The sequence below is a fragment of the Apodemus sylvaticus genome, chromosome 2 (genome assembly GCF_947179515.1).
Source record: "Apodemus sylvaticus chromosome 2, mApoSyl1.1, whole genome shotgun sequence".
Classification (NCBI taxonomy): Eukaryota; Metazoa; Chordata; class Mammalia; order Rodentia; family Muridae; genus Apodemus; species Apodemus sylvaticus.
In genome coordinates, this window is record NC_067473.1 from 143,360,234 (window position 1) to 143,648,591 (window position 288,358).

Here is a 288,358-nt window from a genome sequence, read left to right on the forward strand (position 1 = left end):
TTAAGGCCATCCTAATACCGTGATAATCTGATAGGTTTGGAATTATTTCAATGTTCCTGTCTCTGTTGAGACCTGTTTTGTGACCAAATATGTGGTCTATTTTGGAGAAGGTACCATGAGGTGCTGAGAAGGAGGTATATTCTTTAGATTTAGGATGAAATGTTCTACAAATATCTGTTAGATCCCTTTGGTTCATAACTTCTGTTAGTTTAACTATGTCTCTGTTTAGCTTCTGTTTCCATGATTTGTCCATACCTAAGAGTGGGGTGTTGAAGTCTCCCACTATAATTATATGAAGGGAGGAATTTCTTTTCTGGTCCAGTCTGTTTGGGGTTCTTTAGGTTTCTTGTATCGTCATGGACATCTCTTTCATTAGTTTAGGGAAGTTTTCTTCTATAAATTTGCTGAAGATATGTATTGGCCCTTTAAGTTGTAAATCTTTGCTCTCTTCTACACCTATAATTCTTAGGTTTGGCCTTCTCATTGTGTCCTGGATTTCTTGGATGTTTTGGGTTACAAGCTTTTTACATTTTGCATTTTCTATGACTGATGAGTCCATGTTTTCTATGGTATCTTCAGCACCTGAGAGTCTTTCTTCTATCTCATGTATTCTGTTGTTTGTGCTTGCATTTATGTCTTCTGATTTCTTTCCAAAGTTTTCTAGCTCCAGAGTTGTCTCCCTTTGTGATTTCTTTATTGTTTCAATTCCATTTTTAGATCCTGGATGGTTTTCTTTAGTTCCTTCACTTGTTTGTTGGTGCTTTTCTATAATTCTTTGAGGTATTTTTGTGTTTCCCCTTTAAGGGCTTCTACCTGTTGATGTGTTTCTTCAAGGGATTTTTTGTGTTTCCTCTTTAAGGGATTCAACCTTTTGACCCATGTTCTCCTGTATTTCTTTAAGAGATTTTTGTGTTTCCTCTTTAAGGGCTTCTACCTGTTTACCAGTGTTCTCCTGTATTTCTTTTTGTTGTTGTTGTTTTGTTTTTGTTTGTTTTTGAAGACAGGGTTTCTATGCATAGCATTGGCTGTCCTGGAACTCACTCTGTAGACCAGGTTGGCCTCGAACTCAGAAATCCACCTGCCTCCCAAGTGCTGAGATTAAAGGTATGCATCACCACCACCTGGATCTCCTGTATTTCTTTAAGGGAGTTATTTATATCTTTGTTGAAGCCCTCTATCAGCATCATGAGAAGTGATTTTAAATCCAGCTCTTGTTTTTCCTACGTGTTGGGGTATCCAGGATTTGCTGTTGTAGGAGAACTGGTTGTGGATAGTGCCATGTTGCCTTGGTTTCTGTCTATAATGTTCTTGCATTTGCCTTTTGCCATCTTGTTATCTCTGGTGTTAGCTGGTCTTGCTACTTCTGACTGTGGCTTATCTGTCCTGCAATCCTGTATATCTGTACTCCTGGGATTCCAATTCTCTCTGTGCCTACAGGTATGTAGGCACTCCTGAGAGACCAGCTCTTCTGTGGTGGTGTTTGTGTTTGTAGCTCTGTGGCCCAGGATCAGCTCTGCACTCTTAGACCTCTTCACAGTCCTGGGAGGTTAGCTATCTCCCTGTGCCACCTGGATATTGCCCACTGTGGCAGAGGATGGTCCCCAGTCAGAGACAGAAACTGGAAGGCTCCAGCCTGAGGGTTCTGGATGGGTTCCACCTAGCAGCTGGGATGGTCTTACCTGTGCTCCCAGGCTTCTCCACACTCTTGCAGAGGGACCAACTGCCCTGAGTGCAGCAGGTTCTCCAGGATGTATCAGGAAATGGTGTCTTCATTGTGGCAGTCTAGGCAAGAGTTTGCCCAAGCAGAAAGGACAGGCAGTGGAAGGAATGGAAGGGGAGTGCAGGTGTTTTTGTGGTTGATGGATAGTGAGTCCCAACAGTAGGTCAGGGACTCGAGAGGTGGGAAGGAGTTCTTACCCACCGCCTTGAGTGCAGTGGGTTCTCTGGGATGTATCAGGAGATGGTGTTTTTACTGTGGCAGACCCTGCAAGAGTCTGTTCCAGCAAGGACAAGTGGTAGGAGTAAAGCTATTTTTTTATTTCACTTCGTCATCCTAATTGTCATAACAGATCTGTCACCTCTGTTTTTGGTCAGTTGAGATTCACTGAGGTTAAGCTTTAGACTAATGACTTTTTATTAATTATATATACATGGGAAGTACTTGCTAAATCATTTACCTTATGAAATACAGTATTTGTTTACTAAGCAATCTTGCAGTACAAAATTGAGTGGCTATGGGCATGTTCTAGATATAACAGCATGATTCTTAGAAATTAAGAAAAGAAAATAGGATTATAAGACTTTGTCCTGAAAGATTATGAGAATTATGCAAAAACAAAAGCCATCTACAAATGATTCACTACAGATTACAGTAACCAGTAAGAGACTCAAAAATGGGCTCTAACATGGGGGATGGATAATTAGGAACTGTAATCTAGAGGGCTTGTTGGTAAAGAGTGAGGACTGGACTCTGGCTCTGCAGAACCCACATAAAAATCTAGATAGTCATAGTGGCCACCTGTAATTTCAGCACTCAGGAGGCAGAGACAAAAGTTGACTATCTAGAATAGTCAACTCATAAAGCTCCTAAATAAAACTAAGAGGGACTGAGGAGGACATTTAACATCAGCTTCAGGCACACACAGGTATATATGCAAGTGAGATTCCTATCCCTGGCATGCATGTGTGCAAACATAAAGGAATAGGATACACACATACATGCACAAAAATAAGAAACTGCCCTGGGGCTGCCACAACAAATGATAAATGTCTCTCTGGTCATGGAGCTCTCAGAAAGCATTCTGAAAACATCAGGGTAGGGGCCGGGGGTGGGGGGTGGGATGGGGGGGTGCAGGCAGATGTCCTGAATGTGGACACTACTTTTCTACTCATTCCTCACAAAGGAATAATCTAACAAGCAAGCTGAGACATCATACTTTTTTAAGTTGTGCAATGCAGATTCCACACATATACACCATTATAGTTTGTTCTTAGTTACCTATGCGTGACCTCACCATCACTTTTCCCTACTCTCCTTGGTTCTTATCCTCTACTTCCATATCAAAGAGTTTCCTTTCTACTTTATGTCACATATATACATCATGTACGTTGAAACAGAATTACATATTTGAGATGAAAACTTGTCTTCTGAATTGTAAATGGGAGTTGATTTAATATAGCCACAAAGTATCTATAATCTCAAGAATATTCCCAATCCAAAAAAAAAAAAAAAATCAGGCTATGGTTTAAGGGACATGTTACTTAACCATTTCTTCTTCTTCTTCTTCTTCTTCTTCTTCTTCTTCTTCTTCTTCTTCTTCTTCTTCTTCTTCTTCTTCTTCTTCTTCTTCTTCTTCTTCTTCACCTCCCCTACCTCTCTCCCTCCTCCTCCTTCTTCTCTTCATTGTTCCTTCTTCCTCCTCCCCCTTTTCATTTATATACACACAGACACAGACACACACATGCACACACACACACACACAGAGGAGGGGGTTATAGCTTGGTGGTGAATATTTCTGAATTCTACTTGAAAGCAATGACATGTGACTTGTGTTTCCCAAACTTGAGGCCTGGGTAAATCTACCTTCATGCTACCTTTACTTTTTCCTTATTTCTTTTTCTATCAAATTGTCTTATTTAAAATCTTTCTTTCCAATAGTATCTCTATAGCTTCTGATAAAATATTATAAAGCCGCATCACTCCCCTAACTGGAAATAAATCCACTAGAATCAAAGCCACATTATTAAATCTACTAAAACTGAGAGAAGCCAATCGCCTCTGTGTAAAACAAAGATGAGAAAATACAGAAATAGAAAATGAGATATACAATCAAGATCATCTCCTTCAAAATTGCTAAAAGACATTGAAAAGAGTGTCTCTTCCAACCAACCAAGCCTCTGAACCCACCACAGAAATGATTAAGAACCACACATTTGGAGATATTTGCTGTGGCAGAACAAATAGGAAAGGATATAGGATCTTTATTCTAGCTTCCCTTGTCCAGTCCACAGCTCTATGATTCTTCTTTCATGACCTCTGTTTCCCCATGTGGAAAATAAAGTATGTTCCCTTATTGGGCTGCCTCCCATGAAGCACAGGTACAATCTCTTATTCACCATATTTCAGTTCTCCAAGGTAAATTAAATCTGTTGAAATACAGTCCAAGGGAAGTTTCAGTTCCCATTTGGCTGAACCAGAGCTTCATTGGGGCAAAGGTTCACTACGAGGTCTTATTTCAACTGCTCCTTTATCCCAGTCCTTCTTAGAGAAGTCAGGCAGCCAGTCTCCAGAGTAGATATAAGGTGACAGTGAGGACTCTGTCACTACATCAACTGTGCTCAGCTCTTTCAGGGAAATAGACCTATCTGGTAGACAGTGAGATAAATTGCAGGGAGAAAGATTCTCAAATTATACTTTATCAACAACTCAATTCAGATTTTAAATCCCAAATGGGACCTCTAAGAACTATATTCCTTTGACTTCAGATTCCATCTGTACAGAATAATAAACGGTGTTCATTGAGCCTGGTGTCATGAAGGCCCAGATTTTCATTAAAAAATGGTCTTTTCAATAGATTTAGCATACAATTTCTCCCTGACCACAAACATCAGTGCAAACCAGAGGTCCTGAATCAATCTGGCTGGATTCTCATTGGTGTAGATATTAAGGGGAATGTTTGCCAGAGAGGCAAGGTGATAAGAAAAAAAAAATTCTGTAACAACTGGCAATGTGAGTCCAAATCCTCTGGCCTTCTCAAGTTAGAGGTCAACTGGGAACAGTGGACCAGCTTTGCCATCTCCATGTACAAGCATGGCCAGTCTCTGCTTCTGTTTTGAGAGTACTGCTTATCTCTCAGTGCAGGTTTTAGGGAATGAAGGTAGCAGAATGGTTAGCTCTGTCTAAAACTAATAGGAAACAGCTGCTTTGATTTTCATGTAAATTAAAATAGGAAACCCTAGATAGTACGACTTCCTCAAACACCTATGAAAAATAAACTCTTGCCTCCTCAATGCAGGACAGACTGATACCAAACAGCCTTTACATTCCTGTAAATACTTTTCAATATGCTCTGTCCATAAACTGTCTGTGAATGGAACCAGAGGAGCTGGCCACACAGGGAAGTCAAGGATGCTTCTAGCATTTTTAAAGATGAGGAAAGGAAAAGCTTTAGTGGACAGAATGCTCTTCTTACCAACCTATGCTTCCCTTTCTCTCGGGTGGCATGTTACCCACACTGCCTTCAGCAGGATGCCCTTTTCTATACAGTCTACAGTCACAGTCTGACCTCATTGGTCAGCAGAATGGACTTGGGGTCTAAGCTGGATGACTTTTCCTCTGCCCACTTCTAATGACAGGACTTGTTCAAACTCTGCACAGCAAAGCCAAGAGAATTCTTTCACTATTTAAAAGCTTAGATGCTTGAAGAAGTCAGTAGTGAGCAGCTTATGCTCAGTAACTCTGTAACACACACCCAAGCCTCCCTTTGTCTGCTCCAATGATGGTTTATATCTTGTTGCATCTTGGGTATTAATGAAATGATAAGGCCAAAGGTTAGTGATTCAGCTGGTAGTTGATATTTTGAAGAGGTATATGTACTTGATTAAAGTTTCTTCTAAGGATTGCATGCAATAACAAAATTAACAGAGAATGGTGAGGAGCCATTACATTATCCATGGGGAGAAACACTATATACAAAATATAGTTTTAATGAAAAAGCCATTCACAAAAGACTGTACCACTGCATTCCAGAAAATATATAATCCACAGCATGTTGACCAGAGTGGGCTTATTCTTTGTTTACTGTAATTAAACCAACCATTTAGCTCTAGATCAGTTAACCAGTACTCTCCTGAGATTGAAACACATATAAACAAGTTCCCATTTCCACAGGGCTCCTAAATGTTTTTAAAGAATGCTGTGTTTGTTTACTAGGAAGCCAAATAAGATAAATCAATAAAGACTGACGACAGTAGAGATACAAGAGCCATGGGGGCAAGTGGAGGTATCCAAGTCATTAGTCAAATTCCAAATCAATCTTCAAAGCTTATTTTGTAAGCATCCTCAGATTTCGAGAGACATCTTAATAATCACACAGCTTAAGCATTTTTGTGATTGTGGTTTGCTTTTTGTGAAGTTGAAAGAGCTGGGAACATCCTAAATAAAATCTAGCTTGGAAGAGGCTAAATACTTGTCAGAATGTGAACCCTATCCTGCAACACAAGATTGTCCATGAGCTCAACACTTGGGAATCTGGCCTGTTCTATACCTCTCTTTCATGAAGCTCCTGGTCATTCCCCAAACACCTTCCAAACACCTTCTGTGGCTTCACAGAATCACCTCACCCCATGAACTGCTCTATTTTGCAACCCCTTGAGTCAATCACTTCCTCTCTCTTGGAGGATAGTATTGACAACAGCAGTAACACAAGAGCCCATCTCTGTTTAAATTCTGTTCAACTGTGACACCCAGGTTTCAATTTAGTAACAAATTCCAGCAGATTCTGGGACATTCATTGTACCTGGCACTTGTACACACTCCCTGCTCATTTCCATGCCAGCAGACTTGGCAAGGTTTTGACATGGATGCAATTATTTGTGTGTGGACATCACCACACTATGTTCATTGTACATGTCTAATATGGCTTCCTGGCAGAAACTCACAAGTAGTTGTTGAATGAATAGATGACCAATGCCTCACTAAAAACTGACATATTTGGAACAAACTAGAAGTGAATTCCTTTTCAAAATCCAACAGCACTGTTTGTTTGTGATTGTTTATTTCTTTTACTCTTTTTTTTTTGGAGCCTTTTTTTTTTGTGTGGCAAACAGATACCATTGTGAAGATTCCAAAGACATTAGAACTGGCAAGGAAACAAAGAAAAGGCCAAATGTGCATTTTACAATATCACATGTTCAGAACATTCTGGACTTTATTTTGGCTTCCCTCTTGGCCACATGTTCTTGGTGACACAAATCTCAATTTTGTTTCTGGTACTACTGCAAATTCTATATTCATGCTAATTTTCTGTGATAGTGTCCTCTTCTGTCAGAAGTAGAGGTTACTGGGGCTGAAAAGATAGCTCAGTGGTTAAGAGTACTCATTCTTCAAGAGGAACCAGGTTTGAATCCAAGCACACACACACTAATTCTGAAGAGATTTTATCCCCAATCCTAGGGGATTCAATGCCCTCTCTATCCATTGTAGGCACTATATATGCACACATTACACATATACATATGCAGGCAAAATACTAATAAACATTTTAATACAATAAAAATACAAATAAGTACAAGCTACTATTTGTAAGATCTGAACATTCCTAAACACTTTCAAGACACAGACTTTACCTCACTACCTAGAGTTTATCTGTCACTCATCACAATCTGCCTTCAAATGTATGATGGTAAAACTCAGGGTTTGGAGAGCTGTGGTAACCCACAACCATCTAATCCAAGCCAATAAGTACTGGGCTAATGAGATGCTATGCTCTATGTTTTCAAACAAGTACTTAAGAAACATATTCATAAACAATGGATAAGCAAGGTAAAAGGGGGGCTGTAGACAGGTAGATAATAGATGAATATATAGGTATAGAGTATGTAGGCATAGATATAGATTAGGCATACAGATGACTAACACTCATCTAGAATTTAGATCATATAATTTTAAGCAACTAGGATAGTTTAAGTGACTAGGATATATTTGGAATGTTCATTAGCCAAGAACTGAGAACAAACCAAGACATTCTTACTCATATGTGGGAACTATAAATTTTATTTTTGGAGAAATAGAGGATAGACTAGAGGTTGCTAGAGGCTGGAAGGAAAGGGGGGAAGAAGAAGATGGAGAGGTGAAGAGGTAGGCTACTCTTTACAAAACATAGTTGAACAAGAGGAGTAGCATTCCTAGCACAGTGTGGTGATGGTAGTTAGGAAGTTATTGTATACTTATTATGGCTGTGGATAGACTGGGTATCCAGAAACCACTGGTAAAGCACCTACCTGACATCCAGGAGACTCAGTTCATTTCTCAACAACCCCTCTTAATGAGTTATATATTTAGTAATAGTTAAAAGAGTTTTGAATATTCCTGTACAAAGAGATGATAACTAATTGAGTGTCTGGATACTCTCTACTTTCTTTGGTCAGCATATCACATAGCAAAATTTACGCCAAAATGCGCAAATAATTTCATCAATTGGAAAGAGAAACATACATACATCAAAAAGTCTACCACCACCTACAGAAGAATCAAGCAAACAAGGGTGTTTTGTTTTGTTTGTTTGTTTTGTTTTGTTTTGTTTTTCAAGACAGGGTTTCTCTCTGTAGCCCTGTTGTCCTGGAACTCACTCTGTAGACCAGGCTGGCCTTGAACTCAGAAATCTGCCTGCCTCTGCCTCCCAAGTTCTGGGATTAAAGGTATGTACCACCACTGCCCAGCTTACAAGCAAGTTTTTCAAAAGTAAAATATGAGAAACTGAGGGATGAAGGAAGAAGGGAAGGCTGCAGGGAGGGTAGACAGTGAGGAGACTGATGCAATTAAACCATATGATGTTCTAGAACATACTTCTCATAGGAAGGGGTTTTCAGTCCTCAAAATTATTTACAGACCATGATTCCTGGTATATTTACCTTTGAAGACATGAATTCAAAGTGGACATTAGTGGGGCAGTAAACAGATGGAGAGAGGAATCCTGAAGGGAGCAAGGTGGATGGATGAAAGCTGTCAGTGCTGTGGTTGGGAGTTAGACCGTATTCATCTCACTTCCCAGGAACCAAGCAAATGCATATTTATGTGTTCCCTGAGCATTCTCCATTATTCAAATTTGCCTAATTTGGGGCTTCCTTTTACCTCTGAACAAATGCTATTTATCTCTAGACCTTGAAAGCAGCTCTTTGTTTAAGAATTAAGGTCTAAATAGCAATCTCTACATTGGTTCATGTAAAAAACAGGCAGTTAGCTACTTAGTTTAGGTTTACACTTCAGTGACTTTCAAATTCCTCTCTCTTGCACCTGATGACTTTATTTCAGAGGGTCTTTTCTTTTGCTTTCATATCTTTATATATACTTAATTATTCCCATGCTAGACACTAGCTTACTATTCACTTGAGAAACTTAGATATACTTGGGGGTGGGGGAATCTTGTCAAGGAAGTGACAGATACTTAGTTCTTAGGAAGCCAGTGTTGAAACTTCAGGAACGCACCACCTCTGTAGGTTGTATGACATGTCTTTGGTACTTATGAGAGGATTTGCATATAAAGTGAGCCCACTCCTATTCCTTTCATTTACTTGACAGTATTACATGAAGAATTAGAGATAACACATGCTGGAAACCATATAGTCTAGGTTGTTAGGATTGCTCAGTGAAAGTGGGCATTTGCCACCAAGACTGAGAAGCTAACTTAGAATCCAAGGACAATGTGGAAGAAGAAAATTGATTCTGGCAAATCATCCTGTCCAAACATGTGCCATGTCTCATATATTACATCACACACACACACACACACACACACACACACACACACACACACACATTAAACTAAAACTAAAAATTTTAGAAAAAAAGCCGGCAGTGGTGGCACATGCCTTCAATCCCAGCACTTGGGAGGCAGAGGCAGGCAGATTTCTTAGTCTTAGACCAGCCTGGTCTACAGAGTGAGTTCCAGGACAACCAGGGCTATGCAGAGAAACCCTGTCTTGAAAACAAAACAACAACAACAACAACAACAACAACAACAAAAACCCACCAAAATTTAGAAAAGAAATGATCTGGAGTGACATGAACCTTTTCTGTTCACAGTGTTCCCTTAAATGTGGGAGAAGGGGAAAGAAACCACTTCATTATAGTGACAGCCTGCACAGGTGGCATTTTCCTACCTCTCTGTGTGAATACATCCAAGAGCCAGCACTTGTCTTCCCCACTGCTCCATCTCTGCTGAGTCACTCCACAGGCCTATACAAGAGAATGAGGCACCTGAAGACCTTACTCTGCTTTGCTCTCTGTGATGGTTAATCTTGATTGGCAACTTGAAGGGATTTAGAATCACAGTGGGAAGAAAACCCTGGGCATGTCTCAGGGAATTATCTAGATTAGCTTAATGGAGGAGAGAAGACACATTCTCAATATGGGTAGCACCATTCCATTGACTGGGGTCCCGTACTGAGTTAAAAGGACAAACAAGCCAAAGGCCAATAATTCATTGCTTCTGGCTTCCTGACTGTGATTGCAATATGATCAACTGTAGCAAGAACAGTGGGGCAATGTCTATGTAAACACAGGGGTATGGGGAGAGGCCCACAGCTGTAAAAGGATTACAGGAGGACATAATTGAAGACTACCTGAGAGACCAAGGATTGCTGATGCAGACATTGCCAGCAAAATGGGAACTGCCTTTTAGAAAAGATGCTTTCTTGAGTCACAGGTGGAGGGTATTAGCATTTTGTCTAAGCTCCACCCCAAAGTTACCTGGTAACAGCCAGGTATGTCCAATTCACTATAAAAGGGGTGCAGCTTGCCTTCTAATCTTCCTTGTTCTGGACTTCCTGCTCCCACTCCTCTGTCCCCTTGCCCCTTCCCCCCTTTCCCTATTCCCTTCCCCCCCTCTCTCCATGTGCTCATGGTCAACCTCTACTTCTATACTTCTCTTCCTCTTCCTCTGTCTCTCTACCTCCTCCTCCTCCTCCTCCTCCTCCTCCTCCTCCTCCTCCTCCTCCTCCTCTTCCTCTCTCTCTCTCTCTCTCTCTCTCTCTGTCTTTCTCTACTTCTATTACTCTCTCAACTCCTCTCCCCATGTCCTGAATAAACTCTATTTTATACTATACCATCTGTGGTTGGGCCCTCAGGAGGAAGGGATGCCTCAGCATGGGCTTGCGGAGGCACCCTCTTTCCCCAAACCTGACTACACCTCCACCAAAACATATTCCTCCTCTCTTTATATTTTTATAAAACACAACAGAGGGTATTAAAGGAACTTGAAGCATTGCTCACATGAGCTTGCTGCAACAATTCTCACCTCCTCCCATAGTCTGTATTGTTGACTCTGCACCACCTCACCTCCAATACTCAAGGACAGGTAGGATTGGGCAGCAAGAAGCTCAGGGCACAGGCAACAGCCAGCTGCCTCCTTCTCCATCCACCATGCCTACTCTACCACAACACCCTAGAACTATAAGGCAAAATAAACACTTCCTTCCTTAAGGTGCTCTTACAGGTATTCTGTCAACAAGAACATATCCCTTGGTAAATCAAAGAAACCAGAATTAAATGAATGATAATATACACATTTCAATAAAACTAAAAGCTATATAAATATGTGAAGGCACTCTTCAAAGGAGCACAGGAGGCCATTCAAGTTAGGATGTATGAGGTAGAGGATTGATGACAAATAAGGTTATAGAGGTGAATTAGTTAACTGCTTTGGCTCCTGGTGGGTCACGTATGTGCCGCACCTGCCCAAGAGCTCTCTGGATTTGAGAATGAAAGGCACACATACTAATTTTGTTATGTCTTGACTAGCTCAATGGATGGTCACTTCTAAATCTCCCTGCAACCAGCACATTCTCCCCTTCAGCATTCTCAACTTAACACTTCTTAAATCAATATTTTATTTTGTTGTCCTAGCTCCTTCTGGGCGCCCCCTTAGCTTTGCTGGCCAATATACTTCTGAGCAGCCCTTCTGAGAACCACTTTCCTTTTTATACCTACATTTCAGCTGTTATCCTGTTCCTTCCCAGCCTGGTCTGCCCTACCTGCTTCTTTTCCTGGAGCTCCATTCTCTCTTTTCTCCCCTGTGTTTTTGTTCCTGGGAACCTAGAAGTTCTCTCTCTCTCTCTCTCTCTCTCTCTCTCTCTCTCTCTCTCTCTGCTCAGTCATTTGTCAGTGACTCTTTATTGATCAATCAAAAACCAATTTGGAACAGGGACCTTCAGTGTTTGGACATGTAGATTCCTGATTTGGGGGCAGAATCAATATAAAGCAGTACAACCAATTCCCAACATAAGATCTACCAGTAAACATTTTCTGATTGGTTTGGTTTAGAGAAAGTGGGATACATTAAGGTAATGGTCACCTGAGTAAGTAAACATAAGCTGAGGTGCTAGCTTTGCTTATGATGTTAGGTTGATAATACAATTAAAATCAGAGATGATATGCATAGTCCTGTGGTGACTTGAGATGCCAGGGTAGGTTGGTACCTAGGGAGGACCTTCTTCTCAGAGGAGAAGGAAAAGGAGGAGGGGGAAGGGCTCTGTGAAGGGGGATTGGAAGGAAGAGGGCTATAATCAGGATGTAAAGTGAGTAAATAAATACATTAGTGTGTGTGTGTGGGGGGGGGGGAATCCCAGACACTTCAACATGGTAGGTTGTGCCCAAAGACTCAACAGCCTGAGGCAAAAGTATAACATGATCAACACAGTGAAACTCTCATAACATCCACCAAACAACAACCACCAACACCTACTCTAAGCATCTGTGATTGGCCAAAAAATGATATCCCAGACTCAAATAGTACATAAAAGCAAGGAACATTAATTCTGTAGAAATCCATCTTCAATGGTCTACCATTCATCAAAATGGAGATGCAGTAGTGAGCTGACGGGCTTAATTTAAAGCCAAGTAGGGAAAGTCGAGGGAGGGGTAGGTGAACTTTACCTTGATTGGCTGGCACAGTTTCTAAGTATGAGTGGTCACTGGGATTGGCTAGGGCTCTGGGGACTTTCCAGGGGGAGCATAAAAAGTGTTGCTGACTCATCCTGACTATTTTTGCCTCAGGCCAGATGGCAAGGCAGCTCAAACTGACTGCCCTGCAGGCTGTGGTTTTTCCAGGAACTGACTTCCCCAGACTTGCCCAGTTCTGGGAAAGCAAAAACATAGGCCTAGTCTCCTGATCTGCCAGTTTGGAGCCTGTCAATGGAGTCAGCCTGTCTCAATCCTCTCACCACCATATCAAACACAGCAAACAAACACAAGAAAAACATACACATTGTGCATGTAAGCCAACTGTTAACTATTAAAATTCCACACAGCTAATGAATAACTTTAAGGCAGACGAGTTCTCTTTTAAAGATCTTTCATTTCACAAAATGAAAAAGAGATTTGTTCTACAAAAGAGGAACCCCTCATCTTAGCACCAACCCTTAACCTACACCATTATCTGGAAAGGACCATCGACTTCCAAATCAAATAAATGAAAAGATAAAATGCAGTGGAAACCTCTGCTGTGAAAAGTCAAAGAATGGTCCACAGTAAGTGTAAAACCGTTGTACAGGGCTTCTTCAACTGCTCTACTCATGTGTCCTTTCTAAGAATGTATATGTGATATCAACTATATAAATATATACAGTGATGTCTCACTATTCAATGGGCTGATTCTCTTACAAAGGACCTGAGTTTGATATTTAGAATCCACATTGACTAGACAATCATCTGTAATTCCCACTCCAGGACACCTGATCTCTTCTTCTGGCCTCTAACTGCACCTTCACACACATGTGTACACACACACACACACACACACACCATGAGAAAGAAAACATAGCAGAGGGTAGAGGACCAGGGCACCAAGAGTTCTAATTGTTAAAGAAAAAAAAAACTAAGAAGAAACAGAAAATATATAAGCATATTAACATTAAAACTGGAATAAAAGTCAAGGAAACTTTTAAATTTTCATAGGTGAGATAGAGGGAAGTACAGAAAGAAGGTGAGTACCCAGGCTATCATTTTGAGCAGTAAGGATACCTTGTAGCTAGATATCTGATAGTTATTCTTTGGTGAAAAGAAGGAGCATCTCATAGAGAAATGATTGATTTTAGGACTGACAAGGAAACTGACACAAGGAAAGAACAAAATGTTCTACAGTGTTACAGTGATGGAGGAAAGTATCGATTGAAACAGCTATCATCAGAAGGTGTGGGGTTAACCAAACAGTGGTGCTCAGGAACCAAATCTGCAGCAGACTGAGTATCAACATAAATGATGTTGATGTTCATCTAAACATAACCTAGCAATCCATAAGACAAAAGCAAACAATCAAGCAAGCAAAAAAACAAACAAAAACCCCAAACACTTTTAAATAGAATGTGGACAAGTGAAAAAATGATTGCTACCAATGGGAGAAATGATACTAGCCTAATGGAAAAGCTAATGAAAAACAGGGTGTTTACAGACTCAATGTATTCAAACACAAAAGCATCATCAAACACTCAAGACAAAAATCACCTTACAGTAAAGAAACTTTGCAAGTCTAACCTTATGGAGTCACAGAGAATAATGGCAGACGTGGTCTCAGTAAAGCTATGTACCACTGGCAAATATGCACACATAAAAATAAAGTAGAATCCTGTTGTCTGTGAGATATCCCTGCCAAACATATATAGTCTGAATGAAATAAAAAAAAATTAAACAGGTAAACTCCCAAATCTCCTAGGCCCATTAAATGTATTAAAATTTTGTGTGTGTGCATACATATATACATGCATGTGCACATGCATGTACTCATGTACAGATAAGTACAGGAGCCCACAATAGCCAGGGGAGGGAGGCAGATCCTTTGGTTCTGAATGATAGTTGGTTTTGAGCAGCTTGATGCAGGTTCTCGTGGCTCCAGTCCTTCCTGTGCAAGAGCAGTGCATGCTCCGAACCACTAAGATATCTCTCCAGCACCTCGCAGGTTCTTAAAACCATCAGAAAAAGCTGTATAGCCTGTAGATTGAAGGAGACTTACAGGATTTGACAACTTTGGTAACACATGACTGATGGTACATTGGGTCCCTTGGCTGTACAGGAAATTGATGGCATTTGTACAGTAATGAAATGGGATCTATGGACTTTATGCTAGTCAGATAGCCTCCTTGACTTCCTGCTGTGGCTGGTTATCTATTACTAGTCTATAAACAGGAAGAAATGCCCAAGGACATTGGGAGTTGTCAGCAATCTTCAATAATACAGGATGCACATAGCTTATTCTCAGATGGTTCTAAAGAGGAATATTAGCAATCAGCTTTCAATGTTTTTATACAATGGAATTATTTAAAAAAAAATAAAGACGATATTCAAAGACCATCATGCTCACAAAATTAAACCACACAGAACTTGGGAAAAAAAGACAATAGTGCCAATGCAACATTAGCACAGATGGCAATTTAAGACTAAGGTGCTTATCATGTTGATGCATGAAGAAGGGAGGCAAATGAACAAGAATCAGGCTACCACAGAACTCACCTCTCAGAATAATTACATACCCAGAACTTGAATTAAATCAAGAACTTAGATTCTATCCACAGCCTTAATTTTAATGAAGGGGCAGATGTTCAGTGGACATAACAGTTCCTACTTTGTTTAAATGTGATTAGAAGAATTCTTCAATTGCTTTACATTTGTTTATACAAGAAGAGGAAAGTATCCATGGCAACCCAAGGAAAAGCCGCATGAACTTTGGTTATATGAGATCTGTTGACGTGTCTAGTCATCACAAATATCTCAGAAAAATGCTGAGATGCCATGGTAATTTATAGCTGTGATAATTCCTTCCTGGGGAAGAGCTGAGTGATGTCTACTTCCTCTTCATCCAGTCCCCTCAGTGAAATAATGTACATTTCCACTACCATTCACTCTGGGAAGCCAATAGGTTTGTTGAGCTTACTTATAGAATACAGGTAAACAGTGACTAGGAGGAATGTAATTGACCCAGAAGAAGCCACATGAAAAGTCTTCACTCAGCATGAATTATGGCTTTTTCTGACCTCCTGTCCCTGAGACCCTAAGGTCACATGCCATTAGGGCAGAATTTTATGCAAATGACTTATCTTAGTTGGGAGAGCCATCAATCCTTCCCACACCTTCCTTTGAGAAGGGGATGGTTACAGTTAATGGCATGATGTTGACATCTTCTCTCATAGACACAGCTGCTCTTCTTATGAAGAGGACAATGGTTTGGCTTCGAGAAGAGCAGCACATTATAAGGTCAGTTAATTGGCAATACATCAGGAAACTTGGAAACAATGACAGTCACATGCCAATTGGCATTGTAGCTGCTCACTCAAGGGTTGTCCCTTCCAAGATTATGTCTAGACAGTATCCGATAATAACAGAAATTTCATTTCAATTCATCCACAACTTCCTAAAGAAGGTATTTTCTTTCACATCCAGGAAATATCAATAGGGGAATATAAGTCACTGGACCTCTCATGAACAACCAGAAAAATGGTTTTTCCTAATAAATAATGCTGAAGGAGAAACATGCTTCAAGAGTATGAAATGCTTTTTCTGGCTAGACACATTTGGTAAATAATATTGTCTAGTACTTTCAATAACAAGCAATGAGAGTAAAGACTTGGGTAATGACTTCAGATCAGTTGTGCCTCCCTGTGAACCAATACACTGGTTATTGCCAGCCCTATATGACAAATCATGGTTTAGGTAAGTGGTCCTCATATAAGAACTATTTTGAGTCAGCAGAACCTTTAACAGCTGGGACATAGTGGGAATTCTCAGACCACATGGGGTGTGTTCTTGAATAGGGTAACGTGAATGTAGGTCCTTTATACCTCTGCTCTCCCCCTAGGGCCATGAGCTGAGCTTTTTATTGGATCACATGCTGCTGTCATGAAGTTCTGGCTGACCACAGGAACAGAAGCCATGGAACCAACTGTCTATAAACTGAAATCTTCAAATCTCTGAGACAAAGGAAGCCTTTATTCTTTCTTTTTTAAAAAACTTTATTAGATATATTCTTTATTTACATTTCAAATTTTGTACCCTTTCCTGCTTCCCCCCCCAAAAAAATTCCATAACACATCTCCATTCCCCCTGCTCCCCAATCAACCCACTCCTGCTTCCCTGTCCTGGTATTCCCCTACATTGCTGTATCAAGCCTTCCCAGAACCAAGGGCCTCTCCTCCCTTTAATGGCCAACAAGGCCATCCTTTGCTGCCTATGCATCTGGAGCCATGGGTAGCTCCATGTGTAATCTTTGGTTGATGGTTTAGTCCCTGGGAGCTCTTGGGGTACTAAGTGTCTTATATTGTTGATCCTCCTATGGTGCTGAAAACCCCTTCAACTCCTTGGGTCCTTTCTCTAGCTCTTCCATTGGGGACCCTGTGCTCACTTCAATGGCTTGCTAAGAGTGTTCCCCTCTGTATTTGTCATGTACAAGCAGAGCCTCCCAGGTGACAGCTATATAAAGCTTGGGTCAGCAAATGCTTGCAGGCATCCACAATAGCATTTGGGTTTTGTAACTGTATATGAGATAGATCACTAGGTTGGACAGTCTTTGGGTGATCTTTCCCACAGACTCTGCTCCACACTTTTTATCTCCTTCTGTGGGTATTTTATTCCCCCTTCTAAGAAGGACCAGAGTATCTATACTTTGTTCTTCATTTTTCTTGAGCTTCATTTGATCTATGAATTGTGTCTTGGATATTCCAAGTTTCTGGGCTAATAGCCACTTACCAGTGAGTGCATATCATGTGTGTTCTATTGTGATTGGGTTACCTCACTCAGAATGACATTCTCCAGTTCTACCCACTTGTCTAAGAATTTCATGAATTCATTGTTTTTAATAGCTGTGTAGTATTCCACTGTGTAAATATACCACATTTTCTTTATCCATTCCTCCACTGAGGGCCATCTGGGTTATTTTCAGCTGCTGGCTATTATAAATAAGGCTGCTATGAATACAGTGGAGCATGTGTCCTTATTATATGCTGGAGAATCCTCTAGGTATATGGCCAGGAGTGGTATAGCAAGGTCCTCCAGTAGTATTATGTCCAGTTTTCTGAGGAACTGCCAGACTGATTTTCAGAGTGTTTGTACCAGCTTGCAATCCCACCAGCAGTGGAGGAGTGTTCTTCTTTCTCCACATCCTTGCCAGCACCTGCTATCTCCTGAGTTTTTGATCTTAGCCATTCTGACTGGTGTGAGATGAAATCTCAGGGTTGTTTTGATTTGCATTTCCCTGATAATTAAGGATAATGAACATTTCTGTAGGTGCTTCTCAGCTATTCGATATTCCTCAGGTGAAAATTCTTTGTTTAGCTCTGTACCCTATTTTTTTTTAATTTTTTTATTCGATATATTTTTTATTTACATTTCAAATGATTTCCCCTTTTCTAGCCCCCGACTCCGCGAAAGTCCCATAAGCCCCCTTCTCTCCCCCTGTCCTCTCACCCACCCCTTCCCACTTCCCCGTTCTGGTTTTGCCCTTCACTGAGTCTTTCCAGAACAAGGGGCCACTCCTCCTTTCTTCTTGTACCTCATTTGATGTATGGATTATGTTTGGGGTATTCCAGTTTTCTAGGTTAATATCCACTTATTAGTGAGTGCATATCATGAGTCACCTTTTGAGTCTGGGTTACCTCACTTAGTATGATGTTTTCTAGCTCCATCCATTTGCCTAAGAATTTCATGAATTCATTGTTTCTAATGGCTGAATAGTACTCCATTGTGTAGATATACCACATTTTTTGCATCCACTCTTCTGTTGAGGGATGCCTGGGTTCTTTCCAGCATCTGGCGATTATAAATAGGGCTGCTATGAACATTGTAGAGCATGTATCCTTATTACATGGTGGGGAATCCTCTGGGTATATGCCCAGGAGTGGTATAGCAGGATCTTCTGGAAGTGAGGTGCCCAGTTTTCGGAGGAACCGACAGACTGATTTCCAGAGTGGTTGTACCCTATTTTTTTAAATAAGGTTATTTGGTTCTCTGGAGTCTAACTTCTTGAGTTCTTTATATATATTGGATATTAGCCTTCTGTTGGATATAGGGTTAGTAAAGATCTTTTCCCAATTTGTTGGTTGCTTTTTTCTCCTATTGCGAATGTCCTTTGCCTTACAGAAACTTTGAATTTTATGAGGTCCCATTTGTCAATTCTTGATCTTAGGGCATAAGCTATTGGTATTCTGTTCAGGACATTGTCCCCTGTGCTCAACTCTTACCCAGTTTCTTTTCTGTTAGTTTCAGTGCGTCTGGTTTTATGTGGAGGTCTTTGATCCATTGCACTTGAGTTTTGTACAAGAAGAATGCATTGATTTGCATTCTTCTGTATGCTAGCCACCAGGTGAACCAGCACCATTTGTTGAAAAGGCTATCTTTTTTCCAGTGGTTTGTTTTAGCTCCTTTGTCAAGGTTTAAGTGACCATAGGTGTATGGGTTCATTTCTGGGTTTTCAATTCTATTCCATTGAACTACCTACCTGTCACTATACCAATGCGATGCAGTTTTTAACACTATTGCTCTGTAGTACTGCTTGCGGTCGAGGATATTCATTCTCCAAGAAGTTCTTTTACTGTTGGGAATAGTTTTAGCTATCCTGGGTTTTTTTTGTTACTCCAGATGAATTTGAGAATTGCTCTTTCCTCTTTCAAAGTTAATAATCTGTGGAATTTTGCTACAGTAACATAGGTTAATGAAACCTAAATCTGTATACTACTCAGAACCCTGTGTTCCTTTCAGATATACCATACAATATTTCTAAATAGCATCTGCCTGATTAATCATAACTATAGTAGGAACACATGAAAACTAATGTGATTCTTACAAATAGGTTTATGCATACTTAATTTCAACCTTTAAAATATCCAAAGAGAACTCCTCCCTCCACCTCTCAATTATATATGTGAACTCTAAAGTTAAAAGAAAAGATTAGTTACAATAATCAGCCCTAGAGTCTGATTCAGAGTAGTCAATGTTACTAAAATGAAAAAAAAAGATTTAATTTACTATTAAAGCAAGATTTCTAGCAAAAGTCTATCAGCTTTATGGGCAAGAGGAAAAAATAACTGCCTAGCCCTGAACAAACAGACAGTCATAGCCAATAATAAGGGATTTTTAGATGTCAGTACTTCATCAGACCTCAGGTAGAAGAGAAAATATGTGTCATGGATGCAGGGAAAAATCAGGTGTTAATGAACACCTAGCAGTCTCTGATAGATTGTGAAATCTCCAAAGGGTGTGTATTTCTCAGGTTCTGCTCATCCCTAAGTCTCTGTCTATGTCTCTGTCTGTCTCTGTCTGTCTCTGTCTCTGTCTCTCTCTCTCTCTCTCTCTCTCTCTCTCTCTCTCTCTCTCTCACTCACTCACTCGTTGTGCCAGTCAGTCAGGCTACTTACAGAAAACTCTAAATGAAAGAAAACCACTTCTGCATCTCCTCATGTCAGTATCTCCTCCCTCCCCATCCTCTGTTGGAGAGCCAGGGAAAGCACTCTGTAGCCAAAGCCTGCTGCTTGGACAAGAGCAAAGCCACCTGCGGACACACAGGCACATTCTCCATGACTGGCACATACCATGCAGCACAGGACCATCTGTTAAGATGGCTTCCAGCCTGTTGGGAAAATGAGCCACTTGCCTTCAAGCAAAGAAGCCAGAAAGATGAGCTTGCAGAGGCTTTGTTAAGCTAAAGCTAGTAACTTGCCTCCACATCTTCCTGCATGATGGGTACTAAATTGTACTCTGCTATGATGATGTTCTGAGTTTTAGAATGCTCTGGACTTCAGTGATAGAGGTTTAAGGATAAAGTCCAATAAGCCTGTTTGATGCCTGCTTATTAGTAAGTTGACATCATGGAATATTGGACACTATCTTTCCTTTCCACCTGGTGCCTAGAGAAATATATAAAACACATAAGCCACTTTGTAAACACATAATAAATATAATGTGACCATAAATGACAGAAGATTTTGCTTTTGTGAAAGGCCAGTTGAAAGCAAATACCCTAACCTGGTGCTAGCAAAGGCCAGACAAAAGCACTGGATCCAGTGGACCTGGAATTAAGAAAGGACATGAGCCAATGTTTAGGTTCTGGTAATGGAACCCAGGTCCTCTGCAAAAGCAACAGATGCTTTTAACCACTGAGCTATCTTTATAACTTCTTTCTATATATGGGCATATACCCAAAGGATTCCCCGGCATGCAATAAAGACACATGCTCCATTATGTTCATAGCAGCCTTATTTATAATAGCCAGAAGCTGGAAAGAACCCAGATGCCCCTCAAAGGAGGAATGGATACAGAAAATGTGGTATATTTACACAATGGAATACTACTCAGCAATTAGAAACAATGAATTCACAAAATTTTTAGGCAAATGGTTTGATCTGGAAAATATCATCCTAAGTGAGGTAACCCAATCACAAAAGAATACACATGGAATGCAATCTCTGATAAGTGGATATTAATTAGCCCAGAAGCCCTGAATACCCAAGGCACAAATTGCATAACAAATGACTCCCATGAAGAAGTATGGAGAGGGTCCTGATCCTGGAAAGGATTGATCTAGCATGGGAAGGGGATATAAGGACAGAGAAAAAGGAGGGAGGTGATTGGAGAAGGGATGGAGAGAAGGTTTATGGGACATATGGGGAGGGGGGATCCGGGAAAGGGGAAATCATTTGGAATGTAAACAAAGAATATAGAAAATAAAAATATTAAAAAAAATAAAAATTAAAAATTAAAAAATTAAAAAAAAGATGAAAATCAGTTTTAAAAATGATGTCAATGTATGTCTGCCTAGGTAGGACAGATGATAGCATTAGAATCCTTAGAACTGGAGTTGCAGGTGGTTATGGGTCATGCAATGTGAGTGCAAGAGAAAGAGATCCTCTTAACAACTGAATCACATCTCCAGCCTTATTTTCCCAAATTGGGAGAATCCCAAAACAGGAGGAAACAAGATATAGAGGGACAGCCTTGGACAAGGTGGGTAGAAGACTTAGAGTAGGGTGTCATGGGACAATGTTTGCTTTGAAAGATAGTGCCAAGCATCTATAACCCTCAGTGCATGGAAAAGCCCCAGACAGCAGCCTAGCAGTGTAAGAGGTTGCCAGCCACGATTGAATGGCAACCTCTCCCCTTACATGTGAATCCTAGATATTACCCAGATACACTACTCATTTTTTTCTTTAAACACTTTGTAGCTGAGCACTATGCTAGTAGTGACTCCTCTGTTGCTATGACAAAATGCCATGAGCAAAAGTAACTTAAGGAAAAGGGATGTATTTGGTTTATGGTTCTAAAAGCATAGAGTCTTTAATGTCAGGAAAGGCATGCATGGCAGCATGAGCCTGGCGCTGACTTATTCATCCACATATTGGAATGAGAAAGAGAAGTGGGAGAATATGAAGTCCACCCCAGCGAATACATCCTCCACCAATGCTGTACCTCCTAAAGTTTCATACCTTCCTCAAATAGCATCACTAACTGTGGACCAAGTGTTATGGTACATAAATCTATCAGGGACATTTCTCATTCAAGAAACCCATACCTATTATGGCCAATTCTGCAAACAAAGGTATGCTATGAAAGTTCTTCTGAAATGAAGTTCCAGAATTTCTAGGCTTAAAATGCTAGTCTTGAAATCCAGCTACCTGGACTTGAATACTGAAATTACAAGTCTGAGCTGTGGGCAACTGATTTGACCTCTCTGAGCCTGTTTCATTTGTCCAGTGCTATCCATCTTGCCATTCCAGGGCATAAGTATTAAATTTGAAATAATACAGGAAATTAGGACCTACTATATCAGAAACCAGCATACTGCTGAATGAACATCTCATTAGATGATTTTTAAAGGCAAAATAGCTATGTAGAGTATATAATAAAAAGCCAAAAACATTGATTGGCAAAGGGAATTTCAAACAATCATAGTAGCCTATGCCTGTAATCTCATTATGTGGCAAGCTGAGGCAAAAGAGCATGTCCAAGAGCAGATTGTAACACTGACATTTTGAGATCAGCTTAAGGTACAAACTGAAAACCTATCCAAAGGAATACAAAAAAAAATGGCGAAAATTTTTTAAATAAGATTTAAGAGAAATATCTTCAATAATTCTACCAAAGCTGGAACCCAGTAAACGGCCTCCTTCTGAGCCCAAATCCACACGGGATGACTCTCTTTAGTGCTATTTCAATGCTACTCATATATTTCTGTGAATTGAGAACCAAGTTGAATCTGATACCAAGCAGTAACTTAAAAGGCTGAGGTTCAAAGTGCTGATTTGCACTTGAGTAGATTTTGCAGCCTTTGGTGTTTTCTCTCTGGATAGAGACTCCTGTTTCTGTGTCTTATACTCCTAACCATCCTGAGTGCATCTCAAAGGCAACAGCTTGCTCTGTTTTCATCCCTTAAAGGGATTCCCACTCTAGATGTAGGTGGCTGGCACCTTGCATACCTCTACCATACTGATCTACAGAAGAGATAGTCTTCTACAGCAGCCTTTGAGTGTACACACCACACATGTGGAGAGAAAGACAGAGCCAAGTTCTTCTGCCTACTTGACATCTAGCAAATGTCCTATTCCCACCAGACAGCCTCAATCACACAAACACCAGCCTTACCTCTCCTACCCCACTATCCCCACACCAACATGAACTCAGACTAGCTGACCACTCCATCTTTTACATGGAAATAAACTACATTGTGCCAATGAGTTGCAGGAAAATAGTGAGAAGCCACAGTTTATAAGGGAGGCCAGATGTGGCACACACCTGCTTGCCATCTTGGTAGTGTTCCCCAGGGAAGAAAAGGCAACACTGACAGATACCACTTGCTGTTTTACGAAAAGACAAACAGCCAAATATTTATAAAATATCTTTAAAATTTACAGGATAGAAGTATTTGGATCTTAGTAATCATATTCTGAGAGGAACTCCTCCAAAAAACCCTTATTTTGTCAGTGTGTGTTTTGTTTGCCAGAGATTTAAGGAGAGCTATTTCACTTGGTCTTTGTTTCTATTGAATTGTATTATTTCCCTTTTTTTTCAAGCAAGGAAACAGACCCAGAATACTTCAAAAATTTAGCATGTTTGTGACCTTAGCATATATGAGAACCCAGGTTTGAACTAAGTCCTAGTTGATATACAGTGTGAAGATTTTTCCACCTAGCCATTTAGCTTCATAAAATTGTTGCATTTTCTTTAAAACTAAATTCCAAGTGAAGCTTTCCTTTCCTTTTTATATTATTATATAAAAGAAACTTGGGAAATACTATACAACATTATCATTACTCTAAGTCATAAAACAGTTAAGCAAGGGCCAGAGAAACAGCTCAGTTGCAAACATTGTTGTTCTTGCAAAGGACCCAGGTCCAGTTCCCAGAACCCACATATCTATACTTCTAGTTCCAAAGGATGTAATCTCATCTCCTGGCCTCTGCTGGCACTGCACACACAGCATATCTAGACATACACATAAGCAATGCAACCATTCACATAAAATGAAGATAACTTTTTTAAATAGTTAAGCAACTTCTTCAGGAAACATTTGCAAAATGCAGCATATCACCCACATTTCAGAAATTCTAACTTAGAATTGAACCTGCTCCCTGGTTACAATATTTATAAACTTTCTATTATATAAAGTTATTACACATGACTACAAGTATTTAAATGTCACTTACCTGCTGTAAGTCAGTACTTCCAATAACATCCCCTATCTCTGTCCAGTTTCCCTCTTAGTGATATCTTCCTTCAGGAACCACACCATGTTCTTAGAATCCCTAAAGATGAAGAGGAAACTGACAACCCATTAACAAATAAGAGCAAGCACTTTCCCCTCTCATTTTAACATTATTCCAAATTCTTGATAATTTGAGAAACTAAAACAGTAACATTACAACAAATCATTTTTAAATGGCAGATCAGAGGAAACTTGACTGACTTTAAAGTTCATGATCATAAGAAGTAAGATCAATTCCATACACATCGAAGATTCTATAACACTGAGATAAATGCTGTACTTGTCCAGATACTATCTATATAGCTAACCTTGTATGTTTTTGAAGCAGCTAAAAAAATTGAAACAAAAGCATGTGAGCCACAAAGAGTTAAAAAAAAGATGATAAGCACCCAATGACTAACTAGACACAACAAACACAGCTGCAGAGTCAAGGATGCTGAAAGACAAGGGGATATGGTAACCAAGGATGGGCCTTCCAAAGTTGGCAGTCACTGCTCCACTCTGGTGAGTCTTGCTGTTTACCAACATGACCAAAGTTATAAGTGCTATCAAGTTCAATCAGATATTACAGATATTTCAGGCTAATTTCCCTCAGATTAGGAGATGGTGGATACCTCCTTACAGCTTCGGGAAGCAGAAGCTTTAAAGATAGCATTGGGGGATATGGAGCCAGAAGTGTCCATCATGTTTAGCCAGGCAGGACTCCCAAGTGGAGGGAAAAGGACAACAATCCACCCACAAAACCTTCGACCCAGAATGTGTCCTGCTTACAAGATGTGCAGAGACAAATAAGGAGCAGAGACAGAGGGAATGGCCAACCAATGACTGGCACAAATTGAGACCCATCCCATTGGCAAGAACTAATCTCTGACACTATTAATGATACTTCACTATGCTTGCATAATTGTCCTCTGAGAGGCTCCACCCAGCAGCAATGAAAACAAATGCAGAAACTCATAGTCAAACATTAAATGGAGCCTGGGGAAAGAGTTTGGGAAAGGGACCTGAAGAGGATAGAGACTCCACAAGGCCAACAGAGTAAACTCACCTGGAATCTTGAGGAGTTCCACAGACTGAACTACTGACCAAAGAGTAAGCATGAGCTAGACCTAGGCCCCCTCTACATATGTGGAAGATATACAGCTTGATCTTCATGCAGGTCCCTCAACAACTGGACCAGGAGCTATCTCTGAATCTGTCGCTTGCTTGTAGATCCTGTTTCCCTAACTGGGTTGCATTGTCTGGCCTCAGTGGAAGAGGATGTGCCTAGTTCTGTAGTGACTTGATGTGCCAGGGTGGGGAGATACCCAGTAGGTGCTCCCCCTTCTCAAAGGAGGAGGGGATATAAGGGAGGAATTGTGTGAGGAGGATTAAGAATAAAAGGTGCTAATATTGGATGTAAAGTGAATAATTAATTAATGAAAGAAAGGGGAAACATGGTGCTGGGAGGGGGAAGGCCCCATCTGTGGCATCAAGATTTAGCATACCTCTTGATGTTCTCATCTTGGGGATATCATAATATAACACTATCATTGGAAACAACCAAACTGAGCTTCAGAATGTTTAAGACAGTTGACCAAGTTCATTTATCTTTTGACAAATGACAGCCAGCAAGCAAATTCTGAGATGGATGTGAGCAAGTTCAGTGTTCTTTGAGAGGAGAAGAGCAAATACTCTAAAATTCAACCATAAGAGAAAAACAAACAACCAGAACTAATTTTAAGCCTATGGATCTTGAAGTCCTTTTCCAAGGACTATAAAGATGGAAATTTGCATTTATACCACCTCAGTGTCTCTACAACATGATCTTCATCTATATTTAGAAACAAGCAGGGAAAATAAATATGCTGGTGTTAAGTTTCTTGGGATTAGGAATTATGACTAGGAAATGGAAAGCCCATTCCCCTCACACTCCACATTTGCAGATTTATAAACCACAACCTCCATCAAAATCAAAACAGTAGCCAAATGACTTAAGCATTGGACCCTAAATTACAGAGTAGAAATGTCAGACATCATCCCAATATGTATCCAGTCTGACAAGATGGAGGAGAAATCAGAAGTTCAGGAAAGTGATTGCTCCAGATCTAATATGAATAATGGGGTTGTAAGGACTCAGTCCCACTTTGGTTATTAGTTCATGTTTTCTTCTTCTATTTTCAGACTGTACAGTATAGCTTTTGTGGATAATTTTGGTCAACAGGCTCCAATAAATCAGAGTTCAAGTTATGATGCTAATTTGTGATCTTGAAGAGTCATTCTGTTACCTTGTACTTGCCTATATTTATTTACAAACAGGAATCATGAGGGTGCCTATCTAACAGCATGCTTAGAAATGTTGAGCATAGAATCTGACCCAAAAGGCTCAGTAAGTGTTAATAGTTTATCTTCTATTCTTACAAAAGTATATCATAAACTACAAGCAATCATTTGGGTGTTATTTTTTACTCAACCTGATATTCCTTACGTGGCAATGTACCATCCAATGTGAATAATAGGACATATAAATCTATTCTTCTTCATATATCCTAAAAGCTTACAGACAGTTGCAAAATTATCTATAAACCAATCTATGCTCATCCTTTTATGCACAAAAATGCAAACTGCTCACATAATCACTCCTAATATTTCTACATATGGCAGTCCAGCGCCAGATAGTAAATGTCTCCTTGCAGAAAGCAGCAGATTAGTCAAGAAGACAAATGGCCTTTCATGACAACAACATTTATTCAAGACAAAAGTGAAAGATGTGGTGTAATAAAACATAGGTATTCAAGCATTGTCCTCCCATACCCGACAGAGAGCTTAGGAGACTCTCAGAACTTTCTGAGCAGTAAAAGTGTTGTTTGTGACTCTATAGAGCCTTTTAGATTCTACTTGAACAAGATACCGCACTACAAGAAGCCTAAATAGAGGCTGGAGAGATGCCTCAGCGGTTAGAGCACTGACTGCTCTTCCAGAGGTCCTGAGTTCAATTCCTAGCAACCACATGGTGGCTCACAACCATCTGTAATGGGATCTGAAGCCCTCTTCTAGTGTATCTGAAGACAGCTACAGTGTACTCATACATCAAATAAATAAATAAATAAATAAATAATAAATAAATAAATAAATCTTTATTTAAAAAAAGAAGCCTAAATAACTTCCAGTGCCACAGGTGTGAACTAGTCACCAAAGAGTCCAAACCATTTCAGAAATCACAGCTTTCAAACCTGCCACAGAGACAAGAGTGAGACTTGAATTTAATCATACAAACATGATTTATGACATTACCCCATCTATCACCAAGCCTCATTCAACATTTGAACCAAAGAATTTTGGAGGTGTTTCTGAGTGTGGAACATATGAGTGTTCTGGGAGAGTAGAGTGTCAAGAGTGTATGGAAGACTTCTGATCCTTCCCCCGCCCTTATCTTGCTTTTTACATCTCTGGTGTTTAGCTTTTGATGAATTAAATCCTTTAAAATAAAACCATGACTACAAGTGTAGCTCTTCCTGGCTGGTAGGAATCATTCTAGCAAACTGTCAGACATGAACAAAATTTCTGCACTGAGCAGTGAGTGCAGTGTGAGTGGCTGGATCTGCATGGGCTGGCATTCGAACCTGTGATGTTTGTCCTATCCCAGGGAGTGTCAGAACAGGACTGGCTTGTAGAACATTATCTGGCATCAGATTGTCTGAATAACAACAGAGGAGCCCTATTGGCTTGAGGTCTCTCTTCATATGCTGAAGAACTGATTGCTGTATTGGGAGTGGTCTTTAGAGTTCTACCTCATCTTGTGCTTGATCAGCCACTTCTATGAGATCCTGTAGACTTCAGACAGTTATTAGATCTGTTAAATTTAATGAGAACATTCAAAATTACCGCAGTGACTTACGAGGCAATTCATTTGTTTGTCTCATTGCTGGTTTTGGCAAATTCTTCTGAAGAGCAGGCTATGAAAGTAGAGATTGCCCCCTGTATTGCAGAGCCTTGTCCCAGTGTTTTTCAAGGGACCTTGTCTATGTATGGGAAGTTTTCCTAACTCTGTAACAAGGAGAAAAGAGAACAGCAAACCAGCCCAATTTCAAAGCATCCTGTCCTTAAAACTAGCTAAAAGTCAAACTATTTCCAACCAATGTTACTTTTGTCTATCCCATAATATTAAATAAAATGCTTACAGTGTGAACAGAAGCTGGGGGTTCATCCAGGAAGGGGTAGCTCATTTGAGAAATGTAGCTGACTACTTCTGCCTCCACAGCTGCTTTCTAGTTTATATTTTTAAACAGTTGACTTGAAGAGGATACATTTCACCTGCTATTTATTATTTTACTTGAAAGCCTCATCAGAGGCCTCACAACTCTACCTAGAAACCTATCATAAATTCCAATTAATTGCTGTTATGGGGTATTCCGACTCAAATACTATGTGATTGTATGTATGTGATTTACATTTGGAAATCTTTTCAAACTGGCAAGGTAAGAAGGCATGGCATTATTTAAATAATTCCTTTCCTACCTCACGTATTTTAAATGGCTGCTGCTTTGAGGCTCTAAATGATCTGCTTGTCATGCTTAGGATGATTTAAGGCAACTGCAACCTGGCTAGAGCAAAACCCACTAGGCTCACCAATATCAGTTCCCTGAGCTAAACAAGTCCTCCTTACCTTACTGTAGTAGCAAAAAAGGTACTCAAAGGGGACCATCTGTAGTGACTGATCTGGTATGTGTGGGACAGGGATGTCATCTATGGGGACCATGAGTTTATCAGAGAAGACTTCACTATTTCCCACTCACACAATTTTTAAGGAAAACTGACCTGATGGTGAGTCTGGCATCCTATGTACAAAGACAGGCTGCATGGAAGAAACACACTACAGAGCCCAGTGCAAGAGCATCTTCACGGACTTTCTAAAACAAGGCCTGGAAGCTTGACAGCCTCTTCACTCAAAGTAGTGTTCTCTATGGATGGGCTATCTGGGGTGAGGGGTCATTGTAGTAACCGCTAGCAGCCTAGGACCTACTATTCTAGAAGAAGACCAGAAGACTTATTTTCTACCTAAAGAGCCTCCGCAGATCAGTGAAAATACAACTCTCCATAAAACCTGCACAAGATCAAACCAGTGCAAACCCCACTCCTCACTAAGGGGCCACTGGCAGTGGGTACATGCTAGGGGAAGAACCACTCTTTATAAGGATGTAGTCATTTGTAGGTTTCCTATGCGCCACTGGATGGCTCTATATCTATTCACATATGAGCAACACTAGCTGAATTTCAAGTTATTATTTAAAAACTAAATGAACAAGGTTAAGCAACAGGCTCAAAGTGGGATCCAGCTCAAGGGAAGGCCCCAAAGCCTAACAATATAACTAAGGCTATGGAGTGCTCACAAAAAAGGGACCTATCATGACTGCCTTCTGAAAGACCCAACAAGCAGCTGAAAGAGTCAGATGCAGATATTTGCACCCAACCAATGGACACTAGCTGCTGACCTCTGTGGTTGAATTGGGGAAAAACTGAAAGAAGCTGAGGAGGGCAACCCTATAGAAGGACCAGCAGTCTCAATTAACCTGAACCCCCCCAGGATCATGCAGACACTGGGCCACCAACCGGGCAGCATAAACCAGCTGATATGAGGCCCCCAACACATATACAGCAGAGGACTGCCGGGTCTGGGTTCAATCAGAGAAGATGCACCTAACCCTCAAGAGGGTAGCCCCAGGGAGTGGGGAGGTCTGGTGGGGTGGGAGGTGGGGTGACGACATCCTTATGGAAACAGGGGGCAGGGAGGAGGTATGGAATGTGGAACAGTAGAGGGGTAGACTAGGAGGGGGACTAAAATCTAGAGTGTAAAAATAAATGAATAAATAAATGATTAAATTAAAAAAGAAGTACACACTGAAGACTGAGTGCTTATGAAAAAACAGCTAATAAAACAATACTTCAAAATACTATTGTAATAGCATATTTAGGTACTGTCTTAGTCAAGGTTTCTATTCCTGCACAAACATCATGACCAAGAAGCAAGTTGGGAAGGAAAGGGTTTATTCAGCTTACACTTCCACACTGTTGTTCATCACCAAAGAAAGTCGGGACTGGAACTTCTGCAGGTCAGGAAGCAGCAACTGATGCAGAGGCTATGGATGGATGTTACTTACTGGCTTGCTTCCCTTGGTTTGCTCAGCTTGCTTTCTTATAGAACTCAAGACTACCAGCCCAGGGATGGCATCACCCACAAGGGACCCTCCCCATCTTGATTACTAATTGAGAAAATGCCTTAGAGCTGGATCTCATAGAGGCATTTCCTCAACTGAAGCTCCTTTGTCTGTGATAACTGCAGCCTGTGTCAAGTTGACACACAAAACCAGCCAGAAGAAGTACCTTACTGTTTCTGCATTCTGTTTTCATTTCATTCTATTTTCCAGTTAGGTGGTAGCAAAATAACAATTACTGGATATAAATCAGTGACACTGTGTGCTGGTGACTGGGTTGAGTGAGCATTTAAGGCAGCATTTGTGGTGTCTAAATAGGAACCAATTGAAGATGCCTAGAAATCTGTGGCCACTGCGGGAACATATTACACACTAGGCTAAAGCACCGAAGGATATCCAGTTTCTGTTAGGCACTGGAACCTCAAAATATTACATTTCTAGTACATTCTCCAATTATTCTTGAGAATATCATGTAAGAATGGAAGGGAGACTCTGTTGGTTCAAGATAACTGATGAATTGTCCTGCACTGGGCCAATAGTTTTTGCAGATACACCTACAGCTGAAGCATTTCCAAAAACTTTTGCAAGTGTGTAATTCCACAAGCCACATTATAGTGAATTCTCCCCAGGATAAATGAATGATATGCACGTTTGCTTTTGATTTTATTAACAGTAAAACAAAGTTAGGCCTTACATTGATCTGCCTGGTCATAAACCTGGGCTTCCCGCTCTTTTCCCCAAACATTTGTTTACCACCCTTTTATTGCATGCATACACACTTGTACGTGCACATGAAATGTGTCTGTAGGGTATCTGTGTGCCACAGCATACATTTGGATGTCAGAGGAGTGAGCTTGCTCCTTCTAGATTAACACTTGTTCTAAGGATCACCCTCAGATTATGGAGTCTGTACAGCAAGTGCCTCTACCCATAAAACCATCTTGCTGGGCGTGGTAGTTATTTAGCCACCTTATTTAAATTATATGATTTATCTTAATTCTCCAGCTGATATTCCTTCTCTTTGTAACATCTTATGTACATATTCTAGCTACAATGTTTTCTGAATATTTATGAGGGATCCTTTATTTTGTCTTTAGTTTATTTTCTTTAGCAGTTCAGCCCTCCCTCATAGATCATAGGGAAGACCCTAGGAAGCCAGATTCTGAGGATGCCACAGAGGCAGAAATCCCTAAGGAGCACTGACAATATCTACTGTGATTTTTTAATCAAAGGTCCATTCAGAGCTTAAGCTGATTCATCATTTAACGTTGGTTTCACGTTGTAAGGAATATGTTGCTAAGCCATTAAGTCACTGTGTGTGTGCACAATGAGACAACAACAATGTCACTACCCAGCATTATTTTGGTGGATCACTGTTCTGTATATGGTTCACTCTTGGCTGAAACATTATGAAGCACAAGACGGCATTGAAATCTCTAGAAGCACAGACTAGTCTAAGATATATAGCTGTTTGCTATTTGACTGGACCCAGGCACTGGAAAATTACAAGTTAACATGGAGATTTACATTCAGAATAAAATATATTCTAGATATTAAGGTGCTAATATTTTATTGCCCTGTGGAACATTAAACAGCTTGGTAACTAACCTAGCAAGCTTAAGGTAATAAGCTTCAACTTGTGTAAATTCCAGATCTCTCAAATGCTCTGGCAATCAATCCATCCACTTTACCATCTCATTTACCCCCATATTAATCATACAAACTAAAACCTGTTTTTATTAAATATGTACTAAGAGTATGATTTTAACTAGTTAAACATTTGCATTTGACTGGTTTAAAGAGGGACTACTTTCTGATGCAATCACTAGCATTGGCCTTTTAGGTATGTGTCCAGTGTATGCATGTGTGCAAATGTATGTACAGAGGAGATCTCCAATGCAGGGGTGTGGGGAAGACAGAGGTTAATGCATGAGTATGATTCTCAATTGCTTCTCTATCTTAATGTTTGCTAAGATTTGACAAAATAGTGTGGAGCTGATTCTTTCCTCCACTTTTATGTGGACTCCGGGATCCAATTCAGATCGCCATGCTGGAGTGGCCATCGTCACAGCCTTCCACCTTAGGTTTTCTGAAATAGAGTCTCTTGTTGACATGTAGCTTACAATTTTAGCTGGACTGGTTGATCAGTGAACCCAACAGCAAGCATTTTGGGGTGTTACTAGGGATTTGAACTCAGATCGTCATGCTTGTGTAGCAGGCCTGTCAAGGATTAAGGTCTCCTCAACTCCTGCCATTTGTTTTTGTGTTACTCTTCAATCTTTCTTTTTATTTTTTTCAGCTGCTAAGCTATGTCTTTCAGAAAAACAATGCTGAGCCTGGCTCAAAACAGAGAGGGTGGTGCTTGCATTCTCAGTCCTGAGCAGTAGCTTGGCTTGAATGGCAGTGGAATTGCAAGATGTGCACTGACCTGGACTTAGGAGCTTGAACTTCCATTTCCTTCTTTACCTAAATGTAAAGTTGCAAACTGATTTGGAATTTCATTTATTTATTTCTTTGTCCTTCTCACCATGAATGGTGTGGTTTCCATGTGTTTCACTCAAGTCTATTCCAAGTTTTTCAAGTTTTACTTTATTATAAACACACACACACACACACACACATTCATCCTTCTTTTTTTTATTCAATATAATTTTTACTTACATTTCAAATGATTTTCCCTTTCCTGGCTCTCCACTCCCTGATATTCATCTTTCTTAAGTAAAACCTCTTTAATGTCCCTCGGTTGCTGTAGTAAGGAAAGAAAAAAGTCACCACCACAGGCTGAGCTGAATTGCTACATAAGACAATCAGCATACTTGGCACCATGATCATACCAGGGAAAACATTAACCCAACTGCAGTAAGGCCCATAGAGAAAACCATGATAAATACACAGAAAAGGAAGTTGTCCAAGGCTCCCCTGAACTCATCTGTGTGAATGTTGGCAAGTAATCTCATATTCCTATTTGAGAGAGCAAATAAGAGCATTATGCTGCCATTTCTGATAGATTGGACTTAGGTGCCAATATCAGCAGAAGTCTACATGGATATGGACTCAGTTTCTAGCTATTTGAAGTGTTCGTATCTGTTGAATATGTGTTATGCACTTAATGCTGATTGGAGCTGGGAGGCAATTTTGAATGAAATGCATTTCTTTGTGCCGTAGGGAAAGCCATATGTAGGAAATAAATTATCTGGCAAATTGAACCTGCAGCATCTCAAAAATCCATTTCTGTAAAGATTTGGCTTCCTGACGATGTACTTTGTTTCCTTCCCCAAGCCTAATGTTGTCTTCCTAGGAGGAAAACTAGCATGAAGATTGGGAAGAAACACGAAGGATATGTCAAGCCCTGCTCCCTGTTTGCCCACTTTGTCCAAGGTACTCATTCCTCTTGGTCTTCCTATAAATAAATAAATCTTGTATCAAGAGATGCATGTACCAGTCTTTGTGGATTACATTTGAGCTTGTGAGAAGCACATTCAACTAAGAAGGAAGATGGATTCAAATCAAATTTGTGGTGGTAGATGTGACTCTATTAAGGGATATCAAAGTTTAGTTCCCACACCTCTTTATAGGAGGGACACAGTAAATTTTAATTCCTGGCATAAGTCCTTAAAAGCTCTTAAAGATTTTAAGAAAAGGTCCTCTCAATGTTCTTAATCATTTTTACTCTGTATCTTCTCATAGAAAAGTCTACCAGGTACACAATGTTCCAAACAGTGCTGTTCTCTGGCTCCACCACTTCCAAGTCCCTTGAGGATCTTGGACATTACCAAGAATGGCAACAATAAAACAGGTAATAAGGTTAGAGAGTTTTTGTAAGACCTGCAGTCAAGCAGATGAATCTCTGCCCTGTACTAATACTACTAAAATGGGATCTCCTGTGCAGATATTTTCACCTTAATGCCTTGGGTTGGTGCTCTCTAAGCCCTGGCTAACTGTAAAGAATGAATCTGTAGCAAATGCATCTTGGAAGTCTGAGATTAAACATTGTTCAAATGTGATTTAGAAACTTCTCTGTCTGGAAAGTCTTGGCTTTATCTAAAGACTAGGGAAGCCATTAACCATGGTCTCCTAGCCTCTCTTGCAATTATCAGTTGGCACTCCAAGAAAAAAGTATTTCTCTCCCTGCAGAGAGGGGATGGGCTACTCTTCCCTGCCACATCACATGAACTCCAAATGTAACAATGTTATTATTTGTCCTGGTCTTTCACTATGTTGATGGGTTTCACACATGCTCTGTGGCTAACAAATGGCTAATTCTCTAATCTGGAAACCTGTGTTTGTGTCACATATATGCATACAAGTGAAGTAGATTCGTGTATGAATTCTCATAAAGATGATTTGTGTGAAACATGAAATGCAAAAGTAAAGACATAAAACAGAGAACATGAAACTTCAGTATTACATTCAATCAAACCTCTCTCTGTGACACTAGGGGTTTCTATTCCCTTGGTTTCCGTATTCACTGTGTCACATATCCTTTGGTGCTCAGCTTGTGGACCTGATCGGCATGTGGCAGTCCCTTGAGTAAGTAGTCCTCACCTACCCCCAGATAGTTCTAGTTAAAACTTCAGCTGCCATCTGTGTTCAGTTCCTAAATGGAAGATAATACAAGTGGAATTTGGACTAATGCCAGGCATGCAACTAAGGGTTTAGTGATTGCTAACTATTACTGCAGACCAGTTCCACCCTCTCCTTCATCTGCGCTTCATAATGAAGTCTCAAGTCTCATTAAGCTTATCATTTACTTTATCATCTGTGCTTTTTCCTCCCTCTCTATTTCCACAGTCATGGCCACTCAACTAAGCTATTCTAACAGAATTCCAAAGAGCAAAGAAAGATCACTGAGCCAGAGCTGAAATGGTGCGATGGACAGTCAGTTATTTCCTATACAGAAACAGGTAAAGTTGGAGGTCCTGCTGGGAAATAAAATGTTGGTTTGTCTAGAGGGGAGACATTGATTTAGCCACGGAGCACATGTGCTTCTAGTGAATCCCATCAACATTATAGCCCTACATGGCTCAAAGCCATGTTTTGACTGAACCACCTATGCCTCATATAGTCATGAACACAAAGTTTAGGCTATCATTTGTCCCATTTCTGGAAAAAATTGTTTTCTTTATTTGTAAGGGAACACCCAGGAATGGAAGAAGTCAAATGACATTTGATGAGAAAATGTCACCTTTACTCAGGCTGGAAACAGTGAAAGAAAGTGAAGTAGTTAAATATAGACAATATATTCCTCTAAGACTGGCTATTATGCCTGGAAGCCTCCACACTGTAATCAGTTCAGTGCACCTGCCCTAAGTGGATACTTCTTTCTAAACCACTTTGGACAGTCCAGCAATTATTTCTAGTAGCATCACCACAGCTCTGTCTGAAAAATGGTTATTGTAGAAAGATCCAGTTCATAGAACTTCTCCACCAGCATCCTAGAATTTAAGTTTCATTAAGTACAAATGGGGACTTGCAGACCACAGCCATGAGATAGCTGCTTAGTTGGTTTCATATACTGACAGGGGCACCAGGCAGAGAGGCCATAAGGACCCCAGCAGAACTCTCTCATTGGTGCCTGGTCTATTATATAGTCATGATGTGGATGTAGAAGGAGCCAGCATGGCACAAACAGAAATATCTTATCATGAGACCATCAGATTAAAGCAGAAAGCACAGTTGAATTGTATCGTAATGGGATTAGGGGATTTAGATGTGAAAGCAGAGATAAAGATAAAAACTGTAAAACCTGGCAAAGTGTAACAAGAGAAAGCATAAGAAAAGCATGGAGAGATCACAGTGTAAGAAGGAAGGGATGCTTATGATGGTGCCCTTAAAGAGATAAAAACAATGAGGATTAAGGGGGTAGAAAGCTATAGAATTTAATTACTGGGAAAGCATCGGGAACATTTTGATAAGGCAGGAAGTGTAAACTAAGAAGGGCCAGAAATAAGTGGAGGGTGAAACAGGCATTTTAAATATGAAATGGGACAAGTTCAAGACCAGAGTGAGAAGGTAAACAAACAAAATCATTGCCTCTTGCAAATTTACATTGTGAATGATGCAACTCTTGCTACTGTAATCTCAGGTATTCAACACTGCTATAAGTCACACCTTTCCACTGAAGGAGCTGAAAGTATTTGCAACTCCATAGCAAAAACAATATCAACCAACTAGACTCCCTGCTCCAATCCCCCACCCAGAGCTCCCAAGGACTAAGCCACCGACCAAGGAGTACACACAGCTCCAGCTGCATATATAGCAGAGGATGGCCTTGTCAAGCATCGATGAGAGGAGAGAGGTTCTTGTTCCTATGAAGGCTCAATAGATGCCCCACTGTAGTGGAATGGAGGGTGGGGAGGTACAAGGGAGTGGGTGGAGAAACACCCTCATAGAAGCATGGGGAGGGGTGATTGGATAGAGGGTTTCCAGGAGGGGGAAACTGGAAAGTAGATAAGATTTAGAATGTAAATAAAGAAAATATCCAAATTTAAAAAGTCACATTTTCTTTCTTTCTTTTTTTTTGTTTTTTTTTATTCGATATATTTTTTATTTACATTTCAAATGATTTCCCCTTTTCTAGCCCCCCACTCCCGGAAAGTCCCATAAGCCCCCTTCTCTCCCCCTGTCCTCCCACCCACCCCTTCCCACTTCCCCGTTCTGGTTTTGCCGAATACTGCTTCACTGAGTCTTTCCAGAACAAGGGGCCACTCCTCCTTTCTTCTTGTACCTCATTTGATGTGTGGATTATGTTTTGGGTATTCCAGTTTTCTAGTTTAATATCCACTTATTAGTGAATGCATACCATGATTCACCTTTTGAGTCTGGGTTACCTCACTTAGTATTATTCTATTATATGGGACTTAGTCACATTTTCTATTACTATAACAAAAAAAAAAAACAAAAAAACAAACAAACAAAAAAATCTTGACTATAGCCACCACCAACACAACAACAATCAGAAAGCAAATAGGCATGAAACTCAATATGTACCTGTACTGGCTGGTTTTGTGTGTTAACTTGACACAGGCTGGAGGAGCTTCTGTTGGGGAAGTGCCTCCATGAGATTCAGCTATGAGCATTTTTTTCAATTAGTGATCAGGGGGGAGGGCCCATTGTGGGTGGTGCCATCCCTGGGCTGGTAGTCTTGGGTTTGATAAGAGAGCAGGCTGAGCAAGCCAGGGGAAGCAAGCCAGTAAGGAACATCCCTCCATGGCCTCTGCATCAGCTCCTGCTTCCTGACCTGCTTGAGTTCCAGTCCTGACTTCCTTTTGTGATGAACAGCAATGTGAAAGGTGTAAACTGAATAAACCCTTTCCTCCCCAACTTGCTTCGTGGTCATGATGTTTGTGCAGAAATAGAAACCCTGACTAAGATAGTGCCTGTGGTTTAAATGAAATGCAATTACAAGGAAAACATTTAGTGCCTTGAATTTTCTACAATATCTCTTTCTAGCAGGAAGGGAGGGGGTTCAGTCCTTTAACAAGGTATCCAAATTTGTAGAAGAGAAAAAGCTCAGAATATCCTGTAGCAGGCTGAAAATATTAGTAGGGGTTGAAAATCTAAAGGTAGAAAGAGGCTAGAAACCAAAGCTGCCAGTCTGAGGCCTCCACCATGCAGCATGCTTAGGTTAGCCCACAAGCATTGCCTCCCAACCATCAAGTTCAAAGTCAAATCAGCCAAGTCAGCCCTTGCTGATACCTTAACCCTCAGGACCATCATTGAGCAATGTCTAGGAGAGCTTAGAACCAAACATATTTTTAAAAAGCAACCATTGGTAGAAGATGAGTATTGTTATATTTTCCAGCAATTCCCATTCATACAGCAACAATGACTGAACCCTGTTTTGGTTTGTTTTTTCACTATTGTATATTTTAAATAATGCTGGTAAGGAGAAGACATGATTGACTGGGAGGAGTCGGAGGAGGAAGTGGAATACAGATGTGGATAAGGGGGGACAAGAAGCGGACAGATGTTATATTTGTTACAAACAATGATTTGAAACTTCATGTGCTTGTTATCTTACAATTCTGTTGGACTGAAGACTCAGACAGGCTTTGAAGTGGCCTCAGATAGCACAGTAGCACAGCTGGCCTAGAACACGGCCCCTTTTACATTGCCTTGCATTTCATGGCTCCTGGAATAAAATCATACATTTTATTTCCTGTTTCTTTCTCAAAATTTGGGCATTCCTTCTTTCCTTTTCTAAGGATCCTCTGCATCAGCTTTGTATAGGTAGATAACCAAAACTGTTCTCTTTATTTCAAGATCCTTATTACGTCTAAGAGCCATTTTCCATGTAGCTATTTACAGATACAAAAAAATATATATAATGTGAACATCTTTAAGGAGCCATTATTCTCTTGACCACCAAGAGGTAGGAGAAAAGAGAGAAGGAAAAGGAAAGTTATTCTTACTGTCTCAATCTTCAGGCTATAGGGTAAACCCACTTCAAGAAACAGTTTGCTGGACCCACTCTGTTTCAACGGGTTTCAGTCCCTCTCAGTCTCACAAAAATTGTTGTGAGTTTAAACTAAAATTGACAGAATGGTAGAATAAGTATATTTTCTTTATTGAAAACCACATCAATCTTTTTAGAGGCTCAAAAGCACTGTTCTCTTTGGTTGTTGTCTGACATTGACTGACTCAATGTTAAAAATGAGGCATTACCATCAATTGTAAACCAAGACAAAGGTCATAATGTTAGGAACTAGCCAAGTAGGGGTTGTTATAAAAAATATGTCCTTCATAAGCTTTTGTATTTGAAGATTTGGTCTGAAATTGATAGTGCTGTTTGGGGCAGGGTGTTATGGGACCAATAGGAGGTACAGCCTTCCATGAGGAAATATGTCACTAAAGACCGGCTTTAAGACTTTATAGCCTGGCTCCCACTTCTGTTTCTTTCTCTTTATTTCCTATGCATGGATAGAATGTGATCAGCAGCTTCCTGCTCCTGGCACCATGCTTTCGATAACTCCTTCTGAGAGGTCCCCACCATGATGAGTTCCATCTCTCAGAATAAATCCTTTCTTAAGTTGTTTTTTTCCAGTCACTTAATAAGAGCATCAGAAAAGTAAGTACTATAAAGCCCAATGACAGTAAGAGTTAAGTGTTCCAAGTCAGGTGATACCTATTGACTCATCTAGCTACAGTTCTGAGACTGACATTCAAAAGTGACTGAGTAATTGTTTAATCAGATTTAAATAAATAACTCAGAAATGGTTTAGCAGGTCATTGCCAGTCTAATCCCAAATAATTCTTATTGCTTCCTCTTTCAGTACTATGAACTTTTCTGTTACTGTAATAAACAAAATAATCATTTGAAGCAAAATATTTACCAAATCCATAAATGTAACAGATTAAAAACGACCGAAAACTTCTCAGAAAAACAACAAAGATTCTCATAATTTCCAGCATAAATACTTAAGAAATGGTACCTCTTAGTACAGTCATTCCCGCAAGTCGCTTGCTGGAGTTCGTGATTTAAATCAGACTAACAGGTAATTCAGCTAAACAGAAAGTAAAACTTTTCTTTATGGTAAAATGATCTCAGTATTTTTATCTGAGCTCAATGTCTTTTTCACACCCCATCCCAGCTTACCAGATAGTAACTGTTCCGCATTTAGACAGCTGGACAAGAGTCTCTCCTGCTTCACCAGACTCCAGACTCCGGAGCTGATGGAGTATTTCATTATGTCATCTGCAGTTCTTGACAAGCAGTGAGAGAGAAAGAAGGAGGATGGCACTTTAGGAAATAATTGAAATGAGAAATGTCACCTTGAGTTTACTGTCATTGAGCTTCTATTCAACCTTGACTGGAAAGCAGACAGTAGAAGTAAAATATCATTTACAAAGAAACACTGATCCTATGCATGGACAAATCCATCTTTCATTAATATTTGATATTTTTTTGGTCCTATATTGATTGCTATGACATGGCTGTCACCTGACTTAGTCCACTGCTACTATCCCAGGCAATTTCCTTGCGTAATTGCTTTCCTGAAAGGGCCAGATGTCAGAGCAGCCTTGCCACAATGCCCACACATATCAACAGCATCTGGTAGTGACTGCTCAGTAATGAATTAACTAAAGTAGACTGTCAGTAACATGTAAGAACCTCCTGTTTTCCCCTCTTGTTCTTGGGGGAACAACAACCCAGGTAGAACTGTCATGTTTGGATCATTTATTGCACAGACACCAGCTTATATGAGGCAATGCAGTCAATGCCAATTCTGATCTGGGAATGAGGTTTGGAGACACAGAGCAGGGTTGAGAGGAAACATTATCTATTGATCATCTGACCAAATAACCCACCTCTCACATAGCACTTATATTTTACATAATGTGTTGCGTTAGCATTTGTAACACATAATGAGAATTTTTTTTTTATCTGTGAGACTGAAAGAACGCTTCCAAAAAGTGTTCAGTACTGCTAAGCTATGAACCAGAAGTAAAAGGTCAACTGTGCTCCCCTTATGGCAAGACACCAAAGACTAAGACCAAGAATGTGTTACATAGGGTCATTCATTCATTCAGTGCTCATCCCTTATTCAGTGCTCAGGGGATATGTACATCAGCCCCCTTCCTCTAAGGCTCAGGAAACATGGGACAGAAGGGATACACGAGCTCGAAGAAGACAGGAGTGCTAAGAAATACTGTCTGCTGGAGGTGTCATGGCCACTGGACTCAGGAACTCACTGCAGCTACAATCACCTACACAACGCCAAATCAACAAGCTCAGTCAACATTCTAGCACATAGCACTAACTCGACTCTAAAGTATTAACAAAAAAGGAGTGGACATGAAGGATATGGTGTTAGGCATTTCTGGAGAGGATGTGAGGGAAGAAGATTCAGGAAAGAGTGGAAGGATAGAGTGTGGGCTACCTCTGATCGAGATGTATTGTTTACACCTATGAAATTGTCAAAGAGTGAATAACAGATATTTTATTAGTTTAAAAAATGGTTTCTTACAGGGTAAAATTTTAGACTGTACACTATTTATCCTTTCACAGCAGGTTTGAAAGATGATTTTGAAACCTTGACTCTCCCCTTCCTTTAAGAGCTCCTCTTCTCGAATCTAGGCACATGCAGGATGACAACAGCTAATGAAGAGCAGCTGAAGTGGTCACATCTATCTTCCAAAGCTGGGTCTTGTGGTTTATGCATTCATCGCTGAAATTTTCTCTTCAAGCCTGAAGCTACCAGGTATAAAGTCCAGTTACCTTATGTGTGACTATATTACTACAAGTCTCAAGTCTGGGAAAACCAGAGGTTTGCACTAAACTTAATAACCCAGCTGAGCTCAGCCAGAGACTCATCCAAACTCTTATGTGTGAATGACAAATATCCTGCCTGATTCTAGTTCTAAGCCATTGAGTCTTTGGGGCTTCCAACATTGGAGAGCAGAGAACAGTCTTCCTTTCTGCACTCTCCTGGATCTAAGGACATAGTTACATTATGAGGAAAATTAAATGGTTGCTTTATACAGCAAGGTATCAGTAGTATTTTCTATGCAACTAAGAACAACTGGAATATTTTCTTCACCATTAATTAAAATATTCAGGTGAAAGAGCTGATAGGGTTTCTGTCCCAAAATATCTCTTGATATAACATGCTTGTTTTCCATCTTAAGAGGAAAACTGGGCATTGACTGTGGAGCAAGACATGAAAAGAAATGAAAAAAAAAAAACAATTTCACTTGGAAAGAGAATTAGTTATGGTTATTCAGAAGCAGCAGCAAAAATGGAGGTACCTTAAGCCTAAGGAAGAAGGTTCAGTATATGACAGTTTATAACTTTCAAATGAACTGAAAAAAGTACCTGTGAAAGTATCTATGATATCATTGATAAGATCATGCAAGTGACAACCCCTGAGGGAGTCATAGAGTGCTGACATAATTATGAGGTAGTAAAAGATAGGAGGCAGAGCCTGGCTGCAGGAAGTACGTCATTACTGAACTATCCCTGGAGGCTCAGTTCTGCCCTGGCCCCCTCCTCTATTTTCTCCCTGTCTTTGAATCTCACAATGTGACTATTCTTTTCTGCATGGTCCTCCCATGTCAATGGAATAAAATTTCTGAATTCTGAATCCAGAATAATCCCTTGTGCTTTGAGCTGTTTATGACAAGATTCTTTTTTACAACAATGGAAAAACTAACAAACCAAGCTGTTTAGTGAAGATCTAAAACAGCCTTTACTCTAGGGTTAACATATCCTAAGTATTAAAGTGGTACCGTAAGAGGTCAAGAAGATGTCCAACCAGTTGTGATAATAAGAACTACTGGTACCAATGGTGCTCTAAAAGGTCTTTACTAGGCAGCTTTCCAGCATCCACCTCCATGGCTACAAATAGCTTCTTCTCACACATGCAAAGACTAGTGAAAAGATCCCTGTTCCATGTTTCCTCTTATTTTGTCTGTCCTGTCCAGTGACCTGCCATCCACATTCTAAAATGGTATTTCTTTTGTTGTAGCTTGTAAACTGCCTACAAGTAGTTAAAGCACCCATAGACATTGCCCCTTTCTCCAGGGATAGAATTCCTGAACTTCCTATTTTCAAATGATTGTAAACATTCATTATATTAGGTTTTTGTATGTTTCTACTTTGTTTAATGCAGAAGGGAAAATCGGATGCTCCTACTCCATCATGGCTAGGAGTAGAGATATTCAGAATTACTTTAAATTTCCATTTCCTGGTTGCTCATTCCTTCTGCATGTCATGACTTTAGAATGTGTTCAACCATTGTCATAGCTGTTCCTTTTTATGCACACATCCAGGTCTAGTAAAAACCCAAAAGACAAACCAAAAATACTATTATTTACAATCAATAACCTAATGCCACTCCTTCAGATAACATTTTAAATTAACCAGTGATTTTTCCTTTTGTATGAAGAGTTTTATAAGATGATCATAGATTAAACAAGTGACCACAGGTCCATCCATGAAAGGAACATTTGTGATGGTGACACTGAACTGTCAACCTGCCTTGCTTGAGAAATGCCAGGGAAGACAGTAGAGCACATTTTGGAGGGAAAAGGATGAAGGGGATAGACTGGTCATGTCCATCAGAATACAAAGTGACAACAATAACCATGGGCATGTACAGTACAATCTAATGGGATGAAGACCTCCATCGACCAAGAGCAGCAGAGGCAGCGGATCAGCCACGGATGCTCACCTCTTCCCCCTGGTGGTCAGGATGTGAGCAGCATCTGCCGCATTTCTCTAGCAGCAATAATATTCTGCATTCCCTTGGACCCAGAGCCATGAATCCAGCAGTCTTGGACTGAAATTTTTGAAATGATGGCTTAAAATGAACCTTCCCTCCATTAAATTGTTTCTCTGAAGTGTTCATCAAAGCCACAGTAAAGGTAACAGAATTCAATGTAAAAACCCTACTGAGTATAAGTACCTTACTGATTTTAAAAACAGCGCTGATTTTAAAGAGAGAAGGAAAGATGTGAAATACTAGAAAATATGCAGTATCCATGGCATTATAATGAGGAGAGGAGAGAATCATTTACTTCAGGCAAAAAAGGCCAACAGAAACCTTGCCAGGAAGTTCTTTGTAGACTAACATAATTAAGAGTCAATAATTATGGGGTTTTAAGCATGAAAGGGATAAGATGGGAATTTCTTTCTTAAAACTATCCATCTGGGTCTGGGTGGATGTTTCAGGGCCATGTTAACATAGGTAATAATATATATGTTAGCATATAACAGAGTATATATTAAAGGCATATACTCCTATTACAGAGGACCTGAGTAGAGCGCTCAGCTGACTGGAGGCACAGGCAGCTGTCCCACAGTCCCATGGAAATATAAGAGTCCTGGCCTCCACATCTGCATATCCCTACACAGAAACAGACAGACATCATTTTAAAATAAAATTAATATTTTTAAAAAGCCATCTCTTGAGAGAGAGAGAGAGAGAGAGAGAGAGAGAGAGAGAGAGAATAACCAATGAGACAAAAGAAAACAATACACCGAGGCTAATATGTCTCAGTGGGTAATTGTACCTGCTGTCAAAGCTGACGACCTCTGCTTGTTTGCCAGAACCACTATAGTGGAGAAAGCCAGCTCCCCTAAGATGGCTTCTGCCCTCCACATGTACGCCATGGTACATATGTGCCTAACCACACAAACGTTCACTCATGTGATGTGCACACAACGTTAATAACATATAATACAATATTTTAACTGTAATTAAAAATAAGTGACTGTATGAAGAAGACCATAGGTTACAGTAAAAGCCCTCTAAGGAATCATGATAATGCAGCCTTCGGTAGGTGATCAAAGATGAGACAGGAAAGGGGGATTCAGATGTCATCTGTGCGTCAGACAGGGCTCCCTAATGAGGTCTGTGTGGCTAGCGAAGGACAGACAGGAGCAATGATGTGTTCTGGGTATTCTGGCCTCACATGAGAAAGCAGGTTGGTAGGAGAGTGGATAATTCAGAATTGGAAGAGCCTGGTAAGCTTTCAAGCATATCTGTCATGAGAAGGGGGGAATAGTGGCTTAGGGTCAGACAAGGGAGAGCAGAAAGCACGATGAGAGGTAATTGGCAAGGGACTATGTAAAATGTGCTAGGCAAAAAATGTGAGTTTAGGGACTATGAGGAGCAAGTGCCACACATCTTAAGGCTGCCAGGGACAACAAATGCAAGGAAAATAAGAACCACAAAAATAAGTTCAGTTAGATAAGTGGGGAGCGGGGGGGGGGGGGGGTGGGAGAAAGAGTATGTTATATCTTCAAGTTGAGTCAGGTGTGTGCCCAGCAGGAGAAAATGTTACTAGTTTCTAACTCCAAAAGAAGTCTCTGAGAGAAGAAGGCTGAAAAGTGGAGAGACAGACAAGAATAGTCAGTTCAGAAAATCAGATAGAAAAGCTTGCTGAGTCCTTCGCTGCTCCTGGGAATGCGAGGGCTCGTCACTATACTGTAATGAAAGAGTCTCTCTAGAAGCAGTTCCCAAGCTTCCTGATGTGCCGTCCTTTAAAACAGTTCATGTTGTGGTGCCCCCCTCCACCATAAAAATATGTTGCTTCATAACTGTAATGTTGCTGCGGTTATGCAACATAATATAAATATCTGATATGCAAAAATATCTGAATCTGACCCACAAGTTGAGAACAGCTACTATACATTTTCTTCCACCAGAGTGGAAGGAGAAAGCCAGCTCTCCTAAGAGCTCTTCATTTCTTCTCTTATAATTTCATTTCAGAAGGGTTCCGATAACATGAAGCAGTAAGTATTATGTGAAAGAAAGGATCTAGAAACCGTGTTGTGGGCATGGGTGTTCTGTCTGCATGTACGTGAGTCCTCTATTTGGGTGTAGTGCCCTCAGAAGACAGGGGGTGATGTCAGATGCCCTGGAACTGGAGTTACAAGAGGGCATGAGCTGCCATGTGGGTGCTGAGAATGGATACCAGGTCTTCAGGGAGAGCACCCAGTACTCTTACCATCTGAGCTTCTCTCTATCCTTGAGAAAGTGTTTTATTATAATCCCAATTGATAACCCCAGACATGGATTAGTTTTTAAAGATATGTGATATTCTTTATCACATATCAAGTTGCTTAACATTATAGAAATATCACACAGTTTTGACTTTATTTAAGGATGTAAAGGTTCAGCAAGGTTAACTGCTCCTTAGATCTAAAACTAATTTCTGGCCATCAAGTCTAAAACCAAAGCAATGGATTTGAAAATCCATCTTCACTCATGACCATGATTGCCATTCACAAATGAAGACATCATTTTAACACACACAAGGTTGTTTATTTCCCCTTAGCAGATCCCATTTCACGTGGGCAATGGTGTCACAGGTGGATGGTACCCCGGCTTTGTTTACTATCACCAACATGGGAGAATGGCACTACCCAAAGTCTATGATAGTCCCACAACATGTTATAGGAAACTCTTAGCTGCATTTTTTTCTGAAGAGAGTGCATATCAAGCTGTAGGTGGCATCACAAATGCACCCACCACCCACCTACTCCCCACCCACCTACTCCCCACCCACCTACTCCCCACCCACCTACTCCCCACCCACCTACTCCCCACCCACCTACTCCCCACCCACCTACTCCCCACCCACAGAAAATGTCCTTTAAACAATAGAACAAAGTCATGAAAAAACTGTTAAGATTAGGAACAGAGTCTTGCTGAACAAAAAGAGAACAAAAATCTTAGCAAAGGAGAGTCTGAGAAATTAATAATTTTACCTTAGGGCAAAAAATTTACTTTTCTATATATTTAACAGATATTATACTGAAGAAAAATTAGTTTCTTTCTTTAAATAGTGTTGACACAGCATTAAAATTGAGCTGAATGAGTGTTCAGAGTCTGGGAACACCATGTCTCTTATCTAATAGGTAGGATACTACTAAGCCCCAGAGAATTTACTAACCCAAGCCCAAATGGTTGATTATTAGACCAAGGGAAAAGGAAAATGGCTGTCAGTCATCCTGTAACAGTTCTTCCCACACCTTTACGATGTGTTAGTGATTCTGTGCAGGTATCATAGGAACATTCACTCCTAGCTTAGCTATGACAAAAACAGAGTTGAGTAACTTGAAAATTGGCTCTCCAAGTTATTGAATAGGATACAATTCTATTTGCAATGTGCTTTATTTTTACAGTCATGATGCTTTAAAAAAAATCAAACTCACCATGTTCAAAAACATTTCTGAAAGTGTTTCTAAATGAATTCCAGGTATTTGTCTTCAATTCTAGCATTTGGGAGGGAGAGACAAGCAGATCTCTGAGTTCAAGGTCAGCCTGGTCTACATAATGAGATCCTTCCACATCAAAGTAAAATAGGAAAAAAATTCAAAGGAGAAATTTTAGGGAGGGATTCCCCATACAGAGGAAGGAGATACCAGAAGTTGCATCCAGAAAAAACAATATTAAAGAAGTCAAAGGCCAAATATTCATCAATATACACTCTTTCCTCCTCTGTCTAACAGAGCACCTGGGGTTTGAACTGCTTAGATTGGTATTACAGAGGTTTTGGAGTTGTCTAGATCTTTGGAACTATCAAAAAGATCTGCTTGGTGCTAAAGACTATATATTGTGAGTTGAACAACTCAATGAAGCTGGAAAGTCAAAGGCTTCCAATTAACTCAGAACAATGGTTCCCTGGTACTATTGACCTTGATTTGAAACACCACTTCAGAAAGCAAAATCAACAGCAGGATATGTGATAAACCTCCTGTACATCCTTTACAGATGGCTGTAAATGTTGAAACAGGGTCAGTCTCCAATGGAACAGCCACTAAGTTGAGTGTACTGTACCAACGTCTACTTCATCTACACAGTTACTAGCTCTCATCTTGACTAACTCATTTACTCCTTGTTTCAAATTTTAGCCATCAAATTAAAAAGATTATGTCAGACAGCTAGCCATACCTTACATACACATGTCATCCCAACCAATGGGTGTCAGCAATATCCTTTCTACAGTAAACTGGATATAAATACACACATAGGTTAAAAGAATAACAGGATATAGCCGAGGGGATGGTTCAGCCATTAAAGGCTAGGCTCCCAACCAAAAATATAAGAATAACAGGACAGAACATAATATACTATTCAAACACTGAGCTGGTCAGGATGTTTTGTCAATCTGACATAAGCCAGAGTCATCTGGAAGAGGGAATCTCAAGGAATTTCATCCATTAGCCAATTAGGCATTTTGAACAGACTTGGACTAAATGTCAAGTATAGAACCTCATATGATGTGTAGAATTCATACATAACAGACCAAGAAATTTTCACCATTTAGAAAGCATGAACATTCAGATTTGAGAAACGTAAGGAGTTCTAGGAGAAAATATATGAAAAGAGCATAGCCTGATAGATATAGTAGAAACATGGAATGTTAATAAAATTATCTCAAAAGCAGCTAGAGATGAAAAGGTAGTATGATAATTAGATAGCCAGAGTACTTCATTTTAGCAAAGAAAAAAATGTGAAGTTAGAGTACAATAAAATACATCCAAAAATCTGAAAGGAAACATTGTCAAATTGTCAATTAGAAAAGAAATGTGACTCCTGAGAAAATCACTTTTAAGAACAAAGCAATTATATTACCCGATAGCTTCAGAAGAAACAAAACTCAGAGCTAACCACAAACAACCTCCCTTTTGAGGAAACAGTAAAAATAAATGCTTTGCAAAGACAATTGATACAGACAAGTAATGAATGATCAACCAACAAATGGGTGACTCTATATGCATGAGTATAGCTGAAGGAACATTAATTAACAACCAAAGTTAAAAAGAAAACACAAAACTCTCAAGCTCTGAGAAATGATAGTCATGCAAACTACTCAGAAGGGAGCAAGATTTAAACAGCTTAAGGCTTCCATATTATTTAGGAGAGTGAAGATGTGATCATCCTTAGACAATAAGATTTATAAGGTAGGGACAATTCCATCTTAAAAAATAAAATACATATTTTCCAAAGTAAAAACATCAGTAAAAAAAATTACTATATCACAGAGATAAAAAGTTGAAAACCAAACACCTCCATCTAAAGTAAATTAGAAGCATCTAAAAAATATTTTAAGATGAAAAAACTATAACAAATATATTATAAATGCAATGTTAGAATAATCGTAGATCAATTCGCATTCTTCTGCATGCTGACCTCCAGTTGAACCAGCACCATTTGTTGAAAAGGCTATCTTTTTTCCATTGGATGTTTTCAGCCTCTTTGTCGAGGATCAAGTGGCCATAGGTGTGTGGGTTCATTTCTGGATCTTCAATCCTGTTCCATTGATCCTCCTGCCTGTCACTGTACCAATACCATGCAGTTTTTAACACTATTGCTCTGTAGTATTGCTTGAGGTCAGGGATACTGATTCCCCCAGATTTTCTTTTGTTGCTGAGAATAGTTTTAGCTATCCTGGGTTTTTTGTTGTTCCAGATGAATTTGATAATTGCTCTTTCTAACTCTGTGAAGAATTGAGTTGGGATTTTGATGGGTATTGCATTGAATCTGTATATTGCTTTTGGCAAAATGGCCATTTTAACTATATTGATTCTACCGATCCATGAGCATGGGAGGTTTTCCCATTTTTTGAGGTCTTCTTCCATTTCCTTCTTCAGAGTCTTGAAGTTCTTGTCATACAGATCTTTCACATGTTTGATAAGAGTCACCCCAAGATACTTTATACTGTTTGTGGCTATTGTGAAGGGGGTCATTTCCCTAATTTCTTTCTCAGCCTGCTTATCCTTTGAGTATAGGAAGGCCACTGATTTGCTTGAGTTGATTTTATAACCTGCCACTTTGCTGAAGTTGTTTATCAGCGGTAGGAGCTCTCTAGTGGAGTTTTTTGGGTCACTTAGGTAGACTATCATGTCGTCTGCAAATAATGATAGTTTGACTTCTTCCTTTCCAATTTGTATCCCTTTGACCTTCTTATGTTGTCGAATTGCCCGAGCTAGTACCTCAAGTACAATATTGAAAACATAAGGAGAAAGGGGGCAGCCTTGTCTGGTCCCTGATTTCAGTGGGATTGCTTCAAGTTTCTCTCCATTTAGTTTGATGTTGGCTACCGGTTTGCTGTATATTGCTTTTACTATGTTTAGGTATGGGCCTTGAATTCCTGTTCTCTCCAAGACTTTAAGCATGAAAGGATGCTGAATTTTGTCAAATGCTTTTTCAGCATCCAATGAAATGACCATGTGGTTTTGTTCTTTGAGTTTGTTTATGTAGTGGATTGTATTGATGGATTTCCGTATATTGAACCAACCCTGCATTCCCGGGATAAAGCCTACTTGATCATGGTGGATGATCGTTTTGATGTGTTCTTGGATTCGGTTGACAAGAATTTTATTGAGTGTTTTTGCATTGATGTTCATAAGGGAAATTGGTCTGAAGTTCTCTTTCTTTGTGAATTGATCCATCCTTGTCTCCTTGTACTAAGCTCAAATCCAAATGGATCAAGGACCTCCACATAAAGCCAGACACTCTGAAGCTAATAGAAAAGAAACTGGGGAAGACCCTTGAGGACATCGGTACAGGGAGAAAGTTTCTGAACAGAACACCAATAGCATATGCTCTAAGAGCAAGAATTGACAAATGGGACCTCATAAGGTTACAGAGTTTCTGTAAGGCAAAGGACACCATCAAGAGGTATGGGCAACCAACAAATTGGGAAAAGATCTTCACCAATCCTACATCAGATAGAGGGCTAATATCCAATATATATAAAGAACTCAAGAAGTTAGACTCCAGAAAACCAAACAACCCTATTAAAAAATGGGGTACAGAGTTAAACAAAGAATTCTCACCTGAAGAACTTCGGATGGCGGAGAAGCATCTTAAAAAATGCTCAACTTCATTAGTCATTAGGGAAATGCAAATCAAAACAACCCTAAGATTTCATCTTATACCAGTCAGAATGGCTAAGATTAAAAATTCAGGAGACAGCAGATGTTGGAGAGGGTGTGGAGAAAGAGGAACACTCCTCCACTGCTGGTGGGGTTGCAAATTGGTACAACCACTCTGGAAAGCAGTCTGGCGGTTCCTCCGAAAACTGGGCACCTCACTTCCAGAAGATCCTGCTATACCACTCCTGGGCATATATCCAGAGGATTCCCCACCATGTAATAAGGATACATGCTCTACTATGTTCATAGCAGCCCTATTTATAATTGCCAGATGCTGGAAAGAACCCAGCTATCCCTCAACAGAAGAGTGGATGCAAAAAATGTGGTATATCTACACAAAGAAGTACTATTCAGCCATTAGAAACAATGAATTCATGAAATTCTTAGGCAAATGGATGGAGCTAGAGAACATCATACTAAGTGAGGTAACCCAGACTCAAAAGGTGAATCATGGTATGCACTCCCTAATAAGTGGTTATTAACCTAGAAAACTGGAATACCCAAAACATAATCCACACATCAAATGAGATACAAGAAGAAAGGAGGAGTGGCCCCTGGTTCTGGAAAGACTCAGTGAAACAGTATTCGGCAAAACCAGAACGGGGAAGTGGGAAGGGGTGAGAGGGAGGACAGGGGAAGAGAAGGGGGCTTACGGGACTTTCGGGGAGTGGGGGGGCTAGAAAATGGGAAATCATTTGAAATGTAAATAAATTATATCGAATAAAAAAATTTAAAAAAAGAAAAAAAAAGAAAAAATATTTCAATAGAGAAAGTAGAATAAAATAGTATTAAAAAAAAGAATAATCGTAGAATTCCATTTGGAATTTCCATTTTAAAGACTTGGTGATAGCTTAAAATTTTGATCTGTGCTGTGAGGAAATACATATGAGCAACAACGATAAAAGGTTGACATGGAAAACAACGTCAAGGATATGAGCAGAAAATAATAAAGTATAGGAAGGGTACAAAATTGAAATTTTCAGGGAAACTAGGAATTGGGTCAGAGAGTTATTAGGAATAACTTAACATATAATAATAAAGATATCCATTCCCCAAAAGACTGAAGCATCTAAATTTGACTAAAACTAGTAAATAGGCAATTTGACAATATTACTTTAGTCCAGGCTTGTCCAACATATGGTTCATTGGCTGTGTGCATCTCAAGACAGCTATCAACACTACCCAACACACTAACAGACTAACCAGCATTGTGTTGCAATCTGAAAAAGTTGGACTCTCCTTTTTGAGTCTTTGGCATAGTTCTCCTGGTCAATGAGAAACAATGCTAATAAAAACAGAAGTAGTAAAGATACAGCAAATTTGAACAAATCAAGTAAATTTTATTAAAAGATTTCTTCTATTTTAAATTGCATTTATACATCTGCGTCTGCATGTGTGCATATGCATATGATACAGACATATTTAAGTTATTCAGGATGTTTACATGAGCAATATATGCTCTTAAGTTCTAGGCCACCTTTCTATCCTCATTTATGTTTCTCATGCACTGAAAAACTCACATTCTCCAATGCCCATCAATAGAAAATTTGCTGGGTTTGAGGCAATTGTGTATAGGAAACATTAATAACCTGGAACTCCACTTGTTTGGAGTAGACACAATTCTCTCTACTATAATGCAACTTGAAGCCTACCTCCTTTAGCTGTATCCACTATACATATGCTGTTCTACAAACACTGTAGTTAGGAACCAGTTGACAATGCTAAGACCCCCACCTCCATCAGTCTATACCTATACCTACTTTAGACTATGAAAATAAGTAAGTCCCCTTAGCAACTTATTATCATTACTATTCAATCACATCCTGAAAAACAACCTAAGAACTATGTAAAATTTTATGGAGACTTTCCTACTTAATATCTTAAACAAATTAGTCATAGAGATAATTAATAATAAGTACAGTATAAGAGGGACTCAAGCAACAGATAAACTGCCAAATCTATCAGTCAATAGAGAACTACCAAAAGTACTCCTTCTCTTAAATCCCATGAAATGGAGTCCCAAACACTAATAGAGCCTTGGGTATCTGCATTCACGTGACCAGCTGTTCAATTTCAGTGTGTTCTGACCCTCTCTACTGCTTTCCTTGCCACCTTTTCAAATGTCTGAGTCTTTTATTTCAATTTCTTGAATGAGAAACCAGGAGCATGATAACACCTGACCTGGATCAACCAAGTAAGCATGTCCATGCAAACACTGAAGGAAAATCATTCAGTAAACTTTATTTTGACATAATTCAGCTTATGATCAATAGAAAGTAAAGAGACAACTAAATTGCATTTATCTAGGGACACTGAAGAACACATAGGAAATAAACTGTGCCAGTAAAAATTGCTCTTGGTGTATTTTTTTCTCTACAGTTGAGATTGTATTGGACAGTTGTTCTATACAGGCAGAAAGGAGATAGCTAACTCTGGAAAGAAAACTGACCACCATCCAAAATCTTATACTTGGGTTAAAGACAAAAGAAGTTCGGAGGGTAGATGGAACATGGGAGTATTCTTGTGTAGGAAGAAGCCAAACCATTCATTGCAGTGAAGAACTGAATTGAGAATATGGACAGTTGTAACAATGTGGAACTTCACAAGAAGCTGAAAAAGTAATGATACATAAACATAGCGGCACAGTGATGTCCTAGCCAGTTAACTTTCCTTGTAAGTACTGAGCTTTAGGAGATGGCAAAGAGTAAACTTCAGTCTGATTGGTGAACTCTTGGGAGGGCGTGTTTATTCAAATATGGAGTGATAAGACAAAGCAAGAGGTATTGACACTTGCTGCTTTGTGCCCTGGACCTCCTCCTACCCCCCAACCATACTCGCCCTTGGGGTTGGGGATGAGGTAGCTCGGAATCAATGGCTCAGACCCCAGGAGCAGATGAGAACACAGCAGCACAGCTTCTTTACTAATTCTCTTGGAGCAGCCTTTATACTCTCCACGTGGGTCCTATTGGTCTCCAGTAAGCGTTTTTTTTCTTCCAAGTAGCAGTTCCTGATTGACTGTCATTATCTGTATCACCAATCTCTGGGAGCTCAGGCAGGCTTCAGTTTGGCTCTCCTGTGGATGTTGTTTCCACAGCCACCTCCCCGCCCCCCCCCAAACCCCATGCTTTTGTTGAAAGCAATCACAACCTTGTCAGTAGGGCCTGCTTGCTGTTCCTTCTACAGACACATCTCTCTTATCCTCAGAATGGTGTCTAGTAGGATCATTTTTTAAATCTCCTTCTTAAACTTCATTACCATTAGCTCAGTAGAGCCAAGCCTTAAGCATGAAAAACAAATTTTATTTAGAGTATTAATAAAGCAGAAGTGATTGTGCCCTCCTCACCAAATCCCCAGGCATCTTAACACATCCACTCAGAATCCAGTACAGAATCACCCAGAGAACAATTAGAAAACATTTGAAACAATTCTCATTAGAGATAATATACCAAAGACTTAGTGACGGGGATTATCTTTTTTAAGTTGATTAAAGTTATTCATTTAAAACCACTTTAAAAGTGTATAAGCAATGAAAATAGCTACCACAGTAGGACCTTTGCCCTTGCACTGTCCCTCAAAGCATGTTTTTAAAATCTCAATAACTCTGAACAGCCACTGGAAACAACACTACCAAGATAGGAAAAAAAAAATAAATGCAAATATTAGGATTTCCATTTCATTCCAGCTATTTTCAAATATTCAGACTCCAGCAAAAATGCTTCAGAGAGCGAAACCCATAATAAAATGTTCTCAAGAATATGTTGACTGACAAGCTAAATATTTTAATATCTAGAAGACATAGGTATATTAAAGCATTTTCTATTTTCACTCAGGGTCCATCAGATGCCCCTGATGTTTTCTGAAAAAAAAAAAAACACTCCATCAGCAGAGACAAAGGTCAGAGCATCTCTGACTATTCCTTGCTGTATGCTATCTAGTGGATTGCCTTGGCAATCCTCGCTACATAATATAACTCTGCTGGCAAAGAAAGACATGCACCCTATAGGCACAATGAGAATAACTGAGCAGATTCACTGCAGAAGCTCTCATAACAACTACTCACTCCCCCTTCAACTCTGCAACTGTTTTTATATTTCCTAGAATCCATAGAGTGATAACAATTTCCTAAGGATCCTTATGCTAGGAGTCAGTAGGCTATGCTGTATGGTCTATATTCATTTTTTTTATAAAATTACTTGTTTTTTATAAGTTTGACAGGAGCGTCGCCACTCACATTACTCTCATATTGCCCATAGCTTCTTTCTCTAAGTAGTTCCTACATAGATTACGTGATTGTAAAATCCAAAATATTTACAAATGGAAAGGATTTGTTGAACCCTGCTTGTATTATTGAGCATATAGAAGCATGCAAAAGTTACCAACCAGCGACTCTCCCAATGCAAAGTAAGTACGTTTATCACAGTTGCCATTCTTGTATTTATTGCTGATTGTCTATTTAAGGCCTCACTCTATCCCAGGCTGACCTGAAACTACAGATCCCTAACCAGCATCTAATTGGAGGACAACCTTCCTGCTTTAGTTTATCCAGTGTTGGGATTATAGGTTTAAGCTACTACATTCAGAACAGTATTTCCTAATGCTCTACAAGCTGCTATATTTGGAATGAGTCAGAAAGAATCTAACCTAGCATGTACATCCCAGTTTATCCCTCAGAATCCAGGAATGAGTGACATTAAGTAGTCAAAATACACTCCTGCAAGTTCGTTCAAGTGTCAGCTCAGGATCCTCCCCTATCTGGTGCTCCAGGCAGGCAAGAATGCACTGGGGTTCCCATAAAAGATGAACTATTTCTCCTTCTTTGGTCTAGTTAATCCTATGGTTAGTATTTTAAACTATTCTTTTTAAACTGTCTGCAGAAATCTGTCTTCCCCTGACTTTTATCTACTAGATCTATTCAAGACTTTAAAACTGCCCTTAATATATATGCCTAGCCTAACTCTTTTCTGAAACAACTGTCTTAACAACATTAGAAATGTGTGTGTAAATTAAGGGAAAGGGGTGTAAAATTACACCATCTGCATATAATGACTATTCTGGATGGATAACCAGTTTGCAGCTTATCCTGGGAATTCTGAAAGTTTAAACATTTTGTCTTACTGGTCTTCTACTCATATATTATGGTTTCAAATTTTGGTTTATGCCGATTTTTTTCTTGTGAGTATGCACATGTTGTTCTTTCTCCCCCTCTGCTTTGTTTGCCTTTGGTTTGTTTGAGTAGGGGTGGGGCAAGGAGTTGGATGGATAGGGATATGGGGAGGAGTTGTGAGAAGAGAAACCATGCTCAGAACATAGTGTGTGGAAAAAAGATATTCAATAAAAATAATAAGAACAAAAAGTGAAAATGAAAACATACATGCAAAAGACAATGCCAGGAGCCATAAAGGAGAGGCTAAAAGCTAGTAAGTGACCTTTCTGAGATGGTTTCACCATGGACTGAAGAACATGATAAAATGAGCCATTTTCAGACATGGTAAAAAAGGACTACATTTTAAGAAAGATTTCTGCTCTTAATATGCCTTTCCTGTTATTATTGAATATACATAACAATTACTAGGAATTAGCCCTCTCTTTTGGGCAGATTTCTGCAGATCAACAAAGATGTACTCTCTGGTAGTGATGGTATATAGACAAATAGGTGTTTTCTTAATACTTAATGATGATCCTCTAAGAATTCCTAAAATTATAGTAGTAATTATTAAAACCGCTATAATAGGGCTGCTATTAAAGCCCTCCCTCTGATATGAAAACTGCAATTAGAACTCTGCCAGTCTTCATGTGTCATCAGTTAATTGCTTCTGGGATATAAAGCAGGCATTTACAACTTAGAACCCATATCAACAGGTTGTAAAACAATTAACCAAAAGTAATAAAAGGGAACTAATGATTTATTGTAGATACAAGGACAGAAGATAAAATATTATCTGGAAGTTACCCATGACTCCAGACACATAGGCAGCAGAGGACAGCCTTGTTAGGCACCAAAAGGAGGAGAGGATCTTGGTCCTGGAAAGGCTCAATGCTGCGTGTAGAGGAGTACCAGGACAGGGAAGCGGGAGAGGGTTGATTGGGGAACAGTGGGAGATGAGATGGCTTATGGAATGTTCAGGGGTGGAGGGCAGAATCAGGAAAGGGGACAACATTTGAAATGTAAAGAAAAATATATCTAATAAAATATAAAAAAAATCATCTGGGTTTATCTATATAAAACTACAATGCTAACTTAATCACAAAAATTATGGTTTTAGACTATCTATGAACCTGTGAAGCTAGTAACAATTCTCAATGTCCATCTAGATAACTAGTCTTAAGAGAACACATGTGAACATCGCAGTTTTTAATTTCTAATTCAATTTATGGTTTGGATTTATGTTTAAATGTTTAGTAAGCTTTTATTTTAAAAAGAATGTTTGAGAAAACCACGTGATCACTTCCGGCGGCGGCAGCGGCGGCGGCAGTGCAGCAGTGGCTGGTCCAGCTGAAGGGCCATCAGCAGTGGAACCAAGGCGACACAGGGTCCAGTTAGGCCCTGCGCCCACGACCACTGACCTTCGCTGACCAGCCGGGCGGCAAGCAGCTGCAGTCGTGTGGCGCCTTTCCTGCACGGAAGCCACTTCAGAACTCGGCCTCCCACCAGTCAGGAGAGGTGCATCCATCTTGGGTTCGGACTCCAGGGATCGGACAGACTGAGGTACACAAACATAATCCGAGGCCAACACTGCGGTGGTCTGAGCCCGATGGGCGTTGGGCCTGCACCCAGGCCCTGGGCTGGTCGGGGGGCCATCGGGGGACCAACCCAGCCAGGAGGTTTTTTGCCCAGGCCTGCGCGTGCGCCGCCATTTTGCCTGCAGGACGACAGAGAGCTCTGGCGGGCAGACCTGTAACAGGCATAGCCTGAGGCTAACAAAGCGGGGGTCTAGGCCCCAAAAGGCACAGGACTGACCCCAAGAACTGGGCGGCTTGGTGGGCCATCTGTGAGTCAACCCGCCCAGGAGGTTGTTAGCACAGCAGACTCTCCCGGCGCTTTCAGGGAGCGCGGGCGCGCACGCCCACCATCCTAGTCACCTGGCAAACCCAATTAACAGTCAAGGCCCTAGGGGAACTTTGCTCGGACCTTGGCCTCCCAGGTTTTTGCCTGTACTCAGGGACTGGGCAGACAGGCTAACCTTGTGTGCGCCAGCCAGGTTGGCGGATCGGCTGCCCAGCGGAGTGAGCGAAACACAGGGGAGGTCACAGCAGCATACACCGTCGGCACTCCCTGGGGGTGCACAGGGGCTCCATCTGGTCCACAGACACAATCTGGGGCAAGGCCTCAGGCAGAAGCCCTCAGCTCTACTCTCTCCGCTTCCGGATCCAGATCAGCCTGGGCGGCAGCACCATATCTCCAAGTCCTGCAAGAGGCTAGCTGGGCTTCCGGGCGGCCAGCTGGGAGAAATCAGTGTGCTCCAGTGAATCCAGCGGGCCCCAGCGGGAGCCTTCGGGTGCAAGCTTTGGGATCTGAACAGCCTGGGCAGCAGCACCCTGTCTACAAGCAGTGCAGGAGGTAAGCTGTGCACCAGAGGCCAACAGGGAAGGGGCAGCTTGCACTGGTGAGTCCAGCACTGACAAGACAAACTAACACCAGTGAGAACTAGATGGCAAAAGGCAAACGCAGGAACGTCACTAACAGAAATCAAGGCAATATGGCAACATCTGAACCCAATTCTCCTCTACCAACATGTCCTGGATACCCCATCACACCAGTAAAACAAGATTTGGATTTAAAATCACTGGTCATGATGCTGGTACAGGAACACATGAAGGACATACTTAAAGAAATTCAGGAGAAAATGGATCAAAAGTTAGAAGCCCTTGCAAGGGAAACACAAAAATCATTGAAAGAAATCCAGGAGAATACAAAAGCCAACAAGGAGGAAATGCAAAAAACACTTAAAGAAATACAGGAGAACTTTGGTCAACAGGCTGAGGTCATGAAAGACGAAACACAAAAATCTCTTAAAGAAATACAGGAGAACTTTGGTCAACAGGCTGAGGTCATGAAAGAGGAAACACAAAAATCTCTTAAAGAATTACAGGAAAGCACAAACAAGCAAGTGAAGGAGCTAAGCAAAACCATCCAGGATCTAAAATCAGAAGTAGAAACAACTAAGAAAACTCAAAGGGAGACAACTTTGGAGATAGAAAGCCTTGGGAAGAAATCAGGGGACAGAGATGCAAATATCAACAACAGAATACAAGAGATAGAAGAAAGAATCTCAGATGCTGAAGATTCCATAGAAACCATGGACTCAACAGTTAAAGAACATGCAAAATGCAAAAAGCTTGTAACCCAAAATATCCAGGAAATCCAGGACACAATGAGAAGACCAAACCTAAGGATTATAGGCATAGATGAGAGTGAAGATTTACAACTTAAAGGGCCAGCAAATATCTTCAATAAAATTATGGAAGAAAACTTCCCTAACCTAAAGAGAGAGATGCCCATGAATATACAAGAAGCCTACAGAACTCCAAACAGACTGGACCAGAACAGAAATACTTCCTGTCACATAATAATCAAAACACAAATGTTCTAAACAAAGAAAGAATACTAAAGGCAGTAAGAGAAAAAGGCCAAGTAACATATAAAGGAAGACCTATCAGAATCACAGCAGACTTTTCACCTGAGACTATGAAGGCTAGAAGGTCCTGGGCAGATCTCATGCAGACTCTAAGAGAACACAAATGCCAACCAAAACTACTATATCCAGCAAAACTCTCAATCACCATAGATGGAGAAACTAAGATATTTCATGACAAACCCAAGTTTACCCAATATCTATCCACAAACCCAGCCCTAAAAAGGATAATAGGAGGACAACACCAATACAAGGAGGGAAACTTCACCCTGGAAAAAGCAAGATAGTAACCTTTCATCAAACCCAAAAGAAGTTAAGCATTCAAATTTTAAAAATAAAGTCAAAAATGATAGGAAGTAACAATCACTATTCCTTAATATCTCTTAACATCAATGGACTTAATGCCCCAATAAAAAGACACAGACTAACTGAATGGATACGTAAACAGGACCCTACATTTTGCTGCTTACAGGAAACACACCTTAGGGTCAAAGACAAACACTACCTTAGAGTAAAAGGCTGGAAGACAATTTTACAAGCAAATGGTCTCAGGAAACAAGCTGGAGTAGCCATTTTAATATCAGATAAAATTGACTTTCAACCCAAAGTCATCAAAAGAGACCCTGAGGGACACTTCTTGCTGGTCAAAGGAAAAATACAAAAAGAAGAACTGTCAATCCTGAACATCTATGCCCCAAATGCAAGGGCACCCTCTTTCGTAAAAGAAACTTTATTAAAACTAAAAGCACACATTGCACCTAACACAATAATTGTGGGTGACTTCAACACTGCACTTTCCTCAATGGACCGATCAGGAAAACAGAAACTAAACAGGGACACAGTGAAACTAATTGAAGCTTTGGACCAATTAGATTTAACAGATATATATAGAACATTCTATCCTAAAACAAAAGAATATACCTTTTTCTCAGCACCACATGGTACCTTCTCCAAAATCGACCATATAATTGGTCACAAGACAGACCTCAACAAATATAAGAAGATAGAACTAATCCCATGACTCCTATCTGATCACTATGGAGTAAAAGTGGTCTTCAATAGCAACAGAAACAACAGAAAACCCACATACACGTGGAAACAGAACAATACTCTACTCAATGATACCTTGGTCAAGGAAGAAATAAAGAAAGAAATTAAAGACTTTTTAGAACACAATGAAAATGAAAACACAACATACCCAAATCTATGGGACACAATGAAAGCAGTGCTAAGAGGAAAACTCATAGCCCTGAGTGCCTCCAAAAAGAAAATGGAGAGAGCATACATTACCAGCTTAATGACACACCTGAAAGCCCTAGAACAAAAAGAAGCTATTTTGCCCAGGAGGAATAGAAGGCAGGAAATCATCAAACTCAGGGCCGAAATCAATCAAGTAGAAACAAAGAGAACCATACAAAAAATCAACAAAACCAGGAGCTGGTTCTTTGAGAAAATCAACAAGATAGATAAACCCTTAGCCAGACTGACCAAAGGGCACAGAGAAAGTATCCAAATTAACAAACTTAGAAATGCAAAGGGAGATATAACAACGGAAACTGAGGAAATCCAAAAAATCATCAGATCCTACTACAAGAGCCTGTACTCAACACAACTGGAGAATCTGGAGGAAATGGACAATTTCCTTGACAGATACCAAATACCAAAATTAAATCAGGACCAACTAGACCATCTAAACAGTCCCATAATGCCTAAAGAAATAGAAGAAGTCATAGAAAGTCTTCCAACCAAAAAAAGCACAGGACCAGATGGCTTCAGTGCAGAATTCTACCAGACCTTCAAAGAAGAGTTAACACCAATACTCTTCAAACTATTCCACAAAATAGAAACAGAAGGAACACTACCCAATTCCTTCTACGAAGCCACAATTACGCTGATACCAAAGCCACGAAAAGATCCAACAAAGAAAGAGAACTTCAGACCAATTTCCCTTATGAACATCAATGCAAAAATACTCAATAAAATTCTTGCCAGCCGAATCCAAGAACACATCAAAACGATCATCCACCATGATCAAGTAGGCTTTATCCCGGGAATGCAGGGTTGGTTCAATATACGGAAATCCATCAATACAATCCACTACATAAACAAACTCAAAGAACAAAACCACATGGTCATTTCATTGGATGCTGAAAAAGCATTTGACAAAATTCAGCATCCCTTCATGCTTAAAGTCTTGGAGAGAACAGGAATTCAAGGCCCATACCTAAACATAGTAAAAGCAATATACAGCAAACCGGTAGCCAGCATCAAACTAAATGGAGAGAAACTTGAAGCAATCCCACTGAAATCAGGGACCAGACAAGGCTGCCCCCTTTCTCCTTATCTTTTCAATATTGTACTTGAGGTACTAGCTCGGGCAATTCGACAACATAAGGAGGTCAAAGGGATACAAATTGGAAAGGAAGAAGTCAAACTATCATTATTTGCAGACGACATGATCGTCTACCTAAGTGACCCAAAGAACTCCACTAGAGAGCTCCTACAGCTGATAAACAACTTCAGCAAAGTGGCAGGTTATAAAATCAACTCAAGCAAATCAGTGGCCTTCCTATACTCAAAGGATAAGCAGGCTGAGAAAGAAATTAGGGAAATGACCCCCTTCACAATAGCCACAAACAGTATAAAGTATCTTGGGGTGACTCTTACCAAACATGTGAAAGATCTGTATGACAAGAACTTCAAGACTCTGAAGAAGGAAATGGAAGAAGACCTCAAAAAATGGGAAAACCTCCCATGCTCATGGATTGGTAGAATCAATATAGTTAAAATGGCCATTTTGCCTAAAGCACTATACAGATTCAATGCAATACCCATCAAAATCCCAACTCAATTCTTCACAGAGTTAGAAAGAGCAATTATCAAATTCATCTGGAACAACAAAAAACCCAGGATAGCTAAAACTATTCTCAGCAACAAAAGAAAATCTGGGGGAATCAGTATCCCTGACCTCAAGCAATACTACAGAGCAATGGTGTTAAAAACTGCATGATATTGGTACAGTGACAGGCAGGAGGATCAATGGAACAGGATTGAAGATCCAGAAATGAACCCACACACCTATGGCCACTTGATCCTCGACAAAGAGGCTGAAAACATCCAATGGAAAAAAGATAGCCTTTTCAACAAATGGTGCTGGTTCAACTGGAGGTCAGCATGCAGAAGAATGCGAATTGATCCATCCTTGTCTCCTTGTACTAAGCTCAAATCCAAATGGATCAAGGACCTCCACATAAAGCCAGACACTCTGAAGCTAATAGAAAAGAAACTGGGGAAGACCCTTGAGGACATCGGTACAGGGAGAAAGTTTCTTAACAGAACACCAATAGCGTATGCTCTAAGAGCAAGAATTGACAAATGGGACCTCATAAAATTACAAAGTTTCTGTAAGGCAAAGGACACCATCAAGAGGACAAATCGGCAACCAACAAATTGGGAAAAGATCTTCACCAATCCTACATCAGATAGAGGGCTAATATCCAATATATATAAAGAACTCAAGAAGTTAGACTCCAGAAAACCAAACAACCCTATTTAAAAAAATGGGGTACAGAGTTAAACAAAGAATTCTCACCTGAAGAACTTCGGATGGCGGAGAAGCATCTTAAAAAATGCTCAACTTCATTAGTCATTAGGGAAATGCAAATCAAAACAACCCTAAGATTTCATCTTACACCAGTCAGAATGGCTAAGATTAAAAATTCAGGAGACAGCAGGTGTTGGAGAGGGTGTGGAGAAAGAGGAACACTCCTCCACTGCTGGTGGGGTTGCAAATTGGTACAACCACTCTGGAAAGCAGTCTGGCGGTTCCTCTGAAAACTGGGCACCTCACTTCCAGAAGATCCTGCTATACCACTCCTGGGCATATACCCAGAAGACTCCCCACCATGTAATAAGGATACATGTTCTACTATGTTCATAGCAGCCCTATTTATAATTGCCAGATGCTGGAAAGAACCCAGGTATCCCTCAACAGAAGAGTGGATGCAAAAAATGTCGTATATCTACACAATGGAGTACTATTCAGCCATTAGAAACAATGAATTCATGAAATTCTTAGGCAAATGGATGGAGCTAGAGAATATCATACTAAGTGAGGTAACCCAGACTCAAAAGGTGAATCATGGTATGCACTCACTAATAAGTGGATATTAACCTAGAAAACTGGAATACCCAAAACATAATCCAGACATCAAATGAGGTACAAGAAGAAAGGAGGAGTGGCCCCTGGTTCTGGAAAGACTCAGTGAAACAGTATTCGGCAAAACCAGACCGGGGAAGCGGGAAGGGGTGGGCGGGAGGACAGGGGAAGAGAAGGGGGCTTACGGGACTTTCGGGGGTGGGGGGGCTAGAAAAGGGAAATCATTTGAAATATAAATAAATTATATCGAATAAAAAAAAAAGAAAACCACGTGATCGATCCGCCTATAAAAAGTACAAAAAAACTAGGAACGGACACTACATTACAGCAGAAGGAGAGAACAAGGTTATGAGGAGAAAGAAGGCCTGCAGAATATCATAACTTGGAAATTAAGAGAGTCCATAGTCTGATAGATTTCTCCCCTTTAATTTCCCTTAAAAATAAAAAGGGCATTAGGCAGGAGCAGAAGAAGAGAGCCATTCACAGAATACAGAAAGACTGACAAAGAAACTGCAGAGAGAACAGAAAGAATAGGCAGGTTCCCTTTAGCGCAGGACTGAACAGGTCTTTTCTTGATAGCAGATCAGGCTTAGTCTTACTAAAGATAACAAAGCCTTTGGTCTTACAGACAGGTTTAATTCATTTAGTGATAAAAGGACAGAAGTCTTTTCTTTCTCTATGAATGAGTGCTTTCTACACTGGCACTTGAGCTTTTGCTCCATATGCATATATATAGATGGATGTGTGTGTACGTACATAATCATGAGACAAGTAAGCAGTGAGCTCAACTGGAGTATATAATGGTATAGGAGTGTTTGTGCATAAATATGTACATGAATGTATATGTGTTTATGCATATTTGCTCATATAAAAGTTTTTCCTTTTCTAGCATGGCTCGATTCTCCTGGTTCAATAAAAGTTGATTGCTCTAAACCTCTCTATCCCACACAAGCCTATTTGGCAAGAGAGAAAGGAGCTGGGGTCTGGAGAGATGGCTCAGTGGTTAAGAGCACTGACTGTTCTTCCAGAGGTCCTGAGTTCAATTCCCAGCAACCACATGGTGGCTCACAACCATCTCTAATGGGTTCTGACACCCTCTTCTGGTGTGTGTATGTATATTCATATAAATAAAGACAAATAAATCTTTAAAAACAAAAAGAATTTCATGAATTCGTTGTTTCTAATGGCTGAATAGTACTTCATTGTGTAAATATACCACATTTTTTGTATCCATTCCTCCTTTGAGGGACACCTGGTTTCTTTCCAGGTTTTGGCTATTACAAATAGGACTGCTATGAACATAGTGGAACATGTGTCCTTATTGCATGCCAGGAAATCCTCTGGGTATATGCCCAGGAGTGGTATAGCAGGGTCCTTCGGAAGTGTCATGCCTAGATTTCTAAGGAACCGCCAGACTGATTTCCAAAGTGGTTGTAACATCTTGCAATCCCACCAACAATGGAGGAGTGTTCCTCTTTCTCCACATCCTCGCCAACACCCATACTAAGTGAGGCAACCCAGTCTCAAAAGATCAATCATGGTATGTACTCACTGATAAGTGGATATTAGCCTAGAAACTTGGAATACACAAGACATAATCTACATATTAAATGATGTCCAAAAAGAATGGAGGAGTGGCGCCTGGTTCTGGAAAGACTCAGTGCAGCAGTACAGGGGAATACCAGAACAGGGAAGTGGGAAGTGGTGGATGGGGAAATAGGGGGAGGGAAGAGGGCTTATGGGACTTTAGGGGAGTGGGGAGCCAGAAAAGGGGAAATCATTTGAAATGTAAATAAAAAATATATAGAATAAAAAGAAAGAAAGAAAGAAAGAAAGAAAGAAAGAAAGAAAGAAAGAAAGAAAGAAAGAAAGAAAGAAAGAAAGAAAGAAAAGAAAGAAAGAAAGGAAGGAAGGAAGGAAGGAAGAAAGGAGCCCTAATAATTAAGACAAGTGTTTTAAGACAAGTGTTAAAGAAGCCCAGAGGCCTGCAACATCTGGCTTCAAGTAACTTAGTATCAAGACAGGTATACATTATTAAAGAAGGGTACCTTCCTGTCTTTCACGAGACCAACTCTTGCTCCTGCCTATGCTCTTTCCCCTTAGCTGCTTCAGAGAGCCTGGGGCTAAGCTCCTAGCAATAAGACAAAAAGGTTAAAACAAAACAAAATAGAACAAAAATTACACACACATACACACACACACATATACACACACACACACACACAAAATTAAGCTTTTTTGGGGGGATTGATCAATTACTCCTGGGTAAGGGGCATGCCCTGGGGTGTGGTTGATATAACTTAGTGACATTGCATTGGATAAAAGTGATTATCTCCTTCCAAGTAGGCAATAGGGGAAGGATTCCATATTCTCTACATTCTCTTTGGTGCTGGGACTCCATCTGGGTTGAATCTGTTTCATGTGTGTAGGTCCTGTGTGTGCTGCCACACTCTCTGTGAGTTCATAGATATATTAATCCTGTTGTATCTGGAAGAAACTGTTCCCTTGGAATCATCTTTCTACTTCCTCTACTATATAAATCTTCAAGCCTTGCAGGGAGAGCTTTGATGAAGAAATCCCATTTAAGACTGAATGCTCTGAAGTCTCTTATCCTTTGCACATTATTCAGTTATGAACCTCTATGTTACCTCTCATCTACTACAAGAAAAGGAGTCTCTGGTTATGCTGAGTGAGGCATTAATTTGTGGGTAAAGTGGGATGTCATTAGCAGTCATTTTATTGCTGTGTTCTTTTAGCAGAACAATAGGTTAAGAATTCCCCTTGGGCCAAGGCCCTATCTAGTCGCAGGTTCTTTGCCCTTTTAACAATGTCAGATATGAGTTATCTCTCTCTCTTTTTTTTTTAATTTTATTCGATATATTTTTTATTTACATTTCAAATGATTTCCCCTTTTCTCGTTCCCCACTCCCCGAAAGTCACATAAACCCCCTTCCCTCCCTCTGTTCTCCCACCCATCCCTTCCCACTTCCCTGTTCTGGTTTTGTCTTATACTGCTACACTGGGTCTTTCCAGAATTAGGGGCCACTATATCTCATGGAGTAGACCTAAATTCCAATTTTTTAAAACATGGTTGGTTACTCCCATAACATTTATGCCATTATTATACCCATATAGTAAGCCCCCATTGTAGTTTGCAAAGTTTTCTAGCTATGTGATAAGTACTATAACCTTTCTCCTCTGGTAGTGTAAAGAGTATTTTATAGCACCATGAATGGGTCTTGGTAAGGATAAAACTTCTACTCAAGCAGCAGCACTTGTCCATGTTTGATAACTTGAGTAAATGCTGTCTTCAGCAATGGGGGCCTTACTATCCAGTTATTGGGAACAACAAATTCCATTGACAATAACCTTTAACACTAAACCCAGAAAGACCTGAGATATCCCAAATTAACCATTATAAAAGTTTTGACTTAATAACAGAAATAAATCACACAATGAGGATGTTAAACACAATTCAAATCTTTTATCTCCCTCTTAATCCTCACCTCCAGAGGAAAACTCTATGACCAAAAATCAAGTTGAGAAGGAAACGATTTAGTTAGCTTAAAATTCCAAATCACCAAAGGAAGCCATTGACAGGAACTCAAACCAGACAGAAAACTTAGAGCAGAAGCTTATGCAAAAATGATGGATGATCCCTGCTTACGGACTTGCTCCCTAAGTCTTGCTCAGTCTCCTTTCTTATGCACCCCAAGACCTCAGCCCAGTGATACCAACACCCACAGTGGGCTGGAGCCTCCTAGCAACCAATCACTAATTAAGAAAATGCTCTACAGGCTTGCCTACAATCTTATGGAGACATTTCCTTAAGTAAGGTTCCTCCCTCCCGGATGACTCTAGATTGTGTCAGATTGATATCAAACCCATCCAGCAAAATAGGATGAAGGCTGGAGATATGGCTCAGCAGCTAAGAATATATAACTTGTGATTGTCAGGTGGCTCCAAAAAGACCACACCAGGCAAAACAGTTCCACATGAGATTATTGAGAGAGGAAAGAGCAAGGTGATGGTGGAAAAAGAAAGGAGGGAAGAGAGAGAAGAGAGAGGGAGGGAGAGAGAGAGAGAGAGAGAGAGAGAGAGAGAGAGAGAGAGAGAGAGAGATCAGAGAGGCCTTACTATATATGGATGGTGATGAAGTCCCAGGTAAAGGTAGGAGGTAAGCCAAGTGGATAATATGGTGGCTGTTGCCTTGGCAACAGGTGTGTGAGTTGTGCCTATGGGATGTCATGGGTTTCAGAGGTCCTGATCCCAACATAATTGATCTTATGCAGTTCCTAGTGCTCACCTGAGGAACTTGAACTAGCTATAATTCCAGCTCCAAGGGATCTGTAACCTCTGGACACAGCTGCACTCAGATACACACATCCACACATAAACACATGCACAAGCACATAGTAGAAAGTAAACTTGACCTTTCACAAAAAATAATGAAGATGTTTCCTAGACACTCACAAGCCTAACAAATGCACAGATCATGAGTGTTACGCACCTAGGATTATTGCTCTAATTTGTTGAACTGGTTGGGAAAGGCAGGTCCTCACTAGCATCACAGCACAATACCTACAAACTCCCTCCAGCCAACAAAAGGTATTTGTTTGGATTTTATTGTCTTAAGAAGGAAAAGGCAGAGGTTAAAAATATGAGTTTAAAATTAGGATAAGTTACAACTGCCTTGTGTGCCTCTATGGACAGGCTGACAAGACAGAAATCTGCCTTGGTGAACTAGCTAATTGAATATGAGTTAATTAATGCACAGGTGGGCCAGGCTAAATTAGCATAAAAGAAAAACACCTTTTTTTCTGTTTATATCATTTGCATACCTTTGTAATCAGTGTAATGACATATCAGTTAAGAGGCCTACCTGCTGTGCTGCAATCTTTAATCCTTGTTATATATTAATCATCTCTCAGTGATACAATAAAGCTGCTTCTGCAAGGATGATGTTGGATTGGCAATTACTGGTAATTTTTAAGGTTGTTTCATGAAGACCAGCTCGGTCTGATCTATGAACACTTGAAGTCACTCAGTTTTCTATATCTTCTTGTATTTTATTTTTGTTTTAAAATTATATGTAGATGTGTGTGTGTGTCTGTGTGAGTTTATTACTGTGAAATCAGGTGCTTGTAGAGACCAAAAAAGGGTCTTAGATTACATGGAACTGTAGTTATAATTATGCGCTTCTTAGTGGGGATGCTGGGAACCAAACTTGAGGACTCTTTAAGAGCAATGGGTGTCCTTAACTGCTGAACCAACATCTCTCTAGTCCCTGGTCTTTTATTCTTTTTCCTTTCCTTTTCTTTTTTCTTTTTTTTTCTTTTTAATTCCCCTGAAAGCATTGTGAAGAAATCTCAGGCCCTGTGCTTTTTGTTCTTGGGATGTTCCTAAAAGCTGAAGCGGCATAGAAGCAGACCCTGGGGAGCAGAACATCCTCCTGTTAGTGTCTAAGTTCCAGGATGATGTTAATTGGCTGAAAGTGAGTGGGAAAAAATGATGCTGCTAATTTCCTGCAGGCACTTTTCAAGTTTTCACCCTCTACAGTGTGAGATGTTTCAATAAAAAGGCTCTGTTTAAAACAGAACTGTTGATCTGTGGCACATGAGAGAAGAACTTAAATATTTCCTGCCGTGAACATGAGATTGGTGATGGGAAGGCCACAGTTGCCTGGCATCATCATGCACAATCTCCCACAGGATCTTGCTCCCCACCCCCATCCCCTGCCCAACTCTACCTGCATTCAAACCTAAGTGTCTGAAAATCCATGGCCAGGACTGTTCCCACTGCAGCTGTGTGCATGGGCCAAGAAGCCCTGCAAGTCAGACAGTTCGTCCACCCTGTGTCCCTTGCAGGGTGAACAGGGGTCTTAGGTTTGCATTCATTTCAGGAGGTGCTTTAAGTGCTAAGTTGGCTTTATCAATGAAATACTCAGCTGAGTATGCTGACTTGGGTATTGTGTGAATTTAGGTTGATTTTTCTTACCCTTTTCTTTTTGTCTGCCTCTAGTTTCTTGAGGAATATTGGCAGGACAGAGTCCAAGTTACTCATCATAATACCATAATCTTCTTCCTTCAGGATAATACCAAAATTAGATAATATAAACATGTTTAATAAGAAAATGAAACTAAATACAAATGCTTCCAACTATAAACAGTTTAATTCTGTATTTGCTGGAACTGTTGGGATCTGTGTAACCAAAATAATACATATAAGACAATTAGCAATAAGCTTTGCAAAATTTCCACCTTTAATACTGGCAGCAAATGTGAGATCCCCTGCTTTAGAGTTCTAGGAGTGGATAGATTGTGTCTCCTAGAAGTGTCAGAAAGGCCCTATTCATGGAATAGCTACCTAAAGAAAATTTGAGCACAATGACACAAATAAACATGCTAATATGAAAGAGGGAAAACTCTTGATTATGTCTCAATATTAATTATATCTTAATAATAAGGAAGAAAGGAAAGAAGGAAAAAATGAAGGAAGGAAGGAAAAAAGAAAGGAAGAAAGAAAGGAAAGAAAATGGAAGGAAGGGAAGGAAAATGTTAGTAATTCAATCAGGTATTCCCTGTTCTTCTTGACCTTCTGAAACTCTTCATGTCTCCCTATATGTCGAAGTGGTTGAGATGTAGTTATATGAACACCCCCAAGTCTCTGTAGCTATTTAGGAAGAAGTTATTGAAAAAGTATGCCATTTTATACTTAAATTTCGTGGGGGAGGTATTTCGTTGCTGTTATTTGGCCTTCCTAGGAATCGAACTCAGAGTTTAATGCATGGGAAGCAAGAGCTCTACCACTGAGCTTTGTCTCCAGCCATTAGCTTGTTATAAATGACTGCCTTAGAAGAGGAAGATGAGAAGGGTATGTGGAGCTTACTGTATAAAATCATTATGCTTGATTTGTAATATCTGCCACTGGTGAGAGCATACAACACACTGTTACTATGACAATCCCATAAAATATTACCCTTTAAATTTTGAATAGGAGACACTGAGCTGCAGGAGGGAGACTTCTTCTGTGACTCGGTCACAAACCAAGAAGATATGCCTCTGGGCACATCAGTGTTTCCATAGAGATGTGACTGAGAAAGCAAGGCCACCATCACAAAAGCTGGACTGGAAAGTCAATACCAGAATTCATCTCTCTTTGCTTCCTAATTCACATGAACGTGGGAAAGACTTTGCTACCACACTGAGTGGCTTTGTTCACCATGTTTTCTCCATTAGGATGGATTCTATTCCCTGAATTGGGAGCCAAAGTAGACCTTACAGTACCTTTTTTTGGTCAGGTATTTGCTCACAGTAATGAGAAAGTCATACAGAAACCAATGATTCTTGAGCCTTTGTTTTCACCTCATTTTGATGAGAGTTTCACTTCAAAACAGAACATAGCCAAGAAGCAACCTGAGCTAGATAGTATCTTATGGGACATATGGGTTGGGGGGGGGGGGGAACTGGGAAAGGGGAAAATGTTTGGAATGTAAACAAAGAATATAGAAAAAAAAAAAAAGAAGAAGCAACCTGAATGGATGCCAGGAGCTTAGGCTATAGGAGTCAGAGGACAGTGAAAGCCAATGGAATGAACTCTGGAAGATTCTCACACACCTAGGGAAAAAATACACTATTCTGCAGAAGAGCGGTCTTTTCCAACCAAGAGCTCTACAAGTCTTGGTAAAATGATAAAATGGGGAAAAATACTAATGGATACAATACAGAAACAAAGCTTAATTTTTCTTGTGTATGACAAAGGCTCTCCTTCTGGCCTGCAGGAGGCAAACTTCTTTTAGTGTCCTATGTAAAGGAGAAAGTGCTCTGATGTTTTTCTGTTCCTGATAGGACATGGATCTCATTACACAAGGCTCTATGTTCACAACTGAATATAAACCTCATTATTTCTTAAAGCATCTACATTCTCATATTATCATACTAGGTTACAATTTGCACACATGCACGGTGAGGATCACACATAAATTCTACCCAAAACAATAATTTGAGTTTAGAGAAGGTGGTTTAAAGGCAGATTTAACAGGACTTATCTAACCGACTGGAACAGGAAGTGAAGGAAAGGTATTAGGAATGAGGCCTAACTACACAGCTTGAATCAGAGGTCAATATTACTATTTAAAAGAAAGAATGGAGATATGAAACAAAATTCAAAATAACACAACTTATTCATTTAAATGAATATTGGGTTGATTTGATGTTATACATAAAAAACACATTTTAAGTGTGTGCATATGTGTATAGTATATACATGTGTGTACACGTTTGTATAGGTCCACATGCCCATACATGAAAGCCAGAAATTGAGATCAGTTGTCTTTTCTATTGCTTTCCTCTTTGTGTTTTGAGACAAAGTATATCAGTAAACTTTGGCACTTACCAGTTGGCTAAATGGTTGGATAGAGAGTCTCAGGATCCTTGGTCTTTGTCTCCTAATGTTGGGATTACAGGTGTACACTGCCAGATATGGCCTTTCACATTGTGTACTGGAAATTTTAGTTTAGGTCCTCATATTTGCACAGCAAACATTTTATTGACTCAACAATTTCCTAAGCCCCAATAGATATATTTTTAAAACACTATAATGTTTCCTATTCTGCCCCAGTATGTTAACAGCTATGAACTGTTTCTGCTCCCAAATATTTTCCATCACAAAGGAATCTATATATGTGAGAATGTAATATTATATTTGAGTCTAAAGATATGTATTTGGGCTAGCAATATTAACAGTTAATTTATCAATTGGTTGCCAAATAAAGCTCTCATCTCCACTCTATTTCATTTTTAAATTCATAGACAACTCAATGACATGGATGTTATTAGCCTTATGTTACAGATGACTTAACAGAAGAACAGAACAATTATTTTTGGTTGACAATATTAATGTCCTCCAATATCTAGCTCTCTTCTAAATAAATACAAGGAGAAGTATCGCCTGGTCTCTTTAAGTACACAGTGTCATTTACATGGGACAATAGAATGTAAGTGTAAATGTGACTTATGAGTAGATTTTAAGAGCTTATGCTTGACTGTCAGAATTTTCTTTCTCTAACAACCTGACTAAGGTGGCCAGGTGCTCAAGATGTATAGTTTTACGATGATATATTTTACAGGGACTTTCCATGGGGCAATGATGATCTGACTCTACCAATATTGGCTCACATTAGACATGGAACAATCAGCCAGAAATGGCATTATAGACTGGCAAGATGGCCACCATGTAAAGGCTCTTACTATAAAATCTTGGTGACCTGAGTCTGATGCCCACTATGAACATAAAGGTGGAAGAAAATACATCCCTCTACATTTTCTTATTGCCTCTACATATAACCCATGGCAAATACGCTTCCACACACATCATGCACACAGACACATATACACAATAGTATTTGACTTAATGAAATAACTTGTGATAGTACATTGAGACATGAGACATTGCTTACTGTAGAAAAGCATAGCTTACACCAACTTATGCAAGATAGTACATGGATGAATCAGTACTAAAAGTTAGATGTTTTTAAACCATTACAGTGTTTATGAAAGACACTGTTGACAGATATGTAGCAGATTAGTATTTGTCCCAGAGTATTGTGTGTGGAGATGCAGTAGAGACAACCTGTTGAACAGGTGTATGCTGTGCCCTGTGATCTCTCCATGTGGATAATGTCCTATTTCCCTTAGATATTCTGCTGCAAACACTATACAAATTCCTCAGTTTTTACAAAGAGAACCAGACACTGCTGGAAATTCAAGTGGATCCAAGGAGATTGGGAAGAAGGGAGTCATTACTGTCAACTATTGAGGTTCAGGCAAACTAGGAAGCCGTGTCACCACAGGATCATTGAGCCAAACACAACAAATCTACTCATTGCAATTTTGTAGTAAAAGACAAAAATATAACTAGTCAATAGCTTTAGATATTAAACATGATACTCAGGATAATGCACTTTATCATTTGGAACTAAATATTCTGCATGGAGGGAATAATTTCCCTTCAATGGTCCTATATTATAAGATGTATTTTATATCATATGCTTTGAATTTAAATTAAAACTTACAATGGCTATTTTTGCCAAATTGACTTTCAGAGAATTAAAGTGGGCAAAATGGTACTTGCAGAGTTAATTTTTAGAAAGTTGTCTATATTTTTGCCCATCCCAAATGAAGCCCTTTCCTTAGAAAACAAAACAAAGTAAATAGAGCCAATCCTGACATGTGCTGAGGCAGCAGAAAGGCACCTTTCATTTTCATTTGACCATTGGATTTCCTCTTCTTTTTCTCACAGTTGACTCTTCAGAGCTATAGGGGAAATAAATTTTTCCTTAGCTTGTCACAAGGGTCAGCATGAACCTGCTTGCCAACCAATCAATACACTTGCACTTTAATGCCCAAATCATGATACATTATGAATAATAATTTCTCAACTCAAAATAGCTTAATTAAGAGGACACATGCTCACTCACAACATGGGCATCATGAGGAGCTTCCCGTTCAGATTGGGAGCTCAGCTGATGTCTTTGTCTTCTTTGGCTTCCCTGTGAACTGTGTACCATGACCGCACACTTGTCAGTAGCCTCGATCCTGCAGTTCCCATGGGCACTCTTTCCCATAGCCTCTTTCAAATCTGCCTGAAATTGATGCTGAGAAGCCTGGTAAAGGAGTTTTGAGGAAAGTCATCTGAGTGAGTATTCTGGAATACTCAGTTCTTTTAAAAGTGGAAGGAAAAGAAAACAACAAATATTTAAATAGGAGACAGCAGACTCTTACAAAATGAATCATAAGCAATTATAACCTTACTTATTAAAGAAAGGGACAGTGCTCATAGAAATAGTTTCTATGCTTGTCTTCCACTTGATCTTCACCTTGTTCTGGATATTGAAGTCACATTTGTCTTTACCCAAGTGTCTATCAATTTCTGATACACTGTTTTTCATTTCCTAAGGTCTGAGTTTGATCTGTGAGTGCCCCCCCCCCTTCTCTCTCCTCAGTTCCTAGCTATGGATAAAGTAAGACCAGCTACCTCATGTCCTGTCATAATTGGCAGTACCCTCAAACTACAGACTGAAAACAAAATATATTTTTCCTTACCTTATTCCTTGTCTGACACTTTGTCACAACAATTAGGAAAGTCACTAATACTCTAGCAAAGGCAACTTACAGAAAATAATGTTTATTTGGACTTCATATCTGAGGTTTCAGTTCCTCATGGTGGGGGAAGTCCTGGTAGCAACAGTAAATATTTTTCACAATGTATTAGTCATCAGGAAGCAGGAAATGAACACTCTCCTCCTTTTATTGAGTCCTTCAGTCCATTGGATACTGTCACATCACCCATATTCAGGATGTGTCTCAAACCTTTCTGAAAACAGCCTCACAGATATGCCAGAGTGGGATTCCCAGACACTCAAGTTGACACTAAAGATTAATGATCTTTGTGAATTTTGGAGATTGATACTGTCACTTTATGAGACAATGGGTCAGAGGATGACAAGACTGAGAGAAATCATTTACCCAGTTGTGCAGGCTGGCCAGACTGTGGAATGCTGAATGCATGCATCTTCACCAAACCATGTCTGAAGAATTGATTCAGATAATGTCTGCAAACCCCAAAGTTTGCACTGTGGCATGTGATACATCCAAGCTTGCTTCAATATGTATTTATGAGATGTATCTTAAGCTTTTTGCCATTTTCTTCTTTTAAACATGTGTCCTTAACTTTGTTCAAAAAATGACAAAACTGAGAAGCCAGAATTATAACTGACCAAAGTCAATGTAGCCTATTTATTTAGTTTCTCATGGCAATGGTCCCCCCACCTAGGAAGGAAGGATGTTCTAGTTTTAACAAGTGATGGAGAAGTGGTGTAGTTAGTGAGAGGAGAGAATTGTTCTGTTGGCCTGTGTAGGAGGATGGAGGTAGGCTGCAATATTATCCTAGTTAGCAATAACTGTCCACTTGATGCACCTAAGATAGGACTCTCATTTGAGAGATTGCTGGGATCAGATTGGCCTCCAAACAATTGTGGGGGTTTGTCCTCAACTAACAACCGATATAGAAGGTTCTAGCCCTCTCTGGGTGGCACAATTCCATGTACAGGTGATCCTAAGCTATGTAAAAAAAAAAACACAAAACAAAACAAAACAACAACAACAAAAAACACTAGACAATCATTGAGTTTGAAAATGATGCAGAAACGGTATTCTTCAATGGTTCCTGCTTTAAGTTCCTGCCATGACTTCCATCATTAAAGTAACCTGCTGATTCCTTTTCTATCTTAAGTTGATTTTGGTGAAGTTACTTTAACCAAGTAACATAAAGGAAATTATCCTTTATTCTATCCAACTGCTTGTTCTAGTCCTCCCAGCTTAAACACATCTCCACTTTATAGAAGGACAGATAATGTTTTCTAACACCAAGGAAAGAAATAATTTTATAAGACAAAAGCTGGTAAAATGTGCATAGTTTAAGGTGCAAAGAATGCAAAGATGCAAAGAAAATACTAAGTCTGAACCTCTATAACTACCATTGCCTCATGTTGTCGTCCACATTCCACAAGCAAATGAAATCCCTACTTGTTTGAGCCACTTTGTTCTTGTAGCCAGAAGCACTCTTAGTTCACACATTAATCCTCAAGCAAGGCAAATGATATCCACTCAAATTGACCTTACTCTACCATTATTTTACATATACTACCAGGCGCGGCAGCTAGGATTCCAAGGTTCAAACACATTTGGGAAACAGAGGCCCAGTAGTGGACAAACACTACTGTCTTCAGATGACTTCACCCCGAGATTCTAGTCTATGATACTCTTTCTTTGATGACCTTCGACAAAATAGCAGTTTAAACACAAAATGCTGATAGGGACAAGAGGGAGTCCTTTTATCCCGATCGAATGTGCTGGTTCACCTTGGCAAGGAATTCTCTCATCTTTTTGGATTACAGGAGAAAGGCACACCACGCCAAGGACAATCTACTTCTGTGGAGAGCTTGTCCATTTTTTTTTTCTTCAATGCTAACACACTTTCTCATTTCAAAAGTCCCCGACTCTCCTGATGCTTTGCTTTCAGTGCTCAGAGAATATAAAGGAAGTAAGGCTTCCTTGAAGTGGGATTCTCTACACAAAGCAAACAATGAAATAGCACAGTATCTCTTCGTAGATAGGAAGAATGACAGAAGAGTGGACTGGTCTCTTCACATTTTGAACATTCTATCCCTTCCTGACAGAACCACATGTATAGATCAGGAGGACTACAGTTCTGCACCCTTTTAATGTTTGACAGTTTTTATATGTTTGTGTAATGAATTTCAGTCATGTTCATCCCCAGTGCTCTCCTTCATCCCCCATCTCTACTCTCTATCTGGTGTTTGTGTATGGATCCCTGAGATTACTAAGACGTACCTGCCTGCATGTGGGGGAATTGGTATTTAGTAGAAAAAGAGTGACTTACCCATAGATATACCACTGAAGACAATGATGTCACCATTCTAGTTTGCTTCTTTGTTCCTCTGATACAGTGGTGACCAAAAGTACCTTGGGGGAGGGAAAGGACTATATGGCTTAAGGTTTATACTTCATGATGGAGGGAAATGAAAGTGGGAACTTGGAGCAGGGTGGGGTGTGGCGGGTGTTAAGCAGAAGCCAGAGCAAACGTCTGCTTACTGACTTGCTTCCTCTAGCTTGCTCAGCTTCCTTTCTTGTTTTTGTTTTGTTTTGTTTGTTTGTTTGTTTGTTTGTTTGTTTTTAAATAATGCCTGGGCCATCTCTTCAGGAATGGCCCTGCCTCCAGTGAGCGTGCCCTTCAACATCACATAAGAATAAGCATATGCCACAGACATGCCCATAGGACTATCTAATAGAGGCACTTCCTTAGTTGAGCTTCACTGTTCCTAGTTATCTTTTTGCTGCATGTCTCAGCTTAAGAAACACCCTTTCATCCCTTCTTCTGAACTCTTCCTAAGCCTTGGATGGGGGAATAATGAGATCCCACTTAGGGACAAGCACTCTGTTATCACTTATTCTTGCCACTTTGGCCACTTAGGGGTTTCAGCATTAGCTGTGTAAATAGCTGTTTACATAGACTGATTTTTTCTAACATGTCCACATTGAATCTATTTCTCTGGAATTTAAAGACAGGGGCACAGCCATTAGGAAGAAAAGAACTGTGTGTGATAAATGCATCAATTGCTCTGGCTTTGTGTGATTTATTGCAGATGAGTGTGAGAAGGAAGATGAAAACTATTCCATTAATTTCATTTTCATTTTAGTGGTTATGTGGGCTTAGCTGCTTTGAAAATTAGCTTCACATTCTCTCAGGAGAGAGATCTGCAGAACGACTGAATGGACGCATGTGTTCTCGAGTACACCATGGACTCATCTTCAGGAAGTTCATCTTCACCTTCCCCAGGCCCAATTGCCTGTAATAATTTTGCTTCAATGGAAAAAAAAAAGTATCTGGAGTCTTCTCCAATTCCACACACAGCCAGTCTAATAACAATATCATTGTGCCTTCTCTGTAATGATGCTTTGGTTATCACTCCATTCATTTCTATTTAAGTGCATCTGTTCCTCGGAGGGGCTCATTCACCGCTGTGCTTAGGAGCTCTGGGATCCTCTTTAGGTTTTCATATCAGGAAAGCACTTTCCAGTGCCTTCACTGCCTCTTCCCACTCTGATTTATGTACTGAAGAGCTAGGAGGCATCATTTTAAATTCATGGCCGCTCACCTAATCCTAAATATGTCTTCCAGACAGAACTCTCCTATCACATCACAGGTTCAAGTGCTATTTTTTTCATAACTCAGAGGGTGTATTCTGTGCTGAGCAAACATGTAATAACACAGCTTAGCTTTATTAGATTCTTATCTTGAGCCCAGTGTGATTCTGTGATTTCAATGACTATGACCTTAGATGAGAATGTGTATGATTCTCTGTGGATTTTAGTATCTCTGTTATTCTTATAATAACAACAAAGACTCAGGCTTTTAATGATAATACCAAGCCATCTCAGGTGACTATTTTTAAATGAAGCCATACTTTGAAATTTATTAATCATAATTTTTCCTGTGGCTGTTTTGAAGAAGAGATGTAATCAGTAGAAGGGAGTAGTTTTCAGAGGCTGACTCAACTGTATTTCCCTTCTTGTTCTTTCTTTTAAAGCAATTACTTTGGTGTAGATCTAGTCTGTCTTCATAACTAATATGATAAGTATATTCAGAAGTGTCCATGATTTGTTTTGAGTTCATAATGGTCCTACTTCCATCTCTAATAGTGAAAGGAATTAAAAACAGAGAAATTCTCTTATGGATAATCACTGGCCAGGGATAGGCTCAATATCTATGTTTTGAGTAAAAGTCTAATAAAAGTAGCCTGTGATCCAGAAAGTAGACTACCTCTCTTCTTCTAGTACAGAGACTCTCAACTTTCCCAATTCTGTGACCCTTTAATACACTTCTTCATGTTGTGGTGAGCCCTAACCATAATTTTTGTTCCTACTTCATAACTGTAATTTTTGCTCTGGTTATGAATTGTTATGTAAATGTCAGTGTTCTCTAATGGTCTTGGCCAACCCCTATGACAGGGTCATTTGATCACCAAGGGGATGGAAAACTGCTGTTTTAGAACAAAGCAACATATATAGCTATAGCTATTGTTGGTGCCAGTTCCAGGATCATGAGTAGACAGAAGTTAACTAAAAGGAGAGGGCAAGGAAGGCATCAGGAAAGACACATCAGAATCCTGATGGATAGAAGCCTGATCACACATGTCCTTACGGGAGACAAACATCTCATTTAGGTCATAGATTTTTTTTTTAAATCCAAAAGCATCCCACTCACTTTGACAGACATGAGAGGAAACAAAAGGCTAGCTGCATTCACATATTTCACCCTGGACTTGGTACCTCACTTATAGTTTCTGGAATTATAGTCATTTTGGGGGAACTCCTGATAATTCTGGTAAATGAATCCTAATACCACCTGCTTTTAGGGGACTATTTAAATAAAGCTGGTCCCCAGGGTCACAGAAAGCTATACCTGGCATCCCACCTTCCTTAATTCACAGCTTCAGCTTCCCCTACCTCTGCCATGCTGGCTCTCCCCAGGTCTCCCAGCTTAACACATTATCACAGCCTCACACCCTCACACCCTTAGCTTCCTTTATATGTCAGAATGCTGAGTTCAGTTCTTGCAGTAGTTACTTCTCCCATTATTGTGACAAAATTCTGTGGCAAAAGAAGCCACTTATGCAAGGTAAGGAATATGTCAGCTCTAAATTCAAAGACCCTGTCCACTATGGTAGAAGCAAATACTATCATTTAATTCAGTATGTCTCACAAGTGGAGTAAGCATTACCTGGAAACTACCCCACAGACTAGAGCACAGCTGTGTCTCCTATGTGAGCCTCCAGCCTGCTATGCTAATCAATATCAACCATTCCAGCTGAGACTAGATGTGCTTGCCTTCTTCGGAAGCAATGCACTAGAATTCTAGGTATTTATTGCAGTCAACACTGGCCAAGAGGAAGATTCCTCTTTCCTCCTTTGCTAAATGAGTGACTCTAATTCAAATAGTGTAGTTGCGTCACCATGATTACTTTGAGCACATTGTTTATTTGTGAAGGGTTTAGCAAATGGTGCTTGGCTAGAAAAGGTGTGTAGGTGTCATCAAGGTGAGCTCACCCCCACTTCTGGTCCCAGATTTTCAACTTACTGGCATGTTGAGTTATGAGGACTATATAGCACATTCCTGCCATCACCATGTTGCCACCATCACCAAAACAAATCCCTTTAAACCATGATCTGTACCCTTCCCCCCCTGTAACTAGTTGGCTAGCGGGCACCCAACTCTTCCGATGGCTACCTCTGGCCTTTGTTCTGCAAACAAAGGGACTCCACACCTCGGCTATCGACACCGCCCCCAGGCCGGCATTCACCTGAGCTCCCAGGCAGTAGACAGACGACCCGCTGAGACTTGGAGCCAGAGAATTCACAGCACCGCCTTTGAAGCTACCGACTTCTGGGGGGTTGGCCGATCCCCCAAATGTCTATAAAACCTGTCTTCAATTTATTAAAAGCAGTCTTGACCAGAATCCTAGGCTTGACTCAAATCCCTTGTCTGTGTCCCTGTACCCCAAGATTCTCTCAACAGGTAACCTGGTTCACATGTAGCCGCTGGCGGCTACATACTGGCGCCCAACGTGGGGCACCTGGCACGAGAGAATTCCTGAGGTGGCCCTATCCAGCGAAGCTTCACAAAAAAAGGTGAAAATTAATGGTATCTACACGATAAACAACATAGAAGTCAAAACTAGCGCTAGTAAATTCGTGTCTATCGTTGAGTACAAAGAAGAGATACAGTTTTTCAAACATACTGTGTACACCCGACACAAGAGTTGCTTGGGTTAAAAAAATAAGAAAAAATGAGACAAGAAAGTTCGCGCGAGATCTGCGCACACAACATTCAAGAGTTGCTTCAAACAAAAGAGATTGGGTTTGAAGAAGAAAGATTAGAAGATTTCTTAGACCAGATATATTCCTGTTGTCCTTGGTTCCGAGAAAAACGAACGTTAAATGAGAGAACTTGGCTGAAAATTGATAATTCGCTAAAGACAGCCAAGGCAAACAATATCACCCTCTGCCTTTAGACTCTGATTAAAGACATCATAGATAAAGAGAGTTTGAAAGAATTAGGTGTTATTCATGAAAGTGAAGATTTTCAAGTAAAAGACCATGTAGAGAAGATCCCTGTTATAGAAAATTCTCCACAACCTAAGTCTCGTAAACAAAGAGACAGTTCTGATGAGTCTGTGGTTAAGAAAAAAATAGCTCATCCCGAGAAAAGAACAATTAAAGTTCATAGAAAAACTTAGCCCCCTGTAGCGCCATCCGCGCCGCCTGTGACCTTGATGACAGAGGCCGAAATCCAAAAAGATATACAATTACAAAAGTTAGAGTTTAAAATTAAATTACAAAAATTAACTAATGAGTTACAAGAGCTAAAAAGGGTCTCTAATACTAGAGAAAACAATAACTCAGAGACCCGCCAGTCACCATTAGAAAGAGTTATAAACCAGGCCCGCGGAGAGAGACAAGATACGTCAAAAATCTTAGCTTTTCCAGTCCTTGAAGTAAAAGACCAAGACAATGTGGTCAGACAATATCAAACCTTAAAATTTAAGGTGATAAAAGAGTTAAAGCTAGCCGTAGCCCAGTACGGCCCGACAGCTCCCTTTACACAGGCGTTGTTAGATACTGTGATTGAGTCGAATCTAACTCCACAAGATTAAAAAACGCTGTGTAAAGCTACGTTGTCGGGGAGAGATTTCTTGCTCTAGAGTTCTAAATGGCGTGAGGCTTACAAAAAAACCGCCGCCACTAACACTCAAACAGGCCATCCAAAATAAAATACAGAGATGTTGTTGAGAGAAGGCCTATTTAAAGAAAATAATAACCAGATTGGGTTTCCCATCACAGTGTATACACAGATTGCGGTGGCCGCCCGCCGTGCTTAGACTCTGTTACCAGCTAAGAGAGATATTAGTAAAAATCTAACAGCTGTAAAACAGGCTCCCGACGAACTCTTTCAAGATTTCGTAGACAGATTGCTAAAAACGGCTAATAGAATTTTTAGAAACTCTCAGACAGAGAATCCGCTGGTTACACAACTAGCCTATGAGAATGCTAATGCGGCCTGCCGAGAGGCCATTAGACCCCAGAGAAAAAAGACAGACCTAGCCGGTTACATTCGCCTTTGTTCTGAGATCGGTCCGTCCTATAATCAGGGTTTAGCTATAGCTACAGCGCTACAGAGAACAACTATTCAAGAGATTCTGTCACAAAGACGAAGAAATAAGAGATGTTTTAAATGTAGTAGTCTGAGTCATTTTAAAAGTGATTGTCCTGATAATAAGCCCAATATAAACGGACAATCAGGTGGTCCACCAAAAACGTACCATAAATGTAAAAAAAGAAATCAATAGGTTAAGAGAGACAAGTCAAAAAATAACTTCCAAGGTAGACCCGTGTCGGAAAACGGAGAGAGGGGCCAACCCCAGGCCCCGATACATCAGACTGTCTGCGAGACACAGCTACTGCCGAGCCAAGGAAATCCATCCTTGACCTCGCCAGAGCTACACCAAAAAGTACAGGGTTAGACCTCTGTTACATCGGCCATGCCGTACTAGCTCCAGAGATGAGAGTCCAGGTTTTGCCCACGAGAGTTTTTGGGCCATTACCTGAAGGTACTTAGAGATTGTTGTTAAGACGAAACAGTTCTACTGTAAAGAGACTACAGATTTATCCAAGAGTCATAAACAGTGATTATGAGAGAGAAATTAAAATTATGGCTACTTCCTCTCGTGGTGTCATAAGTATTCCAGCTAATCAAAGAATTGCCCAGTTAGTCTTGGTGCCCTTACATCCACTGCCTTCCAAATTCATTAAAGATAAGAGAGGGGAGGAGGGCTTTGGCTCCTCCGGAGTGTTCTGGGTTCAGTCTATTACTAATAAAAGACCTAACCTTAAATTGACTATTGAAGGAAAGAGTTTTGAAGGATTAATAGATACGGGAGCTGATGTTACAATTATTAAGGGACAGGACTGGCCGTCTAATTGGCCATTGACAGAGACCCTAACGCATCTGCGAGGGATCGGTTATGCAAATAATCCGAAACAGAGCGCTAGACTTCTAACTTGGAAAGATACAGATGGAAATTCAGGACAAATTCGGCCTTTCGTGATACAGAAGTTGCCTACCACGCTCTGGGGCAGAGACCTGTTATCTCAGATGAATTTGATTCTGTGTAATCCTAATGAAATTGCCTCTAAGCAAAAGACAGTGTCGGAGGAATCCGAACCTACTCGGGGGCTTGGATATGAAGGACAAGGCACTAGTAGGTTTAAAAACCCCCAGGCAAACCCTAACTCTAGAAGTCTGGGGCATTTTCAGTAATGGCCACTATCTCGCCTGCACCCCACGCCGATAAAATTCAATGGCTTAGCGACATTCCAGTGTGGGTTGATCAGTGGCCTTTAACTAAAGAGAAATTGGAGGCTGCCTCTCTTTTGGTGCAGGAACAGTTAGAGGCAAGACATCTTATAGAGTCATTATCTCCATGGAACACGCCGATATTCGTAATTAAAAAGAAGTCCGGCAAATAGAGATTGTTACAAGATTTAAGAAAGGTAAATGAAACAATGTTGCCCATGGGAACCTTACAAACGGGTCTTCCATCTCCCGTGGCTATTCCAAAAGGGTTTCATAAAATAGTCATAGATTTAAAAGATTGTTTCTTTACCATTCCTTTGCACCCTGAAGACTGCAAAAGGTTTGCGTTCAGTGTTCCTTCTATTAACTTTACAGAGCCTATGAAAAGGTTTAAATGGACCGTGCTTCCCCAGGGCATGGCAAACAGCCCCGCCTTGTGCCAGAAATTCGTAGCACAGGCCATTCAACCTGTGAGACAGAAATAGCCAGATATTTACTTTATCCATTTCACAGATGATTTTCTAATTACAAGAAAAAATCCTCAGACCTTGCTTTTATGTTTTAGAGATTTACAGCAAGCCCTAGTCGCTAAAGGGCTACAGATAGCTCCAGAGAAGATTCAGATTCAAGAGCCATATAACTATCTAGGTTTTAAACTTACGGACCAGTCAATTTTTTCCCAGAAGATAATTATCCGCAGAGACAATTTGAAAACTTTAAATGATTTTCAGAAATTATTGGGTGACATTAATTGGCTTCGGCCGTATTTAAAACTTACCACAGGGGAATTACAACCTTTATTTGATATTCTTAAAAGAAATGCTGATCCGACTTCCCCTAGGGTATTAACTTCAGAAGGACTTTTTGCCTTACAGACAGTAGAGAAAGCTATTGAGAACCAATTTATTACCTATATAGATTATTCCTTACCTCTACATCTGCTAATTTTTAATACTACTCATTCGCCTACAAGATTATTATGACAAAAGGCTCCTCTGATGTAGATTCATTTGAGGGTGTCTTCTAGGCGTAATATCTTGCCATATTTTGAAACAGTGGCCCAAGTAATTATGCTTGGTAGAAAGCAGACATTGACTTATTTTGGTAAGGAACCGGACTTTATTATACAACCTTACAGTGTAAATCAAGATGAATGGCTAAAACAACATAACACAGATTGGCTGCTGGCTCAGATTAGTTTTAAAGGGTGTATAGACAATCATTATCCTCAAGACAAGTTAATAAAGTTTTTAAATATACATGAGGTCGTATTTCCAAAAATGACATCTCTACAGCCGCTACAGAATACACTCCTAGTGTTCACAGATGGTTCATCAAAAGGAAAAGCCAGATATCGTGTTAACAATCAACAGGTGGTCGTAAAAACGCCTGGGTTATCTGCTCAGTTATCAGAGCTTACAACAGTGCTGTGTGTTTTTCAAACTGTAAATAGTACGTTTAATCTCTTTACTGACAGTGCTTATGTTACATTTTCGATACCGCAACTAGAAACCTGTGACATGTTTAATTTTAATACGCCAGCTGGATCCTTGTTTTCACAATTACAAGGTATCATTCTTGCTAAAAAAAATCCTTTTTATATAAGACATATTAGATCTCACTCGAGTCTCCCTGGACCTCTGGCTCAGGGCAATGAGTACATTGACAAAACACTAATTGGTCAAGTCTTGACACTCACACCCATAGAATTGACAAAACGTGATCATGATAAATTTCATCTTTCTAGTCATACGTTGAGGCTCCGTCATAAAATCACAAAAGAACAAGCTAAAATGATCGTAAAGCAATGCCCTAATTGTCTCACTTTAGCACCAGTGCCCCATTTAGGGGTTAATCCACGTGGCCTGGTGCCCAATCAAATTTGACAAATAGATGTAACTCACTATACAGAGTTTGAGAAATTAAAATTTATACATGTTTACATTGATACGTGCTCAGGACTTATTTTTGCTTCCCTACATACCAGAAAAGCCTCTAGAAATGTAATTGATCATTGTTTACAAGCCTTTAATACCATGAGAGTACCCAAGGTCATTAAGACAGACAATAGACCAGCCTACACTGGTAAGAACTTTATCTCATTTTGTAAAGAATTTAATATAAAACTTAAAACTGGAATTCCTTATAATCCAATGGGGCAAGGAATAGTGGAGCGCGCCCATCGCACGCTTAAAAATTGGCTTATTAAAACTAAGAAGGGAAATTTATATCCCCCTCGGTCCCCAAAGTCACATCTTGCCTTTGTTCTATTCGTTTTAAATTTTCTCCAAACGGATGCAGAAGGCCAGTCTGCCGCTGACAAGCATTGGCATCCGGCTACTTCCAATTCCTACGCCATGGTTAAGTGGCGGGATCCTTTAAATAATTCTTGGAAAGGCCCAGACCCCGTTTTGATATGGGGAAGTGGCGCGGTATGCGTTTTTTCACAAGAACAGGACGAAGCGCGTTGGTTGCCAGAGAGATTGGTAAGACAAGTAGATTCGACCCCAAAAACGGTTGGTAAGTATATTTAGGTCAGAAGGCTGTTTTCCAAGCCGTCCCCCCCCATTCATTTGGGGAGATATAGTTCCTTTGTCTTCTTGCAAATTAAGTTACAAGCCAGGCCTTTTGCCTGAGTGGATTCCACCCCCAAACTGTAGGTAAGTATAATTAATTCAAAGGCTGTTTTTCAAGCCACCTCCCAGTTGCTTGGGGAGGCATAGTTCCTTTGTGTTCATACAAACTAAGTTGCCGGCCAGGGCTCTTCCCTGAGGCCACTGAATTTCAATTAAACCAAAAACCGGTTTGACCTCCCAAGACTAACCAGACAGGTTCTCTTAATCTCCTTTTATATTTGAAACAGATAACACTCAAAAGACGAAATTCCTTCAGCAATGGCCCTAGGTAGAGGATGGGTTGCCTTTTCAGCTAGCCAACGCTTAGCCGCAGAGAATTTACTCTGCCAGTGGAAATCCTCGGAGATGAGGCTGCTTGATACTCGGAATCATGCGTGTTTGTTGTCACAACAAACATGGGCATCAGTTGAGGTGCGAGGCGAGACACTGCAAGGGAAAGGGAAAAAATTCCTGGCTCCGAGTTTCCCTGAAAAGCACGCCCAGCTACATGGGGGTTTGACATCGTAAGACCGTCCTGAAAAAGGCGGTCTAGCCCCCCCCCTAAAAAAAGATGTCGGTAACACTTAAGGGGGCTGCGGCCAATGCTTTCACTCACTGATGAATGCCCGTCATCCATTAGATGAACTTAATCATTTCCACTGAGTGGTTTTAAATTTAATAATTAAGGGGGAATTGTACCCTTCCCCCCCTGCAACTAGTTGGCTAGCGGGCACCCAACTCTTCCGATGGCTACCTCCGGCCTTTGTTCTGCAAACAAAGGGACTCCACACCTCGGCTATCGACACCGCCCCCAGGCCGGCGTTCACCTGAGCTCCCAGGCAGTAGACAGACGACCCGCTGAGACTTGGAGCCAGAGAATTCACAGCACCGCCTTTGAAGCTACCGACTTCTGGGGGGTTGGCCGATCCCCCAAATGTCTATAAAACCTGTCTTCAATTTATTAAAAGCAGTCTTGACCAGAATCCTAGGCTTGACTCAAATCCCTTGTCTGTGTCCCTGTACCCCAAGATTCTCTCAACAGGTAACCTGGTTCACATGTAGCCGCTGGCGGCTACAATGATCTCCAACAAACAGAGCAATGAGAAAAGCAACCAAGGAACCAGTCCTCTGGATGCCTGGTCCATTCCTCTCAGGTGCATTGTATTAGGATAATCCAGCCTCTTTCAACTGTAAACACTGGACATTTCTTGCCTGCGGGCTTATCACTGAGCTAGGGCTAGGCAGACATGCTGGGGAGTTAATGATGTCAGTGTCAAGTGGTCAGTAACAGGATGGTATTGGAGGATAAATATCCAGATCCTCCCTTGCTATTTTGATGGAACCCAACATAGGAGTAGTATAATGGGTGTTACCTAAAGTACTGGCTAGTTCGGAACCTCAGTTGTCTGCAGTAGTCGTTTAGTCTAGGAATGATCATTATTGCTCTCTTTGCCATCTCAACTTGCCCTTGCTACTGTTGCTTTGATTACTCCCCTCCCATTACAGTACCGGTGAGGAAAAAAGTGTGTGTGTGTGTGGGAGGGGGGGTAGAGCCCACATAGGAGAACTCTGGCAGGCAGATCCCACCTAGGGTGATAGGGGAACACTGGCTAGGCCTGCACACCCACTGCAATAGGGATAGCAGGTGACCAAGTACCTCTGGAACTAGAAGCTGTTCAGCTAGCAGGGAGGTCTTTCCCCAGAAAGCAGGGCCGTTTGCATGCCCCCAGGTACCTGTTGAAGCTTGGTTGAGAGAAGGCTGAATCCTTCCCTGGTGCCTGGAAACTCTGAGGCCTGTTCCATGCTCCTAAGTAGTAGGTTTTGATAAGAAGAGTCAGTTCATAGTTTCAATATTTTATTATAAAAGGTAGGAAGAAAAAAGGAGATAGAAAAGAGAGAAAGAGAAAACAGAGAGATGAGGGATGGCCAAGACCACGTGGAAAGGGGTGAAAGAATGGAGGGGAGAACAAAGAGGGGGGAAGAGAGGACAGAGAGAGATTAGAGAGGGGCGAGAGAGGCAAGAGGCATTCTTTTATATTAGGCTGGGTTACCTGGCAACAGCGAGGTGATTGTGGGGCAGGAAAAGCCTGGCCTTATCCAGGTGACTGTAGGGGTGGAGTCCAACCAGAACACTAGGGGCCTGAGGCATGTCCATACATGACTGATGGCCGCAGGATTGTGGAGTTAAGGAGTCAGTAGTCTAGGAGCATAGCTCAAGGGTTCCATCCCTTGTAAAATGTTCTGCTGGGTCTCCGGAGTGGCCTTGCTCAACCGGGTTACAGACTGCCTCACACCACGGTCCTGCAAGTACACATGCTTCATTATGGCAATGTTTCTGTGTTAGTTTGACCTCAGTTGCTGGGATAAAATCATTGACCAAAACCAACTTTGTGATGAAAAGTATATTTGTCTCAAAAAGTCTGGAACATAGTTCATCATATGGATAAGTCAAGACAGGAGCAGGAGTATGAACAGGGGTGGGGGCCAGGGGTGGGGTGGGGTGGGGGTGGGGAGTGAAGCAGAGACCTTGGAGAAGTGCTGCTCACTGGCTTGTTCCTCATGCTTACTCAGCTTGTGTTCTTCTATGGCCTAGCACCAGATGCTCAAGTGTTGCTCCAGCCACAGTGGGCTGTGCCCTCCCATGTCAATCATTCATCAAGAAAACACCACAGAAAGATACCTTAGACGTTATGTCTAAGATAGGACCTTCCTTCCAGTTTGTGTCAGGATAGCAAAGAAACTAATGAACAAAGTCTGAATCTAAATGAAACTGAGCCTAGCAAACAAGTTTCCTCTTTCCCACATAGTTTTCAGATCCTCCCAAGCAAAATACAACCACTGCTCTCTTTCCTAAAGCCATTAATATATTGTACCTATTTTTTTCGTTATTTCCCTTTCACCCTGACTCTTATCTTCTGTAAGAATCATATTCCCTTTGTTATTAATATACGAGTCTGTAAAGAATTTCACAGTTTTCTAGTGGCTTCTAAATGAGTCTTGCCACTGTTTTCCCATAATGCATCGCTTTCCCCTTACATATCAAGTAGAAATCTTTGGTTCTGGTGTTAGACTAATTTAAGATTCCAATTCTACCTCCAACTAGCTGTGTAATTTCATACTGTATATCTCTGGGTATATTCCCTTATGAGTATAATAAAAAAGTAATAAAATCTACCTTTTAGTGAATTTTTTGTGAGGGTTAAATTAGGCAATGTATGTAAAGCACTTACCCAAATGTCTGACATAGCTTGAAAACTGTTGCCTATTACCACATTTATCACCAGTGGCACTGGTGGCATTAAATCGTGTTTGTTCCCTAGTGTTAATGCATCATCTACCCAGAAAACTGTATATAGTAAATTGATACTTGTTTTTTAACTAATAGCATGGCAGAATAACAAGACATGTTTTCTACCAGCAGTGGCAAGACTTGATTTGACCAATGAGTTCTCACAGCACACCCAGCTGAGATGCTGTGGAGCCTCTCAGCCCTCAAGATTTCTCACAAATGTAAATCTAAACTACAAGTAATCTTCCATCTGCTTGGGGAGTAAACCATAGTTTGCCATTTCCCTGAGACATTCAAAGGCACAACAGACCAAGCATCTTTCTTCCCCTTTCCTCTGTACAGGGCTTGTGTTAATGATACACTTAGCATTTACACACCGTGCAGTGTGGCTCTTTCTCTTGGCCATCTTCTGTATCACACTAGAATGGGCCTTAAAAAGAACCTCACTAACATTCCTCAAGAGCTGCATGAACTCTTCTCTAGAGAATAATCCTTCCAAGGTCAATCAGAATCCATGCCAATTTCTCCAGTTACATCCTTCCAGTGGGGTAAACTCTTCCCAAGCTTAATTTTCTGTGACTCTTCTGCAGATTGCTACCTATTCACCTGCTACTGCCTGGGATGAACGCTTTGCCAGAAAAGCCCTTCTCCACTCTTCAGATGTGCCTGCTAAATATCTATCCACCTTCCATGATTCTGCTTAATTATTATTACAACATGTTTTCTATATTTGCTAAAATTATCTCTTCTTTAAAATGTTTTATTTCTCCACCTATGGTGCTGGATGATATATGTGGCTCAAATATTACAATATTCAGTTGATGTGTACCAGGGAAATAATAATTCTTACTTTTTTTTTTTTTCAGCCAAGTAAAAACATTGTTGGTATGGAACTGGCAGCATTTCCCAGTATTTCAACTGGGATTCTTTTTGAGACTACATGATGCCTGTTTTGTATGGTCAGCCCAAGTACCTTTTCTCTTTCCAACAACTTCCTCCTATACTAAGTATTTGGTGCAATCAAATGAATGCTCACTCCCTGTGCCTGGGAACAGCACGACTTCAGGTGTTCAAGACTGGCAATGACTGGGTCACACATTCAACAAGACAATCTCCCTTTGATTCATAAATCAAGTGACTAAACATTTCTGTGGAAATATACAAATAAATATACAAACGCCATAGATTAGTTTTAAGGATACGTGAAGCAACATACATACAGACTTTAGCACAGTGATTGATGCAAAACTGTTGAAAATTATAGTTATTGCTATCTATATTATCAATCATGTTAGAAGTAGTATAAATATTGACAGCCTTCCAAACTATAATTGCAAAAGGTTATTATGGAGAAAGTATTCTACCTCTACTAGGCATGGGAGGGAACAGTAATGGAAAGAACAGGAAGGTTATAATAATAGTACTGGAAAGACACACACACAAATTCATCTTTCCTCATACACCCAACAGACTGGATGAATTTCAGAGGCTAAGCCTATCTTGACCACAGTTCCATCTCTAGCATTTGAATATGAATATGAAGACCAGAATGTTGGTCCAATTTTAGAGCGATGCTTTGAAAACTGGATACCTCTTTCTAGCTTTGATACCAAATTAGGAGAGAGAATTAAACACCAATTAGAAAGCAAGATGGCATGGATTTCCTAAACAAGGCTGCCTTTGAGGGGATTTAGTACAGTTCACATCCCAGATGAAAGATAAGGTAGGAAGCTGTTGTGTAAAGAAACACCAGAGCAAACACACTGCAATCCATACTACCAGACAGACATTCTGACTCTAGGGAAATTTCTGACTCTAATTCTTTTCTATAATATATTAATTCATCTCTGTGTATTTATCATTTCACTTTTCTTAAAGAAGACAACTTTAAATGTACACCCAGGACTCTACAAGAGCAAACAAAGACATCAAAATTTATCTTCTCTACAGTTGGAAAAATAATTAAATAAAACCAAAGCACATCCTCCATAAAACACCTTTATGAGAAAATGCAAACTAACATTTATTATAGCACCAGGAAAAGCAGGAGGCTTTTTAATCAAATCTAGCACACATGAAGATGCATGTACACACACACACACACACACATACACACACACACACACACATACACCTGATTCATCCTTTAACAGAACTGCATGCTGTATTATGGAGAAGGATGAAGAGCAGTATAGTAGTTAGCTTCTCTGAGAAACAGATATGATATGAAGTATTCAAACACACTGCAATTCCCCAAGATTGTGTTACCTACTGGAAAAACCCAGTGGTGTGGGACTCAGCATCAGCAGACACCTGTAATCCTAGTGCTTTCTGATTAAATATTGTAAACAGGATTAAAGTCAACAATAGTTCAAGAGGCAAAACAAGCAATCAGTTGACAGGAAGTAAACACAAGATTATTAAGAAAAACCCATAGAGAGTAAAAGGTAGTCAGAGGACAGATAGAGAGACACACAGGAAGTAGAAGGGAGGGACATTCAGTTTAATGGAAGTTTTTTTTTTTTTTTTTTTTTTTTTTTTTTTTTTTTTTGAGAAGATGTAAGAGAGGCCATTCCTGCTTTGAAGTTGGCCAAGGATGAAGATCAGCTGGGTGCTTTCTCTGCCTCTCAGAGCTAGCACTTTTACCCCAGCATCTGGCTCCCAAGTATTCATTGGTAAATCAAACAATTGAGATTTTTGTTAGAAAACAAAAATCAAACAAAAAAATCCAATTAGAACAATTGGAAGAACTAGAGATACCAGATATTTCTGTTGTTCCCATTATTTTTCACCTCTTCTTCTTCTTCTTCTTCTTCTTCTTCTTCTTCTTCTTCTTCTTCTTCTTCTTCTTCTTCTTCTTCTTCTTCTTCTTCTTCATGTGTTGGTTAGGTGTCTTCCTCAATCATTTCTCCACCCTACATTCTGAATCAGGGTCCTCCAGTTATGCTAGAGTTCATCAACCCTGCTACACTAGGTGGTCAACAAACCCCAGGAATGATGTCCCCTCCTTAGCACTGAGACAACAGGCATGCACCTAATCTATTATGGGTGCCAGCCACCTAAACACTAGTTTTTAATCTTGTATACCTACTACTATACAGACTGAGCCATCTCCTGAGCCTTGATAGGTGTGGGCCTTGTACCATTTCAGTATTTCTTTGTCTTGGTAATGTTTGTATTGCTATGCTATTTTACAAGGATATATTCAGAGTCCTAGTAGCAATCTTTCAGGGAGATCTTAGAGAGTCTAAACTAAAAGGTCGCTTTTATGATTCTGAGTATGTCAAAAACACTTCAAGAGTCATATCAACAATGTGCCCAGTTTTTCAAACAAAAGGTGCCAAGTCCTCTAATACACATATATAAGCAATACAAATACGGTGCTTTTCATGTCCGTCATAGAGTTCAGTAGGTACTTGGTCTCCAGTGCATGGTACATCCTTGCTGGAGGAAGTATGTCACTGGGTACCAGCTGTTGTAATTCATAGCCCAGAGCCATTTCTACATCCTTCTCTCTGCATTGTGTTTGACATTGGAAACATAAGCTCTCAGCTTTCTGCTCCTCATGCCACACCTGCTGCCTTCTCTCATGCCTCACAACCACGATGGACTCTTTGGAATCACAGATCCAAATAAGCTCTCTTCCTTTTACAAGTTTCATTAGCCATGGTGTTTTATCACAGTAACAGAATGGTATGTAACTAATACCCACAGCTATGCACCTAACAAGAAAAATGCTAGAACTTATGTAGATTCCAAATATCAGACTCTTCCAAGCGCTTATGAATAAACATATAAGTGCAGCTAATTTGTTAAGTGTTCACGGCATTTGATTCTTTCAAACAAACTGTCTTTTTAAATCTTCCCAGCAATTCTTGAAAATAAAAGCTATTGTCTCCACCTTTATGTGTGAAGGTGAAACTATGATGGTTGATCCAAGACAATCATGCCTGTTAAGATTCTCTGTGTTGTTAAAGACCATATTGCTAAAGCCAAGAATATCAGGGCTCTCATCCACAGGTAAAATGTGGGATATACAAGGCCCAAGACACTATTTCTTGTTCACTTGTTTTCTTCTGACTATCGGCATGTTGATTTCATACTGGGGTTCCCAGTGGTCTGCTGTGCTGCCCCAAGACGTCACTGAGGGCTTAAGTGTGGGAGAATACCATTTCCCAGAAACTTTGGCAGTTCTTCCTTGCACTTGATTGGCTCCAGTTGCTTGTAGGGCCCTTCTCTGATGGAGCCATGTGGCCACGCAGCAAGGGAGAGACTATGTCACTCAGCTTAGGCCAAATAATAATCATCCCTGGAGGTGGTGGATTGAGAGGCATCCTTCCATACCAAATGCGTAAAGACAAAACAGTGAAGAAGCTAGGCAGAGACCAGTGATCAGTCACAAAGAAGAAACAGATTCTAGGAAAGTAGACATTTAAAATGATCCTTATATTTGGACTCATACTGTCCTTTTAGTTCTCAATGATTGCTTTACAAAGTACAAATGAAATTATAGCACAAAATGATTGTCTGAGGCAAGTAGGTGGTTTATGTATGAGTGGTGGGATTTTAAAAAAGTGGCATTCAACCAGAGACTTTGGACTGTTATAGAGTCCATAGCACTCCTGAGCCATGAAGGAAAAGGAAGTCGGGGTGACCGTGGAGGAAAGGTTCTCAGACAATGCTCCATACAAACTCATAAGGGGATGGTACATTGAGAATATTTAGCCAAAGCACCTTCCCTGAGATCAGCGGGGAAACTGCTCCCATGACAAACCTGGAGAACTCTGAAGAAGGAGTATTTCTCTAAGATAATTAATTTACATATACTGCAAATACTAAACTATAAAAGAAAATCTAGGATACAACAAAATCTTACTTTTCTCACGGTAGCTCTGGTAATTTTAAAATAAAATACAAAGCATAATTTTTCTTGATGATTTTAGAATTCATTTTTTATCATTTTAAATTCTGTGTATGTATGTGTCTTTCTACATGTGAATGTGTGCATACGAATGCAGGTGTACTTGGAGATCAGAAGCTTTGGAGTCCCTGGAACTGGAGTTATAGTCAGTTCACTTTAGCCCTTTATTTCTTTTATTTTTTGGTTGCTTTCCTTCCTTCCTTCCTTCCTTCCTTCCTTCCTTCCTTCCTTCCTTCCTTCCTTCCTTCTTTCCTTCCTTCCTTCCTTCTTTCCTTCCTTCCTTCTTCCCTTTCTCTTTTCCTTTTTCTTCCTTCCTTCACTCCTTTCTCTCTCTCTCTCTCTCTCTCTCTCTCTCTCTCTCTCTCTCTCTCTCTGTCTCTCTCTGTCTCTCTCTCTCTGAAACAGGGTCTGACTGTGAAGTGCTGGCTAACCTAGAACCTACTATGAAAACCAGACTTGCCTTTGGAACTCAAAAAAAGATCCTTCTGCCTCTGTCTCCTGAGTACTGAACTGAAGGCATGTGCCACCACACCCAGGTTTTTTTAATATTGTTTTAGAATTTCATACATGCAGATAGGTGTTTTAACAAGACCCATTCTCCTTATTTTCTCCCCTATAATTCTTCTCCTAATTCCCCTCTGCCACTTTCCCTCCCAATTTCAGGTGCTTTAGGTTTGTATATCCAGATGTCACATAGTGATGTCTGTGTGTACATTTGGTGTAGCACCTGAAGTGGCATGGCTAGTATCCTAGGAATAACGTCCATGAATGAACTGAGGAAGAGAACATGAAATTTGAGTGAGGATTCTCTACTTTATCTTTAATTCAAAAACTTCATTCTCAGAGTGGTGGTGTTAAGACAGAAACATCTTTTTTTTTTTTTTACTTTGCTTATTTTGATATTTTTACCAGATATTTTCTTTATTTACATTTACAATGTTATCCACTTTCCTGGTTTCCCTCCAGAAACCCCCTATCCAATCCCACCCTCCCAGCTTCTATGAGGGTGTTCCCCTACCCTCCCACCCACTCCCCCCTCCCCGCCCTGGCATTCCCTTACACTGGGGCTTCGAGCCTTCACAGGACCAAGGGCCTCTCCTTCCACTGATACCTGACAAAGCCATCCTCTGCTACATATGCAGCCAGAGCCATCGGTCCCTCCATCTGTACTCTTTGGTTAGTGATTTAGTCCCTGGGATCTCTGGGGGTCTGGGTGGTTGATATTGTTGTTCTTCCTATGGGGAAAAACAGTTCCTTAGGTCCTTTCTCTAATTCCTCCATTGGGGACCCCGTGCTCAGTTCAGCAGTTAGCTGTAAGCATCCACCTCTGTATTTGTCAGGCTCTGGCAGAGGCTTTCAGGAGACAGCTATATCAGATTCCTGCCAGCAAGCACTTCTTGGAAAAGAGAAACATCTCTTACAGTAATTATACCATGAGAGGTACTGTTTTCCAAAAGGATCATCACTTGCCTTCTAGAATGGGTGAGATCCCACAAGAGTGAGTTAGTATAAAGCAAGTCCTTGAGCTTGGTACCTTCTATATGCAGCCATCTCCTATTCTGTTTCCCTTCCATATAGTGACATAACTAGGGAAATCTTCTGCAAAGGATCTAACATATCCTTAGGCTTGTTTTTCTTAAGCTTATGACCTTTAAAACTATATATGTATGTATATATGTATGTATATATATATAATAAATTAATATAGATTTATAAAGAATATATATATATATGTATATACATATATATATATATATATTCCTTTTTTCTCTGTGAATTTCTAGCTTAAGAAATTTTGTTGCCACAACAGAAAAACAGATTAATATGGAAACCAAGACCTAAGTGCAGTAAGATTCTGAAAAGCTAGTGTGGGAAAGAAGATGTGGCCATTTAAATACTAGTGAGCCACTGATAAATTGTTAGGAAATGCTGGAAATGCTAGGCAAAGAGATAACCACATGAAAGCTGTGTTGACAGACATCAAGAAAGTGAAACCAGAAGGACTTGGTGGCTGATTGATTTGGGCCGGAGAAGAAGTTCTGGCTCCGTGTATATATTGGCAGAAGTATAGATTTTATTTATTAAACTAATATCTCATGGTTTATTGAAGGTCAGTTTGGTTATTTAAGAAGTTATTGGCACAGCATGATGTCAAGCTTGAAGAGCTCAAGAAGTAAGCACATTTTCTTCAGAGAGAAAGTGGAAAACCTGGAAATAAGAAGCTGTTTAAATTGGATGTTAAGAGAACATTTCATATATATGTAAAACAATGGAGAATATCAGTTATTGTTAAATAATATTTAAAGTATCAATTTGGTAGGCATCAATACTCATTTAAATGAGGTAGTGGATGATGAGATAAAGTGGGTAAAGATTCTTCTTGTTTGTTTTGTTTTGTTTTGTTTTGTTTTTGTCTTTCGAGACAGGGTTTCTCTGTGTAGCTCCAGCTCTCCTGAAACTAACTCTGTAGACCAGGCTGGCCTCGAACTCAGAAATCAGCCTGCCTCTGCCCCCCTCCCCCCCCCCCCCCCCCCCCGAGTGCTAGGATTAAAGGTGTGCACCACCACTGCCTGACTGTGGGTAGAAATTCTTGCTGCCCAGCCCAATGACAGTTTGATGCCTGGGACCTACCTGATGGAAGAAGGGAACTGCCTCTTGCAAGTTGATCTCCAACCTCTAAATGTGCTGAGGTACCCAGGAACTCCACCCCACTAACTATGAAATATGTATATATATATATATATATATATATATATAGTCATATATACACATATATATAGTCATACATAAGTGGATTAATGAATGGATAGAATTAAACTTCAAAATAAAATCATTTCTGTATTAGTTATCTTTCTTTTCTGTGATAAAACATCATGTCCAAAAGCAACTTTAAAAAGATAGGGTTTGTTTGGTGTATGGTTTCAGAAAAATAGGGCTTAGCATGCCCAGGAAGGCATGGCAGCAGGAGCAGGGCACTAGTGGATAAGATTTTTGTCTACACACAGGAAGCAGAAAGAAAGAATAAATGGAGTATGGCTACATTCCCTGTAATCGAGCCTCTCGGTGATATACTTCTTCCAGCAAGACTCCACCTCCTAAAGGTTCCATAACCACCCCAAACGGTACCACCACTTGAGGACCAAGTGTTGAAATATTGAACCTATCAGAAACATTTTCCGTTCAAGCCACAATTTTTGATACTGAGTTTAATCCAAGCACACCAAATACAAATGGTTTTGCCTTGGTGAATATTATCTTGAATATTAGGTTCATTAAATCCCTCTAAATTAAAATTTTCTCATAAATCCTCAAGAATGTTTAAGTTCCCTAGAACACTACCTTTAAACTGGGAAATCATTAAAAACATATTTTCCCGTGTGGTTCCGGTCAATGATCACCATGCTGACACTGCCCTTTTCAATGAGTGAAATCCTATCATAAGGCAAATCTCTTCCAAGCCACAGCCACATCAGTGTGATCTGAGGATTGCTCCCTTCTCTGCACTCTGAATAAGCCTACCCATAGATACATCATTTAATACCACCACTGGTCATAAGCTGATTGAATCAGAGGTACTAAGTTAGACTAAATAGAGTCAGCCAAATGTTTTCTCATTGTCTTAGTTTCTTTTCTATTCTGATAAAACACAATGACCAGAAGCAACTTCAGGGAGGAAAGGTTTTTTTTTTTTTCAATTTTTTTATTTAATATTTTTATTTTCTATATTCTTTGTTTACATTCCAAATGATTTCCCCTTTCCCGGATCCCCCCTCCCCATATGTCCCATAAACCTTCTTCTCTCCATCCATTCTCCAATCACCTCCCTCCTTTTTCTCTGTCCTTATATTCCCCTCCAATGCTAGATCAAACCTTTCCAGGATCAGGACCCTCTCCATACTTCTTCATGGGAGTCATTTGTTATGCAATTTGTGCCTTAGGTATTCAGGGCTTCTGGGCTAATTAATATCCACTTATCAGAGATTGCATTCCATATGTATTCTTTTGTGATTGGGTTACCTCACTTAGGATGATATTTTCCAGATCAAACCATTTGCCTAAAAATTTTATGGATTCATTGTTTCTAATTGCTAAGTAGTATTCCATTGTGTAAATATACCACATTTTCTGTATCCATTCCTCCTTTGAGGGGCATCTGGGTTCTTTCCAGCTTCTGGCTATTATAAATAAGGCTGCTATGAACATAATGGAGCATGTGTCTTTATTGCATGCGGGGCAATCCTTGGGGTAAATGCCCAGGAGAGGTATAGCAGGGTCCTCTGGAAGTGTCATGTCCAGTTATCTGAGAAACCACCAGACTGATTTCCAAAGTGGTTGTACCATCTTACAGCCCCACCAGCAGTGGAGGAGTGTTGGAGGAAAGGTTTTATATTACTTACACATATTGTTCACAGTCCATCATGAAGGGAAATCAGAACAGAAACTCAAGATGGAATCAGAGTCAGGAAACACAGCTACCACCAAGGAAGAATGGTGCTTACTTATTTAATGTCTAGGATGTGCACACTCTGCTTTCTTACACAACACAGGGCCACCTGCCCAGGAAAAGAACTGCCCTCCCATATCAATCGTTAAGCAAGAAAACACCCCATGCATTTGCTTACAGGACAGTCTGATGGAGGTTATCCTTTAAACACCTTTCCAAGATGACTCGATTATCTTTCCAACAAAAAGTAACCCACATACTCCGGACAATAAACCACTTGCAAAACAACACTGAGATGTGACTGTGGAGGGAGATTAATAATAATATGTTGGTGCAGTATCCAATTGTACCATTTTGGGGGTATTTGGGAGAGTTAATATGAAGAAAGAAACTAAGAAATCTCTTTCTTTTGAAAAGTAAATATGGTAATCAGAGAAACAGAGCTCGTGTAGCTCCAGAGTGAGGTGCAAAATGGAAGTACTTTGTCTCCTAGCAACATCTCTGTGCTGCAAAAGATCAAAGGGTTACTGTATACATCCTGCTCAGATTCTATGAACTATCGCAGAATCACAGTCAAAGTCTGAAGGGTAGACCTGGGGGATGGGCTTGCCAACAGCATTTTGAAACTGTGTAATTATCTGGAATATTTGAGATGTGTTTCGTAGTATTCACATCTACAGAAGCACTCTTTGCCTCTCCTGGGCTTTCTGATAGCTTTGTCCTTTGAACTCCTAGATGTTACATTCTGTATTACATTTGCATATACTCCATAGAGTATAGGTCTATTGGTGATGAGTGTTTGCTCTGCATTGATTAGCTTGACTCTCAGTAGGCATTAGAAAGCTTTAATGAGCAAGGTATGGTGCACAGTGAATCTACCCTAGGGTAGCCAATGAACATTCTGATGTAAGATCATAACTCACCCAATCTAACAAATTAACAATGCAAAGCTATGATTCATGTTAATGTCTTATATTTATTCACATTTATGGCCAACATATCACCCTACAGACATCATTAAACCATCCACAGATGAACTGTTTTCTCTATTTTACTCTATTTATAAGTAAACTGTACTCTGCTGCTATATGCTCATGGGACAGTTTCGAATCCCTAAAATTGGTTAATGATTATGGAAGGCTTTGGTCAAATGCAGTGTAATGTAGCCATACATTAGCAAAAGGAAAGAGTGCATTCTGACAAATGCCCTGCCAGATGACAAATCACAGAGAGTACCTGTCCAAACCAAGATGGCTATGCCATCACCAAGCAACACAGTGTCAGATTGTGCCTCTGTATAGAATTATCATAGATGGAAATGTACCTTTTTGATGTTTGACATTGTACCTTGCTGTGTTTCCCCCCTTTCAACCAAGTTGATGCAGTTTATCATTATGAAGTTGTGAATACTCGTTTGTATCTGTGGTTGTTTTCATTTCTATTCAGAGTCTTCTTCCACCCTCACCTGACACCAAATAGATTTATTCTCCTTGTCATTAAGACAAAAGGGTAAGTCCTTAAAAGACCTGCTCCCCATCATTTCTGGTCCCCTGCTTTTGATAGCCTGGTGGTTATACAATCTTCCTAATATGATGAGATGAATAATACATCAAGCTCTCTGGCTGCCAGAGGAGCATAACAGACAGATGGGATGGGTAATGAGTCAGGCAGTTGGGACAGCTCCTGCTCAGTGCTGGCTGGTGGGGATAGTGAACTTTATCAGCATGATGCCAGCTGTACAAAGAGTACTGTGGTCCAGAACTGGGAATCTGACAGATCATCCTTAAGCCTAATGGAGTTGTTCTTCTGAAGTACTGGGGCTTACTGAGATAAACTTGTTTGAAGTAATGGTAGAAGGAAAGCCAGAGCTTTGAAGCATCATCTATCTGCCTTTTTCTCCTATGCTTTCAATTGTCACCTGAATGATTATGTACAGGTATTTTGATTATATAGTAATTTGCCAAATTGATATAACAACTGTTGTTTACAGTGCTAGACACAAGGGAAAGATTAGAGACAGAAGAACCTGAAGAACAAGTCAGAATATGGCAAGTGTCCTGGCCACCTGAGAATAGGAACTATATCTGCCCAAACCAAAGGAGACAGGAAAGGAGAAAGGGGAGGGGTATATAAAGGATGTGGAATAAGAAGAGAAAAGGGTTGCAGCAGGAAAGTAGGTGAGGAGGGAATTATGGGAAAGGAGAGTGAGGACAAGGGGGGGAGGGAAGACAGGGCAAATTAAGTATAAAATGGAGAAATATAGAAAAAGTAGGGGTGGGAAATGGAGAAATTAGGCAGAGAAGTAGCAAGGACAACATACTCCCTACTGCTGTGCTTATGCAGTGACCCTCACAGAGAACTGTGGAATTACAACTAATTAATTTCTTAACATATCTAAGAAGCAAACCTTGGTAAAAAGCAGGAACCCAAGTGGTTTTGTATCCAAGGCACTTAATAAGCACAAAGTCATGGTTCTCTCTCATGTATGTCCCTTTGTTCATAAATCAGCTTGTTTGTGACTTTGTTTCCCAGGTGACTTCCCTGGATAGTGTTCAACTGGGTTACTTAACCCTATCTGCTATTTCATACTGAATCTAAGCTTTCTGAATCTTCTCCAAATGATGCACCTTTCCTGGGAAGTCCACTGTTTTCTAACCTCTGAGGTCACATGATCCATTGACTTGTGATACAAGGATGTTGGCTTGAAGAGTCATGTCTGTAGAGAGACTCAGATCCCTCCTCTGTGGCTTCAACTGTAAGCATGTGTTCTGAAATGCTATCTTTTTCCAATAGCCTTTTCATATTTTAATTTCTTTTTGCATTCACTTTCTCTACACCAAGATCTTTTAACAAACCACTTACACAGATTTCTTGCAACAAGATTGGCTAACTAAGGCCTGCAAGATGGCTCAGCAGGCAAAGGTTGCCAAGACTCGCTGCCTGAGTTTGATCTCCAGGAACCATAGACTGGAAGGAAAGAACTGATTCCTACAATTTGTCCTCTGACTTCCATAAATATGTCATGGTAGACACACATGCAATCAGTCAGTCAGTTAATAAATATAATTAAAATAATCTCCAATTTAGGGGCAAGAGATTCTTAAACTAACTAAGTTTCTATGCTAATAATATCTACCTGTGAAACCATCTGCAGGTTCATGAAATAGTATTTTGTCAATTGTTGTGACTTTGACATGATTTGAATGGATATCCTTGGTTTAGAGGCTTCTTCAAGATTCACATTAAGGACTATCAGACACAGCAGCTCATACATAGATACAGGCAAGAACCAAACAATGTTTTTGTTCTGTGCATCCTTCGGATACAAACCCATCTCTCTTTATTAGGATTTAATGATACGTCATTTTCAAGTAATTTTGGATTGTTTCATTGGAGATGATTGGTGTGTGTGTGTGTGTGTGTGTGTGTGTGTGTGTGTGTGTGTATGGGTGTGTGTAAATCACCAAGAATTCTGGCAGAATACATTCACAAAGTCTTTTAGTCTAGTCATCATTTACTCAGTTTATAAAACACTAGACACAAGTTGCAATGAAACTATCGTGTAACCCCTGGGTTGTATAGAAGAATAAAGAACCCCATATCATTTAATATAATCCTTGTGGCAATTACTAAGCACTCTCCTTTTGCATTGCACATTTACTGGCTGGATTTTATTTCTGCTTCAATAAGAAGCTGTCAAGTACTCTGTGAATTTCACAAATTCACTTTACTGACTGCACTGTGCCATAAATTAATTACTATGAGTGCATAATATTTATTTCTGCCCAAGGCAGTCAGCACTGGTGTGTCTTATTAGCATTCATTGATGAATATAAACATACAGAGTGTAGTTAGCATGGAAAGGCTTGTTTATGCCTTTCCCATCTCTAGTGGCAAAGCTTGAAAATAATTTTCTACTTTATATCATTTTTTGTGTGCTGTCTGCATGCACATGTTTATCACAGCAGTTCCCATCTTCACATAGGTTGTGCAAGAGAAATGTAACTCATAAGGAAATCACACTGTGACACCCATTGAAGACCCACGAGCAAAATTTTATAGATATCAGAGTCTCAAAGACATTCTCGGGCCATTTCGATAAGCAAACACCTGCTTTGTGATGTCTATAACGTGTGGAGTCATTCATCCTTATATTGTCTTATTGATCCCCAATGAAACTTCAGAGTGATGTGCAAAGGCTTGTTTAGGTGATGAATGGGCTTGGAGCTGAAAGACGTGCAGAGCAAACCCAGTCTCTGCTTCTCTGTACAGTGGCTTTGGCTGTTAGCACAGGATGGGCTCAGATAATGCTGGTCTCAGTTCATGTTATGTGTACAGCAGGGAGTCTGTACCTGGTAAAGGTAACCTGGGCCTCTAACGTTGTGTAATAATATGTAACTCTGCTAACGGAATGCTTGAGGCCCATTGTGATGTTATTGTAATCTCTAAGTAAACATACATCCATAAAATGTAACTTAAATATGCTATATACACTAGATTCTTCCTGTACAAAATAATTTAAACAGGCTGCACTTTCCTTGTGAACACTGATATGTGGACAGCACTGACAGCAAGATATGGGAGCTTCTCAAATAAGCATAGTATGGGATACAGACCTAGGGTGACGCACTCCCTAGTTATTTTACCCATTCTCTTATTCTTCCATACATCTTCCTGAAGTTTTCTTATGGAAAAGTGATGGCAGACTCTTTGTGCATTTTATCTTGCATTATATGCACATAGTGTTATGCAATTTCCTTCATATCATATTTTGCTAACTCATTAAAAGTCCCATATAATCCACAGAGATCTCGCAGGAGAAATCTGGGCTAATCCATATCAGCTATCATTACAATGCCACTACCTCCCTTGTCATAGTGAGAGGCAAACAATAATTGAATGAAAAAAATATGATGACAATTTTAAATATAATTAATATCTTCCCCAGACTGGATAGAACACTGATTTGGAAGTCCAAATTTTAGAGTTTCTTATTTATTAAATCTGGGGAATACTTCAAAGAATTCTTATTTTTATCAGATTTCCAAAAGGTTACTACCTGATAACAGTGATAACTATCAAGTAACCCTGATGCTTAAGAAAATGCACTCTGAGAACCACTGAGGCAAATGGCTGGAGTTGTACTGCAAGAGGCTCAGAATGGTTGAAGAGGTCTAAGGGAGCACTGATATCTCATTTCATAGCCGTTTCACACTCCCCATCTTTCTTCCTGGCTCTCAGATGCTTAATACTCCAGTCCACCTGGCCTGGGTACCTAGTGATGGGCACTGCAGGGGAGGTGGGAACACAGACATTTAGAGAAGCTGAACGCTCCGAGCACAGTGCTAAATTCTCATTACAGAGAGGAAAACAGATGAGTCCGTCTCCTCCGAGGCTCATCACTCCTATTTCAGGAGTTCAGACAAGCAGTTAATCTGCTGGAAATCTAGAAAATGAACCGGCTGCTACCATCTATCCATGCCAGAGGGGACCTTCCATTAGAAAAAGGATGCTCGTATGTTTTCATTAAGGGCATCTAGGTTGTTCATTCAAGTATTTATACTTTAATGCTGTGTTTATTGAGCCTGCTGGCTTTTCCCTTTGAGGCAGGAAAAAACCACAATAAAATCATCACAGGACTCACTTGTTACTTTTCATCATGCAAAGTCCTTAATGTGTCATTTTTTAAAAATTGTAGAGTAATCTAATGAGAAGTATATTCTCTTTGCTTTGTAGGTAATGTGAAACTCACAGAGATGGCAGGTTTTCTAGAATTCACAAAGTAAGATGACAGCTTAAATGGCACTTTAATTTATGTCTTTTAACTTCTCATGCTCTGGTACTTCGTGACTAGCTAAACCTCCAGAATGATGCCACGACTCTATAAGATAATAAAGAAAACCCACAATTTAGAATGTCCATGTCCCCACACAACCAATGCACTGAATGCTTCCTAGTGAAGCAGGTAAGCATGGGGAATACTTAGCTACCTGGAACTCTACCTGACTTGAATCATCCCCACACTTCTAACAATTCACTTGGCAGCAAGGAATTTTCACCTGAACCAACCAAAGCAACACACCTTTCTTATGACAAAGCATTTAGCAATCTAGGGCCTCCACCTTCATCAAGTGCATGTATCACTCTCTCAAAATAATAGAATGTTTCTCCTCCTCTTGACTACCATTAAAAACTCCGCCTCATTGGAAAAATTCTATTTAAATGTATTCCAATTATATTTATATAAAAGTAAGGGGGCTTAGATTACCTAAACTAGTTTGTGGTGCATATGTAATCAAGTAAACTCTCCTCTGCACAAACTTTAAGGGGGTATCTCCCATTTACCATTTTATGCATATGCATAATTAGGCATGCATATGATGACAATCAGATGCACCATAGGAAGGAACAGATGAAATGGCTAAAGGCTTATATATACTGAACCTGTCACTCAAAATAAAATCATTTTTGTTTGTCTCTAAGCTACCAAACACTTTCTTCTTTTGAACCCCCTAAAAAGAAACCCCAAATAATAATCAGAACCTTTTAACAGTTCTTCAGTTATGAGAACAAATGTCACTTTTGGTAGTCAGTGCATCTAAACTGTAGTGTTTCTTTGCTTTGAATAATCCCACTACTTTGCAGTTTATGTGTGCCTCCTTGTCTAGTATTGAATAAAATACCAAGAACCTGGAAACTCCAGGTGTAAACACCAAATCCTGGTAACACTAGGACACAATTCTGTGACTTCTCAATGAGCATGACCTTGGGATATAGGTAATATGACTTGCAGGGCATTTTCTTTCATTAAGAGATACAATCCTCTTGTAATAAGGAAACAATGGGAGTAGCTTTACCCCTCGGTGTCTGTGGAAATGGTATCCAGGAAACCTCCCACCTCTGCCCCTTCTAATATTGAAACCTGATGATGTTCTTCTAAAATGTAGTCTAGTATTTGCACAGAACGTAGGCACATGCGGTTACTGTTAAGTCAGCTCTGTTTTGTCTTTCAATACTTAATGCAAACCAAATTCTATAAAATGATGCTAAAAATCTGTACATGTTCAATACAGATAAAGAATTTTGTTTTAAATATTTCCAATCTGAGAAATTCCAATATTTCACTCTGAGACTGGATGATTCCTTAGATGTAAATTATAGTTTCAGAGGGCTAAAACCTACGAACTTGCCACTTTTAATCTGTCACGTCATGAATTAGCCCATTTAAATGGCAACCATTTCATCAGGGCTTTTTATGAAGAACCCAGAATATTGTGAGCAGGAACACATTGCTGAGAACATAAGCTCAGGGTGTAAATGAGACTCTGCATGCAATACTTAATGACTGTCAGTTGTAATTTCCACACTGGTGAGGGGAGAATTATTGTATTTAATCCTTCTCCCAACATCTTTGAGGGTGTGAAAAACCTGAGATGGTCCTGTCCAGGTACTGCTAATAGCTGGAGAAACAAGAGACTATTATTACAAAGGCTGAAGTCAAGATCATAGTCTTGGGGATGAGTTGTGTGGGCACAGAGAGTCAATCAGAGTGAGAAATGAAACATTTTGATAGTTGACCTTGTAACTGGGAGAAGAATGAGAAGGATTCTGGAGTGTCACAAAGGAATCTTGTCTCCTTCGAGGGTAATCAGAAGCCTTGGGTGAGTTTCTGTAATCCCAGAGAGCTACTGCACAGATTGTAGTGGCACAAGATGTGGCAACCTAGCCAGGTTTACAGGTTTTGTGGACTAAAAGGCTTTTTTCATGTAACATTTTCGTGTCAGGTGAATAAAAGGCAAACAATAAGATTTTTCCCTCTTGAAAACATTTCAAGTGGAAATATTGACTAAACTTAGTGATAGAAAAATAATGGTACAACCCAGACCTTTAACATGGACACATTTCTTTATCTGTGGCCAACAGGATTTCGTTTTTTTGTTTTTTTTCGAGACAGGGTTTCTCTGTATAGCCCCAGCTGTCCTGAAACTCACTCTGTAGACCAGGCTGTCCTCGAACTCAGAAATCTGCCTGACTCTGTTTCCCAAGTGCTGGGATTAAAGGCATGCACCACCACTGCCCGGCTAGGATTTACTTTTTTCAATTGAGGCTACTAAATTAACAATTTAGTTTTGAGGTTGTTCTGAAAATGAGAGATATGGTAAGTACATCTCGAAAGGTATGATGCTTGATTCAACTTGTTATGATATAACATTAGTAGAAATCACAATATGGATACTGGTACTGCTTTGTATGAGAAGCTCCCAGGGCATGGACAGAGTACTTTGAGCTGTGAATATTGACTACCTAACAATTCACACCGGCTTACGTAAGGGAGTTATCCTTGATTACCAACCCTGTACAGACCACCCTGATAATTCACCACAATCACTAAGCAATGGCAGAACCCATCAGGAGATCTGTCCAGGAGTGATCAAAGATCTGGAAGGAACAGGAAGATGTTTTGTCTGCTTACATTGCTTTTCCACTTATTTTTAAAATCTCCATTTACTGGGTACAAAGGTTATATCTTAACTATCAATCAACTGTATTTATTTTAATCATGGAGGAAACAGTGGTTGTCTTCTGAGTAACCATCTCTCACTTGGAATCTGGATAGGACTAGCTCTAGACCAAAATCAAGGGAAGTGGCCAGAAACTGGACCAGACCATCTGTCATAGTTTGTCTCTTGATCAGATAATACCAAGCAGTATAAAATTGTCCTTTACATTTGATGTCAATACTTTTGAAAGACTCACTTGGAAGGAAATTCATTCAGTTCAGACTGTTGAGCCACTATTAACCTAAGACTAAGAGTGCCTCAGAGAAAAATCAAGGATCAAAACAAGATTGGCTCAAATCACATAACTTGACTCCCAAGATATATGAAGACATAATACCAGTTGCCCTTGACTTTTTCTATTATTAGCCCAAGGTATGTTTTCAAGTTTAGAATTTAAAATTTTTCATTTTAATTATTTGTTGTTCAGACAGTTCTGACTACAAGATAAAATGCTTATCTTGAAGAATGGAACTTGTTCACTTAGCAGATCCAGGAAGCAAGATATATGCCCAAGGTTGAAGCCACATAGAATGTGCTGGTAAAATTCTCTTTATCAGATCAGACCATAGGCACGTCTTTGGAGTATTATTTTAGCTGATAATTGATGTAGGAGCACCAAGACCACTGCAGGTGGCATCACCACTCATCAAGTGGACCTGGGCAAATGTGATCCTGAGAGATCAAACCAACTCTATCTTGGGTACAGGCTCCATCTTAGAGAACCTGACTTCACATTGAACTCAAGTTAAACAACAAGTCTGCATGACTTGTTTCCAGGTTACTCACTAACGAGTCTACACCTAACACTCATTTCCAAGTCACTCCCTGACAACCACCAATCTGGATGAATGCAGAAGTCAAGTTTATGATTTGGCTCCCAAAACCAGCCAATCATTTTAAAGGGCAGCAAATTCCATAATAGGCCCACAATCAGATGCGTGCCAAGATGTATACCCCTTTGCTTGTTTGCTTGCCCCTATAAATACTTGCTTAAAACTGGGCTCAGGGTTTCACCCTTCTGTCTTATTGCATCAGGGTGGATGGATGAGCCCAAACTGGAGCTTAAATAAAAAGACCCTAATGTGATTGCATCGGCTTTTTGTTGGTCTTTTGGGGTTTGTGAACACTTAACAAGCACAACAAGCCTAGAAACTGGAGACTCAGAACCAGAGAAACAGAACTGCAACTGGACTTGTTTAACAGATGCAGCATATTTTTGACTTTTTAAGTCAAATCTTTAAACCTCCATTTTCTTCCATGCCCTCTGGTCTCCATCTCACCATGTCTCCATCTCTAGGTTCCTCCATTAACTTTCTATCATAGGGGACTATATCTATAATCCAAATAAACCCCTTTCTCCCCCAAATTGCTTGTTTTATTGGCAGGGGGAAAAATGCCACAACCAAGGAGCCTATAAAAAAGCATTTAACTGGCGGATTCTTTAAAATTTCAGAGTATAGATCCATGACCATTATGGCAAGGAGCATGGCAACAGATAAGCAGTCATGGTGCTGAAGCAGTAGCTGAAGTTTAAATCCTTATACGACAACCACAATGAGGCAAAGAGAGAAAACTCATTGAGGTTGGTGTGGGTTCTTAAGATTTCTTTTTTTTTTTTTAATTTTTTTTATTCGATATAATTTTTTATTTACATTTCAAATGATTTCCCCTTTTCTAGCCCCCCACTCCCCAAAAGTCCCATAAGCCCCCTTCTCTCCCCCTGTCCTCCCACCCACCCCTTCCCACTTCCCCGTTCTGGTTTTGCCGAATACTGCTTCACTGAGTCTTTCCAGAACAAGGGGCCACTCCTCCTTTCTTCTTGTACCTCATTTGATGTGTGGATTATGTTTTGGGTATTCCAGTTTTCTAGGTTAATATCCACTTATTAGTGAGTGCATACCATGATTCACCTTTTGAGTCTGGGTTACCTCACTTAGTATGATGTTCTCTAGCTCCATCCATTTGCCTAAGAATTTCATGAATTCATTGTTTCTAATGGCTGAATAGTACTCCATTGTGTAGATATACCACATCACATTTTTTTGCATCCAATCTTCTGTTGAGGGATACCTGGGTTCTTTCCAGCATCTGGCAATTATAAATAGGGCTGCTATGAACATAGTAGAGCATGTATCCTTATTACATGGTGGAGAATCCTCTGGGTATATGCCCAGGAGTGGTATAGCAGGATCTTCTGGAAGTGAGGTGCCCAGTTTTCAGAGGAACCGCCAGACTGATTTCCAGAGTGGTTGTACCAATTTGCAACCCCACCAGCAGTGGAGGAGTGTTCCTCTTTCTCCACACCCTCTCCAACACCTGCTGTCTCCTGAATTTTTAATCTTAGCCATTCTGACTGGTATAAGATGAAATCTCAGGGTTGTTTTGATTTGCATTTCCCTACTGACTAATGAAGTTGAGCATTTTTTAAGATGCTTCTCCGCCATCCGAAGTTCTTCAGGTGAGAATTCTTTGTTTAACTCTGTACCCCATTTTTTAATAGGGTTGTTTGGTTTTTCTGGAGTCTAACTTCTTGAGTTCTTTATATATATTGGATATTAGCCCTCGGTCTGATGTAGGATTGGTGAAGATCTTTTCCCAATTTGTTGGTTGCCGATTTGTCCTCTTGATGGTGTCCTATGCCTTACAGAAACTTTGCCATCTCCTCCAACAAGGCCATAGCTCCTAATCCTTTCCAAACAGTTCCAGCAACTGGTGACCAAGATTTCAAATACATGAGCCTATGGGGACAATTCTTATTTAAACCACCACATTTCCTTGGTCATTGTTAACTATATAAATACAACTAAACTAGGAAGCACAAAGAGCTTGAAAGTTCAAGCTGCTTCTTCAAAGGTTCAGGATGTAAATACTTTTTGCATTTTCAAGCAAGCTTGTACATGAAAAGTATTTAGCCTTTGGAAGATTTGACTTAAAAAACAGAAATCTGATGCATCTGTTAAACAAGCCCAATTGCAGTACTGTTTCAATGGTTTTGAGTCTCCAGGGCACATAGCATCAGCAACCATGGCAGTGAACAAAAGAAGGAGTCTGAGACCAGACTCAGGGGCAGTTACAGTAGGAACTCCTGCAGAGAAAATGAACTGAGAGATTCTAGGAGCCCAGCTACCAGAAGAGCATGGTATTTTGTTCAAGAAACATCTGCATGTTCATGTCTAAAGTAACATTACCAACAGTAGCCCAAGCTGTGACATCAAACTTGGGGATTTAGGGGGATTTAGTCATGAATGCATGAATGAATGAGTGAAACAATGGCTATTTTCATTCACAGAGGAATATTATGCCTGGTGTAGCAAAGAATAAAATCTTGCCATTTGCAGTAGCATGGATAGGTTGGAAAGACATCATGTAAATGAAATAAGCCAGATGCAGCAAAACAAAGACCTTATGTTGTCACTCAAGCATGTAGACCAAAAAATGACTTCATAATTGTAGAGTGGAATAGAGTAACTAAAGAGTAGATTCTAGGGCACAGTAAACTTACAATAGTTCATAATAATATGTCATATGGTATAATAAGCATTATAAGAAGGACATTAGAAGATTAGCCATTCAAAGAAATAAAACATATTCAAGAAGAAATGCTAATTGTCTTTATTTTTGCTTTGATTGGTCTCATATTGTATATGACACCTAAATTTCCACATTGAGCCTCATTCATATGGACATTTACTACTATTGAATTTGAAAATGTTTTTAAAGTTTTCAGAGTGCATCCCAAAGCCAGACAGTTGACAGGCTTGGACATTAGATGAATTCGTGGAATAATGTAGCCTTCTCTCTGGATTTCTAGAGACCTTGATTGATAAGTCTTCTGGAGACAGAATCAGAGTAGGGCTCAATTAATGGAACTTACCTCACAGTCTCATAAATGCTGCTGAAGTCCTTGGCATACAAAACATACTAATCTTTTTGTGTGAAATGCAGAGAAAGCAAGCAAACAGATAGGTATGGATGCACAAGGGAGACCTGTGGGCCTTTTCCATCCTCTTTTACTAATCTAACACTGCATGTATATATTATGGTGGCTAATAGTAAGGAGCCTCAAGAACAAATAATATGGAAAACTAGAAAGTGTCATGAGGAAGTGGCCACCCACAGGAAGGTATTAAGAGCCAAGGGTTAAATGTTTTCTTTCCAACCATTCAAAGAAAACTGGGATTGACAGGAGATTCGTTTTCTAAATACCTTAATTACTTAGATTTTGGTTATTAGTTAATGAGCTAGAAACATGGGGTAAGACAATATTAACTCATGAGTAATGTGAATAATTCAATTATCATAATTAGACAAGATGCTGCTTGGAACCCTGTAGTGATAAATAAAAATAACATCATTTTGCTAAACCTTCTGAGGAAAAATAAATGTCCTCCTTTCCCCCAAATGGTGTGGAAATAACTCAAAGTGACTACTTTTAATTTCTGAGCTTTCCTTTCTTCTCTTTGTGATTAAAGGCAGAACAAGAGAATTCAATGATAAAAGTGTGAAACAGGAAAATGTCTTTGAATAACCACTAATCCCATCTCTCACAGTGACATGCAGAGGCCAGCACCATGTGTTACAGGTAAAAAGGGAGTTAAGAAAATTATTTTTGTGTGTGATTAAATTCAACATCTGAATAAAAAACTTGTCCACAATGTCTCTTATAAGAAAAAGATCAACTATGACCCCGAAGCCACATTTTTTTTCTGTTTTCTGCAATGTATAATCCATTTATAGCAATACAGTGATATGATCAGTGTCAAAGTAGATTCAAAATCCATGAAAAAAATAGAGATGGCACTAATAGAAAAGAGGACCAGCTAAGACATACAGGTTAAGGCTGCAAGGGTGGTAATATCCAAGTTGGTGTGGAATGGCTACATAGGCCAAGCTTTTTGTTGGAGACACTGTGCAAACAATGACACAAACAGTAACACAATGAGGAAGAACAGAACACATAAGTGAGTGAGGCTGGAGAGATGGCTCAGTGGATAAGGTGCTTACTATTCACACATTCAGAACTGGGTTTAGACCCTTGATAAAAATAGCTAGACATAGCAATACATCCTATAATTTGGGCACTGAAGAGACATTAAACCAAAGGACTCTTGAGGTGTCCAGGGCAGCTGGTCTACCTGAACCAATGAGCCCCAGTTCATTGAGAGTTCATGCCTCAAAACATGAAGTGGAGAGCAATTGAGGAAGATAATTGGTTGACTACAACCTTCAATACTCATGTGTATATGTGCTCAAACATGGACACATAGCAGAAACACACACACACACACACAAACTCACAAATTAGGGCTTTGCTGTAGAATCCTAGACTAGAGGGATCACTGGTCAGAAAATAGTCACTGAAAGGATAAAAATCTGTTACCAGAGAAACAACTAATATACATTGTCCCCAAAAAGGTTAGTGTCAACAAATTATAGTCCTTCATGTGTTAGTGGGAACTACTTGTTAAGAGTGAGTGCATAGAATCAGTCCAGATCATTAGTAACCTTGAGACTGTGACCACATCGCAAACTCTCCCATCACTTCCCTGAGGAGCAGGCCCTGATTGTTGAATACCTACCTATTGTTGGCAGGTATTCAGGACATGAGATGAGTTTCTGAAGGACCCTGTACATGTTAAGACTGTCACCATGATGACCAGATTTTCACTGACAAGAGCCAAGTTTTACTTGCTATGATTAACAATCCTGCAATCAAGAGTTGGGAAAGTGTTATCTTCTGTGCTTTTGAGGGCCCTACCTTATTTAGTCCAAGTACATCAATACCTGATGTTGTGTAAAACTGTTACTAAGGAAATGTGAACACATGTCTACTAATCCTAGATAGGGAATCAAGAAAAAAGCCACAGACATCATCGAATTGGTAAACCTTTTTACATGGATTTTACATGCGTTTTACATGGATTACTTATAAGGATACAGTTGATGAGTTATTTACAGAATCAGAAATGATGCAAAGACAGCTACATCACAAATGTTCATTCTGGTGTGAGTGATAGCTTATGGTAGCTGTAAAGCTGGAATACAATGCACAACTAGAAGGCAGTACCATAGATTGGACAGAGTCTCTTTTTGGCAGCTCAAGTATTCTGAGCCTCGTCCAGGCAGGTAGGATGTTCTCTGTCTTCTAGGTGGCTTAGACCGTCTTGACCCTCTTCTAGGAAGTTTGAATTATTCAAGAGTATCTCTCAGCTGTTCTTATTGCTTATATATGTTTGGGGAGTATATCTGGTCAGTTTGAGACTGTGGGCTAACCATTGGATGGAGGGCTCAGAAAGGATTTAGGAGAATAAAGAGAGCTATGTTCTTAACCAATACATAGTTACCATATAAGCTTTCAACTGACATTTACTGGGCATCCTGAATGCCATATTCCTGCCACTGCAATTTGAGCTTGTTATATCTCATGTGTGGTTGAATTGAACCCTAACAAATTTAGGATTCTTGCTATAGACTTCATGTTTACATTTCTCATACTCAGAGATAAAGTTTTATGGGGACCCCAATCATGTCTTAAAACTTATAACTAAATCAGGCAAGTTTCCAAGAAAAAAGCAAGGGAACAAATGCCAAATAAAAGCAGATTTCACTGCTGCTTCATGTGCAGGGAAATCATAAAGAAATAAAAAAGAAGTCAATATCCATCACTCTGTTCCCAAGGGAAAGATGCCAAAAGACTGAAGTTCTAGAACAAAACTGCTCATTTATTTCTTATATATCATCCCTCTGGTGGGCTTAATCACTTCACATACTACAAGAGAACAAAAAACAAGAATAACCTATTGATCATTGTGTTCTTTGGAAGCCACGATTCAAGAAGAAACCAAAGATACTGAAGGCAACTGGTACAGTGACATGAACAGCAATGGCCACAGCAGTGAGAGCCACAAAAGGAACATTTGCTCTTTGCCAATACGGATGCTCCTTCCTTTATTTCATTTTAACCTTGAGTGTCAAAAACAACCCTAAGGCAGTTCATGTCTTCTAAAAATCAGAAGAGAAACCTATAGAGATTACAAACCACTGATGAACAAGAAGGAATGGTTTCAAAGAAGTGATGAAACAGGGGAGGAATCAAAATTAATCTAATATTTCAAATGGTGAAAACAAAATGAATGATGCAATATCTAGGCAAAGAAGGACTGAGACTGAGTGGGTGTTAACCAAAAGGAACATGAAGCCAAAATTCATTTCCTTCCCATTATTGCCTCCAGCCTAGTCTTAGCAGCATGCATCAAATATGTGCTACCACCAAGAGCAGAACAAAGTGCTTATGTCATCAAGTTCAATCTCCATTAAAACTTTATGAAGTATAAATATCTTAACCTTAAGAAAGGTGCAAAAAGATTAAGCATCTCACCCAGGGTCATTCAAAAGATAACAGTTTACTTCTAACACAGAACTATCTGACCCCAGTGCTATCCAGACTCCAGAACCTAAAGCAATGAAAGATTTCAAGTGGAGGCCAGGATTTCCTGAGCATATAATTTTGACTTCGTTTCTCTTAGTGGTAGCTCTAAGTAGAGATGATGGTATGAGGGTTAACAAGAGTTTCAAGGTTGGAGTCATTCAAAGTGTCCAGTGAATAAATAAACTTGGCACAAAATTTCTGAGCCAATCTGGATTGTTCATCATTTACTTGCTTAACTAAGAAGCTAGATCACTTCATTGCTCATTGTATTAGGTAATGGTTGTACAACCATTGATGAATAAGGCCTGTACCATTTTCTTCGGTTTTGCCTCTCAGGGATCAACTGAGAAATACATAGAGAAATAGTACAGAAATAGCATAGTATAAGTGAATTGTAAAAAAAAGAATGTAGGAACCATGGGAGTCTAAGAAAATCTTACTGAAATAAAAACAACCCTGAGATTTCACCTTACACCAGTCAGAATGGCTAAGATTAAAAATTCAGGAGACAGCAGGTGTTGGCGAGGATGTGGAGAAAGAGGAACATTCCTCCACTGCTGGTGGGTTTGCAAACTGGTACAACCACTCTAGAAATCAGTCTGGCGGTTCCTCAGAAAACTGGGCACCTCACTTCCAGAAGATCCTGCTATACCACTCCTGGGCATATACCCAGAGGATTCCCCAGCATGTAATAAGGATATATGCTCCACTATGTCCATAGCAGCCCTATTTATAATAGCCAGAAGCTGGAAAGAACCCAGGTATCCCTCAACAGAAGAGTGGATGCAAAAAATGTGGTATATCTACACAATGGAGTACTATTCAGCCATTACAAACAATGAATTCATTAAATTCTTAGGCAAATGGATGGAGCTGGAAAACATCATACTAAGTGAGGTAACCCAGTCTCAAAAGATCAATCATGGTATGCACTCACTGTGGTGGCTATTCCTGGTTGTCAACTTGACTATATCTGGAATGAACTACAGTCTAGAAGTGGAAGGCTCACCTATGATCCTAATTTGGAGGCTCAGAGATATAAGTTTCTGACCTGGCTCTTGGCATGGAGACCTTGAAGCATAGTGGCTAAGACAAGGAGATCTCTGAGTTCAAGATCATTTGGGATTAAAGACATGGATGCACATGCCTTTAATCTGGGCCACACCCTCTGCTGGAGACCCACATGCCAATAATCTGGGCCACACCCTCTGTTGGAGACCTACAGCCTTTAATCTGGGCTACAATCTCTGCTGAAGATATATAAGGACATTGGAAGAAGGAAGACTCTCTCACACTCTTCCTTGCCTGCTTGCTTCATGGGACTGAGAAACTGCTAGATCCTTGGACTTCCATGCACAGCTGCTACTGATCATTGTTGGGGAATTGAACTATAGTCTGTAAGTCATTGACAAATTCCCTAACTATATAAAGACTATCCATACGTTCTGTGACTCTAGAGAACCCAAACTAATACACTCACTAATAAGTGGATATTAACCTAGAAAATTGGAATACCCAAAACATAATCCACACATCAAATGAGGTACAAGAAGAATGGAGGAGTGGCCCCTTGTTCTTGAAAGACTCAGTGTTGCAGTATAGGGCAAAACCAGAACAGGGGAGTGGGAAGGGATGGGTGGGAGAACAGGGGGAAGGAAGGGGGCTTATGGGACTTTCAGGGAGTGGGGGGCCAGAAAAGGGGAAATCATTTGAAATATAAATAAAAAATATCAAATAAATAAAAAAAACAATAAAAAAAGAAAAACAAGAAAATCTTGCTGAAATAGACCATGTCTACCAAGTCTTTGTTGTAGATAATTTCATAAGATTCCTATCAAGTTCATTACCCTCTTCTCTAGAAACTCTTAGCTTCACTATTATCTGCTGTCCATTGGTAAGTTACAAGGGATCATATGGCTATTGTCCTCCTGTTGAATATGCCCTGTTAAAATAGGGATGAGTGTGCAACCCAAACTGGATTAGTGAAATTATTTACCCTGTAAACATATATAGAAACTCAAAGAATGACTTGAGAACTAATTCATATTAAGACATGCTCTCTACCTATTACTAAAGATGTAGCTCAGTTGGTGGAGTGCTTGTTTAGACAAAGGAAGCTTGTGTTAATTTAATTTTACAAAGAGTATAGTTCATGTGCAGGGAAACTTGTTAGTGGTAATGCCAACAAGGTGTGTGTATGTGTGTGTGTGTCTGTGTGTGTGTGTGTGTGTATGTGTGTGTGTGTGTGTGTGTGCGCGCGTGTGCGTGTGTGTGTGTGTGTGTGTGTGTGTGTATGTGTGTGTGGAGAGAGAGAGAGAGACAGAGACAGAGACAGAGAGAGAGAGAGTAGGAGAAGAATAAGTTCTTTTTTGGTTAAACTTTTAATTATTTTTTATTTTTATCTGTGTAAATGTGTGGGCATGCCACATATATGCAGGTATTCATAGAGGCCAGAAGAGGGTATCATATCCCTTGGGACTATAGTTACAAGAAGTTGAGGGCTCTTACAATGTAGGCAGGGGAAATTGAACTTGAATCCTTTATAAGAACAACAAGTACTCTTACCAGGTGAGCAACCATATCAGCTTGCTTACATATCTAACAGCCAAGAGGCTGTCTGATGCTGAGAATACCTGGTTTAGTTTCATTAGACGGCAGGAAAGAAAGGGGAGGATTTGAAGACACCTATCCTGCAGTGCCTTTCCTGGTGTGCCTGCAAGGCTTCTCTTAGGCACCCCTCCCCACAGCTATCACTCTCTTCTAGATTTTGGCAAGAGTAACTTCACACCTCCCTGTGATGGCTGGTTTTTCTGTTCAGTTGACACAGTCCCAGATCATCAAGGAAAAAGAAAACTCATTTGAGAAAACACCTCAATCAGAGTGGTTCATGGGAAGATTTTGGATTAATGGTGGATGTGTGAAGGAGCAAATAACTATGGGTAGTGCTAACCCTGCAAAGGTAGTCTAGGGTTGCTTATGAAAATGAGCTGAGTAAGCTATAGGGACCAGGCCAGTAAAGAGTGCTCATCCATGGTCTGTGTGTTAGTTCCAACCTTCAGGATCCTGCTTGAGTTACTGCCATAATTTCTCTTAATGCTGGATTCTATGTTTTCACCTGAAATGAACCCTTTTCTTTCCAAGTTTCTCTTGGTCATGCTCTTCATCACAACAGAAAGCAAACTAGAATATCCTCCCATTAACCTTTGGTAGTGTTCATCTTTTTAAAACCCCTGAGCATATCTTGTTTTTTGTTTTTTGTTTTGTTTTGTTTTTTAAATATCCCTTCCTAAAAGTCTCCTTTAGTGACACAATGAAAATAATGTCCCTCTGGTTTTTTTCATGTGAAGACCTGCATGTGACAAAGGTGCTTCCTCTGTAGTTCTCTACTCCAGGAAACAGCCCTATGCATAATGTCCTTTTTTAAGAATTATCCAGAGTAGATCTAAAGTTATTACAGCCATAAATAAACATTTTAACAGCCTCTGGGAACCATGATTTTCCCCAGGAAAACTTTCATTTGCCACCTAAGATAAAGAATACTTCACACCAATATGAAAGAAGAGAGAAAGCACCTGAGCGATAATAAACAGGGCAATAAGCTACAGGGAACGTCCAATAAGCAGAGAGAAGCAGGCAGAAATGCCTATTGAGGGATAGGGGAGCACAGCCAATTGCATAATAATGTGAACTAACTCCAGGTACCAGCCAGAATTCCCTAGGTGGCCTGGAGGGCAGAACAAGGAAAATAGTGAAAAAACAACTTAATAGCACCAAACTCCCAGAACATGATTTAACACAGTCTGATTTCAAATTACTTCTCAACAAACTGGGTATAGTCCAATTATCTCATTGCATGTATACATGCTAAAGAGTTATCAACCTACTGCTATTACAGGTAACATGTTCTTAGAAGCTTGATTGACTTTTTAATTTGCTTTAATTTTCATCTATATATCTATGTATCCATTCACTGATCCGTCAAATTCTAGGTTATCTGCAAATTATAGGGCATGGGTTTATGCATTGGTGATATAAAGAAATGCATGAACTAATCACACAATTAGAGGGAAATTCAGAAATGAGCAAGCAACAATGATAGGACACTGAAACCCATACACACCAGTGAAATGCCTAGGATGAAAGGGAACACAGAAAGACTATTTATAGCCTTGAATCTGGGGCTCCTTAGGGACAGTCAGGAAAGCTTAATGAAAGAGCAGAGAACTGAGCTGAACTTTCCCGTTGAATCTGGTTTAAGAGGAAAAAGCTACTGGAACATTAAATATAAATTCTGGGCATCTTTAAGTACAAATTTCCAAAAAACAAAACAAACAAACAAAAAAAAAAAAACAGTCTTTTCTTTCTTCCCATTCTTCAGGTAACTCAATGCTTTAAGTGGTACCCAGTGGCTGAAGTACCCTCATCCTCTTCCCAACAATAAGATTCAGTCACTAGGCAACCACCAAATGACTAGATCCAGCCTCATTCTCATTCTCAATTGATTGGGGAGAGGAAATTTCCCCCTTCAGTTTATACCCTCAGGACTTCATTTTACCTAGAAAAGTGAAGCCTCCATATCTAGTTTAATTGTGAATTTTTTAACTTGTCTTCTACCATAGTTCCACTTTTATTTAGATCCAAAAATCCATACTTACCACTATAAAGAAGACATGGCCATAAAGATTTTGTACATTGACTCATTGGAAACCATTAAAATTTTTTAAATCTTTAGAAATACTGACTGGTTACCATGCTTTTTAAGTGGTTCCTTAAAAAGAAGATCCTACAAGTTCCACAGAAACATATTTTGTAATTATATGTACCTAACTGCTACTACATCCAGCCCTGTTCCCAACACAATACAGGTCCTACTATGATAAAATAGCACCATCTACGAAATTGAGTTTCTGATGCCTTTTAAGGATGACATAAAAGTACCTTAGTTCTGAACAGTAGGTGTTTTCTCCAGTTATATAAAATGTTATTGGATCATTTTATTGAGTCTGATTTATATATTCTGAATAAGAAATACCCACAACAAAAGCATAAAGCCTGGAATAATTTGTATAGTGTGGACTTATTATTAAGAGAAATGAAGACAAGCACTGTAAGCAAAGTTGAATGGAGATAGATAGGAAGGAAAAAGTTATCCCTTAGAAAGCTGTTCACAGACCAGGAGCTGACCTGTGCCACAGTGCTCTATATCCAAATACCACCAGGAGACAGCTGGTCTCCCAGGAGTGCAGACACACCTGTGAGCACAAGTAAGACTACTTCTTCTACTTCTACTCAGAAAACCCTCAGGACACAGGAATCAAGGAGCAGCCTGGGACAGGATCCTTTCAGTCTACTCCCTAAACTGACCCTGTGCCACAGCTCTCCATACCCAAATACCACCAGAAATAGCTGGTCTCCCAGGAGTGCCAACACACCTATAAGCACAAGTTATGCCACCACTTCAAATTTCTGGCCTAAGAGGGACCCTCCCAGAGTCATCAGGACACAGAAACCAAGGAACAGCCAGAAACAGGATCCTTCTGGTTACTGTCTATACCCTGGAGCTGACCCTGTGCCACAGCTCTGCATACCCAAATACCTCCCAGACAGAACTAGTCTTACAGGAGTACTGATACATAGGCTTGAAGAAGGGACAAACCACAGTCAGAGATAGCAAGACCAGCTAACACCAGAGACAACCAGATGGCAAGAGGCAATTGCAAGAACATAAGCAACAGAAACCAAGGCTACTTGGCATCATCAGAATCCAGTTCTCCCACCACAACAAGTCCCGGATACCCCAACACATCAGAAAAGCAAGAATCTGTTTTAAAATCACATCTCATGATGATGAGAGAGGACTTTAAGATGGACATAAATAAGCCCTTTAAAGAAATAGAGGAGAAAACAGTAAACAGGTAAAATCCCTTTAAGAGGAAACACAAAACTCCCTTAATGAATTACAGTAAAACACAACCAAACAGGTGAAACAATGGAACAAAACCATCCAGGATCTAGAAATGGAAATAGAAACAATAAAGAAATCACAAAGGGAGACAACCCTGGAGATAGAAAACCTAGGAAAGAGATCAGAGTCATAGATGAAAGCATCACCAAACCAATACAAGAGATAGAAAAGAGAATCTCAGGTGCAGAAGATACCATAGAAAACATTGATACAACAGTCAAAGGAAATGCAAAATGTAGAAAAGTTCTAACCCAAACATCCAGGAAATACAGGACACAATGAGAGGACCAAAACTAAGGATAAAAGGTATAGAAGATATTGAAGATTTCCAACTTAAAGGACCAGTATATATCTTCAAAAAAATTATAGAAGAAAACTTCCCTAACCTAATGAAAGAGATGCCAATAAACATACAAGAAGCCTACAGAACTCCAAATAGATCAGACCAGAAACTAAATTCCTCCTCCCACATAATAGTCAAAACACCAAATGCACAAAACAAAGAAAGAATATTAAAAGCAGTAAGAGGAAAAAGTCAAGTAACATATAAAGGCAGACCTACCAGACTTCTCACCAGAGACTATGAAAGCTATAAGATCCTATGCAAATGTCATACAGACCCTAAGAGAACACAAATTCCAGTCCAGACTACTATACCGAGAAAAACTCTCAGTTACCATGGATGAAGAAACCAAGATATTCCATGACAAAACCAAATTTACACAGAATCTTTCCACAAATCCAGGCCTATGAAGGATAATAGACAGAAAGCTCCAACACAAGGAGGGAAACTACACCCTAGAAAAAGCAAGAAAGTAATCTTCTTTCAACAACTCCTAAAGAAGATAGCCATACAAACACAAAAATAACATCAAAAATAACAGGAAGCAATACTCACAATTTCTTAATATCTCTTAACATCAATGGATACAATTCTCCAATAGAAAGATATAGACCAACAGACTTGACCCATAAACAGGATCCAGGATTTTTCTGCATACAGGAAATGCACTTCAGTGTCACAGACAGACACTCCTACAGAGTAAAGGGCTGGAAAATAATTTTCCAAGCAAATGCTTCCAAGGAACAAACTGGACTAGCAATTCTGATATCATATTGGATAAAACTGACTTCAACCAGAAGTTATCAAAAAGGATAAGGAAGGACACTTCATATTCATCAAAGGAAAAATCTACTAAGAAGAACTCTCAATTCTGATCACCTATCTTCCAAATGCAAGCGTACCCACATTTATAAACTTTACTAAAGTTCAAAGCACACATTGTACCTCACACAATAAAGTGGAAGACTTCAACAACCCACTCTCATCAATGGACAGATCATAGAAACACAAACTAAACAAAGACACAGTGAAACTAAAAGAAGTTATGGACAAATGGATTTAACAGATATCTATAGAACATTTCCATCCTAAAGCAAAAGAATATATCTTCTTCTCAGCACCTCATGGTACTTTCTCCATAACTGACCATATAATCAGTCACAAAACAGACCTCAACAGATTGAAGATTGATAAGAAGATTAAAACTATCCTATGTATCCTATCAGATCACCACTGACTAAGACTGGTCTTCAATATCAACAAAACAACAGAAAGACTATATATACATGGAAGATGATCAGTGTTCTACTCAATGATAACTTGGTCAAGGAATAAATCAAGAAAGAAATTAAAGACTTTTTAGAATTTAATGAAAATGAAGTCACAACATGCCCAAACTTATGGGACATGATGAAAGCAGAGCTAAGAGGAAAACTCATAGCTCTGAGTTCCTCTAAAAGGAAACTGGAGAGATCATAGACTAGCAGCTTGACAGCACATCTGAAAGCTCTAGAACAAAAAGAAGCAAATGCACCCAAGAGGAGTAGATGGCAGGAAATAATCAAACTCGGGGTTGAAATCAACCAAGTAGAAACAAAAAGAACTGTACAAAGAATCAACAAAACCAGGAGCTGCTTCTTTGAGAACATCAGCAAGATAAATAAACCCTTAGCAAGACTAAACAGAGGGCACAGAGACAGTATCTAAATTAGTAAAATCAGAAATAAAAAGGGAGCTATAACAACAGAAACTGGAAGAATTCAATAAAATCATCAGATCCTACTACAAAAGTCTATACTCAACAAAATTGGATAATCTGGAAGAAATGGACAATTTTCTAGACAGATACCAAATACCAAAGTTAAATCAGGATCATCTAAATAGTCCCATATCCCCTAAAGAAATCAAAGCAATCCTTAAAAGTCTCCTAGACAACTAAACAAAAAAGCCCAGGACCAGATGAGTTTAGTGCAGAATTCTATCAGACCTTCAAAGAAGACATAATACCAATATGCTTCAAACTATTCCACAAAATAGAAACAGAAGGAACACTACCCAGTTCATTCTATGAAGCCATAGTTATGCTAATACCACTACCACAGGAAAATCAAACATAGAAAGAGAACATATTAAAAGTGATATACTAGGAAACAGTAGCCAATTTCAACCTAAACAGAGAGAAACTGGGGGAAGCAATCCCACTAAAATCATGGACTAACTAGTCTTTCCTCTCTCTCCCTATCTATTCAATATAGTATGCAGAGTTCTAGCTAGAGAAATTAGACAACAAAAGGAGGCCAAGGGGGTACAAATTTGAAGAGAAGAAGTAGAAATATTACTATTTGCAGATGATATGACAGCATAATTAAGTGACTCAAAAAATTCCACCAGAGAACTCCTACATCTAATAAACAACTTCAGCAGTGGAATAAAGATAGAATTTTCAAGAAATGGTGCTGGTTCAACTGTCAGTCAACATGGAGACAAATGCAAATTGATCCATTCTTATCTCCCTGTACAAAACTCAAGTCCAAGTGGATCAAGTACCTCCACATAAAACCAGATACACTGAATCTAATAGAAGAGAAAGTGCAGAAAATTCTCAAACACTTGAGCACAGGGAAAAAGTTCCTCAACAGAACTTCAATGACTTATCCTCTAAGATCAAGAATTGACAAATGGAACCTCATAAAATTGTAAAGCTGTAAGGCAAAGGACACTGTCAACAGGAAAAAACAGCAACCTACAGATTGAGAAAAGATCTTTACCTATCCTACATCCAATAGAGGGCTAATATCCAGTATATACAAAGGACTCCATATATACATTTATACAAAGTTAGACTCCAGAAAACCAAATACATGGTGAACAGAGCTAAACAGAGAATTCTCAACTGAGGATATATGAATGGCCAAGAAGTACCTTAAGAAATGTTCAGCATCCTTAGTCATCAGGAAAATGCAAACCAAAACAATCCTTAGATTCCACCTCACACCAGAATGGTGTCAGAATGGCTAAGATCAAAAACTTAGGTGACAGCAGATGCTGGAGTGGAGGACGCTGAGAAAGAGAAACACTCCTCTATTGTTGGTGGGTGTGCAAGATGGTACCACCACTCTAGAAATCTGGCGGTTCTTCAGAAAATTGGACATAGTACTACCTGAGGACCCAGCTATACCACTCCTGGGCATATACCCAGAAGATGCTCCAACATGTAATAGGAACACATGCTATGTTTATAGAAGTCATATTTATAATAGCCAGAAGCTGGAACAATCTAGATGTCCTCAACAGAGGAAGAGATACAGAAAATATGGTACATTGACAGAAGGAAATACTACTCAGCTATTGAAAACAATGACTTCATGAAATTCTCATGCAAATGGATGGAACTTGAAAATATCCTGAGTGAGGTAACTCAGTCACAAAGAACACGCATGGTATGTACTCACTGATAAGTGGATATTAGCCCAAAAGTTTGGAATATTCAAGATTCAATTCACAGACAATATGAAGTCCAAGAAGAAGGAAGACCAAAATGTGGATGGTTCAGTGCTTCTTAGAAGGGTGAACAAAATACTTATGAGGATATATGGAGAGAGAGTGTGGAGCATTGACTGGAGGAAAGGCCATCCAGAGACTGCCCCACCTGGGGATCCATTCCATATACAGCCACCAAACCAGGATGCTATTGTAGATGCTGGGAAGTGCTTGCTGATGGAAGGCTGATATGGTTGTGTCCTGAGAGGCTCTGCAAGAGTCTGACAAATACAGAGACAGATGCTGGTAGCCAAAAATTGGACTGAGTTCAGGGTCCCCAGTGAAGCAGTTGGAGAAGAGACTGAAGGAGCTGAGAGGCTTTACAGCTTCACAGAGGGAGCAGCAGTGTCAACCGACCAGACCTGTGGGAGCTTCAGGAGACTGGACCACCAACCAAAGAATACACATGGAGGGACCCAAGGAACTTGCCACATATGTGACAGAGGACAGCCTTGTTAGACATCAGTGGGAGGAGTGACCTTTGAGCCTGAGGGTGTTCCATGCCTCAGTGTGGGGGAATGCTAGGGAGGGAAGATGGAGTGGGTGGGTGGGTAGGTGGGTGGTGGAGCACTCTCATAGGGGGAGGGGGTGGAGGCATGGGATGGGGGTTTCAGAAGGGGAGACCTGGAAAATGGAAACACATTTGAAATATAAATAAAATATCCAATAAAAATTAGTTCTTCAAAGAGAGAGAGAGAGAGAGAGAGAGAGAGAGAGAGAGAGAGAGAGAGAGAGAGAGAGATTTGTTCACAGTAATTCCTCTAGATTTTAAGGAGTAGAATTTCATGTCCAATTTAACCACTGTTTATTACTTTTCTTGTTGTTGGGACCAAGTCCATAATAAGAAGCAACTTAAGGGAGGAATGGTTGATTGGGGCTTAGAGTCTGGGGGGATTCAGTCCATTGTCACAGGAAAGGAATGGCACCAGGAGTGTATGTATATAGCCCTTGATTACATGGTGGTCACATTAGAGGGCAGAGCGCAGACTGTAGGGGTCTATGGCTTTACGCACTCCATGCCCACTCCACTTCCTCAGCAAGCCTCCATAAGGTTCCCTAACCTTTCAAAACAGTTCTGCCAGCTGAGGGTGAAGTTTACAAACACATGAGGCAAGGGAGGAAACCCCACATTCATGCCACAACACTCACCCATAGAAATATGTTCGGAGTGCATTTGAGTATATTGCATCCAATGCACACACATGTACATCTGTGTTTAGAAGATATCCATGTCTGTGGTGTCCATTGCAGTGTGTTACTCAAATAGAGAAATAAGAAGCTTACCAAAAAATCACAGAAAACCTGATTGGAAGTTTTCTCTAAAACTCAGAGAGACTAATTGACTTAAACAAGAGGTTACCAGCCTGACTTATCTGGATTTTTGTCTGTAATTATAAAACATATCAAGATACAGAAAAGGATATGACTCTCAAGGATACAAAGAACAAATATTACCAATATTAACATTCCATTATATTTTCTACATTATATCTGTTTTGCCTTCTCACACATACTAGTATAGATTGCCAAGGCCCTGAAGTTTGTGAGCATTATTCTTATGCCTTTTAATATATCTCTTGAACATGTATACAAATAAGGCATAGTATTGATTTCTGGTTTTATAATGTGCATAAATTATATTGTACTGTGTGTACTTTTTTTCACCTGGCCTGAACTTTCTAGTACCTTTTCACTCTGTGCATTTATTTAAATGGTGTAATTAAATTCTCATTACCCAGAACAATCATGATAGAGTCAAAGGCAGAGGCTGCACAGATGGACTAAGAGAAATTCAAGGACTGTAATCACAATAATAATTGGAATTCTCACCTCCTTATGTCAGAGCTCAGCAAAACTATTGCTTGCAGAACCACATAGTAAAGATGCTTGATTTTGAAGTGATACCATCTCTATGGCAACTAGTTAGCTCTTCAATTGTAGATCAAAAGCAACTATGGATAAATAAATGAATGGGCATGCTTGTGTTCCAATAAAACTTTGTTTATAAAGGATACAGGCTCTTTGGGGCAAGGGGGCTATAGTTTACCAACCCCTGTCTGTAAAACAAAGTAAGAAAGAATCCAGTTGCCCTAATTTATTTTTTTATCTAGATCCCAAGTTAGTACAGCTAATCTGAAAGTTTATGTTTTCTATGATGCACCCAACATGCCTTCATTAAAGTCCTGAGCTTCTAAGAAAAAGATATACTAGTATTACTGAGGAGTGTCCAGAAATTAAACTTTCAAGAGAAAACCAACTATTTTCTAGTGTCTAGAAAATAGTGTACTTGAAGTCATTCAATGCCTTTGAATTCTACAATTGTTCTATCTCTTATGCATAGATCCCAGAGCCTTGAAGAAAGGTGTATAATATACACATTCCATTTAAGCTAATCAGTACAAAGTTGGTTATTTATGGAGGAGGGAGTAGGTCTGGGAGGAGATGGAGGAGGGGGTGGATATTATCAAAATGCCTTGCATGGACTTCTCAAAGAACTAATTAAAGCACTTTTTAAAAACCCAATGAAAAAGGTCCTCACCTCTTCTCTACTACACAGTGGCGGTGTATCCAGGAACTTTCCAGCAGCAATAACAACAAAGGCAGATGAGTCATTGAAATGTGACTAGCAGATTTTCCTTATATTCTAGTCAGCAGGCCATGACTAAAAAGCAGGAAATAGTGAACAGGAGACTGGAAGAATCAAGCCCAGAAAAAGGCTTAGGGGCTGAAGGAATCTTCAAGCAGGCAGAGGTGGGGGTGGGACTTCCAGTCTCAGAAGACTCTCTGGAGAACTGTGCTCAAATGTAAAGGTTGTCAGAAACTGAATTATGGCACATTGTTCCAGGGTTGGTCCTTTAGGGTAAATCAGTGCTAACATGAAAGCTCAGGCTCATCTCAAAAAAAGGACTCTCTAGGAATTACAGACTTTTAAATTTTTGGCAGGCAAGGACTATAGCTAAGAGGTGGAACACTTGTCTACCATGTATAAAGCCTGGGTTCAAACTCCAGTACTGAAGAAATCATACTCAAGGAATTATGTATAACTAAAGCCAGATTAATGCATGACTGACTATAAAAGGACCAAAGGAGTTAAGATTACTAAGCTGAACCCCTCTAGCTCAGGGAATATATGACTTGATCATATGGGCTAGACTTTAGGTACATAGTCAGACACATTCCCACTTGGAAATGCCTATTTAATTTCAAATATAGCTACCCTTGGAAACTACCTTCAATAAGGAAGGATGCTTTTCAGTAATACTGATGCTGTACTAGGCAATAGTGAGTTCAATACTGGAAACAAAAAAAAGTGCTTATTAAATACTCATCAAAAGGGAAGAAAGCGAAAGAAAGGAAGAGAGTGGAAAGGAAGGACAGAGGATGAGGACAAAGGGAAGTTGGAAAAGGAAGAGAAGGAAAAGGGAAAGAGAATGGAAGACAGGGAATTCTAGGACATATAAATGAAAATCCCATTATACAAAGGGCTAAATGTTTTATGTATACCTTGTGTATGTGCAGTGTGTGAAACTCCAGATACCCTGCTTCCTGTCCTACGTTATCTCAATAGAATTACCTAATCCATTGCAGGAGAGGACCTGCTAGATAGAGCTCAACAGAGGCAGAGCACCGCTGGGGCTTGGCTCCTGTGTGTGTGCCTGATACAGACTTAGCAGCCTCCCCATGACTGCAGGGTGAGATAGGAACCACCTGTGACACTTTTCATTGTTTCTGGAGCAACAACTAAATCCTCAGGAAGTCACATGGTTGAGAGAGCACAGCTTGTGGCTTATATTTTGAGTAATATATGCATTAGGACATATGGGATTCTCATTTGCTTCTGGCTATAATAAAGTACATTTGGAAAGAGGATTCATACAGTATGCTTTGGAGATGTTCTCTGAAGGCCTATTTTGTTAAAGATTTCAGCTCCATCTTGGTGGTATTGGGAGGGATAGAAGAATTAAGAAGTAAAATGCATGGGAGGTCTTGGCTCATTGTGCATATGCTCTCACTGTGGGATTTTGGTCTCTTCTTCATTTTGATCCTTGCCAAGAATTGGAATGGCTTTCTCTAAGAACCATACCCCACTGGGAGGTACTGCCTCAACATAAGCCCCAGGGTTATGGGACAACCAATCCTGGAATGAAACCTTTAAACCCTGAGTTCAAATAAAACATTCCTCCTTATCAGTTGATCAAGTCAGATATTTCATTACAGTGACAGAAAGCTTACTAACACCAGAATCCAAAGCAGACCTGGAAGACAGTTGGAAAGGGATTTTCAATTCTTTTCCCATCGCAGAATAAATCTGTGATGTGTTTGTGTACCGTGATGGGTTGTGATTCTACATGCTGGTTAGGAACTGAGGAACCGCCTCCATCATATTTGCCTGCAGGTATATCTCTAGGGCATTTTCACTAATTGATGTAGAAGAGTCTGCGAGTGGTGCCATCTCTGGGCAGTATAATGAAGGTAGCTAAGTGAGTGAGGATATGCAAACTTTTAAGTACATTCCTTCATGGTCTCTACATCAGTTTCTGATACCAGTTTCCTGCTTGAGCTCCTGTCCTGACTCCCCTAGATGATGGACTGTAAGCGGAAATGTAGCCTTGCTTTTGCCAAGTTGATTTTGGACATTATTTTATTGTAACAACAGAAGCAAATTAGACTGCATTGCCTCCTCCCCAAGATTTCAGTTATACAGATTATTTGATCCCACCCATGAGAAGGCAGGAAAACCCAGAGCACCCAGATTCAAATTCCAGACCCCTCATGAACAGCAGCAGTGAATCGAAGTAATGCATTTGCACTGTTTCATTTAACATTCACCCAAGCAGTGGGTGCACAATCTCTCCCTGTCCCTCTGAAGAAGCCAAAGTTTCTTCCTATGTCACAGCTTTAGAAGTAAGAAAAAAAAAATATGGTTCTCTTCTGTTTCCTGCAGAGGAAAATGATGAGCAAATGAGGATCAGAATCCTGCAAATCCAAAGTCACTGCCTCCATGGAAACCTAATTTCTACTTAATAGCACTAAATGATTAAATGAGACCCTCTGACACTCCTTAAGAGCTAATGATAGCTTCGTGTTATCAGCCCTTTGTTTTATGATCTGAGTCTTTAAATGGATGTGATCAAAAGGGATTTTTCCAAGCTCCCTCTTAACCTTAAGAGAACCTGAAAATGTTTTCTTATTACACTGGCAAGACTGGTAGAGAACATTGGCTGCGTTTATTGATAAACTGATTTCTGAGTGCTGGGATTTGACTTGCCTCTTGCTACATGATTGCCTTAGATTTGCTGTTAATAATTGCACCCCAGGAACTAATTTCACTTCTTGTTTCTCCCCAAAGTAGTATTTTACCTTACCCTTTTGTTCAACAGAAAGTTGGTGAATGTTAGTTGCTGTAAATGAGACAGAGGGTAATTTGTTATATTAAATCCCTGTGCTAAAAAATTAAACAGTAAGAATACTGCATGTGCTTTTTATGAACTTAATCATAAAGTTGATGTGATTGGAGGAGCAGAAATTTCTATCCCAAAATTGGAGTCATTGCTGAGGAAGGAACTTGGTTTGAGTACAAAGGAAAGATCTCAGGGTATGGAAAGGTATGACACTGAGCTTGGGTTTTGGAAAGAAAGAGGGATTTTAGACAAAGAGAGAAGTACAATAGCCTGCCCAGGACCATGAGTAAGTACAGGTCAAATCATGTTCATGTGAAGCAGGGAGTGCAGACCCTGGGGCTTGGTACTTCACCCCAAGGTTCTAAAATGTTCCATAGGTGCTGCAGCCTTATTGGATATGGAGTCCTTCTCCCTCCAGCTCACTGGAGAACTAGTACTTTCTCTATATTCCTCCTGGGCAGTTGCTCTTGCTAACATGTTTTGCCTATCTGCTGGCTATGTTGACATTTCTTTCAGATCTCTGTTGCAGAAATTGGGGACTCAATCAGTAAAGTCTGAACTGTGTTATCATGGGGGAGCTGAGTTCCATTTCTAATACTAGAACAGACCATACTGTACCATACCATACCTTACCATACCAAAAAAAGAAAAAAATAAAAGGCCAGGTGTAGCTTTGTGTACCTGTAATCACAAGGCTGGGAAAGCAGAGACAGAAAGACAGGAGGCTTTCTTGTGCTTACTGACAAGACAGAGGCACAGAGTCAATTAATCAGTAAGTTCCATGTCCCAGTAAAAGTCTCTGTCTCCAAAACTAAAGTAGGAAGCAATCTTTCAAGCATCCACACACATATGCACATAACCTAAACACACACACACACACACACACACACACACACACACCTCTATTTTCCTGGATCACTATTTTTAAAAAAGCAATCCCATTCCTCTATGCCTCCCTGCACTTTCTTCATTCTTTCCCCCATGGCAGCTGTCATTTAAAAACATTATATGTTTTATTCTTTTATTCCTGGACTGTTTCCCACATGCTTCTCCTGAATACAAACTCCCTGCCATTACTGACTGTTTTGATCTCAGCTGTATGCTTGGCACCAGAGAAGAGTCTCAGCCATATCACTGAATGAGTGATAAAGAGACAACAAAGGTTAAATTTGCAGGGTATAAAAACAATTCAAAAAAACCACTGAATGGGATATAAAGGAAGCTATAGATATAGAAAGAGGACACTTAAGAATGTGAGGACAAGAGAGCCAGAGAACCTGAAGGGTGCACATAAAGAACAGTGCAGAAACCATGTCCTAGCCATTCCTTCCCTCTTGCTTAACACAAAGACTTAAAACCTGGTCCCCTGCCCTGCAAAAGCAATGTCTCCCACATCAAAAGATGAGTTAGGTCTGGAATGGTTAGAGCATCTTGGAACTGATGAATTGATAGATAAAATGATTATAGGTTAAAGTCTGAGTCCTGAGTGTTTTACAAAGAACCAGGTGTTGTAAGGAATGATCCTAAGCCATTACTGTCATTGGGAGGAGGTGGACACTTTAGGAGATGAACCCTGGTGGCTCTATGTTAGGCCATGAGGGAGAAAGAGATCTCAAAGGGAATACTGGGATATTGGCCACTTGTCCATTTTCACTTCCCAATGACTATCAGAAATTCCTGTGCTAAATGATGTCAGTGTCATGATATACTGCCACCATCAAGTTGCTGAATTGCTAGTAAAGCAGGTAATCTACTAATTAACTGCTATGAAAAATAAAAATGAAATGGAAAAACATTTCCATTATTAAAATGAGACACATAAAAACAATAGGCCATGTGACCAGAAACTAAAAACTCTGAAACCAGGAACCTACTTTTACTCTAATTGCAGTTGAAATAAAAATGTCCCCCAATAGGCCCAGAATACCAGAAGTTCAAAACCCCAGAATCTACTTAAAAGCCAAACATTCATAGTAGCTACCTGTAATCTCAGTACTTTAGAGACAGTGACAACAGATCCCTTTAACAAGTTGCCCAGCTAGACTTGATGGCATTTGTTCAGCTCAGATTCAAGAGAAACTGCCTAAAATATATAGACAATGGCTAAAGGAGATACCTGAAGTCAAGTGTGGATTTCCACATATATGTACACATACACACACACACAAACACATGTATACACTAACACTCACACTCACAACATATATTATATACACAGACGTGGAAAAAAATCTTGATTTATCCTTTCTGTATATTTTACAATTTAGAAAACAAAGAGAAAGGCCCACTAATTTATGGCTCAATATCTCAGAGACATTGCCAATGGTAAGCACATTTCTTCCATCTTAATACACAGACCTTTCACAAACATATTTGAGAGCATCTCTGGAAAAAAAAAGGAACAGAGATAGAAAAAAATCAATAACACATTGTCATCTATATGAGCCACTGGCAATACATCAAAAACCTGATAGAGATATGAATCTATTGGCCTTGACCAGAAGTAAAGATAGTCTGACCTAACCTAAGATTGGAAGATTTCTAATTATGGGGTAGGAAAGGAGATAGACGATATTTAAATTATTTTTCTAGGATAAGCCAAGCTTGTCTTCTTTGTTGTATGCCTTTTCATGGACATCAGTTTTAACAACAGACTTAAGTAAGCCTAAGGTGAGTGACCAAGAATACATAGGAATCCAGAATGATCAAAATATTAGGCTCCATCTGTGCAAGCACCACATTGTACTATATAGTACACACCACACACACACACACACACACACACACACACACACATATGAAGGTGCATATAGCTCCTTCTGAACCACCCCCAACAGTTCAGGAGCCAACCACCACAGTTTGCCTACACAAATGTTTTGGGTAAAGATAACCTATTGCTATTCCAGCAGCTCAGAGGAACAGACACGGAGCTGTGCAAGAAGTGCAGTGAAGTGTAGCCTGAGCAGGTCCAAAAAGGCAGGAGGTGCCCATCACCTGGATGCCAAGGCCACTGGCAAGTCAGATGACAGAGGGATAAACAGAGCTATTAGGCTTCACTCTGGGTCTGTAAATCATTCCTGAGCCTTCATCATTCCTGCTGAGTTATTTTAATCGCTCTCATTTGCAAGAGCAAATTAGGTGTAGCATTGTTCTCGAGATGCTGCCTGGGATTGGTGCCAGGAAGGAACAAAATGAGCAAAACACGAAAACCCCTTTCCAAACAAAAGCCCAAACTCTGTGAGCAAAATTGATTTGTAAACCTTGTCAAGGTAGTTTCTAAGACAAATCTATTCAAGGCATAGCGGGGGTTTGTAATCAAGGCTGGGAGAAAGTGTCCAATTAATACAGGAATCTGGCAACAATAACAGCTTTCCTTACGGTAGAATTCTCAAGCACCATGACCTTCCCGCTGCACCCTCTCAACATAAAAGACGGGTGTGCTTCTCATAGCAATGTGACAGAAAGTTTGTTCAATTAGGGCCTCGCTAACATATGCTACATAAAATGTAACTGGGGAAGCAATTTAGGTAATGCAGACAAACCCACTCACCTCTCTCCGTTTATCTGGGTAATTTATTCCTCTTTTCTTGTCATCAGTTGGGGCTGTTCTGATTAATTTACTGTTTAACGACATAACTGCAGGAAGGTGAGCAAAAAAAAAGGAAGAATTGATTCAATTCAACAACTTTTTAATGAGTGCTTATATCAACTAGAGAGTAAGTCATAGGAGATATAGTCTATCAGTGATGTGCCAACTAGTTTTATGTCAACTTGACACAAGCTGGAATGATTTGAGAAGATGGAAACTCAACTTGGAAAATGACCCACTTCCCCCAACAGTCTAGTCTGTGGGCAAGCTTAGGGTGTGCTTTCTTTCTTGCTGATTGATGGGGAGAGCCCAAGCTCTCCCCTTGCTACAACCTGCCGAAGCTACAACCCCTTGGTAGGTGGTCCTGGGTGCTATAAGAAAGCAGACTGAACAAGCCAGTAAGCAGAACTCCTCCATGGCTTCTACTTTGGATCCTAGCTCCAAGTTCCTGCCATTCTTCATTTCCTGCCCTAACTTCCACCCCTGATGGACTAAGATGTGGAACCACAAACTAAAATAAACCCTCACCTCCCCAAGTTGCTTAGGGTCACAGCAATAGAAACCCAAAGACAAGTGGTGAAGAGCAGCCTGACATTTTCTGAGAATCCAAATATGTGGTTGAGTTTTCAGCTTGTTCAGATTCCCCAATGTCAATGTGGAGGACAAATGAGTGTCATACAACAACATGCCTGTAGGAAGCACTCAGGATGATCTCCTGTAGTAGTTACAGTTCAGAGCATTGCATGCAAGCCATAACATGGAATAGTAATCAATACTCAATTGTCAATATTAGGAAATACAATCTTGACTGTTATTGGTCAGGAAATACATATGCAAATAATAGTCTTTTGTGATTGATGAGGGAGAACAGAGAGTAAAGCATGAGGATCTGACTTTAGATATCTGGCATCCACACAAAAGCCAGGCAGAGGAATGGGCATATAAGCTGTGTGCCACTAAGGATGCAGTTAAAAAGATCCCTCAGGCTTCATGGTCAGATAAACCAGTCAAATCACATAGCTCCAAGTTCAATGAGATATTCCCTCTTAAAAGCTGAAGTGTAAAGCAAAGATACATAATATCAACCTTTGGTCTTCATACATGCACACATGCACAGGTACATAGGTAGGAACAAACATACACACACACACACATACACACACAGACAGAAGGACAGAGTTAGAGAGACAGAAACAGAGGGATAGAAAGAGACATAAACAAACAGAAACAGAAAACCTTTCTATTCCTTTTCTACTGCTTTAAATTTCGTTAATTCTTGTAACACAGACATAAACAAAGAAAAAGACAGAGAACCCTTTAGACCACGCTGACCTCAAATTTGGACATCCACATGCCTCTGTATCCAGAGTGCTGGGGTTAAAGGTGTTTGTCATCATATCTATTCAGGCAGAATATATTATTTTTGTTCTTGTTATATAATAACAACACAAGTGACAGCTCATGCTGGCAAGAATGTGGAACAAGCAGAACAATCCTTCATTAGTGGGGAGAGAAAAAACTTGTACAGCCACTATGGGAATCAGTAGGGCAGTTCCTTGGGAAATTGGAAGCAGGCTACCACAAGACCCATCCAAACCACTCTTGGGAATATATCCAAGGGACATCGATCCTACCACAAGGACACATGAAGAACTATGTTCCTAACAGCTTTATTTATAATAGCCAGAAACTATGAACAACCTAGACTTCTATCCCTCTACTAAAGCTGTAGTACATTTATGCAATGGAATATTACTCAGCAGTAAAAAAGAAATAACATGAAAATTTCAGACAAATGGGTGCAAGCAGAAAAGTCATTCTTAGTAAGTAACTAAGGCACAAAAAGAGAAATCTGATACATATTCACCATTAAATAAATGATAATACGCCACAAGCCACAGACCAAAGAGATTAGGTTAAGAGGAAGACTATAGCAGGTGTACTGACTGGATTTGCATGTCAACTTGACAGAAGTTAGAGTTATCATAGAGAAAGGAGTCTCCCTTGAGGAAATGCCTCCATGATATACAGCTGTATGCCATTTTCTCAATTAGTGATTAAGGGTAGGAGGGCCTGGGTGGGAGGGCCCCATTGCAGGTGGTGCCATCCCTGAGCTGGTAGTCTTGAATTCTATAAAAATGCAAACTGAGCAAGCCAGGGGAAGCAAGTAACAGCCCTCCATGGCCTCTGCATCAGCTCTTGCTTCCTGGCCTGCTTGAGTTCCAGTCCTGACTTCCTTTGATAATGAACAGCAATGTGGAAGTGTCTCATTAAACCCTTTCCTCTCCAACTTGCTTCTTGGTCATGATGTTTGTTCAGGAATAGAAACCCTGAATAAGACAGCAAGGGAAGTGTAACTCTTCCTGAGAAGGTAAAATATAAGATTGTGCAGGTGTACTGGGAGGTGGTGGAGAAAAGAATAGGAGATAGTGGGGAGTGTAGGGGAGGAAATGAGAGTGGTAGAAACCTAGTGAAGGGGAAACTTCCTGAAATCTGTGAGTATGAACCTAGTGGGGACTCTTAGTAATGGAGCATACACAGTCTGAACTGGCCATCTTTTGTAGCCAGGCAAGTCTTCCAGTGGTAAGAAAGATTACATTCAGTTGAGTTGTTGGCCATGAAGGTCCTATAGAAATCTCTAAACATCCCAGACTGATTGGACAGAAATCATCCTCTGAAACCTGACAGTAGGGTTCCATTTCCAATAACAATTTCTACTATGCTCATTGAACATAGAGAGGTAACACTGGTGCCTGAATAGAACCTTCATCCTTATATTCTAGTCTCTTTGGCATGAGTCATACTCTGCAGGCTACAGAAAGAGAAAACTAAATACCAACCTAGCCAAAACACCTTCTACCTACAATCTGTCCTGTCTATAAGATGTGCTGGGGCAATGGTGATAAAGAATACTTAGAAATGGCCAACTAATGTTTGGGTTAACTTGAGATGTACCCTCAAGACAAAGTCCATGCCCTATACTTCCTGTATGGTCCAGAACCAGAGACCTAGGATAAAACTATGTGGCAAAAGAAAAAATATCAATGAAATAATTCCTAATAATATTCTGCTATACTCATAGATCGGTGCTTTGTCCAGTCATCTTCAGAGAGGGTGCCTCTAGCAGCAGATGGAAGTAGAAATCCACAACCAGACATTATACAGAGAGAGACAGAGAGACAGAGAGAGACAGAGACAGAGACACAGAGACAAAGAGACAGAGAGAGAAAGACAGAGAGAGAGACAGAGACAGGCAGAGACAAAGACAGACAGAGAAGGAGGAAGAGAGACTCTAAATTGGAGATAAAGGTACCTCTCCTTGGAGATTGGGAAACTCCATGAAGGAATGGGAGGCAAGACTGTAGGAGTCCCAGAGGATGGAGGATATCAGGAGAACATCACCCACCAAATTAACTAAGCAGGGCTCACGTAGATTCACAAAGACTGAAACGAGGAAGAAGAATCTTTATTTACTACTGGTGGAATTGCAAACTCAGGCAGCCATTGTAGAAACCAGTGTGGATGTTTCTCAAGAAAGTAAAAACATGATATGTATATATCATTCTTGAGAATGTATACAAAGGAAATCTAATATACCAAAGAGATGGTTGCAATAAAAATAAATCACTCATGATATGCATGAATTTACATAACACACATTTATTTTCTACTTGTCTACCATGGCTAAGGTGAACTTTCTGCTTGAAAGCCCCAAGGGTAGAAATTTTGAATTCAACAGATCTGTTTTCTCCATTTAAGACTCTACTAGGAAGGATCCATCTCTAAGCTTATGCAGATATTGGTGGGACTAGGTTCTTGGAAATCCTCCTTGTCTTTCTGACTGTTGTATAAAAATGACTCTCCCTAAATTCCTTGTCATATGGACTTTCCCAACATTGCCATTTCTATATAACCATTCAGGAAAAGCACCATCCTACACATTGATTTCTTTGGTTGTATTAGTTAGAATTTGCTAAAAGAACAGAACAGATAGATAGAATGAATATATATGGGGAATGCTTCACTTTAAGGGTGAAGATTAGGAAGGTCTGCAGTCAAGAATCTAGATAGCATGTAAATCCCTTAATAACTCTTAGAGCTAAGCTTTAATGCTGAGCTCCCAAGAAACATAATGCTGACAGTTTTAGTAGGATAACAGTCAAATATTGCCAATGTTACATGACTTGAATTAACATATTTAGGGCAGCCATAGGTAAGAAATGCTCCACATTTTGTCACAGCTTTAGCTGTTAAATTAACACATATATAGATTCACCTGTGACGTGGGAACCTCTTCACAGGGAACTAAAGAATTTTGAAAATTAGATTATCATCTGGTCACATCTGTGAAGCATTTTCTTAATGTTAAGTAATGTAATAGGGCTTGCTCCCTGTGCACAGTGTCATCCCTAGCTAGATAAACCTAATATTTGTAAGAAAGTAGACAGGGCAAGCCAGTTCCTCCTGGGTCTCTGCTTCAGTTCCTGCCTCTAAGTACTTGCCTTGAAGTCCTGCCTTCAGTTCCCTTGACAATGGATGGCAAAGTATAAGATGAAATAAATCCTTTCTTCCCCCCTGTTTCTTTTGGTTGTGGTGCTATTAGACTAATAGAGAGCTAGCCTAAAGCATCATCTAATAAAAATTAAAAGATGAGAGGATGATGTAAGTGGAGATTTCAATCAAATACTCTTAGCAAACACTTTTATGTCCACACGTTAAAATCCTTGAGGTGCCTAGGAGTAAATAAATATATTGGCCCGCATTTTGCAGTGTCTTTGACTTGGGAACTCTATTTTCCTAGAATAAAACCTTAGGGACATTTTGGAAAATACTGCCTTGCATAATTTAAATATGTCACTAGCAATAGTTATAGGTAACATAATGTCATTCCAAAATGATAGACTGTTTATGTACTGAAAAATGGAGCCAAGGGTCTGAAGTTTCAGTACAACATCTGCAGATATATCTCCCAAGATAATCAGAGGAACTGTGCTTGGATTGTAAGTAAGTTATCTTTGGTAGCAAGATTGCACGGGAAACATAAAATCCACCCTCATGGATGGAAGATGACAATCTAAGAGCAATGAATCCCAGCTGAAATATCCCTCAACTGTCATCCACAGATAGTCTCCAGTGACTGTGGCATGATGGTTAACTGTGGCTATTTCCTTGCTACATAGTTGCTACATTTGCATTCTGAGTTATTACCACTGGGTAACATCAATGTGATTTGCATAGCAACTGTTTCAGTAAAGCAGTGTTCCACACAAAGGAAGCCTTGGAAAGACAGGCAGTTCCTGTTATGGAGCACTCAGATCAAAGGAAAAATCAAGAAGTGACCTTAGGAACTCTCGCAATACTAATTTGTACAAACGATATAAAAATCATTTCAGTGTCCCTCAAGGAGACACAGAGGGATCAGTGACTTAATGACTAGACATATTTATGAACTGTTGAGCTAGGCCTTGATTTTTCTCATTTGTAAGATATTGAATATTCCAGAATAATGCCATCCCCATGTATGAGAATAGGTTCCCAAAGTAGTGAGATGCTAAAGAAAGAGACTAAACCAAGACAGCATAGAGTCAGACTGATTTGGGAGCAGGAGGACTCAGACAGAAGCAGGGTCTGAAATATTAGGAAGAGATGAGCAGCAGTGCTTCCTCTTGGCTGAAAAATGTGTCATTTCAATCTAATTATCCAAAATTCAGGGACCTCTCTGGTTCCAGGCTCTGATCATAAATGGCCCGTAGACCACTTCAATGCTTTTTATCTATTTATAATGCTTGGAAATATAGTCATTTTATGAGTCGCCCATTACTCGGGAACATTCATGGTCGTTTCAACTCTTGATAGCTGCAGTCATGTCAAGCTGAATTCAAGCAGGAAAGGACTATTTGCACATGCCACTTTCGACCCACCAAACTTCTTCCTAAGTACAGACGTGGATTTTTTTCTTGTTTATCAAGTTTTGGGTTTGTTTATGTGCTTATCATTTCCTTCCTGAATCTCTAGTTGAAAAAAGAAACAGGAAGAACTTGACTTTGTATTTCAGTATACTAGTGGTTCCTGGTGCAGGTATGGGATCAGATGCCTGGAACATGTTCTAGGTGGTCTCCCACTAGTTGTGTGTCCTCGAGCTTGCTGTTTTACTGCAGGGTACCGCAGTCTCATTGTTCATCATGTAGGGATGATAAGATAGCTTCAGTGGATAGCTCCATTCATCCATGTACTTGAACCTTGTGTGGTACATGGCCAAATCTCAGTAAATGGTCATTTCTCTGTACATTTGGTGAAGGCTCAGTAAGTGTGAGCTGACTCAGTGAAGGTAAATGGTTAATCAAAATATTCCACTTGTGTCTTCATTAGGAAAAATGCTTCTTTTGACTTTAATCATTTTTTTCAAATTCTTCTGTCTCTTTCACCAAGTAGCACAAATGAAATTGTTAATCTTGCAGTCTCAAACATTGTATGAATTTCTGATCTTTAAACACTCAAGTCATTTTTCCACTTTGACTTTACCTTTCCATTACCTGAGAATCACATTCTTTTTATACTTTTTCTATACCTACGATCTCTGATGAAATGTAGGCCTTTGCTTTTATCACACTGACTTGTCATATTTCTGGAAAGGTTGGTGAAGCAAACACTGACTTAGTAGTGTTTATGTTCCCACCAATTATCTGTCCAGCTGGCTGGGATGCTTTCTGGATTTCAGAACAATTATCAGTTATGTAAGAAGGTGTACTTTCCCGGAACTCACTTCATCCAAGGACAGACTTTTATTTTCTTACATACAAGGGTCATAATAGGTTAGAGATAAAGCACAATACTTAGATTGGGGGAATGTTGATTATATGGGAAAGTGCTTGCTGCATAAATAACCATGTTAAAAAAATAAAAACCCAGACTAATGCAAGTTTCTTTGCTATCAAGGGCTGAACAAGGAAGCCAGGCAGATCCCTTGAGCTCACAGGCTGGCATCCTAGCTAAATGAGCTAGTGGACAGCAGGTTCAGTGGCAAACTTTGTCTCAAAAAGTAAGGGGAAATCATTTGAAATGTAAATAAAAAATATATCAATAAAAAAAAGTAAGGTGAAGAGTGATTGAGAAAGAAACTCAAGAGTCAATTTCTGGCCTCCATGCAGATATATACCTACTCACACAAACACTTAATAACCAGGCAGAGAACAAATAAAAGTATTATACTCTAGAACTGCACTATTCAAGATAGTAACGATAGCCAAACATGACTGGTGAGCATTTAAGAGTGGTACTATAAAACAAGATGACCTACAAGTGTTAAGGGGCTCCAGACACAATGTGTCTTGCCAGGTTGATTATTGTAACTTGCAGGGCTCACAACTGGGTAAGACGGGTTATTCCAGTCTCATGACAAGTGGCACCTTCCAGCACTATGACAGCTAGCCAGAAAGGATGAACTTCCAGGTGACACCCAATGAATGCATAGTGAAAATGTGGCCCAGTCACACAAAAGGATATTACTCAAATATAAAGAAAAAAGCATGATTCTCAGGTCAGTGCATGGATCTGGGAACCATTCTGAGAAGTAACTCAGATCCAGATAGGCAAATGTTGCCTGGACATTTAACTATGTTGTATCAGCAGCAATTTTAGAAGGTAACCCTGAACAATGAAGATAGCTTATAATGTTTGAGGATTTCTGAGATCTATGGCAACTCACTGCTCAACAACTGCAAAAGAGGTAACCCATTCTACATAATCCACTGTGATTTTTATTTGTTAGTTTATAGACAAATCTAGTACAGAATTATAGGGTGTCTCCATTTAATCACTTTCTATCTATGTGAAGGTATAGAAATCTTCATGATAGTAGTTTCCATACGTCTTTTAAAAAGAGCTTTTCAGTGTTATTTATCCCTCCTAGAATCCCTTCATTAACCCTGCCCTCCCACCTTTCTCCCCAATTTAATCTTTCTTCATGTTCCATTATTCCCCTTTACCCCTTTGTATCACTATGATCTATCTCTCCTCCCATGAAGGCCCTTATTCCTACCCCAGCTAGGGCCTTGCTAATTTCCTAACCTTTATGAATATTCCAAATAAAACACATATATGAGAGAAAATGTATATCATTTGCCTGTTTGGGAGGCTGAAACAGGAGGAATGCTTGAATGCAGAAGTAAGAGACAAGTCTTGGCAACCTACAGAGACTTAAGTCATTAGGAAGACAACCAGATTCTGGCAGCAACTGGATTCTTGTGGCCACCATCCATGGCTATCAACATGAGAGGGGAAGAGAGAATACAGTAGGAATGGAAGATCCTGTAGAGAGCCTGCCATTTGGCTTCATCCACAGAACTCCCAGTGGACTCCTGCTGATTTCACCTCCTCTAACAGAGCAGGCAGCATGGGAGGCCCCATGGGAACTGAATTTTAAGAGCAAGGCATTTGCCTCTATCCTTTGTTCCTTTCACTCAAGCATTTCTCATTTGATTGATTGGTCAGATGATCATTTTTCTTTCTCAGCATTTTCCAAACAGAACCAAAGAAATGTAACAATGACAACCTGTATGACCATGCTAATTTTAGAGTCATGAGGAATCCCAATGCTGGCCTCAGTGGTACAAGCCTACATATAATGTCATCTATTTTGGAGGCAAGCTGTAAGATCAGGGCTTTCTTTGGCTACAGAATGTGCTCACAACAAGTCTTGGCAACAGAGTGAGACATTGTCTAAAATATAAGGTAAGAGAGAGCTGGGGAGGTAGCTCGGTGGTTAGCACACGTTTTTCCTGAGTTTGTCTCCTAGTACTACTGAAGGGATGAAGCTTGGCATGAGTACTGCCATCTTAAGCCAGCCACCCATTTGCTGAGGCGTGACCACCATATAAAGTCAAATCAAGGGCAAAGATATGTTCTGTTTCTCTCTTTTGTGATTTCTTCTGTGTTCCAAATGCAAAACCCATGACAAAGTAGCCTGGTATCAAGAAGCTAGCCTGCTATTGCTCCCTCTTCTGTAATCATGTAGGCTGTGATCTTGTGATGCTATCTTATACATGTTGTTTGTTGTTTGGGGGGGGCTTAAATTTTGCTCATCCAGAAGAATTAGGGTCACAGTTCCAGCTCCCAATCTATTCTGCATCCCTGGCCAGTTAGTTTGTTGTTCAAATCAATAAATTTTCTCTGGTTAAAAAATCTTAGTATGCCCTGGGTGTTGAAGTTTCACTAGTCCCCACAACACTTCAATCCTTACATACAAATATATATATACACACAAACACATATACAAATACACATATATACACAAATATATATATACATGAATATATATATATAAGCATATACATACACAAATATATATACATGAATACATATATAAGCATATACATACACACATATATACACACAAACACACACAAATATATGCACACAAACATATATACAAGCATATACATACATTTACATACAAACACACACAAGTGTACACATACACACAAACATACATATTCACATTCACATACAAACATACATACACATAGGTACACACAAATACATATGTATATGCATACATACTTACATACATACACATGAGTTTTAAGAACCTGAATAAACACTTGTAAATAAATTAATATATTCAAAGACAAGGTTTGACTTAACCATCATCACTACCAACTATGAAACATGTATATGCAGAATTCCACACAGATGCTTAAACCAGTATGAATAAATTCACTATGCCTGAGACTAGTGCCACTATGTGTTAGCCCAGTTCCTATTATCATAAATACACTGGTGCTATTAAAGGATTTTTTATTAATTAGTAGAGTGAGATCTTCTGAAATGGATCAATAGAACTTTCAATGATGCTATAGTACACTCACTTTCTGTCTTTCCAACATATTTCTGCATTTTGCTGAAATAACCATTAGCATCTACACAAGTGGATTTGATTATTTTCCATTAGCATAAAGTAGATATTTAACCAAAATGCAGTATAGGCAACTAATAAAAATTTGCAAAGCTAGATAGCAAATAAAATATACTCTTTATAAAAACCAACCTGGACTCTTTTTGTTACTATTATAGCTGAGAAACAAATGTATACCTTTGATGTTTTGCTCATTTTCCTTGACCACTCTGGCCACTCTTGTCAAGGCTCCAGACATGTCTTCATCTCACTAAGGAAGAAATGGCTGCATCACAATTTTAACCTAAGCCTCTAAGCCTCTTCTTATACTTATCAGTGATCTCAGTGATCAATAAATGAATCTTATTTTTTCATTGAATTTCTCTCTTTCTCTCTTTCTCTTGTATGTGTGTGTGTGTGTGTGTGTGTGTGTGTGTGTGTGTGTGTGTGTGTCAGAAGCCAAAAGAGAGCTTTGTGTACCATGGAGCTGGAACTACAGGGGGTTATGAGCTGCCCAAAACTAGTGTTAGTGTTGCTCTGCTTCCCACTAGTAGCCACATGACCATCCCACATGACACACAGTCACAATTGGTGTATCCTGAGCTGGGACGCAGCAAATCAAGGCAGGAAAGGCTGGAGGATGGAGACCTCAAGTGGCAAATGAGCAAAGAACAGAACAGACTCTTGGAAGACAAGCTTTAGTGAGATAGCTTGTCTAATGGGAGGGAATGAATGCTATTTAAATCTTTGGGGATGAGTGTACATTATACATTCCTTGCATATATACATTCCTCTTTGCATAAGAAGGAATTCTAGGTGCTTATTGGGAAGAACTTTAACCTGGCTACTGGTTATGTAGCCTCCTCTAGTGGGCAAACTTTGGGGCACAGGGCTACATGCACAGGGAGACACAGGCAGGGGTGGAAGGGCACCCTACTTCCCATCGATGTCAGGATGAGATTTCTAGCTTCTAGACATGCCTTAACCCCATTCTTGCTTCATGCTTGCTCCACAATCACACAGCTCCATGGCCCCACAACCATACACATTAGGAATCAAATTAGATGGCAGTTGTCCTAAGCAACACAAGATAGAGTGTTCAATACCATTTGCTTGCTTGATTCAGTTTCAACTCCCAGAGCACTAACTCTCATACCATTGTTTTCCAAGCAAATAAGCTTCTGATCATCTTGGGACAGCATCCACAATGGCCTTGGCTTCCAAAAATACTCTGTTGTCTCATCTCTACTTCTGGTAAACAGGAAGGTGACATCATTCAAGATCAACTTCCAAAGTCTTTTTAAATCTGTTGACAATATTTTTTTCCTGCATTCTCACCTAAGTCCTGTATCTACCCTTGTCTTAGTCAGGGTTTCTATTCCTGCACAAACATCATGACCAAGAAGCAAGTTGGGGAGGAAAGGGTTTATTGAGCTTACACTTCCACATTGCAGTTCATCACTAAAGGAAGTCAGGACTGGAACTCAAGTAGGTCAGGAAGCAGGAGCTGATGCAGAGGCCATGGAGGGATGTTTCTTACTGGCTTTCTTTCCCTGGCTTGCTCAGCCTGTTCTCTTATAGAACCCAAGAGCACCAGCCCAAAGGTGGAACTACCCACAAGGGGCCCTCACCACTTGATCACTAATTGAGAAAATGCCCCACAGCTGGATCTCATGGAGGCACTTCCCCAACTGAAGCTCCTTTCTCTGTGATAACTCCAGCCTGTGTCAAGTTGACACACAAAACTAGCCAGTACAATTGACCCCTTGTCAACTTGACACACAAACACATCACTATTAAGCCTCAACCCTTACTTTCTTATTCATCCCTAAGATCTAAATTACTTTAAAAGTCCCACAGTCTTTACATATTAAAAGTTCAATCACCTTAAAATGTCCAATATCTTTAAAATTCAAAGTCTTTTAAAAGTTCAAAGTCTTTTAACTGTGGACTCCACTAAAATATCTTCCTTCAAGAGGGAAACATATCAGGGCACAGTCACAACCAAAACCAAACTCAAACCCCAAATGTCCAATGTCTGGGATGAAACTCACAATCTTCTGGGCTCCTCCAAGGGCTTGGGTCACTTCTTCAGTCCTGCCCTTCGTAGCACACAGCTTGTCTTCTAGGCTCCAGCTGCCTGTACTCCACTGCTGCTGCTGTTCTTGGTGGTCATGGTATGGTACTGGCATCTCCAAAACACTGTTGACTTCAACTGTAATTAGGCTTCACCAATAGCCTTTCATAGGCTCTCATCAGGGTGACAAGCCTCTGCTCCTATGCATGACCCCCTTCAAGTCCTGGGCCATCAATTGCAACTGAGGCTGCACCTTCACCAATGGCCTTCCGTGGCCTCTCACTGTGCCAAGAGCCTCAGCTGCTCTTCATGACCCCTTCATGCCTTCAAAACCAGTACCATCTGGGTGACTCTTACACAGTACCAAGTCCAGCCACGGCACAAAATACAACTGTGGCTATCTCTGGAACACACTCTCTGTGCTCTCAGAAAACACTTCCAAGAAGATTTCATCTCAGTGATACTGGTCTCTTCTTAATCACCGCTAATTTCTTAGCTCCAGCTAACCAGCATCAATAGTCCCAGTAAGACAAAGATTTGCTTTAGTGGTTCTGGTATCTTGTTACTCACAACTGATTCTTCAGCCCCAGCTAACCAAAACCACAGAATCTTCACAATCAAAACATGGCCCCTTTAAGAGTCTTTAATCTTCCCTCTGAAATTTTACAAGCCAGGCCTCCATGTTTTGCACTGTTCCATTGTCTTCCAAGCTCCTACAGAACTTTCCACCAAGCTCTTAATATTCTAATGGCTTTTCTAGCTCAAAGTTCCAAAGTCCTTCCACAGTCCTCCCCAAAACATGGTCAGGTTGTCACAGTAATACTCCACTACGCTGGTACCAATTTGTCTTAGTCAGGGTTTCTATTCCTGCACAAACATCATGACCAAGAAGCAATTTGGGGAGGAAAGGGTTTATTGAGCTTACACTTCCATGTTGCAGTTCATCACTAAAGCAAGCCAGTAAGAAACATCCCTCCATGGCCTCTGCATCAGCTCTTGCTTCTTGACCTGCTTGAGTTCCAGTCCTTTAGACTTCCTTTAGTGATAAACTGCAACATGGAAGTGTAAGCTCAATAAACCCTTTCCTCCCCAACTTGCTTCTTGGTCATGATGTTTGTGCAGGAATTGAAACCCTGACTAAGACAACCCTTCAATCCCCAAGATGATCATACTGTGTTTTAAGTTATTCTACTGGGGTCCATTGACACTTTCACAGACTGCAGCCACTTCCAGAAACCAGGCGGTACCTCAGGACTTTTTAAATTCTGTACCCCTACTGGAGCAGCTGTCTGTAGGTGAGAAGATCTCTGGAAGTGTTTTGATGGAATGCATGAACACAAGAATGTGTGGGTAATAGTGGGGCTGTGAAGCCCACTGAGAATGGAGAGCCTCCTTAGGCAGCCCTTCTCAGGAGTGGATGTCAGTCCTCAAAAGAGCAGCACCACTTCTCCTAGTCCATGCTTGCTTTCAACCTCCAGGCCACACCCATTCCTCCACCCACAGTCACAGTCCCCATAACAAATTATATACTGGGGCAAGAGATGGGTCCGTCAGTAAGTTCTGGCTTCACAGGCATGAAGGCCTGAATATAATGCCCAGAAAAACATGGAAAAGATACATAAAATCATGTAAAACCACACACTTGGACTCACACTCATACATTCCCATTTACACATACTTATGTAACTTACACCCACATTCACTACTCAAAGGCACTAACTCACAGGCATGCACATTCACATTCACACACACTATCACTCACAAGGACACTGGGACTTATGCATAGATGCATTCACATACTCAGACACACCCACACATTCACTCTCAAATACAATCACAAATACTGCCTCATACATAGTCTCGCATATCTACACTTACACACATGCATGCTCACAAATGCCCAAACACACCTCACTCACACAATTGTGAACACCTATGGATATAACTGTCCATTCTATTCACATACCCGTTCATAGTCACACATACTGATGCACACTCATACATTCAGATGCAGATGCTTATATACCTACCTAGTCAAGTACAGGTTTACCTACTCTCATGCATACTCATGAGATACTCACAGATACACATACATTTACTTGAACACACTCATATACTTATATAAGCACTCACACACCCTTCACAATTAATACACACTTTGACACACACAAAAGACCCATCTTACTCTTTAGTGGGAATTTTAATCATCAATCCTTTCTGAGATGATGGAGAAACTTCCATTTCCTAGGTTTCTTGTCATTTCTCTGCAGAAGTTGCCTGGGGGGGGGGGGGTCAAGTTTCTGCTACTTTTCCAGCTCCTGTGCTAATGGTGAACACTCTCCCCTGGGCTTGGTAATGGGCACAACAGGGCAATCTTTCTCTATTACCTCCTGACTTCCCCCAAATTATCAAATAAATCACTGGCATCTATCTTGCAGCTGACATTTGAATCAGTACTCTTTGTGAAGATTATCTTTTATCAATAATCAACTATTGATTGTTCCCACCTGCATCCTGAGAGGTGATAAAAAAGGATGTATCGGTGTTCATATGGAGTGGCTGTGAGGAAACACAGACTGCACTGCGTCAATGAGGTAGCCCAAAACAGAATGAATAGCGCCAATCCAAATTATATTAACTTTTAATGAGCCAAGATTAAAACAGCTCCAGGGACGCAGAGTTCTTGTAGAAGAATAAAATATCCAGGCTGATGAAATACCATTTTGACTAGATGGTGCATAGGGTAGGATTCCATTTCCTCCTAATTCTATGAATTTCCCATGCAGCCAAAACCACTATTAAAATACATATTTCACATTGATTGCTTGCATCTCAGCATCTCTTTAATAGGGGCCCACAGAGAGATGGGATGTGAATCAGAAGGGAAAAGACGCCTCAGGAAGCTTTCTGAATAATTAAACTCAGTACCGAAATGGGCTCAAAATGCTATGGAAATGGAGTACAGATTCAGAAAAACTCAAGAACTAATTTCAGGGTTGTAAAACTTTGGAATATTAGAGTGGTAATGTTCCTCAGTGGTCCTGTGCTTGTCTGGCATGCACAAAGCTCTGGATTTTATCTCCACAACCAAAATATTATATTTTTAAACTTGGATTATTGTGTCTGGTTAGAATATGAGCAATTTGAGTTTAGATACCTTGGTATAATAGTCTTTATTTTTAGTTTCATTTAGTACATCTTATTTATTTATTCATGCATGCCCAGGTATGCATGTGTGCCTGTGTATGTGTGTAGGTGTGTGAGTATGTGTGTATGTGAGTGTGTGTGTTTATGAGAGAGTGTGTGTGTGTGTGTGTGTGTGTGTGTGTGTGTGTGTGTGCGTGCCCTCAGGAAACACAGAATTCAGAGGATATGTTTCAGTAGTTGGTCCTCTTTGCCCACCATGTGGGACATAGGGATTTCTTTACCTGCTGTGACATCTCATCAGTCCATCAGTATATGACATGCTTAACACATGGCAGAGAGAATCATGGTTGGAATTGGAAACACAAACTTAAGTAACAATAGCCAGAATTCAAAAACCCTAGTTTAATCACTTACAAAACAGTAGTGATGCTATAGCTCAGTGGTAGACTGGGGGATACAGCGCCTTGGTAGAGTTCACTCTTAGCATGTGTAAAGCTGCAGGTTACATACCCAACACAAAATAAAGAGGAGAAGAGAGAACAGGGAAGAGGGGGAGAAAGCAGACTGGGGAAAAAGAAGAGGGATGGAGAGAAATGGAAAGGAGTTTCACCGGGTAAATTATCTAAAGGCAAGATAATTTTGCACTAATTTGAATTATGCAGAGAACTAATGCAGATCTTAGGAATGTGTATGTTGCTCTACAAGTCACCCAATGTCTAGAATATTGTGATAAATATCATTATTATTATTTTTATTTTTTTATTCGATATATCTTTTATTTACATTTCAAATGATTTCCCCTTTTCTGGCCCCTCACTCCCCGAAAGTCCCATAAGCCCTCTTTCCTCCCCCTGTTCTCCCACCCACTCCTTCCCAATTCCCTGTTCTGGTTTTGCCTTATACTGCTACACTGAGTCTTTCCAGAACCAGGGGCCACTCCTCCAATCTTCTTGTACCTCATTTGATGTGTGGATTATGTTTTGGGTATTCCAGTTTTCCAAGCTAATATCTACTTATTAGTGAGTGCACACCATGATTGATCTTTTGAGACTGGGTTACCTCGCTTAGTATGATGTTCTCCAGCTTCATCCATTTGCCTAAGAATTTATTATTATTTTTATTATTACCTAATTTGTGCTACAACTCTTTATTGAATCCCTGAGAATGCTTGTGAGTGAGAATGGGGACAAGTTTCCTATCATTGCCCTACCAGACAAATAATTACTAGGGAAGACATTTGAGCTGAAAACAAATAAATATACTTGGAAATGTTGACACAAGTAGGAGAAACCGCTATTCAGGAGGCAAGAAGAGCAGGCTCAAAGGCCTTGGGTTTGGAAAGTGCATGCTCTATTTGAGTGACAGCAAAAGGACCAGTAAGTTTGACTGTGCCAAGCGAAGGGGATTACAAGCAAATACTGGGACAAGATTATGTGTAGAACTTTGGACTGTGGCCTGAGAAGACAGCTCAGGTAAAGCATGAGGACACGAGTTGGAGCACATGACAATCATAAAGAGCCTAAGCATGGTGGCACGTACTTAAAATCCCAGCATGCAGGTGGTCGTGGGTTGGAGACAGGCAGGTTCTTGGGGTTCTAAATCCATCCCCAAACTACCCAAATAAGTGAGCTCTAGGCCAATAAGAGGTATTTCTTTTTTTAAAAAGTGAATAGTACCTGAAAACTGACACCCAGGGTTGACTTCCAGCCTCTACAGTGTGTGTGCTCTCTCTGTCTCTCTGTCTCTGTCTCTGTCTCTGTCTCTCTCTCTCTCTCTCTCTCTCTCTCTCTCTTTCTCTCTCTCTCACACACACACACATACACATACAAGGCCCATGCACAGATAACTTTTTATTATGCAGAAGAAATATTAGGTTTTATGCCAAAATGAGTGGGAGACTAGGAAATTATAGGACAGAAGAGTAGGGTTAGATGTACTGAGCTTAGTTATTCCCACACACATCTGCTTCTTTCACCAGAACTACAGCAATGTTGGATCATTTTTTGGATGGCCATTTCAAGCCCCCAACACCTCTTCCCATCTAGGTAGCATAAATTTCTTCTCTCCAACACCAACTCTGAAACCATCTTCACAATTTTCCTCAGACCACCTCTCACTATCCCACAATGCTGGAAAAAACCTTGACTCTCCCCCACCCCCATACACATCCTCCTAAAGCCCCAATGGACTGTATTTGCTACTTTCACCTACTCCATGACCTTGTTTTGCCCACAGATCTTGCTGCAAGGTTCACTCATGAGCTCAGGTTCCCAGGTCTCTCTTTTCCTGCCTTCTATTCAAAAGCAATCTCTCCCTAGTTTTTAGGGAAACCCAAGGCAGTGTCCATTTCCTATTTTCTCTGTCTTCCAGTGTCTTTCCTGATCCACAGGGACAGGGTCTCACTGTCCACTGCAGTTCAACCGGTTCTAATGGTGTGTGTGTGTGTGTGTGTGTGTGTGTGTGTGTGTGTGTGTGTAGTGCATCTGTGTGCACGTTCTATGTGTATGCTCATGGGTATACAGGTAAGTAGTGTACATGTAAGCATACAGGTAAGCAAAAGCAAAGGCCAGGTCTTGATGGCATCAGATGTCCCTTTGAAACAATTTTCACTCATGTTTTGAGATGATGTCTCTCACTGAACTTTCTCTCACTAATTAGCTACACTTGCTAGCCAGTGAGTTCAAGGGGCCTGCCATTACCATCCCATTACTACCCACTCGGTGCTAGGATTGCAGGTTCTCATGACCACACGTTATTTTCCTTTTACATTGGTACTTGGGATCCGAAGTCCTTGTGCTTGCATGGCAGTGGCAGGCACTTGTGCTGTCTCCCCAGTCCCCCTCACACACACACCCTTGCTGTTCGTTATCCTCTCACTGTGTACAGACACCTTTCTAACTTTAACTCCTCTCTTGTGACCAAACCCTCAAAACGATTGGAATATATTAGTCTTTCAGATTTTTTAATTTCTGGTTTTAGAACTGGAGAGATGGCTCAGAGATTAAGACACCCGACAGAGGGCTAGTATCCAATATATACGAAGAACTCAAGAAGGTAGACTCCAGAGAGCCAAATAACCTTATTAAAACTGGGGTACAGAGCTAAACAAGAATTTTCACCTGAAGAATTTAGAATGGCTGAGAAGCACATTAAGAAATGTTCAACATCTCAAGGCCAGCCTGGTCTATGGAGTGAGTTCCAGGACAGCCAGAGCTATACAGAGAAACCCTCTCTCGAAAACCAAAAAAAAAAAAAAAAAAAAAAAAAAAGAAAGAAAAAAGAAATGTTTGACATCATTAATCATTAGGGAAATGCAAATCAAAACAAGCCTGAGATTTCACCTCATACCAGTCAGAATGACTAAGATTAAAAACTCAGGAGACAGCAGGTGCTGGCGAGGATGTGGAGAAAGAGGAACACTTCTCGAGTGCTGGTGGGATTGCAAGCTGGTACAACCACTCTGGAAATCAGTCTGGTGGTTCCTCAGAAAACTGGGCATGACACTTCTGGAGGACCCTGTTATACCACTCCTGGGCATATACCCAGAGGATTCCCCAGCATGCAATAAGGACACATGCTCCACTATGTTCATAGCAGCCTTATATATAATAGCCAGAAGCTGGAAAGAATCCAGATGTCCCTCAGTGGAGGAATGGATACAGAATATATGGTATATTTACACAATGGAATACTACTCAGCAATTAAAAACAATGAATTCATGAAATTTTTAGGCAAATGTTTGGAACTGGAAAATATCCTAAGTGAGGTAACCCAATCACAAAAGAATACACATGGAATGCAGTCACTGATAAATGGATATTGATTAGCCCAAGCTCTGAATACTCAAGACACAATTAACATATCAAATGATTCCCAAGAAGTAAGGAGAGGGCCCTGGTCCTGGAAAGGCTTGATCTAGCATTGTAGGGGAATACAAGGACAGAGAAAAAGGAGGGAGGTGATTGGAGAATGGACAGAGGGAAGAGGGCTTATGTGTCTTATGGGGAGGGGGGAACCGGGAACGGGGAAGGCATTTGGAATGTAAACAAAGAATATAGAAAATAAAAAAAAAAAATTAAAAAAAGAAAAAGAAAAAAAGAAAAGAAGAAGACAATGCAGAGTACCCAGGGTCAGTTCACAGTACCCACAAGTTGACTTACCATCTGTACTTCCAGTCCCAAGGGATCCAATATCTTCTTCTGAACTCCATGGGTCCCCGTCACACATGCAGTACATGTAGGCAAAACTTTCCTTCAACTAAAATAAATACATCAAAAGAAATGGAAGCTTCTAGTCCCCTCTGCCCTCCACCTTCTTTGACTCTCTGTTTCTTGCCTCCCAATTGCTGGAAGGCTCATTTGTTCTCACCACTCCTGTGCCCTTGCCTGCTCCTTTGCTGCTAAAATGGATATCTCCTCTCAGACTGCTCTAATTAGTGCATCAATGATCACTAATTGCTTCAGTTCTTGATCTATTTTCAAGACAGCCTTCTTGGCTTTCCAGTACTATTCGATCTACTCCAATTTGAACAAACAGCCCCATCCTGCCTTCCTGAGACCATTTGTCTTTCTCCTTCTATTTTTTTTCCTAGACTGCTCCCCAAAATTGTCTTTTATTATTGAGTAAAACTTGTGTCTCTCTTGAAATAGGGATCTGCCTAGTTGCAATCAATCTATATCTGCGTTTAAGATACTCCACACTATGTAAAGCAGTGGTTTTTTTTGGTTTGTTTTTTGTTTTTTTTGTTTTGTTTTTTTTTTTTTTTTTGGTTTTGGTTTTTATCAGACTGTTCCTTCCTTTTAGATAAACTCCATTTGTACAAGCAGTATTTGGCTCCATTTTGAAGATAGCAGATGTGACAGAACTTTTAGGTAAGAATTCCTGATTGTTCTTGGAACTTGAGCTATGCATAGCCTTCTCCACTGCCATCAACTCTTCCACCTACCCACTCCTGGTCCTGGATCTACCATTCCTCCTCAGACACTGTTCTGCCTACTTGCTGTGCAACTAGATTCAGTTCTATAGCAGTGTCCTATAGCTAACCTAGACTTTCCTATAGCCTCATTAGCATCTTCTTTCTTTAGGCTAGTTTGGAGACATTATCTCATCAATACTGATTCTAGTTGTATTTCTATGGGCCCATTCCTTAAACTTCTTGAACGCTGCTGTAGTTCCCTTAAGTATTATCCATTCTATAAACCACATACATGAATAGATACATGATAACAAGTAAAATTGTCACTCTACTTCCATTTGAGTCCATTCTTAAATTATTTTTAATGACATTAAGAACCCCCAAAGGCAACCCAAAATTTACTCTTTATCATCATCGTTGTCGTCGTCATCGTTGTTGTCATCATCTTCATCATCATCATCATACCAAATTATATACATGCATAAAATTCTCAAAGAATGCATTTTCTTTTAATTTAATAAACTAAAATCTCTCACATGCATGACCAAGGAGTTACCCTAATCTAGTTGATTTCTCACTGCGATTCTCCTCCCAGAGTACTTCTACATTGTTTCTAGTTCATAGTCAGAAGTACCTGCTGGATAGAAATGCTTATGACACACTTCTGTATCCCAGAAAACTGAATTTCAAAAAGATGAAGTAATTTCTTCAAAGTCACATGCTTGGTAGCTATGCATAGCCTGATTCTAGCGCCTTTTATCCTAACTACTTGTCCTGAAGCCCTGATTTTCCCCCCTCAAAGCTCTGTTTGCAGGTCCATGCCCTTACTACCTCCTTCCTCCTCCCCGTCTATCCCTAGGAATCACATAAGAGCTCTGGGAGGAGACAGATTTCCTTTCCCCATCCCTCTTCCCAGCCCTCTAATGCAACAGGCAAAGACTAGAGGTTCCACTAATGCTGCCTGTATTTGCATTTGATGGGAATGCATTATGCATCTCTACTAAGGGTGGGGAGGAACTTCAAGGAAAAGGATCTAATTAGCTGACTATGTGGGTGACTGCCAGCATTCTGACTGGCTCCATTTCCATGGAATTGCATAAGAGGGCAAACAGTCAGAGCTCATTGTCAGACCCAAATCCCCAAACCTCTCCAACTAGGCTTTCTATGCTGAACTGTATAATTTGAAGTGAGCACTGCAAGGACTTTCTGTTTATAGAAAGTGATTCTTTGCAGTTCTCTACCAGATGAACACTCAGACAAGTGGCTTAGCAATGCCAGGACAACATTAAAGGCCACTGAAAATATTACAGAGATGTAAGACGGGTCCTCAGCATTTAGTCACAACAGCAGTCTCCTGCTGTTTCTGGAGAATTCTGTATCATCCACAGCGACCTTGGAGGAAATAGCCTATATACTGTAAAGAAAATGATGAAAAGGCAAGAGGAGTTGGTTACAGATATATACAATGTTACCTGTCACACCAATTTGTTTTTCCAATAAAAAAAATCCACATGTTGCAATAAGGCACACAATCTTTACCTCTTCTCTCTTTAAAACATTTATTTATATATTTATTTGTTCATTTGTTTATTTTGTATATGTGTACTGTAGTGGTTTCAATCAGAATGACCCTCATAGGCTCATGTATTTGAATACTTAGGGAGTGGCATTAGAAGCTGTGGCCTTGTTGGAGTAGGTGTGTGTTTTGGATAGCCCTGCTGCTGTTTGTATTTTGATGCTAATTCTGCTTATCCAAGAGGAGCTCCCTGGGACTAAGAGAGGAGTGAATTGCTTCTCTGGTGACTTCCTGTAAACCTTTCCCTAATGAATAAAGATCTCCAAGAACCAATCACTGGACAGTGATTAGTAGGCAAGGCTTTCAGGTTGGAGAGAGGAAGAGGAGAGGCAAGAGAAAGATACTTCCCTTTAGACAGGAAGGATGATTGAGTCAAAATGTAGGTAGCAGAGATGCCTCCCTCCCTGTTGAGGTATCAGATCTGTTGGGATTCGCTATCAGAGAAGTGCTGTGCCCATGTGTTACCTTTTGGTTCTAAACTAAGATTGTATGGTGTTTCCTTTACACATCACCTTGACTGAGTTCCAGAGAAAAGGTAAAGTGGCAGTGTACCCCATCCAGCCACAGGAATTTGAAAGTGTGGGGCTGGCATGACAATGACCCACCATGGGAACTTAGCAAGCTAGATGGAAAGATTTCGGAGCTCCTAGTCAGAGTGTTTCCACAAGATGAGAACAAGGCCGGCCAGTGCCATGCCAGCAACAGCATACATTGCAATTTTTTTTTTTAATATTTCCCACTATGACCTTGTTGGAGGAAGTGTGTCATAGGATTTCAAATGCTTTAGACAGGCATCTCAAAAATCCATTGTCTTTTGTGAAATTTGTGAGAAGCCCTTGAACTTTCCTTGGGGAACAAACAAATCTATATTTTTTTTTTCTTTGTTGAATACAGAAACTGGCCTATTTTGGAAGCATCAGGCCGAGCAGGAAATTAATGCTCTCATCTTTGTCTGACCTCTTCACTTAGATATGGCATTCACGATCCTATCTCCTACCTTATCCCTGTCTTCATCATTCCAACAGAGTGCAGGATTTTGTAGGCTCACAGAGTGTCAGAGCTGAGAGTGTTGAAGCCTTCAGTCTGGAAGACTGGAATGAATGGAAACCAGAGGGAATGACTTTCCATGCAGTTTAACAAGCCCTGGGTATGCCCTGCTGGCAGGAACCTGTACTGCATCCGTCTTCCCAGCTCTAACATCATGGATCCACTGGAAGGATGAGCTCAGTGTGGCGAGAAGGTACACACTCTGATGATTAGTCTCTGTTCTCAACTTAATGGGATATGAGACCAACCCCTGAGTGGAAAACATCTTTCACCAACAGCCCAGCTATAAAGAGGTCTGAAAGAAAAGCAGAATACCTATTATGTATTTTAACTCACTCCTTGCTGATAAGTGCAACTATCCTATATCTGTTATTGCAGTTAGTTGCTGCCATTTTTCACTGACTCAGAACCAGGGTTTTTTGGACTAAAGCTAGTGCCTCTTTAAAAATTCTGCAGACCTTCAGCAAGAGATTGGTATCATGGAAGCATCAAGCCCTGTGAACTGAGCAACTACTGTATTCTGTCTTTCCAGTGGGTAGACAGCGACTGTTAGACCACCCAGCTCTCATTACATAAGCTAATCTAGTATATTATTTCATAATACACATTTATTCTATAAATTTTATTATTCTATAGAATATTTACACACAGCCCAGGGAGACAAACATCATAGGAAAAGGCACTTCTCCCACCTGAGTCTTAACATTGACAAATATATGAAATAAATATGAAACAAAGGGAATCTGCATATACCCACCAACATTATCTTCCTTCTACAGTGATTCAACTAAACAAATGAATTCTGATAACTTTTTATATATCAGGCACAATGCAATATGGGAAAAATAAAAGGTGGAAAAACCCAAGTCTTGTCTTTATTGAGACTTTTGAGGAGAAAGACACTGGTACTAATCATAGGTGAGTTATGGTTATAAATAAAATGACAAATATGGGGTATGATATTTGTGTATTCAAGAAGGTGGCACTTAGGCAAGAAAATAGCAATTTAGTACTTGATAGTACTGCTATCAAGTTATCAAGCAGGACGTGGAGAAACAGTTCAGCACATAAGAGCACTTGCAGCTTTTGCTCAGGTTCTGAGTTCAATTTCCAGCATCCACATTGAGACAGTTCCAAACTGTCTGTAACTTCAGCTCTATGCTCTCTTCTGGCTGCTGTGGGTACTGCAATGTATACATATTCGCATATATATATATATATATATATACACTCATAATTCAAAATAAAATAAATATTTTAAAAAACAATCAGAACGTGGTCTATTTGAGGTCAGAACACGCTTCAGAACCAGATAGATCTAAGACTAGATCCTAGTTTCAAATATCCTTGTTGACTGACCTTGACAGCCTGTGGAAGTGTTGGTTGTCTTTTCAATAAAACAGAGAGAATTCCAGTCCCTTTTCCATAGTGCTGATATTAGGTCTGGGCTGACAGTATGTATCTTATCTAGCCCCAAGCCTGATATCCCTGCTGGAGGATAAATAGAACCAATGCTAATGAGCATGGTCACTGGTGTCATCTTTTCTTCTTGCTAGCTATCTAGACTCTTCATTCTATCTCTCCCTTTACAGGACATCAGCTCAGCTTCCATGTGCTATTTTTCTGAGAATATGGGGGGACTTGCAGAGGCCATCTGGTGATGGTGGACACTGGCCAAATCATCACTAATTGCCTAAGCTCTCTGGCTCTCCTTTGGTAATGAGTTTGGTGGGTCCAATTAGTGCAGACCACATGACACTTTTGAGATGCTGTGGGGAACTTGAGTGTAAGCCAGCAGAGTCTGGTTCCTTTGGAGGCTGGAGAGGAACCTTCAGAGAATCGCATTTAACAAAGAGCTGGCAAGAGCTTGTCATGTCTGTTCCCATGCCCTCCATGTGGGGACTTGCTGTGACTAAAGGGAGCACAGAGGCTGTGATTAGAGGGACAGATGGGAAGTGGGAACATTCACTTAGCAGCTTTTAGCGACCTCTGAGGATCCATCTTTAGGTAGCTCCAAGCCTTTGGCCTGGGTTGTGATTTGCTAAGCAAAGGCTTGGGCAGGGTTTGAAGCATATGCTAGTTCCAGGATTTACCTACCATTTAGCCTCCCAGCTGCTGCTCTTTGCCTTGCCATATGTGGCCATAGCTGAATTTTAACAACTAATACCAATGTATATGTTTTCCCAGCAGAGTGCTTAGCCCAGAGTGGGCACTGCACAAGTGGTAGCTGAGTAGATAAGTTCAGAAACTCTGGATTGTTCTTTATCAGTGTCTTCTACCCTCCATCCTTCCTCTTGGATCATTAGCTAGACAAAACAGAAGCCTACTGTTACATGAAATGGATAGAAGGCATTGCTCTCCTTTTTCATTGGATTTAGCACAAGAACTTTGGGATATTGGTGTGGGCAGCTAGCACACTGATGTTGGGAGACATATTGCAGGGTCCAGTGTGTGGAGGTTGAACAGATCTGAATTGTAATATCATAAGCCATGTGGTCTCAAAGATGTTAATTCCTTCTAGGCTGCATCCTTCTTTGGAAAATGAGGCTAATAAAAAATATTTATCTTACTTAAAAAATAACCTCATTGAATGCCAGACCTAAAAAAGCATGGGTGACATTTTAGGGCAATGAAATTACCGCATGTACCAATAATTGTGATTCATGCTATTACTTATTTATCTGGATTCACAAAATATAGAGAGTAAAACCACAGACATTGTAGAATACTATGGAAGGAGAAGTAATTTTACTCCATAAGTAGAAAGGTAAAATTTTCTCATAGTGTGTGTTTAGTAGTGAGACCTGGTTTCTTTCCTGTCTTCTTTGCCCGTCTACTTTTCAAGTGCCAGTAAAGGTGCTGTGTTACATATTATGACAAAATTGACCTATAACCAGCTACTATTGTCTAAGTTTATAATGGCCCCAAAGGCTATGCAATTAAAGCCAGGGTTCCAGCAACTGCATTACTGGAAGGTACCAGAACCTTGTAGTAGTAAAGCCCTGAGGGAGCTTAGATCATTGGAGACTTATGCTCAACAAGATTATGGGTTCTTAGTCTCTCTTCTCTTTTGTTTGCTTGCTAGCCGTGACATGTACAGTTTGACTCAACTACATACTTTTGTCCTCAAGTGCGGTCACAGGCCAAAAGGATCAACCAATCACAGATTGAAACCTCCAAATCTGAGAACCAAAATTAGCCTTTTCACTTTATTGGCTGATTATGCTATTTGTCACAGTACCAGAAACCTGGATCACACTAGGCTTTTTAATAGCCTACAATTATTTATTGACTTAGTTCTATACATTCCCATTGGTACTCTTTTGTGTGTGTGTGATTTTCTTTTCTTTTTTTTTTTTTTTTTTTTTTTTTTGGATTTGGTTTTTGAGACAGGGTTTCTCTGTATAACTCTGGCTGTTCTGGAACTCACTCTGTAGACCAGGCTGGCCTCGAGCTCAGAAATCTGCCTGCCTCTGCCTCCCAGAGTGCTGGGATTACAGGCATGAACCACCACCACCCAGCTCCCATTGGTATTCTTGACAGTGAATGCAAGACCGTCTTTCAAGGTGGCATAAAAAGTGCTTCTGAATTACTTTTACTGTTTTCTTTCATACCAATTTTGATAAGGTCTTTTGCTGGCTGGTTTTGTGTGTCAACTTGACATAGGATGGAGTTATCACAGAGAAAGGAGCTTCAGTTGGGGAAGTGCCTCCATGAGATTCAGCTGTGGAGCATTTTCTCAATTAGTGATCAAAGCGGGAGGGCCCCTTGTGGGTGATACCATCTCTGGGCTGGTATTATTGTTTCTATAAGAGAGCAAGCTGAGCAAGCCAGGGGAAGCAAGCCAGTAAATATTATACACCCATGGCTTCTGCATCAGCTCCTGCTTCCTGACCTGCTTGAGTTCCAGTCCTGACTTCCTTTGGTGATTAATAGCTGTGTGGAGGTGTAAGCAGAATAAACCCTTTCCTCCCCAACTTGTTTCTTAGTCATGATGTTTGTGCAGGAATAGAAACCCTGACTAAGACAGGCCTCAATACATTTCCCACCTTTACCATTGGAAAGAGAACCCCATGGAGAAAAGCCAGATCTTCTTAATACCTCCACACTATGAATGCAAGGGACTGGACATTTGTTAAACTTCATGTTCTTAGAATGATGAGAGGAATTTACAACAACCATCAAATAGATACTTAATATGATCTTCTATAAACAGTAGACCCTTGGCAGACAGGTCATATGGTTTGGCTGGTTTAAAGCCTGAAAAAATATATGAACCTTTCTGCAAAAAGATGGATGGTTCGAAGTGAGCTGGTCATTTTACTTCCTGCAGGTCACCAATAAGATGATAGTGTAGTAGGGTTAAAGGACAGAATGATGGCTCTGCCCTTAACAGTACTTAGTGTTCTTCCAGAATGTTTGGGTTCTGTTCCTAGCATCCAAAGCAGGAGGCTCACAACTGCCCTAACTCCAGCTGTGAATCTGTCTCCCTCTTCTCACATCTGCAGGTATTTGCATATATGTGAAATATTTATACACACACAGATACACAAACACATAATTAGATATTTTTTCAATCTTGAATGAATTTAAATCCTCAAAAAAGCTATAATGGGAGGAATTTATAAACAAACTTTTGCTTTTAATGTGAGTTAAATTCTTTAAAGTTGCAAGTAAGTGAGACACAGGAGAAAGACTTTAGCTGAAGGCTAATCCCTATGTCTCATATTCCATGTTATCTAAGTGCAAAATCATCCAGAAAGCTTTACTCAAAGAATATTCCCTTGGGGCCATATAAAGACCCATGGGCATCCAGAAAAAGTACTGCTCTTCACAGTTTTCAGATTGAGGTATGGGATTGGTGGATGAAGTTCATGACTAAGAGACCCAAAGGGGTAGAGCTCCTCCATCATGAGCATGATCCAGAAAATGTCTCCCTAACAGAAAAGCTAAGGCTCTGTTCTACTCAATAGGCCAACCACAGCTGAACAGAATCAGCCACAATATGATACCCCATAGCCATCTTCAGTTTATTGACAGGAATTAAATGCTGGGAAATTACATGCAATGTGGCTCATCATAAACTAAGCATGATTCCATCCAAAGAAATACGCTCTGCAGCATGACTCTTACCCAAAATAATAGCCAGACCCAACTCTTCTGAGCTTATGAGACAAGGTTGCCAGTCATACTGATTGTTTCAGGGGCAGTATAGCCTTAAATCACATGCAGGCACTTCTTTTCTGTTACTGTCCCACTCACTGTCTTTGTTGCTGTCATTGTTATTATTGCTGTTTTGGCATTGTTTGTTTGTTTTGCAGTGTGCAAAATAGACTCATATTTTTATATTCTGTCAAAAAGGGTGAATTTTTTTGCCAGTCAATGGAAATCTGTAGAAAGTAATAATGCCAAAATATTATTTATCAGTTGAACCAATCACAGGAGGTCATATCATTCACCTCCATACTTCCACTCAGCTCTATCTAAAGATTACTCAGGCCAAACAGTCAAAGAAATACTACACAAAGACTTGCAGATGTTTATGAGTAGCAGGAAAGAGTAAGGGTATGTATGGGTGAGCTTCTTCCAGCATCAACCAATGGGGAAATCAGAGTACCCAGCTTCCCTCTAGGCAACAACATACAGCAGTTTGGGGGGCTTCATGTCAGGCCCCATTTGGCTTAGTACTCCCTTCTTATATCAGAACCCATTCAATCTTGAAACAATCTTTTAGCCATATTAGATTTTGGACATTTTGAAAGAATTCAAGTTAAAGTAGAAAACAAGTCTTAAGAGCCATATTTAGAAGTTATGTGAATAAAAGCATACTTGTATCCATTTTGAGCTTAGAAGTGTGTCTAACTAGTACTGGTAACACTCAGAGAGACATTTCCCTTCTGGGTCCCTACAGTATATCATCTTTATAGGCCTAAGCATCTTTCCCAAAGATGTAAAGAATTTTGAGCAAATGTCCGTCCTTAGGGGGTCATAAGAGTACAGATTCTAGCAGGATTCACCAACAATTCTGCAACTGCTGAATGGGTAGTTCAGTAAGGGGTGGTAATTGGACCAGGGAAGATACACTCATGTAATCTCTTGCTCCTGGTCAGAAATTAAGCCACAGAGAATGTTTGTGATGATAAAAGAACAACTACCCAAGAAAAACTCAAACAATCAACTCAATATTTTCCCCATGGTTTATTTTTAGCATCTAAGATGAAACATAATATATGGTGATCAAAATTATTTGAGTGACTAAAAGACAGAGGGTTTCTGTGAGACTCCTCATGTCCATCTAGGTAGACCATCATTAGATATTGGCAGGAATTGTCTAGAGAGTGCTCCCGCCTCAGAGATCCATCCCTATGCTCATCAATATCAGAAAGGTATTCTTTGGATTCCTACATCACCAGACCTCATAGTGCCTGTCAGCAGTGTCCCATCCTTATTAATATGATCATAACTGTACTATTATGCATATAATCTATATCGTAATATCTCTCAATATCTTAAAAGATAAACAGAACCAAACAATCTATTTCCAGTGTACAAGATTTTAAAAACAAATACAAAGGAAAGAAAGTTTAATTTTAAAATTTCTGTTAAATGCTCAGGTGGTAAGGAGTTTGCCAAACATATGTACAGACTTGGATTCTACCCCTAGTACTGTCCAAATATTTTCTGCTAAATACTTCTAGCTACCAACAGCTTTCACTCTCACATCTTTGCTACTATTTCAAAAAGGAAGAACAGACAGAATCAATGATCTCTTACCACAAACTAAGATTTTCATCTTAGATTACCAACACATTATTTGTAAGGTATACCATACCATGTTTTTGAAGATTATTGAGATTAGATAAGAAACTGATTAAAAGAAGCCCAGGTGTCCTGGAACTTACAGAGTTATTCCTTAGTATTTGTGAGTTATTAGCTTCAGAATGGTGCTCCACAAAAATCTGCAGATGTTCAAATTCTTTATATGAAATGTACTGTTTGGATGGACATCCCTCATGTATTTAATCAGTTCTACATGATTGGACACGCTTTATAAAAAGTTACTATATTGTACTGATAAGAAAATGTCTTTACATTATCAAAATAGATGCATTAAAAAGTATTTTCGATCCAGTCAGTTGATTCATCGATATTATGGATATTGTGGTGTTTTGAATGGGAAATATCCCCCACAAGCTCATGTTTTTAACATTTTGTCCACAGTGGGTCCTGCTATTTGGGGAGGTTGTGAAACTTTTGGGAGATGTAGATTCTTGGAGGAAATATGTTACCAGGCCCAGGCTTTGAGATTTTATATTATATCATAGGACTTATTTCACTCTGTTTCTTTTCCATCTTGAAGGTGTGCTCTCTCAGCATTCTACACTGTCTGCCTGATTCCATGCTTCTCCCTGTCTTTACAGACTCTCCCTCTGGAACCATAAGCCAGAATAAATCCTTCCTGCTATAACTTGCTTTGGTCATGGTGTTTAAAACAGCCACAGAAAAGTAACTAACACAGATACTTTGGTCCAGCTGTATAAGAGAATGGACAATATTATTTTCTGGCTCATGGCAAATGACCAAATGAGTTTATTACTATGTAATGCTTTTCAAGGTAAGCAGTGAGGCACAGTTTTATTCTAGAGGCTTAGGTGTGAACTTGGATGAGATTACCTATGCCCCTGACTTGAAGCTTTGGCTGAGGTAGGATGGGAAGTCAATAAAAGCTTCTCTTTTATTAAAAATGGGGCATTGTTAGTATTTGTTGAATCTTAAGTAGTATGACACCAACCATTTCCATAGTATTTCCAACTCATCCTCATCACTCTGCCTCTACTTCAAGCAAGGTACTAGTGATCAGGTCTGTTCAGCACCTCTGAGGATGCTGAAGTCTCTGTGACCAGGGGTCATAAAAGAAGGAACATCCCCGTTTCACAGCTCTTGCAGTTGTAACCCACCAGGGTGGCACTTTTCTTCTTTCAAGAGATTCTAACTTCATTAATATTTACTCACAGCCAAGCAGGAATATGAGACACTCACAAATGTTGCTTGATAGCTTGTCACAAGAACCTGGTTGGGGGTAACTACAGGAGGCTTTTCCTCTGGGGAACTTAAAGGATTTTTTAGACTCAGAAATATCTCTAGAGAAGAAGAGAAATCACAAGAAAGGAATGAATGTCTGTGTAATCTACCTCAAAGGTCCACTGCAGAAATAACTCATCAGGCTCAGATGTTTCCCCTGGCCTAGCCTGTACATCCACAGAGAGCTGTGATTAAATGTCCAATAGCTTTCTGCACACCCACGCCCTCCATTCCAGCTCTGGTGTCTAAAAACTGGAGATCTATAATTTGTACAGCTGCAAACAGCAGGATTCAAGTTGCCTTCCACTTTCTCTTCAACCAAGACCTCCTAAGTTACTGAGGCAATTTTGTTTGCAAAGATTATTTTTTCTTTGTTTCTAAATGACCTCTTTCCCACTTAGACAACACATTTTGGCTTTGAAGAAAAAGAAGACAAAATGTTGCAGCTGTTTCAGTAAAGGTGGAATGCAGGTGGGCACCCCTGTGGTTTTCTGAGATCATATTATGTTAATAACATTAAGCACACAGTAACATATTGTAGGGGCTAAGTTGTTGATATTATAACTGTTTTTTCATTGGGAAATTTTATTTGTCTTTTTAGACAAAGCCAACCATTCTTCTCTGGCAATGATCATGGTTTGGCACCTATATTGTACCTCAAGTAGTGGCTGTAGTTTGGAGCTGGTCTCACAAACACAAAGCAATTATTTGTGAGCATGTGCGTTAGTGGCTAGGAATTTAGACTCCATGGGTTTGAAATCAGAATCTCTTATTGGATTGTGTGACCTTAGGCAACTTACTTCAATCCCTCTGAGCATTTCTCTTTATACAACAGTATCATTTGTAAAATAGATCTAACCCAAGGAAAGCACAACTGTCTATGTTCCTTCAGCCCCAGCTCTAGTTTTAGCCACTCTATCCCTCTGCTTTTGACATTGTAACAACAGCAGCAAAAATTTATAAGAGAATGATTTATTTTGGCTCAGGGTTTCAGAGGTTTTAGTTCACGGCCCTTTTGCTGTTTCTATTGTGGTAGCCTTGCAGCACATGGAAAATGAGTTGGGGAATAGAGAGGGAAAGGGGCCAGAATCTTAATAATCCCAAAACACATTGTCTCAACTTCTTTCCATTAAACTCCATCCCTAAAGGTTTCATTACCTTCTAATGATGTCATGGGCTGGCAGCTGCTATGTTTCATATATAAAAATCTACCCCCAAATGGCATAGGCGCTGAAGCTTAGTTTGAGCTCCAAACACAATTTTGGGTGACACTTCCTGCCTGTCCTTGCTTAGTGACACCAGGCCTCCATCCATCATCTTCACAGCTTTCCTCCGGCCATTACATGAGACCTCTGGACCTCAAGTCAGGTATTTGTCACAATGGAAAGTCTAAAAGAATAGTCAGATCTTTAGCATGTGGGCCTTTGAAGGACATGCAAGATTCAAGGGAGAGTGGTAAGCAGATGCATTAAGATTTGGACCAACTTTGCAAAAACTAAACCTAATGTGCAGTTTATGAAATTCTAGCTTCCTGCTTCCAGGAGCCTCTGTCACTCTAATATTGGACATTGGACCACCTGAGCAAAAATGACTGTGTATCGCACATGCCTAACTTGGAGTGGAAAAAAATTATGAACCAAGCAGGAGGATATGGCATGCACTGAAGTTTAGTTTGAGAAGAATATGCATGCTCCTTTAGAAAACCATACATTGTGAAGAACCTAATACTAGTCTCCCTGGTTAGCTCTATCTGTACAAGTCATTTCACTACTTTCAAAACTATAGCCAATGAAAATAAATGCTGAAGATTTCTCACCCATAGGAAAATATAGTCTATTATCCTTCCTGCCTCAGACTTTCTGTCCCACTGGAGTGAACACTAATTTTGCTTCCTTTTATTTATAATATAATTTAAAAAGTCTTGACCCATAGATGTATTTCTTCTTTGGATTATCTTTGGATGGCAAAATGTGGCCCTGGTTAATATTCAACTGTAGTAAATTTAAGAAGGGTAGAAATTAGAGAGGAGGGAGAGCCCAGGTCAGGGCATACAAGGCAGAAAACTTAGGAAAGACAGCAAAAGCGAAGATAGGCATAAATAAGAAGAGGCAGGAGAGGGTGAGAAAGAAACACTCTTTCTAAATGGAATGGTAAGGCTTGGGGAAAGTATACAGTTCTCATAAGTTTCCTTTTCCCATGCTCATCACCAAGAACAGCTGCTGAAGAGCCCTGAGTATCCCTCAAACAAGCTCCTATTTCATTCCTATTAACCCACCTGAGTGCTTTCTGAAACTTGATTCCACCAACTACAAGTGGGGAGGTGCTAAGTGGATTCAACAAGATGAACTCAAAGCCCCTCGAAAGGTCCCCACTGAGTCTCCCCTTTGGAAGTTTCTTTGTCTGGTGTCACCCATCCCCATCTCTGCAGAAAAGTCAGTCCTCAGCAATCTGTTCCCCAGTTTTGAAACTTAACTCGGAACAATGATAATTAAGCCATTTAGTATGTCCTCAGAAATGAACTGGTACATTAAGTCATCTCCAGTACCTTTTTAAAAAATAATGATCCTTTCATATCAAATGCTCATTATAATAATAGTTTGCAAGCTTGGTGTTAATTATGTTTTTTGTTATACAATTATAGATCATACAGGCTCTGTACAGTACCATGCAATTATTGTTATTCATTAATAGCCAGCACTTAGAAAGAAATGGATACCACTTATTCATCATTGAGGTGACTATTTTATGCCATTCGCAAGCACATGATAGACTGGCTAGATTTGTTTTTAAATCATTGAAGTTGATATTTTGTAATCCCAATAATTTTTGGAGATACTTTTGATGGGTTTTATCATAAAAGGCCCAGGAAAAGAGAGATACAATCCTATAACAAAAGTCTTTCAAACAGAGGGCCCATAGGCCAAATCTAGAAAGTTCCAGTTAAATGGTTTTGCAGATAACCCATAACTAATGGGCTCTGTGTACATGCCCTGGAGGAGATGTAGAATGGGGAATTTACAATGCACAATATGGATTGAGCCTCAGAGGTTCTGGTTCTTTGAGTACATGATAGAATCACAGTACATGCATTTTAATGACTCTACACCAACCCTTTGTGTTTGTTCAGTGGCTTCTGGACCATATTTTCAGAAGGAATAAATGAAGGAGGCAGTCTGTTAAGACTAGGGTATCTTAATGATCTCAGAAGCATATGCAGGTGGACCCCAAATCTGGGCAGAAAAGAGAGTGCTGGGATATGCCTTCATCTGTCTTAAACAATGGACTGATTAATTAATACATATCATAGATTTAATCTTTTAAAAGGTTGTCACACATGAGGTAGTGCCGTGGATATTTAATAGTGAGGGTCTTAACCTCATAGAAACTCAAAGGCCAAGTTAAGCAGTGCTACCTGAGAGGCCTGTCTAAAGAGAGGCTCATCCATTTATTTGAGAGACAGGGTGTGAGCTACCACCCTCTTCAATGCAGGGCATGGACTTTAAGGAGCTACATGTAAGCCACAGCTTTCTTCCCTCACCATTCAAATGAATGTGATTCTTACAGAGAAAATACAAGGTAGGATCATTCCATTCCAGTATCCCCAAGCTGCTTTTTTTTTTTATACTTTATTTTATTTTATTTATTTTTCTATTCGATATATTCTTTCTTTACATTTCAAATGAGTTCCCCTTTTCTGGCTCCCCAGGCTGCTTTAATGCATTTCAGTATTACTTTTATAGTCTAAAGTCCAAAGTCTTGTCTAAACACTATAAGGATGCAACTCAGGATAATTCATCCTGAAATGAGTTGCTCTCCAGCTGTGAATCTGTGAAATCGAACTTTAAAGTATGGACGTGGGACAAGCAGAGGATAGAAGTTCCCATTTTAGAAGAAATCTCAAAACCGTACAGGAAAAAATAGCATTCAATACCAAGAAGGAGAGGCTCTCTTCTGTGATTCTAGATCTCACCTTTTCCAGACGCTGCCAGATCTTAAATTCCATGGGCTGTCCCACCCCTATGGTCTTGCTGAGAACAGTTTTGCAAAAGTTACTGCTTATTTCTAAGTTGCCCTTTGACACCCACCCTGACTCAAAATATTCTCACCTGAATGAAGATGTTAACTGCTAAAGAGTCTTTCTTTAGAGCTGTGACATGCAGAACATCTGGCAACTGTTCTGACTTACTTTACTCCTGTCCATAAGGTATGCAAATGGATTTGAGAGTTAGCGTTCAGAAAATAAACTTGCTTCTCTCTCTCTCTCTCTCTCTCTCTCTCTCTCTCTCTCTCTCTCTCTGTGTGTGTGTGTGTGTGTGTGTGTGTGTGTGTGTATAGCCTAGCAGCAAGGATTAGGGAGATGGCTCAGTGAAGTGAATGTCTTGCAAGCTTAGAACCCACATTTAAAAGTATTCTGAGCACTGAGTAGCATGGAGCATACTTATAATCTTATATGTGGTAAGGCAGGGATAGGTAAGCCCCATGGGATCAGTAGCCAGCAAACATAGCTTACTTTGTGAATTCCATGCCAGTGATAGCCTGAGGAATGACATCTCTGACCTCCACATACTTGTGCACATATGTATGTGCACACACAAACACATAAACACACACACACACACATACATGCACACACATGCCTCATGCACATGCACACATGCATGCACTCCAGTAGGGCAAAATCAATTGTGATGTTCTAGTTATAGAAAAGCAAAAAACACACTAGATTATAAAGATCTCACCCAGCACCTGGCACATGACACCCCTCCTAATTGCACCCAGATCCTCCTTTCTCCTAGATCAACCCTTTCACATACTTCAGTATTTTTTTGTAGGAGAGCAGCAACATACACAGATAACTTCTTGGAATGCTGCCTCTTAAGCTGATCTGATTCCCTTCCCAGGAACTCTCAGCTGCTGAGTATTGCCTTCTGTTCTCATTTTATTTCTGCTGTTGTGATGAGGCATCCTGACATAAGTCTTATGTGAAAAGGAGTTTATTAAGTAATATTAGTCCTTCTCTGTCCTTCACTGAGGGGAAGGCAAAGCACCAAGAACTGAAATCAATTAATGATATCACATCCAAAGACAAAAGCAGAGAAAGGCATACATGCTCTACCTAGGTTTTAAAGAAAGGCATACATGCTCACTTGTGGGTTTTGTTTTTTTGGTGCTCAGTTCAATTTCTCTATTGTTACATGGTTTAGGGCTGCCAACCTAGAGAATAGTGCTATCTACAGTGGGTCTTCCAATATCAATTAAGTTAAATAAGATAACCCCCCCCCAAAAAACCCCACCCATAAGCTACCATAGGCCAAGCCAATGTAGACAATACCTCATTAAAACTTTCTTCTCAGATAAAATCATCTGTGTGATTGTGTTGTGTCAAAGTGACAACTGATACACACAGCTCCTGAGAAACATGGGGATGGACTTGGGAACAGTAATAGTTGAATATGTCTATGTCTCATTTAGAGTTACCTTTACTGTGATAAAACACCATGACCAAAGCAACTTGGGTAGAAAGGGTTCATTTGGCTTACCTTTCCATATGTTCATCATCTAAGGAAGTTAAGACAGGAAGTCAAACGTGGCAGGAATCTGGATGTAGAGGATATAGAGGAATACTGCTTACTGTATTGTTCCACAGGTCTTGCTCAGCTTGCTTTCTCATTGAACGCAAGATTACCAGATGAGGAATGGCATCACCAACTGTGGTCTGGGCCCTCTCCCACTGGTCACTAACTAAGAAAGTACCCTATAGGCTTGTATACAGACAATAATATTTTCTTAATTGAGACATTTTCTTAATTGTGGCTCCCCCTCTCTGATGACTCTAGCTTGTGTCAAGTTGTCATAAAACTATGCAGCACTTCCCATGTTTAATTTCTGCAGCTGTCCTAGTTGAGCAGCACACACTCTTGGTTCTACCTTTCTGGAATCTCATAAACAGTCCCACTTCACTACCTTTATCATTTAACACCTCAGTGGGACTCTTTGTGGCAACTTGGACCCTGTGTCAGGTCTCTTTGGAACTCCAGGCTCTTAGATACTTTCTTTAAAACCTAGGTAGAGGTATCTTTATACTGAGAGTCTGTCTGTTCTTTACATTACTTGATGCTCCAAAGCTCACAGCTTGTACCCTCCAGAGCAGCAGCAGACCTGGGGAGGAGACAGAAGAAAAACTTGGAACTATAATTCAGCCAACAAAGATCCAAGGGAGCTCTGGCCATACCTGACCTGGACACCTTCCTATAAACAACTTATCCTTCAAGACCACAGCATTCTGGACCAATGATGGGAAGATTAACCTTGCACACTTTGCCAAATGTCCTAGTTCATTATTATGGAGTCCTGACTTTCAAAAGGATCCAAGAACACAGAAAATTCAGCCAAGTTTCCACTCACTTTCAGTAAAGTATGGGCTTTACTCCATTTCAAACTGATCTCCAAAGATCACAATCCTGTTCCCTTAATGAGTAGAACTATCTTTTCTCACTGGTCTTCTCATCCAGTGAACCTTGGTCCACTGCTCTTGATTGTATCTCAAACATTTTTGGAAATTATTATATGGCCAGGCCAAAAATTTTCTCCAAATTCTGCCTCTATTTTAACCACAAATCCCATTTTAAAATAATTCTTGTTTTCAGTTCTTACTTTACATGGTTAAGAGAAGCCACATAGCATCCTGAACACTTTGCCAAATATACTAGTTCATTATTATGAAGTTCTGCTTTTCATAAGGTTCCAAGGACACAGAGAATTTAGCCACACAGTTCCCAGCCTCTTTCAGATAACTATCATCTTTCCTCCATTTCTAAAACATTGTTTCTCCTTGATTCTTAAATTCAAGGGCATCTTTACTGGGATGGTGAGCTGTCTCAGTGGGTAAAAGCCCTGGCCATGAAAGCCAGTTGATTTCAGCTAATTCCTATGACCCTTGGGCAAGAATGGAAACAACTCCTGAAAATAGTCCTTGATCTTCATATGTATGACAAGGCATGTGCACACCTACCTACCTACATAATAAACATATGAAAGGAAGGAGGGAGGGAGGTCAAAGGAGAGAGGAATGGATGAAGCATGGAGGAAGGGGGGGAGGAAAGGAAGGAAGGACTTTACTGTCCACATTTACTATGTACTTTGAGCATGAACATTTAGGTTCTCTGAGAAGAGTGTAGCTTTCATTCTCAACTTTGTTCTTCTGAGGTCTTTTCAGAACTACCCTTATTGAGTCATTCACAGAAATTTGGGATTTTTTTTTTCCTACACCCACTTCCAAAAGACTAAGTTCTTTCCTGTTAGCCAGTTCTCATGTGGCTTTGGCAATTTGGGATATTTGTTTAACTCACGTCATTCTCCAATGCTAACTTATGACTTGGTTCTTTTTGTGCTACTGTCACAGGATACCACATACTGGGCCATTTACAAAGAACATCAATGTAATATTCACAGATCCAGAGACTGGGAAGTCTGAGATCAAGATATTTGTCTTTGATGTGAGGAGAAACATTTTGCTGTGCCCCTACGGCAGCATTAATTCCATGTTGAAAAGCTGTTAATACTAGAAGATTGAAAATGATGAACACCTAATAGATAATAAGAACATTTATAAACTTGGAGATGACACAAGCATAGCCTTTAATTCAACTTGCTTTCTTGCACATAGGCAGCTAGGAACATATGGTATCTAACCTGCAGTTTAATTTAACCACATATGCTGACAAGATTTCAAGTTCCAAAAATCTCCACAGGTCCATCTGGAGATGGTTGACCTACAACTTAACCAGAAAAAAAAATCACAATATAAAAAGATTTCAAGTCTACCCAAAATATGAGTCAATTCAGTAAGATGAGTTTGGAGCATTCCATGCAGAATTAACTCTCAGCCTGGCATTCAACTTTTAGTATCTTTTAAAATTTTTCTTATACTACAGAAAAAAAAGACTTAAAAGCTGGTAGGTGTTGAGTAAAGATATTGCTCAATTTATATTTTATTTCTACCTTTCAGGTAGACTGATCTAAGTTGAGAGAGTATATATTGATAAGTATTTATCGACTTTAAACATGTATTATTGTTATGTTATTTGTCAGTAGGTCTTGGTTTGTTATCAATAAAAGTTAAATTTAATGAAGACTATTTATTAAAACATATAAATATCTCTTTTGAAAATTTCATTTTTTATTTCATGGGAGTTAAGTTGGGGAACAAGTCCCTGCTCCAATGTTAGTATGGAGGTCACAGGACAACCTGCAGAAGCTGGTTCATTCCTTCTGCCATGTGGATCCTGGGAATAGGAAGCAGGTCAGTAAGCTTGACAACAAGCACCTTTAGCCTTTAAGGTATTGTGATAGCTCCCACAGGATTTTTATTTTTCTAGTCCTGATGAACAGCATTTGTATATCCTAATATAATTGAGGCTAGTCATATTTGAATACCTACATTGTATGTGTGGGGCACATCAAAGAAAGGATGTATATCCAGTTAATCAACCATCACATTAAATATCTGTGATTTGCAGACACCTATGATAAAAGATTAGACAGAAGAATAGAACTGTGACCTGGCAGAAACTGTACGCTCAAGAAGGGAAATTAAAAAGAATTATGTAGACTGTAAAAATGAAAAGTTCTGGAGTAAGTAAGGTCACATGCACTGCTAAGTTCCAGAAAACACTATATTGGGATCTGCCTGCTAGACACTAAGCATAAGCCTGACAATGTAGAATATGTCTAAAGAGACAGACCTTGATAATAAAATGTCTGAGAACCTTGACATTCAAGAAACCATAAAATAGATAATAACAGAAGAGACAGACAGAAGGCTCACAGACAATGTGACCCTTGTCTTTAAATCCTCCTACCTTGAAAAAGATTTCAAGTCCATTAAAGACCCTTGTCTTTAAATTTTCCCATGGAAAAGATACCATCAGACATGGATTTGGGGTGAATTCTTAGCAGACAGGCAGGTCTTACAATGATGGAGCCCATGTGAGATGTGAGTATGACAATTAAAGTTCTTTGCTGATGGACATCACTGAGGGCAACATTAAATTGTACTTTAATGTGCACCTTGCATCTGGAAGGGTACATTTGTGCCTATGTTTGTGTAACTAGACACAAACAAGCACTTGTGTGCCTGTATGTGTGTGATGTTTTAATTAGGAAATTGCACCAAGTTTCACAGCTCAGTGGATATGATCAGACAGAAGCCACACAGCTCATTTATTCATTCACTTAACAAATATGGACAAAGAACCTGACTTGCCAGACAAGATTTCAAGTTCCACGTTGATTTGCAGAATAAACCGTGCCTTGTATTAACAACACAAAGATGATATCAGCTGCAATTAAACTATAAAATTTGTTGTACAATGGAGCCCACTTTCATGGATGCTGAGATGTGCTTCTTAGAATCTAAAATATGAGAGTTTTATTTCTTTTGTGTCACATTTAGAGGAACATATATTATAGCTATGGCCTTGCAGGAAGGATAATAAGAAGTGGAAAGTTTTCCAAAAAAATATTGATACTTGGATAGAATAATAAAAGAAAAAGTAGAACAAAACAAGTCAGCTAAAGCAGGAACTTGCAGGTAGAGATTAGAAGATACACCTGTATTCTAGGTGTGCTCAGAAATATTCTCTGGGACTCAGATTGTTCTACAATCCATAGAATGGGGCCAGCAACACTTACTTGTTAAGTATAGGTGCTTTCCTCCAAGTCTGGTGAATTGAATTCAATCCCTGGGACCTATACAAAGATGGAAGGAGAAAAATGATTCCTGCACATGTGCCCTGTGACACACACATGCTTCATCATGCATACACATGATAATAATAAAGTACAATTTATAGAATACAGACACAGAGTGAAGATGACCCCAGAAAACATAGGGGAAAATTGTATTCCAAAATAGATCCATATAGACTTCTGCTTTCCAAGATGGAGGAAAAGGTAGATATACACAAATTAATATTAATGTATTTTGTTCTGAAGAACACTAAATTATCCGTGACATAGTAAAAAGACACAAATCTGTCCTGAATGGAGTCTTTCCCAGTATATAGGTCAGCCTAGAAAGATGCTGTGGGTTAGGGAGAATGTTTTATACTGAGACTAGTTCAGAGATGTGTCTCAATTCAGTGGTAAATCTGAAGCCTTTCCAGGAAAGAGATACCTTCTACAGCTAAATCTGGATCCAGGCAACCTTTGACTTCTTTACTGGGGGATTCTGAGATTTCTTCTGACTTCTATCCAGAATCAAGTCCACCCATATAGTCTTGTTCTGTTCAATGACATTAAATTAAATGATTAAAAGGAGTCACCATGGAAATACTTATGTCACAGATAATGAGAAACTGTGTACTCATCCCCCCCCTCAACGCATACACATGCACTGTCACCCTTGGCTCTGTTGCAGGACATCATTGTTTCAAATCAGGCCTTTGCCAAGGTCAATCTTTAGGTGAGAGGGCAGAGCAAGGAGCACTGCTCTCAGGAGGTTCTGCCTCCCTTCTCTCCTTGAAGAACGTCTTGTTCTGATGTCAGCATGCAAGCACACTGCATGGCTGTCTTCCTTAGCTGTTGACACCAGACTCTCCTCTAAATTTTAACTTCTGTAAAAATTCTCAGACAATTTACTGGAAATTTCTCCAAGATTTTCAGTTACAGCAAGGAAAACCAAATAAATTCTTACATAGATCCTTAATAAAAATATATATAAATGAAACCCATGTATGTACTGGGGAAGTGAATAATTGACATATGGAAGAGACATAAAGGAAAGAAGTTCAGATGGAAGAAAAGGCAGGGGTGGAATGCTTATAATTCAGTTATGTGGAATCTGATACTTGGTTTTCTTGCAGACTTCAAAGCTTTTAAGGATCCAAATGTCAGCTTTGCCTTTTTATCTCCTCAAATTGACCGATAGCACTCACATGGTCACTGAGTGATTAGGAAGAATTTCTTTTTCTTTTTCTTTTTTTCTTTTTTTTTAATTCGATATATTTTTTATTTACATTACAAATGATTTCCGCGCTTCTAGATCCCCACTCCCCGAAAGTCCCATCAGTCCCCTTCCCTCCCCCTGTTTTCCCACCCACCCCTTCCCACTTCCCCATTCTGGTTTTGCCCTATACTGCTTCAATGAGTCTTTCCAGAACAAGGGGCCACTCCTTCGTTCTTCTGGTACCTCATTTGATGTGTGGATTATGTTTTGGGTATTCCAGTTTTCTAGGTTAATATCCACTTATTAGTGAGTGCATACCATGATTCATCTTTTGAGTCTGGGTTACCTCACTTAGTATGATGTTCTCCAGCTCCATCCATTTGCCTAAGAATTTCATAAATTCATTGATTCTAATGGCTGAATAGTACTCCATTGTGTATATATACCACATTTTTTGCATCCACTCTTCTGTTGAGGGATACCTGGGTTCTTTCCAGCATCTGGCAATTATAAATAGGGCTGCTATGAACATAGTGGAACATGTATCCTTATTACATGCTGGGGAATCTTCTGGGTATATGCCCAGGAGTGGTATAGCAGGATCTTCTGGAAGTGAGGTGCCCAGTTTTCTGAGGAACCCCCAGACTGATTTCCAGAGTGGTTGTACCAATTTGCAACCCCACCAGCAGTGGAGGAGTGTTCCTCTTTCTCCACATCCTCTCCAACACCTGCTGTCTCCTGAATTTTTAATCTTAGCCATTCTGACTGGTGTAAGGAGAAATCTCAGGGTTGTTTTGATTTGCATTTCCCTAATGACTACTGAAGTTGAGCATTTGTTAAGATGCTTCTCCACCATCCAAAGTTCTTCAGGTGAAAATTCTTTGTTTAACTCTGTACTCCATTTTTTAATAGGGTTATTTGGTTTTCTGGAGTCTAACTTCTTGAGTTCTTTATATATATTGGATATTAGCCCTCTATCTGATGTAGGGTTGGTGAAGATCTTTTCCCAATTTGTCAGTTGCTGATTCGCCCTTTTGATGGTGTCCTTTGCCTTACAGAAACTTTGTAATTTTATGAGGTCCCATTTGTCAATTCTTGATCTTAGAGCATAAGCTATTGGTGTTCTGTTCAGGAACTTTCCCCCTGTACCGATGTCCTCAAGGGTCTACCCCAGTTTTTTTTCTATTAGCTTCAGAGTGTCTGGCTTTATGTGGAGGTCCTTGATCCATTTTGAGTGGAGCATAGTACAAGGAAACAAGGATGGATAATTTCCCATTCTTCTGCATGCTGATCTCCACTTGAACCAGCACCATTTGGTGAAAAGGCTATCTTTTTTCCATTGGATGTTTTCAGCCCCTTTGTCGAGGATCAAGTGGTCATAGGTGTGTGGGTTCATTTTTGGATCTTCAATCCTGTTCCATTGATCTGGCTGCCTGTCACTATACCAATACCATGAAGTTTTTAACACTATTGCTCTGTAGTATTGCTTGAGATCAGGGATATTGATACACCCAGAATTTCTTTAATTGTTGAGAATAGTTTTAGCTATCCTGAGTTTTTTGTTATTCCAGATGAATTTGAGGATTGCTCTTTCTAACTCTGAAAAATTGAATTGGGATTTTGATGGGGATTGCGTTGAATCTGAATATTGCTTTTGGCAAATTGGCCATTTTAACTATATTAATCCTGCCAATCCATGAGCATGGGAGGTTTTTCCATTTTTTAAGGTCTTCTTCCATTTCCTTCTTCATAGTCTTGAAGTTCTTGTCATACAGATCTTTAACATGTTTGGTAAGAGTCACCCCAAGGTACTTTATACTGTTTGTGGCTATTGTGAAGGGTGTCATTTCCCAAATTTCTTTCTCAGCCTGCTTATCCTTTGAGTATAGGAAAGCTACTGATTTGCTTGAGTTGATTTTATAACCTGCCACTTTGCTGAAGTTGTTAATCAGCTGTAGGAGTTCTCTAGTGGAGTTTTTTGGGTCACTTAGGTAGACGATCATATCACCTGAAAATAATGATACTTTGATTTCTTCCTTTCCAATTTGTATCCCTTTGACCTCTGTATGTTGTCTAATTGCCCGAGCTAGTACCTCAAGTACAATATTGAAAAGATAAGGAGAAAGGGGGCAGCTCTGTCTAGTCCCTGATTTTAGTGGGATTGCTTCAAGTTTCTCTCCATTTAGTTTGATGCTGGCTACTGGTTTGCTGTATATTGCTTTTACTATGTTTAGGTATGGGCCTTGAATTCCTGTTCTTTCCAAGACTTTAAGCATGAAAGGATGCTGAATTTTGTCAAATGCTTTTTCAGCATCCAATAAAATGACCATGTGGTTTTTTTTCTTTGAGTTTGTTTATGTAGTGGATTGCATTGTTGGATTTCCATATATTGAACCAACCCTGCATCCCTGGGATAAAGCCTACTTGATCATGGTGGATGATCGTTTTGATGTGTTCTTGGATTCGGTTGGCAAGAATTTTTTATTGAGTATTTTTGCATCGATGTTCATAAGGGAAATTGGTCTGAAGTTCTCTTTCTTTGTTGGATCTTTGTGTGGTTTTGGTATCAGCGTAATTGTGACTTCGTAGAAGGAATTGGATAGTGTTCCTTCTGTTTCTATTTTGTGGAATAGTTTGAAGAGTATTGGTGTTAGGTCTTCTTTGAAGGTCTGATGGAATTCTGCACTGAAACCATCTGTTCCTGTGCTTTTTTTGGTTGGAAGGCTTTCTATGACCCCTTCAATTTCTTTGGGGGGTTATGGGACTGTTTAGATGATCTATTTGGTCCTGATTTAATTTTGGTATTTGGTATCTGTCTAGGAAATTGTCCATTTCCTCCATATTCTCCAGTTGTGTTGAGTATAGGCTTTTGTAGTAGGATCTGATGATTTTTTGGATTTCCTCAGTTTCTGTTGTTATATCCCCCTTTTCATTTCTAATTTTGTTAATTTGGATACTTTCTATGTACCCTTTGGTCAGTCTGGCTAAGGGTTTATCTATCTTGTTGATTTTCTCAAAGAACCAGCTCGTGGATTCATTGATTCTTTGTATGGTTCTCTTTGTTTCCACTTGATTGATTTCAGCCCTGAGTTTGATGATTTCCTGCCTTCTACTCCTCCTGGGGGAATTGGCTTCTTTTTGTTCCAGGGCTTTCAGGTGTGTCATTAAGCTGTTAGTGTATGCTCTCTCCATTTTCTTTTTGGAGGCACTCAGGGCTATGAGTTTTCCTCTTAGCATTGCTTTCATTGTGTCCCAATGATTTGGGTATGTTGTGCCTTCATTTTCATTAAATTCTAAAAAGTCTCTGATTTCTTTCTTTATTTCTTCTTTGGCCAAGGTGCCGTTGGGTAGAGTATTGTTCAGCCTCCATGGGTATGTGAGCTTTCTTTTGTTTTTGTTGCTATTGAAAACCACTCTTACACCATAGTGATCTGATAGGAGGCATGGGATTAGTTCGATCTTCTTGTATTTGTTGAGGTCTGTCTTGTGACCAATTATATGGTCGATTTTGGAGAAGGTACCATGAGGGGCTGAGAAAAAGGTATATTCTTTTGTTTTAGGGTGAAATGTTCTATAAATATCAGTCAAATCCAATTGGTCCAAAGCTTCAATTAGTTTTACTGTGGCCCTGTTTAGTTTCTGTTTTCCTGATCGGTCCATTGAGGAGAGTGGAGTGTTGAAGTCCCCCACAATTATTGTGTTAGGTGCAATGTGTGCTTTGAGCTTTAGTAAAGTTTCTTTTACGAATGTGGGTGCCCTTGCATTTGGCGCATAGATCCTCAGGGTTGAAAGTTCTTCTTGGTGGATTTTTCCTTTGACCAGCAAGAAGTGTCCCTCAGTGTCTCTTTTGATGACTTTACGTTGAAAGTCAATTTTATCTGATATTAGAATGGTTTTGAGTCCTGTGTTCTCAGCTGCTGTCTTACACAAAGTCTCAATGGCTATCTATCCAACCATCAAGAAAAGCTAAGGGCTCATGAAGGACAATGCAGCTTTTTGATATGGCTCAGATGGGTAGTGGCTGATGAAACCCTGAGTCCAGTTTACATCATGCATTGATTCCTCTGGGCAAGTCAACTTACCTTGTAATCTCCATCTATGCTTTTGTAATTCTGTAGGAGACATCTGTTTCTTTCTGTTCTCCTGTCCTACTGCAAAGAATAAAAACATTAGATCCCATTTGTCGTAAAACTTGGAAATTTAATAAAATAGCAACAGCAGCTTCTTCTACCTTAGGGCCTTCCCAGCCATGTTTGTTTTATAACTAGAGTTATACTATCTGATCTGAAATTCTCAACTGCCTTCTAAATATTTATATTTATATCCATGGATATGGACTACTCTTAACCTTGGTCAGTGAAGCTTCTTTATGCAGCATGTAGCAGTCAATAGAGATATGGTAACAGTTCAAAGTGATAAGATTGCACCTATGGGACACCAAGTTAACCCTCCCTCAAACCAGGGCTCAAGAATACTAGGGGAAGAAAAAATAATGTTAGTTCTGGATTATGGAAATAAATGCTATGAAATGGTTTCTTCTGAACATCATGACATGGCTATTTCACTCAGTTTTGCAGAGCAGCATAAGAGAGAGCCAGCCAGAAATTCTGGCATAGATGATTGGGATGCTCTTCAGGCTTCAGCCTTTATTGAAGAGCTATTGAAAGCTAATACCTGATAGAGGAGGAAGTATTCTTCTTTATTGAGAACATGGCCACTGCTGGGTTCTCATATTCCAGTGGTGCCCCTACACATGTGCACATATGGGCAGCACTTAGTGGGGGTACCAAAAAACAAATAGAGAAAGAAAGAAAGAAAGAAAGAAAGAAAGAAAGAAAGAAAGAAAGAAAGAAAGAAAGAAAGAAAGAAAGAAAGAAAGAAAGAAAGAAAGAAATGAGGGAGGGAGGGAGGGAGTTAGGGAAGGAGGGAGGGAAGGAGGGAGGGAAAGAGGGAGGGAAGGAGGGAGGGAGGAGGAAGGAATGAAAGAATGGAGGAAATAGGGGAAGAAGTGGAAGAACAAGACACAAAATTAGGGCATCATATTGAGAGGAATTGGGAAAATAGAGGGGAAAATTGAGAAAGAGATAATTATATTTCATTGCCTACAGGTATTATATTCTCAAAACCAAAGAAAAAAGTAAAAATTTAAGGATTGCCTTATAAAGTGCTTTAAGAACATACAGCCCAATACCTGTAAGTTCTGTGCAGAAGAGGGTACCATTTTACACTTGTGCCACACTTGGTTCCTGGCCAATTGGGGATCAAGAAAGCCTGTCAAATGTGCTTAATTAAAATGAAGAGAAAGAAAATCTCCTTCAACGTTTCTAATCAACAGGAGTCTAATGAATCATGTTGGTTCCTGGAGTTGAGACACAGTAGGGCATTTTGGGAGCTAATTTGTTTCATTAATATTCAAAGGATATAGATCACCCAGCATTTTCTAGGGAGCTTCAGAGCCAAAAATTGTCAAGGAGAAAGTTTTATTTTGTATAAGATGTTAAACAGATGTTCCACATGGACCAAACTGTAGCATTTAATATAAAACAGTGTCAGTTCAAATAATTACCTCATTTCCTGCCTCAATCCCACTTTGAAAATGGATCTGGACCTTTCACCCCTAAAGTTATTCCTCTGCTCTGAGATTAATAGTATCAAGGTCAATGTGGCTAGCTCTGTCTGCAAAATGCTTTGGAACAAGGATCTCATTAGCTTGTGTTTAAACTCATGTCTACCATCTTCTAGGAGACATTTGTAAAAAAAAAAAAAAAAACAGTTCAACTCATGTATATTTTGATCACTACCAAGCATATGTTTACCATGCCCCCCATCTTTAGAGTTCTATGTTGGCCACTGAGTAAGTAGGATAATGAAAGTGCCAAGCACTTCCTTCTTCATATTAGTATACCACAATGTCTTCAGCTCCATCTGATAATTCCACATTGGTAAGAAAATGAGAAGATATGGAAAGACATATGGACCAGAGTGAATCATCCATTAGTCACAGAATTATCTCCCATCCCCCACCTCTACCAAGATGCCCTGAACCAGAAGATCCAATCATAAACCTATGATTGAGAGTAGAGAATTGAAGGGCTAAAATGTAAATTTAAAGGACCAACTGCATAATACAGTTAAATAGATTCTCTGAGTAAGAATACATATGAGACTCCGTCATCCCTGAAAACAAGATCTAAGAAGAAACTTGTAAATCAAGATCCATTAGTCTAAGCTATCTCTTTAAAATGTCAACTCTATCTTAAATACAATTTGAATTAAGTATTTTATGAACAAATTTGAATTACCTGAAAGAAAGAAGAACAATTTCTTCTGGCAATAAAAACAGTACTTTAGATGATTTACAAACATTATTCAAGTTAACCCAATTAATTTACTGCAATGCATATATATATATATATATATATATATATATATATATATACATATATATATACTTACCTATACATATATGCAGCTCTATATACATATATTGATGTATATTATATACATATGCATATATGTGTGTGAGTGTGCATAAATGCACACACACACACATACAGACAGACTTAAAACTCTCTGGAGACACAGATATGTGAGTTAATGGAAGACAGTCCCTAAGAGAATGTTCTGAGGGTATTAAAATAACAAAATGAACAAGATTACAAATTACCTCTTCTTATTTTGAAATTCAAAAGGCTTAGTATTAGCCATCTAGGTTCGAGAATTCTACCAGGATCAGAGCTGTTCTTACATTAAAATGTGAGTGAAGTCATTCCCCAGGGAAAACTCCATGCTGGTGAAAGTGAAAAGGTATGAAAACTGACTATATTTAGTCTCTTAAGTTAAGAAATCAACATTCAATTTGTTGGCTAACTAAATAAGCTGGGAATAAATGCATGAGTGCATCCTTCTTTAGTATGAGATGTTGAAGAATATACAGAAGGCCAAACACAGTTATTAGCACTGGGAGGACATTCCTCCTTCACCCAATAAGGTATAGAGGGCAGGTTGAGAACATATCATGTAATAATTTGCTCAGTGATAGTAAGATTCCATTCATTGAAATTTTGTGAAATGTTGTGATAGATAAGGTCCAGTATGCACTATTCACTGATCTCGGTATCTACCTTACCCCCAATTCAAACCAGTACCTGAGGAGGACCAACTAGTCATTTACATTTGTTCCTGGACAAGAAGTCCTGAGACTTCTCTTGTTCATGTGTCCTTAACCACAGACTCTCAGAGTTCTTCAGAATAATCCAGATGTATTTTCAAGATTTGCTACTATAAAAGAAGAAAACAATTTTCATCATCAACAACTATACCCTGGACTGAGCAGGGTGATAAATTACTTAATTGGTAATTATCACTTCATCCTCTGCTGCAATGTTTATAGCACATTCATATATTTAGCATGCTGCAACTGCTTCAGCTCCATTGACTGACAAGGTGCGGAGAGGCATCTCTCCAATAAAATTGTCTCTATAATTTATCAGTCATAACAAGTCATATTTTTATCTAGACTTTTGAGTCATCAAATTAGAACCTTAAGAGATATTTTTAAATGGTGCTGGCAGAAAGGGGGTGGTTAATAATACAAGTAAATAGAAGTAGAACTATCAGTTCTTCAAAACAGTAGTCCTTTCTTTGTATAAGGCACTACATGAAGATTTGGGAGGAGCATGAGTCAGGGAATGAGAGGGATTTTTCTCAAGGAGAACATCAGTCTGGAGTGGTAGTTCTCAAGTTCCTTAATGATGCAACCATTTAATGCAGTTCCTCATGTTATGGTGATCCCAACTCTAAAATTATTATTTTTTTTGCTATTTCTTAACTGTAATTTTTCTATTATAAATCATAATGTAAATAATTGTGTTTTCTGATGGTATTAAGCAACTCCTGTAAAAGGGTTAGTTGTCTCCCTCCAAGGGGTCACAACCCACAGATTGAGAAACACTGGCCTGGATAAACAAATGCAGTGGAGTCTCAATGAGATGAATACAAGATTTGCTATTTTAAATGCTAGATGTGTTACCAACAATTTGGAGAAGGGGAGAGTCAGGTTGGACAAAGGCTTGGAAAATACACTCAGGATAGCTCATCAGAAAATGCAAAAACTGCTTCTATCTCCATAAGTATCCATAGTCTCCTCTAGAAACATAATCTAAGAATGGAGTATGAGATTTCTGAATGCATGTGAGAAAACTCCAAGAAACAAAGACAAGAGTTTTGTGACCTCATTTTCTTCAAAACCATGGATTTTTTCTTATAGTATATATACTTCATTGTCACTCTCATTTGTAGTGGAATTTATTTCAGATCATTCATTACAACTAACTATTGTTATTTGTTTATATGCCTCTGTGTAAAAGCACATTTTTCCACATGCAGCTGGCCCACCATAAGTAGCTTGCCTGCCACACACTTGTGATTTTACACTTCACTCAAACAACTCTTCTTAAACCTCAGAGTATAAATTGTCCAATGCTCTGAATAAAGTTGGCTACTTATTTTTAGGCTCCACTTTCTCTGGTCCCACTATCTCTAGAATAGTAAAAATCTTCTATGCACTCAATGCCAAATAATGCTTGGGGTGCTCAAACAACAGAAGCACATATTTAGGAGATGTAGAGGAGTGGTTCTAATGCTTTGATTTAATCAGGAATCTACAAATAACACTGAAGATCCTTATCCCCAATTGGTTCTTGATAAATTAATAAAGATATCGGTAGCCAATAACTCAGTGGAAAGAAAGAGGAGGGACTTCCATAATCAAGAGGTTCCTGAAGGCTATGAAGAGAAAGAGAATCCAGATATTTGGGGGAGAGAGACAAAACAGACTCAGAGCTACAGGGGAGGTCTTCCAAAATGTAGGCAGAAAGGGAAATCTGCCTATGGGCTTCACAGAACGTAACTGTGTTGAGCTATGAGAAAAGGTAACTGGGTAACTGAGATAAGTACATATTTAAAGGTGGTAATTGTGTAACTAAGGTGAGGGAAGATTTAGAGGTATTGAGCAAGGAATAAAGATAAAGGCACAGTAGCCATGGGAGCTTAGAATAGCCCATCCATTGAGACAGTAAGGCAGATTAAAAATGAGCTAGTGTGTGTGTGTGTGTGTGTGTGTGTGTGTGTGTGTGTGTGTGTGTCTTTCATTTGCAGATCTAAGATCCTGGTGGGTGCGCACCTGCAACTCACAAGTAGTTTCAACTGGTGTAGCCAAGACTACCTGCTACAAGGAAAAACAAAAGGTGATGTGGAGAGCGGCATAATCAAGATAGAGTAACTGCTTCTGATAGGACAGTGAGGAAAAGGATCTTTTATGCCCTTTTTATTTTTAGGTATTTATTTTGATTCTCCATTGTTCTAAGTTACCTATATTACATCTTCACTGACAAACTCTTTAAAGTATCAGAGGTTCAGATCTCCTTGCATCCCCTTTGAGTGATTTTTATAAATAGATAGATAGATCATCTCTGTCTACATCTTCTTGTAACCTGTCACTTATACCTACTGCTAGAATACCCAGAACCAGAATAATCATTAGGGTCTTGTGATGACTCATCTGGGCAATGATTATCCATGCATCACCCCTCTTTCTCAGATCATATATATCTAGTAGCTACCTCCTGAGGGCTACCTAGAATTAGGTTGACATCACAATCTGCCTACCAAACAGTCATATATATATATATATATGACTTACTCTGATAAAGGTAGAAAAAGGAAAATAAAAACCAATAAGATGATAAGAAAAGCCCAGTGGGCTTCTGTGAATGGAAAATGCATCATGCCAGACCAAGGATTTGGCCTCTATCCTACATGTATCTGGGAGCCCAGGAAGGCCTTGGATATATTAAGAAACACCTGTAAAGATATGAATCAGGAAAATTGTTCTGGTACCAACAGGTAGAATATTAGGGAAAGAGACTTCAGATAAATAGAAAGGTCCATAACTTTTTCAGCGATGCCATACTCTAAGAAATGGACATATCATCAGAAGAGGTAAAGCACAGACATTAAAGTGAAAATGACTTCCATGAAGAAGTATGGAGAAGGTCCTGATCCTGGAAAGGATTGATCTAGCATTGGAGGGGAATATAAGGACAGAGGAAAAAAAAGGAGGGAGGTGATTGGAGAATGGATGGAGAGAAGAAGGTTTATGGGACATATGGGGCGGGGGAGATCCGGGAAAGGGGAAGTCATTTAGAATGTAAACAAAGAATATAGAAAATAAAAATATTAAAAAAAAGAAGTGTGGTACAAGGGGACACTAGGCCATGGGAAGAAGGAGTATGATATTGATGTCCCAAGGGAAGGGACAGAAAAATTGTAAAAGCTAGAGCTTGGAGAGGATTAAGATGAAACAGTGTTTTCTGGAGATAAAACCATTGCACTCGTACTAGCTTGATTATTTGTACAAGATCAATATTACAGTATAGATTAGGAAGGAGCTCACAAACTCTCAACCTTAGCTGAGGATCTATTAACAGTTGATAGCTGGCAAGGGAAGGATACTCAGTTTTCCTTAGGGATATGGTTTAGGTAGACAGAGCAGGCTCCTTTAAATGCTCTATACTCATGCACAAATAGTCAGCATCAATTAGTCTCAGTGGGTTACAGAAAACACAGCACATGACGTAAAAGGGGGGCTAGTATGTGGGTAGTATATTTACAAGGAATTACCAGGAGGCATAGGGATGAATGATAAAATATATTTTACATATGTATAAAAATGTGAATTAATAAAAATAGATTCATAATGAAACATAGACTTAGGTAAGGAAATGGTATTTTACTCTGCCAACTTCTGGGAGCCACAGAAAACTTTTGGGTAGAAAGGATGAGAAGAGATTTTCACTTGACAGTGTCCACTCAGGGTCCAGCCTCACTACAAAATTGTGAACCACAGACAGAAAGGGCAGGCAGGAAGCAGAGACAAAGGCTGGGGCTGAACCAAGGCACAGCGAGGCTAACAGAGAAGGTAGCTGAGAGAAACTGCTAAGTGAAGCACAGATCAATTCTTATTTTCCACTATTGAAAATAAGAACTGAAACCTTTAAATAGAACTGTTAGCCAGGAAAGCTTCCATTTCAAATAGCATGACAAAATCATTGCAACATGTATTTTGAAAATGACTTATTGCAAAATAGTGCATATGAAGGACAAGGAATCATATACACAAGGTACATGTGTATATTTGCTACCTGTGTATCCTGCCCCAATATTATTTATCTAGATCAATTATGACATAATGGGAAGAAACACTTTGCCCAAATTCATCAATAAGTCCCAAATAGCTTTTCTCAGCCTACATCAAACTCTGTCAATAGTTTGAACATCTAACATAGCTCAAAAGCAGATATAATTTTATAATTTACTACAAATGAAACTCATTTTCACATAATTGTGCCTCCACAGGCTAAGGTCAAACACAAGGGTCCCGAATAACTTTAATTCCTTAGAAAAATCAATCTGGTGAGGCCTGATTCAAGGAAGTTTTTGCACTGTTGATAGTCAAACTGTAAAAGTCTTAGGGCAATAAATTTAAAAATTGCTTGTTCCAAAGCAGTCAGCCTCAAATGAATACACATAAACAATATTAAGGTGATTCAGAAGTTGTGTATGTGTGTGTGTGCATATGTGTGTGTCTGTCTCTGTGTCTTGTATGTCTGTGTATGTGCCTAAGTGTGTTCTGTTGTCTGTGTCTATTTGTCTATGTGTGTATATGTGTCTGTGTGTCCATGTGCCTGTATTTGGGTGTGCCATGTGTGTGTATGTATGTGTATGTGTGTGTTTGTGTGTATCTGTTTGTCTGTTTCTGTGTCTGTCCATGTACCTGTATCTGGGTGTGCCATGTGTGTATGTGTGTATCTGTCTGTCTGTCTCTGAGTCCATGTGCCTATGTGTGTCTGTTGTTTGTGTATGTTTGTCTATATGTGTGTGTGTCTATGTGCCTGTATCTATATTTGTCTTGTGTGTGTGTAAACAAACAATTAAAAAGAGATTATTAATTTTTAAAGGGGTAGGGAAGACACAGGAGGAGTTAGAGGAGAAAGAAAGAGGGACGGAAATCATATAAACATAGTATGTGAAATTCTCAAAACATATTTTAAAAATTGTAACAGAAAAAGAACATGCAGAGATGATGAGAGCATATCTCTTTTCTCATTCTGATTTTCCATTCTTGTTTTATCAGATTCTTATGCTCCAGACCTCTGTAGAATAAGACTGGGGTTAAAATAAATCCAGAAAATTCTACGAAGTATTCATAATGGCTAGGAAGAATCACTAGTAGCATTTGGGAAAGAATCAAAATGTCAGGATGGTGGCCATGCCCTTATAGTAATATTTCAAAACAGGTTTCCTTGGTTTGGGGAGATGGCTCAGTGCATAAAATGTTTGTTGAGTAAATGTGAAGACCCGAGTTTGACTTCCAGAATCTCTTTAAGATAAAATGGGCATGGTTCCTATACTTGTTATCACAGTGCCAGGAGTAAAGAAAACTGAGGCTCTCCCACTGGCCATTCAGCCTAGTTTAATGGTTCCAGACCAACAAGAACTCTGCTGCAGAAAAATAAGGGGGATTGCTCTTGAGCCATGGCACCTTAGGTTGACATCTGGTCTTTATAATCATGTGTCCACATAAATATGCAGCACCCAATACACAAGGAAAATTTCTAATATCCAAAACACTAACCAAGGACATTCTCAGCCACACCCTTAACTGTTTAGGACCAGCAATACATTTTTGCTTTTGATGTTGCAACCAGATGTGGAATCTCTCATAATATATAAGAAAGTTCTATAGAGAGACTTTGAAGTGTAACTTGTCTAAGAAGACTTAAGTTGTATAGTTTGGCAACTATTTAGTTATTAATGTCTTTATTTATTTTATTTTTAAATATTCATTATAAATCCTTCTCCCTGCTTTCATCCCAGTCACAAGCCTTCCCACATCCTCCCTCCCCTTCTCTTCTGAGTGGCTGCCTCCCCCCATATTGGCACTTCAAATCTCAGCAAGGTTAACATCATTCTTCTCCTACTGAGAGCCAGACAAGGAAGCCCAGCTAGAACACATCCCACATACAGGTAACAGCTTTTAGGACACCCCCCACCCCTTTCTAGTTGTTTGGGACCCACATGAAGACCAAACTGCATATCTGTGTCATGAGTGGAGAGGGCTAGGTCCAACCTATATATGTTCTTTAGTTGGTAGTTCAGACTCTGAGAGCCCCAAGGGACCAGTTGACTCTATTGGTCTTCCTTTGGAGTTCCTATCTCCCTTGGGCCTACCATCCTTCCTCCTATTCTTCCATAAAAAGTCCTTAAGCTCCATCCACTGTTTGACTGTGGTAATCTGTATCTGTCTGAGTCAGTTTCAGAGTGGATCATCTCAGAGGACAACAAGATCCTGTCTGCAAGCATAACAGAGTAATATTAATAGTGTTGGGTGGTGGTGCTTGCCCATGATTTGGGTCTCAAGTTAGGCTGGTTATTTGTTAGGCATTCCATAAGTCTCAGCTCCATCCCCATGTCTGTATTTCTTATTGGCATGATAAATTTTGGGTTGAAAGTTTTCTGGGTGAGTGGTGTCTCTATCACTCTACTTCAGTTCCTGCCTAGCTAAAGGAGATGACTTCTTCAGCCTCCACATCCCCAATGTTGTGAGTCACAGCTAAGGTCATCCCCATTTATTCTTGGGTGTCCCCCCTTATCCCTGATCTCTCTCTCCTCTTAGAGATGCCCCTACCTCATTACCCTTCTCAGTTGCAGATTTCCATTCATTTTCATGACTATCTAGCCATCTCTCCTGTCCTTTCCTACATCTGATTCTGAGACCTTCCACAAGCCCCTCCCTTCATCTGTCTCTTATTACTATTTTATTCACCCTTCTAAATGTGATTCAAGCTTTCTCACTTGGTTCGTCCTTTTTGTTTAGCTTTTTATGGTTCTGTGAAGTGTAAAATGGTACCTGTATTTTATGGCTAGTATCCACTTATAAGTGATTGTATACCATTCATGTGCTTTTAGAATTGAGTTACCTCACTCAGGATGATATTCTCAAGTTCCATCTATTTGCTTGAAAAAATAATGATGTCATTGTTTTTAATAACTTAAGAGTATGTCATTGTGTAGATGTACCACCTTTTTCTTTATCCTTTCGGTTGAGGAACATCTAGGTTGTTTCCAGTTACTAGCTATTACAAATAAATCTGCTCTGAACACAGTTGAGCAAGTGTCTTTGTGAGATGTTGGATATATGTCAAGGAGTGATATGTTGTGGGAAATATTAAAAAACCCAAAACAAAAACAAAAATTAAAAAAAAAACCTAGCAGGCTTCCAAAGCTACCACTGTTGGCCTTGCTGGCCACCCACTGATGGGCAATCACCAACCTGTTTTTAATCTTCTGGAGACTCTTAACTCAGAACTCCACAATCTCTCCACCCAGCTAGGTAGGTTACCTCTGGTGGGTCACTACCACACCAACCCTGTGCTTCAAATACTCCATGGCCTTTGTGGTGCATGTCTGGCAAATCCATGCTTTGCCACCATACCTTTCTCTCTTGAACCCAGGCAAGCTACCTAAACAACAGCAACTCAATCGCTGGGTGCAACATGTGAATCCTAATATAGTAGGCCTTATTAAATCTAAATCCTCTGGTGATAAATCCTAACTGATCTGCCATTAAAACTGGGAGACACAGTCCTCACACTATCACCATCCAAAGAGAGACCTAATTCTCTCCTGCTTCTTCTCTTCCTCCATCCAACCAACCCAGAAGTCCCTGTTACTCACCCAGTAATTGGCTCTTTTACTCATTAGGGGATTGGTTCACAAGAAGTCACCTGAGTCACTTGACTCACTCCTTGTCCACATCCTGTCCCAGGGGAGCAGAATTAGCATCGAAATACAAACAGCACCAGGCCCGTCCACAACAGTGATATACTGTTCCAAGTTTTCTGAGAAACTGTCAAATTAGTTTCCAAGTGGCTGCACAAGTTTGCACTCCCAGCAGTGAAGAAGTGTTCCCCTTGCTCCACATCCTCACTAGAATGTGCTGTCTCTTGAATTTTTAATCTTAGCCATTCTGATGGATGTAAGGTAGAACCTCAGATTTGTTTTGATTTGCATTTTCCTGATGACTAAGAATTTGGAACACTTTTTTAAGTGCTCCACAGCAATTCAATATTCCTCTCAGCAAAAGGGAAGACTGGAGGGGCTGGTAGCAGGACCAATTCTGTGCAAAGGGAGTAGCATTTTAAAAGTACATGCAACAGTACTCCATTTTTAAATGGGGTTATTTGGGTTGTTGGTGTCTAACTTCTTTGTAAATTTTAGATATTAGTCCTCTGTCAGATATTGGCGAAGGTCCTTCCCTAATCTGTGGGCTAACAGTTTGTATTATTAATAGTCTCCTTTGCCTTCCAGAAGCTTTGCAGTGCTTAAGGTCCCATTTATCAATTGATGAATTGAGAATCTGATCCATTGGTGTTCTCTTCAGGAAATTACCTTTTTGTACCAATGCATTCATTGTTATTTCCCACTTTCTCCTCTATAAGATCTACTGTATACAGTTTTATATTGAGATCCTTGATCCACTTATACTTGATTTTTGTGCAGGGTGAAAAATATAGAACTATTTTCATTCCTTCACATATAGATATCCAGTTAACCCAGCACCATTTGATGAAGATGCTTTCACTGTCCTATTGTATGATTTTGGCTTCTTTGTCAAAGATCGTGTCCATAGGCCACTGGGTTTATTTCTGGGTCTTTGATTTGATTTCATTGATCACTGTGGATTTTTCTATAACAATGCTATGCATTTTTTACAACTATTATTCTCAATACACCTTGAGGTCAGGGATGATGATTCCTCCTGAAGTTCTTTTATTGTTTAGGATTGTTTTGGATATTCTGGGTAATTTGTTTTTCCATATGAAGTGGACAATTGCTCTTTAAAGCTCTCTATAAAATTGTGTTTGAAAGTTTTGAAAGTTTTTGGGAATTGCATTAAATATGCAGTTTGCTTTCAGTCAGAAGACCATTTTCACTATGTTAATCCTACCTATCCATGAACATGGAAGAGCTTCTATCCTCTGATATCTTCTTCAATTCCTTTCTTCAGGGACTTGAAGTTTTTGTCATACAGACATTTGCCTTGCTTCGTTAGAGTTATATCAACATATTTTATATTATCTATGGCTATTGTTAAGTGTTGTTTTCCAATTTCTTTCTTGATATGTTTATCATTTGTGTAAAGAAGGGCTTCTGAAAAAAAAAAAGAAGGGCTTCTGATTTCTTGGAGTTAATTTTGTATCCAGTCACTTTACTGAAAGTGTTTATCAACTGTGGGAGTTCTCCAGTAGAATTTTTGGGGTCCGTTATGTATTCTCTCATATCATCTGCAAATTGTGATGCTTTGACTTCTCACTTTCCAATTTGTATCCCCTTGATCTCACTCAGTTGTCTTATTGCTCTAGCTTGAACTTCATGTACGATATTGCATAGATAGGGAGAGAGTCAGCAGCCTTGACTTCTCCCTGATTTTAGTGGAAATGCTTTCAATTTCTCTCCATTTAGTTTGATATTAGCTATTAGCTAACTGTATATTACCTTGAATATGATTATGTATGTGCCCTGTATCTCTGAGTTCTCTAATGCCTTTAACCTGAATGGGTATTGGATTTAATCAAAGGATTTTTCAGCATCTAATGAAATGCAAATTTTTCTTTATTTTGTTTATATTGATGGATTTCATTGATGGACTTTCATAATTAAACCATCCCTGCATGCCTGGGATGAAGCCTATGTGATCTTTTTATTTTAATTCGATATATTTTTCATTTACATTTCAAATGATTTTCCCTTTTCTGGCCCCGCACTCCCCAAAAGTCACATAAGCCCCCTTCCCTCCCCCTGTTATCCCACCCACCCCTTCCCACTTCCCTGTTCTGGTTTTGCCTTATACTGCTACACTGAGTCTTTCCAGAACCAGGGGCCACTCCTCCATTCTTCTTGTACCTCATTTGGTGTGTGAATTATGTTTTGGGTATTCCAGTTTTCAAGGCTAATATCCACTTATTAGTGAGTGCATACCATGATTGATCTTTTGAGACTGGCTTACCTCACTTAGTATGATGTTCTCCAGATCCATCCATTTGCCTAAGAATTTCATGAATTCATTGTTTCTAATAGCTTAATAGTACTCCATTGTATATATATACCACATTTTTTGCATCCATTCTTCTGTTGAGGGATACCTGGGTTCTTTATAAATAGGAGTATTATAAATAGGGCTGCTCTGTACATAGTGGACCATATATCCTTATTACATGCTGGGGAATCCTCTGGGTATATGCCCAGGAGTCTTATAGCAGGATCTTCTGGAAGTGAGGTGCCCAGATTTCTGAGGAACCACCAGACTGATTTGCAGAGTGGTTGTACCAATTTGCAACCCCACCAGCAGTGGAAGATTGTTCCTCTTTCTCCAATTCTCAAAAACACCTGCTCTCTCCTGAATTTTTAATCTTAGCCATTCTGACTGGTGTAAGGTGAAATCTCAGGGTTGTTTTGATTTGCATTTCCCTAATGTCTAATGAAGCTGAGCATTATTTAAGATGCTTCTCCGCCATCCGAAGTTATTCAGGTGAAAATTCTTTGTTTAACTCTGTACCCCATTTTTAATAGGGTTATTTAGTTTCCTGGGGTCTAATTTCTTGAGTACTTTGTATATATTGGATATTAGCCCTCTATCTGATGTAGGGTTGGTGAAGATCTTTTCCCGATTTGTTGGTTGTCGATTTGTCCTTTTGATGGTGTCCTTTGCTTTATAGAAACTTTGTAATTTTATGAGGTCCCATTTGTCAATTATTGATCTTAGAGCATATGCTATTGGTGTTCTGTTCAGGAACTTTCCCCCCTGTACCGATGTCCTTGAGAGTCTTCCCCAGTTTCTTTTCTATGAGATTCAGAGTGTCTGGCTTTATGTGGAGGTCCTTGATCCATTTGGAGTTGAGCTTAGTACAAGGAGACAAGGATGGATCAATTCCCATTCTTCTGTATGCTGACCTCTAGTTGAACCAGCACCATTTGTTGAAAAGGCTATCTTTTTTCCATTGGATGTTTTCAGCCCCTTTGTGGAGGATCAAGTGGCCATAGGTATGTGGGTTCATTTCTGGACCTTCAATCCTGTTCCATTGATTCTCCTGTCTGTCACTGTACCAATACCATGCAGTTTTTTTTTAACACTATTGCTCTGTAGTATTGCTTGAGGTCAAGGATACTGATTCTGCCAGAATTTCTTTTGTTGTTGAGAATAGTTTTAGCTATCCTGGGTTTTTTGTTATTCCAGATGAATTTGAGAATTGCTCTTTCTAACTCTATGAAGAATTGAGTTGGGATTTTGATGGGTATTGCGTTGAATCTATATATTGCTTTTGGCAAAATGGCCATTTTAACTATATTAATCCTGCCAATCCATGAGCATGGGAGGTTTTTCCATTTTTTGAGGTCTATTTCCTTCTTCTGAGTCTTGAAGTTTTTGTTATACAGATCTTTCACATGTTTGGTAAGAGTCACCCCAGGGTACTTTATACTGTTTGTGGCTATTGTGAAGGTTTTAATTTGCCTAATTTTTTCTCAGCCTGCTTATCCTTTGAGTATAGGAAGGATACTGATTTGCTTGAGTTGATTTTATAACCTGCCACTTTGCTGAAGTTGTTTATCAGCTGTAGGAGTTCTCTAGTGGAGTTTTTTGGGTAACTTAGATAGACTATCATATCATATGCAAATAATGATAGTTTGACTGCTTCCTTTCCAATTTGTATCCCTTTGACCTCCTAATGTTGTCTAATTGCCCGAGCTAGTACCTCAAGTACAATATTGAAAAGATAAGGAGAAAGGGGGCAGCCCTGTCTAGTCCCTGATTTTAGTGGGATTGCTTCAATTCTCTCCATTTAGTTTGATGCTGGCTACCGGTTTGTTGTATAATGCTTTTACTATGTTTAGGTATGGGCCTTGAATTCCTGTTCTTTCCAAGACTTTAAGCATGAAAGGATGCTGAATTTTGTCAAATGCATTTTCAGCATCCAATGAAATGACCTTGTGGTTTTTTTTCTTTGAGTTTGTTTATGTAGTGGATTGCATTGATGGATTTCCATATATCGAACCAACCCTGCATCCCTGGGATAAAGCCTACTTAATCATGGTGGATGATTTTTGATGTGTTCTTGGATTCAGTTGGCAAGAATTTTATTGAGTATTTTTGCATCGATGTTCATAAGGGAAATTGGTCTGAAGTTCTCTTTCTTTGTTGGATCTTAGTGTGGTTTTGGTATCAGCATAATTGTGGATTCGTAGAAGGAAGTGGGTAGTGTTCCTTCTGTTTCTATTTTGTGGAATAGTTTGAAGAGTATTGATGTTAGGTCTTCTTTGAAGGTGTGATAGAATTCTGCACTGAAGCCATCTGGTCCTGTGCTTTTTTTGGTTGGAAGGCTTTCTATGACTCCTTCTATTTCTTTAGGGGTTATGGAACTGTTTAGATGATCTATTTGGTCCTGATTTAATTTTGGTATTTGGTATCTGTCTAGGAAATTGTCCATTTCCTCCATATTCTCCAGTTGTGTTGAGTATAGGCTTTTGTAGTAGGATCTGATGATTTTTTGGATTTCTTCAGATTCTGTTGTTATATCCCCCTTTTCATTTCTAATTTTGTTAATGTGAATACTTTCTCTGTGCCCTTTGGTCAGTCTGGCTAAGGGTTTATCTATCTTGTTGATTTTCTCAAAGAACCAGCTCCTGGAATCATTGATTCTTTGTATGGTTCTCTTTGTTTCCACTTGACTGATTTCAGCCCTGAGTTTGATGATTTCCTGTCTTCTTCTCCTCCTGGGTGAATTGACTTCTTTTTTGTTCCAGGGCTTTCAGAAGTGTCATTAAGCTGCTAGTGTATGCACTCTCCATTTTCTATTTTGAGGCACTCAGGGCTATGAGTTTTCCTCTTAGTGCTGCTTTCATTGTGTCCCAAAGATTTGGGTATGTTGTGCCTTCATTTTCATTAAATTCTAAAAAGTCTCTGATTTCTTTCTTTATTTCTTCTTTGGCCAAGGTGTCATTGAGTAGAGTATTGTTCACCCTCCATGTGTATGTGGGTTTTCTGTTGTTTTTGTTGCTATTGAAGACCACTCTTATCCCATAGTGATCCAATAGGAGGCATGGGATTAGTTCGATCTTTTTATATTTGTTGAGGTCTGTCTTGTGACCAATTATATGGTTAATTTTGGAGAAGGTACCATGAGGTGCTGAGAAAAAGGTATATTCTTTTGTTTTAGGGTGAAATGTTCTATAAATATCAGTCAAGTCCAATTGGTCCAAAGCTTCAATTAGTTTTATTGTGTCCCTGTTTAGTTTCTGTTTTCTTGATCGATCCAATGAGGAGAGTGGAATGTTTAAGTCCCCCACAATTATTGTGTTAGGTGAAATGTGTGCTTTGAGCTTTAGTAAAGTTTCTTTTACGAATGAGGGTGCCCTTGCATTTGGCACATAGATGTTCAGAATTGAAAGTTCTTCTTGGTGGATTTTTCCTTTGACCTGCAAGAAGTGTCCTTCTGTATCTCTTTTGATGACTTTAGGTTGAAAGTCAATTTTATCTGATATTAGAATTGCTACTCTGGCTCGTTTCCCGAGACCATTGGCTTGTTAAATTGTCTTCCAGCCTTTTACTCTAAGGTAGTTTTTGTCTTTGACACTGAGGTGTGTTTCCTGTATGCAGCAAAATGTAGGCTCCTATTTCCTTATCCAGTCTGTTAGTCTATATCTTTATATTGGGGAGTTGAGTCCATTGACATTAAGAGATATTAAGGAATAGTGATTATTACTTCCTGTCATTTTCGATGTTATTTTTATATTTGAGTGGTTATCTTCTTTTGGGTTTGATGAAAGAAGGTAACTATCTTGCTTTTTCCAGGGTGTCTTTTCCCTCCTTATTGGAGTTTTCCTCCTATTATTCTTTGTAAAGCTGGGTTTGTATAATGTTATTGTGTAAATTTGGTTTTGTCATGGAATATCTTGGTTTCTCCATCTATTGTGAATGAGAATTTTGCTGGGTATAGTAGTCTTGGCTCATTTGTGTTCTCTTAGAGTCTGCATGAGGTCTGCCCAGGATCTTCTAGCTTTCATGGTCTCAGGTGAGAAGTCTGGTGTGATTCTGATAGGTCTTCCTTTATATGTTACTTGGCCTTTTTCTCTTGCTCCCTTTGATATTCTTTCTTCGTTTAGTACATTTGGGATTTTGATTATTATTTGATGAGAGGTATTTCTGCTCAGGTCCAGTCTGTTTGGAATTCTGTAGGCTTCTTGTATATTCATGGGCATCTCTCTCACTTTAAATTGGGAAAGTTTTCTTCCATAATTTTGTTGAAGATATTTGCTGGCCTTTTCAGCTGTAAATCTTCACTCTCCTCTATACCTATAATCCTTAGGTTTGGTCTTCTCATTTTGTCCTGGATTTCTTGGATGTTCTGGGATACAAGCTTTTTGTATTTTGCATTTTCTTTGACTGTTGAGTCAATGGTTTCTCTTTTTTTTTTCTTTTTTTCTTTTTTTTTAAATTTTATTCGATATATTTTTTTATTTACATTTCAAATGATTTCCCCTTTTCTGGTTCCCCACTCCCTGAAAGTCACATAAGCCCCCTTCCCTCCCTCTGTTCTCCCACCCATTCCTTCCCACTTCCCTGTTCTGGTTTTGTCTTATACTGCTACACTGGGTCTTTCCAGAACTAGGGGCCACTCCTCCGTTCTTCTTGTACCTCAATGGTTTTTATGGTATCTTCAGCATCTGAAATTCTTTCTTCCATCTCTTATATTCTGTTGTTTATATTTGCATCTATGACCCCTGATTTCTTCTCAAGGTTTTCTATCTCCAAAGTTGTCTCCTTTTATGATTTCTTAGTTTTTTCTACATCTGATTTTAGATCCTGGATGGTTTTGCTTAGCTCCTTCACTTGCTTGTTTGTGTTTTCCTGTAATTCTTTAAGAGATTTTTGTGTTTCCTCTTTCATGACTTCTGCTGTTCGACTCACTTTCTCCTGCATTTCTTTTAAGTTTTTTTTGTGTGTTTCTTCTTTATTGGCTTCTATCTCTTGAGCCTTATTCTCTTAAATTTCTTTAAGTTATTTTTGTGTTTCCATTATATGGGTTTCTAGCTTATTCATGTTGCCCTGTATTTCTTTAAGAGATTCATTTATGTTGTGTGTGTGTGTGTGTGTGTGTGTGTGTGTGTGTGTGTGTTCTTCTAGCAGCATCATGAACAGTGATTTTAAATCCAAATCTTGTTTTTCTGGTGTGTTTGTATAACCAAGACTTGCTGATGTTGGAGAGTTTGGTTCAGATGCTGCCATATTGCCTAGATTTCTGTTAGTAGTGTTCCTGTGTTTGCCCTTTGCCATCTTGTTATTTCTGGAGTTAGTTGGTCTTGTCTCTGGCTGGTGTTTGTGCCTCCTGTGAGGCTGTAGAGCTATTTCTGCAACACTGGATGGCTGGTTTTCCCCTGTTACAGATTGCTGATGTGCTGTCCTCCTCTTGGGTGCCCTTGGAGCCCTAGTATGCCTTGCCCCAGATTGTCTCTGTGAACCAGGCAGTGCCCATTTCCTCCTTCAGGGAGTGCTGATGGTGTATGCCGCAGGACCTTTTCTGAGTGCTGGTCACTCTGCTGGGCAGCCGATCTCCCAACCGGGTTGGTGCACACAAGGCTAGCCTAGCTGCTGAGGCCTTGAGTCTAGGCAAAAGCTTGGCAGGCTAAGGTCTGAGTAAAGTTCCCCTCAGGCTATGACTGTTAATTGGTTCTGTCAGGTGGCCAGGATGGTGGAGTGTGCGTGCGCTCCCTGAAAGTGCCAGGAGAGTCTGCTAGGCTAACAACCTCCTGGCTGGGTTGGCACACAGATGGCCCACCGAGCAGCCCAGGGCCTGGGGGCAGTCCAAGGCCTGTCCAGCTTAGACCCCCGCTATGTTAGACTTGGGCTATGACTCTTAGCTGACTTTGCCTGCTAGAACCTCTGGCATCCTGCCGGGCAAACAACCTCCTGGCCATTTTGGCACATCGATGCCCCCCCCCCAAACAGCCCAGGGCCTGGGTGCAGGCCAATGCCCGTCGGGCTTAGAACCCCCGAAATATTGGCCTTGGGTTATATTTGTGTACCTCAGTCTGATTTCTCTGGGGCTCAAGATTCAATATAGTGGAGAGTCTCTGGTAACTGGCGGGAGGCAGAGTTCTGATGTCGCCTATGTGATCTTGATAGATAATGCCTTTGATGTTTTTTGTATTCAGTTTGTATTTTATTGAGTATTTTTGCATCAGTGTTTATAAGAGAAATCAGTCTGAAGTTCTCTTTCTTTGCTGCATCTTTTTTGTTTATTAGGTGTCATGGTGACTCTGGCTTCCTAGAATGAGTTTTGTAGTATTCTATTTTGTGGAATAGTTTTTACAAATGTGGGTTCCCTTGTGTTTGGAACATAGATGGGAAGAATTGAGATATCATCCTGATATATTTTTCCTTTGATAAGTATGAAATATCCTTCCCTCTCTTTTGATTACTTTTTGTTTGAAAGTATATTTTATTAGATATTAGAGTGGCTACTCCAACTTCCTTCCTGCATCCAATTGCTAGGAAAACAACTTTTTTATAGCCCTTTAGTCTGAGGTAATTCCTAGTTTTATTGCTAAGTTGTGCTTCTTGTATGTAGCAGAATGATCAATCCTGTTTTCTCATTAATTCAGTTAACTGATGTCTTTTTATTGTTTCCTATTTAAAGGCCTCTATCATCCTTATAAAAGATCATTTTTTCTTCTGTTTCAGTTGTGTTAGAATATTCAGGGCTTACTGTAGTGGGGTAGCTATGCTTTGGAGGTGTCATATTGCCCTGACTTATGTTGATTGTGTTCTTCTGAGGACTTTTAGCCATCTGAATTACTTTGGTCCCTGGATGTTCTTCTTATAGTAGGTATTGGGATGGGGGTGAGGTCTCCCTGGGATAGCAGGCTGCTCAGGGCAAGTTTTGCCAGTCTTAATCCTGTGTAGATTTATTGGAATTTTTACAAGTGGACAAAGTTGGACAACTTCTTTCTAATTTGGAAACATTTTCTCTGTCATGGTTTTAGATTAATCATGTGATCCTTTACAGACAGCCTTGTTCATAAACCAAGTTAAGTTTACTATCTCACCCAGTCTCCAATACACAGTTCATGTAGTTAAGTTTATTCATGAAACTCTCAACACAATTTGAAGATATTCAGAATGTTTTTGATTTTCACAGCTGAATCTCTGTTCTCACTAAGGAAGTTCTAACCCCTTCTCCATCATCTCCAGACAATATCTACTCTTCTGTAGAGATAAATTCTGTCTGTTTACTTATTCTCAGTGTCCCATGTAGTAAGTGAAGCCATACATATGTCCTTTTGTGACTGGCTTATTTCATTTAGCACAGTGTTTTCAAGGTCAATCCATGTCATAATATATATCACAATTTTAATTCCCTTGAAACTTGAATCAAGTCCCATTTTTACATGATGCTCATCTGGAACGACACCCTTAAGGCTCATGCTTTGCAGACATGCAGCAATGTTCACACACTGGAGATTTGATTATAAGGGATCCAAACTCACGAATGGCTTAACACATTGATGGACTCCTAAGCTTACTGAGCTTGAGAGAAGGAGCTTTGCTATAAACATGAGCAAAGACTCCCAGTTGCCATAATATGAACATCTGTCTTCTGCTTATCCTCAGTCCATGATGTTCTACTTCATCATGGGTCTCAAAGGAGCCAGGAACAGAAAACTCTGAAATGCTTAGCATTCAAGTTGGTTTCTTTCAGATATATTGTGGATATAGTTCCAATTTATCTCCATTTTACCAAGACAGAAGTATTTCTGAGTTTTTGTTTTATTTCATTATATTTATTCTTAATTTTAAAAGAATCATTTATGAGTTTAGTGAATGATTTTGTTTGGGGTTTTCCTTTCATTTCTCTACTCACAATGCTGCACATATCTTAATAGGTTCACTAATCATTTATATATATATTCTTTAAAAAATATCTAGGCCCTTGCCCATTTGTTGGTTTGATTATTTGCTTTTTTCTTGTTTGTACAAAATATTTTATTTATTATTATATTGTATAGTAGAGAAAGTGCCTGTTCCACAGCTCAGGTGGAGGATAGAGAACAACTAAACGGAGTCATTTATTTCTTTCCACATTTATACGGGTTCTGTGGATTTAAGTCATTTATCTAGGCTGTGTGGTAAGTGTCTTTACCCATAGAAACATCTTGCCAGCCACAATGCAGTTTTATAACAAAAACAATAAAATATTTATGGGAAAAAAGTAGAGATTAGAAAAACAAGATAATGAGTTCTGTGCCCATTGCTATAAATAAAGTTTTATTGGGAAGAAGCTGTGTTCTCTCAGTGATGTTTTCATTGTCTCAGTACATATTTAACTCATTGGAGACCATATTAACCTCAAACATGAGAATACATATCAGCCTGCCCATTATGAACAAAATTTATTAATCATTGTTCTAAAAGATTATTCTCCAGTGTCTTAAACAGTACTAAACCCTTTTTTGTAATTTAACAAATACCATCCTGCCAGATAAGACCCACTAGTGTAACAGTGGAAAGACTGCCTATAGAGATAACCAATGCTTTATTTGTTGGACTTAAGACTGCTTATATGGATAACCAATGCTTCATTAGGTAGACTTAAGGACTGCTCCCCTGGAGGGAATTCATGACTGATCCTATAAACAAGGTCAAAGACAATAATTACGAAGGTCATAGGCCCTGGAGAATCTACAACTGTCATTGTGCTAAATAGGAGTGACATTAAGTGGTCTCCAAATATTTTTGTGTCATAGAGATTTGTGTTACTCTCAACCTTGGTCAAAGAAAGTTGTTACTACACTGGGTAGTGGTTAATGATGGGTGGTGCTGAAACTGATTAAGAGAGCCATAGACCATAGACAGGACATTTACACAAACTTGCTGCTCACTCTAAGGTACAAGAGCACATCACAGATGATATAAGAATGTAAGATCTAGAGAATGGGAAAGAATTCTGTAAAATACTGTCCTCTGGATACATTGTGTAGATCTAAAACATGAACCCACTGAAACCATAGTTATTTGCATAAGACTTGCAAAAGGTCAAGTCAATTAAGAGTATTAGCATGGATGATGAGAGATTACTGAGGCCCCACCCCATTAGAGGAGCTATTGAAAACTGATGGTTGTTAGAGGAGGGACAGTCACGTTTTATTAGAAATTTGGTGATTGGTAAGTTGCTAGAATGCTTTAGTAGATGATCTCACACTCACGTGCATATAGGTAGCACTAATTAGACTCTGGGGCTAAAAATAATGATGAAAACAAAGTTAAGATGAGAAATGGGATGCAGAAAAATGAGTTTAAGAGGAATGGCAGGGGGAATTGAGGAGGATAGGAGATGGATATGAACAGGATACATGTTTTAAAATTTCAAAGGACACATAATAATTGTGTTTTAAGCACCTACGCAAAGAGGCATAACCCATCCCCACTTTTGATGATATTTTTGTATGCAAGACACAATCAATGATAAACTCTATAATAAATAGATAATAGAAAAATACAGCAGGGAGCATGCACACACTAAAACAAATTTGTCATACTAAGTGAGGTAACCCAGACTCAAAAGGTGAATCATGGTATGCACTCACTAATAAGTGGTTATTAACCTAGAAAACTGGAATACCCAAAACATAATCCACACATCAAATGAGATACAAGAAGAAAGGAGGAGCGGTCCCTGGTTCTGGAAAGACTCAGTGAAACAGTATTTGGCAAAACCAGAACGGGGAACTGGGAAGGGGTGGGAGGGAGGACAGGGGAAGAGAAGGGGGCTTACGGGACTTTCGGGGAGTGGGGGGGGCTAGAAAAGGGGAAATCATTTGAAATGTAAATAAATTATATCGAATAAAAAAAATTAAAAAAAAAAACTCAAACATTCTTTTTTTTTTTTTTTCTGGAGACAGGGTTTCTCTTTGTAGCCCTGGCTGTCCTAGAACTCACTCTGTAGATCAGGCTGGCCTCGAACTCAGAAATCCACCTGCCTCTGCCTCCCAAGTGCTGGGATTAAAGGCGCACACCACCACTGCCCGGCTAAACTCAAACATTCTTAAGTTTCTTACAGTGTATATGTTTGCCCTGACAACTCCCTTACATTTTCATAAAACCAGCAATAAGCTTCACTGTTTTAGGACTTAAGGTTTGTTTAGGGACATTTCCATCTTTTTCTAAATAGCTCTTTCATCTCCAACTAGATGGCCTTTTTTTTTTTTCTTGAGCTGATAGTGTTGGTTTTATTTTTCTCCCTTTTAGCTTTCCATTTGGTCAGGACCCTGTCTATGATGCTACCCACATTTCTTAGCTAAATCTCTCTGAAACATGTTCACAGCATGCCCAGGTATGTTTTGTCCACTTAGTTCTAATCCCAGTCAAGTGAACAAGGAGGATTATTAACCACAGTGTTAGACAAATCATATCCATTTGACATATAAGGGAGGCCTGTGAATATCTTGGAAACTGGGTGCCAGAAGAAACACAGCCAGTTTAGATTTTTCAGAGTTATTATAAAAAGAGAAAAGCCAGCTTCATCTCAGGTCAAAAAGAATATGACTAACATTTGTTCCAAAGTTGTCTTAACTATTTCCCAACTCTGGGCTAATCAATCAAACCTTCATCAGTATGAGGAAAACAGGGACATCTCATGAGTCAATTCCTTCTTGGGTTTGGTCACACAGATAAGAGTGAAATCAGTGCCCACAGTCCTGACTGATTTTTTTCCTGTGTTTTGCGTAATTTCCTAATCATTTTGTCTGATACTTGCAGCAAAGGTCTCATTAGTTCTCGCATTCTCAACACTTGAATTTCCTTTCTTTTTGCTTTTGTTTTCTTTTTATAGTTGGATACTTTCTTTATTTACACTTCAAATGCCTTTATTACTTTTCCCAGTTTCCCCTTCCTACGAATCCCCATTCCACCCCCTCCCCCTGTTTCTATGAGGTTGTTTCCCCACTCACTCACCTACTCCCACCTCCCCGCCCTCAAATTCTCCCACATTGAGGCATTGAGCCTTCACAGGACCAAGGGCCTCTCCTCCCACTGATGCCAGACAAGTCCATCCTCTGCTACATATGTAGCTGGAGCCATGGGTCCCCACATGTATACTCTTTGGTTGCACCCTGGAAGCTCTGGGTGGGTGGTTGTTTGATATAGTTGTTCTTTCTATAGGGTTGCAAACTTTTTCAGCTCTGTCAGTTCTTTCTCTAACTCCTCTACTGAGTAGAGTACTGTGCTCAGTCCAATGGTTTGCTGTGAGTATCCAACTCTGTATTTTCCAGGCTCTGGCAAAGCCTCTTAAGGGACAGCTATATCAGGCTCCTGTCAGCATGTACTTCTTGGCATTCATGATAGAGTCTGGGTTAGGTAACTATATGGGATAGATTCCCAGTTGGGGTAGTCTCTGGATAGCCTTTCTTTCAGTCTCTGCTCCATACTTTGTCTCCATATTTCCTCCTGTAAGTATTTTGTTCCCCTTTCTAAGAAGGGGAACAAATCGCCCACACTTTTGAATTCCTTCTTCTTGAGCTTCATGTCATTTGTGAATTGTATCTTGGGTATTTCCAGCTTTTGGCTAATATCCACTTAACAGTGAGTGCATTTCATGTGTGTTCATTTGTGATTGGGCCTCACTAGAGGATGATATTTTCTAGTTTTATCCATTTGCCTAAGAATTTCATTAAGTCACTGTTTTTAATAGCTGGGTGGTACTCCATTGTACAAATGTACCACATTTTCTATTTCCATTCCTCTGTTGAGGGACATCTTGGTTCTTTCCAGCTTCTGGCTATTATAAATAAGGCTGTGTTCTTGTTATATGTTGAAGGATCTTTTGGATATATGCCCAGGAGTGGTATAGCTGGGTCCTTAGGTAATATTGTATCCAATTTCCTGAGGAACCACCAGACTGATTTCCAGAGTGGTTTTACCAGCTTGCAATTCCACCAACAGTGGAGGAGTGTTCCTCTTTTGCCACATCCTCTTCAGTATCTGCTGTAACCTGAGTTTTTGATCCTAGCCTATCTGACTGGTGTGAGGTAGAGGAAAACTACACCTTAGAAAAAGCAAGAAAGTAATCTTTTTTTTCCCAAAAGAAGATAGCCACACAAACATAATTCTACCTCCAATAACAAAAATAACAGGAAGAAACAATCACTTTTCCTTGATATCTCTTAACATCAATGAACTAAATTCCCCAATTAAAATACATAAACTAACAGACTGGATTCATGAACAGGACCCAGAATATTGCTACACATAGGCACAGTCACAAAGACAGATACTACCTCAGAGTAAAAGCCTAAAAAATATTTTGCAAGTAAATGGTCCCAAGAAACAAGCTGGAATAGCCAAACTAATATTGAATTAAATTGACTTTCAACCAAAAGTTGTCAAAAAAGATAAGGAAGGGACCTCATACTCATCAAAGGAATAATCTATCAAGATGAACTCTGAATTCTGAAAATCTATGCTCCAAATTCAAGGGCACCCACATTCATAAAAGAAACTTTACTAAAGCTAAATTACTCATTGCACCTCACACAATAATAGTGGGTGACTTTAACACTACACTCATATCAGTGGACAGATCATGGAAACAGAAACTAAAAGAAGACACAGTGAAACTAACAGAAGTTATGAATCAAATGGATTTAACAGATTTCATTAGAATATTTCATTCCTAAAACAAAAGACTATACCTTCTTCTCAACACCTCACGGTACCTTCTCCAAAACTGACCATATCACAAAACAACAGATACAAGAAGTCTGAAATAATACTATGCATCCTATCAGATCACCACTAAGGCCAGTCTTTAATAACAACAAAAAGCAACAGAAAGCCCACATACAGATGGAAATAAATAATGCTCAATAATAACTTGGTCAAGGAAGAAATAAAGAAAGAAATTAAAGACTTTTTAGAATTTAATGAAAATGAAGGCACATCCTAGATGGCCTTTCTCTCTTCTGCTTGGAGAGTCCCATTCACTTGGACTTGAAGCCCTAAGAAGCCTTTATTGCCTGTGCCAGACAAGAGGTTGAATGTTTCCTCTCTGATGTCACTGACTACCACAAATAATATCAGTAACAGTAGTTAAGGCTCATTTTCAGGGTGAGGCTCCTGACAGCCTTCAGTGGATCCTCAACCAATGGCTGATGACTAGACTTCAACAGTATGAGACTGAATATGACTTACAACACTAGAAGGTGAGTACCTCTTCTGACCCACCGCCCTGTTATTCCTGCAAAGCTATACTCTAGATGACCTAGAAACTGAATACTACTGGCAAAAGCTCTGTCTGTTTTTCAGAGCCTTAACCTTTAGCCTCATCGGCAGTACTCCCCTATCTGCCTCTAGATCTAAAACATCCTCCCCAGGAGGAGTTCCTACTGATTTGCATCAAAATTAGCCACTCTGTAGACCAATTGTTCAGGGTCCTCTCTTTTGCTCTTCAGTTGCAATCGCTGCAGGCAGCACTGAGCAGTAACTCACTGGGAAATATTTCAATGGAAGAACTTCAGAGGAGAACAAATTTTGGCAAGACTTTCATGTTTGGGTTTTTGTTTGTTTGTTTAATATGATGCAAAATCAGAAATTGATGAGCAGCTTGCTAACTAACTCTCCATGGCCCTCCTGTTGCTCTGTACTCTGTACAACCTCTCTACAACCTACATTTCCCAAACTTCCATACCACAGCAACCTAGTTTTGTTCAGCTTTATTACCCTCAAGGACTGAAGGACAGTCACAAGATAAGTCATACAGGGTCAGAGAAGCATTGTCAAGACTACAAAACAAGCTCCTTTGGCTGATTGACACCTAGATGACTCTTACTCACTCTCCTTTACCAATGGAAAAGATGAGTTTTTACAAAGACAGAAAATGGAATCCACAGAGATCAAATCAAATTGAGAAAAGGGCCTTTTTAAAGCTTTCTGCTTAGTTTTGAAATAATTTGTCATATTTTAATTTATTTATGTTTCGTTCTCGTCTATTTGACGATAAAGAAGTTGGTATATTTCTAAACTCACATATCAAATTCATCTAGGTAGACATCATCTGATGTCACAGACTGTGAAAATGAATGTCATATCCATAAACCTTATTATCCTCTACTATTTTATCATGCCATTGGGTGACTCTGTGAACTTTCAGTCATGTTCGTGAAGGCTCAGAAAACCTTAGTCCAGCTGACCATGAAATTAAATACATTTGTAGCTGACCTCTAAGGACAGACCAGTGACAGACATGAACAGTCTTTCTAACTCCACAAGGACACAGAAACACAGAGAGCCGACATTTCTACCTTCAGCATTAAGTGGAGTGATGCTCTAGCAAGTTCACTAGGGGAAAGTTAATGCAATATTTCTTCTTAGAGACCAAAATAGAAATTTCATTGTCTCTTGAAGTTCAAGATAATTCTATAATGATGTGACATTTCACAGCCACAAAAAAGTACAGACACCTTCTTTTGACCTGCAAACAAAGTCATAAAATATTCAACTAAATGTACAAATTAATACCAAACTCAAACAATATAATACATGTTTTACCATATATACACAGCAATATCATACATCCTCACACAAGTACATGTACACACACTCATGTATGCACATGTACACCTGTGTGTGTGTATCCATATATACTAATACATATATGTACACATGAATGCCAATCTTTAACAAACTAATACATGCCTTATCAGGTGTTAACAGAAACATCCCATGAACATATGTACACTAATAAATATAAATATATATATATATGTATACTAATATAAATGAATGTGAAAATTAATACAAAGCTTTAGCAAATACATTTTTATCATATATACACATAAATATTGTGATGTATATACATGTACTAACTATGTACTAATGTACACACATACACTAAAAGTAGTTCTGAGAGAAGTAGCTGGCGGGAGTATTAGAGTTTGCTATATATACCTAAATTTATAAATAAAGACACTATAATCAAAACAAGTCATAATTCATAAGATATTCAAATATATGTATGTATTATATCTGTATCTGTATATATATTTATATATAGATCCTATGTGGGTATGTACAAATGTATATTATACAGGGAAACACATCACAGAGAGAGAAGGAGTGAGAAAGAGACAGAAAGAGGGAATTACTATATCAACTAAAGTACATGTCAGTGAGATAATAGAAATTATTCTTAGAACAGTGGATACCTCAATCCTAGCTAAAATGGAACTGTGTTTGTTAGCTTTTTCCCTTTGCTGTGACAATATCTGACAGAAGTAACTTAAAGTGTAACAAACTTCTGCTTTGGCTTGTAGTTGAAGCAACTACAGTCCATAATGGCTGAACTACCTCAGTTGCTCACAATGGAAGTTCCTCACATGGTGTTGACTGTGATGCAGAGATGACCTAGAAGATTGACCTGTTCTCAAGGATCACCCAGATAATCTGTATCTTCCAGCAAGGCTCCATATCCCCAAAGTTCCATAACCTTTAAAACCAGTGCTACCAAATGGGTACCAAGAATTCAAATGTATAAGCATTTAGTTGACATTTTATATTCAAATCCTAACAGATGATACTTTGGATTGCTGTGCCTTTTGAGACTATGTGGCTTTTATGAAAGGTGAAATCCTCTAGTATATAACAACAAGATTGGACAGGACAAAATAGTTACCAGCAAAAATCAAACACAGGGTGGAGAATGTGGCAGAAAGTTGAGGGAGAAAAAAGCAGGAAGAAAGCTGACATTGACGAATTCCATGGCAGTCTAAGGAATTATCAAAGCATACACTTGGGACTCTTAATGGGCTGGACAGACCCTGTATGATGCTGGGATCTGCTAATGTTTCTGAGCATCAACCAGGTCTCTCATTTACTCAGGCTTTGAGTAAGAACCAGGGATAAAGCCATGTAACAGATCCCTGCCTTCCAGATAAAGCCTAGCATGGAGCAAAATGAACAAGACACAAGAAGAATGAACCAGAGGTTGGCAGTGCATGGAGACAGGAATCTGAAATCCCTGGAAAAGACAAAATGGCTTGCTGCTAGTATGAAGTATAGCCTGAGCTTGCTGGTGGTCTGGGAATACAAAGAGTGCATAGCCATTCTGTATGTTTTAGCATTCCTGGATAGTGGCAAAAGAATTCAACAAACCAGTATTGAACTCTTGAGATTGAAAGCCTTTTTGGGGGTTACCTGAGAAGAGCCATACTCTTGGTGCTCCCAGAGAAGCAACCAATATGATTTAAAAGATGACAGCCTTAGAAAGAGACCTGCTGGTAGTAGAAGGAAAGTTCTTCCTGAAACCACAGAGGAGACTGAGGCCAAGGAACCATGTAATATGCATTAAACCATGTCAGGCATGTGGAACTCCAAATACATATTTATCTATCTATAGTTATCACCTACCACCTTATAAAAATCAGAACTAATTGTGTCCCACTAAACCAAAGGTAGGGCAAAAGGCCATATGTCTCTGACAGTTGGAAAAGAATGAGGTAGACCTACTTACATGCAGCATTTCTGATCACTGGCAGATACAGTAAGTTTCTATTCTTACCACATGATAAAAAGTTGAAAGTGAGTAACTTGAATAATCTAATGCAAGGAAGATGACAGAGCTACCTTTTGCATGGTAAGAACTTAGATACTAGAGTAGCTTCCCTTCTTAACTCCAGTGCTTAATTCTGTTATTTCCATGTGATCTGTCTGTCCAAGAGGTGGGTTTCAACTCTCAACTCCAATTCTCACTAGCTTATTATCACCATGAAATATTAAAATCCTTTTCTAACATACCCACAATGGTCTGTTGATTGACATTTGAGACTTTGCCATTCTATATTACTGACATTATCAATATCAATGTTCTTATGCCAATCAAACAGTTTCATCCCTCTCATTAAAGCATCTATGCATATACCATACTATTTTCAGAAATGAAGAGAACTGTGCCTAGAATAATCTGGATTAGATAATCAGCCTCAAAGGGACATAATGTGGAGTGAAAAGTGTGATTAATACCCAATTCTATATCCAGGGCTGAAGAGCAAAGAATTGACTAAATAATCCAGGTGTATAACACATGCTGAATAGTGGATACAACACAAAATTCCCTCTGATGTCATATCTCTGTCTTCCCCCTTAATAAAATTAGAAAGCATCATTGCAAAGACACTGTGATGGTTTGAATGAAAATGCCCCCCCATAGTCTTGTAGGGAATGGCATTATTGAAAAATGTGGCCTTGTTGGAGAATGTGTGTCACAGGGGGATGCTTTCAGGTTTCAGAAGCTCAAGCCAGGGCCAGGGTTACTCTGTTCCTGCTGTCTACCAATCTGGATCTAGAACTCTCAGCTATCTCTTCAGCACCATATGTCTGCCTGCTTGCCACAGTGCTTCCCACCATGATGATAATGGACTAAACCTCTGAACTATAAACCAACACCAATTAAATGTTTTACATTATAAGAATTGTCATGGTCATAGTGACTCTTCACAGCAATAGAAACCCTAAGACAGGGACCAAACAATTAGACAGGAAATGCTGCCAATCTTCCTTTTGGAACAGTTTTTTTCACAAACTATAGGAAGGAACAAGAACACAGTTGCAGAACAGCACAAAGAGAATTCTGAAAACTAGGTAACTGTGTTGGCATCTTAGCAGCTTATCTTGTTTGCATTTCTAAATTAAGTTTTTAATATTCACATGGATGGAGGTGATTTTTGTTGTTGGCATTTGACTTTTGTCTCAGACACAAAATGTCATGGTATTTTTTAAAGTGCATAGATCAGAAGCCAACGAAAAGCAACTGCCTTCTGGCTTTAAAAGCACCAGCACACACTCATGCAGAGATGAGAAATCATGGAAAAACCCAAAACTTCTTTGAGACTTTCCAACAGGGGACTGAATCTTGCTTTTCCTGTTATGAACTTCCAAATGCTTTAGCAGTGCCTACATTTTGAATAACAGTGGAAATGTACTTTCCAATGCCTACAATATCAGAAAAGTTGCAAATATGTAATTAAGAGAAGAGGCAGTTTCTATAGGTCTCACAAACATTAAGTATATGTGGAGGCATGCTCAATAAATCCTATTCAGGCAAGTGAAGTGGTAGAAGCTGCTAACTCTAGTACTTAGAATGCTAGGGTAGAAGTTTGAGGCAAACCTGAGCTACACAGTAAGACCATGCCTCAAAAATATAGAAAGCAAATACAATCAAGGGTTATATTTGTTTGTTTTCTGGATGCCAAAGTGGATTGAAGTTAGAAAGATGATGAGGATTGTCACTGTATGACCACAGGCATGACAGCCCTCAGCAGTACAGGGCACTGCCCTTCTCAGGGACTGGTTCTTCTACCACATATCTACATGTTCACTCCCGTCCTTGCTTCCTTAACACTGAGTTATGTAAGGACAGAAGCAGTTTGTTTCCTACCAGTGAAATGATGCTACTGACATGTGACATTTGCCAAGTATTTATCAAGTCTTAGGATCCACATTGAACAGTTTTAATGAACTAGTTATTCATGTGATCATGCCATACTTGAGAACAGCATACTGGTATCTTGATCATCTTTGGTGGCTGCTACAGACCTTGTACAATGAGGGCATGAGCATCCCTCTCTCCCTCAGCTCACCTCTTCCTGAACCTTTGCCACACACTGCTGCTATAAGTGTGATCTGATAAGTGAGATCACATTCACTTTGTGTTTTCTTTCTTCTACATTGTATAATGAATGGAAGAGGTTTTGTGTGTGTGTGTGTGTGTGTGTGTGTGTGTGTGTGTGTGTGTGTCACTGTGACTGGGCCATAGGGGTTCCCTGATACTTTCAGAGTGTCATTCTTCCCTGGTTGCTAGGAGGGTTTTTCTATCGAGATTAATGTATGAAGTAGGAAATTGAGTCTAGCATATTGGCCTTCCAAACCTGGATGTGCCTTGCTCAGTCTACTGAGACCTTAAAGAGACCAAAAGGCCACCAAGAGACAATGCAGTCTGTCTACTTTCTACCTTCAGACTAGTAGGTAGTCTTTCTCTGGCTCCCCTTATTCTTGGACTTTCATAATTAGATTCCATATCAATGACTCTCTTGGGTTTCCAGCTTTTTAAAAAGCAGATATGGGAGTCCTCAGACTCCATGTCCCCATTATCCCATAACCCTAAAGTCAGTTTTACATATGAATCTCTCTCTCTCTCTCTCTCTCTCTCTCTCTCTCTCTCTCTCTCTCTCTCTCTTCCCTCCCTTTCTCCTTCCCTCCTTCCCTCCCTCTTTTTCTCTCCCTCCCTCTCCTTCCCCCTGTCTCCTAGAAATGGCTCTGTGATTAAGAGTACTTACTGCTATGGCAAAGGGTTTAAGTTTGGTTCTTAGCACCAATGCTGTTGACTCATTAATACCCATAACTCTATTTCCAGGGCATCTGGTGCTCTCATCTGGCCTTCACGGGTACCGGATGTACCACTGATGCAAATAAATCCAGACAGGCATACACATAAAATAAATAAATAACTCTTACAAAAAGTACTTGCACGTTGTCTAAAAAGGAACACACATACCTCTTTCTACATATGCATATGCATTCTCTGAAAAGCTCTCCTATGCTATATCCATATGTCTGCTGCTTTGGAAAGTGACTCATTAAAAGACAGATTGTGTGCTATCATCTTATTTAAAATGACCTTTTCCTAAATGTCCTCACCTTTACTTATCCTGTGTATTCTCTTATCATGTTTTCTTTTCCCTCCAAATCTCTACACTACCGGTTGTACCAATTTCCTGGAGCCTTGAATTACTGCTTTGAATTAATTATATTCAGCTCCCAACTTGCAGCTTTGCTGTAAACATTGCTTCTTTTCAACTATTTTCTGGAGATTATGCTGTTTTTCCTTGATTCTCTCTATGTTGGTCAGGCCAGGGAGCATCAGGTTAAGTGGCCCACAGCTTCAGTGACTTGGAACTACAGGTCCGTGTCTACTTCAGCGTGGTTGGCACAGCCCTGTTTTCATCTTCACACGAGGACTCAGGCTATTTTCAAGCCTACTGCATGACAGAGATAGTGCTATTTTCTTTTTTTTTACTTCTGGAAAAATAATTCCACTTAACAACAGTCATGTTTAACTTACATGTACACTTTACTGACCTGAGGGAGTCACATCACCCCTCCGGGTAATGTGTAATTATTTCAAGAAGGGCAGATAAGTACAATCCTGTAAATGAAAGAGATAAAAGGATGCTGGGGCAAAGCGAATGGTGCCCCCCTTTCACTTTTATTTCCTTGAAGCCTCAAATAACTTTCTAAGAAATGGTGTGTGGTAAACTGATGTTCAACCTCTTGTGTCTCTGTAAATTCTCATGGTTTTACTGCTTGTGAAGAAATAGAAGTAGCTAGAAGACCTATGTATGGCTTCAGATCACACTGTAATCCACATGAGGAACTGAATTGAGAATGGGAATAAGTTTTGGGAAACTCTGGCCATTTGTTTTCTCAAATGATCTAAAGATAGAACCAATATTCAAACCTCTCTTTAGTTGCTGAGAAGCAAATTTAAACATTTTTAGACTGAAGATCAGTAGAAAGGAAGATGTTAAGAGTTGAATTCTCCAAGCTTTCATAGTGTTGGAATATTCTATATGTCCTGAGAGTCATCCTCTGATTTTCACATGTGAGTCATGGCATGAGTATGTGCATGTGCACGTATGTGTAAGAAAATCTTACATGTAAATCCCATGTAAAGATGCCATCACTCTAATACTCAGACAAGTGTACCAGTTCCCAGCTATAACAGGATAAAATATTGATGACATATATTAGCTGTGTCTGTGACTTTCTAGAAGGATGTGTATCTCATTAAAGAAGAGATCATTTGATTCCAATAAGTTAATGCTTTGTTGAAGAACATGGGTGGTTACTACATTGAGAAAGCCATTGTTGAATGATGGGCCTTACCAGGGATTCTTACAGCACACAGACAAGGAAGAACATCCATAACAAAAATGCTTTCCTCCCTCTTCTAAAATTCCCACAATCATAAGTCTTACATTTGTCAAACATCTGTGTGGGCTGGATTCATGTTTCACAGACTGGGCAACATGTCTTTAAGCTCAAAGTTCCAGAAAGGATTAGAGCCACGGCTGGGACAGACGTATATTCTTGAGGTTCGGTGCCCTTCTCACAGCACTGATGCCAGCTCTGAGTGTGGAGGCTGTGTGCAGAACACCAGTGCAAATGCTCATGGCATCTAAAACTCACCTTCCTCAAGTGATGGAGTGATTTACAAATCCGGTCTCATCAGTTCCAACGTCCTGAACATAGCCATCAACTGGGAAATATGCACGAGCCCAGAAAGGAAGTCAAAATCTCAAAGGGAAAGGTTGAGTGCAGTAGGCCTTCTCATTCAGAAGTTTGGAAAAAAGAAAAAGAAAGAAAGAAAAAGAAAACACCATTCTTGTTTGTTTCTGTAGCTGTATCGCCCTCCAGTGGAATAAACTGGCAGGGATTTACTGAGGGAGTGGATCAGTCCCACACAAACTCTAGTATTTCTGACGATGTCCAAGCCCTTATTGAAATGCTGGGTAACATTACATTGGTAAAATTTTAGATCCTATTTAAACCTTGTTTTATTTTTTCTCATGTTGTTCTAAATTGTGAATATTTCTCATATTTCAAAGGCAACCTTCCCCTCCCCCCCCCCCCCCCCCCCCCCCCCGTGTAACTTACACTGGAAGAGAAAGGGAGAGGAAAGGAGTTGCTCATGCACACCTGCACACGTGCATGCACACTTGCTTGCACACACATGGTGTGGCAGAGAGGGGGGATGGAGAGAGAGTGAGAGAGAGTGAGAGAGAGTGAGAAGGAGGGAAGGAAGGAAGGAAGGAAGGAAGGAAGGAAGGAAGGAAGGAAGGAAGGAAGGAAGGAAGGAAGGAAGGAGAGAGAGAGAGAGAGAGAGAAAGAAAGAAAGAAAGAAAGAAAGAAAGAAAGAAAGAAAGAAAGAAAGAAAGAAAGAAAGAAAGAAAGAAAGAAAGAAAGAAAAGAAAGAAAGAAAGAGAAAAGACTGATCAGTTGGATCTGGCTGCAAATATATGAGACTCTGTATAAGACTACAAATATCCAGGAAAAATCCAAACTGTAAGAATGTTTTGCACAACAAGCTAAATGTTTGCTTGTTTTTGAAAATAAATTTAAATACAAACTTAGGTTCTGGGCATTGAATAGAAGCCCTCATTCTTGCAAAGCAAGCACTTTACTGACCGAGCTACCTCTCTGGGTCCTGTCTTTAAGTGAATTTTTACTCTCCAGATGCCTACTACATCCTAATGTCTGCCTGGTTCCTCCTAGGCTGACTTAAGCCAGAATCTTCCATTCATTTAGCTAATTTTGTAAGAGATCTACAGATACAATAATAAAATGGGGACAGGGAGGCAAGGAGATAAATAGGGAAAAAAGTATACCCATTATAGATTGAGTGTGTCTCCCAAAATTCATATGTTAATGTTCCTAACTGCAATGAATATATTTGAAGATGGAACTAAAGAGGCAACTGAGGCATGAGCAGGCCCTGGTTCAATCTGACTGCCAGATTCATATCAGGACACACACACACACACACACACACACCATGGAGATAGGGGGAGGTGTACCCAGCTACAAATTAAAAACAGAGGCTCAGAAGAAAGTGACCTTCTCAACACTTTGGTCTCAGACTTCTAGTTCCTAGGATTGTGGGAAAATCAATTTCTTTCCTTGAAGCCAGAGTCTTGTTAGAACAGCCCCAAGCAACTCAGAGTTCCTGGATGATTGCTGCTCACCCCTGCCAGGGGCCTGATGGGAAACTGCATGGAACACACATCAGAACTCCACTGCCATTAAAAGCAGAGGACATGTCATGTGTCCTGGGACAGCACTCCGTTAGGTGAGGACTGTGCCAAGAGACATATGCTCCTTCTACTTTCTGACTGTCCTATAAATAGTGGGATTCTGGGATGAGGAGAATCACTGAAGTCTGGGGGTGGGGTCTGTCTATCTTTCTTGCAGATCTAGATATAGGCTGAGTGTCAGCTGTTATTGCTATACACGTCTCCCACAACTGTTTGCTCTGCAAAGATATATTGATCACTGAGCTGCAAAAATAACTACCATAGAAACAAGCCTCTATGTGAACATCAGTGTCCCATTCAGGAACAGGTCTTTCCTTTCTGGTCTTCTGATTTTAGGCCAAGTGGCATTGCCAGGGAACCACACAAGCTATTCCTACCTGCAGGCCTTCATGTGCTGGAAAGTCTTTCTCAGCCTACCATCTCAGCCTCTGTCTCTGCCCATGCAGTAGAGCAAATAGCACTAAACCTCCCGGGACTTTGCTCACATGGCTTCTTATTGGATGATTTATGCACATCCACTTGGCGCATCTGAATCCTAATGAGAGCATGGTGCTCACAGCGGCTGCACAAAACAAGGTGCATGCCGGCAATTGCTTTATTTTATTTTTATTGACTGATTTGTCATCTGCCCTTTTAATGGAGTTCGTTGTTTCTCCAGTAACGGAGAGAAGCTGAGACTGCCATACTTGCATTGTAGTGTCTCTGTGAACTAACTGGAAGGTGTGCATTAGACCCAAGATCAAGGGAGATCCCCCAAATAGGTGGCACAATGCAGCACAGTCAGTACAACCTAAGCACTTGAAAACCTGGAAAGCAGAGGCCACAGCATGGGCTAGTTGCAAGGCGGGAGTGTCACAGCCACACCAGGACAGGGGTCTGTGGATTCCAAGCTCAAGGTCCTTTAATTTCCATGTACCTCATGAAAGCAGTAGCTTCCACTTCACATGCAATACAGCACAGAATGGCTCTGACCAAAAGGCAATGGATCATGTCACTTTCTGAGGAAATTCTCAAAAGAGGTTGACCTCCTCCTTAGAGAAACCATCCTCTCTCTTAATTGAAATTGTTTGGTTACTGAAGTAACAGTGGCTCTCATCCACCACTGTGCCATTACATTTCTTGCTGTTTGAGAAAGAAATGATGTGATAGTGAACTCCGGGGACTTATTTCTCCTCTCAGGAAAAATCTTTTTCCTGGACTGCATTAGCTCAGTGGAGCAGCAGTTGCCTGGCATGAGCAAGGTCCCCAGGGTACCAGCCCCCCAGCACTGCAGAAAGAAATGACTCTATTGGCTCGATTTCATAGGTTTGTTTCAGATTTGGCAGTGGATGGTTATGTCTGTAATTATGCCTTTAGCACTTCTCAAAGTTTAGGGAGAAGAAAAGACATCAGGAAATGAGTGATTTAAGACACTATAGGCTTTTATATTGGGCTGAATGCTACAGAGGGAGAGAGGTCTGAAGTAGAGGAACAAGGGCCCATCATCTGATTACAAGCCAGTCACAAGGAGGGGGCCATAAAAACAGTTGAGAGGTTTCTGTTTGGGACACATAAGTTGCCACTGCAGAGACAAGCAGTAACTAGTGAGATAACCATTCCTGTGGTTCTCTGGGACAGGGAAGGCAGGAACCTAGAGAAACATTTTTTGTTAATTCTAGAAACCAAGTTACTATATTTAGGGGAATTGTTAATGTTTGAACAACATGGAGACACTTTGCAAAGTGGTGCTCCACTAGCTAACAGCCCCAGCTTATCTCTCTGTATTCCACCTCATACGGAAGGCAGGGCAGTCCTGTAAAATTACATAAGAATTCATGTCACTCCTTTCTAAGACTCTCCTGGGGGCTTCTGGTCACAGTGACCGGAGGGGTGTAAATCATGACCAGATCCCCTTCACCTCTTACCTCAATCATGATTGTCCTTTCTCATCACCTGCTCCCACCCTACAAACCTCCCGGCAATATTTTTACCATTCAGTGTGTGTATGCATCTCTGTCTCTCTGTCTTTCTGTCTCTCTGTCACTCTCTATGTCTTTCTTTCTTCCTTTCTTCCTTCCTTCCTTTCTTTCTTTCTGTGTGTATGTGTAGGGATCTATTCATGTAAGACTTTTTCATTTGCTTTGTTTTATAGTTGTGTTTGGTTTGTTTGTTTGTTTGTTTGTTTGTTTTGCTGGAATTTCCTAACAGTTATATACACCCTTCTCCCATTATATCTTTCAGGCTGTTTATCCCAGTGTGCTCTCTCAGGCACTAAATGATTTGCCTTTTAATTTTTTTTTTTTGTGCTGCCCAATGCTTAGCATTTGCAACTCTTAGTATCTATTGAGTCAAAAGAATGGTTTAAAAATAAGATATGTATACTATTTGAATCTTGTGCTTATAATATTATCAAAGCTAATTTGATTAAGTGGTGTATACTTGGGCAGTGACCTGGTTATGAACCTTTTCATTATGACTCTGCCATACTCTACCACACTCCTCTGAGAAGTTAGGCAACTGTGTGCTTTATGCCATTGGCAGAGATGAATGATGGCCCAGGTTAATGTTAAGATTTCTCATTATCAGAGCAGATAAATGCTGGAAAATGCTGGTTCCTGATTTTCATACAAATCTTTAAATCTACATTTTAAAAATAAAATCTGATGTTAAACATTCTGTATCCAACTTAAATCTCTCATATTGACTATTAGTCAAGAACTACAAAAACAAAAGAAACAGGAGTCTCTGTTTTGGTCTGAGTTTCCATGGAGCAGACTCTCAGAAAGGAAGTTATGCAATAAATATGGGGACTGACTCTCGGATCAAGAGGGAGGGGAAGGGAAGATGAACTCATCACTTTTTGGTGGCTTGGCTACAACCAAGGTGACTTATAGAAGAAACAGTTTATTGGGGCTTATGATTCCAGAGAACTAACGGTCCATGATAGCAGAGAGAAGGCCCAGTAGCTGGAGCAAGATGCAGAGAGCTCACAAGCATGAAGCATTGAGCTCTGAGAATGGTGCGAGGCTCTGAGACCTCAAAGCCTACATCCAATGGCATACTTCCTCTAGCATAGCCGCACTTCTTAAACCTACCCCAACAGCACCATCACCTGGGGAACAGGGATTCAAACATCTGATCCTGTAGGGAACATTTTCATTCAAACCACTGCAGATTTCACACAAGGAAAGGGCTAAAATCTAGTAAAAGGGACCTAACCAGGCTGATGACCACTGCAGATCTTGGGGTTCAGTACTACTAGAGACTGTGGATGTCTCTCTTCATCTCATCTCATCAACCTACTGAAGCCTCAGAGAGAACAGAAGGAGGAAAAGAATTTCTAATATGGATCCTGATGCTTAATACTTGGTTTTATGGAGAACTGAGGTAGAAGCCAGACTAGCATTGTGCTCAAACAAATAATCCACCTCTGAGCCACAGGCTCAATCCTAGTAGCTATTTTTATATGTCAACTTGTCTGAGACATCTAGATGGCACTAGAAAGGTTTTGTTCAGTTGTTTTGAAATTGAAGTTAACATAAAAACTGTTCTTGCAATGTACACCACACATACACAGACACACACACACACACACACACACACACACACGCACGCACAAACACACACACACGCACATGCACACGCACATGCGCACACACACATGCACACACACACACACACATACACAGTCTCTATCTATTGGCTCATGATTCCTGAAAACCATCACTGTGTACTATGATCTGTAGTTCTACTTACCTATGTCTCATTAGAATAGTGGTTAAATATGATATGAAGCTCAATGTTCAATGTCAATCAGCAACGCTGTAATTAGAATAACCTAGCATATATACTTCTGGCCCTAGCAGATATAGATATGCTGCCTGTAGGAGTCTTTCTAGAGAGAAGTAAGAGATGATGTGGTTTGCATTCAAGTCCACAACTGAAAAGGAAGGAAAAAAGAAAAGGAGCCAGCTCAGAAAAAGTATTCATTTCTCTCTACTTCCTGAGGAGACAATATGTCAGTAGCCCTGGAGTGTTTATTTTTGAAAATTCATGTTCTATGACTCCTAAACGTGGGAGTCAAAAACGTCTGATTCTTGTAACTGAAAGTCTTTTGTCCTCAAAACTGACCAGATGCATCATGTTTCAAAAGTTTTCTTTGAAACTTAAAGCCAATATGTGTTCCTAGCAATGTGCTGAATTGTGGGTTGTTTCATTACATGGTATGTCAATGGATCTCAAAACTATTTACTGAGAAATATATACACAGACAGACAGGTAGAGAGGTAGAGAGGGAGGGAGGAAGAAAGAGGAAGAGAGAAAGAAAAGGAAGGAGACAGATGGGTGGGGAGAAATTCTAATATGCTGATATGCTAAGTCACTATCCACATAAACAAAGTACCAGGAAACATTTCACGGCTGACACACTAAAGCAGAACCTAATAATCTTTTATTATGATGCAATAACATTATAGAAAAACAAGAATTAATGTCAAATAACTCCAAGGACAGCCATGTGGTGAAGCATCTTTCAACCATGTCCTCAGAACCGATCCATCTCACCTCCTGCTTACCCAAGGTTGTGTTATGATTTAAAACACAGTCATAAATTTTTCATCTCCACTTCACAAGGACTTGACTGATAGGACAGATTTACTTCCACAAAAATACATGATAAAATCTGCGATGATTTTATCCCAGGCAGTATTAGCTAGCAATCACTAATAGTAAAGATAAATTATATTTATAGCCAATGCTCCTAAGCGATGCATCTCATTTTTTCTCTATCTTAGTGGAGTTGTATTTCTCAGTCCTAAAGATCACACATATATGGAGGCAAACTAATCATTTATTTGTGACAATATTAACTATCTGTACTGATATTTGATATTTTAAACCAAAGCGTTAGGTGCTTTTACTCTGACAAACTCATGTAGATAGCACACACTTCCCTTGGCAAATACTATCTGAAAAATAAATTCTGAGACATTGTTTATATGTATATGCAGAAACTTTCTTTTATTCATTTTTCTATGAAATACCATAACCTTTCCCACAGAACACATTGCAACTGTTTGTCTTTGGGCTGGGAAGTTTTGTATTGGCCTTCACCCAAAGCAATAATGAGCTGACATTTAGATGGAGTCAAATATCTCAGATGGGTTGTTTCATTTTGGTTTTGTTTAAAAAAATATAGCCAGGCTGATTGAACAACTTCAAATAGCCAAAAGAGAATGGCTAAAAACATGAAGGGGTTCTGAATTCACAGAATAGGATTTCAAAGGTCTGAATATGTGCATCTGGAAAAAGACTCTGAAATGGTCAAGTCAAATATAAAGCATAGAGGCAGACATCCTGAGGTCAGAAACTGATGGAAATCTACTAAATTGCACCTAAGTCTGTCTTCTCATGATGAACCAGAGAGACAGAAACCACACAATGGTCCTCTTAGGAAAAGTTCACATGCTCAAAACACTACACAAACCTTGTTATAGGTACAATATGGACAGCCGCTACTAACAGAGAGCATATTTTATTTAGAAAAAATAGTACTGGGGCACAGGAGAGAGACGTCAGTTAGTAAAATGGTGGTATCAAAAAGCATGAGCGTATCAAATTTGAATATGATACCCCAAAGCCTATATAAATATGGCAGGTGTGGGGAGCACATGCTTGTTATGCCAGTGCTGGGGAACTGGAGATATGCCAGTCATGGGGTTTGCTGGCTAGCCATCCTAGCCCACTTGGTGGCAATGGAAGATCCTATATTCAAAAACACCATGGAAAGAACCTGAGGGTCAAGCCGGGGCATGTGCACCTCTAATACAAATGAACCTGCACATATGCCAAAACTTACACACATCAAATAAGTATACAAACAAATAAATAAACCAGTATTGGAGCTCAGAAAGTGACATTCCCCATATTTGCACTTTGTTGAGCTGATAAACTTTAGAGGTGGCCTAGATCAAGGTCCCCAGGGTGTTCTTTTTTTCACTCCAAGACAATATCATATGCAAGGAGAGGCTTTGGGCAAAATCTTCTCTTTGATCTGAGCTGATCTTTCAAAAGAGAAGCAAAATTCCCTTTGTGGGTCTTACTTGGACTTCAGTAACCAGAGAAGTTTGAACATATTTTGCAGGAAGAAAGGTTAAACCCTCTCAACAAGCTTGGGCATGCTTTTCAAGCCAACCTTCCTATCTTTTGGGGGCACAGAGACACTTTTTAAAACTGCTATCTATTCTACTGTCCCAGTAGACATTTTTCCTGTGTGTAATATAGTCTCTCTTTTTTATTTCCCCTAAAACTCATAACCACCCAAAAGTTGGGTGGGGGTAAATAAGCTTCTGAATTATTTGGGGCTAGCAAATAAATTGGTTTTGGCAGTGTCTTACAATAGAGTTAAGAGTTTGTGTAACCTTTTCAGTAATTCTTCTGGTTTTAATTAAGTCATATTAGGTAGACTTCAGTACAAAAGAATGGGTATTCTCTGTGTGCCTATATCAAATATGAAGCATTTTACCTCTTTGCAGTGATCAATTTATTTCTGTGTTAGGATGATCATTTTGAGAAACCAAGTTTAAAGCTATAATAGATCCCAACAAAATTTTCTCAGGGAAAAAAATCCACAGGAAATGAGGAAATAGAAGTATTAAAGGGGAAGGCCCTAGATGATTATTTCTGCTAGGATCAGCCATATCTTAATCACCACAGAGCTCTTCAGTGGGTATAAGAGCAGAGAGTCACCTTACTTGAGATAGAGGGAACCGTTACATCCTAAAGAGTGCTGTCTGCCATTTTTCTTTTGGAGAAGGTAGGCATGATGTATTAAAGAAAGAATCCTGGGAATTTTAGGGATAGAAATTGCATCTATCCAGGCAAGGTCTCCAAGAAAAGGATAGAGTTGTGAGTTGTCAGCAACCACCCTGGTCCTCATGAGAAGGGATGTAGCAGCTGGTCAAATGGAACCTGAAATGTGTTATCAACAGTACCTGATATCATACACTTGTTGACTCAAAATCAAGGTATCCTTACCATTCTCACCTCTTTTCCGTGCACAAAAGCTGACTCTTAAAGCAAATCTACACAAAGCCTTCAATCAGTCTCAAAACCTTGAGCATCTGAAGTGAGAGAAACTACAAATGAATTTAATAGTCATTGGTTGTGTCATTCAGAAATTCTTTGTATAGCCTAAGTTTTTCTTAACTCCTATTCTGCACCTCTCTGCTGCTTATACCGAAATGGTGCAACATGCTACTCTTATAAAGACCAGATTAAGTAAGTATGGGGCAGCCTTGGCACCTCCAGTCTTTATACTGGGAAGGGGGTTGAATGGGAAACAAGGGGAGGGGAGATGCTTATGGGACTTTCAGGGAGGGGGGACCAGGAAAGAGGAAATCATTTAAATGTAAATAAAGAATATATCTAATAAAAACTACACTTAGTACTTCAAATCCAACAAAACAAAACAAAAGAAAAAGGTAATGTGTCCTTGTGTGTAGCACAGAATACATACAAGAAATCAAGATGACAAGAACAAGAGCTACCATGTTCTGAGGACATTTCATAACAGTAGAGGTTATTAATGACACCAATGACTTTGTTAATGGTTTTATTCCTCAAAGATGGGTAAAATATTCAATTGATCTGCCTTGTCATATGGTAGACCTTCAACTAGCAAAATAGACAGGTGCATGACATAATAAGCCAGTCCTATACCTCAGTGCGGTGTTTAATGGGATCTAGAACAGACAGGATAGCAGGTGTCCTACAGGCTTCATCAGTCCACAGCTCCCTCACATTCAATGTATCAAGTTACTGCTAGAAAATAAAGACTGACATCTATTCTGTAGGGACTGCATCAGGCAAAATAAGACCCAAATTAGATGGTTTCATTTAAGTAATACAGATAAAACACATCCCTGGAGAATAAGGGAAGATGTCTGCCATGATATGGAATAATGTGGAAAGAGACATGTTTAACTTCCTGACACAAAATGTTTAGTTATTTTCAGTAACATGTGCATTCTGCAATAGAGACATTAATGTAATTTCAAATTTTTGTCTTTTGTCAGATTTAATCTTGCTTCCAAATGAAGATTCATCAGCACTTGCAGTATTTTTTCCTAAACCAAAGGGAAACTTATGTGTTTATGACTAATGCATTGACTAATTCTGCCTCTCCTTAGAGAAGTTCTTGTGTATGCCTGTGCTGCATTTCCCCCCTAAGTTCTCCCTCTAGATTTTTTTTAGGGCCAAAGAGATTTGTGGTCAAAAAAAAAAAATCATGATGAAAGAAGCTACAGTAGACACATATTGTAGGGTTTGTATTCCTGCACAAAACATCATAACCAAGAAGCAAGTTGGGGAGGAAAGGATTTATTCAGCTTATACTTCTACATTGCTGTTCATCACCAAAGTAAGTCAGGACAGGAACTCACACAGGACAGGAACTTGGAGGTAAGAGCTGATGCAGAGGCCATGGAGTGGTTCTGCTTACTGGATACTTTCTCTGGCTTGCTCAGATTGCTTTCTTATAGAACCCAGGGATGGCACCACCCACAGTGGACTGGGCCTACCCCATGATCACTAATTGAGAAAATGTCTTACAGCTGAATCTTATGGAGGCATTGCCTCAAGGGAGGCTCCTTTCACTGTGATAACTCCAGCTTATGTCAAGCTGACACACAAATCCAGCCAGTACAACATGACCAGTGATTTTAAATCCAAATGTTGTTTTTCTGGTGTGTTGGGGATATCCAGGACTTGCTGTTGTTGGAGAATTGGGTTCAGATGCTGCCATATTGCCTTGATTTCTGTTGATAATGGTCCTACATTTGCCTTTTGCCATCTGATTATCTCTGGCGTTAGTTGGTCCTTTTGTCACTGGCTGATGCTTGAACCTCCTGTGAGCCTGTAAGGCTATTTCCGCACCACTGGATGACTGGGTTTCTCCTGGCACAGATTGCTGATGTGCTGCCCTCCTCTTGGGTTCTGTTGGAGCCCTGGTGGGTCCTTCCCCAAGCAATGTTATACTGGGGTTGTCTCTGTGAACCAAGCCTGGTGCTGCCAGTCTGCTCAATCAGGGAGTGAAGATGGCACCCCACAGGGCACAGGACCCATGTCTGGCTGGCACACAGACAAACCGCCAATCTGCCCAGGTCCTGGGCACAGGCAGAGGGCTCAGATGGCTGAGAAGCACCTTAAGAAATGTTCAACATCATTAGTCATTAGGGAAATGCAAACCAAAACAACCCTGAGATTTCACCTCACACCAGTCAGAATGGCTAAGATTAAAAACTCAGGAGACAGCAAGTGTTGGCGAGGATGTGGAGAAAGAGCAAAACTCCTCCACTTCTGGTGGAATTGCAAGATGGTACAACCACTCTGGAAATCAGTCTGGCATTTCATCAGAAAACTGGACATGTCACTTCCGGGTACCCTGCTATACCTCTCCTGGGCATATACCCAGAGGATTCCTCTGGCATGCAATAAGGACACATGCTCCACTATGTTCATAGAAGCCTTATCTATAATAGCCAGAAGCTGGAAAGAACCCAGATGTCCCTCAATGGAGGAATGGATACAGAAAATGTGGTATATTTACACAATGGAATACTACTCAGCAATTAAAAATAATGAATTCATGAAATTCTTAGGCTAATGGTTGGAACTGGAAAATATCATACTAAGTGAGTTAACCCAATCACACAAAAAAAAGTACAAATGGAATGCAATCACTGATAAGGAGATATTAACTAGCCCAGAAGCTCTGAATACTCAAGACACAATTAGCCTATCAAATGATTCCCATGAAGAAGGAAGGAGAGGGCCCTGGTCCTGAAAAGGCTTGATCCAGCATTGTAGGGGAGTTCCAGGACAAAGAAATGGGAGGGGGTGATTGGGGAATGAGTGGCGAGAAGGGGTCTTATGGGACATATGGGGAAGGCAGAACCTGGAAAGGGAAAAGCATTTGGAATGTAAACAAAGAATAAAAAATAAATAAAAAATAAATAAAATCTCTCTCTCTGTCTCTGTCTCTCTCTCTCTCTCTCTCTCTCTCTCTCTCTCTCACACACACACACACACACACACACACACACACGCTTAGAAGTAAAATAATATATATTTAAAAATGTATATTTAAAAAGTAAGATGATGATTTAAAATTAAATTCCTTTGGAGACCATTTTGGGTGTTTCTGCTTCAGCTTAGCAACATCTGTGCTTCTGTAGAGATTTCAGATGTCATTTGAGGACCCATTTGTTGCCAATGCTTGCCTGTGTCATCTGGACTAGAGACACAGTATATGAGGTTGCCTCAAGACAGTTGGTATGTCATATCGTCTGGGTTTAGCTTGGAGTAGACAGGTGTCCAAAGCTACTCCAATCAGAGTGAAGGTTAGAACTTCATCCAGAGTTCTAACTAAATTGTTCACTCTCCTGCAAGACTTTAACCTGGAAGATTAGAGACTGATGCTGCTGCTCTGTGTATTTCTAGAATATAGGTAAAGAGCCTTTCTGAGAACAGGGCCACCACCATTTTGGTTAGTTATGATCAGCTTGACACAAGTTGTGGTTATCTGAGACAGAAGTTGAGAAAACCACCTTCTTCTTCTTCTTCTTCTTCTTCTTCTCCTCCTCCTCCTCCTCCTCCTCCTCCTCCTCCTCCTCCTCCTCCTCCTCCTCCTCTTCATCATCATCTCTTCCTCCTCTTCTTTTTCTTCTCCTTTTTCTTCTTTTTTCTTTTTCTTCTTCATCTTCTCCTCCTCCTCTTCTTTTTCTTCTTTTTTCTTCTTTTGTCTTCTTCTTTTTCTTCTTCTTTCTTTCTTCTTCTTCTTCTTCTTCTTCTTCTTCTTCTTCTTCTTCTTCTTCTTCTTCTTCTTCTTCTTCTTCTTCTTCTTTTTATTTAACAAATAATATGGAAGGCCCAGCTCACTATAGATGGTGCCACTTCTGCCACTTCTGGACAGGTGGTACTAGGGTGTATAAGGAAGTGGATGAAGCAATCCAGGGGTGGCAAGTCAATAAGCAGAATGCCTTCATGACTATCAGCTCCTGCCTCCAGAATCCTGCTTGAGCTCCTGTCCTGACTTCCTTCAGGGATACATGATAATAATGATGTATAGGCCAAATAAATCCTTTCCTCCCCAACTTGCTCATGGTTATCATGTTTATTTCAGCAGTCAAAAGCAAACAAGATCAGCCAGCATATGGAAGAAATGGAGATGATTTGGAGCTGCAGCCCCAGAGTACAACAACACCTAAGGCAAACATTCCTGTGTCTGCACTTTGCATCCAGTATATCCTTTTGGTGGGAAAAGCCATTTTGGATTTGGTTTTCTGTCACCAAACAGGGGCTATTTCACAGAATAACTTATGAAAGCAGCTATCACGTGGCTTGAATTCATAGAAATATTTAAGCAGCTACAGCTCCCTCTGCTGGCACCCCTCACACACATCATTGAGTCCCCACACACCATTGCTATCTCTCTCTCTCTCTCTCTCTCTCTCTCTCTCTCTCTCTCTCTCTCTCTCTCTCTTTCTCTCTCTCTCGCTCTCTCTCTCTCTCTCTCACACACACAATTGTATTTATTCCTTCAGACAGGGATGAAAAGTGCAACTCCAATGAGCAACAGTCAAGCTCTTTGTCCTAACTGAGCACGTGTCAGCCTTGGGACGTTATCTGAGCACAGCAATATGGACACACCATGCCAAAAACAGAAAGGAATGGGACTGTCCTTAGGAACAAACATCAACCAATTGAAGACAAAAAACTGTCTACCCCAGGGAAAACTGTCCTGAGCTAGGCTAAATCACGTGTACTTAGTGAACATGAATGCTGACTGCTCAGTGTTAATTCTTCTACAGATGTTCCTCTGTCCCAGTGACCCCACTCTTTCACTGTTCTCTGGAATCACCTTGCAGATAAGCCTTTTGTGTTCTAAGCTCCGGCTCTGTGTCCTTTTAGTGAGCAACCCAGACTAAGCAAATGGCAAGGAAGTGGTTTTATGAGCAAGAAGAAACAAGGACGAAGACAGAGAGGAGGAGGAGGAGGAGGAGGAGGAGGAGGAGGAAGAAGAGAAGGGAAGATTGTAGTGGAAGTGCATGCCATGTAAGGCATAGAGATTCAGGACACTCATTAAGGGAACAGCCAGCAACACATAACTTGGAGACAGAAGTGGACATTTGCTACCATAGGTCTTCTGTCCTCTGTAATTATAAAAATGCCATGAGAGGGAGTATTTTGGAGACATGGGGTCAATTTTCAACTCTAATACCTCCAATTGTGTCAGCCTTTGAAAGTAACCTAGCACCTTAAAATCTGTTTTTCCTCATCAAGGGAAAACTATTGTAAGGAGTATTCTTGGAGCTTAATGAATGACCATAGTGATTTGCAAACTAGAGTGCACTTGGCAAATGTATTTATATCTAACTCTGGAGTGAAGGAAGGGCAGCATTCCCAGACTAAAGCCACAGATGGAGGCAGAAGAGAAAACCATACTAAAAATGCAGTGTGGAAAGATTATGCCCCAGGAGAACACTCAGCAGTGAAAAGGGCTAAGTGCAGGGTTACAAATATCACAACCAGCTTATGGGAACCCCACAAGCAAATTGAGTATTGATGTAAATCCATTCATCGCTATCAAAATCATATCAATTCAAAGGTTTTCTTTGAGCATATAAGAAAGTTCCCAGGTGAGTATTTTAGAAAAGAAAACAGACAGCAGTGAAAGTGTTTTATGGGCTTAGAAACTTAACTAATTTAGAATCTGCAGTTTACTGCTTCACCAATATTTATGGGATTACAAATGTATCTGAGTATGTGCTTTCTCCCCACATGCCCAAGGTTATTAATGGGCCAGTTGCTGGTTATTAATCTTCATTTTCTAAAACAAAACTATAGCTCTGGGCTTCTTACAAACTGTAGATCATGCATACTAAACCACACCCTGGGAGCCTAATGAGGCTTGAGTCAGAACCCATTAGAGCCCAGAGTGGCAAGTAAAAGTCTGGTGTGGAACCCACCCTAAAGTAAAGTAAAGTTTACAAGACATAGTATTTATTCAATTTGTTTATGTATGACTTTACACTTTAGGGCTCTTTTCCACCTTTTGCTTTCTTAAAAAGTCTCCATCTTTTCACACAAGCCTTGAAAACAAGGAAGAAAGATGGGCTGAGCCACACTGCATTAACAGATGAAAGAGACTGTTTTATGAAAGGGAATATTAATACAAAACTAGGCTATGAGTATAACACATTCTAAGATGTATGTCAAAGATTTTAATTACTACCTCAATCTGTTTACAGATGTTAAAGAAACTCAGAGAGCTTGAGTGACCCATCTGATGTCACACAGGCTATGATCTGCATGCAGTTTATTGCAAAGCTTGGCTTTTCAAATAAGTGCCATCTGTATTATGTACAAGAAAAAAATCCCATTGACTTTAATAATTCATGCTGGATAAGAGCAGGGGTGGGGTGTGCTAGAAAAATTCTCAGACTCTCATTACTCTTTGCCGTGGCAAATGGTATTTTACAGGAACTTTGAACTTAGATTTGAAACTGACTCATTAGAGCCTGGGCTATACCACCAGCTGGTACATCTTGTATCATTTGTCACTGGGGGTATACCAGCTGCTTTGTGAGGATCAGATCAGTTCACTTGGGACTGAGAATATATATAATTGGAGATAGGAAAGGAAATATCCAATGAGAGCCAGTTTTACCTTTAGTGGTAACAGATATGAAATTGGTCTATATATTTGTGATGAAGAGGGATGGATAAGAACCCTGAAAATTCAATATCAGGCAAAGAGTAACCTCAGTCCTAAGCTACCTTTTAGACTCTTCCACATCCTTGACAGCTTTAATCCATAATTTTGTTCTTCTAATACTGTTTTCTTTCATGCTCTATTAAGATTATTTTTATCATTTTATGTATATGTATATCTATCTATATCTAGGTTTATACAACATGTGCATGCAGTACCTATGGAGGCCAAAACGCAGCCTTAGATCTCCTAGAACTGAGGTTAGAGTTGGTTTGGAGCTGTCATATGGATGCTGGGAATTGAACCAGAGTCCTCTGGAGAAGCAGCTAGGGCCCTTAAGTGATAACTCATCTCTTTCACTCTTGTTATAACATTTTCCATTAATGAATTTATTTATTAACTTTATATCCCAATTGCAGCATCCCTCTCCTACCAGCCCCACCAAGGTTCCTACCCACTCCTCTTCACCTCTGATAAGGGGAGATCCTCCTAGAACTAACTCACCCTGGCATCTCAAGTAACTGCAGGACTAGGAAACATCCTCTTCTACTGAAGGCAGACAAGACAACCCAGTTAGGGGAACAGCATCCATAGGTAGGAAAAAAAGAGTCAGGCTAAGCTCCCACTCCAGTTGCTGCTGAACCCATATGAAAACCAAGCTGCACATCTGCTACATATGTGCAGGGCACCTAGGTATAGCCCTTGTATGTGCTTTAGTTGCTGGTTCAGTCTCTGGGAGCCCTTCCAGTTAGTTGATTCTGTTGGTCTTCTTTGAAGTCCCCTCAATCCTTCTCCAGCTATTCCACAAGACTTTCCAAGCTCCATCTAATGTCTGGCTATAAGACTACACATCTGTTTTGGTTGAGCTGCTGGGTGGAGCTTCTCAGAAGACAGTTATGCTAGGCTCCTGTCTACAAGCATAACAGAGTATCATTAATAGTGTCAGGGACTGTTTCTTGTCTATTGGATGATTCTTAAGTTGGGCTAGCCATTGGTTGGCCATTTTCTCAGTCTCTGCTCTGTCTTTGTACCTGAACATCTTGTAGGCAGAATAAATTCTGGGTTGAAGGTTTTGAAGGTGGGTTGATGTCCTTATCCTTACACTAGGAGTCCTCCTTGGTTACAGGAGGTGGTCACCCCAGGCTCCATACCCTCCAGTGCTAAGAATCTCAGTTTTTAGCCTCAACCATCCCAGGTCTCTGGCACATCTGAGAGATGTACCCCTACTCAGCTGCCCAGCCCTCTCACCTCAGATCACCCTATACCTGATCCCCACCCCCACTGTTCCCATCCCTATCCCCTCGTCCACCTAATACCCTCCCTCCATCCACAAAGTGAGACTCATGCATCTTCCCTTGGTCCCTCCTTGATCTTAGTCTCTTTGGGTCTGTGGATTGTAGAATGGAAATCATGTACTTTATGGCTAATATCCACTTATACATGAGTACATGCTATGCATGTACCTTGGAGTCTGAGTTACCTCACTCAGGATATTTTCTCCTTCCATCCATTTGCCTGCAAATTCCATGATGTTTGTATTTTTAATAGCTGAGTAGTATTCCATTATGTAGATTGTACCACATTTTCTTTGTCCATTCTTTGGTTTAGGAGCATCTGTGTTGTTTCTAATTTCTGGGTATTATGAATAAAGCTGTTCTAAACATAGTGGAGCAAGTGTCCTTGTGGTATGGTGGACTATCTTTTGGGTATATACCCACCAGTGGCATAGGTAGGTCTTTAGTTAGGACTACTCCCAATTTTCTGAGAAACAGTCAAATTGATTTCCAGAGTGGTTGTGAATGTTTTCATTCCCATCAGCAATGGAGGAGTGCAACATTTTATATAAAACATGAATATTGTTTTAATTAGCTTCACAGATCATGGCATATCTCAAGTTTCTGTTTATTCAAGAAATGTCTTAAGGAAGATGGGAAATACAAGGTCTATATACTTCTACATCCAACATTATACTGGTGATTCTATGTTCTTCCAGAATCACCTGTGGATTTATGTGAGCCTAAGACTCCCAAATATTCTCCACTGTAAGAAAGATAATTCTGGAAATACACACCCATCTTGGAATTGTATTCTCTATGGGTTAACGAGAGACTGAGGTATTAGTGGGGCCCCCTGACTCTGCTGGGTGGTACAGGAGTCAAGGATGAGCTAATAAGCTTCATGAGTAGAATAAATCCCAGGAGGTGTTTGATCTTCATTGAACCATAGTCTCATGACAGAATTTACCATCTAGGTCATTTGGTCTACTCAAGGTTATATGGAAAGACAGTGAAGAGACTCTTTGAGCTCATATTCTTGCAGAGACAATTTCATGTTCAACTAAAATTTGATCTTGATGAAATCCCATGGGAAATTCTGGACTCTATTCTAGGATCCTGAGATCAGGATGTCCTAGCTTTTTTTGTCTTATGTTCAGCTAAATCGTTTGCTTTTCAAAAGCACCCCCTCCTCCCTCACCACCTGCAGCCGCTGAGCAAGCCAGATGCCAAGGGTTTCAAAGTCCTTGAGCTCTGGACACTTGGGGCTACATCATCAAATAGTTGGGTATATTCCCAGGAAATTGGTCTAAAGACTCTCAATTGACTATAAACTGTGTTTGAATGGTCATCTGCAGAGGATTATCCATGCACTTAAAACCTCAAAAGCCCCAGTATCAGCACTCTATATTCAGATTAGTGACCAGACTTCCTGTGCTGCCGAGCTAATAGCTTGCCGTAATGCTACTAGACCCTGCTTCTTGGGTGCTACATGAAGGTAGGACCCTAAACTGTGTTCATCTTAGGACTGGTCACCATTTCTTCTCTGCCTTAAGCCTGGAAATTCTAAATTGCTATTAGAATGGTCCCGAACTTCTCTTTCTTTGTAAAAAGTTTACTTCATTTTCTCCTCAGTGGACCTTAGAAAGAAGCAAAGAGGCTTGGCTCTGATTCCAAAAATAAAGTTAACTTTTCCATTACACTGTTTATACAGAGAGGAGTGGACTTTTTTCCTTGGAATAAGGCTATAACTGTGATGATTGTCATTTGTAAATTACTCCAGAGTCGCTTGCTGTAACAAGTCTCTTACATACAACAACATGGGCTGTGCATTGTTCAAACCCAAGCTCCATGTATGCAGGTTTACAATGGGAATGATACCCCTTGGACTGGGAACTCATAAAATTATACCCTACACAGAATAAGGACACGGATAGTACAGAAAGCCATTACTATTATTGTACTAAATGGATGTTGATGGATGTTTACAAAAACTTCTAAAATAAGTATGTTAGCTCTAAGCCACCTCCTAAAGAGAAAATTCATGAGGCAATGCTACCCTTTGGACCAAAGTAAAAATGCAAGCTTCAGAATGCTACAGCAGCACTCTGTACCAACAGAATAGCAAATAACACAGCTACAAATTGTGAGTTAATGTCCCTTGCCACATAAATGGGGTGATGATCTAGTTCATGTACTTTATGTCTGTTGAAGTAAGTCCCTGGAAAGAAGCCACTACTCATGTACAAGTCATTTAAAAACACTTTTTAAGGGATTTATTTTTGTTTATGTGTATGGGTGTGTGCCTGTGTGAATATATGCCAAATTGCATGTAGAGGCCCGTGGAAGCCAGAAGCAGACATTGGATCCCATGAAACTAGACATACGAACCAGTCACCTTGTGGGAGCAGGGGACAGAACAGTCCCCAGCAAAACCTACAAGTAATCTTAATCTGTGCCATCTCTCCTGTCCCAGAATGTTTTATAAGACAGAGTATCATGCAGCCCATGACAATCTTGAACTCCTGGTTCCCGATTTCAACATCCTGAATTACCTCAAACAGGTAGAGCCACTATAGCTGTTTTATAGGGTGTTAGGCAGTGAACTCCATACCTCCTGCCTTCTAGGTTAGCACTCCCGCAAATTAATCACCTCTTCAGCCCAGAACTCTTGAATGTATTTTATATTGATAGATTTTTGGAATGTAATACATATTAAAAATAATAAGTTTTCTCTAGTAACTCTATTAGTTACACTAATAATAACTCTATTAGTGGAATAAATCATACAAAAGAAACAAAATAAGTAGCCATGTAAAAAGCCAATGTCACCTACTATCATAAATCACAGATAGGGAAGCTCCTAAATGTTCCACAGTGGAGAAACAATAAAGTTAATTGAGATCTCTCTGACAATTATTAACATAAAACACAAAAACTAGATTCCCTAATAAGATATTACAAACCCCAAACAGTCATACATAGAAATGTTAAAAGTTCTTGGGTAAATCTAGGAAAGTAATCTGCAAAATTAAATTAAAATAGTATTGAAGCTGATTGTATATTCATTCATAAATGTTTTTAATGTTTCTAAACATTGATTTTAATATTGTTAAGATTTATTTTTAATTTTATGTACTTGTGTATGTCTGCATGGCTTTGTACACAACCATGCAGTGTAGGTACATTCAGAGATCAAATAGAGTATCAGAGTATCTGGATCTATAGTTACAGGTGATTGTAAACTACTCAACCCAAGTGCTAGGAACCAAACTTGGGTCTTCTGCTAGAGCAACAAGCACTAAGCTATCTCTCCAGCCTTGACATTAATATATTTTAAATTTAATTTTTAATTTCATAGTAGTGTATTTGAAAGAAGTTTGGAATCCAAACTGTTATAAAAATTTCATGAAAATACTATTTCTATCCAACACTTTCTAACTTACATGCCAATTCTCAGGGAGGAAAATAATCACTGCAACCTTTACAATGACATCCGCATTTTTCTATTATTCCTTTGCTTTGTATTATGAAAACTAGAGATGAAGCTAGGAGTAGTGTGGCACATTCCTTTAATCTAGGAGGCAGGAGCAGACAAATCTCTGTGAGTTCAAGACTAGCCTTGTCAACATAGTGAGTTCTAAGCCAACTAAGGCGAAATAGTGAGGTCCTGTCTCAAAACAAATAAAAAATAAACTTTTATGCAATGATCATAAGAGACATATCAAAATACACATGCACAGGTGTTATTTTCAGCTAATCCAATGTTTAGTGATGTGGCTCTGGGGCTATTGTTCAAAATCAATCTGTGTTGTGTTCTCTGACTCATTGTCTTCCTTCTATCTCTTGGTTGCTTTTATTGACTTATTTGTACTTATTTGTAGCCTCACAGTTTTCTTGTCAGTGTTCACCTCTGTTGTACATTGTTTTTCACACAAAACAATTGAGGTATTATTACCACTAATTACTTCCTACACAGAAAGCATGATGTCGAGAAATATCAATACCCATTCTCCCCTTTGAGATGGGAAACACAGCTCCTTTTAACAGCAGAGGAGCAGTACCACCAAGATCTTCCAACTAGTACAAAAGGAAGAATCTAGGCCCATCATCTCTAATCTAAGTCTGTGTAACAAACACTTCAATTAATCTCCTATTCCCATGTAGATCAGCAGTCTGAATGTTAGAGAAGCATCAGGATTAGTTTTTGATTTTTTTTCAGGCATTAGTGTCAGGTGACCTTTAAAAATGGTACCTGAGAACTCCTGTATTCTGGCAATCAGACTATTCAGTAATGCTTTCTCTTTTTGTGTGGATGGGTCTAGCAACTTGAACTTAAGGGAATCTAGCTAGAGGAAGGAAAGAAAGGCCAACTTTTAACTTGTTTATATCTCCAGTCTGGATATGCCCACAGCTCTCTCTGCTGCAGACTGTCATGTTTCAAACTATACTGTAGAGAGGCCCACATAGCAAAGAACCAAAAACGGACCCCAGATATCACCCATCAGGGGATGCAAAACTTCTTTCCAAAGTCCACAAAGAATTAAATCCTTACAAAAGTCTCCAGACAAAATTAAAGCAGACCCATACCTTCTTAAGCCTGAAGACATCAGTCATAATCCACATCTTAATTACATATTATTGAGAAGTCCAAAGATGCCCAGAGCCCCCCCCCCCCACACACACACACATCCCTAGCCCATAGAAACTGTATAATCACAAATAAAGTGACTACTTCAGAAGGGATCACTGGTTATACAGCCATACATACTGGATACAACAATAATCTCACATAAACACATCTACAGGCTGTAGGAAATCCATATGAAAACAAGTAACTTGGACTTAAAGGTCAGGGATTAAAGAAAGGCTTGAACATCCAGAATCAACTGTTTATGAGAATCCACTTGTTCAGCAAAGTATTTGCATCAAGTGTTGAACACAAATAGGATTTTCCATCACTCTGGAGCATGAGGTTTTTCAAGTCATTAGAGAGAGAAGAATGTTCTCATAGTCAACGATGACTTAGGATGGTCCTAGACATTCCATCAGGAAGCTTTCTATCCATCATAAAGTAATTAGTGAGGAGCCATGATATTATACATGGAGTTATGTTCCAGGAATGCCTGTGATTTATTTCTTGTTTATACAATGTCTCTGTCTGCTGATTTCTTTTCACAGGGTATTTTGAAAGACATCATTTCATAACCAAGGAATTAAGGAGAGATCAGTGACAGGTAAATGGATCCACTAATGTTTTCAAGTACTTTCAAATATTTTAGCCTGCAAGGAAGATGAACGCTCATTGGGTCCTAAACAATAGTTTACTTAACATGGCTGGGTTTCATCCTGACTTAATGAATAGAGAGACAGACACTAGGCAATAACCACTTGCATCTCCCACAAATCGTAATATCTAAACTTAAGTATTTTATTACTTTGTTTTCCTATACTTACTTCCACCTCATAAAAGGGTTTCTGACTTTTACTCAAGTTCTTACTAAAAGAAAAAATAAAATAAAATAAAATACAAGTCTAAAAGTTCTTTGGCTAGTATGAGGACTGAAGTTTGTTTCAGCAAAACAATAGCCTGCAGTTGTTAACCTGTCAGTTATAGACGTATTTCTTTTTTTCTCTTTTTTTCTTTTTATTTATTGAACATATTCTACATTTATTTCTCAAATGTTATTCCCTTTCCAGGTTTCCCTGTCCCAGAAAACCCCCAACCCATCCTCCCTCCCCATGCTTCCATGAGTATGCCCCTCCACCCAACCCAGTCCCACCTACCCACCCACCCCCACCCTCGATTTCCCCACACTGGAACATCTATCAAGCCATCATAGGACCATAGAACCTCTTCTCCCACTGATGCCTGACAAGGCATTCCTCCGCCACAACTGCAGCAGGAATTATGTGTACCCCTTGGTTGATGGCTTAGTCCCTGGGAGTGCTGGGGTGGTCTGGCTGGCTGACATCATTGTTCTTCCCATAAAGCTGCAAACCCCTTCAGCTCCTCCAGTCCTCCCTCCAACTCCTCCATTGGGGACCCTGCACTCAGTCCAATGGTTGGCTGCTAGTATCTGCCTCTGTATCTATAAAGCTCTGGCAGGGCCCCTCAGGAGACGGCCATATCAGGCTCCTTTTGGCAAGCACTTCTTAGCATCCACAATAGTATCAGGGTTTGGTGACTGTTTTATAGGATGAATCACCAGGTAGGACACTCTCTGGATGGCCTTTCCTTCAGTCTCTGCCCCACACTTTGTCTCCATATTTCTTTACTTAAAAGACAGAGGAAAAGAGACAATCTGGGACTGAGCATTTGCTAGCCCAAGGACATGGGGACAATCAAGATAGAAGACCCAAAGCCAGTGTATTCCCACTCTCATCTCTAAGAAGATATCAGCAGTACATGTTGAAGTGCCCAGTTTCTTGGCAGCCTTCTACGTTGCTACATAAACAACTCCATGATTGCTCTCCTGTCTATTACGGCGTCACTAGATATGAACAGTTCACTTTTTCTTATATGGGTTTTCAGTCCAGTGGAGGCTGGCACCATTAGCTGTGAGGCATGTGAGTTGGCACCTGCCTTGCCCATGGGGCAGGCTCTGAAAGGGAATCTAAAGGTTGGCTCTCTGATGAGGTGACACACAGAACTACAGTTGTGAGCCCTCTGATCAAACTGCTCCTTTGTTCAGGTCACATTTACAGCTTCTGCAGATTCCAGCACTGGCAGCTAAAATGTGGCATGAATATGTATTCAATAGTCAGCGCCAAACATGGGGACATGGATGAGACAAAGCTGGGCATCAAGAAGGGCTACTATTTGTGAGGAAGAAACAACTGGGATCAGGGGTGTGGAGAACAGATCAAAAGACTACCCAAAAGTCAAATGCTATCAGACATTTTCTGCCATTCACTTCAAATAATTTCTTTTTTATTGCTTTAGCTCAGTGAATCCTCCTGGGCACCCTGCAAGACACAGGCATTTCCCATTTTCCCCTACTGTTTCAAGTTGCATGTGAGGAGGTTGAGCCTCAGCAAGCCCAGGCTATGGAGCTCCTTGGTGGAAAATGATGGATCTAAACCTGGCTCTGCTATCACCCCAAGCCGCATCAGGATGCCTCGTGAAACTGCTCATAAAGTTAGAAAGAGTTCGAGACTGCAGGGCACCATTGAGTAATGAAGGGGAAATGAAAGAAACAGAGCCAAATGAGGATTACCTAGCCAAGACCATGGTGGCTTTAACTGTATCAGGAACATTCTAGACCCATGATTCCCAAGTAGGTTTTCCAACTCTACTCAGAAAACAGACATCCTAACATGGGCTACTACATGTGCCAGGAAGGAACACACCAGGACATTAGTCATTGAAACATTCAGTATCTATTATGTGCCAGGCATTGTATCAGATACTTGATACACAGTAATGAGTAGCAAGGGGGTTATAGCTCTCTGCTCTGACAACTGGGTCCTTCCACAAAAGGAAAGGGTTGGGGATGGCAGAGATGTCTTTTTAAAGGATGTTATCAAATAGTGATGAGTTATAAGGGAACCAAAAAGTAACATGATAGATTAATATGCATATCTTAAGGTATCATATTCAATTGGATGGTAGGAAAGACAGGAGAAAGAGTCTCTCAAGGCATGAGATGGGGATTGAATGAACTAGAAAGAACTAACAAGTACAAAGACTGATGTGGGGACAGACATGGCAAAAGAAAGCCAGTCAGATTAAAAGGAGCAAACAAGAAAGAGGGACACAGACATACGAAGCCACAGGACGGTTGATGGTAGGTGAATGTGTTATAAAGGAATTTTAACCCAGCAACATGGCTGCTCTGTTTGGAATACAGACAGGCCATGGTACACAGTTTTAATCCTAGGAGACAGAGGCAAGCTGGTCTCTGAGTTCAAAGTCAGTTTTGTTCAGTCTTCCCAGTCAGTGTGGAGTCAGTGTGGTTAGTGCAGTGCCGTGGAGTTGAGTTCATTTCTGAGTTCAGCTCAGTTCATGAAGAAGAGGCAATTTTTTTCATGACAGTTTTATGGAGACAGGTTGCAGAAAAAAACAAGCTAAACGTGGGTGAAGACAGAATGAGTCAGAGAATGAGAAGGAGCCAGAGATTAGAACAGATTGCCAGTTAGTTTGAAGCAGAGCAATTCAGTGAGAAGCTGAGAGAAATCAGCCAGCTTCTGGAGAAGAGTTTGAGCCAGAACACCTGAGGTGAACCAGCTAGCCAGAGTTAACAAAGAACAAAAAAGGGTGAGCTCATTCAGCAGTAAACTTCCCAAACTGCAATTACATCAAGCAAATAAAAGTTACTTTCATATGTGTTGGTGACTATTCTTGTTACTGTAACCAAATACCCAAGAAGAACCAGCTAAAGGTAAGGAAAATGATTTGGTTTACATGTTAAAAAGGAATACTGTTCATCATGGCAGAAACAGGAACAGGAGGAAGCTCGTCACACTACATCTACAGTGAGGAAATACAGAAAAGACTGGATATAGACAGTGCTATAAAATGTCCAGATTCTCCCATCATAATCTTCTTCCTCTGTCACAGCTCTACTTCCTAAAGTTTTAACAAATTTTAAAATGGATCTAAGAGCAGCAGGACCAAACATTAACAAAGAATGACAAAGTTCTCGAACGCAGAGGAAGGGGACTAGAGGAAGATCAAGAGCAGGAAATTTCATCATCTTAAAGGAATTAGGAGATTTTGGCTTAGGCATCAGAAGAGATAGAACAAAGGCTCACAGTCAATAGAAGTGCACGTAGGGAATCCAGAGCTTAGATACACTCAAAATCATTGTAAGTGCCTTCAGGAGAAACACACATAACTTTACCTTTTAATGTGGGAAGCCATCCTGAGCTATTCGGACTATTGCTTACTCATGGCCCTAAGGTGGTGGCTGCTAAAATATAAGAACTATTAACTAGAGCCTCTCCCGTGGACATGGGTTTAGCCATTGTCTCGAGATAACTGCAGAATGGTCCTGCCTGCATCATCACCCGCTGACTGACTCCGGTAATTGCGGTGGAAGGAAGTCCTGAGATAACTGCAGCAGGCTCCGGCCTGTGCAAACACCTGTTGTCTCCACCGGAGGACCCTTGTCTCCTCCTGCTGAAACTGCTAATTGCCCTTCCTTCCTTTGTCCCTACCTTGGGGTACGCCCCTCCTGAAAGCCTTATAACCTGTGTACCCCAGAACATTAAACGAGGCTTTGACACAACTCAGAGTGGCTTTTCATTCTTGGTGCTTGGCCTCCGTCTCTCTCCCCCCCCTTTTGACCCGCAGGTAGCACCCCTTCGGAACCCTGGAATAACTGACCCGCGGGACGGGTTACAGTGGCGCCCGAACCAGGGACCCGAAGTATGGTCAACTACCGGACGACGGAGGAGAAATCCCGGGAAAAGGAATGAAGGACCCCACAGACCGCATCGCTCGTGCGTTGCTGGAGGGGCAGGTGAGTGGCCAAACATTGTTGTCCGATTGTCATTGGGGAAATAAAAAAAGAGGCTAAAGAGGCTTGATTCATAGGAGAAATCAAGCAATCATTCAGGGAGAGAGGAGTAAGAGTTAAGAAAAAAGATTTAATTAAGTTCTTTTGTTTTGTCATGAGAAATGTCCTTGGTTAGTTTTAAGTGGACCTGACATTCACCCGTTAACTTGAGATAAGGTTGGTAAAGAAATTAATAAGATTTTAAAAACAGGTACAGGTGAACCAATGTTTGATACATTCTTTAGTTACTGGAGGCTCATTCAGAGTGCGAACGAGGACCCTGCTGAATATTGCCTCCGCCCTTTGTCGCGGGCAGCTTCTGTGACCTCACTTTCCCCTAAAAAGAACTCTCCAAAACCTTCCTTGGTCGTTATAGACAGGTCTGAGTCCCCGCCATCCGCTCCTGTAACTTCTCTTTATCCTCCGCTCCTGAGGGACCCATTCCTTGCTGATATGTCATTAAGTTAAGAGACCCCCGGGGAGAAAGCCAACTTGGAGGAGAAAAGCTGCAGAGAGCAAGCAGTCCTCTTAAAGGAGCTACGAAGGACAAATGGTCATTCTAACTTCAAGATTTATTTCAAAGTCAAATGCCTAGAAAAAGCCAGAGCCAAAACAAGCCCCTCCACGTGGCCCGCCACCCTATACCCAGCGATAGGCATGCAGCGTGGCTCCTCTCAGCCAAGTCCCTCAGACCTTAACTGGGTCCAGGCAATCACCAGAGATCGTCCTATACTCAGCCTTAAAATAAATGGTAAAAGCTTTGAGGGCATCTTAGACTCAGGTGCCGATTCTACTGTGATCTCGCAATGTGCTTGGCCCCCTGCTTGGCCTTTGCAAGCCTCTCTGACCCATCTGCAGGGGATTGGACAATAAAAAAAAATACTCTCCAGAGCTCACAGTTGCTGACTTGGGAGGACAGTGAGGGAAATACTGGCTCTACTCAGCCCTTCATGGTCCCTGGTCTGCCTATTAACCTCTAGGGAGGAAACATTCTCTCTCAAATGAAAGTCCTTATGTGTAGTCTCAATGAGGTTATTGCTCAACAAATGCTCTCCCAGGGCTATCTCCCTGGACAGGGACTAGGCAAAAATGGACAGGGGAGACCCATGCAGGTAGAAGTCAGAGACTGCTACTGAGGCGGCCGGAGAAAAACTGCTCATGGGCAGCATGTAAGACCTGGACTCTCCTCCCATCCCTCTCCACAGGTGTGTGTGTTCAACTAGGCATCCTCCTTCCCCCTTCTTAAATCTTAAACAAGAGAAAAAGCAGGTTACAGAAAAGCAGTTTTTCCATGTGTAGGACACGGTATCAAAAAAAAAAAAGAGAAAGAAAGAAAGAGAGAGAGAGAGAGAGAGAGAGAGAGAGAGAGAGAGAGAGAGAGAGAGAGAAAGAAAGAAAGGAAGGAAGGAAGGAAGGAAGGAAGGAAGGAAGGAAGGAAGGAAGAAAGAAAGAAAGAAAGAAAGAAAGAAAGAAAGAAAGAAAGAAAGAAAGAAAGAAAGAAAGAAAGAAAGAAAGAAACAAAGAAAGAAAGAAACAAAGAAAGAAAGAAAGAAAGAGTTAGAAGCTATTTCAAAACTCTCCTGGAAAGGAGAAGAAAATGGGAGACGTCCTGTTTTCTCTCTGAAACCTACTGGAGATCTCCTTAGTTCAGGTTAAGATATTTGGATCTTTTGGGGACATCAAGTTCCCTCTCTGTCTATTGTATGTCTTTGGTGCACCAAAACTTGTCTATATGTGTGTCAATTCATGTTGTCTATTGTTTTGTTTGGCTGAATGATTGGTTGTTTTTATGTTTTATGTAAAAAAAAAAATGGTAAAAAGGCGTTATCTTGCTGGCAGTCCTGCCAATTGTGGTTTACACAGAGGAGGCTAATTTGAGGTGCCTCACATTCTAAGATAGGAGTCAAAGACAGCTGGGAAAAAAAAGCTGCTTCTTAAAGAGCAAGCAGCCGGACAAGTGGAAATGGTTAATTCTCCTAGAAAAATTTCTACCATGATGATGATTGGGTTCAAAGTGCTTTATTCCTCTGAAGTTACAGCTAGAAAAAAATATGTATTTGGTGTAAATTTATGAGATTTGTATGATCGCTTCATTTTTATTTCTAATTAGTCTTAAAGTTATAAATGTTTTACATATCTTGGCTATAGAGTTATAAATTAATTGGTTATAATTTAAAAGGTATAGTGTTTTTAAGAAAAGGTTAGTTTAAAACTGGTGATTTAGTGTCAGAGCCATCTTAACTAGCTACACGTGACATGACGCAACCCAGGAAATACAGGCCTCTAAGATGCTTTTAAATTGACATGGTATTTTGTGTGAATATTGGCCTGGAGATTGGATTTATAAGAAATACGATTTAAAATAATGTCTCTTCAATAAGTTACAAAGTCATACATTCAAACACAAGATGATGCACAAACTTTACAATATAAAAATATATTTGCCATTAATTTTAAGGAGAAAAGATTGTTTAAAACTGGGTTTTGCTTTCAACAAATTGTAGTTATGCTTTGATATTACAGGTTCCTTTTGTTATTTGACTTCTATACAATAGGGTCTGATTACAGGTTACTCTTTACAGGACCAGTAGGTGTAGGTCTGGCCTTAGAGATAACAAACTTAGATCAGGAGATTTACATTTGAGTTAATACAAAGCTCAGAGCTGCCTCAAAGCTGCTCAAAGCTGCAGAGGCTTGAGAGATGCAGTTTTGTCTTGCAGGCCTCACTTAGAGAGTTTCTGGCCAAAAGAACATTTTTAACAGATTCATACAGATGTGGTTCAAAATAAAGTTCATACTTAGATCTAAAATTTGGCCTGCCTACTACATACAAAACTATTATAGATTTAAAGAATTTCATTAGAAAGTTATTCCTCAAGAAATGGCTTGCTCTTAACATGGGCTTTTAAAATTTTTAAGAAAATGATTTTCAAAAGGTGTTAAGGTAAATTTTTGGCTAAGACACTGCTCTAAGTTTGTCATTTAAGCCTCTGATATTCTCAAGATAGATACAAAATAAATATTGAGAGACATAACTTGGAGAAAGCTACCATAAGTATTTGTCAACAGTTTATGATATATGTTCACTTCCATTCCTTAACAAAGAGAACATTAATGTAAAATCTCTCCAAATAAGGTTTTGACATCCTCCAATAAAGATTTGATATAATAATAAAATGTTACAAAAAAAATCATAAAAATATTTTTTAAAAGACTGTTTTAAGAGCGTGATAAAATGTTTGTTCCTTATTTTAAACAACAATCAAATTGATTATTATTAATTGTTAATCTATTACATGACAAGCCTTTTTGACAAAATTAATAATTGTTATCTAAAAGATAAATTGTTAAAAATTTGCCTCTATACATGTTTTTATATTGTTATAGATTTATACATGCATCCTATAAAAATACACCTACTATGGGAGTAAAGCTCATATAATTAGATCACATATTTATTCTTTTGAGTGTCCCCTTGCTTCAGCACAGATAATTGAACTGGGTGCTATAGCTGTTCTTTTAAAATGTTAAAAATCAAACTTTTGATTTTTATATTAATAATATACATATATAGCTCATGGCTTGCAATTGCTTAAAGTTGTTTCTTTTTAATGATACTAATTTTTAACTTTTACAATTGTTTGTACAAATACAATTCAAAAAATTAATCAAAAATATACATACGACTATTGACAGCTTTTCAGTCTTTCTAGTTATAATTGTTTTAACATAAGAAACAAAATATAAAATTAGTCGTTACATATGTTATTTTTAATACTAAATGTTCCAAATCAGATTAAGACAAATATTATAACTGATTATTATATAATCAGTCATTTGAGATGTCTTATTAACAATTTGATATTAGTCATATTACTGAGATTCCTCATAATTCGCAAAGACAAGATATTATAGAACAAGCCCATAGAACTTTACAATATTTTTATAATAAAAGAGGGGAGAATCACATCTCTATATACCACAAAAATTTAAAAATTTTAATGCCAGGGAACTCTAAGTGTAGAGAAGAGGTATGTTTGTGTTTTTTCTACAGGATGCTGAAGGAACATGCTAGCTGCCAGAATATGCTGATGCTGAGATTTCACCCTGACTTTCCACCTTGCTCTCCAGCCTTTTGGGGCCCCTCCTGGGTCTTTTGTTTCTTTTGTCATTTGGCCCCTGGGCCTTTAACAGATTAACCAGTTTTGTTAAATCACAGATTGATTCTGCCTTGACAGACGTGGAGGTAGCAACCATCGGCCTTCAGTTCTCTACCCTTGCTGCAGGCACAGAGCTTTCTTGGTTCCTAAGCAGTAGAAACGTCAATGCCAGTGAGGGTGACCTCTGGCTCCTAATAGTGGCTGAGGGCCATAAGCTGTGGAGTAGCCAATGACGGGAAATATTGTGGTGCCACGAGCCAGATGCACACCACCTATTGGCTGCAGGGTGACTCCATGACGGGATTATTGTGAGTCCGCTACCTGGATGCCCGTCACACCCACCAAGGGCCTGATTAAGCCATTGGAGTGGGATGTGATGCCAGGAGTGGATGCAACTTACATAGCCTAAGGCAGAGGCCCTGCCCTACTAGGATCTAAAAAGGCCTAGTTACTGCGGTGCTGGACGTGGGGGCAAAACCACATAGCCTAAAACAGGCTCTCCACCGACCCTCTTTCCATAGCCACCCCCCAACATAAGAAAGGAAAAAGGAGGAGATGTGGGAAGCCATCCTGAGCTATTCGGACTATTGCTTACTCATGGCCCTAAGGTGGTGGCTGCTAAAATATAAGAACTATTAACTAGAGCCTCTCCCGTGGACATTGGTTTAGCCATTGTCTCGAGATAACTGCAGAATGGTCCTGCCTGCATCATCACCCGCTGACTGACTCCAGTAATTGCGGTGGAAGGAAGTCCTGAGATAACTGCAGCAGGCTCCGGCCTGTGCAAACACCTGTTGTCTCCACCGGAGGACCCTTGTCTCCTCCTGCTGAAACTGCTAATTGCCCTTCCTTCCTTTGTCCCTACCTTGGGGTACGCCCCTCCTGAAAGCCTTATAACCTGTGTACCCCAGAACATTAAACGAGGCTTTGACACAACTCAGAGTGGCTTTTCATTCTTGGTGCTTGGCCTCCGTCTCTCTCCCCCCCCTTTTGACCCGCAGGTAGCACCCCTTCGGAACCCTGGAATAACTGACCCGCGGGACGGGTTACATTTTAAGAGGTAATGATGCTGAAATGTGAGCTAAGTACTTACTGCTGCATGAAAACTTCACACTCTTGCAACTGTTATGCTTCACTCATGGCTTTTCAAGTTCTTATCTACCTGCAATTTTACTCCAAACTGCTATCTGAACTAGATATTCTTTGCCTCATCTTGCAAGTAAGGAAGCTAAGCATGGATGAGCTGTAGCAAATTTGTTCTAGGTTACGATGCTCTGGAAAAGCAGCGCAGACTTGAACATACAAGCATTGAAAATGGGTACTTTGCCTTTAGTTTACACATAAACATCCTACAAACCTAATGCCATTTTTGTTTAAAAGTAACCCAGGAGTGGTTCTATAAAGGGTTTATAGAGAGGCATAAGGAGCAAGAACATTGACAGAGTAAATATCTTGGGCTGACTTTGAACTTAATATTAGACAGAAATATTCTTCTTTTTTCTTTCCAGGAATTTACTGGAAGAGTATTTATTGAGAATCTATGATATAACCAAACTCCATTTCAGGCAGCAAAGATTCATAGCTGTCATTGTCAGGTGGAGGGCATAGACTAAAGCAAACACAAAAATAATATAAAATTAAGGCAGTAGCAAATGGCACTGATAAAAGATGCAGTATCAACAGCATAGCTCAGCAAAGTGGCCTTAGAATACTGACAGTGGCAACGACTGTAAGGCTTCAGGGGCCTTTCAGTATTAAAAAGGCTTTGAATTGACAAGAGTGTGCCAGGCCAGGAAGAAGGCATCAGGGCAGGATCAGTGGCAAGGCTAGAAAACAAGACTGGCCAAAGCAATGCAGGGATCTAGATGGACAGGGGAGGAGTAAACATTGACTCCTGCCATTTTATTGGTTTTCTAGGCCAGCTCTGTCCCACAAATGAGTGTGATCAGAGTCACATGAAATGCTTGGGCTGGGCATGGACTTGGCATTCAGCTGGAGTGCCTTGTAGTTTCTGGCTCCTTTCTTCAACCTGGTTCTTTCTCCAGGAAATAAACGAGGAACTCCATGGGCAAAAGGAGAACAGGATTTGAACTTGTAACTTCCGCTGTGTTCCACTGAGGGGACGGCAATGGACTTGCCAAGCCAGAATGATTAAGGTAAAGATGCAAATGGAGGTAAGAAAACAAGGTGAGTGACATGCAGCCCACCCTGAAGCCTCCCCAGTAGCAGACTCAGGAATCCAGAGCATAGGCAGTATCTGGGTGGTAACTATAGGAAATGACAACCCAGCAGACTTGGTGAGAATAGAAGGGAACAGCTAGAACAAGGACCATTTTCAAACCAATACCACTGGGAAAACTTTGTCCTGATGGAAAATCTTCTGAGGCATGTACTGCAGGATTACCTTGTGTGAGAACAGAAGGAAGTAGAGGGCTTATTTACAAACTTCCAGCAGCCCTGGGTAGGTAGGTTCCACTCCTCATACTCTGCCCACAGCAAGTTATTCACACATGCAGCAAGCTCAGAAGAGCCTAAGGACTTATAAGACCCCAGAGATCCAGGGATTCAAAGATATAAAAATGGAAGAAAGTATGACATGCCAGGTTTGACCAACATCTGCTACAGACAGTCCCAGCCGGGAACTAAATCCAAGGCGGAATTCTGGATATCAGGAGAGGAACAGGTTCCAGTGAGTGACAAACAGACACAACCACAGAGGCGGTTTGAATCTGAATGTAGTTTTCTGGGTATCCCCTAGTCCAGTCAAGTTAACATCTCAAATTAAGCATCACATTCATCTGTCAAAGCTTCAGTTTTCTGGGGCAGTACAGGGTGTTTACCCATTCATTGTCAAGGGCACATGTGGTTAAACTGCTTCTTCATAAAGGCCCACTGTGTGTTAGCCTGGGAGCTAGGGAAGGACAGCTCCCACGCCTAGCTTCCCAGGGATGATGGTGGCATTGCAGAACTTGGAGAGCCGCCAGGCCCGCACTGTCCTCTAGAGCACTTCTGCCTAGTCCGCCCACTGCATTCTTCCCTGTGCCATGCCCAGGGATGCTCTAGGCACCGGGCGATTAGCTTCAACTGTAGCCTCTAGGCCCAGCCCAGTGAACTAACCAGCGAGTTCCTGTGTCAAATTCTGAAAATGAATCTTCGTGAGTATTAAGTATGAACTGTATCCTGAATCACACCTGGATAAGCTAAGAAGGTTGTTTTGGTCAAAAATTCCCTATGTGGGGTCTGCAAAACAAAAGCAGTTCCTCACAAGCTTCCATTTAGGCAAATCACACCTAGATAAGATAAGAACTGTTTGGCTAAGGATTCCCTAGGTGGGGTCTGCAAGTGTCTTTAACAGACACAGAATCTTTCTATCCAGGTGAGCCTGGGTGGAGACAGCCTGTCTGCTTAACAAACAAGGTCAGGAGTTAAAGGTGGAACAGAATTAACTTGTCTGTAGATATCCCCCCCCCCACCAGGTATCCAATTCAGTTGCAAATTCAACTGAGGTATCAATTCAGTTCAGAAAGCCTGGCCTCTGGGGTGGGGGTGGTAGCTTTGAGCTTTGCACCAACTCAAATGTAAATTCTTTCTAATTTGCCCAACACCCACCTATTCAGCAAGGACTAGTGTGAGGGTCAAATAACAAAAGGAACCTGTGATTTCAGGATTCCTGGAAAATTCTACTGCCTGCTAAAAATGTTTTTCTACCATATTTGGAGCCATACTACATATATATCCTGTTGGGAGGTAAATGTAATTACATAAACAATTGGAGCAAAGTGTTGCAGAATTTTTTTGGCTACAAGATGGGTTCTTTTACATCTTAATTTTCTCAGTTTTTCTTAGTCCCGGCTACTAGGAAGGAGGAGAGTTTCAGAAGTATAGTAAATTTCCAAGTGAGATTTTTGGCTTCTAAATAGGAGTGTCCGGCCAAATCCCAGGAGACATTTCTCGCCTCAGCCTGTAAAATTTTGTTTTACAGGTTTCACTGGGGCCACTGTGGCAAAAATCAAACAGGTATGTGTGGGTTATCAGTAGCTTCCTTTGCTGTGCTTAACTTTGCAAGCATTTCAGTAGAGGGTAGTACATCCATGTGCTGCTACTGACAAGGAGACATTTGAAGAAATGGTATGTTCTGAAAACAAGATACTCTGCATACCCTTCGAAATGCTGACTGGTGCCTTTAATGCATTCAGAGTGAATAGAGGAGTTGAAGCTGTTGCTTCTCCAGTAACAAGCCTCCTGCCTTATAGGAAAATCTCATTTTGGTAAGGAATACTCCATAGCACAATGATAAAATGAATAATATGGGAAGTACATAAACTAGACCCACAGACATGCAAGATTTTCATCAGTGCAAATAATACCTAAGGCAATCAACTTATAAAGAAAAGAAAACTTGGTGAGAATTCAGCTTTGGATATAAGGGCTCATGCAAGCTTGTCCCCCATACTTTGGGACTGCGTTCAGGCTCATCATGGGCAGCATATCATAGTGCAGAATATGTTGTGTGATGCAACAGAACTACTCACATCAAAGCCAAGCCAAAAGGGGTGGGAGGGCTTGTAAGCATCAAGATATCACAATGACATTGGGGGCACCTCTAGTCCTGTGATGATTGCCAACTTGATAGAATCTGCAATCACATTGGAGATGGGCTTCAGTGGGGCTGCCTTGACTGTGTTAGTTGATGTAGGAAGATTCATCTTAATTGTAAGCAGGACCATTATCTAGACAATGGATTCTGAACTAATGGTGAAAGCAACCCGAGCACTAGCATCCATCATTGTTCTCTGCTCCCGATTGAAGTACAATATGACCAGCCTCCTCAAGCTCCTGGTGCCTTTACTTCTCTGCTATGTTGGCCTGAAATTTGAATAATGAACCTGGGATGGGGGTGGTAGCTTTGAGCTTTGCACCAACTCAAATGTAAATTCTTTCTAATTTGCCCAACACCCACCTATTCAGCAAGGACTAGTGTGAGGGTCAAATAACAAAAGGAACCTGTGATTTCAGGATTCCTGGAAAATTCTACTGCCTGCTAAAAATGCTTTTCTACCATATTTGGAGCCATACTACATATATATCCTGTTGGGAGGTAAATGTAATTACATAAACAATTGGAGCAAAGTGTTGCAGAATTTTTTTGGCTACAAGATGGGTTCTTTTACATCTTAATTTTCTCAGTTTTTCTTAATCCCGGCTACTAGGAAGGAGGAGAATACTCTAAATACTCTATTCTCTCTTCCTCTCCCTCTCCCTCTCCCTCTCTCTGTCTGTCTGTCTCTGTCTATCTCTGTCTCTCTCTGTGTGTCTTTCTCTGTCTCTCTGTCTCTGTCTCTCTCTCTTTCCTTCATTCCTTTTGTCTGGTTAGTTAATCACAGTAACTTGAAAAGAAACTAAAACAACTTCCTACTCTTAAAGTCTTCAGCACCTTCTAACAATATCACACTGAAGAGCAAACTATGAGCCCATGGACCTCTGGAGACTGCTCAAGAACTAACACGTAGGCATGGTTGGTGATTGTCGTAAAGTCTAATGAGCTGGACATATTGAAGAAGATTCACTCTTAAGCAATTAGTAGTCCACTGGGTTTATCTATGCAGGCATCAGCAGACACACTTGAGCAATATGTTCTACCCCAACATCATGATAGACTCTTTGCTACTAAGAGATAGAAACTTCTTAGCTACATCACAATCTTAAAGCATCTCTCTCTCCTACATTGTTGCTCAAAGGCTATTTTTATTGTTTTACCAAAATCTTTCAGACTAGAGCCCACATTCAGACCTGCTTAATAAGGCCTGCTCTCCTGCCTACAGACTTTATGACTCACATATGTCTACCACTTGTGTTTGATAAGTGACTGAATGGATACTTGGAGGCTGGTATGCTAGAGCTAGCTCTGTGCTGTGTCTCCTCTCAAAAGCAGATGAGCAAATATTCAAGAATTTCATTGGGGCTGATATTTGGAAGCCAGCCATAGTGACTATGGCTTTAAACAATGGAAATAAGGAATTTTTGTAAGTGTTTCCCCAAATGCTTGTTTACCAGAAAATCTGTGAATATATATGGAACAATTTGTTACAGCTACATACAGCAGGTGTTTTGACATGTGAATCCTTTTCTTATTGAACAGAACAGTATAGTTGCAAAAGCTATACCTTTTACTACATTTTGCTTCTTTTTTGCTGCTTCTCTAAAAGTGTCCTGTATAGTGGGCCACAATTTTATTCTGAAACATTGCATTTATTTAAGGAAATAAAATGGAGGGAACATAAAACAAATGGGATAAAGTGCCAAATGTGGGCAATGGAGAGGTGGGAGTTTATTATTCCCCATAATTCTCTGATGCTTAAATGTATTATAATGAAAAAAGAGGAAAGAGAAAAACTGAATATGCTTGTTAGCTTCAGATCTGATGTCCCAGTCCTTTGGGAATGGAGGGAACAAGAATTCTAACATCAATGTATACTCATGTGGGATGGGACAGGGCTGCAATTAAGCCTAAATCTGCTTGTGAAGTTAAGCACAGCAAATTACAACGCCTCATGGGATTTATAAGAGACCTTTACATCATCTATAATCAGAGGTAATAATTAACACTTATCACATATATTTGCTAAATGCCTCTGCAAAACATGTTTGATAAATTGAAAATTATTAGTTGACTCCCCCACAGATCACATTTCTCATCCCATGATAATTAATCATGAAAAATCAGTTATGTTGATCAAATCTTGACATCTTTTAAATAAATGCTTCCTCTTCTTTCCAGAATGATCTTAAGTCCTCTTACAAATACTAACTCATAGAATTTTCAAAATTACATATATATATATATATATATATATATATATATATGTATATAATTGTATATATTATACAATACATTTTATTATTACACAGAAGTTCACTTTGGATTTCCTTTCTATTTCTCCATCAAGGTCCTAAAAAGAGACCGAAGGAGCTACCAAATTCAGCACTCATCAGATGTATGCTTCCCTTTTATAGTGGCTGATGGGGATACAGCCAAACTCTTCTTCATATTCCAATGATCAGTCATCTGGACTTGCAAGATTCCTCTGCAGGTACTCATGTGTACATGTACACAAACATGCACTCATATACACATATGCGCACACACATGTGCACATACACAGATGTATATATACATGAACATACAGATAGGCACACATACACACTCAACAAGAGGAAAAAAAGAAATGCACACTTGGCATCATTAAGTGGACATGCTGGGTTTAAAGGATGCATGAACTTAGGAGGGGAAAGTGATAGAAGAGATGCAGAAGGTTAGAATGGATGAATTAGGACTCAGTTAATGGATGTCTGTGAGATATACCATCCTTAGGTGCAATAATAAAACTAATTTTATTAAATAAGTAATTTGGAGCTTGACATGCATGGTTTGTCTCTGGAAGTAAAGACAGCCCTTTTAATAGATAGAAAATTTCATGAGGTGCTGTGATTGCAAAGTTCAGTATTCCTAAAGGTTGAGTAACAATGCTTTATAATAACTTACACACTTTTACTACCACATTATACAGATCAGACTGCACCCAAGCTGTAATGGTTTTCTTTATTCTAGACTTTTCTAAATGGCATTAGTATGCCTTTTGTTGTTGTTGTTTTTGTTGTTGTAGCTGTTGTTGTTGTTTTATAATTAAAAATGCATTGTCTGAAGGTTTCCTATCTGAAAATAATGTGTTTTAACTAAATCCCTCCCCAGTCTATCACCTCCAACCTCTTCTTTATCCCCTATTCTTCTTTTCCCTCCTAAGTTCATGCCATGAACTTTTTAAACGCAGCAAGTCCATCTAGTGCTGGCAAGTGTGCATAGGAAGGAAGCCACCCACTGGATTGTGCAAAGCCTCTCAGGGGATCTAATTCAAGAAGCAAGCTGATACGCTCCTTCCTGCAGCAGCCACAGCCACAGCCACAGTGCATCAGCTGTGAGGGAGTTGGGATATTTTAAGCTCTCCACCATTCTTGCTGGAATTTTGGCTAGCTTGATATTATAAGAATCTACATGTGCCAACAGGCCCATCATGTGGCTAAAATACTGTTTCATGATATTCCTTGATATCTCTGACTATTAGAATCTTTATGTCTCCTTTTCCATGATGATTTCCTGAGCCTTCGTAGAAGAAGGTATGATATAGATATCCCATTTAGGACTGGGTACTCCTTAGTATACTGAGTAGTATGCTGTATACTATAATCAGTGAAGAGTTTCTATATTAATCAACATCTGTTGCAAAAGTAAGCTTTTCTGCTGAGAGATGGTGTGTGTGTGTGTGTGTGTGTGTGTGTGTGTGTGTGTGTGTGTTTAAAGATTAGAAGAGTTGGGGCAGTTTAATACTATGTCCATTTAGCAGAATAATAGTTCTCTTGTTGAACCTATTACTTTCCCAGCCATAGATTCTTAATCCATAAATACTAGGTAAGAGCTCTGTCTTGTGTGATGGAACTTAAATACAATCCGAAAGTGTTTGTTTACCTGCATAACACCTGTCAGGTGGCAGATTTCTGGTACTTCATTCTCTCCTACAGATCCTCTCCAACTTGTGATATTCTTCTAGGAACTGACCATCAGGCCACTGAAGGTAGATAAGGTCGAATGCTTCTAATACTTCTGAGCTAGCTCTCAGCCACTTCTGAGTAACCACATTAGTCAGACCACTTAAGTGTCTAAAAGTGATTTTAAAATGGCCCTAATAAAAGACAACCCCTCTGTACTTCTCTACCAAGTACTTTCAATTCTTTAGATTTGCCCTCACTGATATGCTGTACCTCCACTTCTGTATGTTCCCTCAGCTTTAAGATAGGGTTTTGCTGGGAGTAGAACTCAGGGAGTCCATCTCAAGTGTACACACTAGAGAAACTCTCCAGATCCTTAAGCACAGAGACACAGATGAGTGAAGTTGATTCATGGAGAAGGAGGTAATGTTTATATGTTCCTCCAACCTGTGTCCTCAAAGACACCCTCAGCAGCCCTAGTACTTAATGTCTATCTCTTTCCTTCAATGATCTCAATTTTCCCCCTGGATTGTCACTCACTGACACTTTATTTCAAATATCAGTAAGTTTCTACCATAGGCCAGAAACCAAAAACATACAAGTAGCTCTTAGGAAAATATTCAAAGAGCTTCATAGACAGACTGGAGGCATGTGATATGTCCTTTCCATTTGATTCAAATGACTTTTAGCAGAAACTATAAAATCAGATGTCTTCTGAAAGGACACTCCTCCACTGCTGGTTGGAATGCAAGTTGGTACAACCACTCTGGAAATCAGTCTGGCTGTTCCTCAGAAAACTGGGAATAACGTTTCCGGGGGACCCTGCAATACCACTACTGGGCATATACCCAGAGGATTCCCCAGCATGCAATAAAGACACATGCTCCACTTTGTTCATAGCAGCCTTATTTATAATAGCCAGAAGCTGGAAAGAACCCAGATATCCCTCAATGGAGGAATGGATACAGAAAATGTGGTATATTTACACAATGGAATACTACTTAGCAATTAAAAACAATGACTTCATGAAATTCTTAGGCAAATGGTTGGATCTGGAAAATATCATCCTAAGTGAGGTAACCCAATCACAAAAGAACACACATGGTATACAGTCATGGATAAGTGGATACCTACTGAAATAAATATTAAAATACCACTGCAGCCTCTCCGTCAAGGAGCCAGGGAGATAGCTCAGGGTTAAGAGTCCTTGCTATCCTTGCATTAGAACCCATGTTATCTAATCAGCAAACATGCTGCACATACATAGTACATATGTATGGCTCAGGTACACACATTTACATAGAAAAAATCTTAAATCTCTTCTGCTTAAACTTTTGTTGCCCTTGCAAGATGTGGAGGCAAATAATAGAAATGGGTATGTATTTCACATATAAAAACTAAGCCAAATGCATGTTATTAAAGTGGTATTTGAAATTCATTATATAATAAGCTTGCTTAGTCTGCTAATTTTCAGGCAAGAATTTCTAGTTGAAAAGCCCCTTTCTATTGAGTATTTATCGGAGAGTGATCTGTTCTTGCCATATATTGCTTGCTGTTATGACCAACATTTATCCAGTCAGTCAAGTCTCATCATGGACGTCATGAGCCTTTTCTAATGCAATTATGCCACATTTTCGATGCGATCACATTTCTACCACCTGGGATTAAATTCTGTCTAGCTTTATAATTTTTTCTGATAGGTGTAAATTGATTTCTTTTCTTACTGTGGCTCCTTTAACTCAGTCCTTTATTTCCATTCCTAATTTAACTAAAAATGTGTTTTAAAGGCTTAGGTAGATTGAGATACTTGAGAAGACAAGGAAACGCCTCATTCCTGAACCTCCTTATCTTTCTATTTTCTGTGTCACCTTTCATAAATAACTTAGCACCTCTGCATCAGCTTCCTTCATATTGTGCACCAGATCCCAAACCATGTCTTTTCTAAGCTGTTACTTTGCTTTTCATAGCTGTGAAATATTAAACCCCAAATTCTGAGGTTAGAGAATCACAAATCAGTCTTGGTTTATGGTTTGTTTTTTTTTTTTTTTTTTTTTTTTAAATCTCTCTAGTGAATCTGAGCTGATGTGTGTATGACCGTATAGGAATAACAATGGCATTGAGACAGTGGCTGCTGGTGTGTGGAGAAAAGTTACCATGATCTTTATGTGATATTAGGAGTTAAATATTATGTTATCTTGCTTTTAGAGCTAGGAAAATTGAAACACAAAATGTTAACAAACAAAGACATAGAAGATGACTAAGGGACCACTACAGTCTCCAACCTCAGCCCAATTCAGGGTGGGTTCTTATCTTACTTCAAATTGTTCCTGGGACCACTGGGATAGATTACACCAAAGAATTTTTTCCCAATATATTAGCAACATTTGTTTTCTCCTCTTGTACTTAAAACTTTTGAATTTATTTGTGAAGTTCTGTTTTGCTTTTGATACCTTAAATGTAGTCTGGAAGGATTGCCTAATGGTTAAGTGCACTGGCTACTCTTCCACAGGTCCTGAGTTTAATTCCAAGCAACCATATGGTGGCTCACAACCATCTGTAATGGGATCCAATGCCCTCTTCTGGTGTGCATAAAGACAGATACAGTGTACTCGTATAAATGAAACCTTAAACTTTAATGTTTTTACTATATTTATTTGTTTGTGTGTGTGTCTGTGTATGGATATGTGTGTGTCTGTATGTGAACACAGTTTTCCTAGTATGTACATTGCGGTCAGAGGACAAATTGTGGAAATGAGTTCTCTCCATTCAGCCCGAGGATCCTGGGTATGGAACTCAGGTGACTGGGCCTTGGCATCAAGAACCTCTTTTGGCTGAGCTACCTATCAGACACTTAAACCAACTTTTAAACAACCTTTACAGATATAAAGAGAATTTCTTATCATTAAGAGCATGGTTCTAGGAAATATCATCTTTCTCTGCCTGGAATAATTTCTCCCTGGTTCTTATTTACCTAGTACTTTTCTAATACTCAGAAAGACCCTTTAAATATAAATACTGAGCACCCTAAACTTAAAATGGTTACAACCAGAAGTGCTTTGGATTTTGTGTTGTGGAACATTTGCATACACATAAGAGTGCTTGGGGTTGGGGTTCAAGAACTGAACAGAAATTGCACTTAAATTTCACATATCTTACACACAGAGCATCAAAGTTATTTATAAAGTTATTTTTAATCATTTTATATACAAAACCAAGTTTTACTATTTGGAATTTTCCACTTGTGGTATCAGGTTTGTGCTCAAAATTTTTGAGCCTAGGTATTTTCAAGCTATCTATACCAAAGCCACCCTATCTAGAAAGCCTAATATCCCATCACTGTGAAAACATGTGTGTGGGAACTATATTGTATTTCTGTTGAAAAAAGAGCTGGACTTATTTTCTCTACCCAACATCCTACCACGATCAATACATAAGAATTCTGTGATACACCAATTTCCAAGGATGTCTCCTCACCAGCAAGCAAATCTCACACCATATGAATGTCTTCTGTTTAATTTCATTCTAATGCTGTCAATTTTATAGCATCATATTTAAAAGACCCCTCAGGTATCTATCTATTAGCATGCACACACACACACACACACACACACACACACACACCACCTTTAAATGACAGTCTGAGGCTACAGGTAGTTATTCCTGGTCCCCACCCATTTTCTATAAATAAAAATTCCCATGCACCACTTTTTATGTTCACTTAATCTGCTTGAGTGGCTTGCAGGTTCTAGGGAGCCATTTAGGTTTACAGGTTTTCTTAAAGAATACCAAAAAAAAAAAAAAAAAAAAAAAAAAAACCACACACACACAGAGAGAGAGAGACAGAAAAGAAACAACTTGGGGTGAGAATAAGGGAAACAACATGTCACATTCTTTTGTGATCTTTCCAGCAATGCCATCCTTAAAGTATTTCCACTTGTACCATTTCTGCATTTCTGCATGCTTGCCAAATTCTGGCTCTTCTGGGTGTTGAAGTTGGAGATGTTTTAAATCAAATTCTAGTAGACTAGGTAGGGAAACACAGCAAGGCTTGTATGCTTCCCCATGTGTTTAGTGATATGTATCCTTCCTCCTTTCTGCATGGAGAGCAAGGACCTTCTGGGTAATTGCCTTTGATCTCTTTCAGATAAGGGTAGTCAGAAAAATGCTTTATGTCGTCTAAGAGACAAGAGCAGGCTGGAAAAATTCAAATATCTAAGACCCTTCTAACAGAGTACAAGAAACTCTACTTTCTATTGCCTAACCTGGAGAGAATGTGATGAACTAGGAGCCCTGGGTAAAAACAAGTACACACACTACAAAGACACCACTGCTAAGTGATGGAAGTGCTGCTCTCCCTGGGCTGTCAATGCTTAGACTAAAACCATGAATGCTGATAAGTCATTCCTGGTCTTTTCGGATGAAAAATGCTATGTGGACCAAGCTACCCAAAGGACCAATCCAATACACATCATTATATGCTTTGTCCCACATCCTCAACTTTTTATAGCAATGCCCATATTATTTTACATTCTAGATTTTGACCTGTGTTCCCCCATCTTCTGTCTGTTATGGCCAGTGTGTGAGTGTTCCAGAATTATTTTTCTGTAACTAAAACTCTCTCCCCTCCCCTCCCCTCCTCTCCTTCCCCGGCCCCTCCCCTCCTTTCCTCCCCTCTTGCTCTCTTTCTCTGTTCACTTTGTCTCAATCATTATATACTGAGAAATTCTCTTTATGAATTTCCTGTCTTTCAGAGAATCATGTGATGTTTGCAAAATCCAAATTAAAATTCCAAGTTTAAAAACACCATTCCAAATACCTCTGGGTCTACTTTTTAACTAGCATCTAGACACTCCCCTTGGCTCCCCCCTTATGTTCTAATTATTCCTTCCCACAAAAAATATGTTTTTATACAGAATTTCTTTGTGTAGCCCTGACTGCCCTGAAACTCACTCTATAATCTAGGCTGGCACATGTGCTTCTGCCTCCTGAGTACTGGAATTAAAGATGGAGCACCACCACCTGCCTCATCATTCTCTCTTGCTGTCTTCTGCCTTGGACAGTTCTAAGGATGGCAATCTAAAACCCAAGCTTGTATAGCTGCTCTAACACTTGTCAGGATCACATCCATCCTAGGAATAAAATTCCGACTGCTTCACAAGGGAGAGCAGGTCATCATGGTTTGGCTGCTCCTGCCTTCCTCTCACAGCCCCTAAAATATGTTTCACCCTCCAGCCTTGCTTCTTTTTTTTTTCCTCTGGGTTCTCATATATTCCCCAGCATGCACAAGGCTCTTAGTGCATTTTGTTCATCTGCTTTGAAAATAATTTGCATCCCACCTTCTGTGTTAATCTCCTTTTCTTAATTAAAAAAAAAAGTTTATGAGTACACAGGTGTTTTGTCTGCATGTATATCTGTGCTACACTTGTGTGTGTGGTGTCCACAGAAGCCAGCAAAGGGCACTGAATCCCTTGGAACTGGAGTTACAGATGGTTGTAGGTTGCCATGTTAGTGCAGGGCATTGAATCAAGTTCCTCAAAAATGCAGCCAGGGTGCTTAATTGCTGGGAGACCTATCCACTCCCTAAGAACCTTTCATTTTGCCTTTGCTAACTCAAGCAGAAAGCTTTGGAGAGGGGGTGCGTATCCACTCCCATTCTCAATCTCCACCAAAAGGAAAAAAAAACTGTGGTGATCTTTTCCTACGACTCCTGTCCTTCCTGCTGTCCTTCGTATATCCCGATGATGTCATATCCCGATGTCATATCCCGATGTCATATCCCGATGTCACTGCTGCCAGCTGTTATTCTTCAGCTCATGCTCTGTGAGGGAAGAAGTGCAGCCCTGGATACACTGTGCCCATCTATTTAGATAAATGTAGGATCATGTTGTTTCGAAATTGGAGATATTCGTTCTTTACTGTGGATGAGACATTAAAATGTCTAATTCTGAAACTATAAAAAGGCACAGATTTCTTCTCAACTTAATGTTCACGAACTTTCCTTGGAGGCCACTTTAGCAACCATCACCTGACACAGTGTACATCTGAATCCCAACGATCACACACAACAGCTTTGTGCTTTCAGAGTAACACAGGACTCAACTGAATTACGACACCGAAATAGCATGAGACAGATTTCTAAACCATTTTCTCGATGAGAATTTCAAAGACCATAAACAAAATCTGTCACATTCTTATTCCATGTTCCGTCCTGTTTGCCTCCCAGGATAACTTCTGAAGAGTTGTTCTAATACACAGGCATCTCTGCCATTTCAGGGACCATTAAAAGGCAGGAGTGCATACCTTATATTCAGTGCAAAATAGGCATGCCATAGATTTAGGGGCACTGTAGATAAAATATTGGACCAATTTCAATTCCCTCCCAGTATGTATTTGTGGTCTGAGCTCTAGTTTGCCTGTGCTGTTCTCTATCTCTCTTTGTGTCTGCCTCTGTCTCTCTCTCTCTCTCTCTCTCTCTCACACACACACACACACACACACACACACACACACACACACACACACATCATGTTTGGAACTCAGTTCATCTAGGACCCTGTCCTTACTTCACACTATATTTATCACAACAGTTCATCAGAAATAAAAGGGAGGGTACAAACCCCTCCTGCAAAGCAAATGAATAATACCATAGACTTTGACAAAGGAGGAATTGGAGGAGATTTTCCACAAAGATGGAACCAAGGCACAACAACAAGCCCACAAAGGAGAATTCTCTCACACCTATTGTAGCCCCAAACCAGGTCTTTCTCATTATCCACTATTCAGATTCAGATGTACATATTTTAAGAGAGGATAGCTTTCTCTTTTTATTAGATATTTTCTTTATTTACATTTCAAATGTTATCCCCTTTACAAATTTCCCCTTTGAAAACTCCATCCCATCTCCCCTCACCCTGCTCACTAACCCACCCACTCCTGCTTCCCTGACCTGGCATTCCCCACATGGGGGCAATGAGTCTTCACAGGACCAAGGACCTCTCTCTCATTGATGTCTGCCAAGGCCTTCCTCTGCTACCCATGCAGTTGGAATCATGGATTCCCTCCATGTGTACTCTTTGATTGGTGGTTAAGTCCCTGGGAGCTCTGGGAGTACTGGTTGGTTCATATTGTTGTTCCTCCTATAGGGCTGCAAACCCTTTCAGCTCCTTGGGTCCTTTCTCTAGCTCCTCTATTGGGGACCCTGTGCTCAGTTCAATGATTAGCTGAGAGCATCCCCCTCTGTATTTGTCAGGTACTGGCAGGGCCTCTCTGGAGACAGCTTTCAATACACTCAGCAGTACACCCCTTTTCCAGTGCCTCAGAGTGTTTCAAGACATGGCAGACCAAATAACCTCTATGCTTCTCTCTCTCTCTCTCTCTCTCTCTCTCTCTCTCTCTCTCTCTCTCTCTCTCTCTTCCCTCCCCCTCCCCCTCTCTCCTATCTCCCTCCCTTCTTCCCTCCACTCTCTCCCTATCCCTCCCTCTCCCTTCCCTCTCTGTCTAGTCTCCATCCTTTCTTCTTTTCTGCATCCCTTCCCCTCTCCTTTGTCTTTACATGTCTCCTCGGTCCCCTCCCCTCCTTTGTTTTCTTCCACTGAGTTAAATTTTTCTCCAAAATTTCTACCACCAGAAGTCTCAAAACCTCAACTGCAGTGGATCTCCCTGTCATTTTTTGAAAAATGAGAATACAAATTCCAATTCTCTCCCATTTGAATTCTATAATGATAATGATAATGATAATGATAATAGTAAGAAGAACAAGAATAGGAAAGGTTCTTTTGGATAGAAAGTTGTACTGGTACAGGAAAATTTCACTTCTTTACCAGTAGTCCCAAGCCAGTTACTTTTATCCGAGCATAAACAATATGCCTTTTATCATTAGGGATTGTCTAATGGAGTTGATAAAATCGTATTGGAAAGACAACTCATTCTGACATTGACTTAATTCTTTCAGAGACATCATTTGCTACTTTTAAGCATAGTGAAGATTTTAGGTGTTTTCTCACACATAGTTCCTGGACACCTCTTTGAGATGGTTTTTAGAATTATCATTCTAATCTTAAACAACCCAGAATAAGCTCAGGGCTGAGTGCTCACAGAATCTGAACATATATCTAAAGAATGCACAAATAGAAAGTTATTTTTATTTTTCTTAATGGCATGTTCCATTGCCTATCAAATATTGCTTCAAGCAGGGTAACCCATCCATGTTCAGCTACTGAAAAACAACCTTTCTCTAAAATTTGCCATACTAACAGTGGGTCCTGGGGATGGTTCCCACTGAAGAGGCTAGAAGACTTTATATTTTACTATCTTTCTTGTCAACCATTATTAAAAAGAATGGGAGACTGAATATCCTAGGCATCACTTGCATTTATCCATCTCAGGAATGAATTTATTCACGTTGTTTCATTGGAGTTCATGCTTCATCAAGCACTAAAGAGCCTTTTCCATGCCTTTCATTCCTTGACAAGTCTGTCAGCCTGGCTCTGCCTACGCACATGAAGACCCAAATGTGTAAAGACACAGGTGAGCAAAAAGAAATCTTGCTTGTTCTGAAATGACGGCTCTAATCACTCCAATTGTGCAGCTGCTTATGTGGCCTCGTAAAGGAATTCAGAATCTCATGTCCACCCTAGCTAGAAGAGACACAAATTCTTCCTCCATGCTATGTCAAGCCAAAGCTACCCACCGAGTTGACATACAGTTTGTCTTTTCAAATCCATAGGATATCTTTCAAATGAACCATGAAAAAGAGGGCATGGGCAGAGAGCATAGCTCAGTGGGTAAAGTGCTTGCTATGCAAGCATTCAAGACCAGTTTAAGCTCCAGCACCCATGTACAAAGCCAGGCATGGCAGCACATGCTTGTTGTGCTGTGACTGAGACAGTGGAAAAAGGAGGATTTCCGCAGGAGATTGATAGAAGCCAGTCGAGCTAATTGATTAACCCAAGATTCAATGAGAGAATCTGTCTCCAACAACAAGAAAAAAGGTGGATAAGGCTTGAGTTATGGGGCACTAAAGAGTATGTACTGCTCTTGTAGAGGATTCAGTACCTAATACTCGCATCAGGTGGTTTATAGCTACCTGTAACTCTAGGTCCTAGGGATATAATACACACTCTTGACGTTGGACATCTGCACACACATATAAATATATCCATACGCAAACATAGTCATGGATATAGGCATGTGTGCATACACACACACACACACACACACACACACTACTAAAAGCAAAACAAATAATTAAAAATAAAATGAAGAATTTTATAGGTATATATCTACATCCATTTCTGGCCTCTGAACATGTACATCAAATACATGAATATATGTACATATATGCAATCACACATAAAATCACACATAAATCATACATATACCAGAGAGAGGGATGAGAAAGAGAGCACCAAATGAAACAAAGTTTGAAGCAAGAAAGAAAATAAGTGAGAATCTGGATCCCTGCATAATTCTCACCTTATGGGAAGGTTAAATAGTATTGATAATTTGTGTTAATAAATTTGATTGTGTTGAATCAGTAAGTAGGTCTGAAAAGGAAAAAAATCTCTTTGGAAACTGAGATCATTATGAGAAACCTTTTAGGATCAGAATGTATCAACTGAATGGAGAAGAGCAGGCCCTCACTGTCCTTAACTGGATTCCCAAGGAACTGCCTAAATAAATGGAACCACTCAATTAATGCACTGCAAAAGCAAAGCCTAAAGACAGCAACTGAACCCAGTTGTGAATAGTGGCACAATGACAAAATCCTTTACTCTCCTGTTGTTGAAAAGATGACAGAGAGGAACAGAAAGCAGGTGAGGAGAAAGATTCAAAATGAAGACAACTGACAATTACTATGGGGTGAAAAGCACAAGGAAGCACACAAGGAGGGGGTGGTCAGTGATGTTATGTCCGTATCAAAAGCTCAGCATGATGCCATACACCTGTAATCACAACACTTGGCAGGCCGAAGCATAAGGATCAGAAATACAAAAACACTAACTAAGCTACACAGTACATTTGAGGCTAGCCTAGGAAACTCAGGGCCCTGTTTGAAAAAAGTCTGAGTGAATGAATAAAATAGAACATTTAGGTTTTTAAAAATTAAAAGAAAAGCATGAAAAGAAGATGGCTTAGTGGATAAGAATACTGGCTGCTTTTGCAGAGGATCCAGACTCAGTCTTCAGTACCCACATCACACAGTTCACCACTGTAACTCCAGATCTAGGGGATCTGATACTCTCTTCTGATCTGTTTGGGCATTGCACACATGTGACACACACACATACACACACACACACACACACTCACACACATAATATATATATATATATATATATATATATATATATATATATATATATATATGCTGGCACACACACATAATATATATATATATATATGCTGGCAAACTCAGATAATAGGTAGATGATAGATACACAGATAGCTACATAGATAGATAGATAGATAGATAGATAGATAGATTACTTCAGAAAATCTAGAAATAAAAGGATATGTAGTGAGAACTAATAGAAAAACTAATTTTTCTATTTCCCATTTTTTCTTTACCCAGGATAAATGCTCGGGATGATTCACTCTTTGACAGTAAACTTACACATAACCTGCTTGGCTGTTTGCATGTCTTCTTTCCCCATGATGCCACAAGGTGACTTTCTGAAAACAAAAACTAAGGAATATAGACTCAATAACAGATCTAGAGGAAAATCTGAGCAGTAGCCATAGAAATCTGAGGCATCGTGCAGCAGACGGCTTTCTCTGCAAGGATGAGAACCTGATTTCAACCTGTCAGCACCTATTTTAAAACAAAAAAAAAAAAAACATACAACAGGCATAATTGCACATGACTGTAACCCAGCTTTGGATGGCAGAGACTGCTGGATCCAGAGTGACTCTTGATCAGCCACCCTAGTGAATGTGGAGAGCTTCTGGTTCATGAACAGGTCTTTTGAAAAGGGAATTAGGCTAAGAGGGGTAGTTGAAGACACCCAACATCATGTTCTAACTTTTCCATGCATGTATAAAGGCACCACACAAGCATCCACTACACTTGTGTATATACACACACAAATAGAAACTTCTGTTTCTCATAGATGGATCGCCACAAAATGACCAAGAAAACTGAACATTTCTCAGTCATCTGCAGTGATTGTCTACAAGAGGTCTTAGCCAGACAACCTGGTGATGCATCCTGGGACCTGCAGTTCCAGCTACTTAAGAGGTTGATGTGGTTGATGTGTAGGATCACTTGAGCTCAGAGGTAGTCAAAATGTAGAGTTGTCAAAATAGTGAGAGCCTATATTAAAGAACTATATTTTAAATTTTAAAAAAGAATGAAATGAGAAATCATTCCTTCATATACCCATTCATAACAGACAGTCTTTACAAGTATGGTGGACAAGTGGATTGTTTCCTTTATATAAAAAGAAAATTTCCTTGGAAATGGAAACAAATTTTCAAGTACATCATTTTGTATTGGTCACAATATGACCAACCAATGAAGACAATACCATAATACTAGGGAACAGGGGTGATCTGATTATAAGTGTTTCCACTGTGTCATCAACCAAGATGAAGTATCTGCTTAAATCTTGCATTATGATGTTCTGATTTCCTCATAACTGATTAAGGAAACCTGGCTACCTAAAATGATCCAAGTAGCAAGAACATTAAAGATTGTTCACACTACTATCCCATCATTGAAAGAATTGCAGTTAGGTATACAACTGTTAAATGACAGATAATCAGAGCATTTGATTCACATGTTCTTCTTCCTAAGTACTAGAATAATTAGCTTGAATTTTTCAGAAAAATGTGAATATCCATTCCTTAACAAAATGCTTCCCACTTAAACCACTGAATTATGAATTATGCTACTGGGCAGTAACATATTTTAAAGGAGCAATAATTTCAAATCAGTGCTATGAGAAATGGCTAAAATGTGTGTGCACTTTCATTTATTATGATATATCATTAGAATCTCTGTGTTTCAAATAATATAGAAGTTATTAACACACCAGGATCAAGAGAGGATGCCTTTGATCCTCCATCTTCTTTGAAAATATAAATGGAAATCAATCAGGCAAACCTTCAATTATGAGCTGGATAACATGAATCTTCCTTTTTTATTTATTGACAATCAGCCACATGGCTGATCCCAGCTAAGACAAAGCTTTAGAGAAAATGTGCCTTTGCACAAGTAAGGATGGAAAAATGTGTGCTTTGCACATGTAAAAATGCTATGATCCTATGGTATCCTCTTATAAGAAGTTGCAAAGAAGAAAACATCTTGACATGTGGTTGAACAGTATCAGATACATAACTGGAGCACAATAAATGTATATTTACCAACAGATCTTGGAAGTGAGGTGTTTTGACAGCATAGAACTCTAAAGTAACAAGGCTTGGCAAAAGTTTACATGATACAAATTGGCTCAGGTGAAGAGTTCTAAAGCCAGTGCTCCCTTCAAAGGCTTATGAGGAGCACAATACTTTATCTTCTCTGTCTTCACTGTGTGAGCTTTCCCTTCTAGCAGACATGGATCATCACTTAGTGTGAATGGAAAAGAAAATCAAAACACCATGGGAAATGTTCATTGACTCCTCTTAGCTAATAATGCCTTTGGTGCACGATGAGCTAACAAAATCAGACTGGCTTTACAGTAACTCCTAGTGATTCCACTAAGACTGAATTGGAGAGTGGTTATTTATTTATTTATTTCTCTTCAGATCTCCTAAGGTAAGGATGAAAGTACTTGTCTAGATAAGAGCTGTGCAATGGAAATAACTCCAGCTGTTGATCATAGTTTGAGCATATTTCTTATGTACCCTTAAAGATAATAAACTTGGCAGTGAAGGTTCAGAGTCCTAGATGCTCAGAACAGTACTTGGAGCCCAGGGCAACAAGGGAGAAGGATGGAGGACAGCATAAGAGGGTGATGGATGGAGTGTGACAGCGAGAGATGGGAGGAATGGTGATAAAGAGCAAGTGGCCGGGACTCTGAGAGAGAGGTGGAAAGAGAAGCAAAGAGTAGGAATGAGATTGAGTGAGAGAGACATATTCAGAGAGGGGGAGGGGAACAGTGAGGAAGAGAGTATAAGAGGAAGAGCCAAAAATTACATCACAGTATTTGTTTCCTTTTCACTTCTATAGCAAAAACAGTTGAAGTGATCCACTTATGACAAAAACAAAGTTTACTCAGCTGAAGTTTGGATTCTAAAATTCCTTTCAACATAACAGCAAAAGCAGGTTAGGGCTCCATGGTGGACATCAAGTCAATCAGGAGAAGGATTAGATCTCAAGAGGAGGCCAAAATTAGACCAAGACCCTCTTCTGAAGGCCTCACGTGATAAAAATTTCCAGAGAATATTGTGGAATGGCTTCTTGGTATTGGAAAAATCAATAATAAAGAATACATACACAGGTACACACAAACACACACACACACACACACACAGAGAGAGAGAGAGAGAGAGAGAGAGAGAGAGAGAGATTGAAGAAATAGCTCGTTGTTTCAGATCACTTGCTACCCTTTCAGAGGACCTAAGTTTAGTCCCCAGGACCCCATGTCTGGTGGCTCAAAAATAGCTAGAACTCCAGCTCCAGGGAATCAGATATCCTCTTCTGGCATCCAAAGATACTCGTGTGTATATATGCACACACACACACACACACACACACACACACACCATCCTTTTTGCTACTAACAACCAATGGTCATATTAATAGTCTCTACAAAACAAATGTTATCTTGGGACCAATTTCTAACTTGAGACTGTTGTCAAATTTCTAGAAAAGTATTCTTATGAAGGAAATCACAATAAGCCATGTGATTCCCTCAAGGAGTCTTACTGTCAATTCTGTTTCCTTCCAACAGGGCCAGAAGCTTGGGTGTTCTCCTGAGTCAGAATAATTTAGCTCATGAGTAAGCCTGTCACATCTAGTGACATGCTCCAATGGAATCATTCAAAGTTACTACAAGTTTAAGAATTTGAGACAATCTAAGCACCGTTTCCTTGTTGGTGATGATGTGGTGATTCTGAAGAAAGGAGTCACGCACCCAATAATTTGTACAAAATATGTGCCTCAAACAAGAGTGAGAGGGGAGAATTTCATTGTGTCCATAAACTCTGGAATAGTTCCTTCCATTTGCCAATGAATTTGAAAAGAAGTAAGTTACACTTCCAAGTACTATCCGGAAGGCTGATTTGAATGCCTATTTAAATCCCATATCAAAAGCCACTTCGGAAACTACATATTACCCTGTCTCAACTCTTCGATTAGACATTCAGCTATGAATTGATTTCCCTCATGGTGGTTAATTCTGCACAGAACAGAGGAGACAAGGTAATATTCTGCCACCTTCATTTGCAGCTGGGAAGTGCTCATCTAGATACACGGCAGCTGGACACAATAGCCAAGTTATATTTCAATTCTAAGCACCAACTTTAGCAGAAATTATTCCTGCTTTACCTTGGAAGTAAGCTGAGGTGACAGCTAGCCACTTTCTTTGGAAATAAGCAAGATAATAACCAGGCAGACATTATAAATAATAGCTTCTACATATTTTAAGCTGCTGTGGTGTCTCTGCTAAAAGAATGCTTTATTCAAAACTGTGTTTCAACCGAGACCCATAATATCAGGGTAAGCCATTCACTTCTTTGCTAAGACATGATTTTATAAGATTGATGCCAAACAGACATGAAGCAGAATGCCATTCTCAGAAGCTACCAGGTTGCTTGCCTTACCTTCAATCTTGGAGTTCATTGTCTCCTTGGAGTTGGGCCATAACAACTAGAGGGCCTGTTAAAATACAAGCTTTTAAAACTAGAGTGGGGCAGGGAATGAGCCCAGTATAGCTTCATTTTCCTCCTAGCAAAGAGCAGAGCCTTGTGAATTTGGTAAAAATGAAATAGACTTTATGGCTACCCTAATTCATTTTGAGGCAAGGTCTTGCTTTATGAGCCCAGGCTACCCTGAAATCCATTACATAGCACAGGCTAACCTTGAAGCCTCTTGTCTCAGCCTCTGGAGAGCTAGAATTACAGGCGTTTCCCACCATCCCTAAACTTTGATCATGTGTAACTCCAAAGATATATTAAATTTTATTTTATATGTTTAGATGTTTTTGTCTGCACACATATTTCTAGTATCTACAGGGCCTAAAAGAGGATTTGGATGCCCTGGAGTGGAACTGGGGTTACAGATGTTTGATAGCTGCTATGTGGGTGCTGGGAACCAAATTTGGGTCCTCTGGAAGAGCAACTATTGCTCTTAATCATTGATCTAATTTTCTAGACTCTGGACATAAATCTTAATATCCACTCCAGTATTCATACTTGGAACAACTAAACTCATTCACCACCTCTGTACCCAGGTCCTTTCCATACATGTATTCTTCCACAGGCATGGTCCTGACTTATGCAGGAAAGAAGTGGCCCTCACCATCTTTTCAAAGGTGCTTCTTACTCTGTAACACTCATTTCTTCCTGAAGAAAACTGGTGCTGACCAAATAGGGTCAAGCATGTAGGACCATGTAGGTGTTTCAGTGAATAAGGAGATGGACACAAAAGCATGGAGACCTGAGTTTGGTTTCCAAAGAGCAGCCACTATGAGATTCATTTGTAACCCCAATGCCAGGAGTTGGGGGAGGCAAACACGAAAAAGTCCTCTAAGCTCACTGTGTGCCAGTCTAGCCAATACAGCAAGCTCCAGGTTCTGCAGAAACTAAGAAACTAAGGCCAATAGGCGTTTGGCAAATATATAACAGTTGTGCAGTTCAGTCTTCTTGTGAGACTCCTAACAGCAGAAGCAGGAGCTCTGTCTGACTCTCTTGCCTGCCTTTGGATCTTTCCCCTAACTGGACTGCCTCGCATAGGCTCAGTAGGTTAAGATGCAACTAGACCTACTGCAACTTAATGTGCCAGGGCTGGTTGATATCCATGGGAAATCTCCCTTCTTCTGAGCCTTTTCTGAAGAGAAAGGAAGGAGCAGAGGATGGCAATGGCAGCAGGGAGGTGAGGTGAGAGGGGGCGACTGAGAAGAGAGAAGGGAGGAGAAGCTACATTCTAGATGTAAACTGAATTATTAATTGTAATTAATAATATAAAGAAACTAAGGTCAAGAGTGACTGAAGAAGTCACTCAATATCAACCTTTGCCACTCAAACCCACACCCCAGTCACACAGGTGCAAGGAGTCTGCTTTGCTGCCATGCTGAAAATGCATTTCACGAACTTGCTGGTCCCTTGTACAGAGCTCTATTTATGACCCAAACTTGACTTACTAATTCACTTCAATGGAATTTATGAGTTCTCACCAAACTATAAAATCATCCACTCCTCTTTCTCTGGACCCCAACCAAGTGCGAGCATTTAGCCAGCATGACCTGTGCACTGTCATTTCAAAGGCCAGACCAATCCTTTCAAATCTTCCTCAATTGTTAGGCATCCTTTGACTTCTGGCAGCTTTCCACCACCCTTCCAAGCACTGGCCATCTCCACTGTGAGATGGAGTCAGTAAGAACTGAAATGAGTCAAAGCTCCTGGCTGTGCCCCAGCAAGTGGGCTGGAAGTACAGGCAGTCCTAATTGATGGAACCACTTGCTGAGTCTCTAAATTAAAATATTCGATTTGAGCCACATGACATCCAAGGATCAGCCTGACCTCTCAGTGGAGCTCAGAGGTGGTGACATCAGTATACGGCAGGCAGCTGGGTAAGGACATCAGCTCTGTAATTAAGGTCCTCCCTCACCCTCCAGGGAATAGTGCCAAAGCCTTGACTTGAGATACAGGGCAGATAAAATGTTAATTGAAATCATGTAGGAGGAGGCACAGGTATTAACTGTTCTGTTCACCTTGCTCAGACTTTTAGAAGGCGGCATCTGGGGGTTGATGACTCTATTAGCATTCTGACTGTGCCTTCCAAGTCTAGAGTGTGTGTGGAACTCTCTTTAAACATGTATTTAAGAAGTAAAGGTACCCAGCAAGTAAATGCATCAGTACTCACAAATGTAGACACTGCATAAGGATATGGAGGACTGTTGTCTGTAAGGCACTATTATGACTCTCCTTCATTTATCATGGCTAGGTTGGATGCTTATAACCCAATTATATTAAACACCAAAAATCAAAAGGAATTCTCTCTCTTAAAATACATTTTCTTCAAAAACATTCATATGAAAATGCCTACAGAGCTAATTGGTAAATGTATTTTAAATTTTTACTAATGCTTGTTGAGGGTGTGTCATATTAGTCTTGGGTATGCTTTTTCCATATAGTGTACACTATTCAAAGATAACCTTCCTTTATATAGCACTCCTCTATAACCATACTTTCCTAGTCCCTACTAATCATCCCTCTAACTTTCAATTTATTTTTTAACTTTTCACATGTGGACGATAATATGTGGCACTGTCTTTCTGTGTCTGGTTTATATCACTTAATACAAGTCCTCTCTCCAGTTCAAGCCATGCTCCTGCAGCTGATGGTAGTTCGTGCTTTGAAGCTGAATAATGATATTTTCTAGTTCCGTCCATTTGCCTGCAAAACTCATGATGTCCTCATTCTTAACAGTTGAATAGTATTCTATTGTGTACATGAACCACATTTTCTGTATCCATTTGTCATTTGTGGGACATCTGGTTTTTTTTATTTCCTTTATTATGAAACAACCAGTGTGTCCATTTGGTCTTTTATTCCCAATGCTTTTAGGGACCTAACCAGAAAAGTCATTCTGTGGCTCACTGACTTGAAGTGGTTTCCTCAACTTTCATCAGCGTTTTCAGTACTTCTGGTCTAATTGGAAAATGCATTGCCCTTTAGTGTATCAATAAGTGATTACATAATTGATAAAAGCAACTTTGGAAACAGAAGTGATATATTTATAGCCCTCTAATAGTTTGGAGCAGACTATGTAGAACTTGGCAGAGCAATGACTGTTGCTGTCTTGTAAGTGTGTTAGGGAACAGGTCTGGAGACACTTGAGTGGCTCTTCATAGCTTTGAATGTACCTAAAACAGCATAACTTCATTTTCTCTACTCTCTTTTCTTATTGCTCTGCCTCCTTCATTAGCTCCAAACTGCTCCTGACTTCAGTATATTCTAAGGTTCTTTTTCCTCAGCCTAGGTTCACAGTATACCCTTCATCTACAAAGTTCTTCTTCTCCTCTCCTGCATATCAACATCTGACAAGTTTTATGCTTGTGTCCTTGGCTTTTTACAATAACTCAGTAAACCCCGGATGTCTCTCAAAAGGTGTTACAAGCTCTGTCCATGCATAGTTAAGGGCATATTTTGTAACTATCTGTCACTGAACCTGTCTTTTAGACAGGCTACAAAGCACCAGATGGAAAATCCATGCCTGTATCCATGGCATATGGAGTCATGTTTGGTAAAATGTACATAAGTGAGAACTAAGCAAATGAAGGAAGTAGGGGAAAGGTAAGAATGAAATCCTAATGGATCATCTGTATTGCAGTGACAATGTGGAAGTTTGGGTTTTTTCTTTAAAACTACAGAAATGTTAGAAGGATATGTTTTTGTTTTAATCCCAGGTGTGGGACATGAGGCTGCTTCAGATTATCTGCAGCAGCTGACTATGATTTTCCTAGTAGTCTAGCAGGGCCACGGTTTTACCAGCTGTAGACAGTTTCTGTGACTGTCTAATGTTTAGAATTCTGGGGACTCTTCAAAGAGTATATAAATGCTAGAGTCCCGAGAGGCAGGGTGAGTTGATAGTTGGTGGTTGGTTGCTGTTTGGTTTTGCTCACAATTTGTTAAGTAGTTGTACACAAAGAAGAAGGAAGCAAGAAGAAATTAGCTATCCTAATAGAGAAGATACAACTTGCCCCAGGAAACTAGATGCCCCAATCAGCAGGAAGTAGTTTAATGATAGCATGATCCCCTTTCCCCTCTATCTTTTTTCTTTTTACATCTAGTGTTTGTAGACTTGTAGGTTCAAAGGGTGGAAGAAAATGGGTGGAGGATGGAAGAAAGAGTAACTCACAAAGTATCAAAATGCTAGCTATGTCTTTGTTTTCAATGTAACATTTTTTTCTTGATTCTGGGAACTTCATATGATGTACTCAGTCACACTCACTTCTCAGTCCTTTTCCATGTCCATCCCCCACCATTACCCTTGTTGCCTCCCCACCTCAAAACAAAGTAAAAATAAAAATGAAGAAGTCTAATTTGTGTTATCTAGATACTCACTGGAGCAAGGCCAAACTTTCAGTGGCCTGCTCCTTACATAGATCTGAGTCATTCTCCTCCCCAACTCCTGCCAGAACCCATCAGCTGTAGAGAGCTATCCTTTAGCATCTCCATCACACTGTTTAAGAGTTCTCTTGAATGACTTCTTGTCTAAGCTGTTACCTTTTCAGGAGGAGGGGACAAAGGGGAAGGTTGTCACAGAAGCCTTCCATATCCCCATCTCTCACATGTGTGTCTGAGCAAAAGTAATCTGTCTGTAGCCAAATTCTTGATAAGAGGAACTTAAAGGAGGATTGACTTTGACTTGGGGTTTTAAAAGACCCAGTCCATCATGATGACAGGAAGGCATGATAGCAGAAGTGGCACATGGTTGTAGCAAAGGAAATGTGTGGTAGTTAGCTCACATCTTGGTGGACCATGAAGCAGTGAACAAAGCTACAAGTGGAACTGACTTACAGCAATGTAGACCCTTATTTATCAGCTACATCAAACAATCATACCCCAAAGGTGTCACTAACCCCCAAGACCACACCACCAGCCAGTGAATGATGTGTTCAGACATGTGCCTCTGAGGGAAATTTCAGGTCTAATATTCTTCAGAAAAAAATGGGAATCACTGATAAGTCCAATATATACATGCATGTGTGCTTACTGACTACCTATTCTAAACCCTTTAGAGGGGGTAGCTAGAATTCTCACACCAGTCTTCATACCCCACTGGAGTTACCAAACTTATCCAAATCTTGTACTTTTCAGAGAGTATCTTTAAGTTTCATTCTTTTCTTAGTTATCTTCTAAGATGGGAGAAACCCAAGTATATGGATACTAATCACATTAGACTGTCTGTCTCTTTAGTAAACACAACAAGTGAAGCTATGCCCACCCCAGGCCCAGGACCCATCAAATCTGACAACATTATGCTTCTAAGAAATGACATGAGACATCATGCAGAGAACAGTGCCACCCACTTCTTAATCTCTGCTTGAGCTTTAAATAAAAGCTACTTTATGATTGGGAGGAAAGAAAATCTTTTTTTTCTACAACTTCTGCTTGGAATGAAACAGAGAAATGCAGGCTACTCTCCAGACAGCTTCGTGAAGCAAATAAAATGATGAGCTGGAGTATTTTTCCTGAGCAACTGAATATATTACTCTGCTCCTCTTCTAAAAACAAATGTGTGCCTAGTGCCTAGCACAGGCTGCTCTCCTATGACCCAGGTAGGCAGTGCTTAAACCATACAAGAACTGCTTCCACCTTACAGTTTGTCAAAAGTTCGTCAGCTCATACTATCTAATGTAACATGTGCATTTCACCTGCCATAACTTTAAGTTCGACATTGTGAGTTCAACCAGCTGAAAACTGCAAAAACGTAGGAAAAATATGGATCTGCGCTAGAATGCACAGATGCTTCTCTTGCCATTAGTTTCAAAATTACCTTTTTGTTGTATTATTTTTGAAAATGTATGTAACAATTTTATATGGTGATATAACAAGGATGTAACATCTGTGTTAGATTCAATGCAGTGGTTTGAATAAGAGTGTCCCCCCAAGGGATCACATAGCTGAATACTTTGTTTCTAGTTGGCGTTGGCGGTGCTGTTTAAGGAATTTTAGGCAGTTTGGTAGGTTTTGGAGAAGAACTTTGAGAGTTAAATACTGATACAATTTCCATTTTGCTTCCTCTGCTTCATATTGGTGGAAGATGAGAGCCCTTGGTTTACTGTTCCTGCCACTATGCTTGCCACTAGTTGTCATTCCTTGATTTTACCCTCATGGACTCTATCCCTTATGAATAATAAGTGTCCAACTCAACATTTTCTTCTGTGAGTTCTTTTTGGTTATGGTTTTTCATCACAGCAAGAGAAAAGTAACTAATAGAGATGTAAGTAATATAGAGATAGTTTAATGTATGTGTGAGGACATACATGGGTTGTTTATATGTATATATTTACATATATGTAAATTACATATATTTACATATATGTTTATATTATGTATACTGAATATGCGTATACATAGGGTCCTAGAGTTATTTACCTACAAATACCAAAGGCAGTCAGATTTTCTTTCATTCTTACATTTGCACAAAATTGTTGAGTGCAAAAAATAAATAAGAAAAACCTTGTTCCTTGCATTAGGGGTAGTTCTAGGAGAATGAACAGAGATATACAAAATTCTGTGTGTGCTTTTATGATGCTCAGGATTGAACCCACGGTCTTATGCATGCTAGGGAAGCTACCAATGCACCAAATATCTTCCAACAAGTAAGGTCATAAGTTGACTACTCACTAAGAAACTTCCTGGCGATTATTTTTCCTTTAATGTGGCTCCCAACCCAAGCTGCAGCATCTGTGAAAACCTGAGACAATTTTGTGAAAATCTGAGACAATTTTTCTGACCTATCTCTCTGAAGAGATGAAGTAAAAGTAGCTTTAAATAAAAGCTGACACTGCTATAGAAGATGCCACAAGGAGGATTTGTTAATGACAGATACTCTGTCTACAGAAAGCCTGGATTAGTTCAAGAAATGAAAGTACTTATTAGTAGAGAAAATGAAAGATACTGAGTGATCTTCAGGAGCCTCAAATAATTCACAGAAGAGACAGAATGTTAAATGGATGGTTAGTGTACAATAAGGCCAAGAGTCATTAGAATCAAAATGTTATTTCATTGTAATACCTGACTCAAGATGTCATCCTGGGAAAAGAATCAAAATTGTTGGAAAAGTCATTTTTAATGACTTAACTAGATGATATAAGCCCAAGAAGCAAATCTAGAATGTCCAAGGAGGATGGGGGCAGGGAAGAAGGGAGGGAAAGGAAGAGGCAAGGAAGGGAGAGCCATGAAAAATGTCTCAATTGGAAGAACACTTGCTGTACAAGCAGGATCGCATGAGTTACAGTCTGAGAACCTGTAAAAAAAAAGTGGGGTGGGGGGCAAGTCCTTGGAGTCTCAGCACAGTAGAGCTGTATGCAGCTAGACAGGTATCTGGGTCCCTGACCTGTGAGCTTAACCCATTAGTGACACCATGCCAGTGCAAAATTTTCTTACAAATAAGGAAGACAGTGTTCCCAAGGGACAACACTCAAGGTCATCCTCTGACCTACCATGAACATACACATACATGTTCATGCACTTGCACATACATGTATATACATTCACACATATATGTACAAACACACAAAGTTTAAAAAGAAGTATGCTTATCTTCTCAGTGCAGAAGTGAACATGGGGTAGGTAAGTATAGTCCTGGGTTCTTGAGAATGTCACCTGACAGAAGTTTAAGAAAGAGAAATTGAGAATTAAAGCCAGGTTCTATGGAAGACCAGCTATCCATCTTTCAGTCTCCATATTATTTATCTTAAACTTTTATGTTTGGAATAATCAGACTTACCAGGAGTTATAAAAATAAGTCAAGTTTGATCCTCCCCACTGGGTTGTGATACATTTTATTTGTGTAAAAAACAATTAGTATCTAAAACTAGCCTGTTGTTGATTTGTTTGTTTTGCTATTTGAGGCAGGATATATAACCCAAGCTGGCCTCATATTTCTACTTCTCTGGTCACAACTTCTCAAGTGCTGAGATCACAGTTGGCCAGAGCTAAATGCTTTTATGTATACATGCAGAAGGAGCCTCTTTCCACCATCAAAAACCTTCTAAGTTTAAAGTTCTCAAACAAAGTTTACATGAGATTGCAGGAAATTTTTGATACAATCATAGAGAAACAAAAGGAGGGGGGTGTGAATAGAATCCCCCAGAGACAAGACTATAATCCCTTTGAAAAATCTTTTTAGATCTTGCAAACATCTACAGACTCTAACAGGCAAGGGCCCTGAGTCTTGAGCTAACTCCTGTGTCCCTTCTGGCTTTATTTCATGTTAATTTTTTATTGGGTGGTAGCTGAAAGAAAAGTTGAGACTAGTTATTAAATATTCTGGATATTTGTTTGTGATCTTGTTGACACAAATGTCAACTTGTTCTAAAAAAGTTAAAATTTACAATGCCATCTTTCTTTGCAGAAGTATGCCTAGTCAAATACAAAACTCCCAGAGAAAATACATGTACAATGGTCATGTAAATATTACTGTGCAGGGGAGAGGACAATCTACACAGACTGTGAAGACAGAGGATTTATAATATTAACCCAAATATTTAAACCTCTACTTTCAAGGACACCTTGAAGTCAGCATTTGAAATGCATCTCAGTTACTTGGAAAACAAGATCTGTGGAATGGTTAATTTTTTGTACCAATACTACTCTCCTGGCTTTTGACAATTTCATAAAGTTATGATCTGAATACGAATTGTTCCCCCACAAGCACAAGCTATCACTGCCTGAACCATTTCAGTCACTATGCCTCTCCATCACTGTGAACTGTATCCACTAACTGTAAGCCAAAATAAAACCCCTTCATATAAATTGCTTCTGCCATGTGTTCTCTTACACAAATAGTATGCATATTATTGCATAATATTGGCTGAATTTTATAACTTCTGATTAGTTTGATCATTCCAAACATAAAGGTTTAAGAGAAATAATGTTGGGTTGGAAAGATGGCTGAAGAGTTAAGAGCAATGGCTAGTCTTCCAGAGGACCCATTCTTAGCACCTACATGGCAAGAGAAATAATGTTAACAGTGTCACCCACACAGGGAGTTAAATTGAATAAAATATGAAAATATACATTATGAATCTCCAAAATTGCTTGTTTGATGATGAGCCCTTTTTTCAAGCTCTCAAGATCAATAGTCAAATAACTTTTCCCTGTATAAAGTTAGCTCATATATGTATAGTCGTTATATACACCAGAGATTCTTTATTACTTTCTAATGAATGATAGGGATATGGTTCAGTGGTAAAGAGGTTGCCTCTTTTGTATAAGACCCTGGGTTTAATTTCCAGTATCACAGAAAACATATAAATCAAAGCTATTATTTGTTCATGATCCACTTAACAATTCGGGGACAAACAAGAGTGAAGGTGGGGATACAGACACAGAGTGATTACCTCACGTGTGGCTGAAATCATGTGGATCACACTGGAATAGAAATGAGCCATAGCCCAGGTTCTAAAATTCCAGAGACAACTACATATATGACCTCTCCTCTCTCCTCTGTCTCACAAGTACCACATAAGTACAGGATAGGACTTAAATTCATTTTTCACTGCTACATAACAAGTTTTCAGGATGTCAGTAAGATGACCCTGTTTACTGTCTCAATTTATAAGTCAGAAGTTGTAGTAAACATCATGTCTGACTTTTATGGGATGAAACCTAGAGCCTGAGGTTCACTTCAGAAAGGTCCTCTACTCCCCAACTTCCGGTATCCTGAACACAGATTGCAATCCCTAAGTTTCTTCATGTTTTCCTAGTCTTGACCATCCCTGACACTGATAAGGATTTTTAGGTTGCTAAAAATCCCTGAGCCACAGCTGTATAAATTCCTCTTTAAGGCCACACTCCAATGTCCTAGCTACAGACCTTCCCATGAGATAGAATACTCCTTCTCTTTCTGTCTCCTGGATAAACTACAGTCCTCTGTCAGTCATTTCCCCTGATGATCATCCTGGCATTCTGTGTTTTCTCCTTTGGAATTCAAATAAGCCCTATATCCACATGGCATAGGACACTTCACTGTGGGAACCCCTACACCTTGGGGTATCATCAGCTGTACGTTAACAGGATGTAGTTCCCTCTGACTTCAATGGCTGTGACAGTTAGCATATGCACAAGGAGCTGCTGAACTTCCTTGTGATTGTAAAATTAAAGCCCCAGTTTCACTGCTGGCTACCAGCCAGGGAGCTTCCCCAGCTCCTATAGCCTCCCATATGTCCTTGCCAGGTTCATCTTCAAGGTCAGCCATGGAGCAGATTTCTTTCACAGAATCTCTGCCAGGTTTCAAATATCTGTCTTCAAGAAGAAAACCAACATTCAAATCAGACTAAGTGCACCTGATACAGCATGATCCTTATAGTTACCTGTACTTCATGAATAACACTGATTATGTCACCTATCTATCAGAGTCAGTTGCAGGAATGACATACGTGGTATCTGAGGAGACCCTGAAAATTCTCCTTAACCCAGGATTGTGTCTACTTTTCCAACAATGTTTCCAATTTGATTCCTACCAATTTGATCTGGAAGGACTGGAGTATGAAAAGTCTAATGTACCTCCCATATACAGTCTATCTTGAACAATGTGGTCTCCTGCTTTCCCATCCCGGAGGCTCCTGGTGTGTGGATGTTTTAACACACAGGGGGAGTCAAAATGGAAGTTCTTATGTGCTGTTGCTTTCTATTAGCACACTTTGGCTATATCAAAAATGAATGAACGAATATTTCAGAGATTTCATGAGATAATAAATAATGTATGGAGATACCCAGAAGAATCCAGACCACACTTAGTGGTGGGGGCTCATCTATTCCTCAGAGGACTTCTAAGGGCAAGACTCTGAATAGAAAATGGTTTCAAGATTTTTGCTTCAAATCAATTTCTGAAAACATTTAAATAAAAGAGGAAAGCACACATGAAGTCACCAAGATTCCTAGGCCTATACCTCCTCCAGGATGACAAGAGCAATGTAGTCAACATGCATGCCCATATGTCCCTCACCTCATCTTCCTCTGTGGCCAGAAGACTTCCTGCCTTAGAACAAATCCACACTGGCTCTTAGAATATGTCAAGTCATAATTAGAGAAAGGAAAATGATATGAGACTAAGAATTAGGAAGAAGTAGAAAAGTCCTTCGTAGGAAAAACTAAACAATAGTAAATTAATAATAATAATAATAATAATAATAAATAATAATAATAATAAATAGTGAAAAGCAGAGATGGAGAAATGGCTCAGCAGTTAAGAGCACTCACTGCTCTCCCAGAGGATCCAGGTAGATTCTCAACATCCACATGGTGATTCACAACTACATGTAACTCCAATGCCAGAGGATCTAAAATCTCTGGCCTTCATAAGAGTGAGGCACTGACATGGCACATAGACATGGACATAAGCAAAAACACTTGTACAGATAAAACTAAAGTTTAAAAAATTAAAGATAAAAATTAAAGGCATTAAGATGAAAGCACAAACAGCATGGGCAGCAACTACAGAGAACAACACATTCGAGGCTGGGGAGAATAAGAGTTATTGCTTGTAACTGTGGGCTTTTCCACCCGAGCCCCAGTTCCCGAAGAATGACTCAGATGCTATTTTTTAATTCACAAATGCCTATACCTTAAACTAGGCTTGTTATCCAACTAGCTCTTAACTTATTTTTTCATTTATACACTTCTAATGTCTGCCACATGCCTGATTACCTTTCCTCAGTTTCATACATCTGACTTCCGCCTGATTCTATCCCAGAGTTCCTCTCTCCCTGACAGATGTCCCACTTGCCTCAGCTCACTCAGGCCATTAGATTTTTATTAACAGGTGATGATGCTTTTACACAGTGCACAAGAGATTATCCATACATCTCCCCCTTTCACTCCAATAAAAGGCTCCTTCTCTAACATCAATAAACTTACATATAATAAGAACAATTACAAAAATTATCAGGTAAGAATTACACTCACAACATATTTGACAACCTTGAAGAAAGCACTCTATTATCTATCCTATCTTGGTGAGGTCAAAACTTTATACCTAATTCATTTTCTGTCATAACTTGTATTTATCAACCTGTAAACATATTTTAGACCTTAAAACATTTTCTTAAAGCCTAAACTACTTAAGCTTAATTGTGAGATTATATCTAGGTTTCAATCCAAATATCAGAAAAGGATAAATATTACCTGAGTAAATAGAAAATGCAACACAAACAGATTCTAAATATACAGAAATGATAGAGGTTGAAGGTTATCTGGACAGTCACCCAAGGTTTCTCTGTAGTGTTAGAGAATCATGTTCAGCCCTCTGGCACAGAATATCTGACAGACATTTTTGTGATGCAGGACTATTGAAGGATTTGCTTTCCTTGCCTTGGCAAAGCTCAGAAACCAACTTCCCTTCTTCCTGTTTGTCCTGTCTAGTCAATTTGAACTCGATCGCTAGGTGCAGTAACTAAAATCCTAATCTTGTAAACTGTATTAAATCTAAATCCTCTGGTGGCAAATCCTGACGGATCCACCAGTCCAAGAACACTGAACTCTCTCTTGCTTCCTCTTCCTCTGTCCAACCCGGAAGTCCCTCCTACTCACCCAGTAATTGGCTCCTTTATTCATAAGGGGATTGGTCCACAAGAAGTCACCTGAGTACATAACTCACTCCTTGACTGTAGCCCCTCCCTCAGGAGAGCAGAGTTATCATCAAAATATAAACAGCACCAAGCCTATCCACAAGAGAAAGTATTTTCTTTTTAATCCCTAACTCTCTCCTTAAGGACTTCCAAGTATCTTACCAAGCCTTCTGACTTTTCAGCTTTTCCTGCCGCTTTCACATGTTTGTAACTGGCTTCGGCTGTATCCCTGCTGCATTTCACACAGGTTTCTGACTCCTGGCTTCACACCCCACAGATCAGTCTCTTTCTTTGTTTGACTCAGGACATCCAGGCAGGCTTTCACCTGCGGTCATCCACTGGCAATTCCAGGCCCATGTCCCCTGGCATGCTGCGCTAGGACTATCCTCTGAACTCTGTCCAGTCTGGGATCCAGGTAGCTGCCTGTTCTGGCTTCGTGTCATTGCAGGCTTTTCCCGGGGGCACACATTGGTTTCCCATGGGCCCAGGCTGCACAGTCCCTGTCCCTGGGACGAGCACTGTGGATTTTGGTTTGCTCTCTCTTAAAAGGAACACTTTCTACCTGGCTGGGAAACTGCTTTAGGGGGTGTTCGTTCCCTACCTTTCCAGTCAGGGATTTTCTAATACCTGAATCTTTTGCTCTAAGTTTGAGTTGTTAGATAAGTTTTGATTGCAAGCCTACCATGATATACACCATTTGTAGCTGTTGGATTTTCCACCCATGCCCCAGTTCCCAAATAAAAACTCGAATGTTTATTTATCAGTAAATGCTAGACCTTAAGCAAAGCTTGTTCCCCAAACAAGCTCATAACCCATTTGTACTCTTTTATGTCTGCCACATGGCTGGTTACCTCTCCTCTGTTGCATATGTCCAACTTCTTCACTGTCTCTTTGGCAAATCTCCTATTCCTGACTCTAGAGTTTTTTATCTCCCTGCTAGATGTCCCACCTTCTAATTCTGTCTCAGCCTATTGGTTATCAAACTTTTATTTGCAGATGATGCTTTTACACAATGCACAAGAGATTATTCTTACAAATGCTTCTCTTACAGAGGATCTGGATTTTGTTCTGAGAACATGTATAAGGTGGCTCACAGCTACCCGTTGCTCCAGCTATCATGAATGTGACTCCATCTCTATCTATCCTTTGATACTAGTGATTCATGTGGTTTTATTCCCATACTCAGGTGCACACAAGTAAAATGCATATATACATGGAAACCTTTTTAGAAAAAGAAAAGACACAATCAAGACTGTTGTAAGAAGAAGAAGGATATAAAATGTATGTAATGGCTTATCCGAGGGTTTCTGTTGATGCCTATATTTTTGAAAGTTAAGTTAGTTAAAGATTGCAATTAGTAAAGGAAATAATTGCCAAGCTTAAATATTATGTTAATACTTAATTTTAATTATGCTTGGCTATTTGAAAAGCAAACCACATGAATACTCTCTGGGGTCTTGGGTAAATCTTTTTGTAAGCAATAATTCTTTTTTTAACTTTGTCTGAACAAGAGTCTTCTCTATCTCTAATATGAAGAAGTGTTGGCTCCACATTCTTACTGGTCCTACATCTGTGGATTTAACTGTAGATAGACAAGATTCCAAGTAAAGAATGACTGCTTGTACAGAGGGATTTTTGACACTCTCTGTAAAACTGTGTTTACTGTTGACAAAACATTCATATAATATTAAATATTATTAGTACAGGAACCATGTTTTAACATATATGAGACACTGTGTATAGATCATTTATAAATATTTGGAAAGAGATTTGAGCATAGGCAGAGTTTAGCATCCTGGGGAGGGTGGATATAGGTTTTCTTGAATCCAAATTCCTGGAATATTAAGGAAAAAGAATTATCTGAAGTTTGTAGGATAAATAATGATTCCAATGTTTGATCTTATGGATTTGGAAATATTTCCATGGACTTGACTACTTTAGTTTTCCTAATCCAAAATTCTTAAATCAGGGTTGGCAAGATGTTGTGACGAGAAAGATATCTGCCACCAAGCATGGCAACCCGAGTTTGATTCTAGGACCCGTGAATGCATGATATTTTAGTACATATATTTAGGACATGGAAATGTAGGATGCTCAGACTATCAAGTGAATTTATGTATTAATATATTTTTCATGAAAAGCCTATCCATAATAAGATAAGACTAAAAAAAATCATTTGACTTTACATATCCATAGAAAAGATATGACTGACTATGAGAAAAACATCAGAACAAAGGTCTGTTGCCTTCTAGAGAAGATAATGAAAAGTTATCACAGTACTGTATAAATCTGAAGTGTAAGTCACAGGGTCTGAAGATGTAAGTAACCAACTTTCTAGTTGTAAATGGGGTTGCGCAATACCAAGCAGATTCATTATGAACCCAGTCTCCAGTGAGTGATTGAGATGGATTTACTCAGTATTCAACTGTCACTCGGTAATAGTATGAGGAAGGAAGCCCTTGATAGAACATCAAAGGATCCATGATTTTTATCTTTGCATCCTGTTTTGTCTTCATATGCTAAACCTAAGATGAAGCACATAAAAACCAAGATAGAGTGGAAGTAACTACACTTTGCTACAAGGTAATGTCATAAAGTCACTGTGTCCTTTTCCTTTTGTTCCTATATTGTCACTCTGTCACTATATCAAGGGGACACTTGCGTAGCTGCATGGAAAGACCTATAGAGAGAGGAAATTAAGTGTACTTCAAAGCCAGCAGCAACCATTGCATGAGCAACTTAAGTTAGATCTAAATCTTCTAGCAGCTACCTTTTCCATGAATGTAATCCCACTGCCAAAAACAGAAGTCTAGCAAGATACGCTGAGCCAGAATAACACAGCCAAGATTCTCAGGAATTTGTAACCCAGAAACATGATCAGAGATGAAAAAGCTCTTCCTTTTTAAAGTACATTTAGGAGTCTTTTGTTACCCAGTATTGGAGGAGTAATTTCATAGGCTAATGTGGTAAGTTGTTGTTTAGTCACTAACTTTGATATTCAATATGAATGAGGGTCAAAGCAAATGTTTGTGCTCCTGATGAATGATGTATGAAGGCTTTTAAATGCACCAGAAAACATTTCTTTTCACCACAGCTGTGAATGGCTTCTATTTGATACAAATGATAGGTCTCCTATGTTGGGGAGAGGACTGAAAACTCAGACACTGTTCCTTTCTTGTTACTATTATAAATGACATTGCTGGTATTTGCCCTCAGCATGTGGATATCACAAATGTTCCATAAATCCCCTTACTACCTCCCTATAAAAAATAAAGCCCTTTTTGCTTTTCATGTTCTTTGTCTTTGAAATAACAGAAGGAAAGGCTTATGCTAATTCACCAGCTGGATTTAGAAACAGAACAAATTCATCAATGGTAACATCTCTACTGATATAATAATGGAAATAATCAAATTGGCATTAATAGTCTTGATGGAATTTGTTTAAGTGATGAATTTAAATGTATTCACTACATACCTTGCATAACTTGATGTTCTCTACAATCAAAAACTAATAAGCATGAAAATCTACAATGTATTTATTCCTGAAAGGAATAAATATTGTAGTCCCATGAGAAGAATGGAATGATCTCAGTTATTTTCCTCCTTAAATATAAAATAATTAAAGGGTGAACCATCCAAAAAGAAATACAAGTAATTACAAAATGAGAGCCAGTGAAGAAGAACTCAACAACAAATAAGGGGTTGTTTAAACTAACATATTAAAGCTTGAAATTTACAGGGTCTTGCTGGGGATGTGAAATACTGCTTCCAACGGGAGGGATTACAAGCATTTGCTTTTGAAATTCTTTGCTAATGGCATGCATGGTATACTGTGGAATATTGTGGGTGAAACTATATTTTTACAGAAACAAAATATATCTAAACCTTATATTAGGTCCTTTAGCTAATATACTTTAAAACATTTAAAATTAGATCAATAACATGGGCAGTGGGTATTAGGGGGAAAGGATGTGAATGGTTGTTGGTGTACACACACTAGGTAAGAATAGCTATCCCTGAAACTGAGAGCAGATAGAACAGAAATAGAGCTGAGAGTAGAAGAACACCTGTCCCATTCAGAACTCAGTCTAAGTTGTCTAGCCACAGAACCATGATTTTAATAAATAATGGTTCTGTGTCATTTGTTATACCACAATATGTAACTGACTCAAGAGTAACTGTAGTCCCTGCTACACTGAGGAGTAGTGCGTAGTATTACTCACCTTTTAGAGGTGAAACCTGAAGTATACAGAAGAGAAATAAAAATGTGTTGCTTAATGAATCTAGCTAATTCAAAAGGGATGATCTTGTAGAAGTCTTATATGGTTATCTGTTGTGTTTAGTTTTAATTGTCAACTTGACACAACATACAATAACCTGGAAAGAGAGCATCAGTGGGTTTGGGCAATGGTTATGTCTGTGGCATATTATCTTATTTTATTATTGAATATATTCTCCATGTACATTTCAAATGTTATACCATTTTTTGGTTCCCCCTCCCAGAAAACCCCAAACCCATCCTCCATCTTCCCTGCCTCCAAGAAGATGCCCCTCTGCCCAACCCACTCCCACCTACCCTCCCTTTGATTTCCCCACACTGGGCCATCTATTGAGACTTCATAAGACCAAGGACCTCTCCTCCCTCTGAAGCCCAACAGTGCATTCCTCCACCACAATTGTGACTGGAACCATGTGTACCACTTGGTTGATGGCTTAGTCCCTGGGAGCCCTGGGGAGTCTGGTTGGCCAACATCATCACTCTTCTCATAAGGCTGCAAACCCCTTTATCTCTTCCAATCCTCCCTCCAACTCCTCCATTGGGGACCCTGAGCTTAGTCCAATGTTGGGTGCTAGCATCTGCCTCTGTATCTATAAGGCTCTGGTAGGGCCTCTTAGGAGACAGCTTTAACAGGCTCCTTTCCACAAGCACTTCTTGGCATCCACAATAGTGTCTGGGTTTGGTGACTGTTTATAGGATGAATCTCCAGGTAGGACAGTCTCTGAATGGCCTTTCCTTCATTCTCTGCTCCAAACTTTGGCTCGATAATTGCTCCTATGAGTAGTTTGTTACCTTTCTCAGAAAAACTGAAGCACCCACACTTTGGTCTTCCTTCTTCTTGAGCTACATGTGGTCCATGACTTGTAATTTGTTTATTCTGAGTTTTGGGCTAATATCCACTTATCAGTGAGTATATACCATGTGTTTTCTTTTATGATTGGGCTACCTCACTCAGGATGACACTTTCTAGTTCCATCCATTTGCCTAACAATTTCATGAATTCATTGTTTTTAACTGCTAAGTAGTACTCCATTGTACAAATATACCACATTTTCTGTATCCATTCCTCTGTTGAAGGACATCGGGTTCATTTCAGCTTCTTGCTATTATAAATAAGGCTGCTATGAACATACAGGGGCACGTGCCTTTATTACATGTTGGAGCATCTTCAATGTATATGCCTCAGAAGTAGTATAGCTGAGTCCTCAGATAATAAATACTATGTCCAATTTCTGAGGAACTGCCAAACTGATTTCCAGAGTGGTTGTACCAGCTTGCAATTCCACCAGCAATGGAAGAGTGTTCCTCTTCTCCAGCATCTGTTGTCACCTAAGTTTTTCATCTTAGCCATTCTGCCTGGTATAAGGTGGAATCTCAGGGTTGTTTTGATTTGCATTTCCCTCATAACTAAGGATGTTGAACATTTCTTTAGGTGCTTCATAGCCATTCCAGTTTCCTCAGTTGAGTATTCTGTTTATCTCTGTACCCCATTTTAATAGGGTTATTTGACTCTCTGGAGTCTAAATTCTTGAGTTCTTTGTATTCATTGGATATTAGCCCTCAATTGGATGTAAGATTTGTAAAGATCTTTTCCCAATCTATTGTTGCCATTTTGTCCTATTGACAGTGTCCTTTGCCTTACAGAAAAATGTAACTCGACCCATTCTTATCTCATTGTACAAAGCTCAAGTCCAAGTGGATCAAGAACCTCCACATAAAACCAGATATACTTAAGCCTGTAGAGAAGAAAGTGGGGGAAAAGCCTTGAACACATGGGCACAGGGGAAATTTTCCTGAACAGAACTCCTATGGTTTGTGCTCTAAGAACAAGAATTGACAAATGAGACCTCATAAAACTGCAAAGCTTCTGGAAGATTGTCTTAATGAAATTGATGTGGGAAGAGCCAGCCCACTGTGAACAACACCAACTCTGAGCCAGTAGGTCCTAAACTATATATGAGTGAAGAAACTGAGCTGTGCCCAAGCAAGCAAGCATGTAAATGTCACTTCACTTTGTTCTTGTCTATGGCTATGATATGACTTATTTTTTTTGTATAGTTCCACTTTTTTTATTGGATATTTTCTTTATTTATATTTCAAATGTTTTCCCCTTTCCAGGTCTCCCCTTTGGAAACTTTCTTTTTTTTATTTTTTATTGTTTTTTTTATTTGATATCTTTTTATTTACATTTCAAATGATTTCCCCTTTTCTGGGCCCCCACTCCCCGAAAGTCACATAAGCCCCCTTCCCTCCCCCTGTTCTTCCACCCAAACCCTTCCCTGTTCTGGTTTTGGCTTATACTGCTACACTGAGTCTTTCCAGAACCAGGGGCCACTCCTCCGTTCTTCTTGTACCTCATTTGATGTGTGAATTATGTTTTGGGTATTCCAGTTTTCCAGGCTAATATCCACTTATTAGTGAGTGCATACCATGATTGATCTTTTGAGACTGGGAAACTTTCTATCCCATGCCCCCTTCTCCTGCCTCTATGAGAGTGCCCCTCTACCCACCTACCCACCCACCCACTCCCATTTTCCCACCCTGGCATTTCCCTACACTGGGCCATTGAACACCCTCAGGCACAAGGGCCTCTCCTCCCACTGATGCCAACAAGGCCATACTCTGACACATACGTGGCCAGTCATGGGTCCCTCCATGTGTACTCTTTGATTGGTGGACCAGTTCTTGGGAGCTCTGGGGGTTCTGACCAGTTGACACTGTTGCTTTCTCCATGGGGCTGCAAACCCCCTCAGCTCCTTCAGTCCTTTCTCCAACTCCTCCATTGGGGACCCAGTTCTCAGTCCAATGGTTGGCTGCAAGTATCTGCCTCTGTATTTGTCAAGCTCTGACATAGCTTCTCAGGAGACAGCCTTATCAGGCTCTTTTCAGCAAGCACTTCCCCACATTCACAATAGCATCCATGTTTGGTGATTGTTTATGGATAGCTAATATCAACTAATCAGTGAGTGCGTATTGGGTGTTCTTTTGTGATTGAGATACCTCACTCAGGATGACATTTTCAAGCTCTATCCAGTTGCCTGGGAATTTTGTGAAGTCATTGTTTTTTTTCCCCCACAATGATAGAATGTAACCTGGACCTCTAAGAGGAAATAAACACCTATAATTTGCTTTTGTCAGCATATTTTATTGAAGCAACAGAAATATAACGTGGTGCCTTAGTAAGGGTTTTACTGCTGTGAACAGATACCATGGCCAAGGCAAGTCTTATAAGAACAACATTTAATTGGGACTGGTTTATAGGTTTACCAGCTCAGTCCATTATCATCAAAGTGATAGCATGCTAGTGACCAGGCAGGTATGGTGAAGGAGGAGCTGAGAATTCTACCTCTTCATCTGAAGACAGCTCAGAGAAAACAGGCTTCCAGGCAGCTAGGACAAGGTTCTTAAAGTCCATGCCCACAGTGACTCATTTACTTTATTTTTTTTTCTTTTGGTATAGAATAGAGTTTATTCAGGGCAAAGGATGGGAGTTAGAGAGGCAGAGAGAGAGAGAGAGAGAGAGAGAGAGAGAGAGAGAGAGAGAGAGAGAATGAGAGAGAGAGAGAGAGAGAGAGAGCAGAGAAGTGGAGGAGGGCGGCCATGACCACATGGAGAAAGGGGGAGGGGAGGAGCCCAAGAGAGGCAGAGAGGTGAGAGAGTGATGAGAGAGAGTAATGAGAGAGTGACTCATTTACTTTGATGAGGCCACACCTCCCTGGGCCCAGCACATATTAA